The 288,358-nt window shown below is 45.8% G+C and overlaps 7 protein-coding genes, 1 long non-coding RNA gene and 1 pseudogene across 11 annotated transcripts; 3 read left to right on the top strand and 6 right to left on the bottom strand.

The window, feature by feature from the left end:
• Positions 1-20,557: 20,557 nt before the first annotated feature.
• Positions 20,558-27,077, bottom strand: LOC146342514 (uncharacterized). The gene is made up of 3 exons (XR_014783954.1): positions 26,738-27,077; positions 24,558-24,687; positions 20,558-21,603 (listed from the first exon to the last, which is right to left on the bottom strand). It is a non-coding gene; the product is annotated as an uncharacterized LOC146342514 (long non-coding RNA).
• Positions 27,078-30,532: 3,455 nt separating this feature from the next.
• Positions 30,533-55,690, bottom strand: LOC146342513 (vomeronasal type-2 receptor 26-like). Its single transcript, XM_084807871.1, has 6 exons — positions 55,651-55,690; positions 45,607-45,680; positions 40,009-40,925; positions 36,880-37,198; positions 34,348-34,460; positions 30,533-30,815 (listed from the first exon to the last, which is right to left on the bottom strand). The coding sequence occupies exons 1-6, from the start codon at positions 55,688-55,690 to the stop codon at positions 30,533-30,535; spliced, it is 1,746 nt and encodes a 581-aa protein (XP_084663997.1).
• Positions 55,691-86,357: 30,667 nt separating this feature from the next.
• Positions 86,358-87,260, bottom strand: LOC146342512 (vomeronasal type-2 receptor 26-like). The gene has a single exon (XM_084808575.1). It carries the CDS (start codon positions 87,255-87,257, stop codon positions 86,358-86,360), a length of 900 nt encoding a protein of 299 aa, XP_084664701.1. The 5' UTR covers positions 87,258-87,260.
• A 1,557-nt stretch (positions 87,261-88,817) lies between these two features.
• LOC146342511 (vomeronasal type-2 receptor 26-like) lies at positions 88,818-98,963 on the bottom strand. The gene is made up of 4 exons (XM_084807870.1): positions 98,931-98,963; positions 96,514-96,689; positions 95,355-95,640; positions 88,818-92,040 (listed from the first exon to the last, which is right to left on the bottom strand). The coding sequence occupies exons 1-4, from the start codon at positions 98,961-98,963 to the stop codon at positions 91,174-91,176; spliced, it is 1,362 nt and encodes a 453-aa protein (XP_084663996.1). The 3' UTR covers positions 88,818-91,173.
• A 187-nt stretch (positions 98,964-99,150) lies between these two features.
• On the bottom strand, positions 99,151-103,972 carry LOC146342510 (vomeronasal type-2 receptor 26-like; annotated as a pseudogene).
• Positions 103,973-143,767: 39,795 nt separating this feature from the next.
• LOC146342509 (Fc receptor-like protein 5) lies at positions 143,768-170,150 on the top strand. 2 transcript variants are annotated; one of them, XM_084806200.1, is made up of 6 exons: positions 143,768-143,881; positions 147,975-148,022; positions 157,639-157,920; positions 165,898-166,194; positions 166,563-166,658; positions 167,656-170,150. In XM_084806200.1, exons 1-5 carry the CDS (start codon positions 143,851-143,853, stop codon positions 166,649-166,651), a joined length of 747 nt encoding a protein of 248 aa, XP_084662326.1. In that variant the 5' UTR covers positions 143,768-143,850; the 3' UTR covers positions 166,652-166,658; positions 167,656-170,150. The 2 variants fall into 2 exon arrangements, with proteins under 2 accessions (XP_084662326.1, XP_084662328.1); XM_084806202.1 differs by lacking the exon at positions 147,975-148,022.
• A 484-nt stretch (positions 170,151-170,634) lies between these two features.
• Positions 170,635-180,151, top strand: LTB4R2 (leukotriene B4 receptor 2). Of its 3 annotated transcripts, none has more exons than XM_084806196.1 (2): positions 170,635-174,315; positions 176,674-180,151. In XM_084806196.1, the coding sequence occupies exons 1-2, from the start codon at positions 173,910-173,912 to the stop codon at positions 177,909-177,911; spliced, it is 1,644 nt and encodes a 547-aa protein (XP_084662322.1). In that variant the 5' UTR covers positions 170,635-173,909; the 3' UTR covers positions 177,912-180,151. The 3 variants fall into 3 exon arrangements, with proteins under 3 accessions (XP_084662322.1, XP_084662323.1, XP_084662324.1); XM_084806197.1 differs by having other exon boundaries at positions 170,635-171,792; positions 176,762-180,150; XM_084806198.1 differs by having other exon boundaries at positions 174,095-174,315; positions 176,762-180,149.
• On the top strand, positions 174,265-202,242 carry LTB4R (leukotriene B4 receptor). The gene is made up of 3 exons (XM_084806199.1): positions 174,265-174,315; positions 190,487-190,785; positions 199,931-202,242. Exon 3 carries the CDS (start codon positions 199,964-199,966, stop codon positions 201,065-201,067), a length of 1,104 nt encoding a protein of 367 aa, XP_084662325.1. The 5' UTR covers positions 174,265-174,315; positions 190,487-190,785; positions 199,931-199,963; the 3' UTR covers positions 201,068-202,242.
• Positions 202,243-209,334: 7,092 nt separating this feature from the next.
• ADCY4 (adenylate cyclase 4) lies at positions 209,335-268,405 on the bottom strand. Its single transcript, XM_084808574.1, has 26 exons — positions 268,338-268,405; positions 264,662-265,154; positions 262,049-262,246; positions 259,928-260,089; positions 257,840-257,989; positions 257,106-257,260; positions 256,800-256,911; positions 253,724-253,851; positions 251,886-252,044; positions 250,644-250,776; positions 247,548-247,730; positions 245,344-245,387; positions 242,836-242,922; positions 241,532-241,601; positions 238,971-239,068; positions 236,613-236,697; positions 235,393-235,530; positions 231,808-231,915; positions 231,512-231,696; positions 227,755-227,839; positions 220,014-220,172; positions 218,659-218,805; positions 216,863-216,970; positions 213,696-213,810; positions 212,921-213,045; positions 209,335-211,338 (listed from the first exon to the last, which is right to left on the bottom strand). The coding sequence occupies exons 2-26, from the start codon at positions 264,938-264,940 to the stop codon at positions 211,186-211,188; spliced, it is 3,366 nt and encodes a 1,121-aa protein (XP_084664700.1). The 5' UTR covers positions 264,941-265,154; positions 268,338-268,405; the 3' UTR covers positions 209,335-211,185.
• Positions 268,406-288,358: the final 19,953 nt, after the last annotated feature.

Raw genomic sequence — 288,358 nt, 5'->3', positions numbered from 1 at the left:
AGCTGTGGATGTGTCTGGTGGTGAAAAGAAAATCCGATGCTGTAAAGAACAATATTGTTTAGGAACCTGGAATGTCAGATCAATGAATCAAGGTAAGCTGGAGGTGGTCAAACAGGAGATGGCAAGATTGAACATCGACATCTTGGGAATCACGAACTAAAATGGACAGGCATGGGCGAATTTAATTCAGGTGACCATCATATCTACTATTGTGGGCAAGAATCCCTTAGAAGAAATGGAGTAGCACTCATAGTCAACAAAAGGGTGGGAAAAGCAGTACTGGGGTACAATCTTAAAAATGATAGAATGATCTCAGTACGAATCCAAGGCAAACCATTCAACATCACAGTAATTCAAGTCTATGCCCCAACGACTGGGGCCGAAGAAGCTGAGGTTGATCGGTTCTATAAAGACCTACAACACCTTCTAGAACTAAGACCAAAAAAAGATGTCCTCTTCATCATAGGGGATTGGAATGCTAAAGTAGGAAGTCAAGAAATCACCGGGATAACAGGCAGGCATGGCCTTGGTGTACAAAATGAAGCAGGACAAAAGCTAATAGAGTTTTGCCAAGAAAACATGCTGATCATAGCAAACACTCTTTTCCAACAGCACAAGAGGCGACTCTACACATGGACGTCACCAGATGGTCAATATCGAAATCAGATTGATTATGTCCTTTGCAGCCAAAGATGGAGAAGCTCCATACAGTCAGTCAAAACAAGACCTGGAGCTGACTGTGGCTCAGATCATGAGCTGCTTCTTGCAAAATTTCGGTTTAAATTGAAGAACGTCGGGAAAACCACTAAACCGTTCAGGTATGACCTAAATCATATCCCTGATGAATATACAGTGGAGGTGAGGAATAGATTTCAGGGATTAGACCTGATAGACAGAGTGCCTGAGGAACTATGGACGGAGGTCCGTAACATTGTTCAGGAGGCGGCAACGAAATCCATCCCAAAGAAAAAGAAATGCAAGAAAGCCAAGTGGCTGTCTGATGAGGCTTTACAAGTAGCTCACGAAAGAAGGGAAGCGAAAAGCAAGGGAGAAAGGGGAAGATATACCCAACTGAATGCAGAGTTCCAGAGAATAGCAAGGAGAGACAAGAAGGCCTTCTTAAATGAACAATGCAAAGAAATCGAGGAAAACAACAGAATGGGAAAGACTAGATATCTCTTCAAGAAAATTGGAGATCTCAAGGGAACGTTTTGTGCAAAGACGGGCATGATAAAGAACAAAGAAGGCAGGGACCTAACAGAAGCAGATGAGATTAAGAAGAGGTGGCAAGAATACACAGAAGAACTATACAGGAAAGATCTGAATGTCCCTGATAGCCATGATAGTGCGGTCACTGAACTTGAGCCGGACATCCTAGAGAGTGAAGTCAAGTGGGCCTTAGGAAGCATGACTAACAACAAAGCTAGCGGAGATGACAGTATTCCAGCCGAGCTATTTAAAATCCTAAAAGATGATGCTGTTAAAGTGCTGCATTCAATATGCCAACAAATCTGGAATACTCAACAGTGGCCACAAGACTGGAAAAGGTCAGTTTACATTCCAATTCCAAAGAAGGGCAAAGCCAAAGAGTGTTCAAACTACTGCACAATTGCGCTCATTTCACATGCCAGCAAGGTGATGCTCAAAATCCTACAAGCTAGGCTTCAGCAGTATGCGAACCGAGAACTACCGGAAGTACAAGCTGGGTTTCGAAGAGGCAGAGGAACTAGAGATCAAATCGCCAACATTCGCTGCATCATGGAGAAAGCAAGAGAATTCCAGAAAAACGTCTATTTCTGCTTCATTGACTACGCTAAAGCCTTTGATTGTGTGGATCACAACAAAATGTGGCAAATTCTTAAAGTGATGGGAGTACCAGACCACCTTACCTGTCTCCTGAGAAACCTGTACGAGGGTCAAGAAGCAACAGTAAAAACCAGACATGGAACAACCGATTGGTTCAAAATTGGGAAAGGAGTACGACAAGGCTGCATATTGTCACCCTGCTTATTTAACTTATATGCAGAGTACATCATGAGAAATGCCGGGTTGGATGAATCAGAGGTCGGAATTAAGATTGCCGGGAGAAATATCAACAACCTCCGATATGCAGACGATACCACCCTAATGGCAGAAAGCGAAGAGGATCTCAAGAGCCTCTTGTTGTGGGTGAAAGAGGAGAGTGCAAAAGCTGGTTTGAAACTCAACATTAAAAAAACGAAGATCATGGCATCTGGCCCCATCACTTCCTGGCATATAGAAGGGGAAGAAATGGAAGCAGTGACAGATTTTATTTTCTTGGGCTCCAAGATCACCGCAGACGGTGACTGTAGCCATGAAATTAAAAGACGCTTGCTCCTGGGGAGGAAAGCTATGGCCAACCTAGACAGCATAGTAAGAAGCAGAGACATCACCTTGCCGACAAAGGTCTGTCTAATCAAAGCTATGGTTTTCCCAGTAGTAATGTATGGCTGTGAGAGCTGGACTATAAGGAAGGCTGAGCGCCGAAGAATTGATGCTTTCAAACTGTGGTGCTGGAGAAGACTCTTACGAGTCCCCTGGACTGCAAGGAGGTCAAATCAGTCCATCCTAAAGGAAATCAACCCTGAGTGCTCATTGGAAGGACAGACAGATACTGAAGCTGAAGCTCCAATATTTTGGCCACCTAATGCGAAGAGAAAACTCCCTGGAAAAGACCCTGATGCTGGGAAAGACTGAAGGCAAAAGGAGAAGGGGACGGCAGAGGATGAGATGGCTAGATAGCATCACTGATGCAATGAATATGAACTTGAGCACGCTCCGGGAGAGAGCGCAGGACAGGAAGGCCTGGCGTGCTATGGTCCATGGGGTCACAAAGAGTCGGACACGACTGAACGACTGAACAACAACGAACCCTATGTAAGTTTTGTGGCACAAAAACAACACACAATACCTGTGAAAGTGCTCTCAGGCACCCATCAGATTTAAACTGCTACAAAAAAGGAATTTCTTGCCTTTACTACCTCAAAATCAGAAAGGAGCATCCTCATCAGCATCTTTCCTACACAGCCAAGTTTCATATGACCCTGTTGAGCCATTTTCTCAGTATCAGCCATAGATCCTACTCCCCCCACCCACATTTCTGATTATACCGGTGGAATGTGATTCAGCTGGCTCACTCTTAACATGGGTCCACTACAGTGGCCCTATAATTCAAGACAAACATAACCTGTTTGGGATTTGTTTTTTTAAAAATCAAATGTGGTAGTAACCCAAACTGACAGTGTTTAGCTTGTTACGGTCTGGGTTTGAATCAACCGTGGAAAATGCTTAATTAGTAGCGCTAACAGGCTCCTCATCTTCAGTGAGTATATGGCAGTGTATTTATTGAATTTGGCTGGTGCAAATGGGAGAGAACTTAATTTCAATTCTTTTTATTTGCAACTCACCAAAATTTACAAATTTATTCATATTCAGGAGAGAAAAAACTTGAAATTTAAGAACTTTGAATGAGGGAGAAAGCAAAATTGACAACACCATACCCAACACCAGCTGTCATACAGAGACACCTTTCTATATGATCTACAGACTGATGTCGGAACTACAGATATGATGATCTCTCCTGTATGTGTCTGGGACAGAGCTAAGTACCTCTGGTCATGATGGACAGGTAGTATTGCTTTGTAAGTCCTTTATGGTCTTGATGTAAGGAAGTGCATCAATGGACCGGCTTTAAAATGGAATCTGTGGCAGTTCTATAACTTAGATGCCACAATGCTAGAGATCAGTGAAAATTTCATTCAGTTTGATTAGAATTTACCAAAATTTGCAAAATTCACCATACTTGGGACAACCCCACCCCCAACCCTTGAGTTTGTTTGTTTTTTCAATGGGGGTGAACTAAAACTGATTGAAATTGTCCATCTAGGCCCAGGGATATGAGTTACTTGACCTGAAAAGTCTGTGTTTGAATCCCCATGTATTCAACCATGTTCATGATTCATTTGGGTTGCCACCTCTTTTCGCTGAGAGGCCCTTCTTCTTTAACAGATATAGGAATTTATTAAATTTCACACATTTGGGAGATAAAGAACTTGATATTTTATAACTTTGAAGGAGGGAGAAAGCAGATTAGCCCATCCATACCCAACACCTGCTAATTTAGAGAGACAGATTTCTACATGGTCGGGGGCCTGATATTGCAACCACAGATGTGGTGGGCTCAGCCATATCAATCTGCTCAGAACACTACCTGCCACAGTGGTTGATTCAGAAGAATCCACCTCACTCCATCCACCATTCTTCTGTGTTTGGATATTGATGTACACATGGATTGCAAAGCATATGTCACAGCATAGACAGCATTGTAGATGCTGTAGCTATGTCCAGTCATGCTAATTTCAAAAATGGATGCAGGAAGAGTCTCAAGCTTTTCCTCTCCAGTGCAGGTTTTCTCAGACTGCTTATTTATTTCTGAAATGGAGAACAAACAATTGAATGCCTGTTCCCAGAAATCTTTGATGAAGCCATCTTGCTTTCCTGTGGAAGGATTTTTAGTTAGAAGAAATTCATGGAATCCCAACACTTCCTTTGAGTGAATTGCAAAGGACAGAGCACCATGGAGGAAGCCTATGTCCCAGTGTCTATGCATGGAAGCAGATGTGAAATCCATTTGGGCTGTCATAATCCAGATTTTTGTCTTCCTTGGTATATCCTCCACTTCTGAGAGCTGGAGAAACATTCTCAAAACTATCATGGTCCGAATTTCACCATATAAGACCATCACATTGGCTGTGCTTTCCATGACAACTTTGTATAGTTCAAGTGATTGATCCATAACATCATGAAAGTTGCTGTAAAAATTCAACATTGGGAATCTTTCTATGAAATCAAAGCAGATGCCACTGTGGGAAAATGTGGGAAGCACATCATGTATAAACCTCTCTCCATTGTCATCATTCACAGAAAGAACTCCAACCCATGTCCATCTAAAATACAGCAGTAACTGGAGAATGCTTCTATGCTGATGGTCCCCATTTGGGAACATGGGTTGGAAGAAAACACGCTGAGTTTCATTGTTCATTACTGGAGCAGAACCATATGTGAGCTAAAGACAATAAGAAAAAAAGGAAAATAAATGGAAAAACCTGTGTGTGTGTGTGTGTGTGTGTGAGAGAGAGAGAGAGAGAGAGAGAGAGAGGGAGGGAGAGAGTCTGTCTTTGAACAGAGATGAATTTTGCTAATTGTAATGCTAGTTCCTACGCTCTAGAGATGGGTTTTCATTTTTCCACTGTTAAGATACTTGTATCCCATTTCCACATGGAATTATCTTTTATTTCAGTCTGGATGAATATCCATACGTATTTTTGTGCACATTTTTCAAAATATATGCATTTTTAACATATTCTTCAAAACTGCTTCCATTTTTGGAAATTGTTTTCCATTGAATAAAGCACTGTATGTGTATGTCCCCAATATATGATTTTTTAATGCATGCTTTCAAATATTGCATTTTTGTGCACACTTTTTCAAATATAGTCATTTCCATATGCTTTTTCTTTTTTCTTTTTTTGCAAACTGAATCACAAACCTCAGAAAAGTATGGATGTTAAAGTCTAACTGCATTCTGGTTTGTGTTCAGGTTTGGGACCTGTGAATTTGATAAGTATGAAAACTGAATAAATTTCTCACTCATCTATACTGAGATCAGATCCAATTTTCAGTGTGTGTTTTCAGTGAGTATTTATGTACTGGGGTTATGCACTGTTTTCCATTTACTGTGAATATTATTGCCATCACAGTCATGACAATAATATTAATACCTGTCAGTAAATTGAGCTTTCCTCCCTGTTAAATGATGATCAGGGGTGGGTTGTTCCAATCATTATCAGTTCAAAAAGCTTTGACCAATCTTTCTGGAATTTTCAGGTGCCAGAAATAAGTGTTGATTGAACATACCCTGAAAATTTCAGGATTTAGTAAAGTTATGAAGGAAAAAGAGGAGTTTAAAGACAAAAAATAAAAATAAAAAATCCCCCTCTGTAAAAAATGATGTTGAGAAAAAAAAAAACTTTGGTGACAATTTTGTAGTCATACTTCCTGAAGAAACCAGAAAGTTTTAACCAGAAACAATGAAGGATCTGTATTTTTCTTATAGTGGAGTTGGTGGGAACTATTTTTTAAGTTCCATTGCATTTAGTCTTTAAAACACATTTTTTACATGCAGTGACAGCCAACGGTACTAACCATAAGCACAGACATGCTTAGTAGTGCTCTCTCTTGCTTTCTCTCCCCCTCCCCCATCACACCTGATTCTGCTGGGATATTGGTGCATGAGCTTAACACAACCCCACAATTCAATCCAGTTACAATTCACAGTGTTGGTTATGACCTTATATAGCCCTATATGGCTTGGGACCAGGCTACCTGAAAGGCCACCTCTGATATGAGCATGCCTGGGTTTAAGGCCTTCAGGAGAGAACCATCTTATGGTATCGCTGCCTTCAGAAAGACATTTGGTGGCAACATGAGAGAGGACCTTCTCAGTAGCTCTTCCCAGGCTGTGGAACTCCCTGCTGAAGGAGTCTAGTTCGGCTCCCTCTCTGCTGACAGGCAAAGCCATTTTTTTATTCAAGCAGGCCTTTGGCATGCAAGTGGGTTTGTTGGGTTGGGTGCTGTTTTTATTCTGTTATTGTTGTGCTTTTAATTGTATTTTATTTATAGATTATGGTAAGCTGCAATTTTCTTGGTAGAAGGTGGGTTTAAATCAAATAAATACATAATCAAGCTAAAGGCCACCACAAAAACAGATGAACACAGCACACAAAAAGAAAAATAACAGTCTATAAATAAAATAAGCAACCACAGAGTTGAAAGCTGGTTTCAAGAGAAAGTTAAAAGAACAGATGATTATACAATATGTTATGTTTTTAGTTCATAAACAAAGCCTCCAACCAGCCAATGTATTCCAAACATATTTGCACACATAAAGTAAAAGGAGGGCAGGGGGGGACATATTACATATACTACTGCCTGTCAATAGCTAGACTTAAACTTGATGTACATTACTTTTCTGTTTTCTTTTCATTTATTTGGATGTTTTTTTACTTTGTATTTAGAAAATTAATACGATCTATTTTTAAAAAGAGACAAATGGCTTCATTTGCTAGCAGAACACAGGTAAAGAGGAAGCTAGCTGACCTAATGTTTCAGGCGGGGAGTTCCACATGCACAATGCTGCCACCGAGAAAGCTCTCTCATGTGTTGCCACCAACCATGCCTCTGAGGGTAATAGCACATGGAAGAGGAGTACAGCGGCTAATATTAAAGGATGGGTAGGTTCACATGGGTGGAGATAATCTTTCAGGTAGCCAGGTCCCAAGTAGTTTAGAGCTTTAAAGATCATAACCTGGACATTGCATTGCACTCTGAAAAGACCTGGCAGCAACTTTAACACCATGGATGGCCCAAATGTTCGAATGGATGTTTCCAGGTTTTTGAGGGCCCTTGGCTAGACACCCTCAGTTGTCCCCCTTCCTCAGTGACTCTACTTTCTGACCCCCATTGCCACCACCTGCTCTCACTCCTCCTCTGCCCTTTCTCATCATTGCTACCACTTGTCTGCTTGACAGTCAGAGAGCCAGTGAGCAAGTAGGCAGGGACAAGGGCAGGGGGAAGGTTGTGGGTGAAAGGAGAAGGGGGTGAGAGAGGAAGCGCCAGTGTAAATGGGCAGGGGGGAGGTGCCCCCTTCTCCTTTCACCCACAACACACACACATGTCCCTTCCTAATCCCTAAAATTCCTTGGGAAAATGAACGGGGAGGGACTAAGCCAGGAAAAGGGAGTGGGGAACAGGGAGAGAAGTGGGGAGACACCTACTCCATTGAATAACAAGGAAGAGAGATGGGGATTATCAAATGATGAGCTGTGCAGGATGAGAGTTTCAGCTTCAGAAAGGAACAGCATGCTTCCTGTTTTGCCAGGTGAACCAGGCTTAGTCCTCCTAGCTTGCAATTCCTTGCCATTTTCACCAGGAGGAAGAGCAAGGGATGATGGGAGTCTTAGGGGTGTCACAAAATGGCAGATTTCCACAAAATGGCTGCAATGCTTTGGAAGTCCAAATCTGAATCTGAAGCTTGCATACCCCCAGGGAAAAACACTAAGGGCCAAACTCGATATGACACCATTCACACAATTAGCAGTTGACTGAATGGGCTTTTAAAAAAAGAAATCCCTCCCCTATTTGTATAAGTAGAAGGGCTTCATTGAGCACATTGTCCCCAGATGTGATCATTTGTTTCATTTTTCTTATGTTCCTAAGGCCCTTCTCTGGAGCCCTTCTGGTAGGCCCAGCTTAGCGTTTGAGGGGCACTCTGGGCAGCATCCTGTACTGGTCCCCCTACTCTACCCCTGTCATCATCAATGGGCCCTCCTTCTCCCTTGTCTCTTCCCCCTCTCCTATTGCTGGGCCCTCCTTTCTTGCTCTCTCTTTCTCCCCTCCCTGTGACTATTGGGGAAAGTGCGGGGAAAGCAAAGACGTAAACCTGGCATTGAAAATGGCTGTCAAAGCAGTTGTTAATGCATGGCAAGCCCAAGATATTTTGCAGCCTGAGGTGAACGACAAGATGTCACCCCTCCCCAGCAAAGAGCAGTCTAGCTTAGAGGGTGCAGGGCCATCTGCATGAACCACACAACATTATTATCCAAACTCTCACTGCCACCCCCTGGACCCTGCCCTAAGCATCTGCCACCTCACTCTGCCAAATGTTAAGGGTGGTCCTGTATTAATGTCCAGAGGCAGATGAGCCCAGGAAAAAGAAAGGTACACCTGTCCAGGTGTGCTGGTGCTGTCAGTCACTTGGGGATTAGAGTTCAGTGACACAATGGGTAGGATCCAGGTGTAGCAATACTTAGAGTGCACCCACTGAAATCAGTGGGACTTAAGCTAATCATGAATAACCTGAGTCCCACTGATTTGAATGGGCCTATTCAAATTGTGGCTAAATCTGGATCCAACCCAATATGAGGTGTTCAACACTTCTTCAGGACACCGTTTCTGTGTCCTTATGTGGTCATGCTGTGAGTAGGGCATCTTAAAGTCATATGCAGAATTGATATGGCCATGGTATCCAAAATAAGCATAAAATGAGTTTATCTATCACAAAGGACCAGCTTATAGATTCAGAAAGTTTTCTAGGACTGGACCACTTCCCAGACTGAAGGCAGGGGGATGGAAATTTGGAATGCTTTTGCAATGGGGTGTGGGAGAAACTTCACTGTACAAGCAACACATCAGTTAAAATTCTAGGCTAAACTGTTCCCCTAACATAAAACTGTTCTATCTTCAGATATATATTTTTCTGTTTGTGAAGAATAATTTAAACATTCAAAGAGCCCACCTACAGCCTATAGTGGTACATTCCAATTATATATGATATTGCAGTAGGTATAACTGAGGCCTGAGAGAATGTGTATATCTTCTCCATGGTTGTTTCTGTAGTTATGCATATGAATAACTGAATATCCATGCATTCTTTTGTTTCACAAACCATATAAATTATTTTCGTTAGTCAGGATTTTACCTTCAAGCATCATGCATGCATCACACCAATTTCAAATTCCCAACCATAACATTGTATCACATGATGCAAAGGAATCAAGATAGCAGTGAGAAATAGCTTATTAAATTCCCATGCTCCATGCACACTTCTTACCTGTGGAATTTTGTAGATGCATAGTATAGTTGCCATGTGAAGACAGATGTCAGGTCCACCGATAGCTGCTACTGGATTGCTCCCAAAGCCACACTTGTAGTTAGGGATGACTCTGTCCCATGTGGAGAGAAGTTCCATTGAGGCGAGATAGGTCCATCTTGGACTGAAGTAGCTATTATAGATGTGGAAGCCCAAGGTGATGTTGGGTAAGATCTGGTTATTTTCATTGATCTCCTTTATGGTAAATGCCAAAGCCAGGATGTGCTGGTAGTTCTGAGTCAGTACCCTGCAAGAAAAGGTTGTTCTATCTATCTATCTATCTATCTATCTATCTATCTATCTATCTATCATCTATCTATCTATCTATCATCTATCTATCTATCTATCTATCTATCTATCTATCTATCTATCTAGTATATTATTATGTATTTAAAATTGTTATATACTGTCCTTCATGATGAAATCACAGGCCAGTATACAAAATGCATTAAAATGAAATACAAAAATAAAACCAGCAAAAAATAACACTAAACTATCCATTAAAATCAGTAAATGCCTGGCTCTACAGATACGTTTTCAATAGGCACCTAAACACCATCAAGGATGATGCCTGTCACACTGCAGAGGGGAGAGAATTCCAAAGGCAGGGTGCCATAACAGAAAAGGCCTTCCCCCTGATCATGGGTGTTTAAGCAATCACAAAACCTATGCAATCTTTACATGAAATTGAACAGTTAATAAAGGACTTTCCACCATTAGCAGGACATAAACTAAATAAAGGAAAAATATAAATTATTGGAATGAATGTAACTAATAAATTTAAAAATCAGGTAAGATTCTCCTGGAGGAGAAAGCTATCAACAGCTACTTGTCCTGATAGCTCTGTGCTACCTCCAGTATCAGAGGCAGTATGCCTCTGTATACCAATTGCTGGGGAACATGGGTGGGAAGGTGCTGTTGCACTCATGCCCTGCTCGTGGGTTTCCTGTGGGCAGCTGGTTGGCCACTGTGTAAACAGAATGCTGGACTAGATGGACCCCTTCTTATGTTCTTATATGCTCATAATTATATCTGGAATGATAAACCAGTAAGATATCTTGGAATAAAATGGACAGATAAATTAAATGATCATTTATATAATGAATGTGCTTTACTAATCAAACTATGGGAAAAATTGCACCTGTCAAAAATTATATCTGGCACCCCTGCCCCCTCACAGCCAACGTGGAATGAACCACACAAGCTGGCCTCTGAGGTCGGAAAAGCAAGGAGTTTCTGTGGGTGGGGATGGGAGGAGACCAGAGAGGTCAGGATATGTGCTATCCTGAGGCCTCTCCAACCTCCTTCTCTCCCCCTCTGAAGTACCATCACTAGAAGGGCAAAAAAGTCCATCCAGCAAAAAATGCAGGGTAGGAAGTTGGGGGGCAGGGAGGAGATCATCTGTCTTAACTGCAGAAGATATAGGACAGATACCTGTGGCTGAAGTGATGTTTTCAGGAAGAGAGTCTGAGGAACAGAGGCAAATATTGGTAAGGCTTAGACAACATGATCTTATCTGCTTGGTCTGATTTTGGACTAGATGTCAATAAGTTAGTTGGACAAGGATATGATGGTTGCTCAACCATGGCAGGAAAATAAGGTGGGGTTCAAGCACAAATCAGGGCAATCTATCCACAGGCAACCTATGTCAACTGCTCACCCCATAGACTTCATCTCAGTGTAAATGATCTGAACAGTGTAAGTGATACACATAATACAGTGGTCACAATTAAATCAATCATAAAAATTGTCTGTGAAAGCATCCAAAGATGACATCAGATATGCAACATATCAATGCTATGTGAAACACAATTGACTCAAAAATAAAAGAGTATCAGTGTGTTAGCAGAAAATTACAGAAGTATTGTCTTACAACGCAAGCAATTAGCAGGATCAAGCAACACCAAGACAAAACAACTTTCATACCAGTTGTTGTGTGCATCATGGACATCAACTTTTTATCATTTGTCTTGTGATCATAAGCAAATATATTCTTTGATGCTGGAGTAGGGATGTATGGATTCCCCACATTCCGATCTGGTGGGGAATCTGCCCAGGAAGGGGGGAGGCGATCCATTCCTCCCCCCTGGAATCCTTCGGAGCGGCTCCGCTCTGGGAGGATTCCTTGGAGCAGCACTCCAGCAACCTATACCAGGCAAAATGGTAATGGCAGCTGCCATTACCCTATCACTGGCTGTCGTAGTCCCTCTTCCATGTGCCGGCTGGCAAAGGCCAGCACGGGAAAGAGGGGCCTTGGCACAGCCCTGCCCCCCATGCTCTCACCCTGTCCTTCTCAGGGCGAGAGCACTGGGGGGGGGGGCTACACCAAGGCCCCTTTTCCCCATGCTGGCTGGAAAAGGCCGGCGCAGGAAGAGGGGCATCGGTGCAGCCACTCCCCAGTGCTCTCACCTGGTCTAGGGAGCATTGCTCCCTAGACCAGGCAATACGCTAATGGCAGCTGCCATTAGCCTATCGCTGGGAGAAATACAGATGTAAATAGCATAGTATAACCACTTGCAGCTGTAAAGCACATTTGACCTAAATACAGCCCTAAACAGCTGTAATTAGGTCAATGTCAGGGCTTTATGGCTGCAAGTAGTGTCCAATACGCTATTTATATCTGTATTTCTCCCAGCAATAGGCTAATGGCAGCCGCCGCCACTGCATCCGTATCACCACTGCATCCATATCACCACTGCATCCATATCACCACTGCATCCGTATTGCCACTGCATCTGTATCACCACCGCATCCACCGCTGGAGCCACCGGAGCCGCCGCATCCGCCACCAGGTATGCTCCACCCTGGGGGTAGGGGTGGACGAAAGCCACGAACACCCGCCAAACCGCCGACCGGATCCGCCGCCGGGAGGGACATTCGGCAAAGGTAAGTCCCATCCCGGGGGGGTGCGGGGGGCGGGGGGTGCGGAGAATTTCTCCCCGAAACATGTTCAGGGGGCCGAACACATTGGCGCTCGGCCCCCCGAAGTTTTGGGGAGAAATTCTCTGCCAACCCTACTCAGAATAGGGATCTCAGAGAATTCCACCACAGATCTCAGGGTGGCCGAATGCCAGCACATTCAGCCCCCCGAAATCGGTGGTGGAATGGTCTGCCCCCCCACGCCCCCCCCCCCGGGATGGGACTTACCTTGAGCAGATCTTCCTGGCAGCGACGGCTCCGGCGGTGGTTCGGCGGCGGTTCGGCAGCGATTCGGCAGCGGCTCGGCTGCGGCGGCAGATCTTCTGACCGGCTGCCGCCGCCGCCATTTCCATTTTTAAAAAAAAAAAACTGTGAAAGACTACATAAAGATTTACATAGCCTATCATGGCTAGATTTAAAAAAAAACACCGTGATAGGCTACGTAAATGTTTGCGTAGCCTATCACGGCTGATTTAAAAGGGAAAAAAACCACGCATACGCAAATGGTGGCGCCCATGGGCGCCGCCATTTGCATTCCTTATTTTGGCACATCTTAGTCCACGTAAACATTTACGTAGACTAAGACGGCAAATTTTCGTCTTAGTCTACTTAGAATTTTCTTACTTAGAATTTTCGTAGTTACTTAGAATTTTTGTCTTAGTCTACTTAGAATTTTCGACGGCGAATTTTCACCCATGGGCACCGCCATTTGTGTACACACATTTTTTTTCTTTTAAATCAGCCGTGATAGGCTACGTAAACATTTACGTAGCCTATCACGGCTGACTGCAGGGACGCAAACAGCGGCGGCTATGGCCGCTGCCATTTTCGTCCCTGCTAGCCAGCAGCTGGATGTCCAGCCACTGGCGGAGCTGGCCGGCGGCTCCACAGAATCCCTGCAGAGTGGAGCCAGCCGGCCAGGATTCGGGGGGGAGGGGCGGAGCACCTCCCCCCCTGGCCAGAATTTCGGGGGGAGGGACGGAGCACCTCCCCCAACCACAAATGTCACCCTTCGAAAAGGTAAGTGACTTTCGTACATCCCTATCTCAGAAGGACCACACTGAAGAAAAAGACTCTCAAGCCCACATCAATTCCATTCAGGAACTTTACAAATTTGAAAACACTGAGGAAAACACTGGGGATGAATCTGTTACTTTGTGTGACATATGCATCCATGTGTGACATATGCAACATGAACTGGATGTGCATGTGTGTGTGTACATTAAAATAAATACACACATTTAGGATTCCAGGGAGGGCAACCCCCACCCCCGTCCACAGACAGCTATTGCCTCTGGTCAACATCAGATGTACCTGTGCAGGCAATGGTGACCAGACAACCAGGAGCCCCTGATCTGTAGTTCTCAGTGAACAGGCAGGTTGATGTAGAAGGAAGTGCTCCCTCAGGTAGTCTGTGTTACAGTGCATCTGCTTCAGAATATGGCATCTGCTGCATTTCAATTCAACACAGGTTTAATAAATATTAAATGATCAATAAACCTGCCAGTTTATGACCAGAATTAAGGCTATCTCATGTTGGCTCAATCTCCAGAAAGCCATTAAATTGGAAGCTATTGCTGATGCCTTAATTAATGTGACCCATTATCAGTTCTGATGTTGTGCAATGTCACAAACTGTGCTTGCTTACATCTCATATTCCATGTACCCACACTTTTTCTTGGTCTTTCAGGCCCAAATCCAGATGGGATGGAAAGCCCAAGACCACCAAATATGCCCTATGTTGTAAGTGGATATAGTATTTGCCACATGAGAGAGTTATGGGAAATCCAGTGCCAAACCCACTACAATATTGCACTCTCAACTGGCTAAAAGGTAAGTTACTTAAAAATGCTTTACCTGTGGCAGGGGGTCGTACTAGATGACTGCCAAAGTCCCTTCCAACTATATTCAACAGTATCAGTCTATGTGGATGGTATTGGTTGTGAATTGGATACTTGGAATGTGAAATGGTAGTTTCAGTTACATGATAACATTGTGTCTATTCCAGAGAACAGACAACTCTGGAAGTGGAACGTAGGTCCACAACTCTGCCACTGACAGCCATCCAGCTCCAACTTAGTGGTGAAGCTGGAATTAGCCACAGCATAGGATACAGCACCAAATGCTAATTGCCTACATAATAATCTGTCAAGAACGTAGCCCTTACAGCAATAATCTCCTACCATTTTGAAGCTTGAGTGAACCTGGAAAGCCATTAACACAACATATTAAACTGCAACGTTTTTTGTTTATCCAGTATACTTCATAGCAGCTGTAGGGGTGGACGACAGTCACTTACCTGTTGTCGAAGGCCGTTCGAGGTGGGGGGGAGCGCTTCGCTGCTCCTCCCGCGAAGTTCAGGCTGGGGGGAGAGGCTTCCCGCCTCGCCCGGCCGAAATTCAGGCCGGGGAGGAGGTGCCTCGCCTCGCCCAGCCGCAAACGCGAAAGTAAAAAAAAACAAAAAAAACGCCCCCTGATAGGCTACGTGACGATTCACGTAACCTATCATGGCTAGATCTGCAAAGTCAGCTGTGATAGGCTACGTGAATCGTCACGTAGCCTATCACGGGTGACTTTAAAAAAAAAAAAAGCGCGTACGCGAATGGCGGCCCCCATAGGGAGCCGCCATTCACGTTCCTTATTTAGTCGCTGTAGTCTACGTAAATGTTTACGTAGACTACGGCGAAAATAAGTCTACGGCGACTATTTGCGTTGCCCTTATTTTCGCCGTAGTCTACGTAAACATTTACGTAGACTACAGCGACCAAATAAGGAACGGGAATGGCGGCTCCCTATGGGGGCCGCCATTATCCGTACACTCTTCTTTTTTTTTTAAAGTCACCCGTGATAGGCTACGTGACGATTCACGTAGCCTATCACGGCTGACTTTGCAAATCTAGCCATGATAGGCTACGTGAATCGTCACGTAGCCTATCAGGGGGCGTTTTTTTTTTTTTTCTTTCATGGCAATGGCGGCGGTGGCAGCCGGTCGAAAGACCGGCTGCCGCTCCCGCCTCGCTCGAACACCCGCCGAACCGCCGGCCGGACCAGCCACCATGAGGGACATTCGGTGAAGGTAAGTCCCGTCCTTGGGGGGGTGCGGGGGGTGGGGGGGTGCGGAGGATTTCTCCACGAAACTTGTTTGGGGGGCCGAACACGTTGGCACTCAGCCCCCCGAAGTTTCGGGGAGAAATTCTCCGCCATCCCTAAGCAGCTGCAGTTTCAGCCCCCCATCCTTTCTTGCAGTTGCATCGAACTTACTTCTGAGTAAGGTCTACATCAATATTTACTTTCATTTTCCCTCTCCTCCCTCCAGTGTTATGTCAGGCACAAAGTCTACAAGTACCATTTTCCACTTCTCTTGCTATGTTAACATCTTCTGATCTTCTGTGTCACTATACACACACACATACACACACACAGCCAGCATAATATAAACCTTGTTGCACAAAGGAGTGTGGTATGTAAATGTGCATAACAAGGCAGAAGCTCAGCCAGCAGAGCTCAATCCCACCCAAGAGTACATGCCTGACCAACATCACAAATCAGCTACAAAACATTGGGTTGGATTCAGATTAAGGTAGTTACATTTGGTCCCATTAAAATCAGTGCAAAAAGTTAGACATGGCTAACAAGTCCCATAGATCTCCGTGGAAATGAAGTGCAACTAAGTTACTTACATTGGATCCATTTGTAACCTCTTTAATGTCTATAATTAGAGTAAGTTGGATAAGAATTGTTATAAAAGGGCTTAGGACTCATTCATTCACTGAATCACAGGACATCAGGATTGAGTTAGAATGCTGAAATTTGTTACAGACATATAGCAAAACATCCTGATTCTGGGGATGAGTATATTATTATTGGCTGTTCTAAGCCACCTTGAGAATCATTTGATTGAAAGGCGAGGTATAAATATTGCATGCAAATAAATGAACAACTTACACATTCTCATCAATAAGTTCCTGAGAGGGATATTTATCAAAGATTACTGGATTGGAAAATCTGTGGACTTGAGAAATAATGCCAGCAATGCTGAGGTCTCCAGACTGGTAATACTTGTGAAGAATAGGAAGAGGGTCACGGATATTGCATTTAACAATAGTGTCTGAACACACCGCCTGAGGCACCAGCACCAATAATGACACCATGAATACCACCATCTTTCATGAAAATGTCCTTCTGTATACCAACACATCTATTTCCACATTGCCATTTTAATATCGCTCAATAGTACAGCATGACATGACTCACTCAGTTGATTTGAAGCCTGGATTGTACAGTCTAACATCTCTGTCTCTAGCCCAGTTCTGAATGACACAGGGCAGGGGATATTAATAGCATCCTTCAATCTTGGTTCATAGTTAGTCTGTCTCCCCACCTCCCACCCCGCCATAGCTACCTTGACACCCCATGGATTTGGAAAAGAAGTATGGGTAATCATGGTTAATTTGATAATTATATGGGAAATAATCACATAATGAGATGTTTTCCTTTGTCACATTGCAGAAGGAAACATGTGTATTACAACTCAACAGAAAACATATCTGGTCCACCGTAGTGAGACAGGAAGAGGTGTCCCACAGCAAGAAAACGTCTCCAGAAGGGCAGGGGGAGAACAATATATAAAAGTGCACATAGAAGAATGAGTTGCAAAGAATTTATTTGTAGAGGTAACATGAAATTTTGCATAAGATTCAAAACTATAACATTCCAAAAATCAAAGGCAAACTTCATATGCCCCACGGTAACCCATTTTTATTTTATTTTTACATTCTGTCTGCCCAGTATCAGAAGTCAGCAATCTTTTTTGGTGGTTTCAACTAGAGTAATATCATATGTTTTCATCCTTCTAGAATGATAGCTAAGTATATTGGTCCCAGATAAGAAAAGACCCCAAATGAGCACAAGAAAGAAAGAAGGAAAGAAAGAAAGAAAGAAAGAAAGAAAGAAAGAAAGAAAGAAAGAAAGAAATCTACAGGCAAAAATCTAATCAATTTGTGTCATTTGTCATTTTTTTTTAGACTGCCAAGGAGATATGCTAGCGTAATTGCTAAAATGAAGCAGAGTTTTGGGCAGGATAGGTGTGTCCTAGGTGAGGAGCAAACGTAGGCTATATCCTGCAATCCCCTAGACTATGGCCAAATACCCGTTGGCTGTACATCTTTACACCAGCCCTGGACTTTGTACAAATAATTTCCCTCCCATTGACTTCATGAAGGAAGTTCATGAGTCCAAATGCTATCTGGAGTTTAACCTGTGCCCTAGTATGTAATCCCCAAATAACTGCCAGGCAGTATTCTGTGGCCACATAGTCTTTCTTGGGCTGACTCCTCATTGGTTTGTTTTGCTGGTCTCCCCATGGGATATATGTTCTAATGAGTTTTTGTATTTTCTGCTGATACCACCCATTCCCATTTTGACTACATAAGAATTGGCCCCAAACTTCAGGAAGTTTAGAGGAAATTGTGTTGTTTATGTTTCCTGGATGAGGTTGCACTCCCTATTAGGGATGTACGAAAGTCACTTACCTTTTCACAGATGTGATTCACTGTGGGGGGGGGAGGCGCGCCGTCCCTATCCCTGGAATCCTACCTGGCCAGCTCCACTCTGTGGCAGCTCTGCAGAGCTGCCAGCCAGGGCCGTCCACAGCCGGAGTTCCGGCCGCGGCCAGGCTGCTGCAGAGGCAAATGGCGGCCGCCATTTACGTCTTGCCAGGCTGCCATGATAGGCTACGTAAGTATTTACGTAGCCTATCACGGCAAAGAGCAGGGACGCAAATGACGGCCGCTACGCCATTTGCACCGCTGCTCTTTCGGTGATAGGCTACATAAGTATTTACGTAGCCTATCACGGTAAAGGCAGCCATGCAAATGGCATAGCGGCCACCATTTGCGTCCCTGCTCTTTGCCATGATAGGCTACTTACGTAGCCTATCATGGCAGCTTGGCAGGATGCAAATGGTGGCAGCAGCAGCCGGCCAAAAGACCAGCTGCCGTCGCCATCACTGCCACTGGAGCCACTGCCACTGCCGCCGGAACCCCAGGTAAGTTTTGTTCCAGGGGATTCTCCGGGGGGGGGAGGCAGTTCTGCCACGGGTTTCGGGGGGCTGAATGCCAGTGCATTCAGCCTCACTGAAATCCGTGGCAGAATTCTCTGCCATCCCTACTCCCTATGAAGGGAGAGGACCATAGTTTTGGGGTGCTTCTAGATCCATCTTTGACACTGGAGATCCAGAAGATCTCAGTAGCTTGGCATTACCCACTTGGGTTGGAAAGAGAGCTACACCTGTTCTTGGTTAAAGTTGGCCTACCCATTGTGGTCCATGCTCTGACAATCTCATGACTTGATTTCTGTAATGCATTATATGTGGAGCTGCCCTTGCTCCTGGTTTGCAAGCTGTAGCTAGTGCAGAATACAGCAGCTATGGTGCTCAGTGGGGCACCCAGCCATGTAGACATGACACCTGTGTTAAATAACACTATGCTGCCTGTCTATTAGTTACTGAGCCATGTTTACATGACATGTAACCCACAAAATAACTTGGGACAACTTCCACTATGTAAACCCAGATCACCTTTAAAATCTTCAAGGAGACCTGTCACCAACAGAATGTCACCATGTAATGTATTAAAAGTGAGCCAACCCTCTGAAATACACTCCCCCATGCCTCAGAAGGCAAAAATTATGGTGTGCATTAAACGTCTCCTGAAAAAATACTTGTGTACACAGGATTTCTCTGGCTTGTAAGTGATTAAAATCATGCTGCTTCATTTTACTGTTTCTTCCTATTGTTACTGTTTATATATTTAGCTTTGTTCTTGTAATTGTTTATTAATAGTGTATTTTACACAGTGATTTTTGTATTTGATATATAAACATTTGGAGATATTATTACACTGAGTGGTGTACAAGTATTATTACTAAATAAAAAAAATAAATAGAGGGAATGCTATGGGACATTTCCTTCACTTTATTCTCTTTATTAGCTGTTCCCTGCTGTTCAACTCAGGCTTCAACACAATAATGTAGCATGTGGGGAAAAAGATGAATCCCAGTAATCCAGCACTGGAGGCAATGATGGAGAAGATCTCCACAGCCACCATGCATTTTCCACTTGTGCTCAGATAGGGTGGGAAAAAAGACAACCAAACACTGCAGAAGACCAACATACTGAAGGTGATAAACTTGGCTTCATTGAAACTGTCAGGCAACCTCATGGCCAGGAAGGCAGAAGGCTACAGTGAAGCTGACAATGGCCAGGAAGCCCATATAACCCAGAACACAGTAGAATATCATAGCAGAACCTTCATTACATTCCAATATAATTTCTTTATGCATTGAATGTCTTCCCAAATCTGGGAATGGGGGAGAAGTTGCTAGCCATACAGTACAAATTATATTTTGAATCAGGGAGCAGGAAAGAACAGTAGAAATTGATATGTGTTTCCCAACCCATTTCCTCATTCTAGATCCTGGCTTGATAGTCATGAAAGCTAGAACCACAGTGACAGTTTTAGCCAACACACAAGGAACTGCCACTGAGAATATGGTGCCAAAAACAGTTTGTCGGAGGAGACATGTCACTTTTCCAGGTCGGCCAATGAATAGCAAAGTGCAAAGGAAGCAGATCAGGAGGGAGATGAGAAAAGTGTAGGTGAGGCTACAGTTGTTGGCTTTGACTATGGGAGTATCCTTGTGCTTAATGAAAATCATGAGGATCAAAGTTGTGAAGAAAGAAAATGAAAGAGCAGAGGTGGCCAAATTGACCCCTAGAGGTTCTGTGTAGGACAGGAAGCTTGTGACCTTAGGAATACATAATTCCGTATGTTCATTTGGATAATAGTCTTCAGGGCATTTGAAACAGTCACTCATATCTGAAAAAGAAATGAAAACATTGCAATTTCACTTACTTACTTACTTACTTACTTACTTATTTATTTATTACATTTCTATACCGCCCAATAGCCAAAGCTCTCTGGGCAGTTTACAAAGATTAAAACATTTTAAAATACAATATACAGATTTTAAAAGTCAATTCCATAAAAAACACATGAACAAAACAATATACAATAACATATATCTAAAACAAATTCAACAAGCAATCTCAAAGCAGACACCCATAACCATACGCCATTCCAGGATCAATTAAAACTTATCACATCCTGCCAAATGCCTGGGAGAAGAGAAAGGACTTAACCTGGTGCTGAAAAGATAACAATGTTGGCCTCATTGGGGAGATAATTTCATAATCTGGGGCCACCACTGAGAAGGCCCTCTCCCTTGTCGCCATCTTCCGAGCTTCCCTTGGTGTAGGCAGCTGGAGGAGGGCCTTAGATGTTGAGTGTAGTGTACAGGTAGGCTCATGTCAGGAGGGGCACTCCATCAGGTATTGTGGTCCCAAGCCATGTAAGGCTTTATAGGTTAAAAACCAGCACCTTTAATTGGGTTCGGAAACATACAAGCAGCTAGTGCAGGCAGGCCAGAGAATCGATCTTATATGTTTAGACCTTCTGGTCCCCATTATCAATCTGGCCGCCACATTTTGCACAAGCTGCAGCTCTTGAACCATCTTCAAAGGCAGCCCCACACAGAGTGCATTGCAGTAATCTAACTTGGAGATTACCAGAGCATAGACAACTGAAGCCAGGTTTTCCCTGTACAGACAGGGGTGTAGTTGGGCCACCAACCGAAGTTGGTAGAAGGAAATCCATGCCACTGAGGCCACCTGAGCCTCAAATGACAAAGATGGTTCCAGGAGGACCCCCAAGCTATGGACCTGCTCTTTCAGGGGGAGTGCAACACCATCCAGAACAAGTTTAACCCCACCATCCAGTCAGCAGAACCACCCACCAACAGCATCTCAGGCTTGTTTGGATTGAGCTTCAGTTTATTAGCCCTCATCTAGTCCATTGTCACAGCCAGGCACTTATTCAGCACATCCACAGTCTCACCTGAAGAAGAAGAAAAGAAGAAATAGAGCTGTGTGTCATCAGCGTACTGATGACAACACACTCCAAAACTCCAGATGACCACATTCAACCATTTCAGGTAGATGTTGAACAGCATGGGGGACAAAACTGACCCTTGTGGAACCCCATATTGGAGGATCCACAGGGCCAAGCATTGTTCCCCAAGCACCACCTTCTGGACCCAACCCTCCAAGTAGGAGCAAAACCACTACAATGCAGTGCACCCCACTCCCGGCTCAGACAATCGTTCCAGAAGGATACCATGGTCGATGGTATCGAAAGCCACTGAGAGGTCAAGGAGAATCAACAGGATCACACTCCCCCTTTCTTTCACCTGAGATAGGTCATCATACAGGGCAACCAAGGCTGTTTCCATGCCAAAACCCGGCCTGAACCCTGACTGAAATGGATCTAGATAATTGGTCTCATCCAAGAGTGTCTGGAGCTGGTTGGTAACCACCTGCTCAAGAACCTTGCCCAGGAAAGGAACATTCACCACTGGCCTAAAATTACTAAGTTTTTCCGGGTCCAGAGAGGGCTTTTTCAGGAGTGGTCTCACTACCACCTATTTGAGGTGGCCCAGGACCACTCCCTCTTGCAAGGAGGCATTAATCACCTCCCTGGCCCAGCCAGCTGTTCCTTCCCTGCCAGATTTTATAAGACAAGAGGGGCAAGGATCTCGGGATGTGTGGGCATGTGACCGTTCAGGTTCTCTGAGAACCTGCCCAGTCTCTGCCCCTGCTCGCCAGCCCCCGGGCTCCAAGTCGAGCCCTCCCACACTTGGCAACTGGCTCGAGGCTTTCCTGGACCTGTTCGCCTCCATGCCGATTGCCATGGTTTTTAAAAATATGGTGATCAGCAGTATGTTCCCATAGATTTATATTATACGCAAAAAAGAGCCGTGAATCTTGAGTATAAGTCTGTGTCCATAAATGGTTCCAGTCTCCCACCCACCCCATCCTGGGTCAGCTACATGAAAGCAGCAGCTTGACAGGAGGAGGAAGGCAAGAGGCCCTTTCCTCTGACCTGCCTCCTCCTGTCAAGCCACTGCTTTCATGTAGCTGGGATGAAAGGAGGAGAGTAGATCGTTCCAGTCTCCCCCCCCCATCCCAGGCCAGCTACATGTGGGCAGGAGCTTGATAAGAGGAGGAAGGCAAGAGGGAAATGCCTCTTGCTTTTCTCCTCTTGTCAAGCTCCTGCCCCTGCATAGCTGCCCTGGAATGGGAAGGGGAGACTGGAACGATCTGTGGACACATAAACTTATACGCAAGATTCATGGCTTTATTTTGCATATAAGTCTATGGGCACATACTGCAACTCACCATGTTTTTTAAAAACATGGTGATCGGCATGGAGGCAAATGGGTCCAGGTAAGCCTCAAGCCGGTCGCCGAACACAAGGGGTGGGCGGACTGGGGCCCAGCAAGCTGGGAGGGGGTAGTTCAGAGGACGCAGCTCAGAGAGAGTGGGTACCAGCAGTCCGGCAAATTTGCGGACCAAATCGGGCACCCACATAGGGATGGACGACACACCTACCTGGCTCTGCACCGGGCAATCCGCGGTGGGGGGGAGGCGCTCTGTCCCTCCCCCCAGAATCCTACCTGGCCGGCTCCACTCCGTGGGCCAAGCCACGGAGCCGCCGGCCAGCTCCGGCTGCCCGCAGCCTGACATCTGGCCACTGGGCAGCCCTGCAGGGACGCAAATGGCAGCTGTCGTAGTTGCCGCCATTTGCGTCCCTGTATTGAACTGTGATAGGCTACGTAAATATTTACTTAGCCTATCACGGCAGGGGGAAAAACCCCAGTGTACGCAAATGGCGGTAGCTCAATACAGGGCTCAATACAGCCGGGCTGCCCAGTGGCCGGATGTCCGGAAGTATTTAAGTAGCCTATCATGGCTATGAAGAGGAGGAAGAGAATGGTGGCCGCAGGACGGCCGCCATTTGCAAAGCAGCGTGGACGGGAGCAGGTAAGTGCTCCGTTTTGTGCACCTTTCGTGGGGTGGGGGCAGCGGGGACTTTGTCCCATGTGCCTTTTGTGAGGGGGGCGGGGGCTTCATTCTGTGATGGATTTCGGGGGGCCAAATGCACTGGCATTTGGCCTCACCAAGATCCGTCGCGGAATTCTCTGACATCCCTATGCCCGCAACATCCCTACAAGGATCCACCAGTACAGAAGTGTTTGCATGAACCTGTCCAAGCACCTTATCAATGTCCTCAAGATGTACCAACTGAAACTCATCTAGAAGAATAGGTCAAGGCTGCACTCTGGATTCGCCTGCTATAATATATTGTTTTGTCTTCTTTCTTTTCTCTTAACCTATTTTAGAAAGGATATTAAAGGGGTACAAGAGAGTGCCCCTTTAGTTAAGATGAGTCACAACAAAAAGTTTATTTAGGTTAATCGACCAGCTTTATGGCCGCAAATGGCATCCGCTATGCCATTTGCATCCCTGTTTTTGGCCGTGATAGGCTATGCAAGTATTTGTGTAGCCTATCGTGTGAACAGGGACACAAATGGCATAGCAGATGTCATTTGCGGCCGTAAAGCTGGTCAATTAGCCTAAATGCAGCTGTAAATGGCTTCATTTAGGCTAATCAACCAGCTGTACAGCCGCAAATGTCACCCACTATGCCATTTGCATCCAGGGGACTGACTTAGACAGAGATAGGGCATGGGAATGGCTGCCAGCCGTATCGACTTTCTCCAGCCCTGTGGAGCTGGTGGTGAGCTCCGCAGGTTCGCCGTGGACAGGGATCCGACCCAGATGGATCCCGCGGGGAGGCGGAGGTGAGTGGTCCGTTCTGCCACGGACTCTGGGGGGGGGGCAGATTCTTTAGAATCCAGCCTCATTGGAGTCTGTGGCGGAATTCTCTGCCATCAGTACTGAAAAGGACACATTTTCACTCACAGTCCAAAAACTTCTGGTAGCTCTCACCTGTCGCATTTGAAATTTCTCTTTCTGGACATGGAAGGCAATCATAGCAGCAAAATGGCTTCCCTTCCTTCTTTGTCTTGTGATGATAACCCGGAAGGCAATTGTCATTACATAGAGAAAGAGGTTGTGTCTGTTTATGAATGAAAGACAAGAATGGAGAACATTCAAAGATGATGACTGAGGAATTTTTATTTCACTTGTGGCCTACACTTGAGTACATGCAGCGTTGGTGTGGCATAATGTCATCCATGAGATATTCAAAAGCACTCGTTAATCAAGTATCTGTATGTACCCTCTTTAATGTATTTTGCTACTGCTTTGGGTTCTGTTGTTTATATGGTAAACTTTTATGGTAAAGATGTACATTGCAGCTGGACAGGGGCTCTATTTTATTTTGAGGGAATTGAAGGCCGTTTGAAAGAGGGTTAACTGGTCATGGATTGTACAACTGAGATAGGAAAGTGATCTTTTCATCAATGGGTTTATTTCACTTAGCAGAAGAAGTTGTCCCCAAGAAAGATACCTGAGATGCTTTTAATTGGAGGTCCAGGGGATTGAACTGGACATCTTCAGTACTCAAACCATATGAACTGCCACTGAGCTTTCGCTTTTTCTAAGATGGTAGGATGGAATTATTTATTTATTATATTGATTTTATTTACAATATTTATATTTGGCTCCACATCAAAAGATTTCAGAGCAGTGAACAACAAAGATAGAAGAAGAGAAAAAACACCATATTAAAACAATGAAAACATTTTAAAACTAACAAATTCTGAATTTAATAAAATGTGGCTGGTCACTCAAGGAAACCCTCTCAAAATAACAGTGACTTCAGGAGGTGCTAAAAGCAACACAATGTTGGTACCTTCCTGACATCCAGAGGTGGAGAGTTCTACAGGAAGGCGGTGTGTGTGTGTGTCACACTGAAGACTCTTTTCCTAGTGGACTCAAGCCTGGCCATGGGCCCATGTGGAACCACCAGGGACATGCCCTATGATGACCTCAGTGACTGGGCAGGTTGGTAAAGAAGAAGGCTCTCTCTCAGGTATACTGATCCCAAGATGTTTAGGGCATTGTACACTAGTACTAACACCTTAAACCTGGTCCGAAAGTGAATAGGCAGCCAGTATAGTTCTATCAGCAAAGGAGCTACATGCTGAAAAGGGGCAGCTCCTGACAACAGCTGAGCTGCTGCTTTCTGCACTAGCTCCAGCTTCCAGACCAGCTTTAAGGGCAGCCCCACAGAGTGCATTGCAATAATCCAATCTTGAGTTTACTAATGCTTGTACCACTGTGGCCAAGCTATCCCTGTCCAGGAAAGGCAATAGGTGGTGAACCAACCAAAGCTGGTAAAAGGCACTCCAAGCTGCCATGTCCACTTAGGCCTCCAGCGACAAAAGCCGACAATGATGGATCTAGAAGTACCCCCAAACTATGATCTTCATCTTTCAGAGGGAGTAGAACCCCATCATTATGTTGATAAAAGTCATAGGCGAGATGGTATTTCCAACGATCTCTATTTGATCATTATTACAGCTGATTTGAAAATTCCCACCTGAGAAAGTTTGGCTCTAAGTTGAGAAAGGTGGGGAAAAGGGACTGAATTGGGTATGGGAGAGAGGAGTGCAGTGACACCCCCCCACACACACACACACACTTTCACGTAGATTTGTTCTGCTCAGACTGATTCAGAGTTGGTCTGCTTCAACTTGGTACTGAACCCAAGTTAGCGGAATTGCTTTTAAAAAGGGAATACTTTCCCCTTCTGAAAGAATCAAACTTGCCAAATTTCAGAATGATTGCTGCAGGGATTTTTGTGTAAGAGACTTGACATTTTGAGGGTCTCTAAAAGAGCATGAGCTTACCCCCCCCTCCCCCCAGACCCATGTTCATTGTGGACCATTCTTCTGAAAATTCCAGGCAGCCGAGAGGTGTAATAGAAGTAATAGAACTGCAAACATCCAGAAGAATAGGAGCAGAGGTCAATGGGGAAGTGGATTTCTTCAATGTGGGAGCATAGTGATTTGATTTGCTTTCCTTTAGGGTTGGCGGAGAATTTCTCCCCTAAACTTCGGGGGGCCGAGCGCCAACGTGTTCGGCCCCCTGAAGAAGTTTCGGGGAGAAATTCTCCACACACACCCCGCCCCCTGCATCCCCCCCCCCGGGATGGGACTTACCTTTCCCGAATGTCCCTCCCGGCAGCGGGTCCCGGCAGCGGGTCCCAGTGGCGGTTCATCGGGTCTTCGTCAGGGGCGGGGGCGGCAGCCGATCTTTTGACCGGCTGCCGCCGCTGCCATTCCAATAAAACTAAAAAAAAAAAAAACGCCCCCGTGATAGGCTACATGACGATTAACGTAGCCTATCACGGCTAGATTTGCAAAGTCAGCCGTGATAGGCTACGTAAATCGTCACGTAGCCTATCACGGGTGACTTAAAAAAAAAAAAAGCACGTATGGCTAATGGCGGCCCCCATAGGGAGCCGCCATTCACGTTCCTTATTTGGTCGCTGTAGTCTACGTAAAGATTACGTAGACTATGGCGAAAATAAGGGCAACGCTATTTGCGTTGCCCTTATTTTCGCCGTAGTCTACGTAAATCTTTACGTAGACTACAGCGACCAAATAAGGAACGCAAATGGCGGCTCCCTATGGGGGCCGCCATTTGCGTACGCACTTTTTTTTTTTTTAAGTCACCCGTGATAGGCTACGTGACGATTTACGTAGCCTATCACGGCTGACTTTGCAGATCAAGCCATGATAGGCTACGTTAATCATCACGTAGCCTATCACGGGGGTGTTTTTTAAAAAAAAAAAAAAACTTTTTATTTTGCGGCCGGGCGAGGCAAGGCGCCTCCTCCCCGGCCTGAATTTCGGCCAGGCGAGGCGGGAAGCCTCCCCCCCGGCCTGAATTTCGGCCGGGCGAGGCAGGAAGCCTCCCCCCCCAGCCTGAACTTCGGGGGGAGAGCAGCGAAGCGCCTCCCCCCCACCGCGAAAAGCTGCAAGACCAGGTAAGTGGCTTTCGTGCACCCCTACTTTCCTTTCCCTTGGAGATGTTGGTCAATTTGTATGAAAAAAAAGCACACAACATAGAGTTGTCTTCAGGCAAGAAGCCTTCCCTTTCAGAAAGCTCAGTGATTGGAACCCCTCATAAACCATGTCATAAGATTAGAAGGTGGGCCTGACAGGCGCTCAACTGCACTCCCTCACTACCCTTAACCTTGCTCAGTGTTTAGAGAAATGACAGCAAAAGATAATACTTGGAGAGTTGAAGTCTGGCATATCTCTGAGTATGAATCTGAAACAATGCGTTGTTCTGGACAGGCTTTTGGCTTTGGAGGGAAGCCCACTTTGCCTAGGGAACCAACAGAACTGGACTGAGTGTTCCTGCTCCTGCTTAGGCTTCAGACTCCATCCAAATTTAGTGCACACCCCTACTATGGGTTTTTGGTGGAGGAACAGTGGAAATGGGCCAGTGTTCAGGGGGGATAAACAATGGATGGTGGGAAGCTTTTTTCTTGTCTTTTTCACACCTGTACGTCTTTACTGGCAGCAGAAGTTATGGAACTCCACCAGTTGTCAGTTTTTCCAAAGAATTCCCTGGAATGACAGTGTGAGAGGCTCTCTGTCACTGCTGCAGTTAACCTAACTGCAGTTAGCCCCATGTTTCCTCTTGCCACCATGGCCAGAATTTCAGTGCTAGTGAATAGGGTAATAAGGCATCTCAGCTCAACCTTACACATCATATACTCTGTCTCTAAGATTCAGTGTCCATTCAGAACTGGAATTCTTCTGAGCCTTCCAAAAGTCAGATCTTACCTGATTGAACCTGCTGGGCCATGTGATGGAATCTTCATGGATGGTGAACACCTTTTCAGAAGGAGCCTGGGGATCCATCCTTCCAACCTTCAGTTTGAGGAAGGATTGGTTTGGGAAAGTGATCCAGTTTATCACATCAAATCCAGATACCATATCTCCATTCTCATTAAAGAAAACCTCACCACCAATGCTGTTGTTAAATGAGACACTCTGCAAATACCGGTGGAGCTAAAATGAAGTATGGAAGCCACAAGTTATGATAATCAGCAGGGCTTTTTGTAATGACACCAGCAGCTACTGTGAGGGGCAATGAACGGTATCATATAGGTGCAAAAGTGTAAGCAAACAGTTTGATAAGAGGAACATTTCAGATTCCCAAACTGCTAAGCCATGAACAATTTTAATGTGTTAATGTCCAGCAAAGCTGTAACCTCACCTACATGTTTTTAGGTGAAGAATTGAACATGCACCAGTGATATACTTGTATCATTGTCTTTCACAGTCAACTGATTACCCTGTAATCACTTTGGGATGTTTTCCCTATGGACCCGTTATGATACAGTCCGATAGTCTTTTCTGCAGTCCGCCTGGTAAGAGAGACTTGGAGAAAGGTAGGACAAGGCTCTTTTGGACAGACCTATCCCTCTTCAGGGGTGGAGTCATCCTCCTGGTCTTGGGACAAAGCACCTCCTTCCCACCAGCTTCAATACTGAGCAGGGATAGGGGTCAAGTTAGGTACTGCCCTACCCAGATATTGGTATCTCCACCTCCACCCACACCGACTGAACGACTGAACAACAACAACAAACAATTTTGAACTTATCAGCATGGCGTTCCACATAGAAAGACCCGATATGATTTCCTTTGGAAAGCAGAAATCATTGCAAAGCACAAGTATTAGTGTTGCCCCAATATAATCTATCATACAAATGATTAAATGTTGCAAAACTCAGAGCAGGGACAACTCAGAAAAACTAGTCTGGGCAGTGAAAGGATGAGAAAGGCCATTAACATGGGAGGATTCTACCATGCCTTAATATACTATGGCTGAAAGCTGGGAGAGTGAATAAGGCAATGGGAAGGATTTGGGAAGTGTGCCTACTATCCCTTGGGGTATTCCAGGGGATTCAAACATGCACACATTTATACAACAAGTTATTTTTAAGAGGTAGCTTTTTCTTCTTTTTTCTAAAGTAGGGTTTATTGTCTGAAGAAATTTCTGGAATCCTAACAGCTCCTTTAAGTGCACTGCTAAGGATATAGCACCATGGAGTACTTGTATATCCCAAGTCCTCTGGAAGTTCATTGATATAAGATCTAGTTGAGCTGTCATAATCCAGACTTTATCCTTTGGGTTTGCTTCTATATCTATATATTCTGGTAGATACAACAATCATCTCATGAGGATCATTGACTGAATTTCACCATAGAAAACTAATGTATTGGCTTCACTCTCCATGATAATATTATATATTTCTTTTACCTGCTCCAGCATGTCTTCCATTTCATTGACAAAAGTAACTTGGGGAATTCTTTCTATGAAGGAAAAACAGATGCCATGTTGGGATAACATGGGGAGTACAGTCTGCAGAAATCTTTCACTGTTATCATCTTGCACAGCAAGGACCCCAATCCATGTCCAATTGAAATGCAGAAGTAACTGAAGAATACCCTTGTATTGATGGGCATCATTTGGGACTGTCTGATAGAAGTGAAGAATTTCTGTTTTGTCTTTTATTATGGGAGTGGGACCATAAATCAGCTATTGATAAAGGAGAAAGGAAAATAAATAAATATTTTTATAATGAATGGTTGATGAAAATTGAGTTTCATATTTCTGATGTGCCCCCAGCACGTTGCAGAAAAGATGCCCATATTTCAATGTATTTTGCTTATTATTTCAATTCTGAATTGGCAATAACTCTGTTCTCCCATAACAATACAGATACATTTTTATCGAGGAAATCCCCCCTGCCCATGTACCAATGAGCATTAAAGATTGCTCCTCTTGACCCTGGATTCACCCTTTCAGTAGCTGCAAACTGCCTGTTTTTTCTTCCTCATCCCACTCTTTTACCAAACCACAAACATTGTGTGTGGCAGAAGAAGGGAAGCATGGAAGTTCCATGTTCTATACATCATTCTTGCCTGTGGGATCTAGTAGGTGCTTAGGATGGTTGCCACATGAAGGGAGGTTTCAGAGCTAAGTCCACCAGTGACAGCCATGAGATTGTTCTGGGTGCCACACTTGTAGTTTGGAATAAATGTGTTCCTTTTTGAGAGAAGTTCCATTGTGGCACGATAGGTCCACTTTGTATTGAAATGGCTGTCAATGACCTGGAAGCCGAAGGTGACATTAGGTAAGATCTGGAGATTTTTATTGATCTCCTTTACTGTAAATACCAAGGCCAGGATGTGCTGGTAGTTCTTACTCAGTATCCTGCAGTGAGAGTTACATGATATGCCAGAGGGAGCTTCAAGACTCCTTACACCACCTCAGTTAGATACATATTTTCCCATCACATCCTTTCCCATGAACCTCACTGCTTCATTTCTACCACCCTCAGCCAACTGTAGGCCTTCTGCTCCCTTATGTGATTCTCTCCCTTCTCCCTTGCTGCTCTTTCTGTATGGCTCCCCCTCTGTGAACATGTGTGTGGTGTCACCTTTCCCTTCCTTCACTGCTTATAAAAATGATCTATGTTGTGCTACTACCTTGGAATGTGGTATCCATGAGCTACCTGGTGGTCTACAAGTGTGCAGAATTCCAAAACAATCTGATAAAATTTGCCACAGGAACAGCAGTTTAAATGTCCCTAAAACTGATACATTTTCCCTTTTTACCCTAACCTGCAGCTCAGCATATGATCTATTTTATGTATTTAAATTTTTTGTGAAAAGTACCAATACTATTGAGGATTGTTGAGGAGGCATGCTTTTCATTGGTTTGGTGAAATTTTTAGCAGCTCTCGGTCAGCAAAAATGCCCCACATTGCCCTGGTCCTGTATGGAAGCATGTAGCATTAGTGCTAGAAAAGGGCTCCCTCTCACCATTTAACCCATCCTGCCAGCTATTGATTTATGTATGTATGTATGTATGTATGTATTTATCATATTTATAGCCAGCCATTTTTCCTCTTTAAGAAACCCAGGGCGGCATACATAATCATCCTCCTCTCCATTTTATCCTCACAGCAACAGCCCTGTGAGGTAGGTTGGTCTGAGAGTCTGTGACTGGCCCAAAGTCACCCAGTGAGCTTCCATAGCTGAGTGAGGACTAGAACCCGGACCTCCCAGCTCCCAGTCCAACACTGTAGCCACTGCACCACACTGATTTAAACAATGTCAACTCACAAGGGGATTCCTGTAGCAAAACAATCAGGCCCAGATGTTTCAGAAGGCAATATGGGACCAGAACAACATGGGACATCTAGTTTGGGGATAAAAGACAAGGAAAAAAGTGGGTGCATGGAGGGTAAGATGTAAGCAAGCAGAATGTGTGTCATTGCACAGCATCGTAACAGGTCACATCAGTTAAGGCATCAACCTTAGCTTCCAGTTTCCTGGTTTTGTAGAGTTTGAGCCAACATGAGATAGCCTTTACTCTGGTCTTAACGTGGAAGGTTTTTTGATCATTGGATACAGGATATTGCAGTGATAGTTTGTGTCATTGGTCCCTTAGTAAAAAGTCTTGCAATTTATTTAATTAATTAGGTAAGGAAATGTATATAAGGGATTCTGAATAGCTGCATGTAATTTACGTACATAATAAATATTTATCTTCCTAAGCTTTTACTGTAATCTTGATCTCTATCAAGAGGGGGAAGGACCTTGAGGAATGGACCACAGAGCTTAGAGAAGAACACATTCCATGACAAGTTCTGAGACGTGAACCAGCAGTATGTCAAAATTGTGTTTCTTTTCTTAAATACATGTCTGCTGTTAAAAAAAAAAGAAAGAAAAAAAATTCAGAACCTTGCTAGGAAGGTACACTGTCTTATTTGAAAACCTATTCTACAAAGTGTTCTGGTAACTCATTTAGGAGGAAATTCCAGTCCACACATGTTCAAAGCGTTGTTGATGTTGTTTTAAATATAGCTTGCATATTACACAGCTGGGTCCAGGCACAGACAATGTATCTATGTATTAATTATTTATTGATTACATTCATATATCACCCAATCGCTGAAGCTCTCTGGGCAGTTCACAAAAATTAGAACCACAGAGTTCAGCATAAAATGATTACTACAGTGCTGCTGCTCTGAATCTGGAGTGCATAATGTGCACAAGATCCCACTGCCTCCATACATGACATTGTGCTGCCAGGAGCACAACATTAATCATTGTCCTATCCCTGTAGTACAATTGTATATGTGTCTCTTTAGAAGTAAGCCCCATTGAATTTAATGTGTTTTAGTCCTGGTTAACTGGGTATAGCATTGCACCCTCACTCAGCTAAAAAGATGCTTTAAAATTCTTTACATTTGGCAAGGGGTTGGAGCAGATGGCCTTCAAGGTCCCTTCCAACTCTATCATTGCCATGTCAATCTATGGGGGAGAAAAGACATTACCTGTCAAACTGCTGGTTGGCACTGATTAAACGTTAAGCATTTCTTACCCTTTCTTCCTCAAAATGGGCATGGGCCATCAACAATCCCATCTCTCCTACCCTGCCAAGATGAGTCGATTCAGCCATTTTTCAGTATAAACCATAGAAGCTACTACCCCACCCCCATTTCTGATTATAATGGCAGAATACAGTTAGCTGCCTCAGCCTTAACATGGGGATGCTACAGTGGCCCTATAATACTAGTTTACATTCAATCAGATATTGTTGACCAAAGAAACTAAGGATGCAATCCTATGGCTGCTTGACAGTGGCTAGATAGCCATAGGATTGCTTGGTTTTGGGGGAACTGCCTGCCCGACCCCTCCCCCACCACCCAGTAGACAGCGCAGATCATCACTGGGCTCCATGTTTGGATGAGCAGTGTAGAGCAGGGCAAAAGGGGGCATTCCTGGGGGCATGGAGGGGCAAGGAGAATGGAACTGCCAGTATGTCGCTTCCTATGCATCATCCATCCTCCCCCGCCCCACTCCAAAGTCCTGCAGCTAGACAGCTGAAGTTGGCCATCTAGGCATGAGTGTAGGGTGGCTGCAGCATGGAGGAGAAGATCCCCCCCTGCTCCACCTGCCCTTCATTGGATAGGCAGTGGCCTCCAAGTTCGGATTGCTCCTTCCAATACCGCATGTAGATGCTGCAATATTTCTTATGCATAACATTAAAAAAAGCTTAGAATAAATGCCTACATAAATGACTCTGAGAATATACCTATAGCTATAATGCATGTCTAGGAACTCATGACAATTCATATAGTACTTACTTCAATATTATCCCCTTGAATTATTATAAATAGCCAAAAGCAAATGAGATAATATAGGTGCCAGTCTCCCTAATCAATACAAGGTGATGCAAAGAGCTTGCAAAACTTTAGTCTGGGGAGAACTTCCTTAATAAGCAGAATACTTGTTGTTGTTGTTGTTGTTGTTGTGCTCAGGGCTGGCTCTATGCAGAGTGAGGTAGCATCAGGCGGCAGATGCTGGGGATGGTAGCAGTCTCCCATCGTTCTCCTTGAATCCTCTGCTTTAGCTTGCTATGCACCCCCTAATCTATGCTGCTGCCCTCAGGTACAGCGGAGAATGTTGTCCCGTCACCTGTGTTGGAGTAATATTCAACTTTCAGTCAAGTCAGATTCTGTACATGGAATGTATGTGTGTGCATGTGTGTTTGTGCAGTGTGTGTGTGTGGGGGGGAGGCAAATAGATAGAAGACGATAGATAGATAGATAGATAGATAGATAGATAGATAGATAGATAGATCGATCTAAGGAAAGCATTAGGACTAGACATTATGATGATAATATCTGGACAGAAGTATGCTATAGTACCCCCCTCCCCGCAAAACTCCTTACACTGGATCTTGAAGCAGTGCTTGTGAAGGATGAACATCAAAGGGTATCTCACCACAGTAAAGGTAGATCTGAGAAGAAGTAGCACCAATAACAAGGTCACCTGGCTTGTAATACTTGTAAAAGATAGGAAAGACATCATCAAGAGTGCATCTTAGCACAGAAGCCTTGCTCCCCATGTGAGGTCAAAGCACCAGTACCAACACTGCTAATACATCTTGAACACCTCTACTAATGAGTCCTTCTGTTTTCAGCTACAAGACCGTCCAGTCTTTAGAGTTGCCATAATTATAAACACTTGATTTGGATGGCTGTCCACTCTACCAACACTCTGATTTGAACCTTGGACTATGAAACTGGTGAAGCCTAGGCTGTTGCTACCCTGAGCTCTAAATAGCAACTGGTTATATATGCTATAAGGATTTTTCATACACTTGCTTATTAGTTTTGGTGGTGGCCACTGGAACTCCACAGGAGGACTGACATACAGGATAACTGATCTTAGTAATCTTAATAATTATAGGGTGAGATCATCACAAACTGAAAGTCCTCTTTGGCATTGCTACTAGGGAAAACATGTTTTTACATTTCAGCCTTCTTTGTTCCTAAGTGAGACAGAAAGTAACATCTAGATTTGTAGGGGCCCACAAGAAGCAAAGGCCACCAGAAAAAAAAAATTGAACTGGAGGGAGAAAGGGAATGTTTGGGATTGATATGGCAATGTCTTCCCAGTGTGTGTTCACCTTCCCAATGTGGCAGCACCCACCACATCAAATTTATAGAGATGAAAGGCTTCATATAAATGTTTCTATAAATAAACAAATAAACACACACAGAGAGAGAAAAATGACACTGAAATATCTGGTCATTCAATTTACCCTTGTAACTGAGGCTACTGATGAAGTGAACTCTAAAGTTATAAAGGGGTTCAGACACTGGAATTTTGGAATCCCTGTTCCCTGATCCATTGCAGATTGGACTCTGACCCCATTAAGTGTCTGGGCCTGAACTGCAACCATCTGTGGTTCCAGAAGGCTTCATTGCTACCTCTTCTCACTCCCTCAAAACTGCCATGGCATGGTGGGATGATGGGGAGACCTCCCAGGAAACACTTCAGTAAAGCCAGAGATTCTAGGGCTTAGTATGTAGCATAATGGTGTCATCACATCACACCAGCAAGTAGAGACCTGATCTACTCCAAAACTACTTTAGATGTGTTTCGTTGTTGTTCTTTAAAAAAAAAAATCTTATTCTCCACGTATACAGCAGATGTTTAATAAAACCAAATTCATAGACTATGAAGATCTATCAACCAAAGTAATAGCTTATGAAGATTTATTCTAATAAAGCACCACCAGCCAAATCATAGTGTTTTCCCTCACCCAAATGGGTGGTGGGTATGTTCCATTGTCCACTTACCCCAACTGAAAAGTTGTTGGTGTTTTATAATAAAAAAATTATTAAATGATTGACCTGCTTACAGAAGGAAGCTTGGAATATTGGATCCATCCCTAGTACTACTAGAAGAAAAGGTCCACGGAAGATGTGGGATAGGCAGGGGTAAACTGCCATGCTGTAATGAATCAGGAAGAGGCAATACCAGTCATTCCTTTCTAATTCTCTGGAGATAAAGCCAATCCACAGGACAACCCCTACTGATAATATTTTTAGGATAGATGCATGATTGAGATATATCTCTTTTACATAATTATTTACTCAGTGTTTTCAAAGAGTTCTTCTGAAGGATGATTACTGAAAGTTATCAGTCTATAAATTATGTAGAACTGGGACATAATGCCACAAATTATAAGGTCTCCTGGTAATGCTTATAAAGTATAAGAAGAGGGTCATTGATTCTGCATTTAACCTTAGTAATCTTGCACACCACTTGAGGTAGCAGCTCTAAGAGTGACAGAACAAATACCAATAACATCCATGAAACTCTTCCTTTCTTACAGCAGTCCTGTTGCTGAGTTATACAGCATGACATGAATGCCAGTCATGTAGCTGATAGAACCCTGATTGAATGCTGATTCAGGGATAGATCAATCTGTCATTTGGGTTTTTTCTCAAATTCTCATTTTTCCCATTGTGTGTTCATTCTGTCCCATTTCCACATCTCGTACCAATTTTAAAAGAAAGAGAAAGGGAGATCACACTAAAATGTGTGCATATTCTGTGCACATTTTTCCTACCATACACATTTTTTTCAGGAACAGTTTTCCTTAATATACCGCTGTTTTGTACATTTTTAAACCAATAAATGCCTTTTGGGGTGCACTTTCCCTGAATTATTCCACCTCCTGTGATAATTTTGCAAAGCATTTTGAGGATAACATCATCACTCAGCTTCATGCCAATTTGAATGCTGCTCTTCGGATGGTATCTGGTGAGGTGTCCAATGCACTGTCTGGTCCAGCTAGATGGGATCTCTTTCAGTTTTTGAGGCCTGAGGACATGGAAAAGACACTTGTAGCTGTTCAGCCTATGACATGCTCTCTTGAACCTTGCCCATTCTGGCTTATTAGAGCTTACTGGGAGGAGCTGGCTGGGTGGATCCAGATAGTGGTGCACACATCTTTGAGTGATGGTGTGAAGACTGCCATCTTGAAGGAAGCATGGTGGTGTGTCCACTCCTGAACCTGGATGTTCATGACCACTGCTACCCAGTGTCATGCCCCCATTGGAGGAATCACCCTCTGAGGAGCAGCTAGAGCTCCCTGAGATGGGTAACACCGAGGAGCTACCTATGGCAGTAGATCTGGGGGACCCTGGACCCTGAGGGTAGCTGACCATCATTCTGTCTTTCTGGCGGAGGGCAGTTCCGCCTCTGAGGTGGAGGCTAGGTGACCACCTAGACCACGAAGGCCTTATGAACCCTCACAAGGCCAGAGTACATCTTATTACACAAATCAGGACCATCACATGGGGTAAGGGGCAAGGGAACTTTCCCCCTGGCTGTGGTCCCAATCTGGATCAGGTGCCCCATGCCTCCAACTTACATTGCCAAGAAGTAGGGATGTGCAGATTGTGTAAAAACCATTCCATTTGTGTTTGACAGATTATAAAGGGCCTATCATCCACTCATCAATGGAATTGGATTTGTTTTAGTTTCCAATTTGCACAAATTCACACTTGTGCAAATTTGCACTTGTGAAAATGTGCAAATTCCCCCCAAAGTGTGCAACATCCCCTCCCAAATGAGCATTTTCACACTTTAGACTATGGGGAAAATGTATATTTTTGCAGGGTTTTTTTTCTTTAAAAAAAAAAATCTGCATATTTTTGTATTACTACATTTGTGGAAAATTCAAGAAAATTAGAAAAACAGTCCATAAGTCCATGGAATCCACCTGACTGGGGAAAAGCTAATCTGCTGCAGAATCTAAGAGTTGGATTCATATAAATCTGAATTTGATTCCATTGCAGATTTCTCCGATATCCCTAGCAAAAAGGCATAAGAATAAATACTGTAAGAATAAATACTATAACAGTTATATCAAATTAAAAACTTGAGATGCAATGTAAATTGCAGGCATAAGGTAAAGACTTAAAGCCCCCTAACCCCTGTTCTAGGGTCCTAATCCATGTGGGGGTGCAGCACCTACTGTAAAGTAAAAGCAAACAGAAAAAGCTACATTTTCAAAGTAACATGTAGTTTGACCCTCTGGGCATTTGAGGGATGGAATGCACAGATAATATTGTCCACTGAGGCAGGCAGAAGAACCGTTTTGCAAATGGACCAAGAGATGTTGCCACCTCAGAAGATAATGCATGAGGCAGTAGGCATAGACGGAGAACTTTGTCTAAAGTCTTTTGGAAGTCCAAGTTAACAGTATCTACTGGATCACATCTAATGTCCACATGTTTATTGGCATTCTCAAAGAACTCTAAAAGTTTAACGAGACAGGACTTATCTTTGCAGAAGCTATGTTGATTGCTTTTTAAGCAGGGCTTGTCCTATGCTTACTAATTTTATTTTTAATGATGCTTTCCACCAATTTACCAGGAGCAGGTGTTAAGCTAAATGGTCTAGCCCCTTTTTCAAAACTAATATTAAGTGGGCCACTCTCCAGTCATCTGCTGCAGAGAGCAGCACGGACATGTTACTTTTTAAATTAAAAGATAAACCATTTCAAATTTGAGTTCTTTAAGACCTCTACAAGACATATCATCTGGGCCTGGTGATTTACTGGCTTTCAGTTTGTCAATAAGGTCAAGAACTTCATAATTTGCCACCACTGTTTGCCTCAGATTCCCTTCCTGAAAACATCAGTTAAGACACGGGTATATATCCTGCATGGGTTCCCCTTTCCAACACCATGAGCTGATGATAAAGGGACATCTTCACAGCCCTACATCTTCACAGTTAAATGATCTAAAGCTGCTCCCACCCTAGAATACTACACTCTGGGGCCTACCATTGGCATAAACAATGCTGGCAGTAGATCTATGTCTACAGAGCATTCTGCAAGAATAACTAGAACATCTGGGGCAGACATTCCACTCCTGCACTTGCAGAGCTCCTCTCTGCTGGAATAGGGGTACCACCACTCAATCATATCCCCTCAACCCATAATATCAGGGAGCTAGGATTGCGCTGTAAATGAAAAATTGGGGTGCTAAATGCTTTAACATTGAACTAACTTACTCCGTGATCTATTGGGATAGATCTTAAGATTACGTTTATGTATGAGTTGGCACCAAGTAATTAATTCCTAGATTTAATCCACAGTTTGCATGACATTTATAGTCTAATAAAGAAATAAAGATCTAATAAACCAATGCAGAGCTCTATCCATTTAAAGTTCAACTTGACTGAATCTCACAAAAACAAATGGAAAAAAAATAGTCATGAATATGTTACATCACATTGTTTACAAAGGGGCATACCCATGGTTAACTTTAGCTGGCATGAGACCACAGACCTTTTATTTTATTTGTATTTATTATAATATTTTATTTATTTATTTATTTGGTTTATTAGCCGCCCATCTGGCTGGGTACCTGGCCACTCTAGGTGGTGTACAATACAAATAACAACACAAAATACAACTAATTAACTAAACAAAACAGCATTGCTCTAAAGAAAACTCTAACCCACCCCAAATGCCTGCCTGAACAGCCAGGTTTTCAAAGCCCGGCAGAAGCTTATCAAAGAGGAGGCATGACGGAGGTCACTAGGGAGGGAATTCCACAAAGTGGAGGCCATCACAGTATGACTACTTTACCTATCAAATAAGAAAATCAAGGTCATTTACTATATGGTCATTTCCAGGTCATTTACAATAATAAAATCAAGGTCATTTACAATAATAAATATTATTATTTAAGTAATAATGAAAAACTGTAAGAATAAATTCTATAACAGTTATATCAAATTAAAAACTTGAGAGGACTAAAGTTAAAAACAAAACAAAAAAAAATTCAGCTGAAAGAATAAACATAAAGTCTATTCCATTCACCGAAGAAATCCCAGGCAAATAAATAAAGTCTTTGTCCATGCTAAGAGAGCTTCCATGAGGAGGACATCCCACAAATGGGGCACCATGATCCAGAAGGCTCTCTTTCCAGTCACCACATATCCTTCTTCAGAAAAAAAGGTTATCTGCAGGTGATGGCAAGGTCTGAGGGGTTGAAGCAAGTCATTCAAAATTTCAATACTTTCTTTTCATTAGCTGCTTTCTGTTGTTCAGCTCAGGCTTCATGACAATGATAAAGCATTTGGGCAAAAAAATACAACCCAGTAACCCAGCACCAGAGGCCAAGATAGAGAAGATCTCTACAGCCACCATATATTTTCCTTTTGTGCTTAGGTAGGTTGGAACAAAAGACACCCAAACACTGCAGAAGACCAACATGCTGAAGGTAATAAATTTGGCTTCATTAAAACTGTCAGGCAATTTCCTGGCCAGGAAAGCCACAGAGAAGCTGACAGTGGCCAGGAAACCCATAAAGCCTAAGACACAATAGAACATGACGGCTGATCCTTCATTACACTCCAGTACAATTTCTTTATTCATTGAATGTATATCAAAATCTGGGAATGGGCAAGAGGTTGCAAGCCACACAGTACAAATAGTGGCTTGAATGACAGAGCAGCAAAGAACAATGGAGAATGCCGATTTTTTCCCTGCCCATTTCCTCATTCTGGACCCTGGCTTGGTGGCCATGAAAGCTAGAACTACTATGATGGTTTTGGCCAAGACACAAGAAACTGCCACTGAGAAGATGATGCCAAAAGCTGGTTGTCGAAGAAGACACATAAACTTTTCAGGCTGCCCAATAAATAGCAAGGTACATAGGAAGGATAGCAGTAGGGAGACGAGAAGAACATAGGTGAGATTCCGGTTGTTGGCTTTGACTATGGGAGTCTCCTGATGCTTAATGAAGACTCCAACCACCAAAGCTGTGATAAAAGAAAAAGAAAGAGCAGAACTGGCCAAAATGATCCCCAAAGGTTCTTCATAAGACAAGAAAGTTATATCTTTTGGAATACATAAATCCCGGTTGTCACTTGGGTAATGATCTTCTGGACATTGAGAACAGTCATCCGTGTCTGAAAAAGAAAACCTGGGTTTCTACACATGGCAGCCCTGCATATAGTGCATTACAGTAAACAAGCCTCAGGGTCACACAGCTCTGAAGAAGGGAGCTGAAACTGGACATGCTTGTTACCACTCAGCTATATTCATAGCAAGCCATAGTTATTATGGAGAGAAACCGATGTCTTGAGAAATCAGTGATTAAGGGAAGTGCAAGGCCATCACCTTTTTTTGTGTTGCATTCTGAGATATTTAAACTATAAATTATCTCTGCCCCCACTTGTCTGAATATCTTACAATACATTTTTTGTTCCTGTCAAAGGAGGTGCTATACTTAAGAATGTGCACACATCAATATTTGTATCAGGCTGTAATGTATCAACAGCAACCAGTTCTTCTGACCTGTGAATAATGTTTAACCTGTGGAAAGTGAGTGTCAATGCACACTAATGTGAACAAGCAAATATCTTCTGAAAATGACATATCTTACCCATCCGGCTGGAAATCTTCCCTTTTGGACATTGAAGGCAATCATAGCAGCAAAATGGCTTCCCTTCCTTCTTTTTCCTGCTAAACCCTTTGTAGCAATTGTCATTACAGACAGAAAGAGGTTGTGCCTGTTCATAAATGAGCAAGGAGAATATTTTTATCATTTTAATATATCGGATTTTGGGAGTGTGGAGGAAATGTCGTCTAATTTTGTATATATTTTAGTTTGGATGTTATAGGGTTAATTTTTTATCTGTATTTGCTGGAACCAAACTGTCAAAAGTTCAGGCAGTTGCCAGCAAGGCAAGATCTACACCTTGTGTCATATCATTACGATCCCATTATGGCAATGCTGTATCGCTCTTGCACGTTTATGCCTCATAGGACACACAGACACACCATGACATTTGTTGCAGTATTTTGGATAATGTGGAATAAAAAGCAGGAAATAACACTTTTATAATAGTATATAAAAGGTGTAATGTGTCCCAACAGTTGTCAGTCCACTTCGGTACTGCTATAAAGCAGTAGTGTAGATCTAGCCTAAGTCCCCAGAGCAAAGGAGTGGACATTCACCTACAGGCCAGGGGTCTTGTTCACTCTTGCATTCAGAACTATCTGCTCTGATATAAAAATACATTTCAGTTTATAAAATGCAAAGGCTCTGAAAAAAACGTGTGCAGAGCTGAGCAGAAGTAGTTTAGGGCAAAGGTGAGCCCTCCTGGTGGAACAATTACAAGACCACCAGCTAACTTTAACTTACAAAAAGTTGAGGCAAAAAGGTAGTTTGGGTAGTGAAAGGCTGAAAGGGAGAGAAGAGTTGGAGGGAAAGCATCAGTCAGAGAATGAAATCAGGAAGTTGCTTGGGAGAAGCTGAATGCGCGGCAATGCCTAGGAAAGGTGAGAACTCTGAATTATTTTCCATAGTTAAGAATTACTTAGGAATTAGCAGACTGCATTTACTCTGGTTATTTCCCTGCCTTTTGCTCTTATGGTGTGTGTGTGTGTGTGTGTGTGGTGTCCTTTCTTGTTAGATTACCTACCCCATGCTTAAAAACCAAACTACACAGTACCTAAAAGTATTTACAAGGGACACAGAAGGTTTTTAATGCTGTTTGGTGGAGGCAGCCAGAGAAAATAAAGAATTCTACCTGGTGGCACTGGTAAAGTACCAGGAAGAGAAGGCCAAACAGAAGAGAAGCACTGTATTTGTCTTGCTCTCCCTTCCACTCATGGACCAAGTAGTAAGTCCCCATAACAGAAGGTTTTTAATGCTGTTTGGTGGAGGCAGCCAGAGAAAATAAAGAATTCTACCTGGTGGCACTGGTAAAGTACCAGGAAGAGAAGGCCAAACAGAAGAGAAGCACTGTATTTGTCTTGCTCTCCCTTCCACTCATGGACCAAGTAGTAAGTCCCCATAACAGAAGGTTTTTAATGCTGTTTGGTGGAGGCAGCCAGAGAAAATAAAGAATTCTACCTGGTGGCACTGGTAAAGTACCAGGAAGAGAAGGCCAAACAGAAGAGAAGCACTGTATTTGTCTTGCTCTCCCTTCCACTCATGGACCAAGTAGTAAGTCCCCATAACAGAAGGTTTTTAATGCTGTTTGGTGGAGGCAGCCAGAGAAAATAAAGAATTCTACCTGGTGGCACTGGTAAAGTACCAGGAAGAGAAGGCCAAACAGAAGAGAAGCACTGTATTTGTCTTGCTCTCCCTTCCACTCATGGACCAAGTAGTAAGTCCCCATAACAGAAGGTTTTTAATGCTGTTTGGTGGAGGCAGCCAGAGAAAATAAAGAATTCTACCTGGTGGCACTGGTAAAGTACCAGGAAGAGAAGGCCAAACAGAAGAGAAGCACTGTATTTGTCTTGCTCTCCCTTCCACTCATGGACCAAGTAGTAAGTCCCCATAACAGAAGGTTTTTAATGCTGTTTGGTGGAGGCAGCCAGAGAAAATAAAGAATTCTACCTGGTGGCACTGGTAAAGTACCAGGAAGAGAAGGCCAAACAGAAGAGAAGCACTGTATTTGTCTTGCTCTCCCTTCCACTCATGGACCAAGTAGTAAGTCCCCATAACAGAAGGTTTTTAATGCTGTTTGGTGGAGGCAGCCAGAGAAAATAAAGAATTCTACCTGGTGGCACTGGTAAAGTACCAGGAAGAGAAGGCCAAACAGAAGAGAAGCACTGTATTTGTCTTGCTCTCCCTTCCACTCATGGACCAAGTAGTAAGTCCCCATAACAGAAGGTTTTTAATGCTGTTTGGTGGAGGCAGCCAGAGAAAATAAAGAATTCTACCTGGTGGCACTGGTAAAGTACCAGGAAGAGAAGGCCAAACAGAAGAGAAGCACTGTATTTGTCTTGCTCTCCCTTCCACTCATGGACCAAGTAGTAAGTCCCCATAACAGAAGGTTTTTAATGCTGTTTGGTGGAGGCAGCCAGAGAAAATAAAGAATTCTACCTGGTGGCACTGGTAAAGTACCAGGAAGAGAAGGCCAAACAGAAGAGAAGCACTGTATTTGTCTTGCTCTCCCTTCCACTCATGGACCAAGTAGTAAGTCCCCATAACAGAAGGTTTTTAATGCTGTTTGGTGGAGGCAGCCAGAGAAAATAAAGAATTCTACCTGGTGGCACTGGTGTAGTAAAAATGTAACCTAAAAGCCATTGTATGTGTCTTAAGCAGCACATAGTACTGTAAGAGCTGCGCATGCCTAGAATGAGCAGACAGTAACCCTAAGATAAGGTTGCTAAGCAAACCGCTGGCAACCAATCAAAAGTAACACGCTGGCTGAGGAATGCAAGCTAAGTGATAAAACTGTAGCGCGGAGGTTGCCCAGGGTCGACTCTGCTTTGAGCGTGAGCTCCTTTGTCGAACTGTTTGCAAACAATAAAATCGAGTTGGACCCAGCCTGAAGTTGACTCTCCTCTTTGGGGCAAATTGGACTAGCCTCCAGGGGGCGAAACTAGCATTTTGTGCAACACTGGTAAAGTACCAGGAAGAGAAGGCCAAACAGAAGAGAAGCACTGTATTTGTCTTGCTCTCCCTTCCACTCATGGACCAAGTAGTAAGTCCCCATAACAGGGAGAGGACAGAGCATAGGATAGACAGAGGGCTCCAAGAGAAGAACCCTCTGTCTATAGAGCATCATTCCCTTAGGACTGCACTCTTAGTAGACTTGTTTCTCTAGCTGATTGCAGAGGTCGGGTTGACATTCTTCCATTTATTTCTGTGGGCTCAGGGCGATTTGCAATTAATTCAGGGCGATTTGCAATTAATTCTTGTATGGAGGAAAGAATCAGACTCACAGCAGCTCCTTATTTTCAAGGAGGTAGCTGGGGTCTGGCTGAACTAAGTTCACAAGCTCAAGGTTTCCTAAAGTGTCTCGTAAACTGAAACACATTAATAGTAGCCATAGCTATTTTTTGTTTGATGCCAGTGGTTGGTGTTAAATGGTTGTATAGTGCTCTTTCTCTTCATCATGCTTTTTTTTTTTTTTAAATCATGCTTTACCATTTAATTTTCTTTTCTGCTACATCCTTTACTAAACATCTTTAGGATGCAATCCTATCAGAGTGGCCATACGTCTCCGAACATGGAGGCTTACGGCCATCCAATGCAGAGTGGGAAGAGAGGTGGAGGCGATCTTTGCCTCCACACTCTTTCCGCTCTACATTTTAGCTAAATCTAAATTGGTTTTTGCTTATCTAGCTGGGGCGTGTGAGATCAGGAGGGGAGGAGCCTGAGAGGCCTGGTGATATGGTGTAAGTCAGCCTCCCAAGTCCCCTCCCTTCCCTCCCACCAGTATGCCCACTTTCCCTCCTCTTCAAGATCACTTTGTTGAGCTTGGAGAGGCAGCCTGTGAGGTTCTCTCTCTCCTGGCTGCAAGGATGAAGGGATGTGGAGCTCGGATTCCTGGCTCTGAGGTTGGAGTGCTGTCTCCAACCTTGGATCTAGGAATCTGAACTATCCTATGGCCCTCTGGGCTCTGTCTGGGGGTCATAGGATTGTGTCCTTCATTTGTAACTGATTCTCCTTTGAAGATAGACACTCTGTGCAATCCTATGCATGTTTGTTCAGAAATAAGTCTCACTATATTCACTTGTGGTTAGGGATGTTGTGAGTGCCTGACTGGGTCTGGGAGTCTGTTACGCTCCCCCTCTTATGCCTCCCAAACCTGGCTTGGCAAGCCGCCACCACCACCACCCGCCAACAGCACAAGCAGCCGGGACTTACCAGACCCATCCATCCTTCATGCAAGCTGCCATTTTTATGGAAGATGAAGGCTCTAGATGTTCGCATATCTAATGCTGCAACAACGGTGGCCATAAAGGGACATTCACGCCCTTTTCGTATATCCAGTGTTGCAGAAATGGCCCTTCACAGCTCCCGTTTTGCTTGAGATTAGATACATGAAAATTCAGAGCCCCCCATCTTCCATTAAAATGGTGACTCACATTACAGGCAGTGGCTTGACACAAAGAGAATGAGAGGGGCTTCCCTCTCATCTTTCTCCTGCACAGCTGCTGCCTATAGTGTTGCAAAAATGGTCCCTTTAGAGCTGCCATTTCTGCAACATTTAGATTTACAGAAATACCCGAGCCACCATTTTTACGCCACATGAAGACTCTGGCAGGAAGCAGCTGGCCGCCAGAATCACTCATCAGGCACGCAGATGCTCGGTGTGTGGGTCTGGCCAAGCATGGAGGCTCGACAAGCGAGCCCGGGGGGCACAAATGGGGAGGGGGCTTCTTGGGTGTCCGGGCAACCCTGACAGAGGTGAGTCCATCCATTCCTACTTGCGCTTAATCCTTAGTGTGTTTAGGATTGCAGACCGAGAATGTTGATGACTCAAAGTCAAAAACACTGTAAGGCAAGTCCATTTCAGATTAAAATATGCAGCACAATACTATAGATGTTGTGTCCCATTAAGTTTAGTGGGACTTATTTCCAGGTAAGTGTGCATAGGATTGCAACTTTAATTTCAAAATCATGGTCTGATGGGGCATTGCCCAACTGAGAGAACACAGAGTGTTAAAGAAGACTTTCACTTGACATGTAGCATGCAACCACTTACCAAGTTTTCTTTAACGAATTGCAGGCACATGGAGGGGGATATCCTTATTAGAAATGCAGAACATGGGGACGATTATCTCTTCCCTTCCCAGCACAATGGAACCAATTCCCCTCCCCCATAATGCATGTGGGAGGAATGATTAGGGAAAACATCCTTCTTGGAAACTAGTTTGTTCCAGATGGGATGGAAAAGTGGCTGAACAGTAAAACCTCTTTGAACATCAATGAAATAAATTGAGAGAGAGATACATGGGACCCACCTGGTTAAACATGCTAGGCCAAGTAATGGAATCCTTGAACATACTGAAGACATTGCCTGGGGGAGCCCAGGGGTCAATCCCCCCAACTTGGACTCTAAGAAAGGACTTGTTGGGGAATGTGATCCAGTTGATAATATCAAATCCAGCTACTAACTCCCCATTTTGATCAAAAGAAATCTTGTCCCCAGCACTATTGTTGAATGAGACACTTCTAAGAAAGTGGTGAAGCTAAATTGGATTGAAAGAAGAAAAAGAAGTACTTTATAACAATGTATAAAAAGATGCAAGTAAACAATGGTGTGATAATCACAGCGCCTTGATCCTCTGGCTTATTAGCTTTCTTCAGGCTAATATTCATAGTAGTAATAGTATTTGTGTAGTAAATAGGCACTAAAGCTGTACTGAAAACAACAACATAATATTGTCAATATACATGAAGATTAACAGAACAATGCAAGTAGGGATGTACAAAACACCTACCTGGCCCTGCGCCGGGCAATCCTCAGTGGGGGGAAGGTGCTCCGTCCCTCCCCCCAGAATCCTCGATGGGGGGGAAGCGATCCGGTCCTCCACCCCAGAATCCTGCCCGGCCGGCTCTGCTCCACGGCCAAGCCGTGGAGCCGCCGGCCGGCTCCGACCGCCTGCAGCTGGGCAGCCCTGCAGGGATGCAAATGGCGGCTGTCATAGCCACCGCCATTTGCGTCCCTGTATTGAGCCGTGATAGGCTACATAAGTATTTACGTAGCCTATCATGGCAGGGGAAAAACCCCAGCGTACACAAATGGTGGTAGCTGCCGCCATTTGCATACGCTGTTTTTTTCCCCCCTGCCATGATAGGCTACGTAAATACTTATGTAGCCTGTCATGGCAGGGGGAAAAAACCTCAGCATACGCAAATGGCAGTAGCCGCCACCATTTGCGTACACTGGGGTTCCCCCCCTGCTGTGATAGGCTATGTAAATACTTACGTAGCCTATCACGGCCTCTGCAGGGACTATGAAGAGGGGGAAGCGAATGGCGGCCGCAGGACGGCTGCCATTCTCAAAGCAGCGCAGACGGGAGCAGGTAAGTGCTCCGTTTCACGCGCCTTTCATGGGGTGGGGGCGGCGGAGACTTCATCCCGTGCACCTTTCGTGGGTTGGGGGAGTGGGGGCTTCATTCTGCGACAGATTTTGGGGGGCGAATGCATTCAGCCTCACTGAGATCCATCGCGGAATTCTCTGACATCCCTAAATGCAAGCAGTAAGAGACAGAAGAGATAAAACTGAGATGATTTTAACTGAATGAACATGGAACCCAAAGAGAAAGGAGAAGGAGGAAAAACAGGATGCTCCCCAATTAGGGATGGCAGAGAATTCCGCCACGGATCATGGTGAGGCTGAATGCCAATGCATTCAGCCCCCAAACTCCATGGCGGAATGGCCTGCCACCCCCCCGCCACCATGCGGATCCCCCCGGGATGAGACTCACCTGGGGTGAATCTTCTGGGCAGCGGCGGCTCTGGTGGCGGCAGCGGCCGGTCTTCCAACCGGCTGCCGCTGCCGCCATTTCCACTCTTGTAAAAGAAAAAAAAAGAAAGAAAAAGGAAGAAAGAAAGAAAGAAAGAAAGAAAGAAAGAAAGAAAGACGTGATAGGCTACGTAAAGGTTTATGTAGCCTATCATGACTAGGTTTTTAAAAAAAACACGACGTGATAGGCTACGTATATCTTTACGTAGCCTATCATGGCTGGGTGGGTTAAAAAAAAACAAACGCATACACAAATCACGGCACCTATGGCTGCCGCCATTTGTGTTCCTCATTTTTGCCCTCTTAATCTACGTAAATATTTACGTAGACTATGACGGTGAAAATCAAGGGGAACACAAATAGCGTAGTGGGCGCTATTTGCGTCCCTCTTTGATTCCCCGTTTTAGCCTATGTAAATATTTACATAGATTAAGAGGGCAAAAATAAGGAACGCAAATGGCGGCAGCCGTAGCCGCTGCCATTTGCGTACATGGTTGTGTGTTTTGTTTTGTTTTACCTAGAGCCCTCCGCGGCCCTGGCTGGGCCTGGCCGGCTGCTCCGCGGAGCTGCCACGGAGCACAGCTGGCCTTGGAGAATTCCAGAGGGGGGAGGAACAGAGCACCTCCCCCCTCCCGGCGAGGATTCCAGGTGGAGGGACGGAACGCCCCCCTCCCACCATCAACATAATCCACGAACAGGTAAGTGACTTTCGTACATCCCTATCCCCAATAGGGCTGTGCATGGACCCCCCGATCTGCTTCTGATGGCACTTGGGATCCTCAGAAGTGACTCTTATCCACTTTAGACTGATTCAAACCCATCCGCTCCAACTCAGATCCCAATCCAAAGAGAGATCCGGATACCCGGATCACCCATTTTTGGTGTTTTCCCATTGACTTGCATGGGAAAACACAAATGGTCAAAACTTTTTCAGTGTTTACGATACAGGTGAGAAATTTGGGGACCGCTCCACCCCTCTGGAGTGGAGGCCACCTACAACATTTCAGACAGTTTGGCCCAGTGGTTTTTGTGCTAGGTGGCGTTACATTCTGATGTTTTCCACAGAAACTCTCAAAGCAAAGAGCTGTAACTTCTCCCTGTTTCCATGCATGTGAATGACACCTTGGCTGCTGTCAGCCCCCCTTGAGGGCATCACATCCACCCCCAAAGCCCAGGCGGTTTGGCCAACTGGCTTGTGTGCTACATGCAGGTTGAATTTGATATTCCCAGAAACTCAGACCAAACCCAGAAGGGGAAGTGTATTGAAACAGAGGTCCCTAACCTCTGCTGCAGGTTTCTTTGAAGTGCAAAACAACCCTTATTCAGAAGAATCACCGGCTCTACCACTCCCTGGCTGAATACACACATTACCTGGCAGGCAGGCTGGAAGAGATTATTTTTTATCTGTTTTTCTTTATTTCTAGCACACACTAAATGAGTACTTTGAATGTATTTTAGTCAGTGGTTACTGCCCTAGTCACAGCTGAAGTTTGATTTTCTCTGCATAAACTCTCAAAGCAAAGAGCTGTGGCAGGAATTAACATCTGTCCCTTTGTCATGGTCAGATCACTTCCTGCTGAGGTTTAGACTTCTGGCGGCCTTTCCCCTCTGCAAGGGTGGGGGACCTATTAAAATTGTCCGCCCCCGGAGATTAATGGATTCCGATGGATTCCAGAGGGCTCTGGGGGATTTTCCTGCTGGTATGGCTGGTGCTTCTGTCGAAGCCCAGGTCGCTCTGTGGAATGCAGAGATGACTTGGGCGGTTGACACGATCACGCCCAAGTGCCCTCTCCCTCTGAGCAGAGCCCGGCCAGCTCCTTGGTATACACCTGAGCTGAGGGCAATGAAGCAAGAGGGGAGACGGCTAGAACGCAGGTGGAGGAAAACTCGTGCTGAGTCTGACCGAACACAGGTAAGAGCCCACTATCGAGCCTACTCTGTGGCGGTGAGGGTGGCAAAGAGGCAGTTCTTTTCCACCAGCATTGCATCTTCTCAGTGTCATCCAGCGGAGCTTTTCTGAGTGTTCGCGGCCTGTTACATTCTGGGCCAGGGAGAGAGACGGTGGAACCCTCGGTAGCACGCTGTGACAAGTTTGCGCAGCACTTTGAGGATAAAGTCGCTCAGATTCATCATGAATTGGACACCACCATTAATGCAGTTCCATTGGTAGAGGCGTTCAGAGCACCATCTGGTCCAGTTTTATTGGATGAGTTTCAGTTACTGAGGCCTGAGGATGCGGACAAGGTGCTTGGCCAAGTCCGATCGACCACTTGTGTGCTTGACCCTTGCCCTTCATGGCTTATTAAATCAAACCAGGAGGGGTTGTCCGGCTGGGTCCAGGAGGTTGTAAATTCCTCCTTGAGAGAGGGAGTGGTGCCTGCTGCTTTAAAAGAGGCGGTAATTAGACCACTCCTGAAAAAGCCTAACCTGGACCCAGAGGATGTTAACAATTATAGGCCAGTGGCCAACATCCCCTTCCTGGGCAAGGTGCTTGAGCGGGCGGTTGTAGGACAGCTCCAGGCACTCTTGAATGAAACGGATTATCTAGATCCATTTCAATCGGGCTTCAGGCCTGGTTTTGGAACAGAAACTGCCTTGGTCGCCCTGTAGGATGACCTCTGCCGGGAGAGGGACAGGGGGAGTGTGACCCTGTTGATTCTCCTGGACCTCTCAGCGGCTTTCGATAACATCGACCATGGTATCCTTCTGGATAGGTTGCCTGGGTTGGGAGCTGGAGGCACTGAACTACAGTGGTTCCGCTCCTACTTGGATGGCCGATTCCAGAAGGTGGTGCTGGGGGATTACTGCTCTGTGCCATGGCAATTGTGCCATGGGGTTCCACAGGGCTCTATTTTATCCCCCATGCTGTTTAACATCTACATGAAACCGCTGGGGGAGGTTATCCGGAGGTGTGGGCTGAGGTGCCATCAATATGCGGATGACACCCAGCTCTACCTCTCTTTTTCATCAAAACCAGGTGAGGCAGTGGCTGTTCTGAACCACTGCCTGGGCACCGTAATGGACTGGATGAGGGCTAATAAACTGAAACTCAATCCAGACAAGACGGAGGTACTGTTAGTGGGTGGTTCGTCTGCCCAGCTAGGTGATATTCAACCTGTTCTGGAGGGGGTTGCACTCCCCCTAAAGGATCAGGTTCATAGTTTCGGGGTGCTCTTGGATCCAGAACTGTCACTTGAGGCACAGGTGAACTCAGTGGCACGGAGAACTTTTTATCAGCTTAGGCTGGTATACCAACTACGCCGTTATCTGGACAGAGATAGCCTAGCTACAGTTATCCATGCTCTGATAACTTCTCATCTGGATTACTGCAATGCGTTATACGTGGGGCTGCCTTTGAAAACGGTCCAGAAACTTCAGCTGGTCCAAAATAGGGCAGCAAGACTGTTAACAGGGACTGGCCTGCGAGCTCATATTACGCCAGTACTTTTCTAGCTGCACTGGCTGCCAGTCCATTTCCGGGCCCGATTCAAAGTGCTGGTGTTAACATTCAAAGCCCTTAACGGCTTGGGGCCAGGTTACCTGAAAGATCGCCTCCTCCCATATGTGCCTGCCCGGACCTTAAGGTCATCATCAGAGGCCCTTCTCCGTGAGCCCCTGCCAAAGGAAGTGAGGCGGGTGGCTACTAGGAGGAGGGCTTTTTCTGTTGTGGCACCCCGGCTCTGGAATGAGCTCCCTAGTGAGGTTCGCCTGGCGCCTACATTGTACTCCTTTCGGCGCCAGGTGAAGACCTTTTTATTTTCCCAGGCATTTTAGCTTTCTAAATTTTTATCTTTGCTGTTCTAAATCTGTATTTTAAACTCCTGTACTGCTGCTAGGTTTTATTGTGGTTGTATTGTTATATTGTGGTTTTAATGTTCTATATATTTTAAATTGTTTTATTGTGTGTTGTTTGGTTTTAGTTTTTGTGAACCGCCCAGAGAGCTTCAGCTATTGGGCGGTATAGAAATTAAATAAATAAATAAATTCTCCCTGTTTCCACACATGCATGTGACACCTTGGCCTCTCCCAGCCCCCCTCGAGGGCATCATCCCCTCCCCCAAAGCCCAGGCAGTTCAGCCACTGGCTTGTGTGCTAGCAAGGAGTGAGAGAAGGGAACGCTCCCATCACAACAGGGAATGTACGAATCCCCCACCTGCCAGCCTGGGGGGGGTCCGCGGGGGGGAGGCGATCCATTCCTCCCCCTGGAATCCTCTTTGGCCAGCTCTGCCAGCCAGCTCCAAAGTGCCAGCGATACAGCCGCCATGCTGTATCGCTGGTTGAAGGGGACTGCTAGGGATGTCAGAGAATTCTGCCATGGATCTCAGTGAGGCCGAATGCCAATGCATTCAGCCCCCCCCAAAATCCATGTTGGAAAGAAGCCCCCTGCCCCACCACCCCGCAAAAGGCGCGCGAAACGGAGCACTTACCTGGTGCCGTTCACGCTGCTTTGCGAATGACGGCCGCATCTGCGGCCACCATTTGCTTCCCCATTTTTGCTGTGATAGGCTATGTAAATACTTATGTAGCTTATCACGGCTAATGCAGGGATGCCATTTGCATCCCTGCAGAGGCTATGATAGGCTACGTAAGTATTTATGTAGCCTATCACAGCAAAAAATGGGAACGTAAATGGCGGCGGCTACAGCGGCCGCCATTTGCGATCCTGTTTTTTTGCCATGATAGGCTACATAAATATTTACATAGCCTATCATGGCAAAAAAAGCAGGAACGAAAATGGCGGCCACCATAGCCACCGCCATTTGCGTCTGCAGACTCTGCATGCCTGCGAATGCACCCGGCTGGTGGCTCCACAGAGTTGCCGCATAGCGGAGCCGGCCAGGTTAGGATTTCGGGGGGAGGTGCAGAGCACCTCCCCCCCACCGCAAATTATCCCCTTTGAAAAGGTAAGTGACTTTCGCACATCCCTAGGGACTACTGACTGCGGACACAAATGGCGTCCGGGACGCCATTTGTGTCTGTAAAGGCCTTAGTTTAAGGTAGGCATGTCAGAGAATTTCTCCACGAATCTTGGGGAGGCTGAATGCCAGCGCATTCAGCCCCCCGAAATCAGTGGTGAAACGGTCTGCCCCGCCGCCCCCCCCCCGGGACGGGACTTACCTTGGGCGAATCTTCCAGGCGGCGGTGGCTCCGGCGGCAGTTCAGTGGCGGCAGCTGCAGCAGCCGGTCTTCTGACTGGCTGCTGCTGCCGCCATTTCCAATAAAAAAAAAAAGAAGTGATAGGCTACGTAAAGATTTACGTAACCTATCATAGCTAGATTTTAAAAAAATACCGTGATAGGCTGTGTAAATGTTTACATAGCCTATCACGGCTGAGTAAAAAAAAAACCACACGTACGCAAATGGCGGCGCCCATGGGCGCCGCCATTTGCATTCCTTATTTTGGCACGTCTAGTCTATGTAAACATTTACGTAGACTACAGCGAAAATAAGGGGAATGCAAATAGCGTAGATGCTACGCTATTTGCATTCCCCTTATTTTCGCCGTAGTCTACGTAAATTTTTTACGTAGACTAAGACGTGCCAAAATAAGGAACACAAATGGCGGCGCCCATGGGCGCCGCCATTTGCGTACGTGCGGGGGTTTTTTTTTTTACTCAGCCATGATAGGCTACGTAAACATTTACGTAGCCTATCACGGCTGACTGCAGGGACGCAAACAGCGGCAGCTACAGCCACCGCCATTTGCAGACCCAGCCGGCCAGGATTCGGGGGGGGAGGGACGGAGCACCTCCCCCCCGGCCAGAATTTCGGGGGCGAGTGATGGACTGCCTCCCCCCCGACCAGAATTTTGGGGGGAGGGACGGAGCGCCTCCCCCCCACCTCTAATCACATTTCATCAAAAGGTGAGTGACTTTCGTACATCCCTAGTTTAAGGTCCTGGATGCCGTTTGCATCTGTGCTTTTCATTAACGTGACAGGCTACGGCTGCATTTACCTTAAACTAAGGCCTTTATGGCCTTAAATGGCGTCCCAGACGCCATTTGCATCCGTGTTTTTCATTGACGCGATAGGCTACGTAAATATTTGTCAGTCCCCTTCAGCCAGCGATACGTCATGGCAGCCATATCCCTGGCAATCCTGAGCCGGAGGATCTGGCCCAAGAGGATTCCGCACAGAGGCGGGGGTAAGTCTTCCATTCTGCCACGGACTCCGGGGGTCCGGATTCTTTAGAAATTCTAAAGAATCCAGCCTCATTGGAGTCCGTGGCAGAATTCTCCGCCATCCCTAATTACAACCAAGCTGTTTCCTTTTATTTGAGGAAAGCCTAATGGTGATCAAAATTGAAGAAATTGAAGGAACAACTCCTAGGAAAGCACACGCATGCACGTGCGCACACATACGCACAATCATCTACCCACAACGTGACTGTTGACAAGTTGATACATTTTAGAGACAGCCTGCCTGGACTACTCAAACATTACGTAGAGCTCCAAATATATTAGGAGGGGGAGGCGCTTCATGGGGGAGCTGCTTTGCCCTGGGGCGCCTTGGTACTGCTCTGTCCTGCCTCATATCATGAGGCTTTTGTTCTGAAACAGCCCACTTTGCCTCGTTATTTGGGTTTTGTAACAAGGCAGTACACAGCCCTGCTACTGCCCACTACAAAGCCCAGTCACTGGAATTGCCATAAGCAATTTGACAACCACCCTGTCTCTGTAACAGACCGGCTTCAGTGTAGATTGGTGAATCCACTCATTCTGTTCCTCAGTGCACACACATTCTCTCTCTCTCTCTCTCTCTCTCTCTCACACACACACACACACACACACACACAAACACACAGACAGACACACCCCAATCTAGTTATCCCAGAATACTCAGGAGCAGAGATTGAACAACACTATAAGGATATATGACTTGGTCAAATGAAGCCTTTTTTTTCTTTATGGATGTCAGGAAGGAAAGTTATCCAGGATAAAACCTGGCATCTCTCTCTCTCTCTAATACAACCATGTGCAGAATCCCAGTGTGAGGAGAAGAAGAAGAAGAAGAAGAAGAAGAAGAAGAAGAAGAAGAAGAAGAAGAAGAAGAAGAAGAAGAAGAAACAAAGGAGTGGGACAAATGAAATTATTCAAAGCCTTCAAGGTGGTATGAGAGAGTATTTGTTGTCTATGGCATGGATATGTACCAGAGACATGTCCCTATCATCATGAGTTCACTGGTCCTCCTCCATGTGTCAGCACAGTCCCTGACTGGTGGATACTAGCAATGTTTCCAGTGATATTTGCTTATGTACGAGTGTCCATTGATTTTCTGCTTTTTTGTATTTTCTGGTTACGTGTTTGCCCCATTCCCTCCCAAGCTTTTGGGCAGTATCCAGATTTAATTGTACTGAGAGTCAGTGATGGCACAAGCTCTCTATTGACTGAGGCAGGGGAATATGCCCTGCTGCCCCCATCACTCCCACCTCTTACCACCTGTACCCTGGAGAGCTGTGTTGGCCAACTGTGCCATGTACAATTTCCTGGGACACCCATCCCACAGTTTCTGTCCTAAGGAAAGACCGCCTCAGAGCCAGACATTTTGGACTCAGTCTCTGGAGGGCTTGCCTGCCCCTCTGGCTCATGCTGAGAGATTCTCAGGGTGAGCCAGGGGACAGGGGGCTAAGAGCAGCCACCTGAGGATCCCCTCAGAGAAAAACAGAGGATGGGTGGCTGCTCCAGAGAGCTCTGCCAGCCACTCTTGCTGCAACACTTGCCACAGCAGGAGAACAGTACTGGTGGGGTTCCACAGAGCAGACACTAGACAAATTGTTCTGGAAAGCCCCACAAGTCTCACTCTCTACGGTCGCAAATGCCACAGTGGAGGAGGAGGTGTCCCTCTGGCATTAGTGGGGGAGTACGCAATTCCTTGCTCCTCCCATTCCTTCACCTGAAGTGGGGATTCATCCTGCATCATGGGAGGGCTGACCCTGCCTAGAGTAGACATCATGGCCCAATTTTCCGATTGTTTTTAATGGCTGTACTCCAGGCATGACTAAGTCTGGAACCAACCCATTAGAGATAGCAGCCATTCTGTTGGCGTAGCAGTGTCATGGTGGGCTGTGAGTGTAGGATTGCTTTGTAAGTCCTCGGTGGTCTTAATGTGAGGAAGTGCAATTAGATTCCCCAACACTAGGAATGCATGGAATTTCAGTTCAGTTCAGTTTTGATTAGAATTTCCCAAAATTTGCGAAGTTCTCCATATTCGGGACAATAAAAAGAAACAAGTTTTTTGTTTTGTTTTTAAATAAATGTATGTGGGAGAAACAAAAACTGACTGATGTGTCCATCCAGGCCCAGGGCTTGGAGTGCTCTTCCCTTAAAGGTCTGTGTCTGAATCCCTGTGTCTTCGCCAGTGTTAATTTTTAATTAAGGTTGCCACCTCTTTTTTTCTGACGGGATCCTCATCATTCATAGATATAAGAATTTAGCAAATGACACAAACTTCTCAACATTCAGAAGATAAAGTACCTGAGATTTTAAAACTTTGAATGCAAGAGAAAGCAAAACAGACAGATTCACTCATCCATACCCAACACCAGCTAATTTAGAGAGACAGCTTTCCGAATGGCCCGGGGACTGATGTTGTAACCACGTACATGGTAAACTAACTCTCCTGCATGGATCTGTGCAGGATGTTACCTGCCATGATTCTTGATTCTGAAGCTTCGGTTGCCCTCTATCCTCCATTGTTCTTTGCTTGGATTTGTGTGACTGCATTGACTGCAAAGCATGTGCCACTGCATAGACAGCATTGTAGACACTGTAGCTGTGGCCCGTCATGCTCATTTCAAAAATGGAGGCAGGAAGAGTCTCAAGCTTCTCCTCCCCCGTGCAGGTTTTCTCTGACTGCATGTCTGTTTCAGAAATGAGGAACAAACAGTTGAATGCCTGTTCCCAGAAATCCTTGACAAATCCATCCTGATCCCCTGAAGAAGGATTTCTGGTTTGAAGAAATTCCTGGAATCCCAACACCTCCTTTGAGTGAATTGCAAGGGACAGAGCACCATGGAGAAAATCTACACCCCACTCTCTGTGCATGGAAATTGATGTGAAATCCATTTGGGCTGTCATAATCCAGATTTTTGTCTTCTTTGGAATATCCTCCACTTCTGAAAGCTGAAGAACCATTCTCAAAAGTGACATGCTCTGAATTTCACCATATAAGACCATCACATTGGCTGTGCTTCCCATGACAACGATGTATATTTTACGTGCTTCATCCAGCACAACATTAAAATCACTGTAAAAATACACTGTTGGGAATTTTTCTATGAAGTCAAAGCAGATACCATGGTGGGAAAATGTGGGAAGCACATCGTGTACAAACCTCTCTCCATTCTCATCGTTCACAGAAAGAATTCCAATCCAAGTCCATCTAAAATACAGCAGTAACTGGAGAATGCCCCTATGTTGATGGAGCCCATTTGGGAACATTCGCTGGGAGAAAACAGCTTGGGTTTCATTATTCATTACTGGAGCAGAGCCATATGTGAGCTAAAGACAATAAAGAAACAAGAAAACAAAGGAAGTGTGTGTTTGAATATTCCCAATTGTAAGGTGTGTTCCTGAGATCTAGAAATAGAAAATCTGTCAAGCTTGATCTCACTCATTTCCCCATTTTTCCACTACTAGGTTCATTCCATCCTGTTTCCACATAGTTGTTGTTTTTTTTACTTTATACAAAAATTTAGATGGATTTCCATTCCCCCACGTCACAGCTCACTCCAGTCACCAGAGTCTCTTGACTCTCTGGCTTGGTTCACACATAATGAACCCGAGTATGGGTTGATTATGAGTTTTGAATCATTGGTTGTTGTTGAGTCATGGATTCTCATTTGATGCAAACCTTGTGCTATGGTTTAACAATAGGTTCTTAACCACAAGCAACCCAGGAAGAAAACCCATGGCATGTTGGTCAGTTGTGAACTGAATAACTCCACCCATACTCCACCCATAATCAGCCCATGCCTGGGTTGTTGTTATATGTGAACGAGGTCTAAGTGTAGCATTTTTCAGGGGTCTGGAGGGGTCTCAGGTGAGAAGGAGGGGGCAGGGAACTCCATTTCTGCTAGCACAGCTGACCCAGTTTAAATCTGGATCCAACACCAGAAAAGTATGGATTTTGTTTTCGGACTGCATTTGGGATCACATTCAGGTTTGGGAACTGTGAATTTGCTAAGTTTGCATTGAAATCAAACTAAACAACTATCTCACTCAATCCTACTGCGATCCAATCCATATTTTAATGTGAGATTTCACTGAACATCTACAGTATGTACTAGCATGGTTAAGTGTTTTCCCATTTACTACACACAGTTTTATTAGGGATTTTGTACCCCATTTTTCTCCTAAAAAAAAGCACAAGATGTTTCTTGAAGTCACTTACAAAACATAAAAACAAACTGTCAATAAATCATAGAACAGAATAGCAGTTTAAGGACTTTCTTGGGCCTTGCAATTTACATTTGAGTACAATATGGGGAAGGGGTTAAAACTAATGGGCAACAGGGCAAGTAGGGGAGTAATATCCACTGTATTAAAGGTTGGAAGGGTCCTATAAGACCATCGAGTCCAACTCTGTGCTCAATGCAGGAATCCAAGTCAAAGCATCCCTTACAGATGGCTGTCCAGCTTAATCTTGAATGCCTCCAGTGTGGGATAGCCCACCACCTCCCCACGTACTTGGTTCCATTGTCACATTGCTCTAACAGTCAGGACGTTCTTCCTGATGTTCAGCCGGAATCTGGCTTCCTGTCACTTGAGCCCATTATTCCGTGTCCTGAACTCTGGGATGATCGAGAAGAGATCCTGGCCTTCTTCTCTGTGACAACCTTTCAAGTACTTGAAGAGTGCTATCATATCTCCCCTCAGTCTTCTCTTCTCAAGGCTAAACATGCCCAGTTCTTTCAGTCTCTCTTCATAGGGCTTTGTTTCCAGCCCCCTGATCATCTTTGTTGCCCTCCTCTGAACCCTCTCCAGTTTGTCTGCATCCTTCTTAAAGTGTGGTGCCCAGAATTGGACACAGTATTCAAGAGGAGGCCTCACCAGTGCTGAGTAGAGGGGAACTAGTACTTCACATGATTTGGAAGCTATACTTCTATTAATGCAGCCCAAAATAGCATTTGCCAAAATAGCATTTGCCAAAATAGCATCACATTGTTGGTTCATATTCAGCTTGTGATCGACAACAATTCCAAAATCCTTCTCGCTTGTAGTATTGTTGAGCCAAGTATCCCCCATTTTGTAACTGTGCATTTGGTTTCTTTTTCCTAGGTGCAGAACTTGGCATTTCTCCCTATTAAATGTCATTCTGTTGTTTTCTGCCCAGCACTCCAGTCTATCCAGATCACTTTGAATTTTGTTTCTTTCTTCCAGGGTATTAGCTATCCCGCCCAATTTTGTGTCATCTGCAAATTTGATAAGCATTCCCTGCACCTCCTCACCTAACTGATTAATAAAAATGTTGAAGAGCCCAGGACTGAACCCTGGACTGAGCCCAGGACTGTTGAAGAGTCCAGGACTGAGCCCTGCGGTGCCCCACTCGTTACCTCTCCCCAGTTTGAGAAGGTCCCATTGATAAGCACTCTTTGAGTCCGATTCTGTAGCCAACTGTGGATCCACCTGATAGTTGGATCCACAGCAGTCAAATGCTTGTTAAAAATAAATGCCAGAAAAACACAGATAAAGAGGAAGAGGTCCTAATGGCAAGGTGTTCCACATTCAGGCACTGTGAGCAAGACAGCTCTCTTGCATATTGCCACCAACCACGCCTTTGATGCTAATGGCACATGAAAGAGGGATGCAGAAGGTAATCTTAACACACAGGTTTTATCTGCTAAAAACCCATCAAGGCAGTGTAAAGCAATGTAAAGCAATGTAAACCATAAAACCTTAAAACTATAAAATAGTTAAAACAACAAAACATTAATAGTACATATTTTAAAGGCTAAATTGAAAAGATACATCTTCATACCTTTTCTGAAGGCCAAGAGAGTGGGGGCCAATTATAGTTCTTCAAGGAGCAGATTCTGTAGTTTGGGGGCAAGACAGGAGAAAGCCCTTTCATGTGTGCCCAACAAACAGACCTCTATAGGAAGTGGTGCCCTCAAGAGGGAATCTCCTGCAGATTTTAATGCTTGAGCAAGTTTATAGCGAGAAAGCTGGTCCCTTAGCTAGCCCAATCCTAAACCAATTAGGGCTTTAAAGGCTTTAAACCAATACCAGGAATTCTGCCCAGAAAGCAATTGGCAACCAGTGCAAGTCTTTCAAGACAGGTGTAATATGGTCCCAATATCATTATCAGTATCAGAACCATATATTACATACATGGATTTGTATAGATGCATATTTAGAAATAACTGTTATAATTTAAAGAGAAATACAGTGTATCTCATCATAGTGACCAAGGACCTGCATGTTCAGGCTCTTAATGGGTAAAAGTTCTTATGGTTCTTTAAGATTAAACTGGAGTTGAACAGGACAACCCTTCAAATCAAGGACACCCTCAAACAGAAGACGGTTCTCTCACAGGCCTTCAAATAGGGCTGTCCTTTGTAAAACAGCACACATGGCTAGGGGTGTATGAGCATTTTGTCTCAGGTCACAAATCACCCCCCAAAAGCCCCATATGAAATCCCAAACATAAACACGAATGGGAGCACATATTCTCCAAAAATGTTTGCAGATTACCAAACTTGTGTTCTCAAAAGGTGCACTTTATAATGGCACAACTTTAGAAAAATGCTTAACTTTTAAAAATCACGACTTTTTTAGAAATGTGCACGTTTCCCATTCAAACAAACCGAAAAACATGTCACAAACAAGAATGAGAGTGAGCCAAACTGAAACTTGAAGTAAAGTTTGGAGAATTTTAGCAAACCCAAGCATCCCTAATTCTCTCATCCCTACACATGACACCCTATATTACCTCCAATGGAGGAGTGAAGTACACCATGTACTGCATCTTTCTTTGCTGAATGGCAAAATATGAGATCCACATACAAGGTGCCACCTCCAAGAAATCTTTCTCGTGTGTTGCCACAAATCATGACTCTGTTGGTGATGACACATGGGAGAGGGATGCAGCAGCTAATCATAAAGAATTGACAGGTTCACAGTGGAGGAGATGGTCCTCCAAGTAGCCAGGTCCCAAATTGTTTGTTTGTTTTAATCTTTTATTGTGAATTTTTACAAAACAAACAAACTGAAAACATTACAAAACCTAAAAAAAAAAAAAATACAATAACATATTCAAAACACCCAGTTTCTAACATTGCAATATTAGAGAAAAAAAAGGAAGAAAAAAAAAGTTAGACATAAATTTCAGTAAAAGCAGACCAAATATCCACAAAGAAGTCCATTTGCAAATTACACCTATATACCACTCTTTCAAATGTTGCTAGTGTTGTTAAGTCTTCAGTCCACTGCATTATAGGTGGTGAGCTTTTATCTTTCCAATATCGTAGTATCAGTCTTGAAACAACCAAAAGGGCATGAAAAATCCATTGACACTGGCCATGTGTTACATTTAGGCATGGCGGAGAATTCCACCACGGATCTCAGTGAGGCCAAATGCCAGCGCATTCGGCCCCCTGAAATCCATGGCAGAATGAAGCCCCCCCACACCCACACCCCGCAAAATGGGCCTGGAATGGAGCACCTACCTGCTGCCGTCCGTGACACGGCTGCTATTCGCTTCTTCCATATAGCCGTGATAGGCTACATAAATACTTATATAGCCTATCACAGCTAATGCAGGGATGCCATTTGCATCCCTGTGGAAGGCGTGATAGGCTACGTAAGTATTTACATAGCCTATCACGGCAAAACTAAGGGAATGCAAATGGTGGCGGCTATGGCGGCTGCCATTTGCGTTCCCTTTTTTCCCTCCGTGATAGGCTACGTAAATACATACGTAGCCTATCACAGAAAAAGCAGCGGCGCAAACGGTATAGCAGCTGCCGTTTGCGCCCCTGCTCTTTGCCATGATAGGCTATGTAAATACTTATGTAGCCTATCATGGCAGCCTGGCAGGACTCAAATGGCCACTACGCCATTTGCACCCCTCTGTTTTGCCGTGATAGGCTATGTAAATATTTACATAGCCTATCACGGCGGGAAAAAAAAGGGAACGCAAATGGCATCCGCTCTCTAGCTAGATCCAGAAAACCAAACTCACCTTCATTAATTGGAAGTTGCATCCTTTTTAAAGATATTCTTGGTGGAGAGGGACCCCAAAAGAATTTATGAAACAAAGCATTGGGTTTTTGGAATTATTTGCCAGGTATAAGTATAAGGATCCCTGGTATAACATAAATAATTCAGAGTATGGTATTTATCTTAAGTGTATTCACCTTACCCCATAAACTCAACTTTAAAGGTGCCCATCTATCTATATCTTGTGAAATATCATTAATCAACTTGTTTAAATTTAAACTAATCATTTGAGATGTATCTCTAGGAATAATTATTCCCAAAGAAGTAATAAACTCTGAGTACCATCCGAATTGCCAATTGGCTAATAGACTACACTATATCGTATGTCCAATAGGCATTATTTCTGACTTTGACCAATTATTTGAATAGCCGGACAATTCACCAAAGGCATTAATCAATTTCATCAAAGCTGGAACCAGTGACTGGAGTCTCAAGATAAACAACAAAAGATCATCAGCATAAATACTAATTTTAAATTCTTATCCAAAATGGATGAATCCATGAATACTATTATTTTGTCTAACTGCACACTCCAGGGGTTCCAAACATAAATTGAATATCAATGAGGAAATTGGGCAACCTTGTCTGGTGCCCCGCCCTAGTAAAAAAAAAAGCTGAAAATAAACTGCTGGTCAATACTCTCACTCTTGGAGCTGAGTATAAAATTTTAATGCATTTCAGAAATTCTATAGGAAAACCAAAATTAGTCAATGTAGTAAAAATACATTTCCAATGAATTTTGTCAAAGGCCTTTTCTGCAGCCAAGGAAATGATGGCCGCCTAATCAGTTCTTTCAGAGTTTAAAGCAACCAGATCAACAACTAGTCTAAGTGGTTTAGGGTTCCAGAGGTCATGACCAGCACCTTGAATTGCTCTCTGAAATAACCTGGCAGTGATGCAGAAGTTTTTAACACCATAGATAGCACACATGCCGTAAGAGTGACACAGGTTCCAGGCAGAAGGTATAACTGAGGGCCCTCTCCATTCTTGTATCTTTGGTTATGCACATGAATTATTGAATGTCCACAAATTATTTTGTTGTACAAACCATACGAATTATTTTCCTTTTTCAGGATTTTACCTTTAACCACCATGCATGCATCATACCATTTTAAATCTCCAAACCACAAAATTACATCACAAAATGTAAAGGAATCATGATAGGTATGTGAATCAGCTTGTTAATTCCCCATGTTCCACATGCACATCTTACCTGTGGAATTTTGTAGATGCACAGTATGGGTGTCATGTGGAGAGAGATGTCAGGTCCCCCGATAGCTGCTAATAGATTGCCCCCAAAGCCACACTTGTAGTTAGGAATGACTCTGCCCCACACGGAAAGAAGTTCGATTGAGGCAAGATAGGTCCAGCTTGGGCTGAAATGGCTGTTATAGATGTGGAAGCCAAGGGTGACATTGGGTAAGATCTGGGTATTTTCATTGATCTCATTAACAGCAAATGCCAAGGCCATGATGTGCTGATAGCTCGGAGTCAGGACCCTACGGTGAACGTTAGATATTTATTCATTTGAATTATTCTATAGTGCCCTTCATTATCAAATAATTGGGTGGTGTACCAAATGCATTAACACAAGAACAAAAATAAAATACAAAGATAAAAACAACACAGAAAATACCAAGCTATGTGTTAAAATAAGCAAATGCTAGGTATACAGATACATTTTCAACAGGCACCTAACAACCATCAAGGATAGTACCTGTCACACTGCAAGGGGGAAAGAATTGCAGAAGCAGGGTGCCACAACAGAAAAGACCCTCCCCCTGGTCACTATCTGTACAGGCAATGGTTTCAGGACAGCCAGGAGGCACTGTTCTGTAGATCACCGCGAACAGAAGGTGCTCCCTCAAGTATCCTGTATTACATGCTGCGTTATTTTACACCTGCTTCAAAATATGACATCATGCACATTTCAATTCAATGCAGGTTTAATACATATATTACATTAAAATAGATTATTTGGGTGCAGGAAGTGCAAAACAAAACTGGCACACATATATCTGGCTTTTTGTCACCTCTGGAGACCAGGTAAACATGGCCATTGCATTGAGAGCTACCTATTAATATGTGCCTACACAATATCTCAATCAGCTTCAACACATTGGGTTGGATCCAGATTAGGCTTGTTACATTGTGGTCCCTTTGAAATCAATGCAAAAAGATAGTCATGGCTAACTTATGTCCCATATATTTCAGTGGAAATGAACTAACTTCGACTGGATCCATTTATAACCTGTCTTGTGTCAATAGCTAGAGAAAGCTGGATATGAATTGTTATAGAGGGGCTTGGCCCTCATTCATTCACCGACACATAGGACATAAACATTAATTTAGAATGCTGACATTTGGTATACATGTAAATCAATACATCCTGATTTTTGGAGGAGGGTTGTATTAGGATAGATTGTTTTACGTCACCTTAAGAGTCATTTGATTGAAAGGTGGGATATAAATATTGTGATTAAATAAATGAAGGACTTACACAACCTCATCCAAAAGTTCCAGAGAGGAATATTTATCAAAGACCATTGGACTGGAAAATCTGTAGACGTGAGAAATAATGCCGGCAATGCTGAAGTCTCCAGACTGATAATACTTGTGAAGAATAGGAAGAGGATAATGGATCTTACATTTAACAATAGGGACCTTGCATACTGCCTGAGGCAGCAACACTAATAATGACACTATTAATACCACCACCTTGCATAAAATAAATCCTTCACTATACCAACTGATCTGTTTCCACATTGTCATTTAAGTGTCCCTTGACAGTACAGTATAACATGATTCCCTCAGTTGATTTAAAGCCAGGATTGTACAGTGTAATGTATAAGTGATCAAACAGACAAAGCCTCATCTGTTTCTAGCCCCAGCTCTGGATCATGCAGGGGAATATTAATAGCTTTGTTCAGTCTTGGTTCATTGTTAGTTTGTTTTTTCCCCGTAGCTACCATGACTCCCCATGGATTTGGAAAAGAAGTATGGGTAACCATGGTTAATTTGATAATTATAGAGAAGATAATCACATACTCAGAGTTTCTCTTCCTTGTCACATTACAGAAGAAAACATGTGTATTACAACTCAACAGAAACCATATCTGGTCCACCACAATGAGACAGGAAGAGGTGACCCACAACAAGAAAATGCCTCCAGAATAGGGGGGGGGGACCTTTTTAAAAACACACACAGAGAAAAAATGAGCTTGTAAAGTATTTATTCACAGAGGTTGAATGACAAATGTACTTCAACATCCATAGGAAGGCCAGATTTGCCATGGAGTAACCCATTTAAAAAAGGAGCCACGGTGGCTTAGTGGTTAAGACACTGAATTGCAGACCGGAAGGTCAGCAGGACAGCAGTTTGAGACCCGAGTGCTGCATGACAGAGTAAGCTCCCGTCTTCAGTCCCAGCTCCTGCCAACCTAGCAGTTCAAAAGCAAGAAATTGCAAGTAGATAAATAGGTACCTCCTCGGCGGGAAAGGTAACAGCGTTCTGTGCACCTCGGTGTTCAGCCATGCCGGCCACATGACCACGGAAGTGTCTTCGGACAGTGCTGGCTCTTCGGCTTAGAAACGGGGATGAGCACCGCACCCTAGAGTTCAACACGACTGGTTGGGGACACCTTTTATTTTGAACCCATTTAAAGGTTTACTTTTTTTGTTTTGTCTTCCTAGTGTCAGTCTAAACTAATATCATAAGCTGACATTCTTCCAGATAGGTTTCCCCCACCCCCACGTCCTGTTGATGCCTCACTCTTCTGTGTGAATGATACCATTTTACTAATATAAGGACCAACACTCAATTCTAAACTTTAGAAAGTTTAGATGAAATTGGGTTCTTTATTTATTCTGGATTGCACTCCCTCTGAAGGAACTGGTCCATATTTTGGGGGTGCTTACAGATCCAAGGATAGCCTAGCCATTATACTTCATGCTCTGGCAACCTCATGGCTCGATTGCTCTATGTGGATTATAGTAATTACTGTCACTGGGCCTGGTTTCTAAGCTGCAGCTAGTGCAGAATGCAGCAGCTAGGGCACTCAGTGGGGGCACATCGTGTGTGTTTTAAAAGAACTGCACTGGCTGCCTATTAGCTATAGCTACAGAGCCATGCTCAAGGCTATGTTGTTGCCATGCGAAGCTCTAAATAACTTGGGACCATATATATATATATATATATATATATATATATATATAAAGGTAAAGGTGTCCCCAACCAGTCGTGTCCAACTCTAGGGTGTGGTGCTCATCCCCGTTTCTAAGCTGAAGAGCCAGTGCTGTCCGAAGACGCTTCCATGGTCATGTGGCCGGCATGACTGAACACCAAGGTGCACGGAATGCTGTTACCTTTCCTGCCGAAGCGGTACCTTTTTATCTACTTGCAATTTCTTGCTTTCAAACTGCTAGGTTGGCAGGAGCTGGGACTGAAGACGGGAGCTCACTCCGTCACGCAGCACTCGGGTCTCGAACTGCTGTCCTGCCGACCTTCTGGTCTGCAGTTCAGCATCTTAACCACTAAGCCACCGCAGCCTATATATATATATATATATATATATATATATATACATACATACACACACAGCCAGTCTTCAAGATCTTCAGAGATGACCTTGCTGGTCATTCCATGACCAAGAGATTGTTACGATGTAACATCTTGAAAGCACCCTCCTCCAAATCATGGCACAGGAAATATGTTGCATTTGAAACTCTGGAATACATACTTGTTTACACAGACTTTCTCTGGCTTGCAACTGATCACCATAATGCTTCCCCATTTGATTGTTTTCTATCACTTCTTTTTATTATTTATTTATTTTTATTTATTTATTACATTTTTATACTGCCCAATATCTGAAGCTATTCCATTTATTTAGCATTGTTATTGTGGCTGTAATTGTTTATTAATGGTGCATTTTAAACAGTTGTTAAAATGTTTTTACATAAATACTGCTTAAACATGGTGTTATATTAAGTTGTATGCAAGTTAGGGATGTCAGAGAATTCCGCGATGGACCTCGGTGAGGCCGAATGCCAGTGCATTCAGCCCCCTGAAATCCATCGTGGAACGAAGCCCCCACCCCCCAACCCACAAAAGCTGCATGGGACGAAGTCCCCGCCGCCCCCAACCCACAAAAGGCGCGTGAAACAGAGCACTTACCTGCTCCCGTCCACGCTGCTTTGCGAATGGCGGCCATCCTGCGGCCGCCATTCGCTTTCTCCTCTTCATAGCTGTGATAGGCTATGTAAATACTTACGTAGCCTATCACAGCTAATGCAGGGACACCATTTGCATCCCTGCAGAGGCCGTGATAGGCTACGTAAGTATTTATGTAGCCTATCACGGTGGGGGGGAACCAGCGTGTGCAAATGGCGGCGGCTACTGCCATTTGTGTACGCTGGATTTTTTTCCCCCTTCCCGTGATAGGCTACGTAAATATTCACGTAGCCTATCATAGCTCAATAAAGGGATGCAAATGGCAGTGGCTATGACAGCCGCCATTTGCGTCCCTGCAGGGCTGCCCAGTGGCTGGATGTCCAGCTGTGGGCGGCTGGAGCCGGCCAGAGGCTCCGCGGCTTGGCCGCGGAGAGGAGCCAGCCAGGCAGGATTCTGGGGGGGAGGACCGGATCGCCTTCCCCCCATTGAGGATTCCAGTGGGAGGGACAGAGCACCTCCCCCCCACTGCAGATTGCCTGGCGCGGAGCCAGGTAGGTGTTTTGTACATCCCTAATGCATGTATTATACATAACTAAATAAAATGTATAGAGGGTATGTTCTGAGACATTTTCTTCACTTCATTCTCTTTATTAGGTGTTCCCTGCTGTTCAGCTCAGGCCTCAACACAATAGTGTAGCATGTGGGGAAAAAGATGAATCTCAGTAATCCAGCACTAGAGGCAATGATGGAAAAGATCTCCACAGCCACCATGTATTTTCCACTTGTGCTCAGGTAGGTTGGAAAAAAGGAGAACCAAACACTGCAGAAGACCAACATACTGAAGGTGATAAACTTGGCTTCATTGAAACTGTTGGGTAACTTCCTGGCTAGGAAGGCCACAGTGAAGATGACAGTGGCCAGGAAGCCCATATAGCCCAGGACACAGTAGAACATTGCAGCTGAACCTTCATTACATTCCCGCATAATTTCTTTATGCATTGAATATCTACCAAAATCTGGGAATGGGGGAGAAGTTGCCAACCACACAGTACAAATAATGGTTTGAATCAGGGAGCAGAAAAGAACAATAGAAATTGCTATGTGTTTCCCAACCCATTTCCTCATTCTAGATCCTGGCCTGATAGCTATGAAAGCTAGAACCACAGTGACAGTTTTAGCCAACACACAAGAAATCTCCACTGAGAAGATGGTGCCAAACACAGTTTGTCGGAGGAGACGTGTCACCTTTCCAGGTTGGCCAATGAATAGCAAAGTGCAAAGGAAGAAGAGCAGGAGGGAGATGAGGAGAGTGTAAGTGAGATTCTGGTTGTTGGCTTTGACGATGGGAGTGTCCTTGTGCTTAATGAAAATCCCTAGTATCAAAGTTGTGAGGAAAGAAAAGGAAAGAGCAGAAGTGGCTAAACTGATCGCCAGAGGTTCTGTGTACGACAGAAAGCTTGTGGCCTTGGGAATGCATAATTCCTTAAGTTTATTTGGATAATTTGGATAAGAGAACTGAAAAGCTCCCCTTCTCAATTCTTGTATTCCTTCCCTTCCAATGTTTTATCTCTTTTCCCTTAAAAAAACAATTTAAACCCCCTTTCTCTTCTGTTACGATTATAGTTAGTCCCCAGCTCTTTGCTTATAGTTTAGTGTTTGCTTTGCTTTAGCTCTTGTGTGTGTGTGTGTGCGTGCGCATGCACACACTTGTGCTGTGTGTAGGGATGGCGGAGAATTTCTCCCCGAAACTTCGGGGGGCCGAGCGCCAACGTGTTCGGCCCCCCGAAAAAGTTTCGGGGAGAAATCCTCCGCCCCCCCCGCCCCCCGCCCCCCCCCGGGACGGGACTTACCTTCCCTGAATGTCCCTCCCGGCGGAGGGTCCGGCTGGCGGTTCGTCTGGTGTTCGAGCGGGACGGGAGCGGCAGCCGGTCTTTCGACCAGCTGCCGCCCCCGCCATTGCAATCAAAGAAAAAAAAAAAACGTCCCCTGATAGGCTACGTGACGATTCACGTAGCCTATCACGGCAAGATTTGCAAAGTCAGCTGTGATAGGCTACGTGAATCGTCACGTAGCCTATCACGGGTGACTTAAAAAAAAAAAAAAAGTGTGTACGGATAATGGCGGCCCCCATAGGGAGCCGCCATTCCCCTTCCTTATTTGGTCGCTGTAGTCTACGTCAATGTTTACATAGACTACGGCGAAAATAAGGGCAACGCTATTTGCGTTGCCCTTATTTTCGCCATAGTCTACGTAAACATTGACGTAGACTACAGCAACTAAATAAGGAACGCAAATGGCGGCTCCCTATGGGGGCCGCCATTCGCGTACGCGCTTTTTTTTTTTTTTTAAAGTCACCCGTGATAGGCTACGTGACGATTCACGTAGCCTATCACGGCTGACTTTCCAGATCTAGCCGTGATAGGCTACGTGAATCGTCACGTAGCCTATCAGGGGACTTTTTTTTGTTTTTTTTTTACTTTCGTGTTCGCGGCCGGGCGAGGCGGGAAGCCTCCTCCCCGGCCTGAATTTCGGCCGGGCGAGGCGGGAAGCCTCCCCCCCCGGCCTGAATTTCGGCCGGGCGAGGCGGGAAGCCTCCCCCCCCGGCCTGAACTTCGCGGGGGGAGCAGCGAAGCGCTCCCCCCCACCGCGAAAAAGCTGCGAGAAAAGGTAAGTGACTTTCGTTCACCCCTAGCTGTGTGGACAAGCAAACAGTGTGTGTCAAAGGACGATACACGGTCCACATTTCTAAAAACAGTGGGCAAAACACTAGACACATTAACAGCTATTACTTAAATAATATAATACCACACTGTGTGTTGCAAAGTAGGGATGGACGAAAGTCCCTTACCTGATCCCGCAGCTTGCTTTGCGGTGGGGGGGAGGCGCTCTGTCCCTCCCCCCAAAATTCTGGCCGGGGGGGGAGGCACCCCATCCCTCCGGCCGCAAATCCTACTGTCCTGCCGGGACGCAAATGGCGGCAGCTGTAGCTGCCGCCGTTTGCGTCCCTGCAGTCATCCGTGATAGGCTAAGTAAATCTTTACGTAGCCTATCACGGCTGACTTTGGGGGGGGGGAAGTGCATACCAAATGGCGGCGCCCATGGGCGCCGCCATTTGTGTTCCTTATTTGGGCACGTGTAGTCTATGTAAACATTTACGTAGACTACAGCAAAAATAAGGGCAACGCTATTTGCGTTGCCCTTATTTTCGTCGTATTCTACGTAAATGTTTACGTAGACTACACGTGCCCAAATAAGGAACACAAATGGCGGTGCCCATGGGTGCCGCCATTTGCGTACGTGCTTTTTTTTCCCCCAAAAGTCAGCCATGATAGGCTACGTAAACATTTACGTAGCCTATCATGGTGTTTTTTGAAAATCTAGCTGTGATAGGCTACGTAAATCTTTACGTAGCCTATCACGTTTGTTTGGGTTTTTTTACTTGGAAATGGCGGCGGCGGCAGCCGGTCGGAAGACCGGCCGCCGCAGCCGCCGCCACCGAACCACCGCCGAACCACCGCCGGGAGCCGCTGCTTCCAGGGACATTCTCACAAGGTAAGTCCCATCCCGGGGGGGCAGACCGTTCCTCCACCAATTTCGGGGGGCCTAATGCGTTGGCATTCGGCCTCCTGGAGATTTGTGGAGAAATTCTCTGACATCCCTAAAAGCAAGCCAGCCCAATATGAGGGTCTTGGCAGGGACAGAGGTGGGAAAGTTTCTGCAGTGTCCTCTGTGGCTTCCTGCCTCTGTTAGCCCACTGTTGTTGCTAGTTGTTCAAGTCAGTGTGCCCACCTGGCAGGGTTGCTGTCTTTCTTTGCTTCCTGCCTACCAGCCAGTTGTTTTCCCAGACAATTCAGCCAAAGAGGCCCTGAGGTTATTAACACTGAATAGGACAGTAGTACTAGGAAAAAGGGCTTATTTTCACTTAGAGAAATCTACAGCAGATTTAGGGATAGTGAGCTCCTCACCACTTCAACACCTAACTTGGTTATCCTTTTATGAACTTTGGTTTGAGGTTCTGAGAAGAGCGCATTTTACCTGTTCCCAGCACAAAAACTCCTGGGCCAGCTGTCTGAAATTTGGCAGGTAGGATGCCCACCGGGGGGGGGGGTGTTTCCCAACTTTCATGCACTTCTGTACAGGCAGTGAAAAGTTAAGTTATAGCTCTTTGCTTTGAGAGATTTCCTTGAAAAAAATCGAAATTCACCTGCGCCCAGCACAAAACCAGTTGGCCAAACTGTCTGAGATTTGGCAGGTGGGATGCCCTCCAAGCAACGCCAAAGAGTGTTCAAACAACCGCACAATTGCACTCATTTCACATGCCAGCAAGGTGATGCTCAAAATCCTACAAGCTAGGCTTCAGCAGTATGCGAACCGAGAACTACCGGAAGTACAAGCTGGGTTTCGAAGAGGCAGAGGAACGAGAAATCAAATCGCCAACATTCGCTGGATCATGGAGAAAGCAAGAGAATTCCAGAAAAACGTCTATTTCTGCTTCATTGACTACGCTAAAGCCTTTGATTGTGTGGATCACAACAAACTGTGGCAAATTCTGAAAGTGATGGGAGTACCAGACCACCTTACCTGTCTCCTGAGAAACCTGTACGAGGGTCAAGAAGCAACAGTAAGAACCAGACATGGAACAACCGAGTGGTTCAAAATTGGGAAAGGAGTATGACAAGGCTGCATACTGTCACCCTGCTTATTTAACTTATATGCAGAGTACATCATGAGAAATGCCGGGTTGGATGACTCACAGGTCGGAATTAAGATTGCTGGGAGAATTATCAACAACCTCCGATATGCAGACGATACCACCCTAATGGCAGAAAGCGAAGAGGATCTCAAGAGCCTCTTGTTGAGGGTGAAAGAGGAGAGTGCAAAAGCTGGTTTGAAACTCAACATTAAAAAAACTAAAATCATTGCATCTGGCCCCATCACTTCCTGGTATATAGAAGGGGAAGAAATGGAAGCAGTAACAGATTTTACTTTCTTGGGCTCCAAGACCACTGCAGATGGTGACTGTAGCCATGAAATTAAAAGACGCTTGCTCTTTGGGAGGAAAGCTATGGCAAACCTAGACAGCATAGTAAGAAGCAGAGACATCACCTTGCCGACAAAGGTCCATCTAATCAAAGCTATGGTTTCCCCAGTAGTAATGTATGGCTGTGAGAGCTGGACTATAAGGAAGGCTGAGCACCGAAGAATTGATGCCCTTGAACTGTGGTGCTAGAGAAGACTCTTATGAGTCCCCTGGACTGCAAGGAGGTCAAATCAGTCCATCCTAAAGGAAATCAACCCTGAGTGCTCATTGGAAGGACAGATACTGAAGCTGAAACTCAAATATTTTGGCCACCTAATGCAAAGAGAAAAGTCCCTGGAAAAGACCCTGATGCTGGGAAAGACTGAAGGCAAAAGGAGAAGGGGACGGCAGAGAATGAGATGGCTAGATAGCATCACTGATGCAATGAATATGGACTTGAGCACGCTCCGGGAGAGAGCACAGGACAGGAAGGCCTGGCGTGCAATGGTCCATGGGGTCACGAAGAGTCAGACACGACTGAACAACTGAACAACAACAACATGCCCTCCAGGGGCCTGATAGTTCCCCAGATTTCATGTATGTATCATGAAAACTGAAAAAGTTCTGTCCTTTTGCATTTTCTCATGCAAGTCAATGGGAAAATGCCAAAAATGAGTGATTTGGGTGTACAAATCTCTCTTCAGATTCAGATCTGAGTCGAAGCAGATAGGGTCCAAATTGGTCTGAAACAAAGCAGGGCCACTTCAGGAGGTCCGAAGTGGCATCTGAAGTGAAGTGGGGGGTTCGTGCACAGCCCTAGTTTCCACTCCTGCACTATTCAGGTTTAAGGATGTACGAAAGTGAATTGCGCAGGGGTGAATTGCGGTGGGGGGGAGGTGCTCTGCACCTCCCCCCAAAACCCTAACTCGGCTGGCTCCGCTCCACAGCAACTCCGCGGAGCCGCTGGCCGGGTGCATTTGCAGGCATGTGGAGCCTGCGGACGCAAATGGCGGCGGCTATGGTGGCCGCCATTTGTGTTCCTGTTTTTGGCCGTGATTGGTTATGTAAATATTTACGTAGCCTATCATGGCCTCCACAGGGACGCAAATGGCATCCCTGCATTAGCCGTTTTAGGCTACGTAAGTATTTACATAGCCTATCACAGCCTAAATGGGGAAGTGAATGGCAGCCGCAGATGCGGCCGCCATTTGCAAAGCAGCGCGAACGGCACCAGGTTCCATTTCGAGCACCTTTTGTGGTGTGGTGTGGCAGGGGGCTTCATTCCACCACAGATTTCGGGGGGCCGGATGCACTGGCATTCGGCCTCACCAAGATCCGTGGTGGAATTCTCTGACATCCATATGTTAGCTCTTACCTTTCTGGTTTGAAATCTTCCCTTCTGGACGGGGAAGGCAATCATAGCAGCAAAATGGTTTTCCTTCCTTCTTTGCCTTGTAATAATAACCTGGATGGCAATTGTCATTACATACAGAAAGAGGTTGTGTCTGTTCATAAATAAAAGAGAAGAATGTTGAACAATCAGAGAACTCAAATGAGGAATTCATATTGCAAACCCAAGCCAGATATAGGCAGTAGGTAAATGCCTGTCAGTAGTAAGCAGGGGGTCTGATTAATAAGATCTATTATCGTTAACTTTTTCTCTTACAGCCCCTGCCCAGGATTTCCCCCCACCAAAAAAAAAAAATCACCGCTGGTGAATTGAGTAAGAAGGCATTTCAGCTCAAGACATCATGTGCTCTGTCTCCAAGATTCAGAATCTTGGAGAGAGAGCATTCAGAACTGGAATTCTTCTGAGCCTTTCAAAAGTCAGATCTTACTTGATTCAACTAGGGATGTACGAACGTCACTTACCTTTCACGGATTATGTTGATGGCGGGGGGGAGGCTTCCGTCCCTCCCCCTGAAATCCTTGACGGGGGGGAGGCGCTCTGTTCCTCCCCCCGTAATCCTCCGCGGCCAGCTGTGCTCCACGGCAGCTCTGCGGAGCAGCTGTCCAGGCCCAGCCAGGCCAGAGCCATCTGCAGCCAGATTTCCAGCCGCGGAGGGCTCTGAGTAAAAAAAAACAAAAACCAAAAACCATGTATGCAAATGGCGGCGGCTACGGCCGGCGCCATTTGCGTTCCTTATTTTTGCCCCCTTAATCTACGTAAATATTTATGTAAACAATGACGGCGAATCAAAAAGGGACGCAAATAGCGCCCGCTACACTATTTGCATTCCCCTTTATTTTTGCTGTCATAGTCTATGTAAATATTTACGTAGACTAAGACGGGCAAAAATAAGAAATGTAAATGGCGGTGGCCGTAGCCGCTGCCATTTGCGTACGTGGGTTTGTTTGTTTTTTAAACCCAGGCAGCCATGATAGGCTACATAAAGATTTACGTAGCCTATCATGTCGTTTTGGTTTTTTTAAAACCTAGCCATGATAGGCTACGTAAATCTTTACGTAGCCTATCATGTCTTTTTTCTTTTTTTTTACAAGAGTGGAAATGGTGGCGGCGGTAGCCGGTAGGAAGACCAGCTGCCGCAGATGACGACGCCAAAGCCACTGCCGGAGCCGCCGTGGCCCAGAAGATCTACCCCAGGTGAGTCTCATCCCGGGGGGGGATCCATGGGGGGGGCGGGGGGCAGGCCGTTCCGCCATGGAGTTTGGGGGGCCAAATGCACTGGCATTTGGCCTCACCAAGATCCGTGGCGGAATTCTCTGCCATCCCTAGATTTAACCTGCTGGGCCATGTGATGGAATCTTCATGGATGGTGGACACTTTTTCAGAAGGAGCCTGGGGATCCATCCTTCCAACTTTAACTTTGAGATAGGGATGGTGGAGAATTTCTCCCCAAATCTTCGGGGGGCCGAGCGCCAACGTATTCAGCCCCCCGAAATCGGCGGTGAAATTCTCCGCCAACCCCCTGCCACCCCCCGGGATGGGACTTACCGTAGCCAAATGTCCCTCCCGGCGGCGGGTCCCGGCAGTGGTTCAGCGGGCTTTCGGCAGGGGCGGGGGCGGCAGCCGGTCTTTTGACCGGCTGCTGCCGCCGCCATTACAACTGAAGTAAAAAAAAAAAACAACCGTGATGGGCTACTTAATGATTAATGTAGCCTATCTTGGCTAGATCTCTAAAGTCAGCCGTGATAGGTTACGTTAATCGTTACGTAGCCTATCACAGGTGACTTTGAAAAAAAAAAAGTGCATACGGAAATGGCGGCCCCCATGGGGCGCCGCCATTTGTGTTCCTTATTTGGTCCCTGTAGTCTACGTAAAGATTTACGTAGACTACAGGGACCAAATAAGGAACGCAAATGGCGGCACCCCATGGGGGCCACCATTTGCGTACGCGCTTTTTTTTTTTCCAAAGTCACCCGTGATAGGCTACATGACAATTTACGTAGCCTATCACGGCTGACTTTGGAAATCTAGCCGTGATAGGCTACGTAAATCGTCACGTAGCTTATCACGGGGTCTTTTTTTGTTTGTTTTTTGTTTCGCGGCCGGGGAGACGGGGCGCTTCTCCCCGGCCTGAATTTCAGCCGGGCAAGGCGGGACGCCTCCACCCCTCACCTGAACTTCGGGGGGAGAAGTGAAGCGCCTCCCCCCCACCGCGAAGCCAAGCTGCAAAAAGGTAAGTGACTTTCGTGCATCCCTACTTTGAGAAGGAATAAGTTTGGGAAAGTGATCCAGTTTACCACATCAAATCCAGCTACCATCTCTCCATTCTTATTAAAGAAAACCTCATCACCGGTGCTGTTGTTAATTGAGACACTCTTCAAATAGTGATGGAGCTAAAATGAAGCATGGAAACCACAAGATATGAGCATTCAGCAGAACTGTCTTTTTGTAGTACTGCAAGCTGCTACTGAGGGGAGCAATAAACAGAACCAAATGGATGCAAAAGAGTAAGCAAACAGGGGGATAAGGAGAACTTCTCAGATTCCCAAGTCTTCTCTGCACAGAAAGATTTTTATTTGCCAATGTGGAGCAAAGCTTTAGCCCAGGGGTATGCAAACATTTGAGTCTGCAGGCACATTTTACATTTTGAAATGTGTCTGTGGGCACCACCAAAATTGCCATCCGGGTGAGTCTTCCTCCCCTCCTGCACACACACACTCACAATCTCCTCCTCCTCTTCCCCTGATCATGATTTCCTTGTTCCTATCAGCCCACTACTATTTCCAGCCTCCCCAGTGTCTGAGGTTGAGAAGGGTGTGGTGGGCACACTTGGGGGTCTTGGTGGCCACCAGTGCACCTGCGGGCACTGCGTTGCCAACCCCCGCCCTAGACTGATCCACGTTTTTAGATGCTCAGCCATAGCAGTCATGTACTGGTAGGCTCCTTTTCACAGTTAACTGGTTATGCTGCAGTAGATTTGGCCTTGTCCAGTTGACTTGCTGGGATGCAGTTCTCTGGTCTTGTCTGCAGTCCAGCTGGTAAGAGAGGTCTGGAGGAAGGTAGGACAAGGCTCTTTTGGACAGGTCTATTGGTCTTCAAGGGTGGAGTGTCCCTCCTGGTCTTGGGACAAACCATCTCCTTTCCTCACAGCTTTAACCTTAGTCAGGTTTAAAGTTCCAGTTAGGGGATGCTCTACCCTGATGTTAGCGTTTACACTACCACCCACACCTTGTTTATTGAATTGCAAACATTTTTTAACATATTAGCATGGCTTCTCACACAGATAGTGTTGGGAATATGGCAACCTCGCCTGCAAGTTACTGGAAGGGGGCAGAGTTGCTGTTAGTTAGTTCATGGGAATTTTGACCACAGCTAGCCTTCGCATCTCTATAGCCTACAATGTGGTTTCCTGTGATTTCTTCCTTTTGCCCCTCCCCTTACCCCCCTCGACTTCTGCCATTCTTGGGATTGCATGTGTTTGCTCTCTCACTTCTGCCTGTGTAATGGAACACAAAATAGACTCTGTGTTGTACCTGCATTGTATATGCAAGAATATTTGTGGGTAAAACTGTTTTCTTTTCTCCATTGAAGGGTGTGGCCTCCTTTATTATTCTAAGATAGCCTTGAGTATGTGGGACTGGTAAACACTCATTCTGTTTTGCCTTTTTGTTTTTGTTTTTGTTTCTCCGCTAATTGCCTTTCTAATATGAGGCATCATTAATAAATAATTCCATCAGATAGGCCCAATAAGGTTTCCTTTATAAATTTTTAAAATCATTGCAAAGCAGGAGTGTTGGTGTTGCCACAAAGTATTCTATTACCACAGATTAACTTGGTGGCACTCAAAGCAGAGATGGCTCAGAAAAACTAATTTAGGGGGAGGGAAAGGATGGCAAATTCCACTGTTATGGGAACAAGGAAGGTACGGGGGTAAATGTGGCAATGGGAAATATTTGGGAGGAGTGTCTGTTACTCCTTGGGGTATTCCAAGGCATTTAAATATGCGTATACATATGCCACCAGTTCATTTTTGTTTTGTTTTTTTAAGAGGATGCTTTGTTTATCTTTTTCTGATATATTCATATATTAAAATACTTCCATAAGTAAGTTCTCATTATTTCTGATGTTAACTTCTTATATGTGAAGTAAGGTGGAATCTAATCAAACAACAGGCAATGAAAAAACCCAGCCCAACCATGAAAACACACTGGAGCTTCTTTTCATGCCCACAGATCTGATGTGCTCAGCCATATCAATCTGCTTAAAGCATTACCTGCCATGGCTATTGATTCAGAAGCTTCCAACTCCCTCCATCCACCATTCCTCTGTGTCTGGATGTCGATGTATGCATTGATTGTAAAGCATGTGCCACAGCATAAACAGCATTGTAGATGCTGTAGCTGTGGCCAGTCATGCTCATTTCAAACACAGACCCAGGAAGTATCTCCAGCTTCTCCTCCCCAGTGCAGGTTTCTCCTACCTCCTTATCAGTGATGGAGTTTGGGAAAGAACATGCAAATGCCTGCTGCCAGAAGTCTGTGATGAAGCCATCTTCTATTTCCAAGGTAAGGTTTCTCATCTGAAGAAATTTCTGGAATCCAAACACCTCCTTTGAGTGAACTTCAAAGGATATAGCACCATGGAATAATTGTATATCCCAGGTCTTTTGATAATTCAATGATAGAAGATCTACTTGAGCTGTCATAATCCAGATTTTATCTTTTGGGCTTACTTCAACTTTTATGAATTCTGGCAGATATAACAACCACCGCAGAATGATCATGGATTGAATTTCTCCATAGAAAACTAATGCATTGGCTTCATTCTCCATGATCATTTCATAGATTTCTTTTTCCTGATCCAGCATATGATCCATTTCACTGACAAAAGTAACTTGGGGAATTCTTTCTATGAAGGAAAAACAGATGCCATGTTGGGATAACATGGGAAGCACGGCATGCAGAAATATTTCACTGTTATTATCATTCACAACAAGGACCCCAATCCATGTCCAATTGAAATGCAGAAGTAACTGGAGAATACCCTCGTATTGATGGGCTTCACTTGGGACTGTCTGGCAGAAGTGAAGAGTTTGTTTTATATCTTTCATTATAGGAGCGGGACCATAAATCAGCTTATCAGAGAAAAGGAGAAAAAATAAAGACATCGAAATGAATTGCAGAGGAAAATTGAGTTTCATATTTCTGATGTGTTCCCAGCACACTGGAGACATCATGGCCATATACAATGCAATCTGCTTATTATTTCACTTCTGAGTTGGCAGTTACTCTGTTCTCCCATAAGGCAAGTATCAGCCATTCTCATGGATAACTATAGAAATATTATTTTTATCTATGAAATTCCTCCTCTGATGTACAAATGAGCATTAAAGATTGATCCTCTTGACCCTAGATGTGCTCTTTCTAAAGCAGCAAACTAAGAATGGCCTGTTTGCTTCCCCCTCATCCCACTCTCTTTCCAAACCACAAACATCATATAAATGTTTGTGGTTTGGAAGCATGAATAACCCTTTAAAGTAAACTGCCATACTTTGTATGACATTCTTGCCTGAGGGATCTTGTAGGTGCTTAGGATGGTGGCTACATGAACGGAGGTTTCAAAGCTAAGTCCACCAATGACAGCCATCAGGTTGCTCTGCATGCCACACTTGTAGTTTGGAATAAATATATTATTTTTTGAGAGAAGTTCCATTGTGGCACGATAGGTCCACTTTGAATTGAAATGGCTGTCAATGATCTGGAAGCCCAGGGTGACATTGGGTAAGATCTGGAGATGGTTATTGATCTCCTTTACTGCAAATACCAAGGCCAGGATGTGCTGGTAGTTCTTACTCAGTACCCTGCAATGACAGTTACATGATGTGCCAGAGTGCATCGGCTTCAGACTCACTACATTGTCTCAGTTAAATACATATTTCCTCATCACATCCTGTCCCGGAAGCTCCACTGCTTCACCTCTACCACCCTCAGCCAACTGAAGGCCTTCTACCCTTCTGCCCACTTAACTGAATCTGTTCATCCTCCCTCATTTCTCCTTCTGCATGGCTCCCCCTCTCTGAACAAGTGTGTGATGCTGCTTTTCCCTTCCATCAAAGCCTTGCTCAAAGATCCCCTTCTCCTTTGGCTTATTCTCTTAATCCTCATTCCCAACTGAAAATGGGCTTTAAGGAGATGTAACAGTGTATCTTCACATTCTTCCCTCCCTACCCTTGTATTTATCCCCCCCCCCTTGTATCATCTACTGTCTAGTGTACATCATAAGTTGCTTGGGACCAGGGGCCTGTCTGTGTTACTTATCTTTATTTATTTTTGCCTTGCCTTTGGGTGGTTTACAATAAAAAACTTTGTTTTTTAAAATAAAAATTAACCAAAAAATTACATCAAATTAAAAACTTAAGGTCAAGAAAAAGCTTGGTGGAATAAACAGGATCTCCTAGGACCAAGTAAAAAGCAACAAGAAAGGGGGTCAATCAGAGTTCTCAGTGGGTACAAATTCCAAAAGTGGGGCCCCTGGTTCCTACTCTAACTGTGAGGCACTGTGTACATTGAAGATATGGAATGAACAACCAGCTACAACTATATTGTTTGTTATGTTGTTGTTGTTGTTGTTGTTGTTTTGAATCTAGACACACACTAAAATGAAAGGAATGGCCTGTTTCCTGGAAACCATACAAAAAGATCAACACACATGCCATGCAAGACTTAGAGGACACATCAGTCAGGAAGATAGACAAGAATTTTATTAGAACTATTAATTACAACGGTGATAAGGGGGAGCAGAGACAAACATGCCAACTCCAACTCCTCACTCCATTACCATCTTTATAGTCCTTCATGTGCTGCAGACTAACATCTGTACTGGGGTACCTCCCCTACTTGTAGACTCCCCATGCTATTTAGAACCCTACGAAATGATTGGTCAGTCATCTCTACATCTTGAAGGCTTATCATGGAGGGAACTATAACATTGTCTTTGTCTTGTTAGACCTTTGCTGGTTTAAAACTTGACATCTAACACAATGTCATAACAGGCTTAGAAGAGACACCAGTAATGAAGCTAGGCAATAATGTTATTACTTCTCTCTAATAAGAAATGAACTGGCATAGGAAACTCCCAGCTCTAACCAGTCTAGTGTCTAAACTATATGATGATACTATCCACACAACATGTTTCACAATTTCACTTTTTTTAACCATCTTCCTCAATCCTAGAACCACTTGACCAAAACATACATATAACAGTTTGGGATAATGGAAAGTGAAGGGGGTGAGAAAGGGGTCCAGCACATTCAGATTCCGTAAATGGAATTTATATGTGGAAGTGTGTGTGAAGGGGCCAGATAGATAGATAGATTTAGTTAAATTAAATAGCTGGATTGGACATCCTGATGATAACATTTGGGCATAACTATGCTATGGTTACCCCCCCCCCAACAAAATTCCTTACGCTGGATCTTGAAGAAGTGCTTGAGAAGGATGAAGATCAAAGGCTATCTGGTCATAGTAAAGGTAGATCTGAGAAGTAATAACAAGGTTGCCTGGCTTGTAATACTTGTAAAAGATAGGGAAGACATCATCAAGAATGCATCTTAGCACAGGAACCTTGCTTTCCATGTGAGGTCAAAGCACCAGTACCAACACTGCTAATACCATCATCTTGACCACCTGTGTCTAACTGTCTATACAAGTGAGTCCTCATGTTTTTAGGTACAAGATTGTCCAATTCCTTGAATTGCCATAATTATAAACAGCTGATTTGGATGGCTGTCAACCCTGCCAACACTCCAGTTTGAACCCTGGACTATATAACTTATGAAGCCTAGTCTTTCACTATAAAAAGCAAAGGGTTATATATGCTATAGTATGTTTCAAACCCTTGCTTATTAGTTTTCATAGTAGCCACTGGAACTCCATAGGGGAAGTGACATACTGTAGAACTGATGATAGTAATTTTAATAATTATAGGGTCAGATCATCACAAACTGGAAGTCTTTTCTGGGATTGCTAATGAAAAATGTTTTCATGCCTCAGTCTTATTTGCTCCTTAGTGAGACAGAAAGGGGCATTTGGATTTGCAGGGGCCCACAGGATGCACCAGAAAAAAGACCTTGAACTGTAGAAAGAAAGGAAATGTTTGGGAGTGGTGTAGCTATGTCTTCTAAGTGTGTGCACATTTCCAGTGCAGCCACACTCACTTCATTATATTTTTTGACCTATGAGGACATGAATGTTCCTTCAAGTTTGACCATTCTGAGATATTTGAGCTTGCTGGGAGGGGGTGGTTAGATGCTTCTAGGGAGTGGTGAATGCATCTTTGTGTGATGGTATGGTGCCCACCATCTTGAAGGAGGAACAGTGGTGCATCCACTTTCAAAAAAATCTCCTGAGAAAACCTTCCCTGGATCTGAAAGTTTATGGCAACTACAACCCAAGCTCAAATCCCCCTTTTGGGGGCAAGGTGCTTGAGAGAGTAAAATATATAAAGAATTCAGAGACTTTGACTGACTGCTCTTTAATGATGCATACACTTTGGGCTTCATCTTTATCTAATATACGAATGGGAATGGGAAGGAAAAGAGCAGTATAGAATCTACTTCTTCAAAATCAGGGTGATTGGATGGTGGAGTTTCCCCCACAGAACAGGGCTCAGAAAATCATGGCTCTCCCAGCAAAATCAGATTAGTTGGGAGTGGGAGAAGTAACTCCAGTTAAGATGTTATATATCCTGTTTATGCTCGCTAGGATCTGAAGAGCCACACAACTTCTACATTGTGTCCAAACCTGGTTTGGATTACTGTCTCTCAAACAGCCACCCCCATGGAACATAGCAAGTCACTTTTGAGTCTGAGATGTCATTCAGCAGGGGAATGTGATATGGCACCAATTTCATATTCCAAGAAAAAACAAGATCAAATGTCCATTGTGAAAGAATGACTTGCCAAAGGCCATCTAAGGAGCTTGTGTCAGAAGCAATTTGCAAACCAGGAATGTATTGATTTGTATGTCAGTCTCTTTTTAATTCATCCTTTATTGTGAAACTTCAAACAAAAGAAAAAAAAGAGGGAAGAAAAAATATATAGATATAGTTTTGTATATATCCTATCAATGAATACATATTTATTGATATGATTCACACACACACACACACACACATATATATGTATATGTATATATATATATATATATATATACACACACACACACACACACACATACACACACACACACACATACACTTTCTGATAATCATTATTAAGCTTAAAAAAAGTATGCCAGATATCCAAATAAATATCCAGTCGAAGGGAGCTTCTATACCATTCAATACTGAAAGTGCTGTCAGATCCTCAGTCCATTGCATTATAGGCGGGGAGTGTTTATCCTTCCAATATTGTAACATCAGTCTTCTAATGTGCAATCCTATGCATGTTTAGACAGAACATGGGCCTTCTGGGAGTTGGAGGACTTTGTCCTGTCTAAGCCTGCATTAGTTGTCAAAAGAGTGCAGAAAATCCTTTTACACTGACCATTCGTTAATTCCCAAGAAGAAAGTAGATAAATTAGAAGAGCATGTACATGAGCAAATATTAAAGACTGTTCCAGGACAACATTTATCCATATAATAACTTCCTCCAAAAAGAAGAAACTACTGGACATTGCCAAAGCATATAATTAAAAGAAGCATTGCACCACCAGCACTTAGCTGAATTAGACAAACCCTTATAAAAGAGTAGTTGTGGCACCCAATAGATATGAAGCAAACATTGCTTTGCAGAATAAGATGCAAATCCATAGTTCACATTACATTTATAGTCTACTTAAAAAAAAAATCACAGAAGCCAACACACAGCTCTATCTATTTAAAGTTAGATGACTGAATCTCTAAAAATATGGAAAAAGTGAGTTAACCTTGAGTTACCTTTGTAATCAATTTACTAATTGATTTGTAATCAATTTACTAATGGTTAACACTAGCTAGAATTAGACCATATTGTGGTGGTGGTGGTAGTGTTAGTTTACTTATTTAATTTTATTTACAACATTTGTATACTGCTCCTGATCAAAATATTGCAGAGCAATGAACAACAAAGATAAAAGAATAAGACGCCATATTAAAACAATCAAAACATTTTAAAAGAAACAGATTCTGAACTTAATAAACTGCAGCTGGTCACTCAAGGAAGGCCTCCCAAAATAACAATGTCTTCAGGAGGGGCCAAAAGCAACACAATGCTGGTGCCTGCCTGACCTCCAAAGGCAGGGAGTTCCACAGGAAGGGGGCCACCACTCAGAAGGCTCTTTTCCTGGTGGACTCCAGCTGAGTCATGGGTCCATGTGAAACCACCAGGGACATGTCCTCTGATGACCTCAGTGAGTGGGCCCATTGGTAAAGAAGAAGGTGCTCTTTCAGGTATCCTGGTGCCAAGTTGTTTAGGGCTTTGTACAACTAGTTGTTGATGTTTATTAAGATAACTCTAATGTCTTACCCCAGCTTTCAAGTAGGACAAGAAAGGTGGCTTACAATGATAATTAAAAACATAAAGAATAAGTATTATACTAAAATATATTAAACTGATAACTCAAGAAGACTGAACTAAAAAAAAAAAAGACTAATGAAGTTATTCATTTAGCAGAATGAATAAATATAACTTATAGCCCATTCACAGCTGAAATCCTAGGCAAATAAATAAAGTCATCAGCAGTAACAACAGAGCTTTCCTGGGGAAGATAATTTACAAGTCAGTCATGATCCAGAAGGCTCTCTCTCTAGTCACCACATGCCCTACTTTGAAGAAGAATGATCTCTGCAGGTGATTGCAATGTTGCAGTTTCAAGGCAAGTTGTTCAGACTTTTAATACTTTGTCTTTTTGTTTCTTAGATTCTTTCTGTTGTTCAGCTCAAGCTTCACAACAATGATAAGAACCCTAGGATGGATGCCATCTGGGTCTCATGATTTATTAGCTTTCAATTTGTCATTAATGTTGAGAATTTCATCTTTGGCCACCACTGTTTGCTGCAGTTCCTCCCTGAAAACATCAATTTTATGTCCTACATGAAAATCTCCTCTCCAACACAATGAGCTGTTGATAAAGAGGCGTCTTCACAGCCCTACATCTTCACAGTTAAGTGATATAAAGGTGACCCCATGCTAGAACACTTCATGTTGGGGTCTACCATTGGGAGAAACAATGCCGGCAGTAGATCTATATATCTATAGAGCTTTCTGCTGACAGAAATGGAACTTCTGGGGCAGGAAATCCCCCAGCCTCATCTGCAGAGCTCCTCTGTTGTGAAATGGAGGCACCATCACTCAGTCATATCCCATCACATTTGCAGGCTAGGATTACACAGTAAAGAATGCTTTACAAACTTGGTTCCGAAATGCTTTAACGTTGAATTAATTTACTCCATGGTCTGTTGGGATGGACCTTGAGAGTTTGTATGAGTTGGCACCAACACATGATTCTTAGTTTAAATCCATAGTTTGCATTACACTTATAGCCTAATAAATAATAAATATCTAGGAATTCAATACAAAACTCTGTCCATTTAAAATTAGACATGACTGAATTTCCACAAAAAAGAAAAGGAAAAGGTTAGTTAATCATGAGTAACTCTGTTTGTAACCATCTTACTAATGATTAACTTTAGCTGGAAAGAGATGATTGATTGATTGATTGATTGTATTTATATCCTGCCTTTTTTCCTCTTGCAAGGAACCCAAGACGGTTTACATTATCCACCTCCTCTCCATTTTATCCTCACAACAACCCTGTGAGGTGGGTTGGGCTGAGAGTCCGTGACTGGCCCAGAGTCACCCAGTGAGCTTCTATGGCCAAGTGGGGACTAGAACCTGGAACTCCTGGCTCCCAGTCCAACACTCTAGTCACTACACCACACTGGCTCTCATCATATTGTTGTTGACATCATATTGTTGTTGTTGTTGTTGTTGAAGATATATCTACCCCCACTTTGGAAAAAAAAAGGAAAATCAAGATGGCTTACAACACTAATTAGAAACAATAAGAATATATATATATTACTAAAATATGTCAACTTAATAACTTGAGAAGACTGAAACTGAAGAAAAGTAACAAAGCTATTCATTCAGCAGAATGAATAAACAACATATAGCCCATTCACAGCTGAAATCCCAAGCAAATAAATTATTTCCCAGTACCAACCGAGCTTCCTTGGGCAGGATATTATACAAGCAGGTCATGACCCATAAGGCTCTCACATGTCCTACTTCGCAGAAGAAGGCTCTCTGTAGATAACTGCAATGTTTCAGTGTTTGGATTTTAATACTTTCTTTTTCTTAACTCCTTTCTGTTGTTCAGCTCAGGCCTCATGACAATGATAAAGCACTTTGGGGAAAAAATACAACCCAGCAACCCAGCACTAGAGGCCAAGATGGAAAAGATCTCCACAGCCACCATATATTTTCCTTTTGTGCTCAGGTAGGTGGGAACAAAGGACAGCCAAACACTGCAGAAGACCAACATGCTGAAGGTAATAAACTTAGCTTCATTAAAACTATCGGGCAACTTCCTAGCTAGGAAAGCCACAGAGAAGCTGACAATGGCCAGGAAACCCATAAAGCCCAGGACACAGTAGAACATGATGGCTGATCCTTCATTACATTCCAGTACAATTTTGTCAGTCATTGAGTGCATGTCAAGGTCTGGGAATGGGGAAGAGGTTGCAAGCCACACGGTACAAATGGTGGCTTGAATGACAGAGCAGCAAAGAACAATGGAGGATGCCAGTTTTTTCCCTGCCCATTTCCTCATTCTGGACCCTGGCTTAGTGGCCATGAAAGCTAGAACCACTATGACAGTTTTGGCCAACACACAAGAAACTGCCACTGAGAAGATGATTCCAAAAGCTGGTTGTCGAAGAAGACACATCAACTTCTCAGGCCGCCCACTAAATAGCAAGGTACAAAGGAAGGATAGCAGTAGGGAGACGAGGAGGATGTAGGTGAGATTCCGGTTGTTGGCTTTGACTATGGGAGTCTCCTGATGCTTAATGAAGACTCCAACCACCAAAGCTGTGACAAAAGAAAAAGAAAGAGCAAAACATGCCAAAATGATCCCCAAAGGTTCTTCATAAGACAAGAAAGTTATATCCTTTGGAATACAGAAATCCCTGTTGTCATTTGGATGATGATCTTCCGGACATTGAGAACAGTCATCCATGTCTGAAAAGAAAAACCTGGGTTTGTGTACATGGCAGCCCTGTGTATAGTGCATTACATTAATCAAGCCTCAGTGTCACATAGCGCTGAAGGAGGAAGCTGAAAACTGGCATACACACTTACAGCCTTCTCACTCAGCTGTATTTATAATAAGCCATATTGTGCTTATATTAGCCTGTAATGTATCAGCAACAAATTCTTCCTCTGAATTGTGAAATGTGTTTTAAATATGAGGGAAGTGAGAATCCATGCACCCTTATGTGAATGTGCTGGATTGCAGCCAATATATTTTGAAAAGCTGATAGAATGACATCTCTTACCCTTCTGGCTGGAAATCTTCCCTTCTGGACATGGAAGGCAATCATAGCAGCAAAATGGCTTCCCTTCCTGCTTTTTCCTGCTAAATCCTTCATAGCAATTGTCATTACACAAAGACAGGGGTTGTACCTGTTTATAAATGAACATGGAGAGTGTTGTAACATTCCTAAAAATCACATTTGGGGGTTGTGGAGGAACAGAATCATCTTCTAATTTTGTATATAGTTAAATTCGGATGTCATAGGCTATTTTTCTCTTTGTTTGCTGGAACCAAAATGTCAAAGGTTTAGGCAGTTGAAATCAAGTCTACAGAACAAAGGAGGGGACAGGAAGTTAAGCTACATGTCGGCAATCTTGCTCAGCTCTTGGGTGCAAAAATTATCAACTGTGGTATGAAGATAGGTTTCAGTTTCCAAAATGCAGAGGCTTAGAAAAAAAATGTGTGCAGCAGAAGTCGGTGATGGAATTTAGGGCGAAGGTGTGCCCTCTTGCATGGTCCACTTTTCACGGACCTTATCTCTGTTGCTGGTTGCAGAGGTCAGGCTGTCATTCTTCCCCCATTTCTGTGTCATACATGTGGCTAGAATGCTTAGGAAAAACATTGCCATTGACATCTAGTTTGGTCTGGAAGAGATCAAACTTTGCCTGAACAGTGAAACCTCTTCCAACATTGGTGTAATAAATTGTAATGTACATACACCAATCCTACCTGATTAAAACCACTAGGCCATGTGATGAAATCCTCATGAATACTGAAGACATTGTCTGAGGAAGCCCAGGGATCAATCCCTCCAACTTGGACTCTAAGAAAAGACTTGTTGGGGAATGTGATCCAGTTGATAATATCAAATCCAGCTATTAATTCCCCATTTTCATCAAAGGAAATCTTTTCCCCAGCACTATTGTTGAATGAGACACTTCTGAGGAAGTGGTGGAGCTAAATTGGAAGGAAGGAAGGAAGGAAGGAAGGAAGGAAGGAAGGAAGGAAGGAGGACTTTATATTGATGCACAAAAAGATGCAAGTAAACAATGGGGTGATCATCACAGGGCCTTGATCCTCTAGCTAATTAGCTTTCTTCCAGCAAATACTCTTAGTATTGATAGTATCTGTGTAATAAACAGGGACTTTAAATGCTGTGTTGTATAGCAACAACAACAACAACAAGAAGAAGAACAATAACATATTTTTTATGTACATGGTGCTTAATGCAAGCAATAAGAAACACAACAGACAAGACAAAGTCCTCTCCAGAGGCTTTTATTCTAATGAACATGAAACCCAAAGAGGAAGGAGAAGGTGGGAAAAAAACCCAGCTTGCTGCCAAGTGCAAAGCACTGTAACTAGAACTTCCCTAAACAATTCAGAGCAGGAGGGTGGATCCACTCATTGTATTCGTGAGCACAGCATGCACACGCACACGCACACACACACCATATATGCACACCAGTATGGCTGCCCCGGAATAGTCAGGAGAATAGATTGAGCAACAACATGAGGACATGAATGATGCAAAAGGAGCTATAATTTATTCTTTATGGCTGTGAGCCTAATAAAACCTTGCATCACTCTCTCACACATAATCATGTGCAAAATCCCATATTCCCATTTGTTTGAAGAAAGGGGGAGGGAAAAAGAAACACCTCAAACCCCTGGCTATAGGGATGCTGGAGACCAGCTGTACCAGAGTCATTATTGGCTGTGACACTGGGGCTAATGGAATGAAGACACTGTCATGTTATCTTCTGTTTTTCATGTACGGTGATGCAGAGGTTATGATGAAGGAATGTCCCTATCATCATGAGTCCATTGGGTCCCCTCCATGTGTGGTTGGGTGGCATGTGACCATCAGTATAGTCTCTAATGTTTCCCATTATGCTAGTGGGAGGAGGATCCATTGTTTTTCGACCAGGGTGGGTGGGTATGTTCTGGTTATATGTTTTTCCTCTCCTCAGCTAAGCACATATTTGTTTGGATCCAGATTTAGACATACCTAGAGCAGACCAACTGAAAGCAATGGAAGTTAAGTTAGTTATGCCATAATTGTCTAACTGATTTCAATGGTTATTGTAATGGTTGTTCCCCAAGCATGACTAAATCTGGATCCAACCCATTGGTATGGCGGCCGTTTCACTGGTGTAACAGCAGCATATCTCCAGTCCTGGTGTGTTGTGAGTAAAGGGTTGCCTGGTAACTTCTCTGTGGTCTAATATGCCCTAACCCCGGCGCCAGCTTGTCTGGCTGAAAGGGGGGGCCATTGCAGGCGGCTGGGGTGATGAGATGTAGGGGCCTCTGATTGGTGCACCCCAGTGGCACCACCATCCAAGGAGGGGCAGGCTGAGTTGCCTTAAACTCAGCCCCCCTCCCAATCTCAGCTCTCTGGCTTGACGCAGCTCCCTCCCACCCTCCCCTAAGCAGTGTGGGTTTCTTGCCAGCTGCCCTTTGGGAGCCATATAGGAATTCTTTGGCTCACAGTTTGATTGGCCTATTACTGTGAGTCTTTTTTGCCTACGTCACACTGTTTTGCGGGTCGAGTGTGTCCTGTAATGGAATATGGTCTATATCATCGGTCACATTCCAGTTGGCAGCTAGGACAGGCAAAACAGGAAAGTAGGGATGGTGTGCATGCAGAGGCACCTTATGGTGACAGGTGACGCCTGAGGCCCCCCGAACGGGTTGTGCGGCTCGGCGGGGGGATAAGGGTTGCCTGGGAGACCAACCCTACTCACTCACCCAGGTGTTGTGCGGCACCGGGATGCGGGTGACACCGGAAGGTCTACCTCCCCCAGAAGGGGCAGTCCGGAGGGATGGCGAGATCACCGCCACCCCTCAGGCTGGGTGTGTTTTCGCCCAAGAAGTGCCAGCTAGCCGCTGACACAGATGCCTGTCCTAAGTTCCCCTTTGCAGGTATTTCAATAAATGTGGCCCAATTTTCAGCCCAAGCTTGTTGTCTGCATCTTCTTTGACCCATCTCCGCTCGCAATGCAAAGTGCATCAGTGGACCGGCTTTAAAACAGAATCTATGACAGCTCACTTAGGTGCTCCAACACCAGGGCTGGATGAGAATTTCATTTCAGTTCCCTTTTATTAAGAATTTAACAAAATTCAGAAAGTTCTGTATATTATAGACAAAAAGAACTTGAGATATTAAAAGAAAGAAAAAATTGAATGAGGGAGAAAACAAAATGGAAAGATTTGGCCATCCAGGCAGAGGGCTTTGGGTGCTTTCCTCATAAACCTCATAATCCCTGTGAATTCAACTTTTTTTTTCTGAGAGGCTCTTCATCTTCAACGCCTATATGTCAAGCATGGTCCTCTCCATCCTGGGAATGTCTGTAGCCATTGATTATTGCTGGTGCAGACGGGAGAGAATTTTGTTTCAGTTCATTTTTTTATAAGAATTTATCAACATTTGCAAATTTCTTCATATTCAGGAGAGGATGAACTTGACATTTTAAGACTTTGAATGCAGGAGAAACCAAAACTGGCAGATCCACCCACCCATACCCAACATCACCTTCCTTATAGAGACGGCTTTCTACCTGGTCTGGGAACTGTTGCTACAATCACAAATATGGTGAGATCTCCTGCATGTTTTTGTTCAGGATATTACCTTCCATGATTCCTGATTCTGAAGCTTTGGCTCTCCTCCCTCTACCATTGTTCTTGGCTTGGATTTGGACAACCACATGGACTGCGAAGCATGTGCCACAGCATAGGCAGCATTGTATATATTATAGCTGTGGCCAGTGATGCTAATTTCAAAAATGGATGCAGGAAGAGTCTCAAGCTTCTCCTCCCCAGTGCAGTTTTTCCCAGACTGCTTATGGATTTCAGAGTTGTGGAGCAAACAATTGAATGCCTGTTCCCAGAAATCTGTGATGAAACCGTCTTGCTTTCCTGAGGAAGGATTTCTGGTTTGAAGAAATTCCTGGAATCCCAGCACCTCCTTTGAGTGAATTGCAAAGGACAGAGCACCATGGAGGAACCCCATGCCCCATGGCCTTTGAAAGGGAACTGATGTGAAATCTATTTCAGCTGTCATAATCCAGATTTTTGTCTTCCTTGGTATATCCTCCACTTCTGACAACTGGAGCAACATTCTCAAAATTATCATGGTCTGAATTTCACCATATATGACAATCGCACTGGCTGTGCTTTCCATGACAATGTTGTATATTTTGGGTGCTTCATCCATCACATCAAGAAAGTCAGTGTAAAAACTCACTGTTGGCAATTTTTCTATGAAGTTGAAGCAGATACCACGGTGGGAAAATGTGGGAAGCACATCATGTACAAAGCTCTCTCCATTGTCATTGTTCACAGAAAGAACTCCGATCCATGTCCACCTAAAATGCAGCAGTAACTGGAGAATGCCCCTGTGCTGATGGGCCCCATTTGGGAACATCGGTTGGAAGAAAACAGCTTGGGTTTCATTATTCATTACCGGAGCAGAGCCATATGTGAGCTAAAGACAATAAAGAAAAAAAAAAAAACAAAGTGTGCGCATTTCTATTTGAGCAGAGATATATTTTCCAAATTGTAATGCTTGTTCCTGAGTTCTAGGGATGACCAAGTTCACTGCTAAGTTCATGCTATCCTGTTTCTTCTTTGGATAATTTATTTTATTTTATTTTAGTCTACACAAAATTAAAATGGAGTTCCGTGTGTATTTTTCAAAATATAGGCATTGTAATGCATTTTTCAAATGTAAGCCTTGTAGGCTCCTTCCAACCCTACTATTCTATGATTCTATGAAGCATGTTTAAGCACACTTTTTCTGGTGCAGAGTCTAATTGTGTCCATGTGGCTGTGGAAAGGAACAAATCATAGACACCAACTTAAATGGGTTCTTAAATTGGGCACAAATTTATTAATTTTGAACAGGATTAGAGGAGGCATGGATCCCACCATTGGGCAGCCCAACTGCTGTCTGATTTTCCTTCCTGGCCCATTTGCCAGGAATGCTGGTGGTGGCTGGAAGGGTCAGAGGCCCACCACGGTGCAGACCACTAATGTGCACCCTTTCCCTCCACCCTGGATGTGGCACACTCGCAGCCACTGTGTTGGCCTGGTCTTGGTGCCACACCCACCCGGATCCCCTAAGAGGATCCCACCACAGGGAGCCCAATCCCGCTCTCCTTCCCAAATTGTTCCAGCCCAAAGCCTATCACCCCCCCCAAAGCTGTGACATAAAAAATACAATTCTACCAAGAGAGCCCAAAAATAAATAGTTCCACTTATTTTCACATGGACTACTCTTGCAATGAGAAAGGCAAAAACCACTACCACCACCCCGCCAGTTAGAAGGCAGGTAAAATTCCTTCCCAGCCCCATTAACTGTAGACTGACTTCCACCCACTGCAAGATGTACTATTACCAGGGGTGGGTGGGTGAGGAAGCCAGCAATGGCAATGGTGCCAGCCAACACATGAGGAACTGCCTGCCACTGTTCTCATTTAGCTCGCTCCTCATGGCCACACCCCAGCCAAGCCAATCCGCCTTTCGTTTGGCTTGGCACCAGGCTACAAGGAGGCGCTCCCTTCCTTTCCCACCACAGGACCTGCACACATTCACAATGGCGGCTCCCTGGTAAGCGGGGAACTCGATTTCTCAAAGGCATGCAATCATTGTTGCAATCTTTTCTTTTCAGTTCAATAAATCATTTTTGCAAGCACTTTCTATGCATTTTCCATGCAACACCTGATTGAATGCCTTTCACAAAATGAACCGACCCATACACTATGATGGTCATCTGAGGCCGTTCTTCAAGGTCCTCCTCCGAGGGAGGTTTGGAGCTTGTCAACAAAGGAGATGGACTTCTTGGTAGGAATTCCAGAATTCCTGATTCTGGAATTGTGAGGTCTGCCTGGTGCCAACATTGTGAACTTTTTTGGCAGCAGGTCCTTCCTTTGCTCTGAGGCAGTTGACAGCATATTATAGGGTTTTAATTGATCCTGGGATTTCTTAGTGTTCATTGTTAAACTGTTTACATTTTTGTACATTTCTATTATGTTTCCATATTGTATTTTTAAGCATTTAAGCTTTGTAAACTATCTAGAGAGCTTCAGCTATTGGGAAGAGTGTAAACGTAATAAATAAATAAATAAATAAATAAATAAATATACTCTTTTATTTTCCTATGCACTGCTTCAAATGTATGCATTTTTGTAAACTGAATTGCAAACTTCAGAAAGATATGGATTTTCAAGCCTAACTGTATTGCAGTTCATGTTCAGGTTTGGGAACTGTGAATCTGAAACATTCAACATTTTCCCATTTGCTGTGAATGTGATAGCATTACAAATGCACTGTTGTAGAAAACACATATGTATTTGTGAAATGTTTACCTTCCTTTTCCCCTGGGAAAACAGGAGCCACTCAAAGGAATATGGAAATGGAACATGGAAACTGTCAGGGCAGCTGTCATTATTGCTCCTAAGTGCCCTCTCTCTCCTGATAGAGGCAGATGAGGTCCACAGTTTAAAGGGGAATTGAAATGTTGTTGGTCAGTAGAAAGCATGACTTTGGGTTTGAGATTCAACCTGATTCTTGAAGGGATTGTGCTCCCTCTGAAAGATCAGGTCCATAGCTTGCGAATGCCCCTGATCCTGGATCTTCAGATGGCAGTGGTGACAAGGAGCATGTTTGCACAATTGTGCAGGGTGTGTCAGGTGTGACCCTCCCTCAGCCAGTCTGATCTGGCAAAAGTTATCCATGCTTTAGTTACATCATGTTTAGACTAGTGCAGTGCGTGCAATGTGAGGCTACCCTTGAAGAGTGCCAGAAGTTTAAATCAGAGCAAAATGTGGCAGCTAGAGTGCAAATGGTATTGGTACCATATTGCACCTCTCCTGAAAGACCTGAACTGCTTGCCAATTGCTTTCCAGAATCAATTCAAGGTGTGGGTCTTACCAAAAATTTTAATGTTTTAGTGAGCAATCTAATGGCTCCTAGACAGAGTCTGGTGGGCCATAGGATAGTTCAGGTTCCTGGATCCAAGGGCGGAGTCAATGCTATGACCGCAGATCCAGGAATCTGAGCTCCCCATACCCTCTGCCTCCCCCTTGTAGTCAGCACAGAGAGAACCATGCCGGCTGCCTCTCCTTTTTTCATCACATTTTCATCAAACTGTGATGAAAAAAGGTCACAGCGGGTCCTTGAGGGGACCAGGGCCCCATTCACTGGGGAGAGTGTTAGCCCCCAAACCACCCAAAAGAGCTCCGCTGGATGGCTCCTTGAGAACACAATGGAGGAAGCAAAGTATGTTTTCTTTCTTTGTTGCCTGCACCACCATACAATAGGCATGAGTATGTGCTCTAGAGCATGCTTGGTCATCTTTGCTTCAAGACTTTCATCATTTGCGCTCTAGCCAGTGTCTAACCTGTTTTATTGTCCATAGCTCCCCAGCTGTCTTTAGGAGATAAGGTGGTATAAAACTGTCAATAATAAATGAATGAATTACAGGAATACTTCATGTTGGAGAAGGTATAAACTGACAAAATGTGCAGATCCTCCCCATTCTTGTATCTGTGGTTATGCACATGAGGAATGAAAAAGCTATGGATTATTTTGTTTCACAAGCCACATGGGTTATTTTCATTAGTCAAGATTTTACCTTTAAGCATCATGGATGTCTTGCCTCTTTATTTCAGTCACACCATTTTCAATCTGCCAACCACAAAACTGCATTGCAAAATGCAATGGAATCACAACAGAGGTGTGAACTAATTTCTTAAATTCCCATGCTCCATGTATGCTTCTTACCTGTGCACATCTTACCTGTGGGATTTTGTAGATGCACAGTACATTTGCCATGTGGAGACAGATGTCAGGTCCACCAATAGCTGCCACTGTGTTGCTCCCAAAGCCACACTTGTAGTTAGGGATGAATCTGCCCCACGTGGAGAGAAGTTCCATTGAAGCGAGATAGGTCCAGCTAGGACTGAAATTGCTATTATAGATGTGGAAGCCCAAGGTGACGTTGGGCAAGATCTTGGCATTTTCATTTATCTCCTTTATGGCAAATGCCAAGGCTAGGATCTGCTGGTAGCTTTGAGTCAGTACCCTGCAACAAAAGTCATTATTTATTATTGTTCTTTATATAAACTACATATATATTGCCCTTCGTTATCAAAACACAGTGTGCAAAGTGATTACAATCTCAATTAAAATCGAACACACAAAAAAATACAAACAAGAAAGAAATAAGACCAAGCTAGGTATTAGTATCACCAAATTCCTGGCTATACACATACATTTCAACAGGCATTTAAACAGAATCAAAGATGGTGCCTGCCACACTGCAGGACAAGATAATTCCAAAGGCAGGGTGCTACAACAGAAAAGGCTCTCCCCCTGGTCACCAATACATGTACTTGTTACGGCAACAGTGACAGGACAACCAGGAAACCCTGATCTGTAGATCTCAGCGAATGGACAAGTTAATATGAGAACAGGTGCTCCCTCAGGTAGTACAGTGCATCTGCTTCAGAATATTTGGGCATGGCTGTGAAAGCTACATGCATACACAACATCCCAAACCATCTTCTAAACATTAGGTTGCAGCCAGACTAAGGTGCAGTTGCATTTGGTCACATTGAAATCAATGCACAAAGTAATCCATGGAAAACTAGTCTCATAGCTTTCAGTGGAAATGAAGTGCAACTAAAATAATATAGATCGATTGCTAATCTCTGTAGAGTCTATACTTAGATCAAGTTGGATAAGACTTGTTATAACCGGGGTTGGCCCTCATTTCATTCACTGATTCTCAGGACATCAGTACTGAGTTAGCATGCTGAAATTTTGTACAGACCTAGATCAAGAAATCTGGGGGGTTGGGGGGGAAGATTATTATAGCTTGTTTAAAACTATCTGGATGATCATTTGATTGAAACACTGGGTATAAATATTGTAAGTAAATAAATAAATGACTAACAAAAGCACATCAAGCTGTTCCTGGGAGGGATATTTATTGAAGGCCATTGGATTGGAAAACCTGTAGACTTGAGAAATAATACCAGCAATGCTGAGGTCTCCAGACTGATAATACTTGTGAAGAATAGGAAGAGGGTCACGGATATTGCATTTAACAAATGGGATCTTGCACACCACCTGAGGAACCAACATGAATAACAACACCATGAATACCACCATCTTCTATGAAAATATGGCTTCTGTTTAGTAAATGATCTGTTTCCACACTGTCATGTTAGTTTCCCTCAATAATACATAGTTAACAGGCTTCAATCAGCTTATTTGGACAGCATAACGTATCACTAATCAAACGGACAAAGCCTTGACTATCTCTAGCCCCAGCTCTGAATCATACAGGGGATATTAATAGCATCCTTCAGTCTTTGTTCATCATTGTGTCAGTGGCTACTGTGAGTCCCCATGGCTTTGGAGAAGTATAGTTCATCATAGTTAATTTGATAATTATACAGGAGATAATTATATGTACAGAGTTTTTCTTCTTTGTCACTTTACAGAAGAAAAGATGTGTATCACAACTCAGCAGTGAGACTGGAAGAGGTGACCCACAGCAAGAAAAGGTGTTGAAAATACACATATATTAAAGAACACACAAAGAATGAGTTTGCAAATTATTGATGCATAGAAGTTGAATTAAATTTTGAACAAGATTCAAAATTGGAATAGTTTTAAGATCCAAAGGAAGACCTGATTTACCATGGAGTATTTTTTAATTGTCTTCCCAGTGTCAGAAATCTGCAATCTCCTTTCCTCATTTCAGCTAAAGTAATATCAAAATATGATGTTCTTCCAGACTGATTTTTTCCCCTGCTTCTTCCTACTGAAACCTCACTCTTCTGCATGGATGGTGCCATTTTGGCTGCATAAGAACCGGCTGTCACAGAGGAAAGTTGGTTGTTCGACTGTTCTGGATGGGTTGCAATCCCTCTGAAGGGACAGATCCATAGTTAGGGGCTGCTTCAGGATCCACCTTTGTCCCTGAAGATCTAGGTTTCCCCACTGACTCAGAGCCCATTACCTATTTCATTTGGTGTGACAACTATGCCATTCCAATGATAGCCTAGCCACTATGGGCCATCCACTGCTAACCTCATGACTAGATTCCTGTAATGCACTCTATGAGGGGATGCACTTGTGCCTGGTGCAGAAGATGGAACTATTGCAGAATGCAGAAGCTAGGGTGCTCAGTGGGACACCCAGCTATGTACACATCACACTAGGTTTTAAGAGAACTTCACTGGCTGCTTCTTAGCTACATAGACACGTTCAAGGCTACATTGTTGACATACAAAAATAACTTGAGACCCTCTTTCCATATATATAGGTACATGTACCCAGCTGCCTTTCCGGCCATTCCATGATCAACATGGTTACCAGTAAGGATGTACGAAAGTCACTTACCTTTGCGGAGCTTGGATTCGCAGTGGGGGGGGAGGTGCTCCGTCTCCTCACTCAGAATCCTCCCTGGGCCGGCTCTGCTCTGTGGTGGCTCCGCGGAGCCACCGGCCAGGGCCATCCGCAGCCGGAGGTCTGGCCGCGGACGGGCTGCTGCGGACGCAAATGGCAGCCGCTGTAGTGGCCGCCATTTGCATCCTGCGAAGCTACCGTGATAGGCTACATAAGTATTTACGGCAAGCCCCTCCCCCAAAAAACAGCATACACAAATGGCAGCGGCTATGGCAGCCGCCATTTGCGTTCCTTATTTTTAGCCGTTTTACCCTACGTAAATATTTACGTAGGCTATTACAGCGAAAAACAAGGGGAATGAAAATAGTGTAGTGGGTGCTATTTGCGTTCCATTTTTTTTCACCGTAATAGCCTACGTAAATATTTATGTTGGCTAAAACGGCTAAAAATATGGAACATAAATGGCAGCGGCCGTAGCCGCCATCATTTGGGTATGCTGTTGGGGGGGGGGGTTTGGCTTGCAGTGATAGGCTATGTAAATACTTATGTAGACTATCACGGCCTCCGCAGGGATGCAAAAGGCATCCCTGCGTTAGCCATGATAGGCTACGTAAGTATTTACGTAGCCTATCACGGCTATGATGAAGAAGCGAATGGCGTCCTCAGGGCGGCCGCCATTTGCAAGTCAGTGTGGACGGCAGCAGGTAAGTGCTCTGTTTCGCATGCCTTTCATGGGTTGGGGGGGCGGGGGCTTCGTTCTGCCAGGGATTTCAGGGGGCCGAATGCCATGGCATTCAGCCTCACCGATATCCGTGGCAGAATTCTCTGACATCCCTAGTAACCATATAAAATGTTGAAAGCACCTTTTGCCACATTTTGTAGCACCCTCCTCAGAAAGATTCAGGAGGCAGGAAATATGGTGTGTTTGAAACTCAGGAATACATACTTGTTTACACAGACTTTCTCTGGCGTGTAACTGATCATCATGATGCTTCTCCATTTGACTGTATTTTCTATTGTTTCTTTTATTTATTTAGTACTGTTGTTGTAGCTACAATTCTTTATTAATAGGGTATTTCCAACAGTTTGAATGATTATATTATCTGGTATGCAAGGATTAAATAAATAAATAAATAAATAAAATGAATACACAGAATGATAAGAGACATTTCCTTCACTTAAGTTTCTTCATTAGCTGCTCCCTGCTGTTCAGCTCAGGCCTCAACACAATAATATAGCATATGGGGAAAAAGATGAAGCCCAATAATCCAGCACTAGAGGCCAAGATTGAGAAGATCTCCACAGCCACCATATATTTTCCACTTGTGCTCAGATAGGTTGGGAAAAAGGATAGCCAAACACTGCAGAATACCAGCATGCTGAACGTGATGAACTTAGCTTCATTGAAACTGTCAGGTAACCTCCTGGCTAGGAAGGCCACAGTGAAGCTGACAATGGCCAGGAAGCCCATATAACCCAGGACACAGTAGAACATCATAGCTGAACCTTCATTACATTCCAATATAATTTCTTTATTCATTGAATGTCTTCCTAAATCTGGGAACGGTGGAGAGGTTGCTAGCCACACAGTACAAATAATGGTTTGAATCAGGGAGCAGAAAAGAACAATGGAAATGGCCAGGAGTTTCCCAACCCATCTCCTCATTCTAGATCCTGGCTTGATAGCCATGAAAGCTAGAACCACAGTGACAGTTTTAGCCAACACACAAGAAACTGCCACTGAGAATATGATGCCAAACACAGTTTGTCAGAGGACACAGGTCAGCTTCTCAGGTCGGCCAATAAATAGCAAAGTGCAAAGGAAGCAGAGCAGGAGGGAAATAAGGAGAATGAAGGTGAGGTTCTGGTTGTTGGCTTTGACTATGGGAGTATTCTTGTGCTTAATGAAAATTCTAAATATCAAAGTTGTGAGGAAAGAAAAGAAAAGACCAAAACTGGCCAAAATGATCCCCAAAGGTTCATCATAAGACAAGAATATTATATCTTTGGGAATGCATAAATCTCGGTCACGGTTTGGATAATGATCTTCTGCACATTGAGAACAGTCATCCAGATCTGAAAAAGAAAAACTGTCATTCATATTTAACTCTGTATGCTAATCAAGCCTCAGACAATGTCACACAGCTCTAGGGGTGTACAAAACCCCGCTTGCCTGGCTCCGTCGGGTTCTACAGGTGGGGGAAGGTGATCCGTTCCTTCCCCCTGAATGAATCCTTGACAGGGGGGGAGGTGATCCATTCCTCCCCCCCCCCAGGAATCCTGCCTGGCCGGCTCCACTCCACGACCAGGCTGCAGAGCCACCGGCCAGGCCAACCCGCAGCAGGGCCTCCAGCTGCTGCCGGGCTGCTGTGGACGCAAATGGCGCCCTGTGTAGGGAATGCCATTTGCGTCCCTACGCAAGCCCGTGATAGGCTACATATATATTTACGTAGCCTATCACTGCTAAAGCAGGGATGCAAATGGTGTCCCCTACGCCATTTCCGTTCCTGCTTTAGCCGTGATAGGCTACGTAAATATATATGTAGCCTATCATGGGCCAGAATAGTGACGCAAATGGCGGCTGCTACGATGGCCGCCATTTGCGGCCGCAGTAGCCCGGCAGCTGCTGGAGCTGCCGCTGCAGCTACCGCCGCCGGAGCCACAGCCAGTTAGGCTCCGTTTTGCGGGGCTTTCACGGGATGGTGGGGTGGGGAGCTTCGTTCTGCCACAGATTCTGGGGGGCCAAATTCACTGGAATTCAGCCCTCCTGGGATCCGTGGTGGAATTCTCTAACATTCCTACACAGCTCTGAAGGAGGGAGCCAAACACTGGAAAAGATCTTACGTCCTTCTCATCCAGCAATATTTATAAAAAGCCATAGTCAAGGATGGTTGGAGAGAAGCCGGGTCTTGAGAAATCAGTGATCAAAGGAAACACCAGGTGCGTGTTCTGTTCTTGGATATTATGAACTACAAGTTTTCTCCGGCTCTATCTTCTCTGGATGTGTTAAAATACTTCTTTTGTTCCAGATAAAGGATTAAGGATGGCAGAGAATTCCGCCACGGACTCCAATGAGGCCAGATTCTTAGAATCCACACACCCCCCCCAGAGTCCATGGCGAAACAGACCACCCCACCCCGCCACCCCGCGAAGTCCGGCCAGATCCTACCTGGCACCGCCGGGTCCGGGTCTGTTTCGGTCCATCCGCTGTCCCTTTACGGATGCAAAATGGCGTCCAGCGTAGTGGATGCCATTTGCGCCCTTCCCTTTTGCTGTGATAGGCTACATAAAGATTTACGTAGCCTATCATGGTGAAAGGGAGGCACGCAAATGGCGTCCGCTATGCCGGACACCATTTGTGTCTGTCGACCAGCCGCAGCCAGAGGTCCGGCAGCAGCTGACCCCAGCTGGTTGCTCCGCGGACTTGCCGCTGAGCAGAGCCAGCCAGGGAGGATTCCGGGGGGAAGACCAGAACACCTCCCCCACCACAGACCTCCCAGTGGATGAAGGTGAATGGGGTTCATACACCCCTATAAAGGATATGCTATTCATAAGAATGTGCACACATCACATATCAGCCTGTACTGTATCAGCAGCAGTGACTCCTTACTCTGAATTGTGAATGATGTTTTAAACATGAGGGAAGTGAGCATGCTGTGAATGTGCTGGATTGCAGCCAATATATTTTGGAAAACTATAGAATCATAGAATCATAGAATAGTAGGGTTGGAAGGGGCCTACAAGGCCATCGAGTCCAACCCTCTGCTCAAGGCAGGAATCCAAGTCAGAGCATCCCTGACAAATGGCTGTCCAGCCTCGTCTTGAAGGCCTCCAGTGTGGGAGAGCCCACCACCCTCCAGGTAATTGGTTCCATTGTCATATTGCTCTAACAGTCAGGACGTTTGTCCTGATGTTCAGCCGGAATCTGGCTTCCTGTCACTTGAGCCCATTATTCTGTGTCCTGAACTCTGGGATGATCGAGAAGAGATCCTGGCCTTCTTCTCTGTGACAACCTTTCAAGTACTTGAAGAGTGCTATCATCTCTCCCCTCAGTCTTCTCTTCTCAAGGCTAAACATGCCCAGTTCTTTCAGTCTCTCTTCATAGGGCTTTGTTTCCAGTCCCCTGATCATCTTTGTTGCCCTCCTCTGAACCCTCTCCAGTTTGTCTGCATCCTTCTTAAAGTGTGGTGCCCAGAACTGGACACAGTACTACAGATGAGGCCTAACCAGTGCTGAGTAGAGGGGAACTAGTATTTCCTGGGATTTGGAAGCAATGCGTCTATTAATGCAGCCCAAAAGAGCATTGGCCTTTTTTGCAGCCACATCACATCGTTGGCTCATATTCAGCTTGTGATGGACAACAATTCCAAGATCCTTCTCACTTGTAGTGTGGTTGAGCCACGTATCCCCCATCTTGTAACTGTGCATTTGGTTTCTTTTTCCTAGGTGCAGAACTTGGCATTTATCCCTATTAAATGTCATTCTGTTGTCTTCTGCCCAGCGCTCTAGTCTATCCAGATCACTTTGAATTTTGTTTCTGTCTTCCAAAGTATTAGCTATCCTGCCCAATTTTGTGTCATCTGCAAATTTGATCAGCATTCCCTGCACCTCCTCCTCCAAGTCATTAATACAAACGTTGAAGAGCACTGGGCCCAGGACTGAGCCCTGCGGTACCTAGGGGTGGACGGAAGTCACTTACCTGTCCTCGAAGGACGTTCGCGGTGGGGGGGAGGCACTTCGCTGGTCCCCCCGCGAACTTCAGGCCGGGGGGGGAGGCTTCCCGCCTCGCCTGGCCGAAATTCAGGCCGGGGAGGAGGCGCCTCGCCTCGCCCGGCCGCGAACACGAAAGTTAAAAAAAAACAAAAAACGCCCCCTGATAGGCTACGTGACGATTCACGTAGCCTATCATGGTTAGATCTGCAAAGTCAGCCGTGATAGGCTACGTCAATCGTCATGTAGCCTATCACGGGTGACTTAAAAAAAAAAAAGCATGTACGCTAATGGCAGCCCCCATAGGGAGCCACCATTCGCATTCCTTATTTAGTCGCTGTAGTCTACGTAAATGTTTATGTAGACTACGGTGAAAATAAGGGCAACGCTATTTGCATTGCCCTTATTTTCACCGTAGTCTACGTAAATCTTTAAGTAGACTACAGCGACTAAATAAGGAATGCGAATGGCGGCTCCCTATGGGGGCCGCCATTAGCGTACACACTTTTTTTTTTTTAAGTCACCCGTGATAGGCTACGTGACAATTTACGTAGCCTATCACAGCTGACTTTGCAAATCTAGCCATGATAGGCTACGTTAATCGTCACGTAGCCTATCAGGGGGCGTTTTTTTTTTTCTTTCATTGCAATGGCGGTGGCGGCAGCTGGTCAAAAGACCGGCTGCCGCTCCCGCCTCACTCAAACACCCGCCGAACCGCCGGCCAGACCAGCCACCGGGAGGGACATTCGGTGAAGGTAAGTCCCGTCCCGGGGGGGGCGGGGGGGTGCAGAGGATTTCTCCCCGAAACTTGTTCGGGGGGCCAAACACGTTGGCGCTCGGCCCCCCGAAGTTTCGGGGAGAAATTCTCCGCCATCCCTAGCGGTACCCCACTCGTTACTTCTCCCCAATTTGAGAAGGTCCCATTGATATGCACTCTTTGAGTCCAATTCTGTAGCCAACTGTGGATCCATCGGATCGTTGTTTCATCTAGCCCACTTTGAGCTAGTTTGCTCATCAGGATATCATGGGGCACTTTGTCGAAAGCTTTGCTGAAGTCGAGGTATATGATGTCTACAGCATTCCCATGGTCTACAAGGGAGGTTACTTGATTAAAAAATGAGATCAGATTTGTCTGGCAGGACTTGTTTTTGACAAATTTCATCCTTACCCTTGTGGCTGGAAATCTTCCCTTCTGGACATGGAAGGCAATCATAGCAGCAAAATGGCTTCCCTTCCTTCCTTTTCCTGCTAAAACCTTCATAGCAATTCCCATTACACAAAGACATGGGTTGCACCTGTTCATTAATGAACAAGGAAAATATTCAAACTTTTTTTTTTAATCACATTTTGGGAGTTTGCAACTCCAGTTTAGAAATGTGTTGATGGCCAGCATGGCAGAACATCATCACATCACTTCCAAAGAAAACATGGGTTGCAACAGCCTGGTGGAAACTTAGGGATGGCAGAGAATTCCGCCACAGATTTCAGTGAGGCCGAATGCACTGGCATTCAGCCCCCTGAAATCCATAGCAGAACGGCCTGCCCCCCCGCCCCCCCCCCCCCGTGGATTCCCCCCAGGACGAAGCTTACCTGAGGCGGATGTTCCGGATGGCGGTGGCTCCGGCGGCGGCTCTGGCAGTGGCGGCTGGTCTTTCGACCAGCTGCCGCGGCCGCCATTTGAATCCTGGTCTTTGCCGTGATAGGCTATGTAAGTATTTACATAGCCTATCATGGCAAGCCAAGCAACCCCCCCAAAAAAATGGCGTACACAAATGGCGGAAGCTACGGCGGCCGCCATTTGCATTCCCTATTTTTCGCTGTTTTATCCTACGTAAATATTTACGTAAGCTATTACGGCGAAAAGAAACGAACGCAAATAGCGCCCACTATGCTATTTGCGTTCCCCTACGCTATTTGCGTTTGCAGCAGCCCATCCGCAGCCGGAAATCCGGCTGCGGACAGCCCTGGCTGACTGCTCTGCGGAGCCACCATGGAGCGGAGCCGGCTGAGCAGGATTCTGGGGGGGAGGACCAGATCGCCTCCCCTCCCGTCGAGGATTCCTGGGGGTGGGACAGAGTACCTCCCCCCCTCTGCGAAAAATTCTGCGAAAAGGTATGTGAGTTTCATACATCCCTACGGAAACTTCACCATTGCTGGAGCCCTGCACCCTGCCTTTGGATCAAGTCATGTTCAACACAGTTTGTGTAAGATTAAATGTGTACATGCAATGTTATTTACTGAGTGATCTTACGGTCGCTTGGGGGAGTACTCAGACATCACAGGATATAGTGGACTTCCTCTCCTGAAGCCATACACATAGCTATGACATCTGGGGGGAGAAATCTGAGCCGCCACCCCACCCCCCCAACCCCATCATGGCAAGCACCATGGGTAAAAATGGGTATTCTGATGGGCAGCAGAGGGTGATTGAGAGATGTGGATCTAGTGCCATCCTCAGGTGAGTGAATAAGCAGAACACTCTCAGAGAGTTATCTAGGGATGTCCATCGCCAGGAAATCCGGCCCTTTCTGGGCTCCATGATTTCCATGCCGCCCTTGAATCAGCTTGCATTTGCGAACAGACCCAGGAGTTTTCCTGAAAATCCAGGAACTTTTTTGGAGTTTTTTTATATATATAAATTGTGTTGATAGACATTTGTGCAAATTTCAGCCACAATCCACAAAATGCCTATTTGTGTACATAAAGAAAAAACTGGAAAATCCACCAGCTGTCCTGACTTGTTGCAGACCGAGTCGAGCTAGCTGGTGAAAGTGTGAATGGAGTCTGGTGGGCTAAGCCAATTGAAGTTCTTCCAACATCCGTTATTCCTAAGCTTATTTAGTTTGTAGTTGATTCTCCTGTGAAGATAGACACTCAGTGCAATCGTAATGGAGATTCCCATTATCTCCAGTTGGACTTAATCCATAAACGTGTGTTTAGCATTGCAGAATAGTTCAACCCAGAAAAGACAGAAATGTTCCCGAACAGTGAAACCCCTTTGAACATTGCTGAAATCAATGGAGATGCAGGTGTACCTGTACATAGGTCCTACCTGGTTAAAACTATTAGGCCATTTAATGGAATCCTCACAAATACTGAAGACTTTGTCTGGGGGGGGCCAGGGTTCAATCCCTCCAACTTTGACTCTAAGAAAGGACTGGTTTGGGAATGTGACCCAGTTGATAATATCGAATCCCGCTATTAATTCTCCATTTTCATCAAAGGAAATCTCTTCCCCAGCACTATTGTTGAATGAGACACTTCTCAGAAAATGATGGAGCTAAATGGGAAGGAAGGAAGGAAGGAAGGAAGGAAGGAGGGAAGGAAGGAAGGAAGGAAGGAAGGAAGGAAGGAAGGAAGGAAGGTACTGTATAACTATGTATAAAATGATGCAAGTAAACAATGGTTTAATAATCATAGGGCCCTTATCCTCCATCTGATTAGCTTTCTTCAGGTTTATATTCCTAGTAGTAATAGTAATTGAATGTTAAATAGGCACTGAAAATGCTATTTGTGTAACAACATAATATTGTTGTACATGGTGCTTTGTATGCACACTGTTTCAAGAAATGCACATGGTGCTTTATGAAGCAAGATGTAATGTTTTATAAGCAGCTCACTGTTTTGTTTTGTTTTGTCTTTTCCCCACCTGCTTTCAGGGAACAGGGGGCTTCACGTCTCCTTCATCCACTACTGTATGTATGATCCCAGGTCTTCCGGTTTCCACCACCTCATAGGGCTGCTGGCAGGGAAAGTGGGTTTACATGTGGGAGCACCGTTGGGGCAGGAAGATGCTGACCCCAAACTAGCATGCAGTGCCTCCAACCCACCAGGACCCCAGGACCCTGAAAGCAAGTGTGGAAAAGTCACTGGACAACTTTTAAAACAAGAAATAGGATTTATTTAACAGTGGAGGAAAGTGGGGGAGGATGTAAAATAAACATCCCAATGACTAGACTATTTAATAAGAGTCTCTAAACAATACTTTATGGAGAGTATGAATGGAGAGAAGGGAGTCCAACTGTGATGTGTTCCTAAAGGAAGGTCATTTCTTGAAATAAAAGCTGTCTGTAGCTGTGTAGTCCAGGACTCAGACGCAACTGTAGGCCTCAGTTACTGACAGTTAGTTGTCAAGCTTCTACTGATTGGTAACTGGGGCCATGCAGAATGCTGCTGCTGCTGCTGCTGCTGCTGCCATTACAACTCCTCCCCTGCCCGGGCTTTCCACAGCTTCCCCAGGACCCCTCTTTTCTGCCTGTCTTTCCATCTTCACAGTTTCCTTAGGACCTCTTTCCCCTAGCTTTCCTCTTTTCCCATCTGTCTCCTTTTCTCTCCTTACAGTCGTGTCAACAAAATAAATTTCCCTACAGTGGTTTAGCATGGCCAAAACAGCTGAAATGCTGCCATTGCACCAGAGGCCTGTACTCACACTGCATTCCATCTGCCCTCCCATCCTGTGAATAAGAGCTTAAGAAAATCCATTGGATAAAATGGGGTAAGAAAAATACCTTTTTCATAAACTCCAAATACCTTATACAGCAGAATTTATTCTCCTATGAATCAGTTTCTTGAGTGTGATTCCACACTATCGCTTTCACTTCTTTTCCAACTTTGTTTCACTGTTTCCCCAAGCACACTTTCTCTCACGCGTGTTTCTATTAGGGTTGGCGGAGAATTTCTCCCCGAAACTTTGGGGGGCCGAGCGCCAACGTGTTCGGCCCCCCAAACAAGTTTCGGGAAGAAATCCTCTGAACCCCCCCGCCCCCCGCACCCCCCCCCCGGGATGGGACTTACCTTCGCCGAATGTCCCTCCCGGCGGTGGGTCCGGCCGGCGGTTCGGCGGGTGTTCGAGCGGGGCGGGAGCGGCAGCCGGTCTTTCGACCGGCTGCCGCCGCCGCCATTCCAATAAAAGAAAAAAAAATGCCCCCTGATAGGCTACGTGACGATTAACGTAGCCTATCACGGCTAGATTTGCAATGTCAGCCATGATAGGCTACGTCAATCATCACGTAGCCTATCATGGGTGACTTTAAAGAAAAAAAAAGTGTGTACGGATAATGGCGGCCCCCATAGGGAGCCGCCATTCCCATTCCTTATTTGGTCACTGTAGTCTACGAAAAGATTTACGTAGACTACGGCGAAAATAAGGGCAATGCTATTTGCGTTGCCCTTATTTTCGCCGTAGTCTACGTAAAGATTTACGTAGACTACAGCGACTAAATAAGGAACGCGAATGGCAGCTCCCTATGGGGGCCGCCATTAGCGTACACGCTTTTTTTTTTTTTTTAAGTCACCCGTGATAGGCTACATGACGATTGACGTAGCCTATCACGGCTGACTTTGCAGATCTAGCTGTGATAGGCTACTTGAATCGTCACGTAGCCTATCAGGGGGCGTTTAAAAAAAAAAAGCAAAACGTTTGCGTTCGCGGCCAGGCGAGGCGGGAAGCCTCCCCCCCGGCCTGAATTTCGGCTGGGGCGAGGTGGGAAGCCTCCCCCCCCAGCCGGAACTTCGCGGGGGGAGCAGCGAAGCGCCTCCCCCCCACCGCAAACGTCCTTCGAGAACAGGTAAGGGACTTTCGTCCACCCCTAGTTTCTATGTCCCCAAAAGACCCGATCTATCATTGTTGTACCCTGGCGGGCCGCTCTGTTTCCACAGAGCCCTAATTACGTTATTCTCTTGATGGCTGGGTGGAGCCTTTTTGGAGTGGGTTGGGTCTGCTTAGACCATCTGTTTTTTCACCTCCTCCTCTTTCTGATTCCCCCCTCCCTTGCCCCCTCTGCCCCACTGAAGTTTTCCGCTCTGGCCAGTCTCCTCCTTGCCTTCCCAGCCCTTTTCTTTTGCTTTAGAGAAGGAGCAAAAAATCAAAGCACTGTATCTGGACCATTGTCCCATCTTTTAAACCTTCCTTGTTGCCCCCAAAACGGGGATTTAAAGCGCAATTGTGCATTAATGAAGTGGCGAAAAATCAAAGTGCTCTGTCTGAGAGCGCAACACCCCTGTCCTCTGTGCTCACAAGAGGAGTGTGGAGTGGCCAAAAAGGGGCGTTCCAGGGCAGGAGGGTGGAAATGCCTGTACGAAACATCCAATGTGTCATACAGCAACCTCTCTCCCCACTCAGCCCTCCCGTGGCTAGACAGCCCCAATCAGCTATCTAGCTGAAACTGCAGGGCAGGAGGAGCTCGGAGGGAATGATCCCCTCCATGCTTGCTTCTCCTGCCCTGCATTGGAGAGGTGGTCACCTCCCAGTTTGGAGGCGGCCACCTATCTGGATAGGATTGTGCCCTTAATTTCTCGATAAGATTTTACCAAAATTGGCAAACTTCTACATATTCAGGAGAGAAAGAATGAGATTTAAAACATCATCTACTGCCTATGGATGATGCCTACGGTTTATTATATGGTCGGGGGACTGATATTATAACCATAGATATAGTGAGCTCTCCTGTGTGTTTCTGTGCAGGATATTACCTGCCATGCTTCTTGACTTTGAAGCTTTTGCCTCCCTCCATCAGCAGTTGTTGTTTGCTTTGATTTGGATGACTGCATTGACTGCAAAGCATATGTGACAGCATAGACTGCATTGTAGATGCTGTAGCTGATGGCAGTCATGCTAATTTCAAAGATGGATGCAGGAAGAGTCTCAAGCTTCTCTTCGCCAGTGCAGGTTTTCTCAGAATGCTTATCTGTTTCAGAGTTGGAGAACAAACAGTTGAATGCCTGTTCCCAAAAATCCTTGAAAAATCCATCTTGATGCCCTGAAGAAGAATTTCTGGTTTGAAGAAATTCCTGGAATCCCAACACCTCCTCTGAATGAATTGCAAAGGACAGAGCACCGTGAAGAACATCTATGTCCCAGTGTCTATGGACAGAAACAGATGTGAAATCCATTTGGGCTGTCATCATCCATATTTTTGTCTTCCTTGATATATCCTCCAATTCTGAAAACTGTAGAAACATTCTCAACTGATATGCTCTGAATTTCACCATATAAGACCATCACATTGGCTGTACTTTTCATGATAACTTTGTATACCTGGAGTGCTTCATCCATTGTATTGAGAAAGTCACTGTAAAAAGTCACTGTTGGGAAGCTTTCTATGAAGTCGAAGCAGATACCATGGTGGGAAAATGTGGGAAGCACATCATGTACAAACCTCTCTCCATTGTCATCATTCACAGAAAGAACTCCAATCCATGTCCACCTAAAATGCAGCAGTAACTGGAGAATGCCCCTATGTTGATGGGCCCCATTTGGGAACATTGGTTAGAAGAAAACAGCTTGGGTTTCGTCATTCATTACTGGAGCAGAGCCAAATGTGAGCTAAAGAAAATAAAGAAAAAGTGTGTGTGAGAGAGGAAGAGTGAGTGTGGGACATAGTCTGTCTTTGAATTTAAAGATACATTTTGCAAATTGTTACTTTGTTCCTGAGATCTAGGGATGGATTCTCATTTTCCACTGTTAAGATTGTTCCCATTCCCACGCAGGATTATGGTCTCTTTCTTTAGTCTGTATGAAAATTCACATGTATTGTTATGCGTGTTGTCTAAAATATATGGTTTTTTGAACATGTTTTTCAAATGTATGCATTTTGTGGTCACTTTTCGAATGTATGCATTTTTGGAAGTGTTTTTCCAATGAATAAAGCAATTTATGTCCATTTTCCAAATATACATACTTCTTGTACACACAGTTTCAAAGGTTGCAGTTTTTGTCCACGTTTTTTCAAAAATATACATTTCTGTATGATTTTTTTTTCTGAACTGAATCACAAAAGACCTCAGAAAAGTATGGATTTTAAACTCTTAACTGCATTCACATTTGTGTTCAGGTTTTGGAACACTGAAACTGATAAGTTTACATTGAAATGCAAACTGAACAAATTTCTCATCCATCCCTACTGAGATCCAGGCTAGATTTCAATGTGTCTTTTCAATGAGTATCGATGTACCGGGATGATTCAACATTTTTCCATTTACTGTGAATATGATAGAATTACAAAGACACCTTTTAAGAAAATATTTATTTATTTATGAACGTTTGCCTCACTTTTTTCCTGTAAAAAAAGGAGTCACTCTAAGTGGTTTACAAAATATGAAAACATCTTAAAACATATAACTAATCAAAACAAACTAAAAACCACAGCAAACACACAACACACACAGAGAGAAGCAAAATTAAAAGTCAATAAATAAAATTAAGCAACAGCAGAGTCAAATCCTTGTTTAAAGAGAATGTTAAAATATTTGATCTTTGTACTATATGGCTAAATCTGGATTGAGCCTAATAGGAGGTGTGTGACTCTTCATCGGGACACCTTTTCTGTGTCTTTATGGGGTCGTGCTGTGAGTAGGGCATCTTAAAATCATATACAGAATAGATACGGCCTGCTCCAGTAATGAATTGATACTGCCATTGTATCCAAAGTAAGCCTAAATGAATCTATCCATCACAAAATACCACTTTATACATTCAGAAAGTTTTCCAGGACACAACCACTTCTCAGACTGAAGGTGGAGGGATGGAAATTTGAAAAGCTTGGTGTGGGAGAGATACTTCACTGTGCAAACAGCACATCAATCAAAATTAAGGCTAAACCATTCTCTTTACATAGAACTGTTCCATCTTCAGAGATATTTTTCTTTTTGTGAAGAATCTTTCAAACATGCAAACAGTCCCATCCCCCACCCCCGCTGCAGCCTAAAGTGTTACATTCCAGGAATACTTGATATTGCAGAGGCTATAACTGAGGCCTGACAGAATGTTCAGGTCATCTCCATTCTTCTATCTGTGGTTACACACATGAATAGATGAATATTCGTGAATTATTTTGTTTCACAAGCCATATGGGTTATTTTCCTTAGTCAGCTTTTTACCTTTAAGCATCATGGAAGTTGTACCTTTTTATCTCAGCCACACCATTTTTAATCTCTCAACCACAAAACTACATTACAAGATGCAAAGGAATCAGAACAGAGGCAGCAATTAGCTTGTTAAACTTCTATGCTCCATGTGCACTTCTTACCTGTGGAATTTTGTAGATACACAGTATGTTTGCCATGTGGAGACAGATGTCAGGTCCACCAATAGCTGCCACTGGATTGCTCCCAAAGCCACACTTGTAGTTAGGGATGGATCTGCCCCATGTGGAGAGAAGTTCCATTGAGGCGAGATAGGTCCAGCTTGGACTGAAATGGCTATTATAGATATGGAAGCCCAAGGTGATGTTGGGTAAGATCTGGGCATTTTCATTGATTTCCTTTACAGCAAATACCAAGGTCAGGATTTGCTGGTAGCTCTGAGTCAGGACCCTACAACAGGTACATGCTAATGTACAAAGCATCTGCTTCAGAATATGACATCTGCTACATTTTTGTTCAATACCAGTATATTGCATTAAAAACACAGGATTTGGATGTGGTCTAGTGAAGTCCAAAATGAAATAGTGGAACATACCCCTGGCCATTTGACTTCTCTGGACACCAGGTAAGAATTGGCATTGCCTTAAAAGCTACCTATTAATAAGCACACGTACAACAATGTACAACAATGTACAACAACCCCAACTTCAAAATGTTACATTGGATCCAGACTAAATTAGTTGCTTGTTGGTTCCATTGAAATCAGTGCAAACACTAAGCCATGGTTAATATATAGATTTCAGTGGAAATGAAGTGCAACTAACTTAATCCAAAAGTGTAACCTCTCTAATGCCTATAATTAGAGAAAGATAGATAAGACTTGTTCTAAACGGTCTTGGGCCTGATTTCATTTACTGACTCTCAGGCCATCAGCACTGAGTTAGCATTCTGAAATTTGGTAAAGACAGACATTAAGACATTGTGATTTGGGGGTGGGGGGATATTATTATAGCCGGTTGAAAGCTACCTTGAGAATCATGTAACTGAAATGCTAAGTATGAATATTTTAAGTAAATAAATCAATGACTTACAGAAGTACATCAAGCAGTTCTTGAGACGGATATTTATTGAAAGCTATTGGATCTGAAAACCTGTAGACTTGAGAAATAATGCCAGCAACGCTGAAGTCTCCAGACTGATAATACTTGTGAAGAATAGGAAGAGGATCATGGATATTACATTTAACAACAGGGACTTTGCACACTGCCTGAGGCAACATCACCAACAATAGCACCATGATTACCACCGCCTTGCATGAAATAAGTCCTTCAGAATACCAACCCATCTGTTTCCACATTGATAGTACAGCATAGCATGACTCACTCAGTTGATCTGAAGCCAGGATTGGACAGTGTAACGTATAGGTGATCAAAGAGAAAAGGCCTCATCTGTCTCTAGCTCCAGCTCTGAATCATTCAGGGTGATATTAATAGCTTCAGTCTTGGTTCATATCTCAGTTACTACCTTGACTCCCTACAGATCTGGAGAAGAAGAATGGGTAATCGTGGTTAATTTGATCATTATAGGGGAGATAATCAACTATGCAGAGTGTTTCTTCATTTTTGCTAATGCTAAAGTAATATCAAAGTTAATATCCTTCCAGACTGTTGGGTAAGTATATTGTTCCAAGAAAAGGAAAGCTCTTCAAATGAGCAAAAGTAAAATAATAATAAGGAGGAGGAGGAGGAGGAGGAGGAGGCGTCCACAGACAAAACTCCAATGTAATTTGTACCAAACGTATCGCATTGTAATTTTAGGGGTGAGGGGTTGCCATGAGGATATGCAAGCAGAACAGCTAAAACGGGGAAGACTTCTGAACAGGACAGGGTTGTCCCAGAGGAGGAACACTCTTGCCATGTCCTTTAATCCCCCGGACCAGGGTTAAAGCTGATATTGTTTTAAGAAAGTATTTTCCAAACAGCCTTCCCAGCAAGTCCAATAAAGCAGAATTATCTATTTCCTAAAAATCCAGGACAATGCCTAGATTCCTCCTCCCCTTGCAGCTCCCCTTGCAGCTCTCAGTTCCTGTTCCCAAATCTGTTCTGAAATTTGGGGCAGGTGACACCTCCCAAACTGTTCTGGAACAGTTTGGGAGGTGGTGTGGGGGCTGTTAGAGGGAGGGGGCATCAACTGATATTACATCCCTCTGCTAGATCAAAGGAACTTCCTTGAATGGAAGGATAACACTGGTTGCAAGCCATAGGGCTATATGAAAAAAAAAATCGGTTTGTTTTTGATTAGGATTTACCCAGTTTGCACCTTCTGGACTGAACAGAGACACAATCTGTGGCTGAAGTATGTACATTTCTGAGCTTGCAATATGATTCATGGACCAAAAAACAATTGTTCAACAGCATGCATACATTCGAATAAAGTGCATGAAAAAATGCGTACTTTTGAAAAAGGTACATGAATATGCTTTCGAGAGCAATCCTATGGCCCCTAGACAGCATCTGTGGGGCCATAGGATAGTTCAGACAGCACTCTGACCTTGGACCCAGAAGTCAGAGCTCCCCTCCCCCTCACAGCTGGCACTCAAAGAACTGTGTCGGCTGCCTGCATGAGCTCAGAAACGCAAGCTCGGAGAGGATGGAAAGGGGGTGGTTCTCTGGGCAGGGAGGGGAGGAGACCAGGGTGGCCTGCTTATGAACAATCCTCTGGGTGCCCCAGCCTCCTTCCCTCTTGCTCCCCGATGCCTAAGGTAGATGGGAGAAAATGCTTGTCTAGCTGAAACACAGAGCAGGGGGACAATCGCCTTTGCGCTGCTCCCTCTCTGCATAGGATGCCTGTCAACCTCTGAGTTCAGAGGCTGATGGGCATCCAGATAGGATTGTGCCCTTAACCAATGGGGGAGAACAATGTGTGCATTTCAAAGATACACACAAGTGATGCGCACATTTGGAAAAATAGTACACATGAAAATACACACAGATTTTCATGTGGAATGAAAAGAACAAAGCTCGCAATCTGATACAGTCTTGAGTTGGAATGAGCTTCGAGATGGAATTCAGAGAACTTTGGCGAGCTTGAGTTTTGCTGATTTGCACAACCCTAGCAAGCTCTGACATTTTTAAAAAAAGTTTTGGGTGGTTTAAACGAAGGTCCTCATTCCCCTATTTTAGGTTGCATTTTATTCTGCAAAAATGTTTGTTTCATGTCTGTTGGGTGGCACAATAAGTATTTAATCAGGGTTTGTCTAATTCGGCTAATTTCTGGTGATGCAATGCAGTTAATGCTTCTTTTAAATATATGTTTTGGCAATGTCCAGTAGTTGCTTCTTTTGGGGAGGAAGATTATATGGATAAATGTTGTCCTGGAATAGTCTTTAATATCTGCTCATGTACATGCTCTTCTAACTTATCAACTTCCTTCTTGGAAATTAACAAATGGTCAGCGTAAATGGATTTTCTGCACTCTTTTGACAAGTAAAAGGCACAATCCTATGCAGGCTTAGACAGGACAAAGTCCTCCAACTCCCAGAAGGTCCATGTTCTGTCTAAACATGCATAGGATTGCACATTAAAAGACTGATGTCACAGCATTAGAAGGATAAACACTCCCCACCTATAATGCAATGGACTGAGGACCTTACAGCACTTTCAGTATTGAATGGTATAGAAGCTCCCTTCGAAGAAGAAGATGAGGATGAAACTTTTGAAAAGCAAATAGCCAATGTTTTTAAGGAAGAATGATGTAGTAGTAATGGGGGACTTCAATTTCCCCGATATTTGTTGGGAGACAAATTCTGCAAAACATGGCCCCTCCAGGAAATTCCTGACTTGTGTGGTGGTTAACTCCCTCCTACAGAAAGTAGAGGAAGGAACTAGAGGATCGGCTATCCTTGACTTGATCCTAACCAACAGAGATGACTTCGTGGATCAAGTAGCAGTTACAGGAACTCTGGGGGAAAGCGACCATGTTGTACTTGAGTTCTTGGTTCTAAGGGAAGCAAAAGCTGAGTGTAGTCAAACGCGTACCCTGGATTTTAGGAAAGCTGATTTTAATCAACTCAGAACAATGATCAGTAAGGTCCCATGGCAAGCGACGCTAACGAGAAAAGGAGTCCAAGATGGGTGGGAGCTTTTAAAAAAGCAAATTCTCAAGGCACAATCACAAACAATTCCAACAAGAAGAAAAGGTGGAAGACAACAGAAGAAGCCAATGTGGCTTCACAAAAAGCTTAGGGATGACCTGAAAACAAAAAAGGACACATATAGGAAGTGGAAAGAAGGCCAAGTAACAAAGGAAGAGTACAGGCAGGTAGCACAGAATTTCAGGGATGGCGTCAGGAAGGCTAAAGCTGAGAACGAGCTGAGGTTAGCGAGGGATGCTAAAAACAACAAAAAGGCTTTCTTCAGCTACGTGCATACTAAAAGGCAGAGGAAAGAAATGGTTGTTCAGCTATTAAATAAGGATGGCAAAATGATAACAGATGACAAAGAAAAGGCAGAGGTGCTCAATTCCTACTTTGGCTCAGTCTTCTCCCAAAAGAGGGTCTATGACCCCCCTGGCAAAGGTGAAGTGCACGCTGAAGGGGCAAGATTGCAGCTTGAGTTCAATAGGCATATAGTCAAAGAACACCTAATTACTTTGAATAAATTCAAATCTCCAGGGCCAGATGAACTGCATCCTAGAGTACTAAAGGAACTAGCAGAAGAACTCTCAGAACCGCTGTCTATTCTCTTTGAGAAATCATGGAGGACGGGGGAAGTGCCAGATGACTGGAGGAGGGCTAATGTTGTCTCTATCTTCAAAAAGGGTAAAAAGGAGGAACCTGGGAACTACAGACCAGTCAGTCTGACATCAATCCCAGGGAAAATTCTGGAGCAGATGATCAAGCAATCCATCTGGAAGCACCTTGAAAACAATGCTGTGATTACTCGAAGCCAATTTGTCAAAAACAAGTCCTGCCAGACAAATCTGATCTCATTTTTGATCAAGTAACCTCCCTTGTAGACCGTGGGAATGCTGTAGACATCATATACCTCGACTTCAGCAAAGCTTTCGACAAAGTGCTCCATGATATCCTGATGAGCAAACTAGCTTAAAGTGGGCTAGTTGAAACAACGATCCGGTGGATCCACAGTTGGCTACAGAATTGGACTCAAAGAGTGCTTACCAATGGGACCTTCTCAAACTGGGGAGAAGTAACGAGTGGGGTACCGCAGGGCTCAGTCCTGGGCCCAGTGCTCTTCAACATTTGTATTAATGACTTGGAGGAGGAGGTGCAGGGAATGCTGATCAGATTTGCAGATGACACCAAATTGGGCAGGATAGCTAATACTTTGGAAGACAGTAACAAAATTCAAAGTGATCTGGATAGACTGGAGCGCTGAGCAGAAAACAACAGAATGACATGTAATAGGGAGAAATGCCAAGTTCTGCACCTAGGAAAAAGAAACCAAATGCACAGTTACAAGATGGGGGATACGTGGCTCAACAACACTACAAGCGAGAAGGATCTTGGAATTGTTGTCGATCACAAGCTGAATATGAGCCAACAGTGTGATGTGGCTGCAAAAAAGGCAAATGCTCTTTTGGGCTGAATTAATAGAAGCATAGCTTCCAAATCCCGGGAAGTACTAGTTCCCCTCCACTCAGCAGTGGTTAGGCCTCATCTGGAGTACTGTGTCCAGTTCTGGGCACCACACTTTAAGAAGGATGCAGACAAAGTGGAGAGGGTTCAGAGGAGGGCAACAAAGATGATCAGAGGACTGGAAACAAAGCCCTGTGAAGAGAGACTGAAAGAACTGGGCATGTTTAGCCTGGAGAAGAGAAGACTGAGGGGAGAGATGATAGCACTCTTCAAGTACTTGAAAGGTTGTCACAGAGAAGAAGGCCAGGATCTCTTCTCGATCATCCCAGAGTGCAGGACACGGAATAATGGGCTCAAGTGACAGGAAGCCAGATTCCGGCTGAACATCAGGAAAAACGTCCTGACTGTTAGAGCAATACGACAATGGAATCAATTCCCTAGGGAGGTGGTGGGCTCTCCCACACTGGAGGCATTCAAGACAAGGCCGGAGAGCCATCCGTCAGGGATGCTCTGACTTGGATTCCTGCATTGAGCAGGGAGTTGGATTCGATGGCCTTGTAGGCCCCTTCCAACCCTACTATTCTATGATTCTATGATTCTATGATTCTATGATTCTATGATTCTATGATTCTATGATTGGATATTTATTTGGGTATCTGGCATGCTTTTTTTAAGCTTAGTAATGATTAGCAGAAAGTGTATGTGTGTATATATATATATGTGTGTGTGTGTGTGTGTGTGAGAATCATATCAATGAATACATATTCCGTGGCGGAACTTTTGTACATCCCTATTAGTAAGGACTAAGTCTTACTTAGACTAAGTCTAAGTCTAAGTCTACCAAGGCAAACCATTCAACATCACAGTAATTCAAGTCTGTGCCCCAACCACTGAGGCTGAAGAAGCTGAGGTTGATCGGTTCTATGAAGACCTACAACACCTTCTAGAACTAACACCAAAAAAAGATGTCCTTTTCATCATAGGTAGGGATGTTAGAGAATTCCGCCATGGATCCCAGGGGGGCCGAATTCCAGTGAATTTGGCCCCCCAGAATCTGTGGCGGAACGGAGCCCCCCGCCCCTCCACCCTCTGAAAGCCCCGCAAAACGGAGCCTACCTGGCTGCGGCTCCGGTTTCGGCTCTGGCGGTGGCAGCTCTGGCTGCTGCCGGGCTGCTGCAGCCGCACATGGTGGTCATCATAGTGGCTGCCATTTGCGTCCCTATGCCGGCCCCGTGATAGGCTAGGTATATATTTAAATAGCCTATCATAGCTAAAGCAGGGATGCAAATGGCGTCCCCTACACCATTTGCGTTCCCGTTTTAGCCATGATAGGCTACGTAAATATTTACGTAGCCTATCACAGCTAAAACGGGAATGCAAATGGCCTAGGGGACGCCATTTGCATTCCTGCTTTAGCCGTGATAGGCTACATAAATATTTACATTGCCTATCACGGGCTACCATAGGGAAGCAAATGGCGTCCCCTACTCAGGACGCCATTTGCATTCACACCAGCCCAGCAGCGGCTGGAGGCCCCACTGTGGGTTGGCCCGGCCGGCGGCTCCGCAGCCTGGCCACGGAGCAGAGCCGGCCAGGCAGGATTCCGGGTGGGAGGAACGGATCACCTCCCCCCCATCGACGATTCCGATGTTTCGAAGAGGCAGAGGAACTAGAGATCAAATCGCCAGCATTCGTTGGATCATGGAGAAAGTAAGAAACCCGGCGGAGCCAGGTAAGCGGGGTTTCGTACACTCCTGGGGGATTGGAATGCTAAAGTAGGAAGTCAAGAAATAACCAGGATAACAGGCAAGCATGGCCTTGGTGTACAAAATGACGCAGGACAAAGGCTAATAGAGTTTTGCCAAGAGAACACGCTGATCATAGCAAACACTCTTTTCCAACAGCACAAGAGGCGACTCTACACATGGACATCACCAGATGGTCAAAATCGAAATCAGATTGATTATGTACTTTGCAGCCAAAGATGGAGAAGCAACTCAATCCATCCCAAAGAAAAAGAAATGCAAGAAAGCAAAGTGGCTGTCTGATGAGGCTTTACAAGTAGCTCACGAAAGAAGGGAAGCGAAAAGCAAGGGAGAAAGGGGAAGATATATCCAACTGAATGCAGAGTTCCAGAGAATAGCAAGGAGAGACAAGAAAGACTTCTTAAATGAACAATGCAAAGAAATCAAGGAAAACAATAGAATGGGAAAGACTAGAGATCTCTTCAAGAAAATCAGAGATCTCAAGGAAACGTTTTGTGCAAAGACGGGCATGATAAAGGACAAAGAAGGCAGGGACCTAACAGAAGCAGATGAGATTAAGAAGAGGTGGAAAGAATACATAGAATACACATGGAAGATCTTAATGTCCCTGATAGCCCTGATAGTGCAGTCACTGAACTTGAGCCGGACATCCTAGAGAGTGAAGTCAAGTGGGCCTTAGGAAGCATGACTAACCACAAAGCTAGCGGAGATGACAGTATTCCAGCTGAGCTATTTAAAATCCTCAAAGATGATGCTGTTAAAGTGCTGCACTCAATATGCCAACAAATTTGGTACACTCAACAGTGGCCACAAGACTGGAAAAGGTCAGTTTACATTCCAATCCCAAAGAAGGGCAATACCAAAGAGTGTTCAAACTACCATACAATTGCGTTCATTTCACATGCCAGCACGGTTATGCTCAAAATCCTACGAGCTAGGCTTCAGCAGTATGTGAACTGAGAGCTACCAGAAGTACAAGCTGGGTTTCGAAGAGGCAGAGGAACTAGAGATCAAATCGCCAGCATTCGTTGGATCATGGAGAAAGTAAGAGAATTCCAGAAAAACATCTATTTCTGCCTCATTGACTATGCTAAAGCCTTTGATTGTGTGGATCACAACAAACTCTGGCAAATTCTGAAAGAGATGGGAGTACCAGACCACCTTACCTGTCTCCTGAGAAACCTGTACGAAGGTCAAGAAGCAACAGTAAGAACCGGACATGGAACAACCGATTGGTTCCAATTTGGGAAAGGAGTACGACAAGGCTGTATATTGTTGCCCTGCTTATTTAACTTATATGCAGAGTACATCATGAGAAACGCCGGGTTGGATGAATCACAGGTCGGAATTAAGATTGTCGGGAGAATTATGAACAACCTCAGATATGCAGACGATACCACCCTAATGGCAGAAAGCGAAGAGGATCTAAAGAGCCTCTATTGAGGGTGAAAGTGGAAGGTGCAAAAGCTGGTTTGAAACTCAACATTAAAAAACTAAAATCATTGCATCTGGCCCCATCACTTCCTGGCATATAGAAGGGGAAGAAATGGAAGCAGTGACAAATTTTATTTTCTTGGGCTCCAAGATCACCGCAGGCGGTGACTGTAGCCATGAAATTAAAAGATGTTTGCTCCTTCTGAGGAAAGCTATGGCAAACCTGGACAGCATAGTAAGAAGCAGAGACATCACCTTGCCAACAAAGGTTCGTATAATCAAAGCTATGGTTTTCCCAGTAGTAACGTATGGCTGTGGGAGCTGGACTATAAGGAAGGCTGAGCGCTGAAGAATGGATGCTTTCGAGCTGTGGTGCTGGAGAAGTCTCTTACGAGTCCCCTGGACTGCAAGGAGGTCAAATCAGTCCATCCTAAAGGAAATCAACCCTGACTGATCATTGGAAGAACAGATACTGAAGCTGAAGCTCAAATATTTTGGCCACCTAATGCAAAGAGAAAACTCCCTGGAAAAGACCCTGATGCTGGGAAAGATTGAAGGCAAAAGGAGAAGGGGACGGCAGAGGATGAGATGGCTAGATAGCATCACCGATGCAATGAATATGAACTTGAGCACACTCTGGGAGGGTGTGGAGGACAGGAATGCCTGGTGTGCTATGGTCCATGGGGTCACGAAGAGTGACTTAACGACTGAACAACCAATGTATTTTTTGTCATGACTTAACGACTGAACAACCAATGTATTTTTTGAATATTATGTTTCTATATTGTATTCTTAAGGTTTTAAGCTTTGTAAACTACCTAGAGAGCTCTTGTTGTTGTGAAGCATAGAAATGTAATAAATGAGCAATATACTCATTTTTTATCTGCACTGCTTTAAATGTATGCATTTTTGTATATTTTTGCAAACTGAATTGCAAACTTCAGAAAGATATGGATTTTCAAGCCTAACTGCACTGCAGTTCATGTTCAGGTTTGGGAACTATGAATTTGAAATATAAACTCAATATATTTCTTAGGGATATCAGAGAATTCCGCCATGGATCTCGGTGAGGCCAAATGCCGGTGCATTCGGCCCCTGAAATCCATGGTGGAACGAAGCCCCCCCGCCCTCCGCCCCGTGAAAGGTGCGCGAAGCGGGACACCTACCTGCTGCCATTCGCACTGCTTTGCGAATGGCGATCTGCGGCCGCCATTCACGTCTTCATTATAGCCGAGATAGGCTATGTAAATACCTACGTAGCCTATCATGACAAAAACAACAACAAAAATCAGTGAACGCAAATGGCAGCGGCTACAGCGGCTGCCAATTGCATCCCTTATGGGGGGGGGCATGTTAGCCTACGTAAATATTTACGTAGCCTATTACGGCAAAAGGGAGGGCTGCAAATGGGGTAGTGGCCGTAATAGGTTACGTAAGTATTTACGTAGCCTATCATGGCCAAAAAGAAAAGGGAACGCAAATGGTGGCTGCCATAGCCACCATCATTTGCGTTCACTGTTGTTGTTGTTTTTGCCGTGATAGGGTACGTAAATATTTACATAGCCTATCACAGCAAAATACAAGGACGCAAATGGCGGCGGGTATGGCAACCACCATTTGCGTCCCTGTGCAGGCTGCCCAGTGGCCGGATGTCCAGCTCCGGGCGGCCCCAGCTGGTGGCTCCATGGAATTGCCGTGGAGTGGAGCCAGCCAGAGAAAATTTCAGGGGGAGGGACAGAGCACCTCCCCCCCACCGCGAATGTCACCCTTCAAAAAGGTAAGTGACTTTCGTACATCCCTAATATTTCTCACTCTTCCTTACTGAGATCCAATACAGATTTCAATACGTGTTTTCAGTTATTATCTATGTAGCAGGATGATTCAACATTTTCCCATTTGCTGTGAATGTGATAGCATTACAAATTCACTGTTGTAGAAAACACATATGTATTTGTGAAATGTTTACCTTCCTTTTCCCCTGGAAAAACAGGAGCCACTCAAAGGAATATGGAAATGGAATATGGAAACTGTCAGGCAGCTGTCATTATTGCTCCTAAGTGCCCTCTCTCTCCTGATAGAGGCAGATCAGGTCCACAGTTTAAAGGGGAATTGAAATGTTGTTGGTCAGTAGAAAGCATGACTTTGGGTTTGAGATTCAACCTGTTTCTGGAAGAGATTGTGCTTCCTCTGAAAGATCAGGTCCATAGCTTGTGAGTGTCCCTTGATCCTGGATCTTCAGATGGCAGTGGTGGCAAGGAGCGTGTTTGCACAACTGTGCAGGGTGTGTCAGTTGTGACACTTCCTCAGTCAGTCTGATCTGGCAAAAGTTATCCATGCTTTAGTTACATCATGTTTAGACTAGTGCAGTGCGTGCAATGTGAGGCTGCCCTTGAAGAGTGCCAGAAGTTTCAATTGGAGCAAAATGTGGCAGCTAGAGTGCAAATGGTATTGGGACCATATTGCACCTCTCCTGAAAGACTTTCACTGCTTGCCAATTGATTTCCGGACTTGATTCAAGGTGTTGGCCTTACCAACAATTTTAATGTTTTAATATTTTCTTGTTTCAATGCTCTTCTTTTTATTGTTTTATTGTTTATTGTGCACCTCTGGTATATAATTGTCAATAATAAATTAATAAATACATTCCTGGAATACTTGATATTACAGAAGCTATAACTGAGAGAATGTGCAGGTCCTCTCCACTCTTATATCTGTGGTTATACACCTGAATAATTGAATTTCCTGAATTATTTTGTTTCACAAGCCGTATAGATTATTTCCTTAGTCAGGATTTTACCTTTAATCATCATGGAATTTGTGCCTCTTTATTTCAGTCACACAACTTGCAATCTGCCAACGAAAAACTGCATTACAAGATACAAAGGAATCATAACAGAGGTGTGCCGGGTTTTATTTTATTACTAATCAGGGACATACACAGCAGTATTTGTCAAAGCCTTTCCTCAGCCTATGGAAAAGAAACTAAATTTAATCTGTTAAAATGAAGAATTATAAAGAAAAACTCAAAGCAGCCTATGGTTTCCACTTATATCTTGGTTTGTAAGGTAAAGAGAAAAATATACATATATTTTAAATGTACTACTCTGTCAATAAGTAGATTTAAAATGCAATGTGTTTCTTATTATTTATATATGTTTTTCTTCCTGTTGGTTTGTTTAATCTTGTTCAGGAAAACTAATACAATCTTTTCAAAAATACTATGCTCCGTGTGCACATCCTACCTGTGGGATTTTGTAGATGCACAGTATGTTTACCATGTGAAGACAGATGTCGGGTCCCCCAATAGCTGCCATTGGATTGTTCTGAAAGCCACACTTGTAGTTAGGGATGAATCTGCCCCACATGGAGATAATTTCCATTGAAGCAAGATAGGTCCAGCTAGGACTGAAATTGCTATTATAGATGTGAAAACCCAAGGTGACGTTGGGCAATATCTGGGTATTTTCATTGATCTCCTTTACGGCAAATGCCAAGGCTAGGATCTGCTGGTAGCTTTGAGTCAGTACCCTGCAACAGAAGTCATTATTTATTATTACTATTTATTTAAAATACTTATATATTGCCCTTCATTATCAAAACACAGTGTCCAAAATGATTAGAATGTCGATTAAAATCAAACACAAACATAAAAACAAGAAAGAAATAATACCAAGCTAGGTATTAATAACACCAAAATTCCTGGGTATACAGGTACATTTCAACAGGCATCTAAATAGAATCAAAGATGGTGCCTGCCACAATTTAGCGGGGAGAATTCCAAAAGCAGGTTGCCACAACAGAAAAGCCATCCACCACCACCCCCCGGTGACTAGCAGATGTACTTGTTATGGAAACAGTGCCAGGACAACCAGAAGCCCTGATCTGTAGATCTCAGTGAATGGGCAGGTTGATTTTATTTATTTATTTATTTATTTATTTATTTATTACATTTCTATCCCACCTTTTTTCCTCTTGTTGATAGCGAATTAAAGACATGAGACTGAAGCCTCTCTTCTTGTGTGTGTGCATGAGGAAGCTGGGGGCCAAGGGAATGTGACAATATATCCTGGCAATTTGCATATATAAATGTGAACATATTTATTTATTTTTATTTATTTATTACATTTATATCCCGCCTTTTTTCCTCATTTAAGGAGCCCAAGGTGGCATACATAATCCTCCTCCTCTCCATTTTGTCCTCACAACAACAACCCTGTGAGGTGGGTTGGGTTGAGAGTCTGTGACTGGCCCAAAGTCACCCAGTGACCTTCCATGGCCAAGTGGGGACTAGAGCCCAGATCTCCTGGCTCCCAGTCCAACACTCTCGCCACTACACCACACTGGCTCCTGATATGAGAAAAGGTATCCCTTAGGTAGCATAGTGCATGTGCTTCAGAATATGACATCTGCTACATTTCAATGCAGTGCCAGTTTAATAAGTATAAAACAGAACATTGTCCATGGTCCAGGAGAGTGCAAAATAAAATTGGCCTATTTACCTGCCAGGACACCAGGTAAACACTGGCATGACTTTGAAAGCTACCTGTTAATACATGCATACATAACATACCAAACCAGCTTCAAAATATTGCATTAATAAGTATATTGCATTAAAATAGAACATTTGTCTATGGTCCAGGAGAGTGCAAAATAAAATTGGCCTATTTACCTCTCAGGACACCAGGTAAACACTGGCATGACGTTGAAAGCTACCTGTTAATACATGCATACGTAACATCCCAAACCAGCTTCAAAATATTGGGTTGCATCCAGATTAATGTACTTCCTTTCTGCGCTCATTGAAACCTTGATAATCATTTGATTGAAATGCTGGGTATAAGTATTGTAAGTAAATAAATGAACAGCTTACACAAGCACATCAAGCAGTTCTTGAGAGGGATATTGATCGAAATCCATTGGATCGGAAAACCTGTAGACCTGAGAAATAATGCCAGCAACGCTGAAGTCTCCAGACTGATAATACTTGTGAAGAATAGGAAGAGGATCATGGATATTACATTGAACAACAGGTGGTGTTGCCTCAGGCGACATCACCAACAATGGCACCATGATTATCACCGCCTTGCATGAAATAAGGCCTTCAGAATACCAACTGATCTGTTCCATTGATAGTACAGCATAGCAAACTCACTCAGTTGATTTGAAGCCAGGATTGTACAGTGTAACGTATACGGTACGGTATAGGTGATCAAACAGAAAAGGCCTCATCTGTCTCTAGCTCCAGCTCTGAATCATCACACAGAAGGATATTAATAGCTTCAGTCTTGGTTCATATGTCAGTTACTGCCTTGACTCCCTACAGATCTGGAGAAGAAGAATGGGTAATCATGGTTAATTTGATCATTATAGGGGAGATAATCACCTATGCAGAGTGTTTCTTCATTTTTGCTAATGCTAAAGTAATATTAAAGTTAATATCCTTCCAGACTGATGGGTAAGTATATTGTTCCAAGAAAAGGAAAGCTCTTCAAATGAGCAAAAGTAAAATAATAATAAGGAGGAGGAGGAGGCGGCGTCCACAAACAAAAATCCAATGCAATGCAATTTGTGCCAAACATATCATTTTGGGGGGTGAGGGGCTGCCATGAAGATATGCAAGCAGAACAGCTAAAACAGGGCAGACCTCTGAACAGGACAGGGTTGTCCCAGAGGAGGAACACTCTTGCCATGTCCTTTAATCCCCCGGACCAGGGCTAAATCTGATACTGTTTTAAGAAAGCATATTCCAAATAGCCTTCCCAGCAAGTCTAATAAAGCAGAATTAGCTATTTCCTAAAAATCCAGGACAATGCTCTCGATAACAGCAAGCATAGATCAAGGAGGATGTGCAACAAAACATTGCAGTATGGATTGCTCCTGCTCATTTTTCCTTTCATTTGGCCATGAGTTCTTCCACGATCCTCCATTCCCTTTCCGATCTCTCTGCACACGTTTTGAATTGCAGATGTATATCATTACTCAGTTGGCCACCAACTTGCCACTCACAACCTGGACCTTACACCATGTCAACATCTAATATAAAATCAAAATCAGGGTTATGAGTTCACATCTAATTTCAAATTAATTAATGGTCCCAAGAAGCTATGATCGCTTCAATAAGAATATACCAAGGCTGAAATTGTATACCAACTTACTTGATAGTATGTCCCATTCTATGCGGTGGGACTTACTTCTGAGTAGACACATATATAAGTATATATACGTACTTAAATGAAAGGAAAGGAAAGCCCATTATAATCAATAGAATTTTTAAAAATGCAACCCAGTGAGACTTACTCCCCAGCCAAGCATGTGAGTAGGGACTGCAGGATGTGCTTCTTCAAATGATTAATGGTGGAAGCTGAGTGGGAGGAAAAGGAAGAGAAGAACAAAGGGATGTAAATACAAGATCACCTTACGCTTTGCTCATCTTCTGAAAATCATCCTCCTGCTCCTTGTTGCCCCTCCCTCCCCTCAGGGCAGCTGTTCCTGCTGATATTCATCCTCATGTCAGGCCTCTTCTTGGACCCATGCTGGTACTGCCACTTCCATTCCACATATTAAGGACAGGGGCCTTCCATCAGGTGATGGAGAAGGAGGAGGAGCTGAATTAGGAGGTGGAGCGGGAGGAGCAGTAAATTTTGTCACTCCTCCCACCCCCACCAAAGGGGTCTGTCACCTCTTCCAGTGGGTGCTCTTGAGAGCCTTGCCAGCTGCTCTCCCACCATGGCTTTTGCTGCAGCAAGAAAGTGGCCAGTGGAGCTGTCTGGGCAAGCCACCTACCCTCCTGGCACATGCCCCGCTCACCTGAATTCTCATGACATCTGCCCAAAGCTTCATGAGAACTTAGCCAAAGCCTCACAAGAGTTCAGTGGTGAGCTCTTATGGTCATTTGAGTGAGCTCTCATAAGAGTTTGGGAAGCTCCCTGCAGCCTGGAAGGAAGGCAGTGGTGAGCTGGTGGAAACAGGGATGTCACAACAGTCTGGGTATGTGTGTGTGGATCCTGGAAGACTCCCTCCTGCTTGCCTTCCCAGATTCCAGTCCACAGATGGTGCCACTTACTTACCTCTGTTTGGATCCCTGGACAAGCCGCTGCATGGTCTGCGAGCACCCGGTGAACAGGACGTGGCCGCCTGACCCTCAGTGAGCTGCCATTTTGCATAAAAATTGAACCTTGTTTTTTGTTTTGTTTTTTAAATAAAAGGCCTTTTATGTAAATGGTGGTCCTAAAGCGGCCATGTATGCAAGATTGCAGGCATGAATGGTCCATTCACGACTGTAATGTTGTCTAAATGGCCCCTTTACAGCTCCCATTTATGTAAAAGGCCTTTTATGAAAAGAAGGGAAAAAAACCCGAACCACCATTTTTACTTGCGGTGGCTTGTCCATGCAGGTTTTGGCAAGTGCCATGCAGTGCAGACAGAGATGAGTCCATCCATCCCTAGGTGGTGATGGCTTCTTGCCTTGGGTGGCAAGATTGGCTGGGCCAGGCCTAATGAATGATAATGCATGTGTTGCCTGCCACTTACACACACACACACACACACACGGCCATGGGCTAGCAATATGAAGCAGTCTGTTCAGTGAGGGTGAAAGAGATATTGACAGATAGATTGAAAGAACTGGGCTTGGTTAGCCTTGAGAAGAGAAGACTGAGAAGATATGGTAGCGCTTTTCAAGGACTTGAAAGGTTGTCACAGAGAGGAAGGCCAGATCTCTTCTCGATCATCCCAGAGTACAGGACATGGAATAATGGGCTCAAGTTACAGGAAGCCAGATTCCAGCTGAACATCAGGAAAAATTTCCTGACTGTTAGAGCAATACGACAATGGAATCAATTACCTAAGGAGGTGGTGGGCTCTCCCACACTGGAGGCATTCAAGATGAGGCTGGACAGCCATCTGTCGGGGATGCTCTGACTTGGATTCCTGCATTGAGCAGGGAGTTGGACTTGATGGTCTTCTAAGCCCCTTCCAACCCTACTGTTATAGAAATTTCAGTTGTAATATGTCTGTTATCCCATGATTTTATAAGCTATGATATGTCTATTCTACCTCTGTGTGAAATTGTCATGCCAAACAAAGACACAGTGCCTTATCAGAGACTCAGGAATGCCAGGAATGTATTTACATTAGAGATGTCAGAGAATTCTGCCATGGATCTCGGTGAGGCCAAATGCCAGTGCATTCGTCCCCCCGAAATCCATGGCAGAACGAAGCCCTTGCCCCCCCAACCCACTAAAGGTGCACGAAATGGAGCACTTACCTGCTGCCGTCTGCGCTGACTTGCAAATGGCGGCCGCCCTGCGGCCGCCATTCGCTTCCTCATCATAGCCGTGATAAGCTATATAAATACTTACGTAGCCTATCACGGCTAACGTAGGGATGCCTTTTGCGTCCCTGCGGAGGCCGTGATAGGCTACATAAGTATTTACGTAGCCTATCACGGCAAGCCCCCCCCAAAAAACAACAGCGTACGCAAATGGTGGCGGCTATGGTGGCTGCCATTTGCGTTCCCTATTTTTAGCCATTTTAGCCTACGTAAATATTTACGTAGGCTATTATGGCGGAAAAAAGGGGAACGTAAATAGCGTAGTGGGTGCTATTTGCATTCCTTTTTTTTCGCCGTAATAGCCTACATAAATATTTATGTAGGCTAAAATGGGGGGGAAGGAACGCAAATGGCTCCCACTACGCTATTTGCGTTCCCCTTTTTTTCGCCATAATAGCCTATGTAAATATATACGTAGGCTAAAACGGCTAAAAATAGGGAACACAAATGGCAGCCAGTGTAGCCGCCGCCATTTGCGTATGCTGGTTGTTGTTTTTTTTGGCTTGCCATGATAGGCTACGTAAATACTTACGTAGCCAATCACAGCAGCTTCACAGGATGCAAATGGCGGCCGCTACGGTGGCCGCCATTTGCGTCCGCAGCAGCCCGTCCACGGCCGGAACTCCGGCTGCAGATGGCCCTGGCCGGCGGCTCCGTGGAGCCGCCACGGAGCGGAGCCGGGCAGGGAGGATTCCAGGGGGAGGGATGGAGTGCCTCCCCCCCCACTGCGAATCACATCTGTGAAAAGGTGACTTTCATACATCCCTATCCATTTGTGAATAAACATATGTTGCACATCTCTCTTTTTCTGTCTCTTGATTATTTATTTCCATGTAGTTTGATTGTTTGTTTGTTTTTAGGGAAGCTTGCTAAAGAAACAGCAGCAGCAAATCTTTTTAAAAAAAACTCCTTATGCCTTAAAAGGTGCTTCTACAGCAAAATTGGAATTGCTGTTGATAATTTCTAGAGCAAACCTCCTCTCTGCTTTCCCAGCAGATTCACTCCACACCACACCCCCATCCTGACAAACATTTGTTTTCTGCTTAAAACATGACATGCATGAGGAAGATAGACTCAGCCCCCCTCCCCACAATCCTGACAAACAGCTGTTTGTCGTACATTTTGATGCCACTTGTTCCCTTCAAACGAGGCCAACAACCTAAGACAGGACCCAGCAGATATTTCCCCTTCAAGACCCACCACCTGAGGCTGCTTGTATCAATTTCCTCTCCCCACTCAGGGTTCTAGATCAACTGTGAAGTGGGGGAGAGAGAGAGAGAGAGAGAGAGAGAGAGAGAGAGAGAGAGAGAGAGGCTTTTGTGGTTGTGTGCAGGGATGGCGTGAGTTGGGGCTCGAAGCCCAGTGAGAAATCGCCGGTTCAGCTCCCTGGACGTTGGAATGTATGAATTGTGCACCTTCGGTGCCGCTTGACTTGCGGCCAGTGCTCCATTCCGCCATTCACAAGCCCCCGGAATACCCCTCTTTTTTTTCTGCTCCGGAAATTACGAAGATAAATCCGTACCGACAACCGTAATTCCAGTGCCCAGCCATCTCCGTGAGTCTGCATAAGAACTGCTGTTTTTCGTAAATATTTACGTATTTTTTCTCCCTGCCCTGACATACAGTAATTACTTTCAGCCAAGACACTTCCTCTTCCTTGTAGGGGCTTCCCAAAAGAAGGCTGTCCTAAGTGTTCCTGAGCGAGAAAACCTTTGTTTAAAGCAATGCTGTTTTGAAGAAAGAAAGAAAGAAAGAAAGAAACCTTTTAAAATGACCATGCTGGTCTGGAGCCCTGCACGAGGCATTATTCTCCCTGCTAAGCTTTATATTTCCACATCCAGCCTTGTTGGTGACGTTGTGAGGCTAAAATGAAGAGGAAAACCAACTCTGTGCATGTCTACTCAGAAGTAAGTCTTATTGCGTTCAATACGACTTACTCCTACACATGTCAGCACCTCACTTGCCCCAGCTCAGCTTTGTATTTCCACATCCAGCTCATTATGAAACCTCCTACTAGTTATCTCAGAAGACCGTTGGGTGAATGGGGGGGGGGGTTTCCAGGGAAACAGCTGGATTGGGGGAGAAGCTACACACACACACATAATGGAAGAATATTGTTCTTCATATTCCCTGGTATGTTTATTCCTCAATTTGTCCATTCCCTGAGCATGTGTAGAGTGTATTTTTATTCAAACAAAGAGAAGCTTGCTAATCTTTCAGCTCATGCTGCATTTGTACAAGTGTAACTACTTCAGAAAGAACTTTCCATTATACTGTCTCTTTTTCATGAGTTTCATAACAGCAGTGTGGTGTAGTGGTTAGACAGCCAATGTAGCCTAGTGGTTAGAGTGTTGGACTGGGACTTGGGAGATGGGGGGGTTCTAATCCCCACTTGGCTATGGAAGCTCACTGGGTGACTTTGGGCCAGTCTCAACCACACACATTGTTTGCGTGTTCTTTCTGAAGCAGTTACACTTGTGCAAATGTAGCATGAGGGGAAAGATTAGCAAGCTTCTCTTTCTTTGAATAAAAAGCACACTCTGCACATGCTCAGGGAATGGACAAAATGAGGAATAAACATACCAGGGAATATGAAGAACTATATTCTTCCATTATGTGTGTGTGTGTGTGTGTGTGTGTATGTGTGTGTGGGGGGGAGCTGCTCCCCCAATCCAGCACGAACTGGGCTGCTTACGAGGCAATGGGGGCAGGGACAGGGGTGGGGAGATGGAACTGACCTCCCCACCCCTGGGGTGCAGAGGTCACTTCCCAGGAACCGAGAACTGACTCCAAGGTCACTGGCTCCAAGGTCGGTTCCTGGAACCGAAAAGTCCTATGGCCATCTAGCTGCTGTCATAGGATTGTTTTCTACAACTATACCACAATAGCATAAGCAAGTGAAGCAATTCAGTATATGCTCGCCATTTCTTGTAGACAAGCTTCTCAGTAAAAATGAAAGCACATATTCTTAAGCAACTCTCTAAACTGGAATTTTCCGCTTTAGGGTGCATCTTGACTCAAAAACCTTTTGAGGCATTTGTTTCTACACACAAACCACACTCTCTGTGCAGCTCTCGCTTGGTCTTCATTTAGTTCACCATGGTTTGCAACATTTTTTTATCACGCTCTGGTCTTGAGGGAAACCTTAGTTCCTGCTTCCTACACTTTCTGGTACTTTTCCACACTTCTCTACCAGCTTCTACTCTAGCTTTCCCCAACCTGGTGTCTTCTTCCACACTTCCCTCCCTTTGAGTCTCACTAGACTCAGACTTCTATCTCTATCATTCTTTGAATTTCTTTATATTCTGCTTGCCTTTCTACTTGCAACTCTACATACATCTGTCAGAACTATTTGATTGGCAGGACTTTTATTTTGCTGAGTGATGTGCATAAGCTCGCGAGTATAGGCGAGCTGACCACTGCATACACTCTTCTTTGTCGTGCCAGCATTAAATCTAGCGCTAAGCTATTTTATCTGGCTATTCTTGTGACGCTATCTACTTGCCTTTGTATGACTACTAAAGCATCTGCAGGTGAGTTTATTACAATTTCAAGAGGAGTTGACATGTTGACAATACCCTTGTTTCGGTCAGACACACTTAGCTATGAGAGGAATATATGGACAGCTTGGTGGTACGCTGAACTTTGTATGACGAACTAGTGGGTACTGAGCTTCTCTTCAGGCCCTCTGGATTTGATGATATATTTTTTTTTACATGGTGAGGATACAAGGAGTCTTGGACTTGAAATCTTGGAACTAGGTGGCTCATAGTATATGTACTTGAATAATCATGAGACAGAGTTTTGCATGCATCCTTTTACACAACTAAAACGACTCTGGGGCTCTCAGGTAGGAACTTTCTATGCCTTATATTTGGGGGGGGGATGTTCTGGTGAACGACACAACACTGATAGCTATAACTGGTATGATGGAGTGCTTTTTTATTTCTAGCCAAACTGACATTAGCAGTGCAATTTGGGTCACTGGGTTGTAGTTCTACTCTTATATCAGTTGTGGTAAGAGTAGTATCATTTCTCAGCTATTTGTGATATGCTTGCTAAGGGTGCAATCCTATGGCCTCTCAACAGTGTCTAGGTGGCCATAAGATTTTTCATTTTCTGGGAACCAAGCTCAAAGCCAGCACTCTGAGATCAGTTCCCAGAAAACCTTGTCTAAGCTTGTCTACAAGAAATGACTAGTGTATACTGAATTGTTTCACTTGCTTATGCTGTTGTGGTATAGTTTTAGAGAGCAATCCTATGGCCGCTGGACAGCAGCTAGATGGCCATAGGACTTTTCGGTTCTGGGAACCAACCTTGGAGCCAGCGCTCTGAGATCAGTTCCTGGGAAACCACCTCCTCGCCCCTGACCCCGCTGCCTCGTAGGTGGCATGGTTCCTCCTGGGCTCCAGGCTCGTAAGAGCAGTGCAAAGCAGCCGGAAACGGGGTGTTCCTGGGGGCGGGGAGAGGAGGGGATGGTAGAAGTGCAATTACAATGCTTCCTATGCTATCCAGCCTCCCCCACCCACCCATGCACCAAAGTGCCCTGTTGGCCATCTAGCCACAAATGCAGGGCAGCTGGAGTATGGAGGAGAAGATCCCCTCTGTGCCCTGCCCACCCTGCATTGGATAGTCAGTTGCCTCCGAGTTTGGAGGAGGCCAACTATCCACATAGGATTGCGCATTCATCTCTGTGCATGCGCAGATGTACTTATGCCATGTATAGAAAAGTAAATAACCTCATAGAATGTGGCAATAGAATGTGTTCTCTTGCCCAGGGCTGAGACCACCATACAGCTGTGTTGTTTTAAAAATAAGCCAGACCTTGAGAAAATCACTGAGAGTCATGTCTTAACTCCTCTTGAGTTCAGAGGTGGCCAACTAGCCCCATAGGATTGCTCCCTACGTTCGTTTTGTACTACCATTGATTGAAAACTTCATGTAAGTCTTTAATTAATCTGGCATAGCCCTGGCTTTCTACTAGTCTAGAGTTACATTGCACTTCGGATATGTACTTAAGAAATTCATAGAGGGAAATAAAGTTCTGTTAACTTTGAAGCATAATCGGAGCAGGCAAATGAGAGGCGAAGAACTAGAACTTTCATTAGATCTCTATCTGGTTGTTTACTTTTATCTTTGCATCTTAAAAGGGTCTATGGGTCTTTATACAGGGTGTAACTTTTATTAATCTACTATGGGATATCTACTGGGATGGGAGGTGCATACATACCTAACATTTAGACAATTTAACATTTTTCTCTGCTAAGGTTTTCATAGTTGTAACATGATTCTTATCTTAACTTTTTAGTGCTTTCTTTATTAGTCAGAATCTAAAAATCATTAAGACATCTTCTGGTCACAGGATCACTTGTTCACTAGCTGGGGCTAGGCTCACTCACTGCTGGACTTCGCGACCTCTGCCAGCAGAGTGGAAATTTACTGGTCTTTTAGGAGTATTATGGCCCTTGTTGTTCAATCGTTCAGTCGTGTCCGACTCTTCGTGACCCCATGGACCATAGCACGCCAGGCCTTCCTGTCCTGCGCTGTCTCCCGGAGTATGCTCAAGTTCATCTTCATTGCATCGATGATGCTATCTAGACATCTCATCCTCTGTCGTCCCCTTCTCCTTTTGCCTTCACTCTTTCCCAGCATCAGGGTCTTTTCCAGGGAGTTTTCTCTTCGCATTAGGTGGCCAAAATATTTGAGCTTCAGCTTCAGTATCTGTCCTTCCAATGAGCACTCAGGGTTGATTTCCTTTAGGATTGATTGATTTGACCTCCTTGCAGTCCAGGGGACTCGTAAGAGTCTTCTCCAGCACCACAGTTCGAAAGCATCAATTCTTCGGCGCTCAGATTATGGCCCTTAGATGGCAGCAAAGAACCACAAAGTAGCTTTTGCAAACAAGGAGAAGTCTGAACAGGGACTAGGTAGGGCAACTGCTCTAACTTTTTCAGCACAGGTCAGGCATGGGTCTATCAATAACGTCATTTCTCTTTGGCCTTAGGCTGTACTTTGGGGAGCTTGGTCAATCTTGGGTACAGCAGTCTACTTCTGATGTCGTTTGCTTTGGGGGAGGTCTTTCTGGATCATCTTGGGGATTGCTGCCTTTGTCTCTTGCAGCCTTCTCTTGACTGCCATTGATAGATCTCTGTACCTCCTTGCAGTGGGAGGTGTGGAGAGGCCTTGGCATTTGACAGCAGTATTCCTGACTAGGATTTCTTTGTACAGGCCTTTCTATCAGGGTTGGAAAAGGTAAGATCAGGTGCAAAAAAGGAGGCAGGTCTATATATACAAAATAATTCATTGTTCCCAAATACTTTAGTGCTGGATAGGAACCAAATAGTAATAGCTGTCTCCCCCTTAAATTAGAAATGCCCTCCTTGGGCTTCAAAATATCAGGCAAAACAATTTTTGAGTTCGTTGCTATATATGCCAGTGACATCTTTAGACTTGAGTTCAGTTGAAAAGCTTCAGGAAACCTCTTTGAGAGGAAACTTTCTATTAACTTTTAGTAAATCTAAGATTCCTACCCTAATATTTAAGAAAAGAAGACTATTCCAGTCAGTTGGGATATCCCTAAATAGAGCATTTAAAGATAGACAACTCAAGCCACTTTTTCTTAAAAGGAAGACTGTGCATTTTCAGTTAGAGTGGGATCTTTTTAAGACTAAAACAGTTATAGGATCAGATCTATCTAGAGAAGTATTTAGATAGGTGTGTGGAGGTAGATCAGCTAACAGACAATTTTGAGGAAAAAATTGTTTGAAGCCTATAAAATAACACCAATAAGAGAACAAGAGGAGATTTTCAAAAGACTTAAGCCATTAGTAGATAAATTGCGGGCATATAAGAAATTAAAACCTATTTATTCATTAACACCTGACATAGTTAATTGTAGGGTCTACAGAGAGAAGGGAGAAACAGTAAAGCATAATATAGTACAGTCTGAGCCTCTAAATAAAAGCAACTACATAATTAATTCTAACCCATTGAAGGAGTCCACACTAAGGAACATCAATGACACAGTGAAAGCCCAAGATAAATGGCTAGTAATTATCTAGAACCAAATAAGCTGGGACAACAAGAGTTCAATTTATCAAGGGGAAACAGGTGCTGGTTCAATTAATACTGGGAGTGCATTCGATGACATTAATACGGAACTAAATCCAATCTTTGATTTTTTAAAAATAATTCATCAAAATCTGTGATTTGTATTCTTTCGGCTTTAGTTGACACCCCCCGCTATCCTGCTTAGAACATACATATATCATTTTGTATTAGAGAATTATGAGTTGTTGATATGTTATTTGTTAAAATTGTATGTTGTATATTTTTCTATCAGAATGTATCTGTGCCTGACTTGTTATAAAGCAGGCAGGTGAGGGTGGATAGAAGAGGGGAAGGAAAAAAAATTAGTCTACTGTTTACAAATCATAACTTAAAGTGTATAGTGGAGTGCAGTTTTTTTTCATTATTATCCCCCCCCCCTTTGGCACTCTTCAATGACTAATATCAAATTAATAGATTTTAATGTTAATGGGCTAGGATCTATACTTAAAAGGAGGCGTATAAAGAATATTATTAATAGAAAGGTCCCTGATACCCTTTGCCTCCAAGAAACCCATCATAAAAGGGGCCCACATAAACTACTCTCATGGACAAAGCGGGATGCCTGCTATGCAGCAGAGGGCTCATCTAAATCCAGGGGAGTCTTAATTGCAATTGCCCCATGGGTGGATTTTCATCTAATGGATGTGCTCCATGATTCAAAAGGCCGTTACATTTTTATTAAAGGGCTATTGGATGGAACTGAGAAAGTTATCATAAGGTCAATTTATTGCCCCAATACTCATCAAGGATTTTTTCTTAGAGACACTTTAAGGATTTTGGATTCGTTTAGAGAAGGGGAAATAATTTTGAGAGAAGACCTCAGTGATATTCTGGAAGATTTTGACAGTAATCAGAAAAGATCTCATTTCAATCCAGGTTTGAACAAGACTTTGGCCAATGCTGGTCTAATTGATTTCTGGCGATATTTGCACACAGGAGAAAAAGATTATTCTTATAACTCTGCCAGACATAATTCTAATTCCATATTAGATTATATTTTATTGTCTGGCAAATGGAGAGATTCAACTGTGGATGCCAAAATTGGGAATATAATTACTTCCAATCACTCACTTGTACAAGTGACAATTCTTCTCGGAAATAAATGCAAAAGACCCTTCTCTTGGTCTTTGGATTCTAGGCTCCTAATTAGAAAACCCTCCAGAGAAAAAATGAAGAGAGTAATTAAAAAATTGATTAAAGAAAATGAGGCTTCAGTGCCCTCTCTAGCAACCCTGTGGGATACCCTCAAAGTGGTTGGTAGAGGACAATGCATACAGGAGCTTAGTACCATCAAGCGTAATGCTAGGGCCATAGTGATTTGGTTGCTTCAAGAAATAAAAACCTTGGAAGATCAGCATAAAAAAGGGATGAAGTAAGAGTTCTATGGGAATTCTCTTTTTTTTCTAAAGAGAGAAGGGAACTACACCTTATGGAATTTAATATAATAGCCAGGGATCTGCACAAAACAGAAATATTATGAGTTTGGCAACAAGCTTTCTAAATTATTGGCCAATTATATTTGGAAGAAAAGATGTAAAAAACACATTGTTTCCATTCTCAGTCAAAAAGGTGAACAGGTTTTTAAGACTGCTGAAATTAACAAAGTTTTAAAGATTTTTTTTCATGAATTTATACTCCTCGGTTAACCCAGACCCTAAAAAAAATGATCAATTGGAACAGAGAGCTCATTTTAAAAAGTTACCTTACAGTTATAAATCTCTCTTAACTAAACCTATTACATTAGATGCATTATATGAGATGATTAAAAAAAAACAAAAACCTAATAAATCTCCTGGGTTGGGTGGCTATGGGGGGAATTTTTATAAAGCATTTAAGGTGGAGATATCACCTTTACTTCTTTTGTTATTTAATCCAATTTTACAAGGAAACCCATTTCCAAATTCATGGCATTTTGTAAGGATTATTTTAATTCCCAAACCAGATAAAAACTCTGAAGTAGCTGATTCCTGTCAGCCTATTATACTTATCAACCAGGACGCAAAACTTTTTATTGGGATTCTAGTGAACAGATTGGGAGATCTGGCCATTTATTATACTAACACAGATCAATCTGGATGTATTAGGGAAAGACAAATAGCAGATATGATTAGAAGTCTTTTTAATTTTATTTTCCATAATTCACACAATAGGGCAAGGATGTTGGCCATTTCCTCCTTTGATGCTCTAAAGCAGTGGTCCCCAACCTTTTTGGGACCAGGTACCGGTCCGTGGAAGACAATTTTTCCATGGACTGGGGGGGGGATAGGGCTGGGCTGCATTAGGGGTGTGGGAACCCCCCTTACCTTGGGTCCATGGGGGTCAATCTGTCCCTCCCCCCCGGAATCCTCGTCAGCCCTGGACTCACCGCGGAGCTGCTGGCTGGCTCCGGCCGGGGGAGGACTTCCAGCCGCTGGGATGCAAATGGCATCCGCATAGCAGATGCCATTTACGTCCCTGTTCTTTGCAGTAATAGGCTATTACTGCAAAGAACAGGGCCGGAGACGGCTGGCAGCTCCGCGGACTTGCTGCGGAGTGGAGCTGGCCTGGGCCAGCGAGGATTCCAGGGTGGAGGGGGAGGGACGGATCACCTCCCCCCCTGGACCCAAGGTAAGGGGGGGTTCCCACACCCCTACTGTGGCCTGATCCCTAATGGGCCACGGACCAGTACCGGTCCGCGGCCCAGGGGTTGGGGACCTCTGCTCTAAAGTCTTTGACAGGCTGGAATGGAATTTTCTTTTTAAAGTCTGTGAAGTGGTGTAGATGGGTGATTCCTTTTTAAGGATTTTGTGTTTATTATATTCTACACACAGGGCAGTGATGGGAACAAATGGGGTAGATTCAGACCCCATTTCCATCAACAGGGGGACTAAACCGGGGTGCCCACTTTCTAGGGATGTACAAAACTCTTACCTGGCTCCGCACCGGGCAATCTGTGGTGGTGGGGAGGCGCTCCGTCCCTCCCTCCGGAATCCTCCCCAGCCGGCTCTGCTCTGCGGCAACTCTGCAGAGCCACTGGCCAGGGCCGCCCACAGCTGGACATCTGGCCACTGGGCTGCACAGGGACACAAATGGCGGCCGCCGTAGCCGCCGCCATTTGCGTCCGTGTTTTTAGCCATGATAGGCTACATAAGTATTTACGTAGCCTATCACAGCTAAAGACATGGACACAAATGGTGGCAGTTATGGAGGCCACCATTTGTGTTCCTTCCTATTGCCGTGATAGGCTACGTAAATACTTATGTAGCCTATCACGGCCTTTCGAAAGTGGTGAATGGCGACCGCAGACATGGCTGCCATTCGAGGAGCACCAAAACGGCCGACAAAGGTAGGCTCCATTCCGGGCTCATTTCACGGGGTGGTGGGGTGGGTGGCTTCATTCCGCCATGGATTCTGGGAGGCCGAATGCATTGGCAGTCGGCCTCCCTGGAATCCGTGGCGGAATTCTCCCAACATCCCTACCACTTTCACCCTTGTTATTCGCCTTCGCTATAGAGCCCTTAGCTAATTTAGTGTGGAATAACCCCAAGGTTACTGGTGTATCTATTAATGGTGAAAGGTATCTTCTAAAGCTTTTCATAAGGGGAACCCTGACACAGTTTCTCATTTTTCAAACCTTAAATTCATTTTTCTCTTCTTTCTGCATCAGTTCATTTAAAAAAAAAATGCTCACAAAATGTGTACACAAAATGCATATGTTAAGATAAGTGAGCCCAAAGATGTGTATTTATCTTAATATGCATATTATGTATGCAGTTTTTCTTAATAACTGCTATTTGGCTGAATATAATGTGTGTGGGGGGGTGAATGTTATTTTCACTAACATGCGTATATTTGTGTGCATTTTTTTCATTGGGGAACTGCATTGCTAAATTCTGAACACTGTATATTGAAGCAAAAGTGTACTTTGGTTAGCCTGTTGGTTTGGGAAGTGTGAATTAGTTAAGTTTGAAACAAAATGTGACCCAAGCAAAGTTCTCCGTCATATCTAGTCACCAGCCAGGGCCTCCAACCACCAGTCTCCAATGCCTTATTTACTGTATCACCAGTGCTTTGGCCTCTTGGCAAACTAAGCACATAACACTAGAGGCTGTCCTCTGACTTCAGTATCAGCCTGAATTCTACCAGTTACCCCACAAGCCAACTGGAACCCACCAGACCGTATAAACCCCTAACATCCAAGTCAGCTCCTCCATCCCAGCCACTCAACTCCTTGGTTAGCCATACAGACTCAAAGCCATGTCTCCCCTTCCTTATCTGCTAAATGTAGAACCTGATGACCAGGCTGTCTCTGACCCCTGTCATCTGCCTCTGGTCATTTAGATTCTTATTTGCCCGCTTTAAAATGTGAGCATCCACCCACTTTACATTATTCAGTACTCTATATACCACAGCACACTATTTCATTCCTAAACCAAATATATCTCCTTTTGTACAAACCTCTCAGGTCCATCCCCATATTCCTTTGCCATCTGATGTTCAAGGGGTGGGCATGAGACAGAGGGCCTCCTCAGTCATAGTGCCCAGATTACAGAAGAGGTTGCCTCAGGAAGGGTGCTTGGTTCCCTCATTACTAACTTAGTCAGGTGGTGAAGACTATTTTATTTTAGTGAGTGTTTACTTATATTCCTCATTTCTACCTTTTATTGTTCTATTGTTGGCTTGTATTTTTCAACTTGAAGTTGTTTTCTTTTGAGCCATTGGAAAGGAAATTACTGAAATAAATACATTGGGTTGGTTCTGGAACAATTCTTTAACACGAATTGCATTAGTTTGATGCATGCACAACTAAAAAGCATAGTACGTGGGGGGGGGGGTTCTCCCAGAGCCCTCCGCGGCCGGAAATCCAGCTGCGGACGGCTCTGGCCTGGCTGGGCCTGGCCAGCTGCTCCACAGAGCTGCCACAGAGCACAGCCAGCCATGGAGGATTCCGGGGGGGGAGGAACGGAGTGCCTCCCCCCCCGGCCAGGATTCCGGGAGGAGGGACAGAACGCCTCCCCCCCCACCACCATCAACATAATCTGCGGAAAGGTAAGTGACTTTCATACATCCCTAGGGATTCCCACAGTGGATCCAGTTACACTTACTATGGAATAACTGCATCTCAAACACATCCAGCAACATTTACTGGATAGCAATTATGGGATTGGAGCTAGCCTACTCTAGTGCACATGCATACATCAGTGGAGGTTGGTAGCTCTGGCTTTGGTGGGGCTGTGAATCCACTCTGGGTTTCAGTCAGAATCACTCAGAACTCTAAAGGAGCTGTCCAAGGTGCTGAACCCTATCCCCCAAATAACCTAGTTTGGGGATGGGGTGCTTAAGCAACTGGCAGCCATGGAAGCAGCACATGCAGGAGTGGGGGAAATAAGCTACAGTGCATGGCTTCCCCTGCTGATCATGTGAACCCAGCCTCTGTCTCTGTGTCTGTGCTTCTCTATACAAGGCTTTTATCGTGCGCTCGTGATAGGTCATTCACGGAAGTTTTCAGGTCCTTTACACGATGTTGTCAACCTCAAGGGCCTCTCCTGTGCTTTATGACCTTTGTCCCATTTTCTTTAAGATTGAGGAATGTGCAGCATTTTCTCTAGAAGCACTATCATCTGCTTTAATGGCTGTATGAACTTCTGTAATTGTGCTATATCACAGCACCATCTAGTGGCTGTCTAATCAAACATATAGAACTTGCAGGGAAAGAAAACCCCTGAAAAACAGCCCATGTGAGCCTGCGTAAAGGAGGTGATCTTAATACCGCAAAGGATCCAGAAGCAGAAGCCCTGCTGTTGGATAAAACCCTGATGTAGAGAAGCCCTCTGTCTCTCATACATGTACACACACTGACACACATAGAGAGGAAAGTGGAAGAAGTAGATGCGTGCAAATCCAAGGAAACAGCAGCTCAGCTTTGCATTTTGGAAGAAACCAGAGAGAGAGAGAGAGCGAGAGAGAGAGAGAGAGAGAGAGAGAGAGAGAGAAGGAGGGAGGCACCAGTGAGTTTTGCTGAAAGCATCTTGTGGGGTGCAGGGTCCCTCTCTGGGATCGAATGTAGGGAGGCAGATCTGCTTCCTTCTATGAGGGCCTGCCATTTGCCTCCACTTATTCTCTGCCTCTGTATTTATAAATAAAACAAATATTTCAAAGACACTTGAAGTCTCTGGTGCTCTCCCTCTCTCCTCCAAAAGACAGTGAACCAGGGTAACATTGTCCCTGGAACTTCTCACTGCTCAGGGAAGTGAGGAGAGGGATTCACCAATAGAGCCAAAATAGGGGGATATGCATCCCCCACCAAAATTGTCCCTGGTAAATATGGACAGTACTTGTGTTGTCACAACAATGACAAATTGCAAAAGACAACTCCTTCCCCCTCCTTCCTGTTCCTCCTCCATCTCCTCCCCAGCTATCCAGGGGGCCAAGCCAGCAATTTCTCACCGGACCTCAAGCCCCAGCTGGATGCCTAGGAATCTGCTATAATGTAAGAGATGCTGGGGCTGAATGCTTTGCCAGACCCTCTTTCTGGATGTAATGGAAGGCCACTCTGTTAATGCTTGGGCACAGTCTCTTCTCCAGGCAATTTTCAAAGAGAAGACTTGGTTGATGTGCATGAGAGAAAGTGTGTGTGTGTGAGCGAGAGAGAGAGAGAGGGAGAGGGAGAGAGGGGGAGAGAGGGGGAGAGAGAGAGAGGGCTTCATCACACGGAGCTGTTAACCTGCAATTGAGATTGCTCCTTCATGGAAGTTTGCAGGCTCTTTATATGATGCTGCCGTGACCCTCCTGCACTAAATGCCCTTTGTTCCGTTTTTAAAAAGATCTCAGATAATGAGCTATCAAATTACCCCGTTGTGTTCCGCTTCAGTTTCCTCTGTGAAAAGAGTTAAAGTGGTGAGAAGTGGAGTGAGACCAATGAAAGATAATAGAACACTCAGATATGGGGACAAGGGGTGGGAAGGAACGTAAAGGGAGTCAGTGGTGATCCTGCATTTAAAATGGAAGGAGAAAGCCCTGTTTTAAATGCAGGATTTTATTTTAGGCTGGTGTAGAAACGCCCAGAGAGAGAGATTGCAGTTTGAAGCAGTGGACAAGGGAAGCAGGAAAGAGGAATCCCCACCCAAGATTTATCCAGAAGTGTGAAAGAAAGGAGAACGCTTAACACTTACTCAGTATGTGTGCGCGTACGTGCGTGTGTGTGTATGACCTGATGGAAACAGAGGAAGTTACTTCAGGGCATATACTGAGCACATTTCCCATCCTCAGCCAGCCCAGCCCCCAGGCATCTGATATAAACGTTCAAGATTTTGACATTCCAAGACCATCCTTAGCTAGCACCTCCTTCACTTTTGTATGCTTTGCTGCTTAATAAAAATGCACCCTCCTTTCTTTAGGATTTCTCCAGGAAAAAAGAAATTGCCTCCCACTTTCACAACCCTGAGAGTACGGCTGAGAAAGCTAGGAACCACTCTCTGATGAGCCCTAGTTGGCTCTCTCCTGCAGGAGGTCTTCGAATGGAGTCTGTTGGGGATGCTCTAGTTCTAAATGTCCTGCATCGAGCAGTGGGACTCCAGGCTAAAACCAGCACTCTTATCCATTACACCAACCACCTGGCTCCTCATGTGAGGCAAATTACTGCATTAGGTGAATCTTGATCTCATCCCGCATTCTAATGCGCCATGAACCTTCAGGCGGTATATACGTAGAACAAAAGTGCTCCTCCTCTGCACCCAGCAAAACCTAATCTTCTAGTTTATTTACTAGCTGTGTGTGATGGGGGAGGGATTATGTGCTGAGCATAACAACAAAACAGGAATTGTGGTTTAGCAACACAAAATAACTGCTGACTCTTCCCATCCTGCTGGCACGTTTCCATTTTCTGTTTCAAGCACCAAGGTCTGTTGGACTCATGGGTGTCTTCCTATGACAGATAACATTTCCCAGCAGTGTGACAATGCAAATTTGTGCTTTCCTGACCACTCTCAGCCAGCTCTACCTTGGAGAAGAAGTCTGACTTCAAGACTAGAAACATTGAAGGACAGTTCCTGGGGAACTGTGTAGAGCAATCCCATCTGTCTCAGCATGGGTGTTATGCTTCTGGTTTCCATGATAGGTATGTTGCTACTTCTTCAAAATCCCTATTATATTTCTCCAGCTTTTTCTACATTCTCCCTCTCCCCTTTCCACTGGGTTTTAATCACTGATTTCATCTCATTCTTAATAAACTTCTTGTGGCCAGGCCAGGTTATCTGAAGGATCATCTCCTCCCAAATGTACCTGCCTGGGCTCTAAGATCATCTTCAGGGGTCCTTCTCCGGGAGCCCCTGCCAAAGGAAGTGAGGCGGGTGGGTACCAGGAAGAGGGCCTTTTCTTCTGTGGCACCCTGGCTGTGGAATAAGCTCCCTAGAGAGGTTCATCTGGTGCCCACATTGTACTCCTTTTGGTGCCAGGTGAAGACCTTTTTATTTTCCCAGCATTTTAGCATCCTAGTCTTTTAGCTCTGCTATTTTACATCTGTATTTTGAATCTCTGCATTGCTGCTAGATTTTATTCTGGCTGTATTTTTATTTTGTAGTTTTAAGCTTGCATATTTTATGTTGTTTTATGCTGCACCTTGAGGTTTTGATTTTTGTGGACCGGCCAGAGAGCTTTGGCTATGGAGTAGTATAGAAATGTAATAAACTGATGACCTGGATCCCTTTCAAACCAGCTTCAGCTCAGGAGACTGCCATGGTTGCCTTGGTGGATCATCCTCACCTGGGAATTGCCAGGGAGAGTACATCCCTGTTTATTCCCTTGGACCTCTCAGTGTCATTCAATACCATTGACCATGGTATCCTTCTGAGTCGCTTGAGGGAGTTGGGGGTTGGGGGCACTGCTCTGCAGTGGTTCCGCTCCTTTCTCTCAGGATGGTTCCAGATGGTGTCGCTCGGGGATAGTTGTTCCTCGAAAAAGGAACTTTTATGTAGAGTCCCTCAGGGCTCCATCCTATCCCTGATGCTGTTTAATATCTACATTAATCTTTGTAAACCGCCCAGAGAGCTTTGGCTATTGGAAAGTATAGAAATGTAGTAAATACATACATACATACATGAAACTGCTAGGATAGATCATCAGGAGATTTGGGGCTGGGTGTTATTGGTATGCTGATGACAGCCAAATTTATTTCTCCTTGTTATCCAAGGAAGGTATGACTCCTCTGAATGACTGCCTGAAGCCAGTAATGGGCTGGATGAGGAAGAACAAGCTGAATTTGAATCCAGGCAAGACAGAGGTGCTCATCATGAAGGGTCCTTCCTTATTCAGGCATTGAGGTCTGTCATCCAGTTCTGGATGGGGTTGCACTCCCCCTGAAGGAGCAAGTTCATAGCTTGGGGGTGCTGCTTGACCCAACGTTGCTCCTGGCACCCCAGGTGGAGGCAACGGTGAGAAGTGCCTGTTATCAGCTTTGGCTGATACGCCAGCTAATCCCACTCCTGGCATATGTGGACCTGGTAATGGTGGTGCATGTGCTGGTAACCTCTAGGCTTGATTTCTGTAATGCACTATACTTGGGGCTGCCTGTATATTTAGTTCGGAAACTTCAACTGGTACAAAACATGGCAGCCAGGTTGCTCTCTGTGGCACCTCGTGGAGACCGTATTACACCAGTTTTAAAATCTTGACATTTGCTACCAATTTGTTTCTGAGCAAAATATAAAGTGCTGATTCTTACCTTTAAAGCCTTACATGATCTAGGTCCAAGGTACCTTAGGGAACACCTTCTCCCCTACGTCCCAGTCCACCACCTAAGGCCTTCGGAGGGCTCTCTGCTGCGGCTGCCTAATGTGAGACTGGCAGCCACACGCAAGAGGACCTTTTCCTTTGCCATCTTTCAGTTGTGGAATGACCTGCCGGTTGAAATGTGCCTGCTAACTCCTTTGAAGGTCTTTAAGCAGGAATTAAATACTCTGTTATTCCAGCAGGCCTTCCCTTTTTGGAACTCCTGTACCTTTTACTGACTCTCGTATACTGTTTTTAAGCTGTGCTGTTTTCAAACGGTGTTGTTTTTATTGTTGGATTTTTTGTTAAACTCTTTTTAGTTCCAAGTCGTTTTTAATTATATGCTGTTTGTGTATATTGTCTGTGCGCTTTTATGCAAATGGCTTTTCAACTTTGTATATTGTATTTTAATGTTTTAACTTTTGTAAACCGCCCAGAGAGCTTTGGCTAGGAGGTGGTATAGAAATGTAATACATACATACATACATACATACATGAATGAATGAATGAATGCTTCATCTTGCCAAATTTTAATGCTGGGGATCTCTTTTTACAAGAGCAATTTAAGAGAGCAAAAATAAAAATTGCCTTGGTGATTGGTCCATCTAGTCTGGTGCTTTTGTCTCCGAATACAAACAAGAGCACCAGACTAGATGGTGCTCTTGTCTCTGTTGTGTCCTGCTTGTGGGTTCCCAGTTAACAGTTGGTTGGTCTCTATGAACAGAATGCTGGACTAGATGGACCTTTGGTCTGATCCAGCATAGCTCTTCTTATGCTCTTATGTTCTTACGTTCTAACAGAGTACTACAGCTGCTCCTGATTTTGGGGAGGGGGGATCATGCCCTTCTTGGATTCCCAGAAAGACAGCAGGGTTAGTCTGTTGCAGCAAAAACAACAAAGAGTCCTGTGGCAACTAAAAAGCTAATACATTTATTATGGCATAATCTTTAATGGACACTGTCCACTTCATCAGATGGATGGAGACTTAAAATTGGCAGATTTATATACATATTCTGGGAGGGGGGATGTAAATAGCATTGCCAGAGGGAATTGAAATGCAAAATGTACAAACAGTGATAATTACTTTAACAGTTGCCGTTCACAAAATGTTGTTGGCTGATAACACAGAGAGCATTGCCACGGTGAGGTGATTAACATGTGAAGTGTGATTTTTAAAACGAGAACACGTTTGTCCTTATTCAAACCACAGGAGACCGAGTTGAATGTCTTGAGTAGGGATGATGCAGGTGTCCAATCTGGTGCAGGAGTCTGGCAGACTCCCCCCCCCCGACCACTGCCCTGAGATGCACCCACCGAGCCCCTTGCCCCACTCAAGCTCCCCCCATGCTCCTTGAGCTGCCCACACTTACCCCAGGCCCATCTGGCGAGGTCTGTGGTCACCATTTTGTGAAGGAAGATGGCTATTGCAAAAATGTGCATATTTTATCTTAGATAAAATGGGGCCATAAATGGCCGATACACATACGATTAGAGGCGTAAATGGCCCATTTATGCCTGTAATTTTACATAGATCAGCTATTTACAGCCCCATTTTCTGTAAGTTCAAATACGCACATTTTTGCAATAACCTTTTTTTCACAAAATGGTGATTGCAGAGGTTGTTGGATAGGCCTGGGGTGACTGTGGGTGACTCGGCGAGTGGGGGGGCTCGGGGGCAGTTCTAGGGACACATGAGTGGGGCAGGGGCTTGGTGGGCACCCAGAGAACCCGGACAGGGAGATGCCTGTCCATCCCTACTCTTGTGGAATTGTACTTCAGCAATTTCTTGTTGATATCTGGCCACCTTAAAATCATTGACAGAGATCACTGACTAATCTTAGATTAGTTCATTACCCAGATCATGATCTAAAGCCAGAGGATGACACAACCTTACTAAAGTTAAGTGGCAGGTCTGCTTTTGGTCAGTGCTGAGCTAGACGGACCAATAGTCTAATTCAGTATGCTTCCTATGTTCCTATGACTGGATGGGAGGGTAACTGGGAACCCTACATACGCTGCCTTAAGATAAATGTAACACATAAATACCCAACAGATTAAGGAGGCTTCCAGATGAATCTTGTATTGTGCAATCACACTGCCTCAAACACGAGATTTTACAGGGGGTGCAGGCATGACCATCTCTCATTTGTAGCCCTCCTGTGTTTTCCTCTGGCTTCTTCTGTCTATTTTCTTGCCACCAAAAACTCCATTAAGGAGGGAAAGACAATAGATGCACAATGCAATTGGAATGGTAGGGTTAGGAGCTGTCTGTCTGGATGGGAACTAATGATGCAATCCTATCCATGTCTACTCAGAAGTAAGTCCCATGGAAGTGGGGCTTACTCCCAGGTAAGTGGATATAGGATTGCAGCCTCGGTCACCTAAAGCTTGCAGCACTAGTTAAGAGATTTATTCCTCCTCCCATTTCTTTCTCTCTCTTCCAGTTTTGCTGGAAGCGGCAGCACCCAACATCATCCCAGCATCATCTGCAGGTAATGTTCCAACTTCTTCCCAGGTTTTTAAACTAAATTTGGACAAGGCTGGGATCTGTAGAGGAGGACTCTCATCTTTTTTAAAGTTTAACCACATAGAGGAACCTTCCTCAAGCTGGTGCCCACCATATGCTGTGGACTATAACTCCCAGCATTTCTGAACATTAGCCATGCTGGCTGGGGCGGATGGGAACCGAAGTCCAAAATATTTGGAGGTCACTAGGTCAGGGATGGCTGATTTAGAGGTGTAGATGCTCGGAATTTAGTTTGAAAGCCACTGTGCTATGAGATCCACATTTACATACATGGGGAGCTGCTTTATACGAGGTCAGACTATTTGTCCCTCTGACCTGGTCTTGTCTACTTTGACTGGCAGCTGTTCTCCAGGGCCTCAGCTAGGGGTCTTTCCCATCAGATGCTACCTGAGCCTTTTAAACTGGAGCTGCCTAGGATTGAGCCTAGGACCTTCTACATGCAAAGCAGTTGTTCCTCTCCTATTTGATCCCATTTCCACCTGATCCCTAGCTAAAGTTGATTTGGAAAGTCTGTCATATGAACTCTGCCCATTCTATGAGTGTGGCTTCCATTGAATCTTGGAGTCATTTCACCCCACTGTGTTTCAATGGCATGGTGATGTGGTAAATGTAGGGAAGGCCAAGTCTATCAGATCCACTTTCTCCCCCATTTGAATTTTTAAAATCTCAAGTTCTTTCTCTCCTGAATGCAAACTTTGTGAATTTTGGTAAATTTTCATCAAACCCCAGCATTCTCACCCATTTGCACTGGCCAAATTCAAGTGGTACAGCTATTCCCAGCATGGAGAAGACCACGATGTACCTCCCTGCCATACAGCTGTTACAGATGAGCAGCCTGCACGATAAAAGAGGTGGCAACCCTAATTCAGCACTAACATGGCTGAATACACAGGGATTCAAACCCAAACTTTTAAGAGCAAAGTACTCAAAGACCTCTGCCTGGATGGATGATTCTATCCATTTCAGTTTCTCTCACATTTGTTTGTTTTGTTTGTTTTGTTCTTAATTGGAAGGTTTTTTGGTTCCAAATATGGAGAACTTTGTAAATTTTGGTAAATTCTTTTGGTAAATAAAACAAACTGAAATGAATTTCTCACCCATTGCTAGGTAAATCCGCCAGTGACAAATCCTGTGATTCAGCTCCTCTGTTGATTGAGATGGTGGCGTAGGGTTTCCTAAATTGCTCTGCAGTTGTGATGAATCACAGATCCTGCACTCAGCTGGGTTGGGCTGGAAGCATGCTCTAGGGAGAGAAACATTCCCTCTTGCCCATGTACAGAGAGTCTGATCTTATTCCAGATGAAAAGAGGTCTCTGACAATGACACCAGAATAGATAGATGGATAGATGATAGATAGATAGATAGATAGATAGATAGACAGACAGATAGATGATAGACAGATAGATGATAGATAGATAGATGATAGATAGATAGATAGATAGATGATTGATAGATAGATGATTGATAGATAGATAGATAGATGATAGATTGATAGATAGATAGATAGATAGATAGATAGATAGATGATAGATGATAGATAGATAGATAGATAGATAGATGATAGATAGATGATTGATAGATAGATAGATAGATAGATAGACAGATAGATGATAGATAGATAGATAGATAGATAGATGATTGATAGATAGATGATTGATAGATAGATAGATGATAGATAGATGATAGATAGATAGATAGATAGATAGATGATAGATAGATGATAGATAGATAGATGATTGATAGATAGATAGATGATAGATAGATGATAGATAGATAGATAGATAGATAGATGATAGATAGATAGACAGACAGACAGATAGATGATAGATAGATGATAGATAGATAGATAGATGATTGATAGATAGATGATTGATAGATAGATGATTGATAGATAGATGATAGATAGATGATAGATAGATAGATAGATAGATAGATGATAGATAGATAGACAGACAGATAGATGATAGATAGATAGATGATAGATAGATAGATAGATAGATGATTGATAGATAGATGATTGATAGATAGATAGATGATAGATAGATGATAGATAGATAGATAGATAGATAGATGATAGATAGATAGATGATAGATAGATGATAGATAGATGATAGATAGATAGATAGATAGATGATTGATAGATAGATGATTGATAGATAGATGATTGATAGATAGATGATAGATAGATGATAGATAGATAGATAGATAGATGATAGATAGATAGACAGACAGATAGATGATAGATAGATAGATGATAGATAGATAGATAGATAGATGATTGATAGATAGATGATTGATAGATAGATAGATGATAGATAGATGATAGATAGATAGATAGATAGATGATAGATAGATAGATGATAGATAGATAGATAGATAGATAGATGATTGATAGATAGATAGAAAGATAGATAGACAGATAGATGATAGATAGATAGATGATAGATAGATTGATAGATAGATAGATGATTGATAGATAGATGATTGATTGATAGATAGATAGATGATAGATAGATAGATAGATAGATAGATAGATGATAGATAGATGATAGATAGATAGATAGATAGACAGATAGATGATAGATAGATAGATGATAGATAGATAGATAGATAGATAGATGATAGATAGATAGATAGATGATAGATAGATAGATAGATAGATGATTGATAGATAGATAGATAGATAGATAGATGATAGATAGATAGATAGATAGATGATTGATAGATAGATAGATGATAGATAGATAGATAGATAGATAGATGATAGATAGATAGATAGATAGATAGATAGATAGATAGATAGATAGATGATAGATATGGGTTGTTTTTAAAAGCAATAGGTAACAAAGCTCCATTAGTAAGGTGCATCCGGCAGAATGCGACTTTGTTTATATTTATTTATTTATTTATTTGTTGCATTTTTATACCGCCCCATAGCCGAAGCTTTCTGGCCCGTTCACAGAAGTTAAAACATTAAATACAATATAAAAAGCTTGAAAGCCTTTTACAAAAAAGCACGTAAAAGCACACAAACAACATGTAACTAAAAACAACATTGAACTAAGTAAACTAACTAAATTAACAGTCATAACTAAAGATACATCCAGGACCAATTAAAACTCATCATGTGCTGCCAAATGCCTGGGAAAAGAGATAGGTCTTAACCTGACACCTAGAAGATAATAATGCTCATGCCAGGCAGTCTGTATCAGGGAGCATGTTCCACAGATGGCGGGGCCACCACTGAGAAGGCCCTCTCCCTCATTTTGAACTGTAAAGTTTACGTATCAGTACATATTACATATGAACGAAAGGAGTTTTGCTCCGTTACCTAACCTTAGCTCTTCTTCCTCTCAGTTCCTCTACACCAGGGGTGTTGAACTCCTTTCAGCCCTGAACTCAGTTTTGGAGAAGCTCTCGGAGGGCACATTCCAGTGGTGGATGGGGCTGAACTAGGCAAGGAGGGTGGGACCAAAGGCAGGGCCAAAAATACAGCATGTTTTAGCTTAAAGCTAAAGAGAGCCAGTGTGGTGTAGGGGCTAGAGTGTTGGACTGGGAGTCATGAGATCCGGGTTCTAGGCCCCACTCGGCCATGGAAGTTCTCTGGGTGACTTTGGGCCAGTCACAGACTCTCAGCCCGACCTACCTCACAGCGTTGTTGAGAGGGTAAAATCGGTAAAATGAAATGGTAAAATGTTGAGAGGGTTGAGAGGGTAAAATGGAGAGGAGGAGGATTATGTATTCTGCCTTGGGTTCCTTAAGGAGGGAAAAGGTGGCATATAAATGCAATAAAGAAATAAATTTCAAACATTTAGAAGATGGGGGGAAGGAACCAGCAGAAAAGCTGGAAATTGGCAATTGAGTGAATGGGGGTGGGGCCAGGGAATGGCATGGCCATTTGGGGAACCCCAGACGGCCAGTCTGGAACCGCAGGTGGGCCGAGGTTCAACACCCCTGAGTTAGGCAGGCTTAAGAAAAGGACAGAATTCTCATTTGGAGCTAAGGTGGATACCATGGAGAGACAGAGCATGGACTTCAAACCCAGCTAGGAAGGCTAATGTAACATAGTGGGCAGATGTGGACTAAGGATGTCTGAGTTTAATTCCCAATTCACAGAGCAATCCAGTGTACCAGAGTGTGGGAAAAAGATCCATGGTGGAGTCACCACTGCATCCAAAGCCCTGCTGGCTCACAAGGACATTTTCACCCCTTTTCTCCCATTGGTTCATTTTGGGTTTTTTCTCTACCTTCCATTGAAACCAAAGGGAAGGAAAAATACCTGCATCAGCTCCAGGCTGAGATAGATGAGAGGTCTCATCCAGGGGGCTTTCAGGAGAGAGGGGGGGCTTTAGATCCAGTGGATCCGAGATTAGGGATGGGTGAGAGATGCATTGGGCTTGCATTTTAAAGCTAACTTACCAAAAGCATGCTTGCTGAACACTGGCAGAAGTACAAAACTTGTAATTTAGTGCATATTACAAAATGTAATATGCAGGAGGCTGGCACTGCTTTCTGGATTTGTCCAGCTGGGGTAATGTATGGATGAAAATTTAAATTTCAAACTTTTCAATTGTTCCTTTAGAAAAAATCCTTTGAGACATTGGCTTCTTTCTGTCTTGGCGATGGGTTTTAAGCAGGGCTGTGCACCACCTCGTTACAAAGCCCGAATAACTAGGCGAAGCGGGCAGTTTCGGAGCAAAAGCCTCGTGATGGTGCCTCGTGGTTCAGAGCAGTACTGAGGCGCCCCGGGGTGAAGCACCGCGCCTCCTCTGCCTCGTATATTTGGAGCTCTACTGAATGCCTCAGCAGTCCAGGCAGGCTGTCTCCAAAATGTATCAACTTCTCCATGCTCATGTGGAGGGGCATGAGGAAGAAGGAGGGAGGGAGGGAGGAAGGAGGGAGGGAGGGAGGCGGAAGGCAAGCGGACGCTGGAAGGCGGGGGGAGGTAGGGAGGCGAGTGCAGGAGGAGGAGGGAGCGTGCTTTGGCAAATAGGAACCCTCAGCCAGAACTGACGCTAGCAGTCTCCAATCAGAGAGAGCGCTGGAGGAAGGGGGTATATATACCTCGTCGAAAGGCTGCGTTTGGTCATTGCGCTAGCTATGTCTTTGGGAGAGAGGGATGGTGTGGGTCAATGATGGTTGGTGTGTGCGTGTGCGTGCGTGCATTCCCAGGAGTTGTTCGTCCAATTTATTCAATTCTGATCGCCATTAGGCTTTCCTCAGAATTTAAATTAAAAGGAAACAGCTTTACTGGGACCGTTCCCTTCCCTCGCTCCTTGATCGCCCATCCCCATTGGGACGGTGTCTTTTGCAGCACCTCTTCCAGCCACTTTCTCCTATATCTTTGTACCTCCAACTCATTTGTTATTTGTATTTGATTAGCTTCATCTCTCCTGTCCATATTTTTTCAAACTAACATAGCTTTTCCTTGCCAGTTGCTGCTACGCTCCCCCTCCCCTGCCATTCCTGTGTTTGTTTATCTTGATTTTGGACTGTGTTTGTTGTGTAACATCAACCCTTACTTCTGCTTTCTCTGTTCTATTTCCTTGTCATTTTCTCAGCCAACTCTGTCTCTTTTAGATTTTTACAAACCCAGTCTTGTTTTGATTTCTAAAAACAAACATTGACTTCTGGGCATGTCCCTCCCCCACACCTTTTACGTCATATTCAAGCATTTAGTTCTTTCTTTTCTTTTCTTTCTTTCTTTCTTTCTTTCTTTCTTTCTTTCTTTCTTTCTTTCTAAATCCTTAAAGAAAGGCATATTATAGCAGCCTATGTGTGTAATGTTTGTCTCCCCCCCCCCATGTTGAAGTGAACCATCTCTGTGTCTTCTCTGTGTTGATCCTCCCAAACCAAAAATTAAAGAAGGTTTTTAAATGGGGGGGGGGTAATTTGGCTGTTATCTAATTGCCTGCGCTGTTGCCCTGTATTTCTTAGTTACCCTGCCTTCCATAAAAGAACATGAAATATAAAACAATAAATTAAAGACACCCATCATTTGCTTAGGTAGTTCTGCTTTTCTTTACCCCTTGTGTGTTTGTGTCCATGTGTGTGTGCATGCTAGGTTGTTGTTCCACAACCTAGTTGCCCTCCCATCACCATGGAACCAACCCATTCCCTCCCCTGCCTGTCTGCCCCAGAATCTGCCAGCCAACCTGCCAGCCCCAGGCTCTTCCCACTTGCCTGCCTCCTCCAGGCTCTGCCAGCTTGCTTGCCCCAGGCTCTGCCAGCCCACCTGCCTCCACCAGGCCCCACCAGCCTGCCCACCTCTGCCAGGCTCCACCAGCCCTCCTGCCTGCCCCAGGCTCCACCAGCCAGCCTGCCTCCTCCAGGCTCCACCAGCCTGCCCACCTCTGCCAGGCTCCACCAGCCCGCCTGCTTGTCCCAGGCTCCGCCAGCCAGCCTGCCTCCTCCAGGCTCCACCAGCCTGCCCACCTCTGCCAGGCTCCGCCAGCCTGCCTGCTTCTTCCAGGCTCCGTCAGCCAGCCTGCCTCCTCCAGGCTCCGCCAGCCAGCCAGCCTGCCTCCTCCAGGCTCCGCCAGCCTGCCTGCTTCTTCCAGGCTCCGCCAGCCAGCCTGCCTCCTCCAGGCTCCGCCAGCCAGCCTGCCTCCTCCAGGCCCCACCAGCCTGCCACCTCTGCCAGGCTCCACCAGCCCTCCTGCCTGCCCCATGCTCCACCAGCCAGCCTGCCTGCCCCAGGCTCCACCAGCCTGCCTGCCTCCACCAGGCTCTGCTAGCCCACCTGCCTCTGCCAGCCTCCCTCTGCCCACCTCTGCCGGCCACTGTAACTATTCCGGTGGTCCATGTCCGCTCCCATGGCAGATCTTCCCAACAGAAGCACTCATTGTCATGTAGGGGCGGTAGAACCACCACAGGTCCTGGCTGGCAGAGTTGCTGTGTCTTCCTGCCTCTGTCGCAAGACCACCGAGAGCCTGAGGTCAGCAGAGATGACCATCTGCATAAACTGGATAATTAATATGCACTTGCAGCATTCTCTGTTCCTTCTGGTCCCGAGAACCAGGTTTTACACGGCAACCTGTTTGAGTTTGGAAAGAAGTGGTCTGGCCAAGAAAAGAAAACCCCAAACGTAGAAATCTCAATACTCATTCTGTGTGTGCTAGAATAAACAACAGAACACAGAAATTTCTTCCAGCCTGCCTGACAGGTAACGTGTATATGCAGCCATAGAGAGGCTGAGGCGGCGATTCTTCAGAATAAGCTTGCTCTGTACTTCAGAGAAACTTACACTATTGGGCATAGTGACCCCTTCTTCAACACACGATCCTGTCTGAGTTTGCTTTGAGTTCCATGTAACACTGAAATTTCACCTGCACCTAGCACACGAGCCACTGGGCCAAACTGCCTGGGCTTTCGGGGAGAGATGTGCTGGAGGGGGGCTGGGAGGGGCCCAGCTGTCATGCACATGCGTGGAAATGGAGAAGTTACGACTCTTGGCTTCGGGAGTTTTCCTGGAAAAACTCAGATTTCACCTGCGCCTTGCACACAAGCCAGTGGGCCAAAGTGCCTTGAATTTGGCAAGTGGGATGCCCTTGAGGGGTGCTGGGAGGGGCTCAGGTTTCACACATCATCAAAACAGAAGTTGCAGCTCTTTGCTTTGGGAGTTTTCCTGGAAAAACTCAAATGTCACCTGTGCGTAGCACACAAGCTGGTGGGCCAAACTGCCTGGACTTTGGGGTGTACAATGCCCTTGAGGGGGGCTGGGAGAGGCCAAGGTGTCACATGCATGTGTGGAAACAGGGAGAAGTTACGGCTCTTCGCTTTGAGAGTTTCTGTGGAAAACATCAGATTTTTACTCCACCTAGCACAAAACCCACTGGGCCAAACTGTCTGAAATTTAGCAAGTTGCCTCCTCTCCAGCGGGGTGAAGAGCTCCCCAAATTCCATGCCTGTATCCTAAAAACTGAAAAAGTTATGACCATTTGTGTTTTTCCATGCAAGTCTTCGGATTCAGATCCGAGTTGGATTGGTGGGGGGGTGGAAATTGGTCTGAGGTGGATGGGGGTCACTTCAGATGATCCAAAGCAGCATCCGAAGCAGATCAGGGTGTCCGTGCACAGCCCTAGTTTTAAGGCAATAAAAATGTAATGTTTGCCACTTAGATAGCATGATTTAGTGCTGCTGTTATTCTAAAGTCCCTCCAAAAATGAATTATCCAATTGTGAAAAAGAAAATGAGGTTGAATTCAAATGTCTACAACCAAATTCAACCTGGAGAAATCTGCTTAGCATTTGCCTCCCCTCATCCCTCCTCAAATTAGTTTCTAGTCTGTCATGTTCCTGGTGACCCACCAGACCTGTCAGGGAGCAGGAACAATAGCCAGTTTCTACCCATTATGCAGAATGAGGTTGTAGACTAAGGTAACTGGATTCTGGACTGTGCTACTTTGGATTGAAGCTGGGGCTAATACTTTGAATGGCCTCTTCTCGGTTAGGGTGAACTTCTTTTTTAAACTCCCTTCAGGTAAAACACAAAAAGCAAAACTTCAGTGGGTTGTCCGTAGAAACTTGGCTATTGAATTGAAGCTCCACTTAGGAGTTAAAAATATTTATTACAGCAGACTTTCCCAGTCTGCTTTCCTCCATATATTTTTGGACTACAGCTCCCAGAATTCCTGGCCATTGGCCAGTCTGGCTGGGCCTGATGGGAGCTGAAGTCCAAAACATCTGGAGGGCACAAGATTGGAGAAGGCTGATTTACAGGGTTCTATATAGGGCTCCGGTAGGGCTCCTAACACAGGCCTGCAGCAGGTTTCCTCTTAGAGCTTCTCTACACCATACTTTTATCCCACAACTTTACCAGGACTTCTGCTTCCAGATTCTTTGCGGGTTCAAGATCAGCTTCTTTTCACATGCTTCCCCTAGCTTTTTCGGAGGAGGGGGGAATTTCCTTTGTCTGCAAATTCTATGTTTCATTAAACAGCCACTAGACAGTACTGTGGTATAGTGCAATTGCACACTTACACGCCCAATAACATGCTTCCTTGATTTAAATGCCACATTTTTTTCATTAATGGAAAAGATGCAATATTGGTCAGAAAGGACAGGAGAGGCCCTGGAGGTGGCCGACATCATGTAAAGGATGACCCATAAACTTCTGTGAGTGACCAATCACGAGCATAAGATAAAAGCCTCATGTAGAGAAGCCCATAGTCTGAGTAAAGAGAGGGATGGGGTGGGGGAGTGGAGGCTGGGTTGTACTTAAGGACACAGTGTACAGTTAATTAGCTGTGCCTCAGTATAATTTGGTTAGGGGAAACTGTTTAGCATCACTTTCTCCTTGATATGCTAGCTTACTACATTCAGGGAGGTCTCCAGTACTGCAAAATCATGTTGCAAAATATGAGCTTCCCCACATGAAGTTTGCAGTGGTATGGTCCTGTGGCACAAACAAGTCTCATTTCTGTGCGATGTGTGGAGCAGCTCTGGTTTCCCAAGAACATGTACTAGACTTCCAGATCTCTGGGTGGGTTTTGAATGTGGAAGTGAGACCTCGTTCTCCCTGGTGTTCTCCCTCCACCCCCTCTCTTGCCTACCATCTCGCCCCCTCTGCTTTTATTCCAGGAGCTCTACATCCCCCCAAACTCACCGTTGAGACCGGGAATCATGAATATTTCGAAGGGGAGAGGGTGACGCTCACATGCTCAGCTTTTCAAAATGGGACAGTGGACGGATACAGATTCAATCAGGATGGGCAGCAGATCTTCAAAACGGCCGCTGATCCTTTTCAAAAGGGCAAGCTGACTTTTAAGGCTCAGATGAGGAACACTGGGAAGTACAGCTGCGATTACTGGATGAAGAAAGACACATCTGCGCAAAGCAACACCATCTCCCTACATGTGAATGGTAGGTTTCTGTCTCCTAGGAAGTTGGTGGCCCATGCCAGCAGACAGAAGCCTCTGCGATGGTCTCTCTGGACAACCACCCTTCCCCCCCCACTACCACTTGCTAGATATCAGCAGGCAGGGGCCCTGCTCAAAGTCCCTTTTACTTTTCAAATGCAAAGAGGAACAAGGCTTTTTAACAATTGTTACTATTCTTTGTGGTGCCAAAGCTGTAGAATGAGCTTCTTGCAAATGTGCATTTTGCTGCCAAGAGTAGCATCGGGGCTCTGTTTCCACCAGGAAAATGAGACTTGGGAAAGAGTTAGGCCTCCCGTCTCCAGGCAGTGGTCTCAATCCATATTGGAGGGGGTGGGTGCAGTTGCATTTCCTGAAGAAAGAGAGCAGCCAGTTCCAGCGGAGGCTGGCGGCTCCGACGTCAGAGGGGCGGTGAATCCTCGCTGGGTTTCAGTCAGAACGAGTCAGAGCTCCGAAGGAGCTCTCCAAGGTGTGGAAGCAACCTGGGAAGCGCCTTTAAAGTTCTGCCTGGTTCTAACTGAAACTCAGAGCAGATTCACTGCCCCACTGACATCGAAGCGACCAGCTTCCGCTGGCCAGTTCTCAGCATGCTTTTCAAAGTGGGTCCCTAAATGCAGCATACGGTTTGGCCTTAAGGCAACATGTAGTATTATGCAGCCTGTCATTTCACACTGTCTGGGATTGTACGCTGTTTCCCCATTCTGTCTGCCTGCCATCTTGGGGTGCTGGTGGAGTGAGGGAGAAATAAAACACCCAAAGCTGGGCATGTGAGGCCCCATTAAGGCCCTGCACGATATTATTCCAGAGCCATGAGTGAGTGACAGGGAGAGCTGCTGCCCTGTTGCCATGGCGACTCTGGCAGGGATATGCCCCCACCTACAGCAGGAGTGGGGAGCCTGCACCCATCCAGATGATGTTGGACTCCAACACCCATCAGCCTCAGCCAGCATGATCTATGGTCAGTAGTGATGGCCTGCAGGAAGTCCAAGAAGTCTTGCAAGAGGCCAGGAACCACTTGAGACCTAGTGTGCGGCTGCAGTGAAAACAAGGCAAAGCCCATGTTAGGCATAATTAGGAAAGGATCGAAAATAAAAGTGTCAGGATCATACTTCCCTTATATAAATCTATGGTGTGACCACAGTTAGAATACTAGGTACAGTTCTGGTTACTTCTCCTAATAAAGGATATTGTGGAGTCTGAAAAAGTGCAGAAGAGGGCAACTAAAATGATCAAGGGAAGGTTACCAGGTCTGGGATTGTTTAGCTTAGAAAAAAGGCATGTAACAGGAGACATGCTAGAGCTGCACAAAATTATGGGTGGTGTGGAGAAAGTGGATAGGGAGACATTTTTCTTCCTCTTTCATAATACTAGAATCCAACGGGGTCATCCCATGAAGCTGGTTGGTGGGAGATTCAGGACAGATAAAAGCAAGGGCTTCTTCACACAGCACAGAGGTAAACTATGGAATTCACTACCACAGGATTAGTGATGGCCACCAATTTGGATGGCTTTAAAAGGGGGGTCGGACAAATTCATGGAGGATAAGGCAGTCAGTGGCTACTAGTCCTGATGATGATATGCTCCCTCCAGTATCTGAGGCAGTATGCCCATGACCACCAGTTGCTGGGGAACATGGACAGGAAGGTACTGCTATACCGATACCCTTCTTGTGGGTTTCCTGTGGGCAGCTAGTTGGCCACTGTGTGAACAGAATGTGGTCTAGATGGACCCTTGGTCTGATCCAGCAGGGCCCGTATGTTCTTATGAGAGATGGCATTGGTTGGAGCAAAATATATATGGCAGGTGCATGTGAGGTGCTCATGCCGTCACTTCTCTGGGAGATTGGAGCTGGAAGAAAAATTAAAACAGCCATTATCCATCAAAATGCAACTGGCCTCCATAAAACAACTAACTCAACAGCAAGAACCAGAAACAAGGTCACTGATAGAATCACAGAATCATAGGGTTAGAAGGGGCCTACAAGACCATCGAGTCCAACCCCCTGCTCCATGCAGGAAGCCTGATTCCCAGGCGGTCTCCCATCCAAGCCCTGGTTAGTACTTGGATGGGAGACCACCTGAGAATCAGGCTTCCTGCATGGAGCAGGGGGTTGGACTCGATGGTCTTGTAGGCCCCTTCCAACCCTATGATTCTATGATGCAGTAAACAACCCATTATATTCCATCGAATTCACCCCGGTAGATGCTGTTTGGGCCTCCGTGCAGCTGCTTTTCCTTCAGAATAAAAGCAGCCAGTTTAAGAATGATTTGGTTTAAAGTGTGTATTTAATGTAATACACACTTTGGAATGTAGTGTGAGCGAAACAGTTCTGAAGTTGAATCCAGGACTTAAGGCTCATTGATTTCAATGGAACTGCGCCAAGCCTGATTCAATCTGAATCTAACCCCGGGTTGTCTGTGTTTCCTCAAGAAGTCACATGAATTGACGAGAGCAACTGGCAGTGCAGAAGTAGTCTTGTGATTAGATTTTAACACACACAGTTGCATGACTTCATTTCCTTTCCCCGATAACTGACAGTAGAAACTGTAAATAGGTTCAGTTTCAGGTTTGAGGAGGCCCAAGGAAAAACCTTTTTCACTGAGGGGCCTTACTGGGCTTACCTGGCAGCACTGGTGCTGTTACGGCTGGAACTCAGTGCTAAAGTCCAGGACCTTGCAGGCCGGGGTGGGGTGGGGGGAATCACCACCCAGGAAACAACGGGTGATGGGTGCCATGGCAAACCGGCCTGCCGTCAACCCCTGGGTCAGCATGGGTGTGCCAGTGCTCACTGGGCCTGACGCTGCTTGCCAGAGTATCCTTTCTTTATTTTTAAAGATATTTCCGGATTGGGGGTGGCCAGCCAGGCATGTACATAACATGTACAGATGCTCATGTGTTGTTTTGTTTTTTTTACTTCAAAAAGAAATGATCCTTTTCTATAACCACATGAAGCTTGTTCCCACAGAAATGCATTTGGCATCCCAGCAGCAGAAGCAAACTCCATTGTATTCCTGTGGTCATGGCCGTGCTACGCTTTAAGCAAGTTTAAAGTGCAACACTACACATTCTCGTGGGGTTTTTCTTTTCTATCAGGGCTGGCAAACAGGTCCCCCCGCCCCCCGCTCAACATATCAGGAATGTAGAAGCACTGGGGGCAGGGGGTGTAGAGAAATGTGAGCTGTGTGCTTCACGACTGAAGTAATATACATGGATGGCCAGCTCAAGGTTTTGAGGGTCTGTGGATGAGACAAGTGAGTCTACCTTCTCGCTGCCATTGTCACCAGCTGCTGTTGCACCTCATCCTCTGTCCCATTACTGTTACTGCTTGCTTGCTTGCTTGACAGGCAGAGAGCCGCTGACCAAGAAGGCAAGTGAACAAGCAGGATGCAATGGTGAAGATGAGGAACAACTCCAGGGGGCTCTTGTCAGCGGGCCCCTGCCCAGCCATGCCTACCCTTGACACCAGTGCTGTACATGGATGTCTAAAGCCCCCCTCCCATAAGACCGTTAGGTTCATCATTTAAAATTGCCTAACTGCCCCACCAGTTCTCCAAACATGAGCCAAAATGTGATGTGGCTGCAAAAAAGGCAAATGCTATTTGGGGCTGCATTAATAGAAGCATAGCTTCCAAATCCCAGGAAGTACTAGTTCCCCTCTACTCCATCTGGAGTACTGTGTCCAGTTCTGGGCACCACACTTGAAGAAGGATGCAGACAAACTGGAGAGGGTTCAGAGGAGAGCAACAAAGATGGTCAGGGGACTGGAAACAAAGCCCTAGGAGGAGAGACTGAAAGAACTGGGCATGTTTAGCCTTGAGAATAGAAGACTGAGGGGAGATATGATAGCGCTCTTCAAGGACTTGAAAGGTTGCCACAGAGAGGAAGGCCAGATCTCTTCTCAATCATCCTAGAGTGCAGGACACGGAATAATGTGCTCAAGTGACAGGAAGCCAGATTCCGGCTGAACATCAGGAAAAACGTCCTGACTGTTAGAGCAATACGGCAGTGGAACCAGTGACTTAGGGAGGTGGTGGGCTCTCCAACCCTGGAAGCATTCAACATGAAGCTGGACAGCCATCTGTTGGGGATGCTTTGACTTAGATTTCTGCATTGAGCAGGGGGTTGGACTCGATGGTCTTGTAGGCAGGCCCCTTCCAACCCTAATATTCTATGATCCTGTGAAACAAAACCAAGTGGCTAGAGTTTAACTTCAATTTTAATTTCCCACAATGCCCTGGATAGAACTTATGTAGCGACATTGTGGGAAATTAAAATGATGGCAAGGCCCAGCTGCCTGGTGTTGCTTAGAGATCTGGTACTGGGAAAAGAAACAGGTTTTTATTTTAAGGGTCCTGTGTTAAAAGCATGGCAATCGAGGTGATATAAGAATCTGGCCTGGCAGGTTCGATTTTGTAATGCCCCCCTTCACACTCACCACTCTCGCCCCTTGATGTTGCAGCTATCATAATGAAGATCTACGCATGACCTGGGTTTTTGTTACACACATATGTTCCAGCACATTTAATGCTGTCCATAAAGGATAGAGGTTCATAAATTACTTTTGCATTTATTTTCAAGGCTGTGTTACGTGTGAGCAGAGAAGAGAAACGCCTGGCTTTTAATGCATTTGGATTGAAGAAAATTCCCCAGCCACACCAAAAAGTAACAACTGGCCAGACACGACTTTCATTTTTAGCCATTAATTGCAGTAACTAGTTAGCTTTCTGTTTTAAAAGAAACTAAAGTTTCTGCAAAGATGGGGAGACAAATTCTGACCACTAGATGGGAGCAAAGCCCAGTGTATGCAGCCATGATGGGGTGTTTTGTGTTTTTTTGGCTGTTCCTTTTCAGGAGTCAAATGTCAAATCCCTTTCATTGGATGCATACAGATTTAAGGTGCAATCCTATGCACGTTTAGACAGAAAAAAAAGTCCTACAACGCTTAGCGTGCCCTGGACTGGCTGGGGTATGCTGGGAGTTGCAGGACTTTCTATGCACTCTAAACATGCAGAGAAGTGTGCCCTAAGTCATACCTAGAATAGTGTCATTGAAATCACTGGAACGTAAGTTACTCATGACTAAATTAATTCTGATTGATTTCAATGGGTCTACTCTAAATACGAATTCATATGATCCAACCCAGTATGCACTAAAATAATATAATTACCAATCATAAAGTTCAGAAAAAACATATTGTTTGTATGTGTGCTCATAGATATAGGTGTGTGTTTGTGTGTGTGTGTGTGTGTGTGTGTGTGTGTGTGTCTGTCTGTCTGTCTATCTGGAAATAGCAATCCCTTACAGCTGCTTCACAAAAGATAAATTTGGCTATGAACAACAATCACCTTAAACCTCAGTCCTATGAGCACTTACCTAGGAGCAAAGCCAGAGGACTTACTCCCAAGTAAACGTGTATAGTTATGTACCATGACTATAGGAAACCGGAGGAGTTCTAGGCATAATTCAGCATGTACGTATTTTGCTATATGTGCAGTGTCACCTCCGGGTTTTCAGGGCCCTTGGACAAGACCCCTACCTCAATGGGCCTCCTCCAGTGAGTCCATCTTCTCACCACCATTGTCACCTGCTTCTCTTTCTCATCATTGCTACTGCTTGCTTGCTTGACAGCCGGGGTGCCAGTGAGCAAGTCAGCAGTCTTCTCCTGCAGCTTCTCCTTTTTAGCACAGTTGCCTGGGCCGCTGGGCCACAGCAAAGGGCAGGTGAGCAAGGCAAGTGAACAGCAGGAGCTACTCCAGAGGGTTCTCATCAGTGGGCCCCTGCTGGGGTTTGGGCCCTCGGCAGATGCCCGACCATGCCTACTCTTGATGCCGGCCTTGCATATGTGTATATGGAATGGGAAACCATGGGAGAAGTCACCATGCTGCTGCATGCACATGTGACAGGATAGGCACATTGAAATTATCATGATGTTCGGTTCTATCACCTGTGGCCTGAATTGAGATAACAGGTTTTTATCCCACTACAAGTTTGGTTTAGCTTACCAGTGTTGTTTGAGCTATCATCAGCACGGCTCTATGAATGGTCACTGCAGTGATTTTACATATATTTAAGCTTTAGCGTTCTTGTCACCACCTGCACTTGCATTTCATTTCCTTCTAACCTTGGTGCTTTACCATTCTCTCCCTACAACTTCCATCAACCCTGACTATTGGCCATGCTGGCTGGGGCTAATGGGAGTTGTAGTCCAAAATTTCTGGAGGGCACCATGTTGGGGAAGACTATTCTACTCATTCACTACTTTCCTGCCAAGAACGCCATTACGGTCAGCCAAAGCCCCTTACAATTGAAACCATAGTCATTGAGTTAGAAAGGTTCTCCAAGGTCATCTAGTCCAACCTCCTGCTGATGCAGGAAATCCACTATTGCAGAAACCCTGATAAGTGGTCATTCAATTCCATTCAAAGGCACAATGTAATTAGAGAGGTGTGTGTGTGTGGCTGGGATTGGGAAGGAGGAAGCTTGTACTGGCTCTTGGCAGTTAGTGATGCAGTCCAGATTCCAGGCTCTTCCCTTCAGAGAGAAGAGGAAAAAGGAGCTACAGGGGGACTTGAGGACTGGCTGCTAGCAAAGTTGCCGACTCACAAGAGCAGCCCCTCCTGTTGATCTGTGGCATCTTCTGGTTCCCGGTAGTTGATTACGGAGTCTGAGTTCCAGGGTCTTCCTTCCTGATGAGACTGCTGCTGGTAGACTATGAGTTGATGACATGCTCTGCCAACATAGGTATCCACATAACTGGATGGTCTCTGCAAAAAAGCTGAACCAGGGTGGCTATGTGTCCTCTTTTACATAGGATGGTCCTCTATTTTGAAGGGCTTCCAGAGGACCATCCTCCTTTGGAAAGGCTGCCCTGTCCAGCTGAGAGGTGAAGAGGCCCTGAAGTAACCCATCATCTTAGCACCTGGATTTACGCTGCATCAACCACACTGATAGAAGTAGGCCTCCCTTCCCCCTTCTTCCCACAGAAGTCCCTCCATCCACCTGAAAATGCTACACAGAGCATCAGGAGTCACTGCTGAAGGGGGGGGGGTTGTGGGGGGGGATCCCCAAAGATTGTGTGGAGGGACCTTCCAGGGATGGAGCCCTTCTTCTTGCAGAAGGAAGATCCTGGATCCAGCCCCTTGACAGCTGACTAAGTGGGACCACTATTGTAATTTGTAAGATGTGCTGTATTCCTTTTTAAAATTATAGTGATTGTTCCTAAATTTGAATCTACACATATAAATTAGTCTATGCAAAACTTACACAAACCAGTGTCCTCCTCATTCACCCTCTTTTTTGGCAATGCATAAGTGGCTGCTGTGGTTGTAACCAGCACAGTTGATGGGCGGGACTGGGGTGTCAGGAGAGTTAGTAGAATACATATCTGATGGCTTTTCTATACAAGGCTATCAATCCTCTGCATCTTCTTTCGGTTTTGTTGCAGAATTGAGATCTGATCACTACTACACAAGGAGTGTTTCCTTTTCTGCTTTTCCACTACATAACCTCTAGGTGGCACTGTGGTATAGTGGAATAGCACAAATACACAAGAGGAAATCATGCTTTCTTTCGTGTTCACAATTCAACACCACATTTTCCCTGCTTTAAAAAAACCCCTCACAGACAGTGCTGGTTAAGCACAGAAGCAAAACTGGAGGGTCATGACGTTGTCCAAAGAACTCATAAACAACCATGAGTAGGGAATGATAGCATACAACAAATGCTTTGTGTAGAAAAGCACCGAATTAGGATATGGCGTACTCTAATAGAGATATATTCTGAAGGAATCCAGCTTGCCATAGTGAAATGGGGCCTTCTTTCACTTAGCCTAAAAATGGATATGTAACTCTATCCACTCTTTCAAATCCCCCCACACACATACTTCAAGGTTGAGGAGTGAAACTGGCTGCTGCCTCTGCATTGCATTAAGAAATTCTGATGTGGAACATTTTATCTTTCCCAGAGGCCCCTGCAGCTCCCTCTCTCACGTTGAATCCCCACCTCCACGAGTATGACCTGGGAGACTCCGTCAGTCTTGAGTGTGCAGCTCCACCTGAAGTGAAAGAAGTCTGGGAATTCCAGTACTATGGTGACAGACTGAGTGCCGCAGCTCCAGCTTCCCATGGCAGTGTCCACATGTATAACATGACCATCATGGAAGCCAAACATATGGGGCTTTTCAGGTGTGCATATGTACTGCACCTTTCTGGGAGATACATACTTTCTAAGAGGAGCCAACCTGTCTCCATCAACGGAATAGGTAAGCTCTGAAAGGCTTCTAACAACCTCCTTTGAAAATGTTTTCTTCCCATCAGCCAGGTGCCAACAGTCGCTTGAAGATCTCTCTCCGCCTGACTTTTGAAGCAAGGTTGGGGTGAGCGGGTGCAGGGAGAGAGAAGGCTATCTCTCAAGTTAACCTATCTCACAGGGATAAGATAATATTGGCAGATCTCACTGAAAGAGTCTGCAGTTAAATGATTAATGGTCATTGTGTGGGCCAAGGCAGAATCTACACGTCTTATCTGATTCTGAATAAGAACGCTCGGCCTACTCAGTAAAGGGAAAACGGATGCGGCAACTTTTGGTTATACTATCTAATGAGCAACTCTCTTCTTTCTTGCAACTTAGGTGTCAGATGGGTTCGGTTGTTGGCCATTGGTGGGTCTTTCTTCACCATCAATGGTCTCATCTTCTTTATCTCCCACTGGCTTTCTTAAGCCACAGGTAAGTGAGGTTTCCTGCAGAAGGAATCAGGAATTCAAGGATTTCATTACTCCCACACCTTAATATGAGTACATTGAAGTAGGTGTTGCCCAAGACATTTGTGTGGCTGAGGTAGAAAATAACCATCACCATCCCAACACACACACACACAGAGACAGACAGAGAGACAGAGACTGGCACCAACAATTTAGTAGAGTAGATTACCGGAGCATACACTACAGTGTCTGGGAATTTCAGTTTGGCTTTCAAGTGTATGGAAAATGTTGTTTCAGAATGCAGTGGGTCGATTGTTATTTGATGTGGCTCATATGCAGTATACAAGCCTGGCATTGTTTCATCTCCAGTAGGCGCCTACTCACTCCCAGAGCTAATTCACAGTGTTAGCCTGGATCTTCAGAGCCCAAAGCCAGGAGTTGGGAACAACTGGCCAATCAGATGTTGAAGGCGGGGCTCCAACTCCCATCAGTCCCAGACAGAACGGTCAGGAGTGATAGGAGTTGTAGTCCAACAACATCTGGAAGGCCACAGATTCCTCAAGTATGCCCTGAACAACCAGGATACCTTAAGGAGCACCTTCTTTTTAGTTCTTGGTAAGTAAGCCTTAGGAGAAGCATTTCAGCCTTTTAGAATTGAGGGTGTGTGGTGGTTGGGGGGGTGGCAGAAAAGCCAGGAAACTGCCAAACAATCGGTGATTGGGGGAAAGGGGGTGGGGCCATTGCCATGATCTGGGGAGCCCCAGAACTTGCCATTTTCTGCATGCAAATAGAGTCAGGGGTAGGGCATTGAGATTACAGAGATGATAGTTTCTCTCTTATGACTTTCTATTGCGTGTTGACAATATTTGTCCGTCTGGTTCCCAGTACTGGGGTTCCCATAAATTCCATCCAAGATGGCTCAGCATATGTGGAAATCTGTTTGGGTTTCATCTTTGCTCCTATGTCATGATCCAGGAAGGTCTCTAAGATTTTGCTGTTGTTATTTTCAATTTTGTTTTCAGATCTCCTCTTCAGAGGGCTGAAATAATCACCTTACCTGACTCATTGCTGTCTACCCAGTCAGCTTCTTTGCAACCAGAGTATAATCTCTTGATTTATTCACCGGATGACTCAGCCTGTATATTAGCTTTCCCCATAAGCCACACATTTGGGGCAAAATATGAAGCTTAGAAGAGCAGGAAGGGGAGGAGGGAAACCAGTCTTTGGGGGCATGTCAGTTTCTGTCGAGTTTATTCTAATGACTTCATGTTTATGGACTTTCTTAGATATTGTAATGTAGTTAAGTAAATAGATTTTCTGGGGTGCCTACCATTTTAGGGGAGGCATGAAAATGGATGACCTTACATAAACTTCTTCTCTTGTGAGCCTACCAACCATTCACTTTTTAAATAGAATAATAAATAAATACTTTGACAAAAGAAGCATTCCCAATCAATTGAAAATCTTTGAAAAAATAATAACGTCTCCACTAGGTCTCTCCCTTCCCACGTTTTGGGAGACTTGGAGGCTTACGACCATCCAGTGCAGAGCGGGAGGAGCGGCAAAGGTGATTGTCACCTCTGCCACTTCTCCTACTCTGCATTTTTGCTAGATGGGCTTTTTTGCCCATCTAGCTGGGGTGCTCTGGAGGGGGAGGGAAGGAGACCAGAGAGGCCTCAGAACAGCTTGTACCCGGCCTCTCCTCCAGTCTCTTCTCCTCCCCACCAACTGGAAAGCCCACTTTACCCCCTGTATGAGGTTGAATTCCCACTTCAGAGAAGCAACTGGTGCAGTTCTTTCCACACCAGCTGCAAGCAGGAGGGGAAGGGGGTGGAGCATGGATTTTTGGATTGAGGTTGGAGCACTGTCTCCGACATCAGATCCAGGAATTCAAAGAATCTTATGACCCCCAGATGCTGCTTAGGGGCCATAGGATTGCTCCCTTGGTTTATGAAACAGATACTTTACCTTTCAACATTCACCCATCTGTCTTACTCCCAGTCTGTTCTACCAAGCTTAGCCCTTACCTTTGTGAATACATTTCACTAATCAGTGTACTTGAACGAAACGATTTTTGAGAAAACAAAAAGAGGGAGAAGGAATTAATACTAGAGCTGACCCCCCCCCCCAATTCAGAAGACATTTTCTGGAGTGGGGGAGGGGAGAGAGAGAGAGAAAGAGAAAGAGAAAGAGAAAGAGAAAGAGAGAGAGAGTGCTAGCTGAGATTTTTTGTGGTGGCCATGCTACCCTCCCCAACACAAAATCCCCCCCCCCCAGGTCCAGGGCATCATGAAGGATGCAAAATGGCGGCCAAGTGGCCAATGTAACTGCTGCAGCAGCAACAAAACAAAACAAAAATTTTCAGGAAAAAGAAAAAACTGTGCTACAGCCTCTGCTAACTGTGCTACAGCCCCTCTCCCACAATAAACTCTTGAACAATTTCTCATTCCCCTGGAGGGATTTGGTGAAATGGCCCTCCCAATTTCTCTGCCCATGAACCAGTGGAGGCTGGAGGCTCCGATTTCAGTGGGGCTGTGAATCCATCCTGGGTTTTACTCAGAACCAGTCAGACTGCTAAATGAGCTATTCAAGGTGCTGAACACAATGGGGTCGGCACCTTGGAGAGCTCCTTTAGACTCCTGCCTGAAACCCATAGTGGATTTACAGTCCCACACTGAAATTAGAGCCACAAGCCTCCACTGGGGTGAAGAAATAGGGAGAGGCCCCGTTCACACAGCTCTGAATGCCACAGTAGTTTCCACGAAATGGTGATGCTGGGCAGAGGGAAGATCTGCAGTAGGTGGGTGGGTGTGGAAATGGCAGCCCTGTTTTCCCCAAACACTCCCTTGAGGTACATAATATCACCATTGTTGCCACCACAACCACCGCAAAACACAAGCAGCAGGAGCAGTAATGAAGAAATGTGAAAGAGAGTCTGGCCGATCACCCCTGCGACCTCCCCGCCCCGAACCCCCACTCTGTCTGCTTTTAGAAAAGGCGTCAAGATGCATCTTTTCAACTTGGCCCTTGAAATTGTTTTTAGTACCGTCGATGTTTTCAATAAATAATATATTTTGAGATTTTTTATTTATTTATTCATTCATTTCTTTATTTCTTTCTTTCTTTTCTTTTTTTTCAAACGTATACACCACTCCGCACAAAGGTATCTCTGCTGTGAACATAAAATAAAATGGCATGAAAACCAGCAATAAATATAATAAAAACAACACGATGCAAATTAATCAGCAAAAAAACAGCATGCTCTGCTGTGTGCTACAAACCATTGCTGGCTGGGTCAGACTTCAGGGAAAGCCCTCTAAAGAGAGGAGTTTTAAGAAGTCGTTTCAACTTTATAACTGTGGGGGACTCATAGAATCATAGAATAGTAGGGTACCAAGGGGCCTACAAGGCCATCGAGTCCAACCCCCTGCTCAATGCAGGAATCCAAGTCAGAGCATCCCTGACAGATGGCTGTCCAGCCTCGTCTTGAAGGCCTCCAGTGTGGGAGAGCCCACCACCTCCCTAGGGAATTGGGTCCATTGTCGTATTGCGCTTACAGTCAGGAAGTTTTTCCTGATGTTCAGCCGGAATCTGGCTTCCTGTCACTTGAGCCCATTATTCCGTGTCCTGCACTCTGGGATGATAGAGAAGAGATCCTGGCCTTCCTCTCCGTGACAACCTTTCAAGTACTTGAAGAGCACTATCATATCTCCCCTCAGTCTTCTCTTCTTGAGGCTAAACATGCCCAGTTCTTTCAGTCTCTCCTCATAGGGCTTTGTTTCCAGTCCCCTGATCATCTCTGTTGCCCTCCTCTGAACCCTCCAGTTTGTCTGCATCCATCTTAAAGTGTGGTGCCCCGAACTGGACACAGTACTCCAGATGAGGCCTCACCAGTGCTGAGTAGAGGGGAACTAGTACTTCCTGGGATTTGGAAGCTATGTTTCTATTAATGCAGCCCAAAAGAGCATTTGCCTTTTTTGCAGCCACATCACATTGTTTGCTCATATTCAGCCAACTGTCTATTGTCAATTGGTAAAGTCTTCCAGAAGGTGAGTGCTGCAACATTAATTGCTCTACAACAAGTGCTTCTGAAGTGAACCTGTTGCTGTTGCTTTTATTGTTTTTAATACTACAAATAAAACTGGAAAAACGTTTTCGGAGAGAAAAATCAAACCTTTAGCCCATGCTGTGGCCACTAGGGATGTATGAAAGTCACTTACCTTTTCGAAGGGTGACATTTGCAATGGGGGGGAGGCACTCCGTCCCTCCCCCCGAAATTCTCCCGGCCGGCTCCGCTCCGCAGCGACTCCGCGGAGCCGCCGGCCAGGGTCGCCTGCAGCTGGACATCCAGCCACTAGGCAGCCTGCACAGGGACGCAAATGGCAGCCACCATAGCCGCCGCCATTTGCGTCCCTGTATTTTGCCGTGATAGGCTACGTATATATTTACGTAGCCTATCACGGCAAAAACAAACAAACAGCGAACTCAAATGGCGGCGGCTACAGCGGCCGCCATTTGCGTTCCTTTTCTTTCACCGTGATAGGCTACGTAAATATTTACGTAGCCTCTCACGGCCTCCGCACGGATGCAAATGGCGTCCCTGTGTTAGCCGTGATAGGCTACGTAAGTATTTACGTAGCCTATCACGGCTATAATGAAGAAGTGAATGGCGGCCGCAGATGTGGCCGCCATTTGCAAAGCAGCGCAAATGGCAGCAGGTGGGTGCTCCGTTTCGCGTGGCTTTTGTGGGGGGGGGCAGGGGGCTTCATTCAGCCACGGATTTCAGGGGGCCGAATGCACTGGCATTTGGCCTCACTGAGATCCGTGGCGGAATTCTCTGACATCCCTAGTGGCCACCTCAGGCAGAAATTCAGCAGCTTTCTGACTCAGTGTGAGTTTTTTCTTGGCTGTTTATGTTTTCTCCATTACAGATAGGCACTCTTCATATGCTCACCTTCACTTATTTCTTTATATATCCCCAGACTTGGATGGAGAGTAAGAACGTAACAACATAAGAAGAGCCCTGCTGGATCAGGGCAATGGTCCATCTAGTGAGTCCAGCATTCTGTTCGGACAGTGGCCAGCCAGCTGCCGAGCAGGAAACTGCTAGCAGGACATGAGTGCAACAGCACCCTCCTGCCCATGTTCCCCAGCAACAGGTGTACATAAGCAGACTGCCTCTGATACTGGAGTGTACAGCTATCAGGACTAGTCATTTCTGAGCTGAAGCCCTGGCTCAAATTAAACTCTTTGGGGAGGGGGAACATCCAGAGCAGAAGGGGTGACTTCAAGGCTATCTCAAGGCCCCAGAATGTTTCTTCTTAGAAATCAGGCTCTCCGCAGTAGGCCAGGACGCTTTGCTTTTATTTTGCAAGCTAAGAAGAGGCATTTCCAGGCCAGGGGTGAGTAGAAGATAGATCAAGATCTATTTGTAGAAGTGTTGCAAAATGTTTGGCTCTGGACTTAATAGTCTGAAGGGCGGGAGGGGGGGGGGGCTTTAGACTGCTGTGTGTATTACTTCAGTTGTGAAGTGCACAAGGAACATGTCTATTTTTCCCCAACCACCATTTCATGCTTTACAACTGCTTCGGCATTCCTGACATGTTAGAACAACAACACCACACTATTTGCCAACCCTGATTTAAAAATAATAATACTCTGAACATGTGCAGTTTTGCATTTTAAACTCCCTTAAACCATAGCACCTTCATGACTACAGGAATTTAGTGGAGTTTTCTACTGCTGCCTTTGCCCCCCCCCCCCGCTGCCTTCTGGGTGATAGTTTGGGGGCCACTCAGGGCTATGGGGCCTTGAACTTTGGTCCCTAGCTGCACCACTGACTGGTGGTAGACCTCTGGCTGATTTCCAGTATGCCAGCCAAGTGGGGCTGCTGAAATCAAGAAAGCTGTGTTTGAGGGGCAGCGGGTGTAGCAGAACCTGGGCTCACAGGGACATCACACGGACACTTCTTTTTCGTTAGCAGGGATCTTGATACCTTCTGGCACCTCCTCAGACTTCCTGTTCTCATTCATTCATTATATTTCTATCCCACCCCATAGCTGAAACTCTCTGGGCAGCTGACAAAAATTAAAAACCATTAAAATGCATTATGTAAAGTATGAAGAACCATTCATGTAACAACATAAAACAGATAGCACACATGACAACAACATATATCTAAAACAATTTAAAACAATCAGCCAGAAACAATCCAGGACCTGATCAAAAAAATCTGTTACAGTTGTTGTTGTTGTTGTTCAGTCGTTCAGTCGTGTCCGACTCTTCGTGACCCCATGGACCATAGGACGCCAGGCCTTCCTGTCCTGCGCTCTCTCCCGGAGCGTGCTCAAGTCCATATTCATTGCATCAGTGATACTATCTAGCCATCTCATCCTCTGCCATCCCCTTCTCCTTTGGCCTTCAGTCTTTCCCAGCATCAGGGTCTTTTCCAGAGAGTTTTCTCTTTGCATTAGGTGGCCAAAATATTTGAGCTTCAGCTTCATTATCTGTCCTTCCAAAGAGCGCTCAGGGTTGATTTCCTTTAGGATGGACTGATTTGACCTCCTTGCAGTCCAAGGGACTCGTAAGAGTTTTCTCCAGCACCATAGTTCGAAAGCATCAGTTCTTCGGTGCTCAGCCTTCCTTATAGTCCAGCTGTCACAGCCCTACGTTACTACTGGGAAAACCATAGCTTTGATTAGATGGACCTTTGTCGGCAAGGTGATGTCTCTGCTTCTTACTATGCTGTCTAGGTTTGCCATAGACGCTGCCAAATGCCTGAGAGAAGAGGCAGTTTTAACATGGCACCGAAAAGATGACAATGTTGGCGCCAGGCAAGCCTCGTCGGGGAGATCATTCCATAAATGGGGGGCCACCACTGAGAAGGCCCCCTCCTTTGTTGCAGCCCTCCAAGCCTCCCTTGGAGGAGGCTCCCAGAGGAGGGCCTTGGATACAGAGCTTAGCTGCAATTCTCATAGTAACTGAGGGCAATGAATTTTCCCGGCAATAATATATTATTATTACATTATTATATAATATAGTTCTAAGGCAAGGTGTTTTGGGGTGGCTTGAAGTCTGCCAACCCTTGATGTAGGACTTTTGGTTGTTGTTGAACTGTTGTTACTGCCCACCAAAACTTAGCAAGATGACCCATTTACCCAATATGCCCTGCCTCAAGGGATGGATGGTGAGCTTTCCTCCTAGAATGCTTGGTGGGTTCTCATTATCAGCCCTCCACAGCCGGACTCTTGTGGTCTAGCCTTTTCCTTTGTAAGCAATGCAGATGGAGATTTCTGTGAATGAAAGGATGAGACAAGAAGAAAAAGATGACAGCTTTGCCCAAAGACAGAGAAGAAACACACATGCAAGCCATGGTCCTCCTGGCACTGAGATATTTGGGTGTGGTGTTCCTTCCTTCAGCAAGTCCCAACTTGGAAGTCGAGCCGAGAAGCCAGGGTGTGTGAGCAAAAGCCCGCCCTGTCTGCCACTCCCTGCCCTTACATTGCTCAACCTCATTCCAGCTTCCAGTCTGGACGTGCAGAGTAGCAGTAGTAGTAGTAATAGCCAGCAACCAAAGACTCTGCGAGAGGGAGATAATTTGCTTTCCAAGGACGGATATGAAGGGACAGAGTCAGCAAGAGCAGGAGAAATTTTCCCGAGCCTGAACCAGCCGAGTCTCCCATGTAAGTCATTTTGCTTTTGATCGGGATGGAAAAATCATAAGCAGAACTAGAAGGCCAGGTGTTTGCAATGGTCCCAGGTTGGAAGAGGGGAGGAATTTGAGGTGTGTAGAGAGTAAGGCAGACTGCAACCAGGTTGTGGGTCTGAAAATAGGAGATACCCACAGAAATGTATGAGACAGACCCTAGAAATATCAAGAAAAACTTATCCATCTTTCTTTCTTTCTTTCTTTCTTTCTTTCTCTTTCTTTCTTTCTTTCTTTCTTTCTTATGAAGTACACAAAACAATTGATTTGGCACTAATTGGTTTAATTTATATTATCGTCATCATTGCAAATTAAACAAATTTGTGCCAAATCATTTGTTTTGTGTTCCTTATTTGAAAAGAAAAGAAAAGAAAAGAAAAGAAAAGAAAAGAGAGTTCAACATTTCCACCATGGTGGAGAATCCCAGTGGCAAATTCCAAGCATTATTAGGCAAGACAGAGTTTGAAAGTTAATCTGCCAGTAGCATAATCCTCTTATACAACTCCATGGAATATTGTGTATAGTTCTGGTCAATCTATTTTAAAAAGGATATCACAGGACTTGGAAAGGTACAGAAAAGGGCAACTGAAATGAACAGATGAGAAGAGCATCTTCCATACAACAAAAGGCTACGACATGATGGGGCGTTTTGATTTAGAACAAGAAGACCTCTAGTGGGGAACATGAATGATCTTTATAAGAGTATGCATGTTGTGGAGAAAGTGCAGAGAGGTTTTTCTCCTTCTCCCATAACAGTAGGTAGTGGGGTCATCTAATGGAATTGACTGGCAGGAGAGATTCAGGAAAGACGGATGTTTGACATAATGACCCAGTTCATAAGACACAGCTGGCTCATCATAGATTACTTAACTCATGATGAGCCCAGGATGCCACCACTGCCATTTTGATTGCGCAACCTCTAAACGAGCTGTCATCCAAACCCACTCACGGTGGGTTATTTGAGCATTAAACAATCCTCACTTAACCAATGATTTGCAGTAGGGGTTAAGCAAGGACGGTTTGACCCCTGAATAACCTATGGTGACTGTGTTGGGATGACCCAGTCGGCCCAATTAGGGGTTGTACAATCAAAATGGTGGCTGCACGCACTCACCACACACCGCAACTCATCATGGGTAGAATAATCCGTGATGATCTGGCTATGTCGTGCGAAGCAGACCGATGCCTTCTTAATTAATGGAATTCAACTCCACTGGTGTGATGATAGCTTTAAAATGCGATGAGACAGACTCATGGAGTGACAAATCCATGGCTATTAGCCATGATGATTAAATGGAAATATTGTTCAGTGGCAATATGGCTTTGAACTTCAGTTATTGGGTGATAACAGTAAGGGAGGGCTATTGCCTCCATGCCCTGCTTGTAGACTTCCTAAAGACATCTGGTTGGCCTCTGTGGGAAACAGGATGCTGGACTACATGGACTTTCAATCTGACCCAGCTGCGCTTTCATGTTCCTATGTAGTGTAAGAAAGAGAATTAAGGATGGGGCTATACTGACAGGTGCTGGCTTGATTTCTCAATGGCTCCCATTAAGTTGTATGGGACAAAATAACTAATGTGCCTGACTAAGGCATAGTTGAAAAGGAAGGAAATGGAGCCAGGCAAAGGAATGGGTAGAAGGGAGGGGAATATGACAGGCCTTTTCTTCCACCATCCATCACCCCTCCCCTGCCTGTGAAATTTATTTATTTATTTAGATGAAGTGAATTCCCCTCACCCTTTCCATTCAATGATCTTCAGTCAAGGCAGCGGACAATAGACTGTAATAATACACACACACACACAAGTTCCATACTCAACACAACCCAGCAGCTCTTCGTCCTGTGGCCAATGAAATTTCACAGGAAGTTGCCTAGATAACCTTCCTCTCCTCCTCTTCCCTTGGCTGTGTCAAATTTCTGATCGCAAGCACCTTTGGAGACTGGGTTCTTTTGTCTTGTTGTTACCCTGCAACACTGATGTAGTAGTAGTAGTGATAGTACTAGTAATTAATAATAACAACAACAACAATAACAATAATGATAAATATGGACTGCCAATGTACATAGCACTTTATAGGATAACATATACAAACACAGGTCCCTGCCCCAGAGAGACGGCAGTATGGATTTCAACAGTGTGGGAGAAAACAAAGGGACAGAAAGAAGGGGAGATGCAAAGAGAACAAGAGATGAATATGATCACAATGCACTGGGTTGGACTGAGGCTTAGTCATACTTATAGGCCCATTGAAATCAATGAAATTGATTTCAGTAGAGCTATCCTAAGTATGACTAAGTCTCTATCTAACCCATTGTCGTTTTTTTTTCCAGTCACAGAACTGGGAGTATTGACCAAGGGGGTTAAGGTAGACATCAGTAACTTCCATCTCAAGGCTCTCCCCTTCCTCCTCCCTGACAGGGCGTCCCCAGCCCTTCTGCCTAACAACACCACCAACGAGTGCATCCACACTTCAGGAAACAGCACCCTCCTGACCTCCTCTACCTCCAGCGTCATTGGCATTGTCTTCCTACTCTTGGCTGCCATCATAGGGCTGCCCGGGAACCTCTTTGTCATCTGGAGTATCCTTTGGAAGATGAAGCCAAGCCACCGGTCAGTCACCTGCCTTCTGGTCCTTAATTTGGCAGTGGCTGATGGGGTTGTGCTGCTCCTCACTCCCTTCTTCATCCTCTTCCTCATCTTCAAGAACTGGGTGTTTGGCTTGGTGATTTGCAAAGGAGTGTACTACCTCTGCTGCATCAACATGTTTGCCAGCATCTTCATCATCACCCTCATGAGTGTGGACCGATGCCTCGCAGTCAACCAGCCCTACTTCTCCCAAGCCATCCGCAAGAAGAACTTGGTAGTCAAGATCCTGGCAGGGATCTGGTTGGCAGCCATCTTGTTGTCCATCCCGGCCTTCCTCTTCCGCCAGGTTGTAAAGGAGCCTTTGTGGGGGTATAAGATCTGTGAGCCCTGCCACCCCAGGCCAAGCTTGACCATCTTCCACTTCACCTTGGAAACAGTGGTGGCCTTTGTGATACCATTCACCATAATTGTCGGGTGTTATTCCGCCATTCTGATACGCCTCAGGGGAGTGAGGAGGAGGCAGGGAGCTCGGACCGAGAAGCTCATTGTTGCCATTGTGATCTGCTTTGCTGTCCTCTGGGTGCCCTACCATATTGTCAACATGCTCCAGGTGGCTTCAAACATGGCATCAGGGAGGACTGCTGAACGGCTGGGGCAGGCCTGGAAGAGCGGGCGAGCAGGTGCCACAGCCTTAGCATTCCTAAGCAGCAGCATCAACCCGGTGCTTTATGTCTTTGTTGCGGGGAACCTCATCAAGACATCCGGGGCCAACTTCATTGCTCAGTTCTTTGAGGGAGCCTCTGATGGTCTTGGCCGGAGGTCTCAGTCCCAGAAAAACCTGGCTAAAGACTTGGTTGCGGTGGCAGGAGCTGTGGTGAATATGGACCAACAGCCACTGGGAGGTTGTGATGGGGTTGGCAAGGGCACAGAGCATCGACTGGGTGATGGCACCAAAGAGCAACCTGGATACAGACACTCCTAGACTGAATCACTGCAAGTTTCAACAAGACAGTTTCTGCACTTAGGAGGAAGCTGAGTCAGTCTATCTATCTGAGGACTGCCTACACCAGGGGTGTTGAGCCTCTGTCAGCCTGAGTGCTGAATTCCATTTTTGCCCTTGGGGACTGCAATCCGCTGGTAGGTGGGGCAAAGACAAAAGGGGAGGGATCAACATAGCAAAAATACCAGCATATTTTAACTTAAAGCTTTTACTGCCAGTAAGCAAGCCTTAGGAGAGACATTGCACAAAAGCTGGAAGCCACCCAGGGCGGGTGGGCGGGCAGGTGAGGAAAAAGGGTTGAGGCTAAGAAAAGGGGAATGGCCACCTGTGGAACAACAGAGGGTTGGACGGGGCCCACAGGTGGGATAGATTTGGCCCACGTGCCTGAGGTTCAACACCCCTAGTCTGCAATGCTTGGCAGCGGCTCTCCAGAGTCTCAAGCAGACATCTTCCCCAGCCCACCAGGAGATGCTGAACAGCTGAAGACTGAACCTAGGACATTCTGTATGGAAAGCACAAACTCTTTCACTGAGCTACAGCCCATCCTTACCTGCCAGATCCTTCCACCTTTTCTGCTCTTCTCTTCACATGGAAATGTAGCTTCTTGAAAAAAAAAAAGCCCCGAGGACACATCTACACTACAAGGCTGCTAAATTACTTCCATGGCTATTTCCCGCCCCCGCCCAACCAGGCTCAATCTGAAACACAGTTCACCGAGCTTGGTCTAAAAACCTGTTTTCAAGGCCATAGCTCAGACTTGGCACTTGTGGAAACAATAATAATACTATAAAGAGGTGGCTTGGAGCATGTACAGAGTGCCCCCCTCCACATTAAAAACATTGCAGCTGAGGGGTTAGAGGTGGGCAGTCCCGGCCTCTCTCACTTCATATGCACACCCTCGCTATAAGAAACCTAGGTACTGCAGTATGAATGCAAGTGTGGGTGCAGGAGTCGATTCAATTTCTTAGCCATCTAAAAATAAATAACCCAACCCCAACGTTCCCACAAACTTTGGGAAATGTCATGACGGTTGGACTCATTTCAGTTTGTAATGTAGGAGAATAAAAGTGATCATCAAACAATTACAATTTAATGTGACATACACCCCCGCCCGGGTTTTCTGAGCCCCACCCCTCATCGAATTTGCTGCCGAAATCCAGTGACATGGCAGCCAAAAAGGGCTGAGTTTTCCAGTGTTTCCTTTAACCATTAAAAAAAAATAAAATAACTAGCTGCGGTTTGCTGGTGGCATGGTAGCAAAAGAGAGGAAAATCAGCAGCCGTAAATTTGGTGGCACAGTGGTGGTAGGGAGCACAGTGGGTCCCAGCGGGGAACTGGCCCCTGGGCTTAGTGCTTGCCCGCCCCTTAATTAAACAAACAAACAAAATGACCAGGTTTGGTTGGGTGAACTGATATTTCTAAAGCACTAAGGTAATTTATATTTTCTTTATCTGTGAAGTATACTCTCTCCCTCCTTCCCTCTCCCTATGTGTAAAGGATTGTACATGTTGTTCATATCCCTGCAGAGCACCCTTCCTCAACCTGGTGCTCTCCAGTCGTGCCAGACTACAACTCCCATAATCCGCCACCCAGCATAGCTGGCTGGGGGATTATGGGGGTTGCAGCCCAACACATCTGAAAGGCATCGGGTTGCGGCGGGCTGCTGTAGAATATTTCTAATCCTGTGTTTGATAAGCTAAAATGGACTCAGACTAGGGTGTGTTGAGGCGGAAAGGCCTCTGCAGATCGTGCAGGGCAGTCCTTCATTATCTGCCTGTAGCGATCATCTCCAGCAAAGTGCCCATTTTCGGAAGTAAGAGCAATGAGCCTGCTCTTGTTTTCCGAAAGCAGCAGGATCCAGTAAGCGGTCCCCCACACGTGGAATTCCTGTCCAGCCTGCGTGACATCCCTTCCACGTATCACAGAGGATTGCTGTGTGGCTGAAGGTCTGTAGTGCATCAATAAATATTTTCCATAGTTATTTGTGTTGGGCTGCTTGCAATAAACACCTTGCTTTTTATGAATTTTCGAGACATGTCCATTTGTTTTTGTTGCTGCTGTTAATGAAAAGACAGAGAAAACCGCAGATATCGTAAGCAAAGACTGGGAAAATTGGGAGGGGGTGGAATCAAAAGTTTGAAGCTATGATTATCTTTGGCAGATGTGCATCTGTGGTAAGGAGATTCTTACTAAAAGGGCAATAGATACATTCGTGGAAGATGTGTCTATCAGTGACTGTGAGCTTTAAAAAAAAAAAGCAACGATCAAGATTTATATCCCACACTTCTATTTTCAGTATCCGAAGCTCCTTACAATCAAGATTAAAACGCTAAATTAAGAAGAAAGATTAAATGATAATTTAATTATATTGAAATATAACTGGTAGTTCAAACCTCTAGATTCAGAGGCATTACATTTTGGAATACCAGATGCTGGGGACAAAGAACAAAGGGTCGTTGTTGTCTTTATGCCGTTCCTGTGGGCTTCCTAGGGGCATCTCATGGGCAACTGTAGGAAACAGGATGCTGGAATACATGGAACTTTGGTCGGATACAGGAAAGCATAAGGAAATGATTTATATCGAGCTGAGGGTGCTCTCAACTCTGGAGCTGACCCTGCCCATTCAGCTCCATCTGCACCCACTGTGCTGCCCCCCTGCCTTGCCCCCTTACCCGTTTCACGACAGCCCCCTCAGCTACTGTCATTTGAAGACTGCAAGGGAAGCGTGATTCAGCTAAAGCTGCTTATGTATTTCATTAAGGGTATTTCATTTCATTTCATTTCATTCATACCTCCCTGCCGCCCCATCAAATTAGAGGACTGAAACCTGAGTGCTGCCCAAACACTTGCTGGCAAGGCACTGTGCTACAATGTTCCCCAAGGTGGCCATTTTGCCTCCTTTACAGAGGACATTCCTCTGTCTGAAGGGCTGTCAGAGACAGTCCTTTAATCGAAGGCATCCTCTCTTTGAAAAGCTGTCCAAGTCTGAGTCCGGTTTAAAGATAAAGAAACGTTAAGAAGGCAGAGCAGAGGCCTCAAGATGGCCCATCAGCACTTCGCACCAGGACAGTAGGCTGGGCAGGTGGGCTCAGTAACCTGGCCACAATCTTCTCCGCTATGGTGAGATTAACATACTGCATTTCTATTTCATTATAGGAATTGCTTCCAACTTTGCGTCTCTTGTGTATAACTTAGCATCTGAAAAGTTCATGAAAATGTGTGTCCTCTTTTTGGTTCATGTGATTCTGCTTTTTTGATGAGCACACACACACACACACACACACACCCCTCACCTACACTGTTCCTCCAAGGTCCTGCTTTTATCACCATTCCATCAAGTCCTCCCTTTTAACATGTGTATTTGGGTAATCCATTTATTATGCCAACTCCGAGGTCACAGCAAATGTGCAAGCTGTCGAGATCTCCAGGGGGCCATCTTCATGGTTGCTTTAGTGGGGAGTGGGAGCACTTTGAGGTCGTTCACATCATATGACGTCGTCTCCAATCTGCAGCCGTCCCACAGCTTCTGTCCTGAAAAGCCACATTTTTGGAAACTCCTTTTACTCCATTTTTTTAAAGTGGCTCCCAAGCAGTCCCTTTGCTGTGTGTCCTGTCCCACCTCCACCACCACCCCGCATTAAATCCTGGATGTGCCTCTGTGACATGGCTGTGAACAGGCAGTGACATGGTCAAAGGGTGGGGCCGCCCTCCCCCCCCCCACACTTCCCTTTTTCCCATTTGCAGTAGGGGCTTTTGGAGCCTTCCTTTTCCACTTCCCGCTGTAACCTCTTCATCCATTCACAACAAAACGGTCTGCCTTTCTGGAGTAATCTACAAGCCAGGGAGGGAGCAAATAAGCGAGAGGCAGTGGGGATGGTGGGGTTAGGGAGCAAAGTAGCAGCTCAGCTTTCTGCTGTTTCTCATTCATAATTCGGGTGGGGCAGGAGGAAGACACCGTCCCCCCCTCCTCCTACAGGAGGGCGGCAAGTCCAATTGAGGTAAATCGCCATTCTGATGGGGAGGAATATTGCTGTGGCGCTTTTATGCATGAGCAAGGCAGGCTAGCTAGTCCCACTGAGGTAAGTCGCCATTCTGATGGGGAGGAATATCGCTGTGGCGCTTTTATGCATGAGCAAGGCAGGCTAGCTAGTCCCACTGAGGTAAGTCGCCATTCTGATGGGGAGGAATATCGCTGTGGCACTTTTATGCATGAGCAAGGCAGGCTAGTTAGTCCCATTGAAGTAAGTCGCCATTCTGATGGGGAGGAATATCACTGTGGCGCTTTTATGCATGAGCAAGGCAAGCTAGCTAGTCCCATTGAGGTAAGTCGCCATTCTGATGGGGAGGAATATCGCTGTGGCGCTTTTATGCATGAGCAAGGCAGGCTAGCTAGTCCCATTGAAGTAAGTCGCCATTCTGATGGGGAGGAATGTCGTTGTGGCGCTTTTATGCATGAGCAAGGCAAGCTAGCTAGTCCCATTGAGGTAAGTCGCCATTCTGATGGGGAGGAATATCGCTGTGGCGCTTTTATGCATGAGCAAGGCAGGCTAGCTAGTCCCATTGAGGTAAAGCGCCATTCTGATGGGGAGGAATATCGCTGTGGCGCTTTTATGCATGAGCAAGGCAGGCTAGCTAGTCCCATTGAGGTAAGTCGCCATTCTGATGGGGAGGAATATCGCTGTGGCGCTTTTATGCATGAGCAAGGCAGGCTAGCTAGTCCCATTGAGGTAAGTCGCCATTCTGATGGGGAGGAATATCGCTGTGGCGCTTTTATGCATGAGCAAGGCAGGCTAGCTAGTCCCATTGAGGTAAGTCGCCATTCTGATGGGGAGGCATAGCAATTTGATGAATGGGCAAGGCAGGCTAATTACAGAATTGGTATTACTTGCTCTCTCTGATTCAAAAGAGCAGGAGGAACTAGGGATGGGAAATAAGCCTCTCTCATTAGCTGAGCAGCACTTCCCAGGTTGATGACATTCAGCACTCCTCCCAGACTCCACCCACACAACCCCAAAGTTTCAGACCCTGTGTGACTGGAAAAGTGTTGTTTTGGTGCTGTATACTCTGCTTTTCTTGCTTTGTGCATCCCTGATGGACCAAAAGCCAATTTCATGAAAACCTGGATAATGCCCCGACATGCTTCTCATTCCGTTATGTAGATCCAACCCAGATCACCTGGTAAAATGTTGCAAAACACAGGTTGACAGGGGAAAGGCTGGCAATGTTGAAGTCATGCAGTCTTCATGGGCACAGACTGAATTGGGGAGGGGTGGGGATGCAGACATTAAAATTAAGCTCTACCCGATGATGACATGGGTTCAGGTTGCATTTTTCCCCCTCCTATATCCCCCTCCCATGCATCTGCTTTTAGAAGAGCTCCGCAAATCTCAAAAGCTTGCACATTGGTTGTGATCTTTGAGTTGGCCGAATTAATAAAGGAATTCCCCTAATATGGATTTTGGATTTTTTCCCTGTATGGCCGACACTTCTATCTTTGCATTTCGTGCCCCTTTCAACAAGGTCTGCAGATGCTCAAATCACTGATGTGTGATTCTTTATAGGCTTATTGCCAGATGAATGTGCAAAATCGATTGTGCCGTCACTGCTGTTAATCAGTTCCAACACACACAGACACACATTTGTCAGCCACAAATAGCATGCAGACACTCACCTAAATGGTGGCAAAGGCAGCCACCATAGAAGAGAACTTCAAAAAGAAAAGTAGCATTGAGATAAGGTCCAGGAAAGGGTGAAGGCACTACTAGCCATTAGCAGCAGAAGTAGTGAAATGGCTTATTTGGCATTTTATTGGAGGAGGAGGCAGTCAATTGTCTGTTACTTAATTTGTTTGGGGTTTGTTTGTTTTTACTGTGAGAGGGGATGTGTTCTGGAATTCCATCTCAGGCACCAAAATGTATGTACATCACACACACACACACAAATAACAGATCGAAACGGAACATAAGAAGCTGCCTTATACCAAATTAGCCCACTGGTCTCTTTAGCCCAGTATTGTTGACACTGACTGGCAGCAACTCTCCAGTGTTTCAGGCAGGAATTTTTCCAGCCCTACCTGGAGATGTCGGGGACTGAGCATGATCAAGGTGCATGCAAAGCTACATGAGCTACAGCATTTCCTCACAAAACTGAAATACAGTTCTACAAAATAAATAAAAACTGAAGATTCCTTTAAGGGCTAAACTGCATGAGAGGCAGGAGATGTGTAATAGGCTGTCCCAGTGTTTTCATTTGTACCTTAAAACCAGTTGCTGGGACCTTGGACTCCAATCAGAGCCATGAATTAACTGTTTTCCCTTCACCATTTTCCTGGTCTAATTACCCCCCCCCAGCTGCTATTAGCCCTGTATTTCTCCCCACTGTGGGGCTAACAGCAGCTGGTTGGAGGATTTAGGATTGACGAAATAGCATGGCTAAAGGGTTAAACCCCACATCCCCACACCCAGTCCAGCATGGCTGCAGCAGTCTAAAGTAGAGCCCAGGATAGAAGCTTTAAGGTAACAATGAAAATGTCAGGAGATCCAGGCATGTTCTTTTGTAGCTTGCCCCTCAGGTTCCACTGTAGCTTGAAGGCAGGATAATTCACCCTGGGGTGTTGAACCTCTTTCAGCCTGAGGGCCAATTTCTTTTTCATGTAAGTCCTTGGGGGGCAGAGGCAAAAGAGGTGGGGCCAAAGCCAAAGGGGTAGGGCCTAAAACACCCCAAATACCACCATATCTTAGCATAAAGCTCTTAAAGCTTTAGGAGGCATTTCCAACTTTTAGAATGGGGGGGTGGAGTGCACATAACCTGGGAAACCACCAAACAATCAATGGTCAGGAGAAAGGGTGCATAGCAATCTGGGGAACACTAGAGGGCTGGATCGGACACCCTGGCATGCTGTATTTGCCCCCACTCCCCAACCTGAGGTTCTGTAGCTCTGTGTTAAGTGTTCTAGTTGCTGCAACAGGAAGCATTGCATCTGATAAAGTGTGCTGCAGCCCACAAAAGATTATGCTGTAATAACTTTCTTTAGGATGCCACAAAGCTTTGTTATTTTTGCTGCAACACTCGAATACAGCTGCCCCTCTGGAAAGGGGAAATGAGTCAGCCCTGAGTCAAATATTAGTTGGCAGAGCTCCCGCAAGACAACACCAGGGGGTGCTGTGTTGCAGCCAGAGAGGTGACTGGGTGTACCACAAGAATTACGTTGGGATTTCAAGGTTGGGTCATTCCGGGGACAAGGTTTCCTAATCTTCATTGTCTAAAGGCCTGTGCAACAAGAAGAATTAAATTCACATCCTGAAACAAATGGGGCGGCCTCTAAAACAACAGCAACAGAAGCTTCCCTCACAGGAGGCAGAAAAGAGACTCAAGTCAACACATCAGACTAAACACTGCTGGAGTCTTTAAGAACCGCAGAGATCAGGCCTCGTTTTGGGGCCCAGACTTGTAACATTTTGCCTACCCATACACACACACACACACACACACACACACGCCATAATGCCATCCCTTACATACAATATCATGAGTCATGAAAGAAAAGTTTCTATTTCAGTTCTGAAATTACGTTTTCTACCTTTCTCCTAATTACACAAAGGCCCACATTGGAGTTTTTCTGCCATGCCTCCCAAAATATCTAGCCCATAGAACAGTCCCTCAAAGCTTGCTGAGGATGCCTTCAAAGAGAGAACTGTCCTCCATAAAGGAGGACACGTGGCCATGCCAGCAGGTGAACAAGCAAGCAGCAACTATGCGGATTGTCCTTGGACTCTGGGTGACAGAGGAATGATGTGGGGAAGTATGGTGGTGGCATGGTACAGGGGAAGGAGACCCACCCACCAAAGGGGGCCCAAACCTCCCAGGGTCCCTTCTCACTGGTGGAGGTGAGCATGTATGAGAATTCCATTTCAGATCATAAATCATCTAGATGTGCCCTGTTTGCAGCCCTGAACATGAACAGGAGCACATATTTTGGGAATGCATTCAAAAATGTGCAGTGTTTGAAAATGTACACTTTGAAATGCACATGTTTTTTAAACATGCACATTTTCACACTCTAGTCAATGGGGGGAGGTATGCACTTTTGAAAAACGCACACATTGATGCACACTTTCCCCATTCCAACGAACTAAAAAACCGCTCTCAAACAAAAAAAGGAGTGAGCCAAGCCAGGCTTCAAAGTGAAGTTTGGGGAATTGTGGCCAGTTAGAACATCCCTGGTTCTCCCATTGCCAGGTGGAGGTGGACCCTGAAGCTCAGAGACAGCTGATTGGGGGCGATGCCTCTCAGCCCTACCAAGGTATTGAGGTTTCAGCAGCTGCCCAACTACAGCAACAACAGCCATATGAAAGGCCAATGCTATTTTGGGCTGCATTAATAGAAGCGTAGCTTCCAAATCCCGGGAAGGACTAGTTCCTCTCTACTCAGTCAGCACTGGTTAGGCCTCACCTGGAGTACTGTGTCCAGTTCTGGGGACCGCACTTTAAGAAGGATGCAGACAAGCTGGAGAGGGTTCAGAGGAGGGCAACAAAGATGATCAGGGGACTGGAAACAAAGCCCTACGAGGAGAGACCGAAAGAACTGGGCATGTTTAGCCTTGAGAAGAGAAGACTGAGGGGAGATATGATAGCACTCTTCAAGTACTTGAAAGGTTGCCACAGAGAGGAAGGCCAGATCTCTTCTCGATCATCCCAGAGTGCAGGACACGGAAGAATGGCCTCCAGTGACAGGAAGCCAGATTCCAGTTGAATGTCAGGAAATCTTCCTGACTGTTAGAGCAATACGACAATGGAACCAATGACCTAGGGAGGTGGTGGGCTCTCCCACCCTGGAGGCATTCAAGATGGCATTCAAGATAGAACTGGATGCCATCGTTGCTGCAAGGAGAGGAAGCCCTTCAGTATTGCAAGGCAGGTGGGGTCCGGCGCTCTTGCTGCTGCTGCCTTGCTGGAGCTATACCTCCACCTGGGGGGCTTCTACTCTGCCTCCTTACAGACCCAGGTCCAGCCAAGCACCACCCCACTCCCAGCTGCGACACCTGTGGGAGCTGGGGCATAAAACCTAGGCCCGGTGGGCTATTTGCGTTGCCCTTATTTTCGCCGTAGTCTACGTAAACATTTACGTAGACTACAGCGACTAAATAAGGAACGCGAATGGCGGCTCCCTATGGGGGCCGCCATTAGCATACGCGCTTTTTTTTTTTTTAAAGTCACCCGTGATAGGCTACGTGACGATTCACATAGCCTATCACGGCTGACTTTGCAGATCTAGCCATGATAGGCTACGTGAATCGTCACGTAGCCTATCAGGGGGCGTGTTTTTTTAAAAAAAAACTTTCGTGTTCGCGGCCGGGCGAGGCGGGACGCCTCCTCCCCAGCCTGAATTTCGGCCGGGGCGAGGTGGGAAGCTATTTGCGTTGCCCTTATTTTCGCCGTAGTCTACGTAAAGATTTACGTAGACTACAGCAACCAAATAAGGAACGGGAATGGCGGCTCCCTATGGGGGCCGCCATTATCCGTACGCGCTTTTTTTTTTTTTTTTTAAGTCACCCGTGATAGGCTACGTGATGATTTACGTAGCCTATCACGGCTGACTTTGCAAATCTAGCCATGATAGGCTACGTTAATCGTCACGTAGCCTATCACGGGGGCGTTTTTTTTTTTCTTTTATTGGAATGGCGGCGGCGGCAGCTGGTCGAAAGACCGGCTGCCGCTCCCGCCCCGCAGGAAGACCCGCTGAACCGCAGGCCGGACCCGCTGCCGGGAGGGACATTCGCCAAAGGTAAGTCCCGTCCCGGGGGGGGGTCGGGGGGGCGGGGGGACAGAGAATTTCTCCCTGAAACTTGTTCGGGGAGAAATTCTCCGCCAACCCTACCGAGTGGGTAAGGGGAGTGGTTAATGCCTCTCTTAGGCAAGGCAGAATTCCAGCCTGCTTGAAGGAGGCAGTGGTGAGACCTTTGTTAAAAAAAGCCCTCCCTGAACCCCACTATATTGGGTAATTATTGGCCAGTCTCCAATATTCCATTTCTGGGCAAGATATTGGAGCGCGTGGTGGCCTCCTAACTCCAGAGATTCCTGGATGAGACAGATTATCTAGATCCATTTCAATCTGGCTTCAGACCCGGTTATGCGACAGAAACAGCTTTGGTCGCCTTGGTGGATGACCTACGCCAGGAACTAGACAGGGGGAGTGTGTCCCTGTTGGTTCTGCTGGACCTCTCAGTGGCTTTCGATACCATCTACCATGATATCCTTCTGGGCCGCCTCGCTGGGATGGGACTTGGAGGCACTGTTTTACAGTGGCTCCATTCCTTCTCGGAGGGGCGGACCCAGAAGGTGGTGCTGGGGGACTCCTGTTCGACTCCCTGGCCATTGGCTTGTGGGGTCCCTCAGGGTTCTATTTTGTCCCCCATGCTATTTAACATATACATGAAACCACTGGGGGAGGTTGTCCGGAGTTTTGGGGTTCGGTATCACCAGTACGCTGATGACACCCAACTCTACTTTACTTTAATCTAATTCCAAGGAAGTTGTTGGGGTGCTGAACCGGTGTCTGTCCGCAGTAATGGACTGGATGAGGGCAAACAAATTGAAGCTTAATCCAGACAAGACAGAGGTGCTCCTGGTCAGTCGAAAGGTAGATCAGGGAATAGGAATTCAGCTTGTGCTCGATGGGGTTACACTCCCCCTGAAGACACAGGTTCGCAGCTTGGGTGTACTTCTGGATTCAGCCCTGAGCCTGGATGCCCAGATTTCAGCAGTGGTCAGGAGTGCCTTTGCACAGTTAAAGCTAGTGCACCAGCTGCGCCCATTCCTTAAGATGTCTGACTTGGCCACAGTGACACATGCCTTAGTTACATCCCGTTTGGATTACTGTAATGCGCTCTACGTAGGGCTGCCTCAGAAGAGTGTTCGGAAACTTCAGCTGGTTCAAAGAGCTGTGGCCAGACTGCTGGCTGGGGCTGGTTACAGGGAGCATACAACTCCCCTGTTAAAACAGCTTCACTGGCTCCCAGTCCATTTCCGGGCACAATTCAAAGTGCTGGTTATGTCCTATAAAGCCCTATAAAGCTTGGGTCCAGGTTATCTGAAAGGCCGTATTCTCCCTTATAAGCCTACTCGTGCCCTGAGATCTTCAGGGGAAGCCCTTCTCGCCATCATCACAGGCACGCCTGGTGGGAACACAGGAGAGGGCCTTCTCGGTGGCTGCCCCAAAGCTCTGGAACTCCCTTCCCAGGGAGGCGAGAGTGGCACCCTCCTTGATATGTTTTCGCAGGCATGCAAAAAAATTTTTGTTCCAGCAGGCCTTTGGGGATAACTAGTCTGGACCTGGGAAAATGCGACATATGGATACCAATTTTGTTGTTCTGGTTGTCTTTTAATGTTTTAATATCTTTACAATTTTAATATTGATGATTGAATTATATTTTTAACTTTTATACAGTTGTATTTATATTTCTATTTATAGGTTTTAATTGTATCAGTTTTAACGTTGTAAGGCCGGCTTAAGTCCCAGTATTGGGAAAAAGGCGGGATATAAATAATAACAATAACAATAATAATAATAATAAAAGATAGGGCTGGATGGCCATCTGTCAGGGATGCTCTGACTTGGATTCCTGCATTGAGCAGGGGGTTGGACTCAATGGTCTTGTAGGCCCCTTCCAACCCTACTATTCTATGGTTCTATGATTGTATTAGGGATGTACGAAAGTCACTTACCTGAACCCGAAAGTTGATTCGTGGTGGGGGGGAGGTGCTCCATCCCTCCCCCCGAAATTCTGGCCGGGGGGGAGGCGCCCCGTCCCTCCGGCCGCGAATCCTGTCCTGCCGGGACGCAAATGGCGGCAGCTGTAGCCACCGCCGTTTGCATCCCTGCAGTCAGCCATGATAGGCTACATAAATGTTTACGTAGCCTATCACGGCTGAGTAAAAATAAACAAAACCGCGCGTACGCAAATGGCGGCGCCCATGGGCACCACCATTTGCGTACGCGTGGTTTTGTTTTTTTCACTCAGCCGTGATAGGCTACGTAAACATTTACGTAGCCTATCACGGTGTTTTTTAAAAATCTAGCCGTGATAGGCTACGTAAATCTTTACGTAGCCTATCAGGTTGTTGTTGTTTTTTTAACTTGGAAATGGCAGTGGCGGCAGCCGGTCGGAAGACCGGCCGCCGCAGCCGCCGAACTGCCGCTGAACCACCACTGGAGCCGCCGCCGCGACATTCGCACGAGGTAAGTCCCGTCCCGGGGGGGCGGTGGGGCAGGGGGGCAGACCGTTTCTCCACCAATTTCGGGGGGCCAAATGCACTGGCATTCAGCCTCCCCGAGATTCGTGGAGAAATTCTCTGACATCCCTAGATTCTATAAGCAGAACATCATGAAAATAAAAGAATTGAAAGCAGTGCAGATTGCAGTCTGAAGCAATGGACCGGGCAGCTTTCAGTTGAGAAGATATATGGACAGGAGTGAAGGCAGGAGAAGCAGAACTTACTTCTGTTGCAAAAACAAAACCAACCAACCAACCAAAAACCTGCATGTGTTCCTGTTTCCAGGTAAATCTGTACCTTCACAGCTTCACACTTCTACCCAGTTGCTATTCCCTTCTGCAAGACTGTGTCTACTGTCACTTGCTCAACTATTCTGAAATTTGCACTCATTTCCTGTTGGAGCTCCGTGGAAGACACTAAGCAAAAAAGAAGAAGAGAGAAACAAACAACAAGAAACAAATAAAACCACTTCCAACCGAACCAGCTCCTTAAGGGGTGGTGTGAATATAGGAACGAGAAAAGCCTCGAGGCACAGACAGCTGGAGAGGTCAACACGAGATAAGGAGTTTGGGAAGCCAAACGAGGTAAGTGAGTGACTGGACGTCTTTACTGCCCCATGGTAATGAGGTCGTAGGACTGTGTTGGCAGGGTGGGTCACACTCCAGATCTCTGACTGATGGGAAAGCACAGAGTATAATACAGAGGAGGCGGTCCTCAAAGGGTTTGGTGTATGTCACCCAGGTCCACTAGGAATTTTTAAATCACAGGGCTTAGTTCTGGAAGATGTAAAGCAATATCATGGAAGAGATTGCCTCTGAGCATAGGCAGAACATATATTATTATTCTATTATTAATTCATGCTTGCATTTGGGATTTCACCCTTTCTCCAAGGAGCTCAGGGGAGTGTGCAAAATTCTCCTCCCCTTCCCATTTTATGCTCACTGTGAGGTAGGTTAGCCTGAGGCATAGATATGGACCCAAGATTGCCCAGTGACTATCATGGTTCAGGGCATATTTGGCTACCACCAAAATCTACCACGTCTTTGTCACTGAGGCTCCACAGCCTAATTTATAGCACTGGGATTTTGAGGGAAAATGTCCAAATGTGGATCAGTTGCTTTAAAAGGTTCTAGACTCCAGGCTTCACCTTTAACCTCATCTCGCAACATGGGACCCATTTTAAATTTTTTATATTAGATTTGTTGAATATAGTATAGGCTTCTTCTTTTTTTTAAGTCTAGCTAAGAGCTGAGCCAAAGTTACTCAAAAGACCTTTCAATGAGAAATGTTGAAGATTTTCCCTTTTCTCACACATCCACTCCCAGAAAAAGAAGGTCAACTGGCATTTTTTTCTCCAAATATTCTTTAAACATGTGTGTGGGGGGGGGGGGGGCTGCTGTACATTGACCAAGAATGACAGTAGGCTTGAGGCATTTTCTAGGATGCACAATGGCGGCCAGGCTATACATATTTCCAGCAGCAGAAAGAAAAAAAAACTTAAGAAGAAAAGAAATAAGTTGTACTACACCCACTACTAATGTTGAGCCCCCCTGAACAAAATTCAATTAAATTACATAAAATGGTTCCCCACAGTTTCTTCACCCACAAATAAGGTTGCAAATTCTGAAAGTCTGTTTGTACGTCAGCTCCAAAATCTAATCTGTTTTTCACACAGCTGTCACCCAGTTAAGGAAATCTGAGTAAGCAAATTATCTAAGTTTTTTAGTGGTTTAATCAGCCCATTATATCTGCACAAATATTCATGTGTGTGAGAGAGAAATATTGCCTTTGCTTTAAGTTGTATCACAGAAGGCATCATCTTACAAGGATAAATTTTCTTCTCTCTCATGCTGTGTTGAATGCCTCTTTGAATTTGGCACTTGCTATTTTAACTCTTACATTAGAATGAAATTAAAAATAGTAAACTGCTGCTCAGTTTAATTGGGGGGGACCTTCTTATTCAACCAGAAAAAGTGTTAAATTGCATTTTCAAACAAATTAATTAAGAGGTTTTCTACACGAGGTTGTTAATCCTCTGTATCTGCTTTTGGTTTCATCGCAGAACTGAGATCCCAGCACTACATGAAGGGCATTTCTTTTCCTGCTTTGCCACTACATAACCTCTAGGTGGCACTGTGGTATAGTAGAATAGCACAATTATACATGTGGAAAATGCTTTTTTTCTGCTTTCACAAATAATAGAAACTGGAAGGGTCACAATGTCATCTAAAGAACCCATAAACAACCATGTGATGAGTGCATGATAAATGCCTTGTGTAGAAAAAACACTAAAAATTGCAGCTCTAATTTTTACCTATATTATGGTTGCAGTCGTATGCACACTTACCTGGGAGTAAGCCCCAGTGAATGCAGTGGGAGTCACGTATGAATGAATGTGCATAGGGTGGTTTTGCTCCTCACTGGCTCTCTTGTTGAATTGCCACACTGGCTCTCTTGTTGAATTGTTGAAACACCACACTGGCTCTCTTGTTGAATTGCTGTTACCATCAAGACCTATTTCCTAATGTTAAACTGAAATCTACCTTCCTGTGACTTGAGCTCATTAGATCTAGTGTTGCTCTCTGAAATAGCAGAGAGCAATTCTTCACTCTCTTGTACATGACAACCCTTCAAGTAATTTTTGTTGGTTCAATTGTTTGATTGTTTATTTGTTTGTTTGTTTGTTTGTTTTTATTGTTGCATTTATAACCCGCCTTTTTTCCTCTTGCAAGGAACCCAAGGCAGCTAATATGGATATTTGGATATTTATAAACTGCCATCCACCAAAAAATATCAGGATGGTGAGCTATACCCACACACGCATGCACACGCACGCACATATATATACATATATAGGCCATGCACCCACAAAATGCAATAAAACAACAAAATATATTCATAGAATGGCATTCAAAGCCAGCAAAAATACAACAGAGAAGACCACCCAGCTTTAAATGCCCAGACAAACAACAAAGTTTTGACCCAGTGCCTAAATGTGAGGATGGTGCCACATGTATCTCTATGGGGAGCGTACCCCTATTTGATGGTACCCCTCCGTCCCTCCTCAGTCTTCTCTTCCTTGGACTAGACATACCCAGTTCCTTTGATCTGTCCTCATAGGACTTGTTTTCCATACTCCCGACTCCCTTTAAGAATATAAGAACATAAGAAGAGCCATGCTAGATCAGACTAAGGGTCCATCTAGTCCAGCATTCTTTTCCCACAGCAGTGGCCACCTAGCTGCCCACGAGAAACCCACAAGCAGGGCATGAACACAACAGCACCCTCCCACCCATGTTCCCCAGCAACTGGTATACATAGGCTCACTGCCTCTGGTACTGAAGGTAGCACATAGCCATCAGGATGAGTAGCCATTGATAGCCTTCTCCTGCTTGAATTTGTCTAGTCCCCCTTTAAAGCCATCCAAATCTTTGTCCCCCTCCTCCTCTGAACCTGTTCGAATTTGTGTGATGCCCAGAACTGGACACAATAACTCTCTGTATTTATCTATTCTTTTTGGTTTTCTCTCTGATCCTAATTCCCCCCTCTAATTCTCTTTTTCTTCATTCTTTCCTTCCAGAGCAGCCCACCTTCGACAAGGGTCACAGTCTACTTGTGGGCTGCTCACATGGAGGCTAATGCCTAGAAAGGATTTTGTGCTCACAGGGCTGAATCCCTGTTAGGAGTGGATGAATTTGTCAGTTTTGGTTTGTCATTTACCCTGATCTTAAATTTGGTTCATCATGAATGTTGAGAATTTCTATGAAAGTTTGCATGAAAATTCATAAGTGCTTTTGTGCAGATTTCTCCTGATACATGTATTTGTGCACGTTTTTCCTTAATATACACATTGTTTGCAAGCAGGTTTCCTACTATAATGCATTTTTTAACACGTCTTTCCCTAATATACACATTTGTGTATGCATTGTTTGATTGAAGAACTCCACTGCAAACTTCGGAGAAGTGCAAATTTTGAAGGCAACTGTGTTTTGCTTTGCATAGTGGTTCAAAAATGTAAAATTAGGATAATTCTCATTAAATTGCAAACTGAACACATTTTTCACCATCCCGAATTCCTTTATTCCTTAATTTTGACATTACATGGTCCAGTCCCCATTCTGAGCAGCTGAAATTAGAGAAGTTGCCATTAGTCTACAGATGATTATTTCTTTTCTTCTTCTTTTTTAACCTCAAGGCCAAACTACCCTTCTATTTAACTTGAACTATTTTAAAACTGAAAAGCACCCTCTGTCTGCTACAGTTTAGAGCAGGGAGGAGGTGCTCTTTACTCCTTTCTCAGCTAACCATTATTTCCTCTTAACATCACCCCCCTCAAGGTACTCAATATTCTTCTCAAGATTATCTTACCCAACACCTCAGGAATTATAAATGGTTATCTACCTTTTCCTCATGGCTTTGAGAGAGACACTAATAGAGATGGGTGAGAATCTGGTGTGGTTTGGATTTTTTTATAAGAACTTTTATTTATTTATTTATTATTATTATTAAATTTATTAATCGCCCATCTGGCTGGTCACCCAGCCACTCTGGGCAATGTACAGCATACAATAAAACAGTTTAAAACAATAAAATTCTACAATAAAAACATTTTCTAAAATACCCTAACCCACCCCAAATGCCTGCCTGAACAACCACATTTTTAATGCATGACGGAAGCTCATTAAAGACGGGACATGACGGAGTTCCCTAGGGAGGGAGTTCCACAGAGTGGGGGCCACCACAGAAAAGGCCCTCTCCCTCGTCCCCACCAGTCTAGCTGTCCTGGCTGATGGGACAGAGAGAAGGCCATCCGAGGCTGATCTTGTTAAGCGGCCTGTCTGGTGTTGCTGGAGGCACTCCTTAAGACAGGCTGGGCCTGAACCATATAGGGTTCTAAAGGTCAAAACCAACACCTTGAATTTGGCCTGGAAAACAACTGGTAACCAGTGCAACTCCTTCAGCACTGGAGCGATGTGATCTCACCAGTGGCTGCCTTTAAACAGGTGAGCCGCCGCATTCTATACCAGCTGCAGCTTCCGAACCGTCTTCAAGGGTAACCCCATGTAGAGCGCATTACAGTAGTCTAAACAAGAGGAGACCATTCTTCATTCTTTCCTTCCAGAGTTCCAAAACTTACCAAATTTTGCAAATGTCTCCATAAATGGGATGAAAAAAACTTGGTTTTTTTTAAAATGGATGTGAGAGACAGCAAAACTGTCAGATTCAGCCTTCCATCATGGTCCATTTATTTGAATTTTGCTGTTCCATGGTATAAAGCAGCTTATTGCATCATCCCCCCAAACCACCCCCACAATAAAATATGGCAACATTTGCAAATAATTGTCTATCTGATACAAGTCAGGCAAAGGGCTTCAAATACTTAGTCTGGGTTTGAAGCCCTGTGTATTCAGCCATTTTGGAGGCACTGAATTAGTCCCCCTATCTGCCATCTCTTTTTTCTGACAGGCTCCACATCTTTAACCAGTAAATGGCAGCCACGTAGAACGTGGTCCTTTGTGTACTAAGAATAGCTGTATCTACTGAATTTGGCTGGTGCAGGTGGGAGGGAATTTCATACAGTTCATTGTTTGATGAGAACTCACCAAAATTTGCAAATGTGTTCATTAGCAGGATGGAAAGAATTAGAGCGTAAAAAAATATTGAATGTGGGATAAATTCGTCCATTCCTAGATAGTGGCTGTAGGACTTAGGCTTAAATAGCCCCAACTAACCCTCAGTCCTCTGCTTTGGATTAAAGCTTTTAGAGGCTGCTTTTGATTAAAAACATTAATAATAATGCCAGAAGATATTTACAAAGAACTGGCTGGCTCAATATTATTGCAACATTGTTCCTCCTCCCACTCCCACCCCCACATTTTCATGTATTTGAGCAAATTACTTGATTTCTTATTTATTTGTTTGTTTGTCTAAAATATTTTTATCCCACTTCTCAGCAAAAATGGCTCCCAGAGCAGCCTACAAACTATCAGTTAAACAAAACAGTCCCTGCCTGTAGGCTTACAATATAAAATATAATGCAATATAAAAAGGCATGCAAGGAAAAAGGGATAGGAAGGGAAGTGGCAAATGAGAGATGGCAGAGTTTAAGCATGCCTGAAACTTTTGCCCTCCTCTCTGCAAGCCCATGTATGTAACCCTAGATGTGCTAGGGTGTGTGTGTGTGGGGGGGTGTGATTCTGCAATGGCAATAACGAAGGCAATCTGCACATGCTTTGGGGTGTTCTTGTTGTCATAGGTTCCCGTGCAGGGCCTGCTTGAAAGTAGGGTACTGGGCACGAAGACCGGGTTCCATTTAAGCTTTGATGGGAATGAGTGGGACTGCCCGGAATTTCTGTTTGCACGAAAAAGCTGCAGATGCATAGGAAACATCGAGCTGAACTCTCCCCGTGCTTTGAAGAGAGGGCAATGGATGTGATAAAAACCACAGAACATGATGTGCCCTATCACCACGTAATCGAGGTGACCCACATAACACCCTTTCCCTGCCAGCCCTGCGCAAAGCTAGGGAAAACCCTTGGCTCATAAAGTTGACCAGGTGGATCATAGGGGCAGCACATCGGGCAGTGCATCCCATTCACATTGACCCTGGATTTGAATCCAGGCATAAGTACAGGTGGTGTTCATCCCCCACCACCTACATTATGTCATGGAACATATAGAAGCACCCTTATCTGATAAACCTTACGTGTGCGGGGGAACAGATGTACTGTAGGCAGAAAGCCACACTATAGTCCAAAGTCGTCAGATGTGATGTGAACATCCCTTTGTCTCCATTGTGCAGGGCAAATGAAAAAAGAAAAAATCTTGCTCTCCCCTCTGAGCAGAAACTTTTCATCTGAAGCCCCTTGGTAGATTTTGAAGGCATGCGCAATCCCTGCACGGTCACATCAACATACACTTCCCTTGTTTCTCCATTACTCGATAGTTGCCCCATAGTTTGCGTAAGAACTGCACGGACGTTGCTGCATGGGTGTAAAAGAACTAGAAGTCTCTGTGCATTTAGCTCAAGGAATCATCAGAAGCCGGTCTTGATTTGGGGAAACGTCAATTGTCGTATAGAATCATAGAATAGTAGGGTACCAAGGGGCCCACAAGACCATCGAGTCCAACCCCCTGCTCAATGCAGGAATCCAAGTCAGAGCATCCCTGACAGATGGCTGTCCAGCCTCGTCTTGAATGCCTCCAGTGTGGGAGAGCCCACCTCCTCCCTAGGGAATTGGTTCCATCCTCTTTGGTGGACAGGGGATCCTGGGCTTTTTTTGCCCTGTATGGTCAGCCAAGAGGGGGTGATTGCAGTTGTAGTCCAAAACATCTGGAGGGCACCTGTTTCGGGAGGCTATGGTAGGATTTAATATTTGTTATGTAGCAGGAATTGAAGCCTACCTTTTAACCAGGAGCTGAAGGTGAATCTGTTCTAATTGCTCAAGATGTTCATTGAGCCACATCCAACTGAAACCCAAAAGGGGCCCTTGGGAAACAGTTTTGCCTAACTAAAGGACTAACATCTGAATACTCCAAAATTCCAAAATTTCTGGAAGATGTACTGCACAAGTACACATTCTGACATCTGGCACAAAAGTTGTCCCCATAAGTAGGTCAGCATTCATTCCTCCCCCCACCGCCTCAGCCGGCATCAGCATCTGTGGCTCGCACATACTGACAGGGCCCACTGCTAGGGATGTCAGAGAATTCCGCCACGGATCTCGGTGAGGCTGAATGCCAGTGCATTTGGCCCCCCGAAATCTGTGGTGGAACAAAGCCCCCGCCCCACCCCCCCAACCCACAAAAGGTATGCGAAACGGGGCACTTACCTGCCGCCGTCCGTGCTGACTTGCGAATGGCGGCCGCCCTGTGGCTGCCATTCACTTCTTCATCATAGACGTGATAGGCTATGTAAATACTTACATAGCCTATCACGACTAACACAGGGACACCTTTTGCATCCCTGCAGAGGCCATGATAGGCTACGTAAGTATTTACGTAGCCTATCACGGCAAGCTAAAAAAAACAACAACAGCGTATGCAAATGGCGGCAGCTACGGCATCCGCCATTTGCGCTCCCTTTTTTCGCTGTTTTAGCCTACGTAAATATTTACGTAAGCTATTACGGCAAAAAAAAGGGGAACACAAATAGCATAGTGGGCGCTATTTGCGTTCCCCTTTTTTTTCGCCGTAATAGCTTACGTAAATATTTATGTAGGCTAAAACAGCAAAAAAAAGGGAACGCAAATGGCGGACGCCATAGCCGCCATTTGCGTACGCTGTTTTTTTTTTCTTGCAGGCTGCCCAGCGGCCAGATGTCCAGCTGGGGGCAGCCCTGGCCAGCGGCTCTGCACAATTAGGGATGTCAGAGAATTCCGCCACGGATCTCGGTGAGGCCGAATGCCAGTGCATTCGGCCCTCCGAAATCTGTGGCGGAATGGCCTGTCACCACCACCCCGCAGATCCCCCCCGGGATGAGACTTACCTGGGGCGGATATTCCGGGCGGCGGCAGTGGCAGCAGTGGCTGGTCTTCCGACTGGCTGCTGCTGCCGCCATTTGCAGTCTTGTCAGGGTTTTTTTTTTTACAAGACATGATAGGCTATGTAAAGACTTACGTAGCCTATCACATCTGGCTTTAAAAAAAAAAAACATGTACGCAAATGGCGGCGGCTATGGCCACCGCCATTTGCGTTCCTTATTTTTGGCTGTCTTAGTGTACGTAAATATTTACGTAGACTAAGACGGCGAAAATAAGGGGAATGCAAATAGCGTAGCGGACGCTATTTGCGTTCCCCCTTATTTTCACTGTCTTAGTCTATGTAGGGTTTTTTTTAAAGCCAGACGTGATAGGCTACATAAGTCTTTACATAGCCTATCATGGCTGACTACAGGGACGCAAACGGCAGCGGCTATGGCCACCGCCATTTGCGTCCCTGCTAGCCAGCAGCCGGATGTCCGGCTGCTGGCGGAGCTGGCTGGCGGCTCCGCGGAATCCCCGCAGAGCGGAGCCAGCCAGCAAGGATTCTGGGGGGAGGGATGAAGCACCTCCCCCACCCCAGCGGAACCCAGCGGAGCCAGGTAAGGGGACTTTCGTACATCCCTATGCACAATCTCCGCGGAGCGGAGCCGGCCGGGTTAGGATTTCGGGGGGAGGTGCGGAGTGCCTCCCCCCCACCACGAATCACCCCGTCGAAAAGGTAAATGACTTTTGTACATCCCTACCCACTGCTGCCTGTGCCGCCCCCTCTATTTTTTCTACTCCTTGCTCTGCCCCCTCTACTTTTTGCTACTGCCCTGGTAGTCAGAGAAACACTGTCCCACACAGAGAAACTCTGTCCCACACAGGGACAGAGAGAAAACCAAAACCACAGAAGTGTGTAAGCAAAGTCTAATGAAGGATTCAAATTTGGGGCAGGAGAGAGAATAAGTCTAGATGCCAAAATTGGGGATGGGAAGGAACCTTGCTGGTTCTCTTTGGGTTGTTCTTACTTCCTCCTAGAAAGCTCATTTCCTTAATTCACCCGGAATCATGTGCCCTGCAGGCATCTTTCAAGAGCATATCCTCTCTCTTCTTTTGTGATGGATTACGGTTGTCTTTGCCTAGGACTGAATGCCAAAGTGCCATTTGACAAGTTACAGCCTTGAGAATGTTACGGTAGAGGGGATGGATCGAATGCACAGAGCCCTGTTGATGTTGGTTTCTCTCTTCTTTTTTCCCTGCACAGTCCCGCCTCCACCTGCCGACGTCCAACGGGATCATGAATTCTTCCAACGAAGCCCAGAACGTCACATATCCTGCAATGGCACTGCCCCCCCTGCCGGGGGCGCCGATAGGCATAGCCATCCTCTTGCTTGCCTTCTTTCTAGGTTTCCCTGGCAACGTCTTCGTCGTGTGGAGTGCAGGCTGCCGTGTCCGTAAGCGGACAGTCACCTGCCTCCTCATCCTTCACTTGGCCATTGCTGACTTGGCCGTGCTGCTCACGGCACCCATATACGTGCGGTTCCTAAGCTCAGGGAAATGGGAAACGGGTGATGGCATCTGCCGAGCCTGCAATTACATCTGTGGGGTCAGCATGTACTCCAGTGTCTTCCTCATTGCCCTCATGAGCCTGGATCGCTGCTTGGCTGTCTCCAGGCCTTTTGTCTCACAGAAGATCCGCACCAGAAGTACCATACGGCTGTTGGTGTTTGTTATTTGGGTGGTTGGCATCCTCTTAGCCATTCCCATACTCGTCTACCGAAAGGTGGAAAATATTAATGGGAGGCCTATTTGTAAGCGCGACCCCACCACACCCAAAGACGTGATCTTCCATAATCTCTTTGAAACCATCACTGGATTTGTGCTGCCTTTCATCGCTATACTCTACAGCTACGGGACCATTAGCCAACGGCTAAAGGAGACACGTTTCCGCCGGAAGCGCCGGACCAGCCGGCTCATCAGCCTCATTGTGATAGCCTTTGCTATTTTTTGGCTTCCTTACCACGTGGTCAACATTTTGGACGTGGCTGCTGAGTGGAGCAGCTCCGTAAAAATAAGAAAAGCAGCAGCTATGGCTAGGCCTATTTTGGTTACTCTTGCCTTCTTCAGCAGCAGCGTCAACCCCATCCTTTATGCCTTCAGTGGTGGCTCCTTTATCCGGTCAGCTGGTTTAGGCTTTATGGCCAAACTCTTTGAAGGAACAGCCTCAGAAATGTCCAGTGGCAAGCTTGGCACCATCCGGGAACTTCAACGACATGGAGAAGCCAAGGCTGCATCCTTAAATAATGGGAGTCCTGAGTTCTTGACCACGTCTACTAACCCAACAGATGGTGCATCAGGTCAAGAAAAAGGAGATGCTTCTAAGCCTCTCAAGTCAACTTGAAAGCCCCTACTGTATAGCAGTAGTATGGATTTTGTACACTTACGATTTCATTGTGGTTTCATACTGTGTGGTAAAATGGTCTCCTTCTACATATCCTCTTCACTTACTCCTTATCTGCGATAGGCAACTTCCATTCTCTGTATTTTCCAACAAGGTCAGAACATTTGGCTTGGAACTTGGGAAGCTCTACTGTCAAGCTCTTTGGTCAGCCTTGTACAAAACATTTATCTTCAGGTGGTTTGCAAGAATTGTTGCAAAACCCTGCAAATGAGAACCATAACTCCCTCGCTGATGATTCAGAATCAACATTTAGTGACCATAGCTAGTTTAAATCAAAAGGAGCACTAGATGCTGAATCATGTCAGCCACTGGGCACTGTTTGGTTGAAAGACAAGGTCTACATGTAACAGAGAAGAGGGCATGAGCATGTACAGAGTCTCATTCCCTCACTGTCCCCACCTACAAGTCTAAGATTAGGGCAGGGATCATCAGGCATATCTTCTAGACCCAGAGTCCTGGCCTCTCCTTCCTTAGTGGAGGTTTGTATGTGGCCTCTCCACTGACTTAGTGGAGGTTTGTATGTGGTTTTTTGAGGTTTTGGTCCTGTTTTGTTTTTTTAAAACCCTGCTTCTGCAAAAATGCTTGAAAAGCCCAAATAGTTTTCAGGGGAGACAAAGTGGGCAATTTGCATCAGAGAAGGGAGCAAAGAGGGTCCTTAATGCTTCACTTCCCATTCACTCCCCCCCCCCCTTAAGCTCCCTTCTCAACTATCCTTTGGCTTTGCTGGTATTCCAGACCTCTTTTATTTACCGAAGAGAAGACTTTCATTGCTTTTAGTATCAACTGCTGCTGACCTCATAAGCACAGGTAGTCTAGAACCCCCCGGGGTAAAAGAAAGTTGTGGGAGTTTAGGGAGGTTGCAAAGACTGACAAGGGGAAGTTTAAAACCCTCTTCTCTCCTATCTCTTTCAGTACAATTGCTTTGTTCATTAGGTGTTTGGCAAACAAGAAGGGTTCGTCAAGGACTCAGTACATTTCTCTGCAGTGTAAAATATAGTTTTCCCCTTTGTGGGTGGATAAGTCTAGCGAAGGGTTTTTTTGTTTGTTTGTTTTTAATCTATATTACTCATGCCCAGTACAGCTTCCATTTCAATAAAAAAAAATATTATATGTAATAGTGAATCAACAGGCTTGTGTGTTACAATGATGTTTAAAATGTGTACTGATGGTAATCTGATGTGTGTAAGAAATGTTTGGGATGCAATCCTATGTGTAGTTAGACAGAAAAACGTCCTACAATTCCCAGCCCTACAATTCCCAACTCCATGTTGTATTCTCTGTCTAAATATGCATAGGACTGTACTTTTAGTGGGTACTGATGTACCTAACTGTAGCACAGACAGTGAATGCACTGTGTTGATGTACAAACGCCTCCCCTGCATTGAGATCAGGGGAAACGTATCCTATATATACTAATAACAATTTCAGCTCTCCTGAGTGCTGTAGCCAAAACTGCACTACCACACACACCAGAAGAAGGCTTTAGCAGGTTTGGGGGAAACCCAGGTTTTGCAAAAGTACCAAAAACCATCTTTAAGAGGGAAAGCCCTAAGAGGAGGACACACACCCCGCAAAAAAAGCCTGATAAGAAATGTGTGTGTTCAGTAGCTCTGAAATGTTGACTGACTGTTGGGAGGAAAACAAACCAATGGAAAACTGGGCAGCAGGGGGAATTGAATGGAGGACCTCACATTGCAACACTTTGCTGCAGGAGCCTCTGGTTGTATATAGTCACACACTCACCCTCTGGATGTGGATGTAGCCAAAACAGCACCATCCATGCATAAAAGGGAGGCATTGGTAGACTTTGGGGGGGAATCCAAAGGTCTGAAAGAGTACAACCAGTGACGGCTGGGGGGGACAATTTTGGTGGGGCTGTGCATTCATTCTGGGTTTCAGTCAGAACTAGCCAGAGCTAGAGTCCTTTAGAGCTATCCACAGAGCTGAACCTATTTGGGGGATATGGTTCAGCACCTTGGTTAGCTCCTTTAGAGTTCTGGATGAAACCCAGAATGGATGCACAGCCCCACTGAAATCAGAGCCACCGGCCTCCACTGACAAACTTTAGAAGAAAAGAAAACCGCTAAAGAGGGAAGGTGGTTAATCCATAAAAGCCCAGTGGGGACTGTGTATATTCAGTGGTCATTGAATGCTGGGTGTCTGCTGGGATTTGGGGTGGGGGGATGGAAAACTGGGGAGGGGGGAATAGAATAGAGTATCCTAGGAGAAGGCATTCCTGGCTGGAATCTTGAATGGAAGCACTCCACACTGCAACAATTTGCTGAAGGTTCCACTTGCCACTCCAGTCAGTAGCTGAAGCTGCTCTGTCCAGTACTGATTGGTAAGAACAGGTGAGGTTGCTAACCCCCTTTCCCTTCCTTCCTGAAGCAGCTTTTCAACAATTAAAGCAGTAGCAAATAGTCTCCCTGAGACCTGGATGGGGTAGGAGGGCAAGGGAGACAACTGGATCAGCATTCAGTTTGTCAGTCAGTATGTAATGTCTGACAAATGGGTGGTGGAGGAGGGGAAAATTGGGTTTGAGCTGTGTGAGACAGCGAAACATAGGGGGATCATGATTTGTTAGCATGCACTGGGGGGAAGCAGGGCTCTTTCTTAGAATGACAAATCACAGCCAGGTAGGAAGACAGGGATAAAAAGGTGTGCATGGGTACGTATCCCAGGGGCAGGGAATCTCCAGCTTGCCAACCTAATCCAACTTGTAGATTTTTTCCATCCAGCCTGTGGAGGCCTTGGCTCCCTCCATAACTCCCAGCCCCTGCCCAAGCATTACCCCCAGGACTCTACCGGGGGCTTGGGAAGGGAGTTGGAAGCTCTTGGTTATCTCCAATCACTGATAGGAGATAACAGGGGGGTTCCCCTCCCTGCTCCTGCCCCAAGTCCTCTGGAGGCTATCGGAGGTTTAGGGAGGGGCAGGAAGAGGAATCCCCATGTTATCTCCAATCAATGATTGGAGATAACAGTGAGATTTCCCCTTACTGTGTTACACACCCTCCCAATTGGGAAGGTGAGTGGCACACTAAGCGCTTCACCTGTGCCACACCTTCCCCCATCAGAGAGGATACAGTGCACTGCAGGCAAAGGAGACCCAGCGGTGGCCACAGCTGGAGTGCTCCTTCCATGGCTTTGGCTGGGGCTGCTTCACTTGACCACACCTTTTCCCATCAGGAATGATGCAAAGCAGCCCCAACATGAAGCCACAGGCGCTATCCAAGGTACTGAGCCCATTTGGGGAATAGGGTTGATCACCTTGGATCATTCACAGCCGCACTGACATCAGAGCCACCAGCCTCCCCCGTCCGGTATACATATATGCAGAGAAAGAGAGAAGAGAGAGGTGGCAAATGTATGGCTAGTGCCTGCAGGCCCAGATCTACCATTAGTGAGGTGGATCAGGTGGTGGATCCTGAGGTGGGACGATAGGGCATGACGCAAAGTGTTGGAGGACAAATCTGTGTTTGTATATGGGGCCTGCCCTACATCCCCTAAAGCAGAGTCTGCTGCCTTCAGGATACGGTCCCATCACTGGTGTTTAAGTAAAATTCTGCTGCCAGTCCTCCGTTGCCTCAAGCAGAAAGAATTATTATGTATTTATGCATTACTTTACTTGGACTGGACCAGAGTCTCTAAACTAAAGGGGACAATTGCCCCTGCAGAAGTTGTTACGTTTAATGGCAGTGTTTTGGGCAGGGAGACATTTTTCTCCCTCTGTCATAATACTAGAGCCCAATGGGGTCATCCCATGAAGCTGATTGGTGAGAGGTTCAGGACAGATAAAAGGAAGTCCTTCTTCACTAGGGATGTGCGAACCCACCCCACCCGGGTTCTCTGGGTGCCCGCCTAGCCCCTGCCCCCACTCGCCAGTCCCCAGACCATACTCGAGTCCCTCCCATGCTCGGCGAGCAGCCCGCACTCAGCCTGGCAGCCTTGTCAAGCTCTGCAGTCGCCATTTTTTGAAAAAAAATAAAATGGCAATTGCAAAAATGCACATATGCGCAACAAATGTGCATTTTTGCAAGTGCTCATATTTGCGCCTGCACAAAAATGCACATTTTGCATACGCAAATATGCACATTCACATTTTTCACAAAAATGCGCATTTTCACATACACCAAGGCAGAATTACACCAAGGCAGAAATATCCTTCCTGGCAGAGGTAGGTTGAAAGGAGGCAAGTGGAAACTCATACAGAAATTGTGGGCATCCTCCTCAATGAATGGGTGTTTCGGGTGCACAGTGGACTTCCATTAATTCACTTGCCTTTACAATCTTGTAAGTATCATTGTAAAAAAATGCAGACCAAAAACAATGAAATAATCACTCGGGAGATGATATTATCTACAAATACAATACTGTTTATTCCTGCAAGAATTGAAATACACCAACTTTGATTCCAAGTAGAACCCTGTTACCCCCTTCATGGATCACTGCCTTGTTGTGGCGAAGGGGCTTGCGTAACTCAGTGAAGCCATAAGCTATGCCGTGCAGGGCCACCCAAGACGGACAGGTCATGGCAGAGAGTTCTGACAAAATGTGGTCCACTGGAGAAGGAAATGGCAACCCACTCCAGTATTCTTGCCAAGAAAACCCCATGGAACGTATCACAAGGCTAAAAGAGATGACGCCGGAAGATGAGCCCCTCAGGTCGGAAGGTGTCCAATATGCTACTGGGGAAGAGCAGAGGGTATTTCCAAGTAGCGCCAGAAAGAGTGAAGCGGCTGGGCCAAACCCGAAAGGACACTCAGCTGTGGATGTGTCTGGTGGTGAAAAGAAAATCCGATGCTGTAAAGAACAATATTGTTTAGGAACCTGGAATGTCAGATCAATGAATCAAGGTAAGCTGGAGGTGGTCAAACATGAGATGGCAAGATTGAACATCGACATCTTGGGAATCAGCGAACTAAAATGGACGTGCATGGGCAAATTTAATTCAGGTGACCATCATATCTACTATTGTGGGCAAGAATCCCTTAGAAGAAATGGAGTAGCACTCATAGTCAACAAAAGGGTGGGAAAAGCAGTACTGGGGTACAATCTTAAAAATGATAGAATGATCTCGGTACGAATCCAATGCAAACCATTCAACATCACAGTAATTCAAGTCTATGCCCCAACCACTGAGGCCAAAGAAACTGAGGTTGATCGGTTCTATGAAGACCTACAACACCTTCTAGAACTAACACCCAAAAAAGATGTCCTCTTCATCATAGGGGATTGGAATGCTAAAGTAGGAAGTCAAGAAATCACCGGGATAACAGGCAGGCATGGCCTTGGTGTACAAAATGAAGCAGGACAAAAGCTAATAGAGTTTTGCCAAGAGAACATGCTGATCATAGCAAACACTCTTTTCCAACAGCACAAGAGGCGACTCTACACATGGACGTCACCAGATAGTCAATATCGAAATCAGATTGATTATATCCTTTGCAGCCAAAGATGGAGAAGCTCCATACAGTCAGTCAAAACAAGACCTGGAGCTGACTGTGGCTCAGATCATGAGCTGCTTCTTGCAAAATTTCGGCTTAAATTGAAGAACGTCAGGAAAACCACTAAACCGTTCAGGTATGACCTAAATCATATCCCTGATGAATATACAGTGGAGGTGAGGAATAGATTTCAGGGATTAGACCTGATAGACAGAGTGCCTGAGGAACTATGGACAGAGGTTTGTAACATTGTTCAGGAGGCAGCAACGAAATCCGTCCCAAAGAAAAAGAAATGCAAGAAAGCAAAGTGGCTGTCTGATGAGGCTTTACAAGTAGCTGAGGAAAGAAGGGAAGCGAAAAGCAAGGGAGAAAGGGGAAGATATACCCAACTGAATGCAGAGTTCCAGAGAATAGCAAGGAGAGACAAGAAGGCCTTCTTAAATGAACAATGCAAAGAAATTGAGGAAAACAACAGAATGGGAAAGACTAGAGATCTCTTCAAGAAAATTGGAGATCTCAAGGGAACGTTTTGTGCAAAGACGGGCATGATAAAGGACAAAGAAGGCAGGGACCTCACAGAAGCAGATGAGATTAAGAAGCGGTGGCAAGAATACACAGAAGAACTATACAGGAAAGATCTGAATGTCCCTGATAGCCATGATAGTGCGGTCACTGAACTTGAGCCGGACATCCTACAGAGTGAAGTCAAGTGGGCCTTAGGAAGCATTAGTAACAACAAAGCTAGCAGAGATGACAGTATTCCAGCCGAGCTATTTAAAATCCTAAAAGATGATGCTGTTAAAGTGCTGCATTCAATATGCCAACAAATCTGGAACACTCAACAGTGGCCACAAGACTGGAAAAGGTCAGTTTACATTCCAATTCCAAAGAAGGGCAACGCCAAAGAGTGTTCAAACTACCGCACAATTGCGCTCATTTCACATGCCAGCAAGGTGATGCTCAAAATCCTACAAGCTAGGCTTCAGCAGTATGCGAACCGAGAACTACCGGAAGTACAAGCTGGGTTTAGAAGAGGCAGAGGAACTAGAGATCAAATCGCCAACATTCGCTGCATCATGGAGAAAGCAAGAGAATTCCAGAAAAACGTCTATTTCTGCTTCATTGACTACGCTAAAGCCTTTGATTGTGTGGATCACAACAAACTGTGGCAAATTCTGAAAGTGATGGGAGTACCAGACCACCTTACCTGTCTCCTGAGAAACCTGTACGAGGGTCAAGAAGCAACAGTAAGAACCAGACATGGAACAACCGATTGGTTCAAAATTGGGAAAGGAGTACGACAAGGCTGCATATTGTCACCCTGCTTATTTAACTTATATGCAGAGTACATCATGAGAAATGCTGGGTTGGATGAATCAGAGGTCGGAATTAAGATTTCTGGGAGAATTATCAACAACCTCCGATATGCAGACGATACCACCCTAATGGCAGAAAACGAAGAGGATCTAAAGAGCCTCTTGTTGAGGGTGAAAGAGGAGAGTGCAAAAGCTGGTTTGAAACTCAACATTAAAAAAACGAAGATCATGGCATCTGGCCCCATCACTTCCTGGCATATAGAAGGGGAAGAAATGGAAGCAGTGACAGATTTTACTTTCTTGGGCTCCAAGATCACCGCAGACGGTGACTGTAGCCATGAAATTAAAAGACGCTTGCTCCTTGGGAGGAAAGCTATGGCCAACCTAGACAGCATAGTAAGAAGCAGAGACATCACCTTGCCGACAAAGGTCCGTCTAATCAAAGCTATGGTTTTCCCAGTAGTAATGTATGGCTGTGAGAGCTGGACTATAAGGAAGGCTGAGCGCCGAAGAATTGATGCTTTCGAACTGTGGTGCTGGAGAAGACTCTTACGAGTCCCCTGGACTGCAGGGAGGTCAAATCAGTCCATCCTAAAGGAAATCAACCCTGAGTGCTCCTTGGAAGGACAGATAATGAAGCTGAAGCTCCAATATTTTGGCCACCTAATGCAAAGAGAAAACTCCCTGGAAAAGACCCTGATGCTGGGAAAGACTGAAGGCCAAAGGAGAAGGGGACGGCAGAGGATGAGATGGCTAGATAGCATCACCGATGCAATGAATATGAACTTGAGCACGCTCCGGGAGAGAGCGCAGGACAGGAAGGCCTGGCGTGCTATGGTCCATGGGGTCACGAAGAGTCGGACACGACTGAACGACTAAACAACAACAGAACCCTGTTACACCTCCACCACCTCTTCCTCCTTGCAAGCAGAAAGGGAGCTGCTCTGCCTTTGGATCACTGGGATTTTGCCATTGCATCCCACGAACCTTGCAACCTCACAAAGGATCTTTGGATATGCCTTTGGATTTGCACATTACTCTAGTTGCCATAGGAAACTCAGAAAGGGGAATTCAGGAGAAGCGCTCAGGGTTTACACACACTTAGTGGTGCAGTGGAGCCAGAGGTCACAGGGTTGGAGTGCTGGGACTTTTTGATGAGCAGAATGATCCTGCCACCCCACCCCCATCCCGCCCCAGCTTCCCTGTTCCTTCTGAGCTTAGCTGCAATCCTCACATTAGGTGGGTGAAAATAGATTTCCCTAGGAACAATATATTCTTGTGAGCTGCAAACTGTTACGTTACGGGATGGTTTGGTCTTGAATGGGCAATGAAAGACCATTCGCTTTAGAAGTGACCTGCTCCTGATGGAGATGAAAATGGATAGAACTGGTCCACCAACTTTGAGATAAACTGCTGCAGCCTGGTGCTGGGAGACTAAATTCCTGGAAAAACTTGAGCTGGTGGTCTTATGCTGTCTGAGGGAAAGTTGCGTCCCTCTTTTTCCCTTTCTCATGCAACCTCCAGTCTCTCCAGCCGAAGTCCCACATGCTAACCACTACACCCTTTGCCAGCTCACTATTCTATGACTGTCAGCTGATTGGATATTGTGCTATGCACTACTTCTCATTGCAGATGTGTGGATATGTGCGTACAGACAGAGAGAGAGAGAGATCAACACTGCTGCCTGTATTTTGGGACTCTCCTTGAGATGTGGCTATGGGGACTCTTAGGACAAGCATCTGCACTTAAAGATTTACCACCACACCAGAGCAGTGAGCGAGCTCAGAGAAGTGGCATAACCCAGGAATGGTTTGAATCTGGCCACAGCATGGCTGATTTGTGTATTCATTAAGTAGGAAAATGACAAGGGAAGTTGAATGATGCCCCTCCAATCGTTCCACCTTCTCCAAGGTGCCCTTTTAAAAGAACGATGTACCAGGGCTTAGGCCTGAAACCTTGGGCAATGCTCTTTCTGCCAGGCCGCACCTTTCCCCCAAACTGAGATTGATGCAGGTGAGAATTGGCACCTTGAAGAAAAAAGGAGAAAGCAACGCCCCTTAACCACTCAGCCACCTCAACCACATGTGATACGCTTTTGAACCCTACCAGAAGAGCAAGTGGCAGGATTGCGAACACTCAAACCACAGTCAAAAGAGGAAGGCGAGGTAAAGCTGTGGGGAGGGGATGGCCTAGAAAGAAACAGAGGAAACCACAGTTCCTTGCATTGTGCACCAAAGCAAACAGACATCAGCCAGTGCTAGTCTCTATTAGTCCCATTCCTCAGTTACAATGGAGGACTACACCCATTGGCAACACAATCTCTCCCCCACCCCAATCCTCTGGAATAACCCATCTGTCAAAGCTTCCTTATTCTAGGAGTAGACCGTTGGCCCACATAGCTCGGTACACAAGCAGCATCTTTCCATGGGTTCAGAAAGGAGACTCCCCCAGCTCTACATGGAGATGACAGGGATTGAAACTGGGACCTTGTGGATGCAAAGTAGGTGCTCTGCCACTCAGCTACAGCCTTTTCCCATCAGGAAAGACCATTCAGACATCTCAAAGCCTGTGCCCAGCCCTGCCAACCCCAGGCTATTCCTCGTAGGTGCCATGAAGCCATGCTACGAATGGCTGTTGCTTGAGAGTGAGCGGGGCTTAGGTGCCCCTCTAATCTTTCTGGGCACAATGCTGGGGGCTTCGTTGCATAGCTAGTGGGCTTGTTGAAGGAGTGTCAGGAAATGGGCTCCATTGTTGCTGACAGGACAACTAGTCTGGGGTTCTTCAACTGATGATCCAGAAGGGCTAGGCTTGACTGGGGAGTTGACACCTTCCTCTTGTGAACCAGAAAAAAAAGTCCAAACTAGTCCTTTACACAGACTCCTGGAGTGCTTTTGGTGGATCATTGGCCTTGTTACAACAGGATAATGTGGAGACATATTGGCCTCTGCTTGCAGTGTTGGTGGTGCTGCAGTCTTTCACAGAAGAGGCAATTGTTCTTAAGGTAGTTCCTCTACCTCACATTACTTTCATGTGTGGGGTGTTCCCCTGGGATCTCTTCCCCAGCCCCACTGTTAAAGCCTCCTCCTACAGCCAGTCCATTATGACATACGGAGTCTTTTTGGCTTCCCATGAACCAAGTATGGACCACAAAGACTTGCATGAATTCAAGTGCTAGAGAGGTCAGTTAAAATTAAGCCTTTTGCTGCCCCCAAGTGGCAGAAGGAAGGGCCTGTAGCTGTTCACAGGAAATGGCTGCCTTCAAGAGTCTGGTGTTTGCCACAGTTTCATTCCAAGAGACTCAGCTCAGCATCGGAGCTTGGGGGCTAGACCGGGCCATGTCTGTACAAACAAAATATGTTCGCAGTTGACCTTTGCCCTTAACCTTGATAACCCCACGAAGAGAGCAAGCATAACCCAGTGTCTCCAAAGCCTTGGCTGTTTCTTCTGTGACCTACGAGGAGGGAAGAAGGGAGCATAAATGAGAAAAGTGTGGTAGAGAAAGATACAGTAATTCAGTCAAAACCTGAGCTTTCCTGGTTGGGTAGGGTGACAAAGGTCACAATGAATACATGCCCCAACTTTTATTTTTGTTCATTAACATTCCTTTCCCAGTGTGTGTTCATAATCCTTAATCCATGGCAGAAGATTATTCTACATGTTGTTTGGCTAAACAAGCCTTCAAAGAAGTTTCAGCTATATTGTTTTATCAGAAAAAATATAAGACTTGCAAACATTCTTGGAGTTGCAAATGTAATTCTGCGCTATAACACAGAGTAGCTGGCTTCTCTGTATGATTGCTATCAACCTCACAGATCACGGGAAGTGAAACAAGAATATGTTGGTACAGGTTTAACTGATCTACTATGATTTGAAAAATGTGCTATTAAGAAAGATTCCAGGTTTCTGTCATCAATCGAAAAGAGAGCTGAGCCAATATTTCTCAGATTTTTTCTGAGAAAATTTCTGAGACTTCTGTCTCTCATCCCAGTAGAAAAGGAAGGCCATTTTGCAGAACTGGGGAGGGGGGGAATATTAATATTATTAATAATAATAATGTATATTGTTCTCTCTACCAAAATGCATTGCAAGTAACCCCCAAACATACAACACAACAATATAAACAAAGTCAATAATTACACATTAACTAAACTACAAATCAAAATTTTAACTACTCACAACCAATCAGTTAAAACAACCAACCAATCTGAAACCCAGTTACAAACCGATTGTTCCTCACTCCATATGCCAATGCCTATGGTTCTGACTTGAACAAATAAGTTTTCAAGCCTCATTTAGATTTGTCCAACTCTGGTTCCATATGGTATAAAGGTATAAAGGGAGAGAATTCCACAGTCGTGGGGCAAGATGAGAAAATGCCCTGAGTCTAGAATTTGCCACCTTAGTCCAAGGAACCACCAAGAAGCTGTGCTACTGCCACTGCTCATGCTGAGCCCCATTCCTGAGAAACGGTTGGAGAATTTCTCCTTCCACTGAAGAATGTCATTAAAATAGTCCATTTGCCCACAAGTACAGTGGAGAATTTCAAGATGTCATTTCTGTACAGTGCTAGTTTGAACACTCTTAATTAATTGGGAGAAATTTACAGAACACCCAGGTTATCCCCACTGGTGTCATTCTTTTTTGCAAATGACAGCTTCTAGTCAAATTGAATGTACATGCGAAGTGATATTCAAAGACTGAATAACTGGGGGGCCACCTCTTCTAATCTTATCAGTAAAATCTATAACCTAAGAATGAAAGAAGAGCTGTGCTGGATCAGACCAAAGGCCTATCTAGCCCAGTATCTTTTTTCTCCACATTACCCAACCATGAGAAACCACTGACAGACCTTCCCTCCTTTCAGATCCTCCCCGCTGTGACTCCTAACGAGGATCACAATGAGGAAATTCTATGGTCTTAGTCCTCCTGAATCTGCTTGATGGGTTCAGACAAAAATGGAATAAGATGTGCTAGGAAAACATGGCACAGAAATCAGTCCACCAGTCAGAAAATCATTGTTTTAAATGCCCTACCTGTATCTTCCCCAGCACTCCTGTGCTCTCCATCCGGCTGGCCACATTAACTGTGTTACCCCAAATATCATATTGGGGTTTCTGGGCTCCAATCACTCCAGCTACAACTGGTCCATGGTTTACACCTGGAAAAGATACTATAGGGTTGGGCCACAGATATACAATGGATTAAAGACTGTATACTTGTTGTCAGCAAGTAATTTTTTAATAGGGGCCATACTTTGAACTAAGCAAGCCTAGAGGAGGTGCTGGGTCAAAAGTTCTCAAGAGGCTCAAAAACAAACAACCCTATATGCCTCCTCCTACCTCCTCTGCTGCAAAGCTTCAAACTGAACTGCCATGGCATTGAACCTTGATGGAGTCATCAGTCCTTTCCTATTTCCTATACTTCATGGGGCTGTCTGCTTTTTTATTTTCCCTTACTCCTCAAGATCACCATCTGAATGTTTAGAAGTTCATTCATCACCATACTAATTTTTAAAACAGGACTTTTTTAAAAAAGATGCAAAACTGGGGATTGGTGAGATGAGATTTCTTGTTGATATCCAAGGCACTAGCCAATCAGTGCTATGCACAGCCAACATTTGCTGTTAACTTGAAGAGCCAGTATTTTTTAGAGCTAGACCCTGAAGAGGAATAGATACATTTGGACTGATCTCAGTGAGGGTGCTTCCAGGGTATTCCACCCCCCTGCTCTAAAAGCATCACATCTGTTTTCATCACATTGTGTATTCATAATGAAGGTGAGATATGAATAGGAACGTTCTCAGCTCACCCACACGCAGCTTGAAACTGTTGAAAGAGTGCTTGTTGATAATGTCTAGTTTGGCCACCAAAGCCATGGCAAACTCGACCATAGTTCCCAGGTGGGTGTAACTCTGTTCGACATCCTGCAGGGACCACCCATAAACACATGTATCAGTATAAGCCAATTGACAGAGAAGGCAAACTGAACGAAGTCACACCTATAAATACTAAAAGGAAATGAACTCGATAAAAAATAACAACAGCCATCCATAGAAATAGAATGATTAAGGCAACAAGAAGAAGTTGAATATCATTCCACCTGGCTGCCTCAGGAGAAGAAGTGAGACAGTGACGCCTCTTCCGTCAGCCAAGCTGTCATTTGATTCTTCCCTGGGGGGTTCATTGATTGGGAATGATTTCGGTAGGGATGTCAGAGAATTCTGCCACGGATCTCGGTGAGGCTGAATGCCAGTGCATTCGGCCCCCCGAAATCCATGGCGGAACGAAGCCCTCGCCCCCCCACCCCACGAAAGGCGCACGAAACAGAGCACTTACCTGTTGTCGTCCGCGCTGACTTGCGAATGGCGGCCATGCTGTGGCCGCCATTCGCTTCCTCATCATAGCTGTGATAGGCTATGTAAATAATTACGTAGCCTATCATGGCTAACGCAGGGACGCCATTTGCGTCCCTGCGGAGGCCGTGATAGGCTACGTAAGTATTTACGTAGCTTATCACGGCAAGCTAAAAAAAACAAACAGCTTATGCAAATGGTGGCGGCTACGGCGGCCGCCATTTGTGTTCCCTTTTTTTTTTCTGTTTTAGCCTACATAAATATTTACGTAAGCTATTACAGCAAAAAAAAAAGGGGGGAACACAAAAAGCGTAGTGGGCGCTATTTGCGTTCCTTTTTTTCGCTGTAATAGCTTACGTAAATATTTACGTAGGCTAAAACGGCGAGGGGGAAAAGGATCGCAAATGGCGTCCATTACATTATTTGCGTTCCCCTTTTTTTCGCCGTAATAGCTTACATAAATATGTACATAGACTAAAACAGCAAAAAAAAGGGAACGCAAATGGCAACCACCGTAGCCACCACCATTTGCGTACGTTGGGGGGTTTTTTGCTTGCAGGCTGCCCAGCGGCCGGATGTCCGGCTGCGGGCGGCCCTGGCCGGTGGCTCCACGGAACCTCCGCAGAGCGGAGCCGGCCAGATTAGGATTTCGGGGGGAGGTGTGGAGCGCTTCCCCCCCACACTGCAAATCACCCCGTCAAAAAGATAAGTGACTTTCGTACATCCCTAGATTTCGGTTACTGGGTGGCACATATCCAAGCCATGACACCAAACCACAAAATGGCTGGAGGGGTTAGCCACTGAAGAGGAGGAAACTTTGGACTCTAGGCCTTCTCCTCTGGCCATAAGGGTGGCAGCACCCCACCAATCCAGATGCTTTGAGGGGGAAGGAACAGGGCCTGCTGAAGGGAGAGGACCCTCAGAGTTTACAACCAGTTCCCCAGTAGTAAAAGCACCAACACCGGAGAGGCTGAGCTGCTCTGAAGAGGAGGAAGCAGAGCTGATTCCTAAAGAGATTTTGGCTGCTCCAGCATTAAGAGAGGTGCAGGCAGCAGACCCAACTTTGCAGAGGTGTCAGGATGAGGTTGAAGGTGGCCTGAGCACTGTGTCTATGTTTCATCCTGTTCACTTAGTTAGGGATCGAGGCCCGCTATATAGAGAATATGCTCCCAAGGGCTGCTCACTAGACTGGACTTTGCAACAGCAATTGGTGGTTCCCCAAGCCTTTTGGGAGAGGGTTTTGAATCTTGCTCATGAAATAGCCTGGGGGCAGGGTGTATTTAGGAATTAAAAGGGCCAAATCCAGAGTTACCAAGTGCTTCTACTGGCCCCCAGTGACCAAAGCAGTAAAGGACTTTTGTAACTCTTGCCAAGTTTGCCAGAAAGTTGGGTTTGCCAGAGATCATCCAAAAAGCAAGACAAAAGGCAAAAACTAAGACAATGTGCGGCTACGCTCCCCCCCTTTTTTTATGCTCAAGCCTCTGACAACTCCAAAGAGATCTCTGTTAGCCAATCATATGCTAGCTGGAACAGCATTTCCAGACCCCTAAGGTGGGGAAGAAGTTCCCACAGAAACTCAGCTAAGATCATTCAACCCAATTAACTGAGCCTTACTCATACTTGTAGCTAGAGACATCTTGAGATAACACACCTCATAGGGGGTTGCATCACTACGTGAAACCTCAGCCTGGCCAAATGGAGTCTTACAGACAGAGCACAAAAAGAAGATGGGGTTCATGACAGCAACAAATAAGAGTTTTGTTTCGAACAGACCTATCTTTTTACCACATCTAAGCCTATTTTGATGCCAATTTTAATTGTATCTCCAGTAATGGTTGCAAATTCTTTGTTTCGGTGGAAAGTTATAAGAGCTTTTGTGGTTTTGACCTAAAACTAGGTTTTTTATGAGACTGCAGGAAGACAGGCACCACCTTCCCAGCATGCGTGCGACATCGCAAACCCACAGGATTTGTGCGTAAGTTTGCAGCCACAGCACTTGCATATAAGTTTATAAATCCACAAAATGAGTACCACACTCCAAGACTCGCGAGAACAGAACAGTGGTGGCTGGTGGCTCTGATGTCAATGGCATGGCAAATCCACTCCAGGTTTCAGCCAGAACCAGTTAGAACTCAGAAGGAGCTATCCAAGGTGCTTGGAGAGCTCCTTTAGAGTTCTGACTGGTTCTGACTGAAACCTGGAGTGGATTCACGGCCCCACTGACATCAGAGCTGCTAGCCCCCATGGGCACAGAATCATGGAAGATAAAATCATATTAAGAAGATGTAGCGAGTTAGCACTGTGTGAGTGGCACTGCTGATGCTAACGTGGAAAGGCTCCCCCATGTGTTCCGGATGCCAAAGCTCCACAAAATCCCATGGAAGGATCTGGGAGAAGCAGAGGAGCCTTCCCCAGCCTTGGTTTGTTTTGGGCTACAACTCCCAGCATTCCTGATCATTGGCCATGTGGGGCTGATGGGAGTTGAAGTCCAAAACATCTGATGGGCACTAGGCTGGGGAAGGCTGCAGTAGAGTCATCCAGAAGGAAGGAAGGTGGGCAGGAAGGAAGGAAGGAAGGCAGGCAGGCAGGAAGGCAGGCTGGTGGGCGGGAGGATGGGCATCACCTGTTGGTTATCTTGGCCAGCTGCCATGTTTAGGCCAGTGGCAGCCATATAGGTGCTGCCGATGGTTTTGATTTTCTCCACTCCGCTGAATTTGGGCTTCAGGAGTAGCTGTTGAAACAGAGACAAGATGGTTGCTTATTGTAGTGGTTATGAACCAAAGAACATTCTTGTTGGATCATATCAATCCATATTGATCCATATCAATGGATCATATCTAGACCAGCATTTTGCCTCTGACAGTGGTTATTCAGATATCCCTGGAAGTTCACAAGTAGGGACTAAAAAGAAATGTAAAAGAAATAGAGGGATGGGCAGTGAAGTGGGGACATGTGCAGGAGCAGCAGAATGAACATTTTCTCCTCTTTTCTCCCCACTGGCAAAACAGGAGGTGTGATCCATGGGGGAAGGAGGGGGATCATGAAACACATTTCCTCCACCACCATTTAGGCTTAGCACAATTCCATCTCCCTGTGTCTTGGAACCTATTCTCACAGACACTGGATTCTCCCATGATAGTGTCCCTGAAATTTAATATCAGTTGGTGATGCCCTGACCCAAATATACTCTTATTTATATGCCACATAAGAGGCAGGGCCTTTTCAGCAGTAGCTCCAGAAGTCCAGAAAGCCATTTCATAAGATGTTTCTTTAACCCTCTCATTGATGTCATTTTGCAAACAAGGTTAATTTTAGAGAGTCAACGTACTGCAGTGGTTGAAGAACCGGACTAAGACAGGGGAGACCAAGGTTCAAATCCTCACTCAGCCCATGAGACTCACTGAGCCAGTCTCTGAGCTTTTCTACATGAGGCTGTTAATCTGCTGCATTGACTTTCAGCTTCTTTGCAGAATTGAGATCTGAGCACTACATAAGGAACATTAACATAGCACAGACTCTAGGTGACACTGTGGTATAGAGAAATAGTGCAAATATACAAGTGGAAACAGTGTTTCTTTCCAAAATAATACCCCATTTTTCCTGCCCTAAAAGAACTCATGGAAAGTGCTGTTTACAAACAGAAATGAAACTGCAGGGTCATGAGTCTCATGACATTGTCTAAAGAACCAGTAAACAACCAAGAGTTGGGAATGGGAAGTGTACAAGAAAGGCTTCATGTAGAAAATCTCTCAGTCTCTCAGCCTAACCTAAATTTGAAGAAACATTAGGGGAAGAACCATGTATTCAGCCTTCAGAAGGAACAGACAGATCTGAATATTTTCAGTTCAGTCTGTAGCATTTTCACATGTGTTCGTTTTAAGTCTGTCTTGTCTTATTCCTGCATTAATCTGGGTTGTTGTTAAAAACAAAATCTTCACAAAATGTAATATGCAATTATGGTAAAATAAGCATTTTAATGTGCATTTGGGGGCATTTCTTAAGCCGAAAACTGCATTTTGAAATTTGGAGAAGTGTGGAATCATAAGGATAACTGTGTTCCAATCTGCACATTAGTTGGGAGGTGCAAATCAGATGGATGTGCTTCCAAATGCGAACAAAAAACCTAAAGCATCCCTAGCATTCAGAGTTGTGGAGCAAAGGTATAAATAAAGAGAAGAATAAGACAGCAGATATTTGGCTGTGGTGTTTGGGAAATGATTCCTGTGGATCCTGCTTGGTTTTTTAATGTACTTTTTTGTGATCATTATTGCATCATTGAAATTTTACCACTTTGGTTGACGATTTCATATTTAAAAGTGGTGTACAACTGTTTAAAAGTGGTGCACACATTAGGTAAAACATACCCCACCTCACCCCAAAGTATTAGAGTATTAGAGGAAGTACTAGAATTCCAAATACCTCATCAAAGTCTGCAATGATCTCATTGAGTAGCCGAAGGCACTCAAGTCCTTCACGGTTGACGTTGGATTCAGAGTAAAATTCTTTGAAGTCAGGGATGGAAGCGAAGAGAACACAGACACAGCCGTAAGACTGGTGGTAAAGATCCTGCTGGCAGAGAAAGGATGCAGAGGGACCATCAGAACTCTGCAGGCAGGACACCCCTTAAAATTCCATGCCGAGGAAATCCAAATTCTGCAGCCCAAAAAATGCTGTGGGGAGAAGTCCTAGCCATCTTCTTTTAGGATGAGAGCCAGTGTGCTGTAGTGGTTAGAGCAGCACTGGGGAGTCTGCAGCCATCGTATGCTGCTGAACTACAACTCCCATCACACCTGACCATTGGCCATGCTGTCTGAGGTTGATGGGAGTTGTAGTCCATTGACATCTGGAGGGCTGCAGTTTCCTATCCCTGCTCGACGATTTTTATTGATGATAAAAAGGTTCTCCTTTTTAAAGAGAACTCAATTGAACTGTGAGGTGAGTGCCATAGAGAGCCCCCCCATCTCACTCCTCACCTGCTCCCTTACTCCCCAGCAAGCTCCCTCCTGCCTCATCCTGCAGATCTCATAAAACAGAAATAACTTCACAGCCTTCCACACCACTCAGACCAGCCTGGAGTGTGGTGTAATGGTTAGAGTATCGGACTAGGACTGGGGATACCCAGGGACAAATCGCCCATTCAGCCACAAAGCTCACAGGGTGACCTTTGGGCCAATCTCTGTCTCTCAGCCTAATCCACCTCAGGGTTGTTGTGAGGATAAAATGGGTGGGAGAAGCATGAACGTCAGGGTGTGTTGAACCTCCAAAATTCATTTTGGAGAAGCTCTTTGGAGAGGAATCCCAGTGGCAGGCAGGGCCAAATGCAAAGGGGTGGGGCCAAATGCAAAGGGGGCCGGCCAAGAAGCAACAGCATATTTGACCTTAGCGTTCTGACTGCCAGCAACTGAGCCTTAGGAGAGGCGTTTCGGCCTTTTAGAATGGGCAAAAGCCTCCAGGCAAGTCAGGAAAGCACAAAACAAATGGTGGTCAGGAGAAAGGGGCGTGGTCATCTGGTGAACCCAGGAGGGCCAGACTTGGACTGCAGCGGGGCAGATTTGGCCCCCAGGCCTGAGCATCTGCACCCTTGATGTATATCATGGAGAAAAGCTAGGATATAAAGGTTAATGAACAAAAACCAAGAAGGGACAGGATAAAGCAACATATAAAATGTGCACATACTAATCAGACTAAATAAACGTAAATACGCCATGGTGTCACACAAAGCAGAGACATGGTTCTCCACCATGGGGCTGTGGTACTCCAGTTTCAAGACTCACCTCATTGCGGCGGTTCTGGCGGATGAACTGCTGTGCGACATCAGCGGGCAACACATTCTCCAACAAGACACGGTTGAGGTTCTCCATGGTTTCAATCTCTTCACGTTCTTTCTTGAACTTCTTTTTCCAGAGGAAATCTAAGCGGCAGTAATACTCATTCTAAGAGTGAGTGAGTGAGTGAGAGAGAGAGAGGAAGTTAGATTGTGAACTCCTCGGGGCAGAAATCTTCCCTTTTGTAAAGCACTGAACCAACCAACCAACCAACCAATCAATCAGTCATCAGTGAACCATCTTTTAAGGCTGGAGTCAAAGAATCACATGTCCTTGGAAGGGATGAGGAAGCTCTCAGACCCAACGCCCTATTGTAAAACAGGATTCTCCGACGCCAATCCCCCAGCTCACATTCCCCAAACAAGTTAAGCCCTAAAACACAGAAAATGCAAGAGGGCAGAAAGCTGCTCACAGAGAGCAAAACAGTCCTGGGTGAGTCTCAAACATAAGTTAAATGATACACAAGCTCTCACCAGTCATTCAAACAATGTCCAATAAACTTTGCGGGATGCCAGGGGACAAACTAGACACAACACCATTCACGGAATTAGCAACTGCAGTGAATGGCTTTTTGAAAATCAGTTTCAGGCAGATGGGCCCAACCTGCATCAGGACCCTGCATGTGGGGGCAGGGGCAGGAGAGTATGGTTTTGTTAACCCTTTGCCCCACTGCAATTCCAATCTGGATTGGATGGATACTCCCATCAAGTATAGCCTGATGGAATCTGAGCTAGTGGTGACTGACCAGGAAAGAGATATTGGGGTTGTGGTGGACAGCTCGATGAAAGATATCAAGCCAGTGTGTGGCCACTTTAAAAAAAGGCAAACTCCATGTTAGGCATAATTAGGAAGGGAATTGAGAATAAAACTGCCAATATCATACTGCCCCTATACAAATCCATAGTGTGACCACACTTGGAATACTGTGTACAGTTCTGGTCACCACACCTAAAAAAAGATATTTTAAAAAGAGCTGGAAAAAGTGCAAAAAAGGGCAACTAAAATGATCAAGGGGCTGGAGCATCTCCCCTATGAGAGAAGGTTACAACAGCTTGTTTAGCTTAGAAAAAAAGGAGGGTAAGGAGAGACATGATAGAGGTCTACAAAATTATACAGGATGTGGAGAATGTGGAAAGGGAGACATTTTTCTCCTCTCTCAAAATCCTAGAACTCAGGGTCATCCTATGAAGCTGATTTGGTGGAGATTCAGGATAGATAAATGGAAGGACTTCTTCATACAGAGCATAGTTAAACTATGGAATTCACTACTACAGGATGTAGTGATGGCCACCAATTGGGTGGCTTTAAAAAGGGGTTGGACAAATTTCTGGAGGAAAAGAATATCAATGGCTACTAGTCCTGATGGCTATGTGCTACCTCCAGTACCAGAAGCAGTTATCCTATGTACACCAGTTGCTGGGGAACATGGGTGGGAGGGTGCTGTTGCACTCATGCTCTGCTTGTGGGTTCCTGGTTGGCCACTATGAGAACAGAATGCTGGGCTAGATTGACTTTTGGTTTGATCCAGCAGGGCTCTTCTTATGTTCTTATTTGCAATGGGAAAAAACCCTCACATTTGCTAAAATGGTGTTTTTCCCCTAATGGAACTAAGAGGCAGCACTCCCAATTCAGATCAGGACCACAGCAGGGGCAGGGGGCGTTAAAGCCCCCCTATCCCCATGTCAAAGTCCCATTTGGATCACCACCCCCACCCCTCCAGCACCTGAAATGTACTTGTAGAAAGGCATCACAGCATTGCTAATTCTGTGCATGGCACATCCTCTCATTTGGCCCCAAGTCATTTTTCTGAGCACGATTCAAGGTGCTGGTTTTAACTTATAAAGCCTTACATGGCTCAGGACTGCAATATCTGACAGAGTGCCTCTCTCGGCATGATCCTGCCCGTATCTTCCCAAAAAGGCCCACCCAGCCCCAACGTCGTTATATTTTCGGCACCAAGTTAATGCCTTCTTCTACCCTTGGGTATATGATAAGGTTCTAATCAGGTCCTGGATTTGTTTAATGTTGGTTGTTTAAAACAGTTTAGATGTATTTGTGTCTCTGTGTGTGCTGTCTGTTTATATGTCAGAATGCAAATGGATTTTGGAATATATAAATGAATTAATGAAAACGAATAAATGTGTACAGGCTCAGTTGTGTTATTCAGTGACCACGTGTACACCGCAGTAGGTATAGCCTGCCATATCTCGTGCGCATTTGTCAAAGGAACTTCTGAGTGATGCTCTGGGCAAAAGACTCAACAGCGGCTTTTCCCTAAAGCCACTTCTGGCAATGGTAATCAGCTGAAGGGAAAGTGACATCAAGGGACAGACTGGGAGAAAAGAAGCCATTGCGTACCCCGCCCCACTGCCATCTGTCGCTCTTAAAACTAGTCATCCTGGGCTCCATCTACACATAGCAGTTTTACCGTTATCATACTGCAATGATAACTATTGGCGCACATGACACCAGTGGGCACCAATAGTTATCACTGCAGTATGATAACAGTGAAACTGCTATGTATAGATTCAGCCCTATTCTCACCTTTTAAAATATATTTTTGCATGATTATTACTTACTTATTTTATTATTATTTTCATTTCTATACTGCCCAACAGCCGAAGCTCTCTGGGCGGTTCACAAAAATTAAAACCAAAAAGCACACGGTAAAACAATATAAAATATAAAAGCATTGAAACCACAATATAACAATACAACCAGAATAAAACCAGAATAAAACCGAGCAGCAATGCAGAGATTTAAAATACAGATGTAAAAACAGCAAAGCTAAAAGGCTAGAAAGCTAAAAGGCTAAACTGCCTGGGAAAATAAAAAGGTCTTTGCCTGGCGCCGGAAGGAATACAATGTAGGTGCCAGGCAAACCTCACTAGGGAGCTCATTCCAGAGCCGGGGTGCCACAGCAGAAAAGGCCCTCCTCCTGGGAGCCACCCACCTCATTTCCTCTGGCAGGCGCTCACGGAGAAGGGCCACTGATTATGGCAAGCATGGTTTTTTTAAAGCGGGGCTGGGCAACACATGGCAACACGAGCCCCCCATCCCCGGTATAGGCTTTGTTGCAGCAAATAAGCAATTGAATTCACTTCTTTTCAATTTGGCTTGAAAAGAAGGCATGCGGGGAGGCATGTGCCTTGTTCGCAAGCAGAACCAGGCACCCAGACCTTCCTAAGAGCACAATTCCTCTGGTAAACAAAGTATGTGCATTTGCAAGCAGAATGGCCATTTTTTGATGCCGCCACTGCCGCAGAGACAATCTGCAGCAGATTTGGCAGAGGTGGCAGCAATTTCAGCAGCGGGGGAGAGGGGTGACCCCCACTTGGTTCAGGAGGGCAATGCAGCCCCCCCAGGCCCCCCTCAAAGTTGCCCACCCCTGCTTTAAAGACGCAGGTCTACCACCGTCATGTGTAGCTTTGAGAGGGCTCTGTTTGTTTGTTTGTTTGCTTGCTTGCTTATTTATTTATTTATTTATTTAAGAAGCATCTCAAGGTGTCCAGGTGCCGCGCAAAGATTTAGAATTTTTATTCTATTAGCCTAAGGGGCAGTATCCAGTGGTGTCATTCCGCACACTCAGACCGTGCTAGCAGAGCTCCGCTGAATGTTTCTGTTGTGCAAGAGGTGGCCTGTTACACTTGCGCAAGCGGTTGCACCAGGAGCCGCACATGCGGGATGCACAACCAGTTGCACAAGCAGAACTAGGGATGTCAGAGAATTCTGCCATGGACTCCAGAATCTTTTCTTTAGAATCCACCCCCCCTGGAATCTGTGGCAGAACAACCTCCCGCCCCCTGCCCCCCTGCAGAATCCCCCCGGACGGAGCTTACTTGGGGCGGATGTGGTGGTGGCAGTGGCGGCAGCTCCGGCGGTGATGGCAGAGGCTGGTCTCTATGCCGGCCACTGCTGGCCTGCTGCGGTTGCAAATGTCGGCCGTCGTAGCAGCCGCCATTTGCGTCCTTGCAGGCAGCCGTGATAGGCTACGTAAGTATTTACGCAGCCTATCATGGTAAAGGCAGCCACGCAAATGGCAGCCGCTACGCCATTTGCGTGGCTGCCTTTACCGTGATGGGCTACGTAAATACTTACATAGCCTATCATGGCTGCCTGCAAGGACGCAAATGGCGGCTGCTACGACGGCCGACATTTGTAGCTGCAGCAGCCCAGCCACGTCCGGAACTCCGGCTGCGGCCAGACCCGGCCAGCGGCTCTGCGGAGCCGCTGTGGAACAGAGCCGGCTGGGGAGGATTCCGGGGGGAGGGACGGAGCACCTCCCCCCCCACCACGGATGCCCCAGCACGGAGCTTAGTAGGTGTTTCGTACATCCCTAAATGGAACGCACAACTGCACTTGCGCAAATATAACTTTAGCTGGATTCTTCTCTTGCACATAGTTCAGAACCCAGTTTCCGCTACTGCAGCATGCTTTGTGCTGATAGAAGGGCACGGTTGGATACTGCCCAAGGGCCCAAGGGTGGGAAATTGTAGAGGCTCCAGGGTGCCTTTTCACCCCCGCCCCACCCTAGTCAAAACTTCTGTTGGTGCCCGGGAGAAATCTTGCCCCCCCGCCCACCCACCGGAGCAGCCATAAATATTGGTGGCTTGCCACTGAAATTCAGCAGGAAACCACTACAGAGCAGTAATCAGGTCAAATTTACCTGGTTCTCAAGCTATATTTAACCTAATTTCCATTCCATAGCCTCTATGGAGCAGTAATGATATAAAATGTAGCTTTTGAACAAGCCCAGTTTGACCTATTTACCACTCCATAGCAGCAAACAGATTTTTTTTCCCCCACTGCATGTTGTTCACCCATGTAGTAGGCCAGTCTCAATGTGAATTTCAATGTGTCACTTCCTATTGTGTTGTCTGTTTTGTGATGGCTAATGACAAAAGAATGTACGAGGAGCCGTGCTGGATCTGACCAAGGGTCCATCTAGTCCAGCAGTCTGTTCACACAGTGGCCAACCAGCTGTCAAGCGGGAACCCACAAGTAGGACACGAAGGCAACAGCACCCTCCTTCCCATGTTCCCCAACCCATGTTCCCATAGGCTCACTGCCTCTAACACTGGAGGTAGCCATAACCATCAGGACTAGTAGCCACTGATAGTTTTATCCAGGAATTTGACCAATTTGCTTTTAAAGCCATCCAAATTGGTGGCCATCACTACATCTTGTGGTAGTGAATAGCAGGTGTGATAAGGGTGATTTCCATTGGAACCACGTTTCTTCCTCACCACAATCCCGAGGGGGGGGGGAAATGCCCATCATCACCGTGGCTGCTATCAGACCTGGGACAGAAGCTTCCCAAGTGATGTGTGAGCTAATAAATGTTTCATAAAGCATGAATGGTGCCCCTGTGGCCCATGGCACAGTTGAGTTATGGACCGATGAAGTAGTAAAAAAAAAAAAACTGGCAGAAAAGGGGACTTGGATTACGCCCCTCAGATCTGTCTTGCAATGGTTGTCCCTGGCCTCAGGAGAAGCCTTTCCACCTTGGTTCCCTTTGAAAACAACAATGTACCCGGGATTAAACCTGAAACCTTACACAGCATTATTTCCACTGTGCAGCACCTTTTCCCCAAACTAAGGTGAGAACAGAGACACTGAACAAAAGAAAGGAGAAAGGAAATCCCCTTAATCACTCAGCTACCTCCTCAGCCACATTCAATGTATTCTCGAACACTGCCAGGCAAGCATGTGCCACAACAGGAAACACTCAAACCATGATCAAAAGAGGAAGGGGGAGGCAGCATGCGGGGGAGGGGGGAAGCTGGCCTAGAAAGAGATGCAGGAAACGGTGGCTGCTTGCACTGCACAATAAATCATAGAATCATAGCATAGTAGGGTTGGAAGGGGCCTACAAGGCCATCGAGTCCAATCCCCTGCTCAATGCAGGAATCCAAGTCAGAGCATCCCTGACAGGTGGCTGTCCAGCCTCGTCTTGAAGGCCTCCAGTGTGGGAGAGCCCACCACCTCCCCAGGTAATTGGTTCCATTGTCGTATTGCTCCAACAGTCAGGAAGTTTTTCCTGATGTTCACTTCAGCCGGAATCTGGCTTCCTGTAACTTGAGCCCATTATTCCGTGTCCTGTACTCTGGGATGTTCAAGAAGAGATCCTGGCCTTCCTCTTTGTGACAGCCTTTCAAGTACTTGAGGAGCACTATCATATCTCCCCTCAGTCTTCTCTTCTCAAGGCTAAACATGCCCAGTTCTTTCAGTCTCTCCTCATAGGGCTTTGTTTCCAGTCCCCTGATCATCTTTGTTGCCCTCCTCTGAACCCTCTCCAGGTTGTCTGCATCCTTCTTAAAGTGTGGTGCCCAGAACTGGACACAGTAGAGGGGAACTAGTACTTCAAGTGATTTGGAAGCTATACTTCTATTAATGCGGATATCCAACACACACACAGCAGTTGTTTGCGACTGGTGCAATGCCCAGCTAGCCCCAACTAACCTCATCTACAAGGGGTACACTCCAGTAGTGGCAACACAATGCTGGATCTCCCCCCCCCCGCCCCCCGGCCACGATACTCCCAAAATGACCCATCTCTCACTCCGTACATTTTATTTATTTATTTACTTATTTAGTATATATCCTGTCATTTCCACCCAAAAATGGTGCTCAAGGCAGCTAATGATAAAATCCAGATTAAAAAACTTAATTAAGGTTAAGATTAATTAAGACTTAATTAATCCAGATTAATCCTTAATTAAAATGTAAAAACATTTTTTTAAAAAAAATGATTACATGCAACAACCATAAAACAGATAAACGGCACCCAACCAATTCAAAACCCCTGCAGCGACAGACCTGCTCGAATGCCAAAGGCCTGTCTGAATGAAAAGGTCTTTGCCTGCTGGTGGAAGGACAACAGAGAAGGGGTCAAAACCTAGCCTCCCTCAGCTGGGAGTTCCAGAGCCTAGGAGCAGCCACCAAGGAGGCCCTCAGTTCCGATATCTCCCAACTAGCACCCCGCCCAAACCCATGCTAAAGTGTTTGGAGATTCCAAGAAACCACTCGGACTAGCCATTGCTTGAGATTGGGTAGGGCTTGGTTGCCTCTGTAAAGCTGCTGGACACAGTGCTCCTTACCAGAGCTAGTGGCCTTGTTGAAAGAGTTTCATAAAGTAAGGCTACATAACAGCACTGTTGCTGAGCAAAGAACTAGACTGGGGTTTCTCAAATGGGATCCAGAAGAGCTTGACTTGAACAGGCAGTTGCTGCCTTCCCTCTGCAACCCGGAATGAATTCCTACCTAGTCCCAGCATTGTTGATGGCTCTCCCACCGCTCCCTCTGCTGCAGGCAGGCAGAACAGCTACAAATTGTGGCAGCTTGCAGGAGGAAGAAGCCCCAAGTCTAATCTCTGATCAGCTCCATGGTACCACCATTATAGATGGCAAGGATGACTGTGCGGCCCCAAGAGTCCTGACCAGTGGCTTGTATGAACCATACAGTTGCCCCAGAACATGCCCCCAGAATCCTTTGCAACACACCAGTGTTCCATGGATGTGATACAGCAGTTTCTTCTCTGACAAGTCAACATGAAGGGTTGCCAGAGGGAAAAAGGTTTGAAAAATGCTGAACTAGAGAAATGAGCTCTTCATAAAATGGAAGCTCACGTAAAATGGAAACCAGTTCTCCATAAAATGAAAGCTCTTCCTGGGAGTGAAAACTGATTTACCTGCCTGGCCAGAGCCAACAGTGTGAAGAAGAAGACGAAGAATGAGAACGCTCCCATCATCTTGGGCTCCTTCAGCACCCCAGGCCTGCAAGTGAGAGAGAAGAGAGTATAATTCTTGTGCCATCTCGAGCAATCCTCAAGGTCTCCCCCTTGAACTGAATATACCCACAGGGAACTACAATAAGAAGTCCTCTCCTCAGGTGACATTACAGGAACTAAGGCAGACTGTCTTAGGTACTGCTGCTGCGGTGGATTATCTAGGAGGGCACATCCTACTTCTGGACTGTTTACACACACATGTATACGAGTACATTCCCCCCCTTTTTTTCCTCATATTCAGGGAAACATATTCATTTTAACCCCAGGGTTCTCTACAGCTCTGCTTTCTACACAGGAAGTAGACCTCCTCTCTGTGAAGGATAAAGGAATCCTAGGAATGGAATGGAACAAGCCCTTACTCCAGTAATGTTCACACAACCAATTTAGTTAGCACTGGCCAATGTGATGGTTTTCTAGCCAGAAACACTGTCTACCACTGCAGAATGTTTGTGGGTTGGAGGGGAGTTCCCACCTACACCTGTAAACATGGGGATGCAACATTAGGGACAGTTGGTTGCTGACTGGATAGGCACCTTCACTATCCTGCTGATGGCACCCATCAGCAGCCATGACAGCAAGAGGGCATGTATCCAGTCAGCGATCGTGAACTTGCATTGTGTTGAAAGAGATGACCCCCACACACACCTCTCCCACCACTTCCCAGTGGTCATGCAGGGATTCCCCTTCCCCCTTGACATGCTGTCTATCCGTTCCAAATCTGACTTGTCAAATGTGGGTGAGTTCAGGAACAGAAGTAGAGACAGATCACTTGCTCAAAAGGAGGCCACGCTTCTGGTTTTTCTATACAATTTGGGATGGACAGATCAGACTATTTTCAGCCAAAAATTCAGAAAAGTGCAGAATCAGAAGAATAACCATTCCAATGTGCACATTAGTTCAGGAAGTGTGAATCAGGTCAGTTCATTTCCAAATGCAGACCAAACAAAATCCTTGAGAATCCCTATATATGTTAACTCTTCTCTCAGGCAATGCCAGAGAGAAAGAAAGAAAGAAAGAAAGAAAGAAAGAAAGAAAGAAAGAAAGAAAGAAAGAAAGAAAGACAGACAGACAGACAGACAGAGGAAATACTTGGCAAAATTTTGTAACTGTCATGTTCCCCAGCCTTAACCCATCCTCTGGCTCCAAAGAGGATGGGTTAAGGCAGACTCCCTCCATTACTCCAATCCCCACCAGGCCACGGCCTTCCAGAACAGAGAATGTGCCTCTACCTCATATGCAGAGGACACTCCCACTTCACAGCCTTCACCACCCCCACTCATTTGTAGGAGCCAGCAGCTACAAATCAGGCAGTAGTCCTTTAAGAAACAAACTTCTTTTTTGAGGGGGTGGAGTTAACTGCAAGTTAACTCCACCCCCTCTGCTGGCCTTTATACAGCTTCAGAAAGACTTTGACCATCGCTGAGTCAGTCGACATCTCCCCTTGTTTGAGTCGCAGCTAACTTGGAGCTGGCCAAGGTCTTGGACGACCCTTCCAGGACTAACTTGCCTGGCTATTCAGCACCTCCAAACAGAACTTGCCTTGCCTTGACTGGACATCGCCTGACCTGACTTGCCAGGTCCTTGCCTGTACGTATGTGCCTTGCTGATTTTAGCACCAGGTGCCTTGAACCAAGTCGGACAGCACAATAACAGGCTAGAGCTGAAGAGGCATGTTACACATTGAAGCAGCTACCGAATGCCTTTTGGTTATCTGAACCTGCCCCTCACTAAGAAGAGTTTATGAGATCAAAGCAGGCTGATACCAAAGTTATACTGAAGTAACTCTTCATCTGAGCATGGCCAAACCAGTGTGTTCAAACTGGAGCTATGGAAACCTTGGGTGTGGCAGTGTGCTCACTCCAACATAGACACAAAATAAACATTCAAGAAAGGGGAAGCCATCAAGATCACATATTGCTCAAAGCCTTTGCTTTGGGGTCTTAGGGCCCTCATAAGAACATATGGAGAGACTTCTTGGATCACGATAAAGGTCCATCTAGTCCAGCATCCTGTTTCCAAGATGCTTCTGGGAAGTTCACAAGCTGGTCATGAAGGCAATAGCATCTCCTTGTATTGCTCCCCAGTATTGATACACTGCCACTGAACAGGGTTGGCCCTCCCATAAGGTGGGGCGAATCCCACTCCTCAGGTGGTGAATCCAGAAGGGTGGCAGATCACACATGCCCCCCACTGCCGGGAGGTCTGCATGCCCAGCTACTGCTGCCCTACACTTCACTCTGAGGACCCCTCAGAGTGAAGTACAGGGTGAGCAGCTGATCTGGAGAACCCCACTGGACACTCTGTGGGTGTAGCAAATACTACAGCAAGAGAGTGGCTGGTGAGACTCTATAGCAACAGGCCAATGCCTCACTCAGAGGGCTCCTCAGTGCTAGGCATAAACCTACCTGATGCCCAAAGAGCCATGCCAGCCCAAATGTCTCACTCTGAAGAGTCTTTCCTCAGAGTGAGGCATTCTGTGTGAGGTGGCCCTGGTTATTGCCCGTGCTGTTGCAGCACAGGTGGTCTCCAGGCCCATCTCCCTGCCAGCGTCTCATTTTGAGGAAGTATCCTTCGGAGTGAGGCATTGAGTGCAGCAGCTGGGTGGGGAGAGAGGAGGAGGAGGAGGGCAGTGCATCCTCCCACCCCAGGCAAGACAAGAGAAAATTTTGCACCGGTCCCGTCTCTGGCTCTGGAGGCTCCATTCAGCCATCATACCTAACTGTCACGCAGGGCTTTATAGACTCAGACTTTGAATTGAGCTCAGGAACTTGCTGGGAGACAGTGGACTTCTTTCGATACAGAGAACATAGGATCTCTTAGCGCAGTCCTTGCTAGCAGTCTAGCTGCAGTCTTCTGGACTACCTGCAGCTGCCACTAATGCTCATTGCAGTAATCCAACCTAGAATTTATTATGGACATGGATAACTGTGGCTGCACTATCTCTGTCCAGGAGCAGTGGCAGATGCCTTGGGAAAGCCCTTACGGAGGGCATGAAGGCAGTCGCCATTTCTTGCTGTTCCTCCCAATGGAGGCTGGTGGCTCCGATGTCAGTGGGCTGGTGAATCCACTCCGGGTTTTAGTCAGAACCAGTCAGGGAGCTATCCAAGGTGCTTCCGCACCTTGGATAGCTCCTTTAGGGTTCTGACTGGTTCTGACTGAAACCCAAAGTGGATTCACCGCCCCACTGACATCGGAGCCACCAGCCTCCACTGGTTCCTCCTCAACAACTGGTATGCAGCGGCATACTTCCTCAAACCATGGACCTTCCATCAGAGTTAATAGCCATGGATTGACCTAGCCTCTTCCATTAATTTGTCTAATGCCCTTTTAAATCCATCTAAGTCAGAGTCCATCACCACAACTACATACAATGTATAGTTTGATAAAACTCTATTTTGCCCTGTTCCAGCCTATCTTCCCATTGCCTTGTTATCTATTTTCTAAAATAATAATAATTGTAGTCTTTCCTTGTAACGAAGGTCCCTTGACCATTTTGGTTGCCCTTTTCCACACCATTGCTACCACAGTCCATCAGAGTGGGAGTCCATCCAGTCCAGTAATGGAGAATCACTAACCATGGGAGGTATTCAGTAGATTCCAGTTGGTTTTTGCATTTACAGAGGCAAAGGGGGTTGTGGATACCATGAGGACTAGTTACCTGAGAGCTGCCTGGTTAGGGTAGAGGCAGGAGACATAGCAGTCGGAGAGCCACGAGTGGGTGTGGAGGAACAGCACGTTGTAGACGATGAGGCAAAGTGTCAGCATGGTGAGCTTGAGCTCAAAGTTCATGTGCAGGAAGAGAGAACACGAGAGGAACCCCAAGATGCAGCAGTAGATGTAATACTGGAGGGCAAAGAGAGCAGGACAGAAGGAAGAAGAGGACAGGCTGTTAGAAGAAATTCATGGTCCACCATAGAAACACAAATGGTAACCCCCAGAGGGAAATGTACTTACAGGCACACTGAAGAGAGAGTTGAAGCGAGCAAACTCTTGTGTGATGTTCATACCCGCCATGCTGGAATTTAGAGGCTTCGAAAAGCACGAGGTCTCTGGCATGAAGAACTGATAAGCAGCAATCAGAGAGAGTATTAGAAGGGGTAATGGATTTGCTCAGCTTCTGCCATCAGGCAGGGGACCAAGGACCACTGCCTCCCCTGCCTTCCAGGAATGACATCACTGCAAAGGGGACACCAACTTGGTGGCCACAGATTGAAAATGCAAGCCCAAGAAATGTTTCCCCCATTCCTAGTTGAAGAACCGATCTCTGTCCTCTGCCTTTCCCCTCCTTCTTCCTTTGCATGCCTTGGCTCTTTAGTTTGTAGCCCTGGTGGCAGGTCCTACCTCTCTCTTTTACTCAGGTGAACCACTTTGGGAGACAATAACCATCTGAAAACTGGGATAGCAATACAGTCAATACATAAACCTTACATAAGAAGAGGTCTGTTGGATCAGACCAAAGGCCTGTCTAGGCCAACGGTGGCCAACCAAAGCTTTTCAGAAAGCCCCAAAGCCAGACAAAAATCCACCACCACCATCACCACCCAGTGTTGTCCCTGCCTCCCTCAACTGGTATTCAGGGCATCTCATACATTGCCTCTGAATATGGAGTTTCCATCTAGAAGTACTTGCTAATAACCCAAATTCATGACCGACCGACTGTCTGTCAGTCTATCTTTGTATCTATCTTCCTGCTTATCTCTCTCTCTTCCTATCTATCCATCAACTACCTATCCATTCATCCACCTTAGCTTCCTGTCTACTAGGGCTGGATTCAGAACTGGTCATCCTTAGTGTGAACCCATTTAAATCAATGGGGTTTAAGTTTGTCATGACTAATTTAAGTCCCATTGATTTAAATGTGTGTACTCTAAGGCTTTCTTCACACAGAGCTTTTATCCTGCGATTGAGACGGCTCCTTCATGGAAGTGTGCAGGCTCTTTACATGACGCCATGAATCTCCAAGGCGTCTCTTGCACTAAATGCCCTTTGTTCCACTTTTAAATAGATCGCAGATAATGAGCTATCAAATTACCCCGTTGTGTTGAGCTTGAATTCCCTCTGTGAAAAGAGGAAAAGTGGCAAGAAGAGGAGAGAGACCAATGAAAGATCATGGAAGACTCAGCTATGGGGAGAAGGGTGGGGGGAAAGGAAGGGCATGCAGAGGGAGTCAGTGGTGATCCTGCATTTAACACAGAAGCAGGAAGCCCCGTTTTAAATGCAGGATTTTAGGCTGGTGTAGAAATGCCCTGTAACTCTTCAAGCTCCCACATCAGCCTATCCCCAGGGCTTTGCTAAACTGATTCAGCAGCAGCATTCTACAGGCTGACCACACTTGATTCTAACCCTATCCTAACTCTGCTCAGAGGACGTGATTATGGAGGCTTCATTTGTAGTAATTATGGTGCACACTGCATGAACACACTTGCCCAGGATATGCAGAAAATGAATTAAGAGGTTTAGACAGAAAAAAGGGAGACAGTGGTGATCCTGCATTTAAGACAGAAGCAGAAAGCCCCGTTTTAAATGCAGAATTTTAGGCTGGTGTAGAGATGCCCTAAGTCTACAACCAACCAACTATTTTTAATACAACTACTTCTCTTTTTTAAAACAACGACAACAACATCCTCCACATGCAAGTGCAGAGAGCAAAACACAATCTTAAAAGAGGCATTTCCCCTTTTTTTTCTCTTTTCCCTTGTCTCTTTTCTTCCCCCCATTCTCTCATTGAAAAATATGTTTACTATGCATACCTGCATTATTTAAAAGCAAAGGAAGTATCACTCTTTCTTCAGAACTGTTGCTTTTACTCACATTCAAATTTACTCAAGAAATTAGTCAGCTAAAACCCATACATTCATTCATCAACTAAAGGTGCAACCCTATGCATGTTTAGACAGAAAAAAAAGTCCTACTACTCCCAGTATGACCCAGCCAGCCAGCTTACCAATGGAAGGGTTATTTACTCAGCTTAATTGCCATGCAGGGGACAATTTTTAAGGGGGATCCTGGCTGGGAAAGGAAGGGTGATCCTCTCTTCCCCACATGCTGCAACACCCCCCCCCCGAAATTCCTCCCGCCACATGGCAATTAAACTTAGAAAACAAAAGCTTCCATTGATGCTGATGAAAGCCTTTGTTTTCTAAGTTTAATTGCATGGTAAAAGGGGATCATGAAACAACTTGCAAGCCACTCTTTTTTGTGCACTTTTCCACACTTGCAAATTAATTCTAACTGAAGATAAACTACTGATTCCAGATGATCTGGTGGGGAGGGGGGTGCAAACTAATTTAAAGAATGTTATTTTATTTGGTGTGATTTGGATACGAAATGAATGGACTGGATTGGGCTTTGGTGTAATATAAACATATGTCAGGACTGATTCTGAGTGTATGGAGATAGTTAGCAGTTGAGATGCAGAAGGGGAACAGCGAGAACTGGGGGAGGCATCTTCCCCAGCCAGTTCAGATATGGTTGGTTAGGCATGCTTCTCAGGATGCTAGCACCCAGTTGACTGGGCCTGAAGACACACCCCCCCCCCCATGAGAATCCAGGAGGAGGAAGAGAGTATGGGGCGTGACCTGAGGGATGCTAGACTGTGGCGCGGAGCAAAGCAGGAAAAGTTAGAGGCAGAGCTCAGACGGTCAACGTGGTTGGCGATGCGTGAGGGTCGACATAGGGGAGCATCACTGGATGGGAGAGGTTTCCCTCCCTAAGTTATTCTAGCCAGCAAGTCCCTGTTCAAACTGCTAGCAACATTGTAGTCCCCATTTGGATTTCCTGCTGTTATTTCTTCCTAGCCTGAGAGTCTTCGGGGATTTGCATCTATAATGAACCTGTTGATAGTGAATTAAAGACATGAGACTGAAGCCTCTCTTCTTGTGTGTGTGCACGAGGAAGCTGGGGGCCAAGGGAATGTGACAATATATCCTGGCAATTCGTATATATAAATGTGCACATATTTATTTATTTTTATTTATTTATTACATTTATATGCCACCTTTTTTCCTCATTTAAGGAGCCCAAGGCGGCGTACATAATCCTCCTCCTCTCCATTTTGTCCTCACAACAACAACCCTGTGAGGTGGGTGGGGCTGAGAGTCTGTGACTGGCCCAAAGTCACCCAGTGAGCTTCCATGGCTGAGTGGGGACTAGAGCCCAGGTCTCCCGACTCCCAGTCCAACACTCTAGCCACTACACCACACTGGTGTAAAAATAGCATATGTACACTTTATGCAGGTTTCTACCCTATGGGCCTGGTCCACAAATCTTTTTCATGCCTAGCAATGCTTCTAAGTGGAGGTTGGTGGCTCCTATTTGAGTGGGGCGGTGAATCCGCGCTGGGGTTCAGTCTCAAACAGTCAGAAGTCTAAAGGAGTGATCCAAGGTGCTGGAGCCGTTTTGAGGATAGGGTTCAGCACTTTGGATAGCTCCTTTAGAGTTCTGACTGAAACCCAGAGAGGATTCACTGCCCCACTGAAGTAGGAGCCATCAGCCTCTGCTGATGCTTCTGCTCCCTCCCTCCCTCTGGTGGCAACTTACCAAGTTCAGCACGGCCATGGTGAGGACTACAAGGATGGTGACGATGCCCAGCGAGACCCGTAGCCATGGCTGGGTGCAGACACTGGCCGAGATGGATGGGACCCAGTATAAAGCCTTTGGGCCTTTCAGGAAACACTTCTGACGCAACAGGGGGCCACACAGAAGAGAAAAGAGCATCCAGTTGAGCCAGGATCTTGTTTTCAGTTTTTAATTCCTATTTCCACCCTCATCAATGCTATCATCAATTTATTAAGAGCTAACCAATGGGCCAGGCTTCGATCAGGTTGAAACAGGCCTTGGTTTGGTACTGAAAAGCCTTCAAGCAAACGAGCACAGCTGGAAAAGTTGGACACATGTCTGCTGGCACTCCTAGGCATGCCCCCTGCCATGGTGGCCCCTCCCCCAAAGCCACACAGCAGGGTGGGGCGAGGGCAGGTGTATAAGTCTCTCCCTTGGCCTACTAATCCTCCCTGGCTTCAAACTCCATGGACTGCCATTTTGATACTTTCCAAGAGCTTCGGCTATTGGGCAGTATAAAAATGTAATAAATACAATACAATAAGTAAATATTATGAATATGATTATGTTTTTATTTCCCCACTCCCTTCCAAAGGACTCTGGACATACATGGTTCTTTCCTTCCACTCATTGTAGCCTCACAACAACTCTGAGAAGTAGGTTAGAATGGTAGGTGGAGACTGCTTCAAGGATACCCAATGAATTTCATGGCCATATGAGCCTACATCTCCCTGGTCCAACCCAGCACTTTAACGCACACTCCATACTGCCTGTGTCATATGAAGCAGGGAGGAAGGTGATGTACAGTACAGCAAGTATGATGGGCAGAGGAAAATGAACTTTTCCTTTGCCCATGCTTCCCCACTGAAGCCACATCATTTCTGCTGTTGTCCTCCTGGCAGGGGTTACTTTCGATCCAAGAGGCCCCCTGTAAGAAAATAGCTGAGGTCAAGCTATTTTGCTTCCTCTCAACAGCAACCTTACTTAGTGTGATCTCTCTGGCTGGCAAATAGAGAGTTGCCATGTCTTCTGGTAGTGTGGGGTAGGTGGCTTCTTGCAGCAGTAATGGACCAGCCAGCTAGAACTCCCAGACCACAACGTTTTGTCATCGCCACGCTCACAGTTTGAGAGAAAAGATGCTATGACCCTACAGGTTCCTCAGCAGAAACAACCAGATATTCACTGAACGCAAGATGACTTACTGCCAGGCGACCAGCAAAGCAGGTGAGGAGGAGAAGGAGGAAGAGGAAGAATGAAATTCCATAGGATATCCCCAAGGCTTCTGTCCTGGATGGAAAGGAGGAGATGAGGCACTAAACTGACATGTCTTTGCACCATTTACATTTTAAGTCTACAACGGAGGGCCCTGCTGGTGCTATCTAACACATTTTCTAGTTCTTAGGCCCTGACTACCAATGTGTTGGGGGTTTTCAGCTCTTATTTACTTACTTATTTCATTTATATCCCGCCTTTTTTCCTCCTTAAGGAACTCAAGGCAGCATACATAGAATGTCAGGATTCCTTTTGCCCCTGCTGAACTTCAAAAGCCAAAACAAAACACAGACAAGAGGCTTCAGTCCACAGCTTTTAATCCATTACTTCAATGAGTCATACAGATGCAAATTATCAGTGACTCACAGTTTACAAAGGAAATGCCTTCAGGGAGTTCAAAAGAAAGCTACGAAAGTTGCCCACAGTTTAAAGAAAAGGCGGGCTCACTATCCTAACTTACGGGGAGCGAGGGAGATCTCCCTGTCTCTCATGAGGGAGCACAGCACAGCTGTTCACACCGGGCCAATTGGGCAGACCGTCTAAGCTACGCCCCTGCCATCTCTCTCTTGGCTCTGCGTCTGCACCTGGCATCTAAGAATTCAGGCTCTCCAGGCCCTGCCTCTCCCTGTTCGCTATCTCTCATGGGGATAGAAGAGTGGCCCGCTCCGTCCTGCTTGGCCTTTTAAACCTGAGGAGTCTGCCTATCCATGTCTGGTGAAGCCTGGGAAACTTCCTCCCCCACGTCTTGTGGTTCTTGTTCACAGTCTGAACTACTCCGTCACTCCCTGTGCTCAGAGGCAACCCTGACAGTCCTCTGCCCCCTCCATTTTATCCTCACAACAACCCTGTGAGGTGGGTTGGGCTGAGAGTCTGTGACTGGCCCAAAGTCACCCAGTGAGCTTCTGTGGCCAAGTGGGGGCTAGAACCCGGATCTCCTGGCTCCCAGTCCAACACTCTAGCCATTACACAACACTGGCCCTCTGTGGGAGCCCAACAACGCTGACCCCTGGTTAGCAGGCCCTGATAACATCCTTGTGATTTATTACATTTGAGTTGCTGTTGCGTGTTATGGTGCATCTCACAAGCAAATGAGGTTCATAAATAAGGAACTGTTCCTTGACACGAGGAAGGAACCATTCCTTGAAATAAGGAACCATTCCTTGAAACAAAGAACAGCTGGCAAGGCTAGTCCAGGAACTATTTGACCATTTCACCCATTATTTTTGCAACCGAGGCCTTGTGACCTTAGAAGCAAAGAGAGACCATAGAGCAGTAGCAGCATCAGCAGTGGCTGCTTCCTGCCTCACTGTTCCAATGGATCTCTTGCCCAGCCTCATCTCTTCTCAGTTTTCACCAGTCAGGATTCAAGCTTTGTCCCGTAAATGCTTCTGTAAAACATCTCTAAGGCAGAGGAGCTGAACATCTTTCAGTCTGGGGGCCACATCAGAGTGGTAGTCAGGGTCGAAGGCAAAAGGGGTGATGCCAAAATACCAGAGATACTCAAATTTTTTAGCTTAAAGCTTTCATTGCCAGTAACTAAGCCTTAGGAGAGGCATTTCAACCTTTGAGAAGGGTGTGTGTGTGTGTGTGTGTGTGTGTGGGTGAAACTGCACAAAAGCAAGGAAACCCCCAAATCATTGGTGGTTGAAGGAAAGGTGGCATGGGCTTGTGGGGGACCCAGGAGAGTGAGATTGGGACCTCAGCAGGGCTGGATTTGGCCCCTGGGCCTGAAGTTCCTGGGCCCTTCTCCAAGAGCCAAAGTAGCCATTCACTTGATATATAGGTGCAGGTTTTTCTGTAATAAGTTACAAGCATGTGTGCATTGGGGGAGAGGAGATGCAATCTGTACCAGAGACTCAACGCACAGGGAGTGGAGGCTAATCTCTTCTCCTGCACCCGTCTGTGACAATCAGAAACTAAGTTGACCCTCCTACCCATGTTGAAGCTCCAACACATAGCAAAACCCTTCCCATTGGGATCAATGGGAATTTATTTCCTAAGTGTTCTAGGCACGCACTGGGGTGGGGATGATTTTGGTACTGATTGGTGGGAAAAGATAAGCCTCCACTCTCCATGTGCAGAGTGCCCAGTAAAGATTGCCCCTCCCTGTACACCTGTAATTTGTAGAAGTAAAAAGGGAGTCATAGCTACACACTAAGCATGAAGTTTAATGTGCAGTTTGACCCTATGTTCTTAATCTTGACAGGGAATATTCCCCAGTCCTGCTTGGGTTAACAACCACCCTGCCACCACCCCCGCCACTCCACCACCACCCCGTTCATCCTTACTTATAGACCACGAGGATCTGTATGACAAAGTTGGAGATGAAAACCAGGAAGGTGCAGGCTGTGTAGTAGTTAAAAGACGGGAGCGCTGAGAGACGGTACTAGGGAGAGCAGAGGAGAAATGGAGAGGGAATACGGTGAGCACAGGGCCAAGGCCTCGAAATCTTTTTAAAGAAAGCGTCATCATAGCTATGTCTTCTCCCTGCAACGTCCCTGTCTTATTTTGCACCATTTTGATTGGCGTAAGAACATAAGAAGAGGCCTGCAGGATCAGACCAAGGGCCCATCTAGTCCGGCATTCTGTTCACACACCAGCCAACCAGGTGTCGACTGGGAACCCTCAAGCAGGGCATGAGCACAACAGCACCCTCCCACCCATGTTCCCCAGCAACTGGTGTACACAGGCTCACTGCCTCTGGTACTGGAGGTAGCACATAGTCATCAAGCCTAGAAGCCATTGATAGCCTTCTCCTCCAGGAATTTGCCTTTTAAAGCCACCCAAATTGGTGGCTATCACGACATCTTATGGAAGTAAATTCCATAGTTTATGCACTGTGTGAAGAGGCACAGGCCACCTTCACCTTGCATCATGTGCTCTTTTATCTCCTTAAGCATCTGATGTATGTTGTCTTCTACATTTGTCCACATATCAGCAGTGACTTGCTGAAGCAGACCAAAATGGTCCACGTATTCCACCACTCTGTCCCCAATGCTCCCCAGTGGTCCACCCTCAGGAAAGCTCAAACAGGCCATGAAGGTGATGAGGCTTCCTGTCTTGTTTGTCAACGTCTCCACTATCTTGTACTCAGAGCTCATTGAGAGCTCTGTATATCTAGAGCACCTGCTTTGCATACAGAAGCTCCCATGTTCAATTTCCAGCATCTACAAGTAGGGCCAGCAAAGACTTCCCCCTTAAGCCTTGTGGAGACACTGACAGTTAGTGTAGACCAGGGTCCCAAACCTTTTTGGGTTGGTGGGCACGTTTGGAATTTTGAGGGAGTGTCATGGGCGCTCTCATAAAATGGCTGCCATGGTGGACAGGGCTGGTCACAGGACACTCATTTCCAAAAAAACTGGGGGGGGGGTTAAAACAAAAAGAAAAAGAAAAGGTACTTGCACATATCCATAAGTGCAAGGCAGAGGTGAGGACTGAACTCCAAAACACAAAACCACTCTTTTGAACCCAATGAAAGATGGCACTGGAAGGCAGCACTTTGCTTTGCAGCAAGCCAACTTCCTATTTTTGTTTTTGTTTTAATTTAAAAACATCTTAAGGAATAAAATTAAGATGAGGAGGAAGCCCGTGGGCACATTTGTGCCACTCACATCACACTGGAGAACCCAGGTGTTAGACAATCCTGAGCTAGATGGACTGATGGTGTGATTCCTTATGTTGCTATTTATAAATTAGCCTTTTATTCAGAATCATGAGGACTGGAACCTTACTTAATTTTTAGCAAGAAGAGTTCGTAACTCAGAGCATGTGTTTTTAATGCAAAAGATCCCATGTTCAGTCTTTAGCACCTCCAGGTAGGACAAGGAAAGACTCCTGTTTGAAACCCTGGAGAGCTGCTGCCAGTCATTGTCGACAATACTGGACTAGATGGTCTGACTCCATATAAGGCAGCTTCCTATGTTCCTCAGCACAGAGGCCTTATTGGTTTGTTAATTTTGTTTGGGGATTTCTCAGGAAAATTATGAATTTTAGGCTAACAACAGCCATTGATAGACTTTTTGTTCTACCAATTTGAACCCAGATCCTTTTTTCATTCCCCCTCCCCTTTTTTGATCCTCTTAAGTTTATGGCTATCACCACATCACATAATAGCGAACATCAAAAAAGTTACCATATCAATTTAGCCTAAAGTTACTGTTGTTTTTTAGCCAACAGAGGAGGCCCCACTCTGTGCCAGTTCACCAAGATGTGGCAGATGGGCACATGAGTCAGGGCCTTCTCGTGTTGGCTGTGGAATTCTCTGCCCCAGAGAGATCGACTGATCTCTTCCATCTGCTTTGCAGAGACAGGTCAAAACAGTGCTACTGAGACACCCACTTGCTTGGTCTGTCTCTCAAAGTTAGGGGAGAGCTTGGTTCGTAACGCTGTTGTGTTTTTATTTATTTTCATTTTCATTTTATTTAGTCATTGCCGAGTATTCCTGTCTCAGTCTTTCATGGCTGTTTTTGCTTTACCTGGCTTTTAAGTTTTTGTCTGAGATTATTTCATGGGTATGTTGTTGTTTTTTATGACGATGGCTAGCCGCCACTCCAAAAGTTCCCATTTCGGAGGGAAAGGCAAGGTATACAAAACAAATCAGCAAGCAAGCAAGCCAGCACACTTCCATAGGCTCATGCATTTGCTTCCTCACAGTGGAGGTTGGTGGCTCCGTTGTCAGTGGGGCAGTGAATCCTCTCCGGGTTTCAGACAGAACCAGTCAGAACTCTAAAGGAGCTCTCCAAGGTGCTCACTTCTCCACTGACATTGGTACTACCAGCCTTGACTGCTTCCAGGCAAACCAGCTCCAGCTCAGAACATAAGTGCCCCGTTTCATCGCTTTATAGGTCACCTCCTTCTCGAGGGACTGCTCTTTGAAGTACAACGTGATGCGATTCAAATCTTCGGACCTCTTCCATTGCCTATGAGTGGAAAGAAAACAAGAAAGGGAGGTTTTAGCCAGTGCTGTTTCCACCCGCTTTCACCCACCATGCTCCCTTTGGAACTTAGGCCCAACTAGCCCTAGATTCCCTTCCAATGTGCAACTGATGGCCAAACAGGACACACTCTTTTTGCCCTGCTGTTGCTCTCCAAGCCTCACTTTCCTATTTTCCCTCTCCCTGATTACTCATCCCTGTTTACCAAGGACAAGGACAACTAAATAAATAAAAAAAAGAACAATCCCTGGTTGTGGTGGAGGCTATTTTTTGGTACTAGTCCCTGCTAAATAATTATCCTGATTTTTTTGCATTTTGGAGCTGCCTTGTCCAAATATTTAGTGCGACTCTGCTAGAGCTGTCATTCTTCTGGGTTCAGCTCCTTCTCTAGGGAGGTCAAGGCTCACATTGGAAGTGGATGCGACATTGTCACTAGTGCACATGCGCTCAACGGCATGCACATGCACACTGAGGCGCCATGCTGTGCGCAGTCTGGCATTTCATACGCTATGGCTGTAGAGGACTTCTTCTTTTTTGCATCGCTAATAACCCATTTGGGGACAATTGTGTTCTTTTTTTGCTAGCCTTTCTTGATCCTCGAGAACAAATGCCCTCCCGGGTTTCAACTTGGTGTGGAGGACAAGGGGTTGCTTGGTAAATGAATTTTGCATACAGAAGGTGCAGTAGATCCTCTGATATAATGTACTAGGGTGGAGGCAGGGAATGTTGGACTCCCATCAGCCTGTGTCACATGGTCAATGGTGAGGGAGGATGCCGTTGTAGTCCAACAACATCTGGAAGGCTCACAGGTTCTTGTCCCCCACCCCCAATAACAGAGGAGGGAGAGGGGCTCAGGCAATAGTTCTTGGTAAGAGAATTAGTTACTAGCCCTGTTTTCGGCTGTGGAAAGTCTGTTCTTTCCCCAACTCTCCGCCTCTCTTCTTCCCTCATTCCTTTTCCTCTCTCTACGCAAAGTTGTTCTATCGCAACAAGAGATGGGGCTCCCATAGATGCAGGAATATAGGAGATGCAGGCTCCTACAGATGTATCTTCTCCCTCACCCTCAGTACAGAGACATGACAAGCCGCACACACTGAACTTCTCTCTTCTGCATCATTTCTTCCCATTGCACCTGGTCACCCTATTTTGCTACTCCCTCCCACCATTTCCACTTTCCTCCCCCCACCCCTCCACTCCCTCCTTGGCCCCCAAAACGTACTTCTGGGAGTTCAGCTGTTCAATCAATTGGAAGAACTTTTCATCCACACCTTCCAGGTCTTCATCTGGGCTCCTGGGGGCACGACCCCTGATATACAGTGTGGAGAAGAGCGGAGAAAGAACCATTACAGCAGGGATGGGCAACCTGTGGCCCTGGGGCCTCAGGCAGCCCTCAGCCCAATTTCACACACTCTTCAGCAGTGGTGTAGCAGAACCAAGACTTGCAGGGATGCAGCACCAGCACTGTTCTATTTGCAGGGATGCTGATGTCAACTCCCACCCAACCCAGAATTCCCTGCTCCCTCTAGTTCAGCTGCAATCTTCACAGTAGCTGGGGACGCAGGGGGAAAGACTGTTCCCAGCAACAATATATTGTCCCCTGTTATAACGCAAAGTATTATGGGGTGGCTTGGTCTTGTACGGGCAGTTAAGACCCATTCGTTTTACAAAAGACCTGCTCCTGATGGAGACGAAAGCTGCTAGAATTGGTGTGTTGTCTTGGTTCAAGACAGCAGTCTGAATTTTTGGACTGTCTTTGGAAGCATGGCTATAGGGACTGTCACAATGAGCTCCTGCACTTCAAAATATGCCAATGCATCTGTGGCCCTCAGCCTAATTTCAAAAGCTTTCTGCATGGAATCAGTGCAGGCTGCAAGAGGGATTTGTCTCTTCCCCGGCAGCCAGCTGGCTGGGTGGGAAGAAAGATGGAGAGACAGGAAGGGTGGCGTGTGGCACAAAGGGAGAGAAAAAAAGGGTGACCCACCCACTTTTAGCTCTGGCCGTGCCTACTGTTGGCTTTCCCCCCACCCACCACCAGCAGATGGCCCCCAACACACAGAGGGAATGCAGGCCTCAGTAGAAAATGAGGTTTCCCTATTCTATTCCTTGTTTCTTTAATGTAGGGAATAAATGTAGGGATAGAATATAAATTAATGGTGCAATCCTATGCATATTTAGACAGAAAATGTCCTACAACTCCCAGCATTCCCCAACCAACCATGGTGGCTGGGGGATGCTGGGAGCTGTAGGACTTTTTTCGGTCTAAACATGCAGAGGATTGCACCCTAAAGAAACAAGGAATAGAAAACAAATCAAACAAATACAATATGGTTCAAAGTGCAAAAAAAGCACAATATATATTATAAACCAAATATAGCCAGCAGGGGGCACAACTGAATATAAGAACATAAGAACATAAGGAGAGCCCCGCTGGATCAGACCAAGGGTCCATCTAGTTCAGCATTCTGTTCACACAGTGGCCAACCAGCTGTTGACTGGGAACCCACAAGCAGGGCGTGAGTGCAACAGCACCCTCCCACCCATGTTCCCCAGCAACTGGTGTACATAAGCTCACTGCCTCTGGTACTGGAGGTAGCACATAGCCATCAAGACTAGTAGCCATTGATAGCCTTCTCCTCCAGGAATTTTCTAACCCCCTTTATGCAACTCAGTGCTCAAGACTACATCAGCACCCACCTCCTTCCACCCAAAAGGAAACAGGAGGAGGTCTTTGGATGTGCTGAGCATCTCACAAACCAGTGTGGGGCAGAATGATCTAGCATTGGCACCAGCCCTAGAGAGGGCGGAACCCCCTGATCTCACTCCCAAAAAGGGTTTGGTCAGTTCAGGATTTTTCACCCAGATATCTGCTGACTTTCCACCACTACCCCTTCCAAAATTCATTATGGATTTTGGAGACCTCGGTTGCTCCTGCGAACTTCTGGAAAGCGGGATGGGGTGGGTTTAGGTCAGGGGTGCTGAACTTCTTTCAGCCTGAGGGCCAGATTCAATTTTGGAGAAGCTCCCGGGGGCCGCATTTCAGAAATACCCCAAAGCACCAGCATAATTTAGCTTCAGCTCTTGCTGCCCAGCAACTAAGCCATAGAAGAGGCATTTCAACCTGGAGAATGGGGCGGGGGGGGGGACTGCACAAAAGCTGGGAAACCCCCCAAATGATTGACAGTAGGGGGAAAGGGGGTGGAGCCAGCGGAAGAAGGTGTAGCCATTTGGGGAGCCCCGGAGGGCCAGGTTCGGACCCCAAGTGGGCTGGATTTGGCCGACAGCCCTGGGGGGGCAACACCCCTGATTAAGATGGCCCTGGAGCATCCCATCATGTGCTAGGCCTCGTGGTGTGGAAGTGCTGAGAGACCTAGCATAGCATCAGAGCGTCCAGAATTGGAACAGATTCCATTTAGTTCTCTTTCTGTACTGAGGTGGGTCTTCCACTGTTAGAACCACAGATTTACCTACACACACCACCGCCACTTCTAACTGAAGAAGCATCTGGCAGCACCTCTAGCCCCACAGCAGGTCTGTAGAACCAGGGAGCAGCATCACCGTCCAGAAGAAGGATGTGGATTGCAACTTCTGGGCTCAACGCCACGAAACATGGATCTCCAGAAAAAATCAAACCTTGCGTGGGTTTGCCTTTGCCACGCATCTTCCACTCAGCAGCCTGTGAGATCTTTGACCCATCCCTCCTTCTGTCCCCCTAAATGCCCCTCCTTACCTTTCCATGGTCTTCTGCTGGTTCAAAGACCCCAGAGAGATCTCCTGTAATAAGACAGAAAAGGGGACCACCGTGGTGTGAAACAGATTGCTAATATTCCTCAACTGTATCGATATAGAAATAATACAGCTGAGACCTGGGCAGTGCTGGCAGTTTTAGAATTTTGAATCCTCTCCTCACAGCCATCTCAAATTGCTTAGTTTTTGATCAGAATTGTTCCTTTTAGTTGTTTTTTTAAAAGTTTGTTTATACAGACAGAGGCATAACGATGATTTAAAAATTAGTAATACCCCTTGTTAAATTACATTATTTGTTTATTATTTGTCCGGCTATTTAAAGGTGGGATTATTCCAATTAATTTTATCTTATCGTCATCTTTCAATTACTCCCGGGACCTCTTTCCCAACATTCCAATAACTGGTTATTTGGTCTTTGCTCAGAATGTTTCCGGTCGTTGCCTGCTATAGGTGCTGCTATTTGGTGTGGGGATGTGGGGGTAGCAGTAGATACACCACGAGACTCTCCTTTGCCCCTAGTTGGGGCAACAGCAGTCACACTCCCTCCCTCCAGCACATGGTGACACTCACTGCTTAGATTATGGGAGGGAAAGAGTAGGGGATCCTTTTGGCACTTTCCACTCCAGTGGAGCCCATGAAGCTTTCCACTCCCTGTCTCCTCCCCAAAAAAGTTTAAAATAAAAACCTTGAGAAATGTTAGTGTGTGTTTTTCCTCTCCCTTCCTTTCTAGCCCCTAGCCTTGCTCTTTCTCTCTCCTCTACCCCTTTGCCTTGCTATTTCTCTCTCCCAACCTCCTTAGCTCCCTGTTTCTCCCCCTCTTAGCCTTGCTCTTTCTCTACCCCATTTGCCTTGCTGTTCCCCCTTCTGCTCAGCCTCTAGCTTCACTGTTTCTCTCCCCACCTCTTTACCTTGCTGTTTCTCCCCACTGCCAGCCTCTAGCCTTGCTATTCCCCTTTCCTCTTTAGCTCACTTTGGACTAGCCAGGCCTCCATGGCAGCCATTATGTGACTAGCCACATCCTCCATTTGCCTTGCTCTTTCTCTACCTAATTTGCCTTGCTGTTCCCCCTTCTGCTCAGCCTCTAGCTTCACTGTTTCTCTCCCCACCTCTTTACCTTGCTGTTTCTCCCCACTGCCAGCCTCTAGCCTTGTTATTCCCCTTTCCTCTTTAGCTCACTTTGGACTAGCCAGGCCTCCATGGCAGCCATTATGTGACTAGCCACATCCTCCATTTGCCTTGCTCTTTCTCTACCTCATTTGCCTTGCTGTTCCCCCTTCTGCTCAGCCTCTAGCTTCACTGTTTCTCTCCCCACCTCTTTACCTTGCTGTTTCTCCCCACTGCCAGCCTCTAGCCTTGCTATTCCCCTTTCCTCTTTAGCTCACTTTGGACTAGCCAGGCCTCCATGGCAGCCATTATGTGACCAGCCACATCCTCCATTGGAGCCATTTTGTGGTGGTGCCCACAGCAATTTCTCAAATTCCCAAATGTGCCTACAGGTCCAAAAAGGTTGGGGACCCTGTTACACTGAGGAGGACCATGGGTCCATTTAGCCCAGTACTGTCGCTTCTGACTAACAGCTGGAGTTTGCTGGTGTGGTGTTGCTATTGTTTTCTACAGCACCTGCTACCTTTTAATTGAAGACGGCCACAATGTTCTGCCTGTAAAGTATCTCCTCCGTCCCGGAGCTACAGCCTCTAACACTCTGTCCTGGCTGCAGCAGTGCCCCTGCAAGGCCTCAGCCCTGCTTCCTGAGATCCACCTAGCTGAGATATGCTGGAATTTGAACCCGGGACTATCTGCATGCAAAGGCATATGGACTCCGCCACTGTGATGCGGCCTCTCTTTTGGTTTAGATTTGCGGTCACATGCCAAACTTGCAGCCAGGCTGCCCGGTTCACCGAGCAGTCCTGAGTTCATCAATATTTGTGTTCAAGAGTGCTCTGCAAAATATTTTGTATGGACCCCTTCTCCCCTTTCTTGAATATGGGTTGCATTCCATGTTCAACTGACCTAGGTCCCCGTCATGGCAATGGGTCTACTCTAACTGGGATTAATATTGGATACAACCCCATGTAATTCCCATATGTTTGGCAACAGCAGTATCTGACACGAGGGAGAAAAATAAAATACGGTTAAATAAATACCAACTTGGTTGGCCATTGCAAGAGCGCCACCTGCTGGACATACCGAGTGGTTGTTCCGGACAAATCCCGTTGGCTCTGCCGGAAGGGTGTCCAGGTGTTTGAGGTTGGCAAAAGGTTTGGCAGCTCCCCAAGACTCCAGGTAGCGAGTCATCCGGACTGATGGCCTCATCTTGTAGCCCTCACCTGGCACGGGTGAGAGAGTGTCACTGGAGCTTTCTTCTTCAGCCTAAAGACAACAGGAACCAAAAGTGCAAGGAAGACTCGTAAGGGACAAACCCCAGTGAGCTACCCACGTCCCTATATCCAGGGCTGCATGGATTATGCAATGCCACAGTCACACATCACAAGTGCAGACTTTCATAACGAGCTCAGGATGAAGCATCCAAAGAAACTTGCCTTGCTTTGTTGCAAAACTAAGTTTCTAGCCCTTATGACTGTGGCAAAAGACTCATGGGTTTGTTTGCTTTGTGAAATCTCATAGAAGCTTCCCTGTGTGGGGCCAGGCTATTTATCTGCCTAGCCTACTATTTACTACTCCAGCCTTCCCCAACCTGGAGCCATCCAAATGGTTTGAGCTACAACTCCTATCATCCCTGACCATTGGTCATGCTGTCCAGGGCTGATGGAAGATGCAGTACAAAACATCTGGAGGCACCAGGTTAGGGAAAGATGCTCTTATCTGGTTAGCAGCAGTTCTCCAGGGTCTCAAAAGCAGAATTCTTTCCCACCACCTTTTACGGAATTCTTTTAACTGGAGATGTCAGCGACTGGACTTGGGATTCTGCTCTGCATGCAAATGTGTGATATACCGCTGAGCTACATGATCTAGGGACACATGAGAATTTTGTTTGTGCTCACAGAGCATGCGAGCACGCCTTTTCAAAGCTCTGAATGCAAGCATGAGCATGTGGACGCCAAAAATGCTCGTAAATTGTCAAACATGTGCTTGCGTTCTTCTCGTTCTCGTTTCCCAGTCTGATTTGTGCAAATTTCCTAATACGCAGAAATCTCCTCCATGGATTGAATCAGCTCCACTTCAGTCTATGGAGGAAACTTGCACAAATGTAGGGAAACTTGCACAAATCTACCATTCACTTGCTGCTTGATTTGCGCAAGTTTCCTGTTCTCGCAAAGCAATCTCGAACAATGCTCGTTCATCCATCCTAGTGTGATCCCTCCCACAAGAAACAGGGAAGGGCTACCTTGGATTCACCCCTCCCCATCACAGAGGATACATTATGAAAATATAAGCTCCGCCCCTTCTTTACCCAACCCTTTCAGCAAGAAGAACTTCCCATGTAAGCAAGGAACACATGAAATTCCTTTATACTGAGTTAGAGCAATACTCTATATACCCCAGGGTGCAGAACGTCTTTCAGCCTGGGATTGAATTCTATTTCAGAAAAGACCTTGGGAGCCTCATTCCAGTGGTGGGCTGGGACAAAGGTAAAGGGAATGGGACCAAGATACCAAAAATACCAGAATATTTTTGTTCTAATCTATTTTAAATTGTTTTGTAAGCCACCTTGAATGCCATTTTTGGTAGAAAGGCAGGAATCAAATACATACATACATACATTAATAAATATTTTCACTTATGTCTCTTACTGCCGCAACTAAGAGCCACACTAGATGTTCTTTAAATCACATGATCAACTTACTTACCTCTGTGTAAGCTTGTGCAGCCTTGATTCCAATAGAGACAGGTTTTCTCTTTTTTCACCCCATCCCTACATTTGTGTCTGCGATGGGGTGGAATTTGGGAATGAAAACTGGAGGGGACAAATCTGAAATCCCCCCCCCTTCTGAATTGCCATGGTCCCAATCTGAATGGAGGCCGCATGTGCTTACACCAAGGTAAGTAAGTCAATCAAACTAGAATGTCTAAATTGGCCCTAAGCCTTAGGAGGGGCATTTCAATCTTTTAGAATTGGGGGGGGGGATACTGCACCAAAGCCAGGAAATCATTAAATGATTGGTGGTTGGGGGAAGGGGGCATGGATTTCTGGGGAACCCTGGAGGGCCAGATTTGGCCCCCTGGTATGAAGTCCTGCACCCTTGATCTAGCCCAATATTTGTCTACCCTGGCTCATCTAACTCATGACTTAGCGGCAGCAGCTTTCCAACAGGAATCAAGGTATTTTCTAGGGATGTCAGAGAATTCCGCGACGGATCTCGGTGAGGCCGAATGACAGTGCATTCAGCCCCCCGAAAACCATTGTGGAATGAAGCACCCCCCCCAACCCATGAAAGGCGTGCGGGACGAAGTGCCCGCCGCCCCCACCCCGCGAAAGGCACGCGAAACGGAGCACTTACCTGCTCCCGTCCATGCTGCTGTGCGAATGGCGGCCGTCCTGCGGCTGCCATTCATGTCTTCCTCTTCAGCCGTGATAGGCTACGTAAATACTTACATAAAATACTTACGCCATTTGCGTCCCTGCGGAGGCTGTGATAGGCTACGTAAGTATTTATGTAGCCTATCACGGCGGGTGGGGGGACCCCAGCGTACGCAAATGGCAGCGGCTATCGCCATTTGCGTACGCTGGGGTTTTTTTCCCCCTGCCGTGATAGGCTACATAAGTATTTACATAGCCTATCACGGCAGGGGGGAAAAAACCCAGCATACGCAAATGGCAGTGACTACCACCATTTGCGTACGCTGGGGTTTTCCCCCTGCCATGATAGCTTACGTAAATTTTTACGTAGCCTATCATGGTGAAAGAAAGGGACGCAAATGACAGCGGCTACAACAGCTGCCATTTGCGTCCTTGCAGGGCTGTCCAGCGGCCGGATGTCCGGCTGCGGGCGGCCGGAGCTGGCCGGCGGCTCCGCGGCTTGGCCACAGAGTGGAGCTGGCTGGGCAGGATTCTGGGGGGAGGCACGGAGTGCCTCCCCCCTGGCGAGGATTCCGGCGGGAGGGATGGAGCGCCTCCCCCCCAGCAGAACCCAGAGGAGCCAGGTAAGCGGGGTTTCGTACACCCCTAGTATTTTCCACTCTGGGTTCCTGGAGATGCCAGGGATGGCCATTAGGACCTTCTGTGCGCAAAGAAGGTGTTCATCAACTGATCTATGCTGAATAGCCTCCATATGGGACGAGACCAGTGGGACCTCATTGCAACGATCATTGGGAATTCCTCACCCTGGGATCGATGACCAGAAAGGTTTTGATTCTGTTCTCCCTCAGGTACGAGACAGGTTGCCAGCAACACACTTCCTCCACAGCATACACACCTCCCAGGTGCGACAAGGTGGCCTCCGTGATATGAACCCTCCTGACAGGGAAAGGAGTTGACATGTATCGTCCTTGCATGCAACAGATGAGTTCAGCACAAGACATTGAGATGTGACTGTGGGCTCCTTCCGTGCCCTACCATTGGTTCCCTGGCCCAACTTGCAGACCTATCTCATACAGCATTGCCTGCATGAACCAGTAGAGGTCACTGCATACTTACCTTTCGTCAGCGGAATGGCAACAGAAGACCTAAGAACTCACAGAACAAAAAGAAGCAAGAACACGGGGCATTGTTCACCATACAGTAACCATTTATCTGTCAAACACATACTTCTATAATTCTTCTTCCCTGTCTCTTGAGAGCAATTCTATCCACATATTTCCATGAGATATTACCAAGTGGAATCTGTCAAGGGAGCCTCTCATCGTTTTGTTAGGATATTTTTAGATAAACATGGATATAGTTGACAAAGGAGATGGAGAACTGATAGCAGATTGTATCGAAACATCTGCAATTATCATTATAAATAGCAGCGACATGGCCAATGGGCCAGTAATTCCATAGGCTTGTCAGTAAGGCTTTTTCTGCCAGGTCAACAGTATTGAGGTCTGAAAAAACAATAGATACCAGATGCTCCCAGACTCCGTTCTTGTCTGGACAGATTCTCCCAGCCCCCATTCCTACCTTACTACAATCCATCCCTTCATCCACTAGATTCCAGCAAACTCCACCCTTACTCCACCAATTTCAGCTAGGCTCCTCCTCTAATGTGCTAAGCTCCACTTTGAACTCACAGATCCTGCATTGGGTTTGAACCTCTCTCTGTGTGTTTGAACCAGTGTGTGTGTATGTGTGTGTGTGTGTTTCCCCCCAAATCCATCCTGGCTCAACTTACAACCTTCTATAGGGTCTACTCTCTGCCCTAGAATCAGATGACCCCACCACAGTCCATCAGCGTCTGCTCTAGTTCTGCCTGCCTTCACTCTGCCGCACTAACAGCAGAATAGTGCGCTGGAGTAATTTTTATTGTTGCTGCTGCAATCCCTCCCCAGGCCACTAGAGGCCAGCATTCAAACGCCAACAAAAGAACCCAAGTCCCCTCCTGTGCCATGTGGGAGCATCCCTGCTCACCATCTCACTTCTCTCACCCTGGCACGCCTCCTGCTTCCATGTGATTGGCTAACGTCACGTCATCAGACCAGACATCATACTGCCACTTCTGGAGGCCTATCACTCCACACAGGACGTTTCCTGAATGGACTCCAACTCTCATGTTGATGTCCACCCCAGTGGCATCACGCAGCTTCCTGGCAAGGTGTGGGGGGAGGAAATAATTCTGTGTTATTAAAATGTCTAATCCAGATTAATAAAGAGACTATAAACCTATCTCTGTATCTCTGTGTCTATATATTATCTATCTAAGCATATGAAATACAAATTTCCATACTGTATATATTCTGAAATTAGAATAAAAGCCACTAATACTCCAAGATAGGAATCTTATGGTCCCTGGGCAAGTGCCCCAGGGACCACAGGATGACTCGGAAACCCCTTCCGAGGTCGGAAACAGTGTTTCGACCTCGGAAGGGGCAGTCGGAGATCCGACCCCCGACCACTCACAACCAGAGTGGAGAGAACTGTGCTGGATGCCTCTCTGATGCTGGAAAATCGACCTCAGAGAGGGGGAAAGGGGGGCATTCTGGTGGGCAGGGAGGGGAGATCGGAGACGCCAGGACATGATTTATCCTGAGCCTCTTCCAGCCTCTCCCTCCTCCTCCAAAGAGCCCTTTTCAGCCCACCTAGCGAAAATAAAGGTGATCAGAGGACAGGGACGCAAGATCACCTCTACCGCTTCTCCCACTCTGCCAAATTCAGCCTGGCAGGGCATAGGCATCTCAGAAGCTTCTGAGTTTGGGGGCTTCTGAGCAGCAAGGCTGCAGTCCATGGGACTGCGCCCTAACACCCTTATTTTAAGAAGCTGGGCTTGGATTAAAATGAGGTATATTGTACCAGTAAAATAAACTAATTACAACCTCCCTACCCAAGTAACGGAAGCCTTTTCTGGCTCCATCTAGACTCAGACACTGGGCCAAAGACATTTTGCTGCCTGAGGCAGGGCAGCAAAAGAGGTAAATGCATGTGTGTGTGTCCCTGCTAGTCAAGGTGGATTAGTATCCAAGGCCAGACAAGCTTTTTTGGCACCTGAGGCAGAAGATTCCACAAGCACATCTCCTATTCCCTGGAAGCAGCAGCACTAGTAGTAATAAATATAAATTTAAAATTAGCAGCTTGTTGCCCTTTCATGCCATAGGATCAGCTACCTAAGGCAGCTGCCTCACTCTGTACAGGCTGGCCTCGTACAGAGAACAAGGGGCCATAACCTGGAAAAGCTGCCCCTCCAGGTCTTAAGGAGTGGTGGATTCATACAGGAGGAGATGGCCCTTTTGGTATCTTGCACCTGAGCCTTCTAAGGCTTTAAGTTTAAAGGTAGCAACAAACAGCACATTTGATTTACACCCAGAAACAACTGGAGCCCAGGGTAGCTGATCAAAATGCCTTTCAGTTCTTTCAAAATTATGACTTTAAAGACACTTCTTCAGAAGTGGAGGGGTGGGGGCTGCAGATCTTTAATGACAGGGCTGGCCAAAGGCATTGTGATGCCTGAGGCAAAAGACGAGAGAGCGCCCCTCCACCCATTCCAGAAGCTGTCTGGAATAGCAGTTGAATCTTACTTCAGCACAGGTAATGGGACAAAATCCTCCACAGCACTAGGGGGCAGCAGACTCAAACACTCCCCCGCTGCCCTTTAGCACTCACCACCTGAGGCAGCTGCCTCACTTCGCCTCATGGAAGGGTTGGCCCTGGACAAACATGCTAAACCAGAACGCCCCAATGCCGCAGCTGCTGTACCACATCCTTGGCTTAGGATCCTTTCCACTCAGGACAGAACCCCTCCTAAGCACTACCAGTCACCTCGTCAACTCACTTGATGGCTTGGCACATGTCAAGGCCCATCTTGACGCAGTTTCGGGCATGGTTGGGCAGCGACACAGGCAGGCCGGAGACACAGTAGTAGCAGTCACCCAAGATCTTGATCCGCATGCACTCATTATCCTAGGAGGGAACAGGGCTAAATGCAGGTTTGGGCACACAGGCCAGTAACATCAGAACATAAGAACATGAGAAGAGCCATGCTGGATCAGACCAAGGGTCCATCTAGTCCAGCATTCTGTTCACACAGTGGCCGACCAGCTGTCGACCAGGAACCCACAAGCATCTCGGTCTCCTCGGCAACAAGGGCCTTGCGCGTTAGCCAGTTATGACCGAACCAGTTGGACGCCATTTCTGCACGGAGGGATAAGATCTTTCTGTGAGGAGGGGAAGATCCAGCCGGGTCTGAGTCCCCACTTGGATAAAGCGAAGATTACATTGTGAGAAAGCCAGGCAACGTTGTTTAAGAGTAGTTCTTGGAACGCTATTTTTAATATGATAGTAGTAATCCGTAGCAGCTCCAGGTTCTGAGGGCCCTTGGGCAAGACACAATCTATAGGCCCATTTTCCCTGGCTGCTATTACTCCTTATCCTTTTCCTCATCACTGCTGCCGCTTGCTTGCTTGACAGGCAGAGCGGCAGTGAGCAAGCAGGCAGTGGCGTCTTCTCCTCCTCCTCCTCACCACCACCATCACCATCGTCTGAGCCAGAGCAAAAGGTAGATAAACCAGTGGTTGCAATAGTGACGAGGAGGAGCAGTTCCATGGGGCTTTTGTTTTGTCAGAGGGCCTCTTCTGGGGTGTGTGGGCCCTCAGCAGGTGCTCAGCCATGCCTACCCTTGACGCTGGACCTGCTATTAATATTAGTATATTTGCACATGGTGGTTTTTTTTTAAAAAAAAGATCTAACCAAAAAGTTTATGTCATTGGTCCCTGCCCTCAAAGAGATTGTCATCTAACTTCCTGCAATGGGGGAGCAGGGTTGAATGAGGGAATATGCTATCAGAAGCAATGTTATATATATGTATGTATTACATTTATATCTCGCCTTTTTTCCTCCTTAAGGAACCCAAGGCGGCATACATAATCCCCCTCCTCTCCATTTATCCTCACAACAACAACCCTGTGAGGTAGGTTGGGCTGAGAGTCTGCGACTGGTCCAAAGTCACCCAATGAGCTTCCATGGCCAAGTGGGGACTAGAACCTGGATCTCCCGACTCCCAGTCCAACACTCTAGCCACCACACCACGCTGGCTAAATATTTATAAACAAACAAACAAATAAATATTTATTATGGATTGCATCCATTTAACGATTTAGAGTCGACCAGGGGTAGGCAACGTTGTGCCTGCAGGCATCAATGCACCCCTGGACACCTTTCTTGGTGCTCGCCAATGTGCTCTACCCCTCCTACTTTAAAACGCGCACACATTTTCTTACCCGCAGCTGGGATTAATGTGAAAAAGGTTTCTGTTGGTGCTGAAAACTGTGGGTTCAAATGAGTTGTTTAGTGTGGTGGCGCCCAGAGCCCACCTCTACCTTATACTCAGCCTTTTGGGCAGGTTCTTTGGCATGCCTTCCATGGCAGACATTTTGTGGTGGTGCCCAGGACAGTTTCTCAAATTGCCGAATGTGCCCATGGCCCGAAAAGGTCGCCTATCCAGCTGGACTAGATAGCAAACTTAAATCCCATTGATTTCAGTGGGTTTATGCTGAGTATGACTTAAGCCTGGATCCAACACTATATGTTTTATCACACCCATCCTTCCTCCCAAGAGTTCAGGGTGATATGCATGGGCATCCTCATTTTATCCTTACAACAGCCCTGTGAAGTAGGTCAGGCCAAGAGATGGCAACTGGCCCAAAGTCACCCAGTAAGCTTAAACCTGAGTCTCCCTCTCCATTCTAAGACTAACACACAAACTGATTAATGAATCAATTGACTGATTGATTTACTATATTGTATCCCACTTTTTCTCCATGAAGCACAAGGCAATGTGCACAGATCTCTCCTCACTCTCCATTTTATCCTTACAACACCCCTCTGAGGTAGGCTAGGTTGAGAGAGAGAGAGAATAACTGGCCCAAAGTCATGTCTGTAACTATCATGTCTGAGGGGGGATTTGAACCTAGGACTCTCCAGTCCTAATCCATACTAGCTGGGAAGGATGGGAGTTGCAGTCCAACACATCCGGAGCATGTTGGGTTGGGGAAAGATGCTCCAACCACTGCACCACACTGTATCTCAACAGTAAAGATACCAACACTACATGGATTTGGCACAGCCATACGTGTCATGGTTAGTACTTCTGTCATGTTAGTGTCATGGTTAGGGGGTACTTCTGAGGAAGGGGGCATTGTACATGTGTGTAAAATGTTTTAAAAAATGCTTAAATATAAGTCTCATATATTCAAAGTTCATAAATTTTGTTTGTTTGGTTCAGCAAAGCTATCAATGTGGTTACAATAAGAATGTTTTAAGAAACCATCAATTTGATTCAGAAGGAGGCCCTTTGGGAGTATTTCGTTACTTCCAAAAGTGCTCCCCACCCCACCCAACTGCTGTGGCTATGGCTCTTCTCATGAGAACAGGACCCTAAAGGACAGAACCTGGCAGGGTCAGTATCCAAGGAGAAGAGCAGTCTTGTTATGGTGAGAGTGATATTCTGGGGAGGAGAGAGAGAGACCTGGTTCACATGTGATGAGAAGCCACCCTGGGTGACTTTCCCCGTGGGGCTTCTCATGACAGCGGTGGCCATTTTGAATATTCAAACTGTAGTGGGGATGTACCATAGCTTGTTGTTACATGAGAATCCAGCAAGGGTGGGTTGTTGGGGTGCTTAACAAGCCACTCAGAACCCATGGGCTGCTTTAGGGTTGTGGGTGGCATGTCAACCACCCCAACAACTCACTCTCGCCATGTTCACACATAACAACAAGCTATGGTGTGCCCCCACTGTGGCTCAAATACTCAAAATGGCAGCCGTGGTAGAAACAAGAAGCCCCACGGGGAAATTCATCTATGGTGGCTTCTTGTTAAGTGCAAACTGGGCCATGGAGTGTCTTACTCACCTTGGCAATCTGATCAAACTTGCCAAAGAGTTCGTTGAGCATAAGGACTAGCTCTTTCGGGGAGCATTCACTGGCCAAAAGAGTGAACCCGACAATGTCTGCATAGAGAATGCTGTGGCGGGTGGGAGGATGAGAGAGAGAGAGAGAGAGAGCAGAGAGAGAGCAAGAGAGAGAGATGCTGGTTGAACCTGTTGTTTATGGGCAGGTACAGAAGCCTCCAATTCTTATCTCCCCCGCACCCCACCTCAGCCACTAAAGCCAGGTCAGGCAATCTTGCAGACTACAGATGGTGCTGAAAGCAAGTACCTGACATTCTGGTGGCGTTTGACGTAGAGGCTGTGGAAGTTGTTGGTACTCTCATGCCGGCACTGTGCCTGGCCCCCGTCCCGAAGCCGCTCGATGATTTCGGCCTTCATCTCCAAGGCAATGTAGGCAGGAAGGATGGAGAGGAGCAGGTGCTCCTGGAGTTATCAGGGCAGAGCAGGGAGAGAGAGAAACACACCACTGAGTAAATTCACATGACCCTTCCAGGACTGGACCAACTCATGCCATGCTGACTTCAGCCTGACTTGGTTTACCACTGAGCTGTTTTCATGCTACAATACGCTGGTATCCGCTCCTAGGAGTTTTCTTTGTCATGGGTTTGTCAAATGCTTCCTTTGACGATGCAAGCCGGTTATAGAAAAAAGAGAGTTCAGCTGTGCATGGTTGGAAAGCATGGCTTATCATTGAGTGACCACAGGAAGGTATATCCTCCAGGCAGGTAAAAACTCAGGCATCTCTCTGTATGTAAATTAAAGACTCATGGCAGAGGGACCCAATCCACAGGAAAATTGGAAGCTGCCTTACACCAAGTCAGATCATTGGCTCAGTATTGTCTACGCTGACCATTGAGTGAGACCATGGTCTCAGTATTGTCTACCAGAGTTTGAGACAGGAGACTTTCCCAGCCCTACTCAGAGACGCCACGGATTGAACCAGAGATCTTCTGAACACAAACCATGTGCTCTGCCACTCTCCATACCTTCTCCCACACTCACCTGGTGCCGCTTCTCGGACCCCAGCTTGACTCGGGATTGGATGAGGTTGAAGGTCTCATGGAAGGTCTCCCCCAATGCCACCTCCATCAGGTGCTTGTGGTAGGCACCCACCAAGTTGCCACAGACGAAGATGACTAGATTCGCCAGGAGCTGGAAGCAGACACAAGGAGAGAGGACGCAGAATGGGACAGATTGGCCGGTGATGGTGCCACAGTTAGGGATGTATGGATTTGTAAAAGCCATTCCATTTGCATTTTGTGGATTGTCAGATGACTTTCATTCCATCATCTGCTCATGGATGGAATCAGTTTTTTCCCAGATTTCCCAAATTTATGCAAATTCAAATTTGTGCAAATTCACACTCTAACAAATTCGCACTTGTGCAAATGCACCCGCCCCCCCCAATGCACAGCCCCCCCAAGTGCATTTTCTTATCTCAGCCTATGGGAGAAATGTGCACTTTTGTCTGCACATTTTGTTTGTTTTTTTAAATTTTCTATAACTAATTTTGCATAAAATTCTGGAAAGTTAAAAAAAGAAAAGAAAGGTCTGCAAGTCTGTGGAATGAATCCATGCAACTTGGGAAAAGCTGATCCAGTGTACAATCCATGAGTCAAATTCATAGACAACTGAACTCATTTGATTCCATTGTGGATTTCTCCAGTATCCCTAGCCACAGTGCAGGGTAGGCAGGAGAAAACCCAGGATGGGATGCTGACCAGTGGTGTCAACGAAAGGTTGTTCTATGAAATCACTCTGTTCTTCACCACTGCCCCAGAGGGCAGGACTAGATCAAATGGGCTTAAGTTACAGGAGGGTTGGTTTGGTTGAACTTTAAGAGAAACATCTTGATAGTAAGAGCAGTTCAATAATGGGACCAGTTACCTGGAGAAGAAGGTGTTAATGTTAAGACTCTTCCAGCCCAAAGGCAGAATTTCATTTTGGATAAGTACTTAGAGGCCACATTCCAGTGGCAGGCAGGGCCAAAGGCAAAAATGGGAGGTCAAAGGCAACAGGAGCAGGGCCAAAATACCCCAAACACCAGAATATTTAGCTCAAAACACTTGCTGCTAGCAATTAAGCCTTAGGAGAAGTGTTTCAACCTTTCAGTATGGGGGTGGTAGAATGCACAAAAGCCAGCAAACCATCAAATGATCAGTGATCAAGGGAAGGGGCTGTGGCCATCTGAAGAATCCCAGCGGGCCAGATTTCTCCCCCCAACCCCAGGAGGCCAGATTTGGTCTCTGGGTTTCAGGATCCCATCCATATCCTACAGGGTTCTCCAGTGAAGGTTGTCAAGCAAAGGCTAGACAACCATCTGCTGGGGATACTCTAGATCTAGATTTTATGCATGTAGCTGCGGGTTGCACTACATGGCCTACAAGACCCCTTCCAAGTCTATGATTCTATGCCAATGCACGAATGGATGATGAAAAGAGAGTATAGTAACAGGACGTATAGCAACAAATGAATGGACGGATGAATGGATGGATGGACAAATGAACAGGAAGAAGGTGGAAGGGGTGACAAAATGGATGGGCAAAGAAGAAGAGGAATTGCAAAATGGGCAAACTGACAAGAGGAGGACAGAGAGATGGCAAAGCAGATGGACAGATTGACAGAGGGGAACAGAGGGGTGGCAAAGTGGATAGGTTGGTGGAAATGTAGTTATATGGATCCCAAGAGTGGCATCATGATGGGATGGACATTAAAGGGGGATAGATCAAGGTCACCGGTAGATTAGAGGGTTATGGCACAGTGACAGCTAGGCCATATTTCACCAAACACTAGAATAAATTTCAAGCAGAAGGGTGTCTAAGATTCCATTCTGTTCAAGCATATTCTTTCTTAATGAGACTGGACCTCATCCAGTCCTGAGTCCTGAATAAACAGAAGATGCCTACAAGGCCTGAGAAATGCAATAAAAGGTGGCATCACAGAGAAGTCATGGAATCAGAGAAAGCATAGAGACTAAAGATGCGGCAGAAGAGTCAGCTCTTGGATGAACAGAGGGGACACCCATGTGTACTCCACTGATGGAGTGTGTACTTCATCAGTAAACTTGTGTAAAGTAAGGGCCAGGCTTACCTGCACGGCCAACTCCAGCTGCGAGCCATGCCCCATCGAGAGGTAGACAGTCAGGACTATGATGTGGGACAGGGAGGAGACCACGCCGGCAGCCACCGCGTCTTTCATGCCAACGGGCAACATGGTGTAGACAATGAAGATGATGAAGAGGAAGAAGGAGACCTTGGAGGAAAGGACTCGGCATCAGTCATCCTTCCAATGGAATTCAAATTAGGGGGATATAATTTCGGTTGTTGGGGGAGGGAGGAAATCCAAGTCAGAGAATTGGCTTGAGGATTTCTTCCACTGCATTCATTCTAATTTTGGAACAAGCATCCCAAGCTCCACCAAAGCAATTAAAATAATCAGATCTTCCAGCTCTCAGTTCTTCCACCAGGATACCCATCTGGTTCTTCCATAGATGGCATCTATCTCCAATATAAACCCATAAAAAGGTAAAGGTGTCCCCAACCAGTCGTGTCCGACTCTAGAGTGTGGTGCTCATCTCCGTTTCTAAGCCGAAGAGCCAGCGCTGTCCGAAGACGCTTCCGTGGTCATGTGGCCGGCGTGACTGAACACCGAGGTGCACGGAACACTGTTACCTTTCCTGCCGAGGCGGTACCTATTTATCTACTTGCAATGTCTTGCTTTCAAACTGCTAGGTTGGCAGGAGCTGGGACTGAAGACGGGAGCTTGCTCCGTCACACGGCACTCGGGTCTCGAACTGCTGTCCTGCCGACCTTCCAGTCTGCAATTCAGCATCTTAACCGCTAAGCCACCCCATAAAGAATTGGCTGATTTAATTTCTCTCTCCCCTCCCCCCTCTCTTTTGTATAAAAACTGGATGTCTCTCACTGGGCTCCTTCACTCATTCCAAAAGTTACTGCCCTCCATGGCCACTCAACTAACCTTTACCTTCAGAAGAATCTCCTGCTGGTATCACTTTAAAAAGGTACATGGGGGATGACATGAGTTGATGCTTCTCCGGACTTAAAAAATGAATAAATTCCTACTTATAGAGAACTAGACATCCAGGGGAACCATTAAACAGAGGCTACTTTTTTACAAACTGAAACATAGAAACAACAACAGGGAATAGCATTCCATGATGTGAGCACACCTGCCCACATTCTGTATTCTGAAATGGTATAGTCCTAGGAAGGCAGCAGCAGGAAATTCACACACACACACACACACCACTGCTGTGCTGCCGAATCTGGTGGCTTGGCAGCAGGGTAGAGCCCCCAGTGTGTCCTGAGGTGGGGGTGAGATGGCCCTTGGACCTCTGGAGGTTGCCTACCCTGCCCAAGGGCATTGTGGGAAATTCAAAATGGCAGCCGCCCAGTGCCAATCAGAGAGGCAGCCTGGTGACGATCAATGGAGCACTGCTGCCAGGCAAGCCGGGGGGGGGGGGTATGGGTGCACCAGGGGGCCCAGAAAGAGCACTTTGTCAAGGCCCTCTTCAAGCCTAGAGCCATTCCTGATCCTAAAAAGACTGCACCATGCCAATCTTTCTCCCGATCATGTAGATGAGGGAAGTATGGATTTTGTTAAATCCATTAAGTCCATTTTCGCGGATTGTCAGGCATCTTTCATACCATCATCCGATCACTGATGGAATCAGATTTGTTGTAGGAGAATTTCATTCTACTTGTGCTAATTCGCATGTGCACCAAAGCACACTTGTTCAGGTGTGCAAATGTACTCATATGCATTAGTTACTGGGAATTTGTGCAAATCTCCCCAAAAGTGGAAAAAACTGTGAAAAATGTGCATCTCCCCCACCTCCGCAACTCCCCCCCCCCAACTCCCAATCTGCATTTTCATGTTTTAGCTTATGCGGGGAAACGTGCATTTTTGTTCTGCTTTTCCCCCCTCCTTATTTTTGTACGACTAAATTTCTGTACAGTTCTGGAAAGTAAAACAAAACGACAACAACAAAAACAGGCCACAAGTCCATGGAATCTGTGTGACTCAGAAAAAGCCGCAGAATCCACGGGCCAGATTCACAGATATCAGAACTCACTTAAATCCACTGTGGATTTCTCCAACCTCCCTAATGTAGATCACCCTCAGAGGACCTCCGTCCCTCTCTTTTAATGTCCAGGCAGGCCAGGGATGTATGTGGCCATAGCACCTCACCTGATCCCAGGCACTAACCACCCCTCCTGTGAAGACAAAGACATAGCCCAAGGTGATCAGGCAGGTCCAAATGACAGCGGAGAAGATCCGGGTGCATCGCTGGAAGATGCTTTCGATGCACACAAGGACCAGGATGAGGCTGAAGACTGCCAGAGCCACAAATAATGTAATCAGGAAGCCCAGATTGGAGGAGAAATCCTGTGGAAAAGACACAAGCCGTTGTGTTAATCTTGCTCGCAGCACTTGGGCCCTACCTTGCCATTGGGGAAGGGGGGAGCCCCATTATTGGGGCAGGGAGGGGGGAAGCACAGCACACACACTTTGCATGCAAAAGGTCCCAGATTCAATCCCCAACATTTCCAGTAAAAGGATCCATCAGCCAGCAATGGGAATATCCCTGCTAGAGACTCTGAAGAGCCTTCTCTTTTCCACACAACACTGTGGAGCCAAAAATAGACCATTATTTTATATGTGTGTTTAGCAACTATGTCTTTTCCCCCAAATTTTTATTCTAGAGTAGGCACAGGGCCCTGCTGCAGACCTTAAAATCCCCCTCAACACCCCATGGTAGGGTCCCAATCTGGAGCACAGTTCCTGTGCCTACTCTAGAGTAAAAATGGAGGGAAAGAAGACATTGCTGCTAGAGACAGATTTAAAGTGATGTCTGCTCTGGCCCTGGAATAGGTGGACCCGTGGTCTGTCCCAGAATAAGACAGTTTTGTATGTTCAACAGTACAGGAAATGGTGTAGTGAAATGGGTGGGTGCGTTCCTGAAACGTACATGTAGCATGCCATGCGCGAGCTGTGTCTTACCACATGTTTGATTCATCCCCAAAGCCTTCATGCCTCCAAACAGAGGCAGTGGTTTTCTGTCGTTTACTCCTAGCACCTGGTATACTGCTTTTGAATGTGGATGTTCTATTTAGATCATCCTTTCCCCTTTTTTAATCAAAAAAGAGAAGAGAAAAAGTTTTCAGGTGCCTGGAAAAAAAAAAAAAAAGATTCTGCCCACTGCATTTTGGAAAGAAATTTCCTTCCTTGGGGAGTGCTTATCTTTCTTTCTTTATGCCATCTAAGCTAGTCTCCACCACCACGCGTTGCAGTGGTGAGTTCCACAGGCCATGTGAAGAACTCCTTCCTTTTTGTCAGACGATCAATTTCTTTGGGTGACCCTGAGGGCTAGTATGCAAGAGAGGGTGGAAAATGTCCTTCCGTCTCTACACGGTCCATAATTTTATAAACCTCTCTCTCTCACTCACTGCCACCTTACACTCAGTCATCTTTCTTCGTATTTTTTTTTAAAGACCTAAATTGGAAGATGATGGATTGTTGCAATTGTCCTTTTCTGCACTTTTCTCCCCCAGTTGTATGCTATCTCCTCTTGAAGATGGGCTGGGACATAGGGATCTGCCTTATACCAGGAAAGATTATTTCTTCATGCAGGCCAGTATTCTTTACACCAGGGATGCTGAACCTCAAACCTGTGGGCCAAATTTGGCCCACCTGGGGTTGCAATCCAGCCCTCTGGGGTTTCCCAGGTGGCCATGCCGCCAATCCCCTGGCCCAACCCATTTTCCCAATGGCCAATCTTTCCTGACATTTGTGCAGTTTTCCCCTCATTCTAAAAGGTTGAAATGCCTCTCTGAAGGCTCATTTAGTGACATGAATTGCTTTAAGCTAAAATAGGCTGGGATTTTGGGGAATTGGGCTGTGCCCCTTTCAGCCCCATCTGCCACTGGAACATGGTCCCTGAGAGCTTTTCATAAGAACATAAGAAGAGCCCTGCTGGATCAGGCCAAGGGTTCACACATTCTGTTCACACAGTGGCCAACCAGCCATTGACCAGGAACCCACAAGCAGGGCAGGACATGAGCGCAACAGCACCCTCCTGCCCATGTTCCCCAGAACTGGTGTACATAGCCACGCTGCCTCTGACACTGGAGGTAGCACATAGCCATCAGGACTAGTAGCCACTGATAGCCTTCTCCTCCAGGAATTTGTCCAACCCCCTTTTAAGGCCATCCAAGTTGGTGGCCATCACAACATCCAGTGGTAGCAAATTCCATAATTTAACTCTGCGCTGTGTGAAGAAGAGCGCAAAGCTCCATGAGGCTGCCAGGGTGAGTGCGGGCTGCTCACCGAGCATGGGAGGGGCTCGAGCATGGTCCAGGGACTGGCGAGGGGGGGAAGGGGCTAGGCGGGCACCCACAGAACTTGGATGGGGGTGGGTTCACACATCCCTAGTGAAGAAGGACTTCCTTGTATCTGTCCTGAATCTCCCACCACTCAGCTTCATAGGATGGCCCTGGGTTCTAGTATTTTGAGAGAGGGAGAAAAATGGGATGTGGCCCTCGGGCTGAAAGTGGTTCAACGCAGACTGGCAATAGCTCCCATGGGTCTCTGGTAGAGAAAAGTCTTTTCTAGCACCTGCTCCTTGTCCTTTTTAACCAGAGATGGGAGGGATTGACCCTAGGGCCTTCTGCATGCAAAGTATGTGCTGTACCAGGAAGCTACGGTCCTTCCCCAAAAGAGTAGCCCCTCACTGCTGCTCTATCCTCCTTTCATGGACCCCACCACACTGCACAGGCCTCTGTTCCCCACAAGCACGCTTACCCTGCCACTGGCAAAGGATGTCACAATGAGAGCCACACAGATGCCCAGTACAATGACCAGGAGGAGAAGTATCAGTGGATATTGTTGGCTCAAGCTGTAATAGGTTTGATAATAGAGGTCCTCTCGGGGGGTGTCACTGGTGGCCTGCAGGCGACGCTGGCAGGGCATGGTTTCCCCGCTCCCCCAGAGTCCCACCTCGCGGGTAGATGTCACTCTCTCCTCGTCCCTAGGAGAGCAGCAGGGTGAATCAGCACCCCTTACTGAAGCTGTAGCGGGCATGCCACCACAAAAACAACCTCCATTCAAGTCTGCAGAGTCCCATAGCTGACATGGATTAATCCAGGCGGGAAGGAAATGCTGACCGAGCTATGGACAGAAAGCCTCCATTTTGATGCTCGGGGGATATCACCGCACGGAGCAATAATCTCCGCAAAACCCACAAAAGTCAGTTGAAGTTGGCATCATCCATGCAGCGAGTTTGAAACAGAAGGACCTGGATAAAGAGATGTATTTTATTTTATTTTATTAGAAAAAAGGCAATTGCAATTCATGAAGAAGTTTGATTCTGTCATCGGCAACTTAGATTGAGACTCTGCTCTCAATGCAGTTCACCTCTAACAGAACTGCCGCAGTCTGTACGGTTGGCCTTCCATTTCTCCTGGCCTCGCCACATACAATTTCCACCACCCCAACCATATCTGTCAACTCAGGAGAACACAGCATTTGATGGCGTGCGCACTAGGGATGGCGGAGAATTTCTCCCCGAATCTTCGGGGGGGCCGAGCGCCAACGCATTCGGCCCCCCAAAATCGGCGGTGAAATTCTCCGCCACCACCCCGCCACCCCCCCGGGACGGGACTTACCTTTGGCGAATGTCCCTCCCAGCGGTGGGTCCCGGCGGCGGTTTGGCGGTGGTTCGGCACGGGCGTGGGCGGCGGCCGGTCTCCTGACCAGCTGCCGCCGCCCCCATTGCAAAAAAAGAAAACTAAAGTAAAAAAAAAACAACACACCCGTGATAGGCTACGTAACGATTTACGTAGCCTATCACGGCTAGATTTCCAAAGACAGCCGTGATAGGCTACGTAAATCGTCACATAGCCTATCACAGGTGACTTTGGGGGGGGGGGAAGCGTGTACGCAAATGGCGGTGGCCCATGGGCACCGCCATTTGCATTCCTTATTTTAGCACATCTAGTCTACGTAAAGATTTACATAGACTAGGGCGAAAATAAGGGCACGCTATTTGCGTTGCCCTTATTTTCACTGTAGTCTACGTAAATCTTTACGTAGACCAGACGTGCCAAAATAAGGAACACAAATGGCGGCGCCCATGGGCCGCCGCCATTTGCGTACGCGCTTTTTTTTTTTCCAAGTCACCCGTGATAGGCTACGTGACGATTTACGTAGCCTATCACGGCTGACTTTGGAAATCTAGCCGTGATAGGCTACGTAAATCGTTACGTAGCCTATCATGGGTGTGTGTTGTTGTTGTTTTTACTTTTTGTTTCGCGGCCGGGGAGACGGGGCTCTTCTCCCCGGCCTGAATTTCAGCCGGGCGAGGCGGGAAGCCTCCCCCCCGGCCTGAATTTCGGCCGGGCGAGGCAGGAAGCCTCCCCCCCTTCGCCTGAACTTCGGGGGGAAAAGCAAAGCGCCTCCCCCCCACCGCGAAGCCAAGCTGCGAAAAGGTAAGTGACTTTCGTACATCCCTAGTGCGCACTCATCCGTGAAAGCCTATGTCTCAATAAACATGTTTCTCTTTAAGCTGCCCCAAGACTCTTGGATGTTTTTGCTGCAAGACAGACCGACGCAGCCACTCCTTATTCACACATACGAATAATTCCCTGAAAATGCCAGGAACACTGCTTTGTTATTTTTCCTTCGCGACAATGAGAAGTAACCATGGAACCAATTTCCTAGAGGGATGGGTCGGGTGTGCTCTCCCTCGCTCAAGGTCTTTGAGCGGAGGCTGGACAGCAGGGCCAGCATCAAAGGTAGGCATGCTTGGGCACCTGCCGAGGGCCTACACCCCAACAGGGGCCCGTTGACAACAGCCCCCTGGAGTTGTTCCTCTTCTTCACCATTTCAACCTGCTTCTTCACCTGCCTCACACTCTGGTCCAGACAACGATGGTGGTGGTGAGGAGGAGGAGCAGGAGATGCCCCTGCCTGCTTGCTCACTGGCTCTCTGCCTGTCAATCAAGCAAGAGGTAGCAATGGTGAGAAAGAGGAGGAGGTGCAACAGCAGCTGGTGACAATGGGTGGCGAGAAGTTAGACTCTCTGAGGGAGTGGGTCCATTGAAGGTGACTTACCCCACTGCCCTCAAAAACCAGGTACTGGCACTGCTGGAAACCATCTGTCAGGGATGTCCCATCTCTGGATTTCCTTCATCAAGCAAGGAGTTGTACTAGATGCCCTGCAAGGCCCAGTCCCAACGCGAGGATTGTTCCATGACTCTATCAATGCTCAGCTTGCTCTCAATTTAGGATACTCGAGTTGGTACCTTTGCCCATTCATCCTTTATTTTCTTTGTTAAAGGACTGCTTTGAAGATTTAAATGGGGGTGGGGGGAACCATGAGGCCCGTAAATAATCCATTAATAATCATGGCCTCAGGAATGAGACAAACAAACAAACATAAGCTCTCTTCATCTAAACTCTGAGCACTCTGGTGAGTGTTAGATTAATAACAAGAATAACAACCAAGCAGGAAGGAATTCATATAAAGTTGGTTTGGGGATTGCAGCAAGTATGGTGATGGTCAGAGAGCAGATGTTTATAGAATGGCTGGGATGAATTGTCTGGATGGAAATAAAAGGCTGATGGGGAGAAGAAAACAAAGTTAGACAGATAAAGGCTGGCCAACAAAGAATATGAGGCTGGCTACTAGGAATTTAAATATTTGTCCAGCCATGGACTACTACAGTGGCATCCTAGCTTCCTCGAAGGAGCTCTCCTTCTTTACACTTACAACAACTCTGTGAGTTAGATTAGGTGGTGAGCTTCATGGCTTAGGGATCTGAACTCAGATCTCATTTGAAGCTTGACATTCCAACCACTCTACACATGTGCATCCATGCACGCGCACACACACTTAGTTAAATGAAACAGAGACAGGTTGGAGTTTAAGAACGCAGAATGATAGTGAGATAAAATGATGGACAAATAGATGGGCAATGGTCAGGAAGAGAACCAAAGGTTAACAACTGCCTCTCTTTCCCCCATCCCTACCCCAGCACACACCTGAAATATTTCTGGCTCCCCTTTTTCTATATAACTCATGCACTTGGGAAAGCCAACAACTTTGCTACGAACTGCCAAAGCATGACGACGAATTAAGATCTCAGCACAGGTCGACCTCTACTCTGTTCCCTCGTAATATACAGTAAATCACTGTGCTTGCTTTGCTGTTCTTGTAAGCATGCGCATGTGTGTGTATGATCATTTCCTTCAAGGAAAGTGCCTTTTCACAAAATTCTGGTTTCTCTTCCCCCTAGCTCATGTACGGATGGATCTCTTGGTCCTCCCTGTGCACATAAACATCGCCTGTGGATGGTGGAAGGCAAATCCCAATGCCCACTCATTGTGCCACCTCCCTTGCCCAGTTCCCACCAAGGCACACACGCACACAGCCCCCCACTTCACCAAGCCCACGAACAAGGGCTCTGTTTGCTTCTCACCTGCTCCGTCTCCATGAACTGCCTGCCTAGATTCCTCACAGCTATTCAGCATGCTCTGCGTTTCTGCAGTTGCAGGAAGTCTGCCTCCCCATAGCCCAGCCCAGCCACTGAATTGGAGATTTAAAAACTCCTGCCAGATTAACACTTTCATCTCCGATGCAAGGGTGGGAGGAGGGGATTCAAAAGCCAAGTGCAGGAGTCCGGGACACGCCACAGCCGATTCAGGGCTGTGGCCAAAAGGGGCCCTTGAGCTGCCCTCTCTGGCAACATTCTCTAGCCTTTTAGCACTGTCAAATAAAGGCAGATTTCTGTTGGGGGTGGCGTAGGGTGGCGGGAAGCAGCGTGGCAATGAGGGCTGAACTTTGGGGCCAAATTTCAGGGCCCCACAGACCTATGGGGGGTGGATGACCACCCAGAGAGTTGTGGGTGATGAGGGCATCAGAGCAGCGGACGCCAACTCTGTTTTATTCCTGTAGTCATGATGGTGCTATGACTGAAGTGTGAAATACAAAACTTCACCTCCTCAGAGAGTTGTGGGTTTTTTTACGCAGTGTTGACAAACAGATTTCACTATGGGGTAGGGGAGGCAGTTGGAGGAGATTAAAAAAGACCATTTCAGGATCTATTGCTAAAAAGCAGTGCACTTATTATTAATTACATTTTTATCCCAGCTCTCCTCCCTTCAAGGCAAGCATACATGTCTGATCCTCACAACAACCCTGCAAGGTACGTTAGGCAAAGAGCTAGTGAGGATTTGAATCACGGTTTCTCCACACTTCGTCCAACACACTATCCGCTACACCACATTGGTGTAGAAGTGTTTGATGTTTTTATTTCCCTTGTTCATGCCTCATTACAACACCCATGGCAATCACAGAATCATAGAATCATAGGGTTGGAAGGGGCCTACAACACCACTGAGTCCAACCCCCTGCTTGATGCAGGAAGCCTGGTTCCCAGGCAATCTCCCATCCAAGTACTAACCAGGGCTGACCCTGCTTAGCTTATCAACACCAATCAAACCATCAGAAGTCCTTTTCTTTTTTTCCTGTTTAAATTTTTGAAGCAAAGGGATATTTGCCCTCGTGTGTACCTACTTCATACATGCATTTAACAGTTTATGGGTTTAAGATTTTATAACCATAGTTGCTCAGTGAGTAAAATAACTTGAGTGAACTGCCAAAAGGAATGTTTTGTGGTAACCACATTATAGATAGATTTAGGGTTAGATATATTGCAGGGATGTGAAGAAACAAGGACACGGTGGCTGTGCAAAAAAATCTTAAACCAGCTTCCTAGCCAAATCTAAGACAAATTCTTATGGCTCTCTTCCTAACACACACTACCTGCCCTGAATGAGAGCAAAACAAAAGCCATTGTGCAGCTATTCCACCTTTTCATAGAATCATAAAATAGTAGGGTAGCAAGGGGCCTACAAGGCCATCGAGTCCAACCCCCTGCTCAATGCAGGAATCCAAGTCAGAGCATCCCCAACAGATGGCTGTCCAGCCTCATCTTGAACGCCTCCAGCGTGGGAGAGCCCACCACCTCCCTAGGGAATTGGTTCCATTGTCGTATTGCTCTAACAGTCAGGACGTTTTTCCTGATGTTCAGCCGGAATCTGGCTTCCTGTCACTTGAGCCCATTATTCCGTGTCCTGCACTCTGGGATGATCGAGAAGAGATCTGGCCTTCCTCTCTGTGACAACCTTTCAGGTACTTGAAGAGCGCTATCCTATCTCCCCTCAGTCTTCTCTTCTCAAGGCTAAACATGCCCAGTTCTTTCAGTCTCTCTTCATAGGGCTTTGTTTCCAGTCCCCTGATCATCATTGTTGCCCTCCTCTGAACCCTCTCAAGTTTGTCTGAATCCTTCTTAAAATGTGGTGCCCAGAACTGGACACAGTACTCCAGATGAGGCCTAACCAGTGCTGAGCAGAGGGGAACTAGTACTTCCTGGGGTTTGGAAGCTATGCTTCTATTAATGCAGCCCAAAATAGCATTTACCTTTTTTGCAGCCACATCACATGTTTGGCTCATATTCAGCTTGTGATCCTCAACAATTCCAAGATCCTTCTCACTTGTAGTGTTGTTGAGCCATGTTGTAACCCCCATCTTGTAACTGTGCATTTGGTTTCTTTTTCCTAGGTGCAGAACTTGGCATTTATCCTGATTAAATTTCGTTCTGTTGTTTTCTGCCCAGTGCTCCAGTCTATCCAGATCACCTTGAATTTTGTTTCTGTCTTCCAAAGTATTAGTTATCCCACCCAATTTTGTGTCATCTGCAAATCTGATCAGCATTCCCTGCACCTCCTCCTCCAAGTCATTAATACAAATGTTGAAGAGCACTGGGCCCAGGACTGAGCCCTGCGGTATCCCGCTCATTACCTCTTCCCGTTTGAGATGGTCCCATTGATAAGCACTCTTTGAGTCCGATTCTGTAGCCAACTGTGGATCCACCAGATTGTTGTTTCATCTAGCCCACTTTGAGCTAGTTTGTTGATCAGGATATCATGGGGCACTTTGTCGAAAGCTTTGCTGAAGTAGGGATGGCGGAGAATTTCTCCCCGAAACTTTGGGGGGCCGAGCACCAACGTGTTCGGCCCCCTGAACAAGTTTCGGGGAGAAATTCTCCGCACCCCCCCCGCACCCCCGCACCCCCCCCCCCGGGACGGGACTTACCTTTGGCGAATGTCCCTCCCGGCGGCGGGTCCGGCCGGCGGTTCGGCGGGTCTTTGTCTGGGGCGGGAGCAGCAGCCGGTCTTTCGACCGGCTGCCGCCGCCGCCGCCATTCCAAGAAAAGAAAAAAAAACAAAAACGCCCCCGTGATAGGCTACTTGACGATTAACATAGCCTATCATGGCTAGATTTGCAAAGTCAGCCGTGATAGGCTACGTAAATCGTCACGTAGCCTATCACGGGTGACTTAAAAAAAAAAAAGCGCGTACGGATAATGGCGGCCCCCATAGGGATCCGCCATTCCCGTTCCTTATTTGGTCGCTGTAGTCTACGCTATTTGCGTTGCCCTTATTTTCGCCGTAGTCTACATAAAGATTTACGTAGACTACAGCGACCAAATAAGGAACGCGAATGGCGGCTCCCTATGGGGGCTGCCATTTCCGCACGCGCTTTTTTTTTTTTTAAAGTCACCCGTGATAGGCTACATGATGATTAACGTAGCCTATCACGGCTGACTTTGCAGATCTAGCCATGATAGGCTATGTTAATCGTCACGTAGCCTACCACGGGGGCGTTTTTTTAAAAAAAAATCTTTTGAGTTCGCGGCCGGGCGAGGTGAGGCGCCTCCTCCCCAGCCTGAATTTCGGCCGGGTGAGGCGGGAAGCCTCCCCCCCCCCGGCCTGAACTTCGCGGGGGGAGCAGCGAAGCGCCTCCCCCCTACCGCGAACAAGCTTCGAGGACAGGTAAGTGACTTTCATCCACCCCTATGCTGAAGTCGAGGTATATTATGTCTACAGCATTCCCATGGTCCACAAGAGAGGTTACTTGATCAAAAAATGAGATCAGATTTGTCTGGCAGGAGTAATCACTGCATTGTTTTCAAGGTGCTTACAGATAGGGATGTTGGAGAATTCCGCCATGGACTCCGGAATGGACTACCCCCCTGCCACCCCCCGAAATCCCACCCGGAATGGACCTATCTGGCGGTGGCGGTGGATGCAGCAGCGGCAGCTCCAGGTCGTCTTCCAGCCGCTGCCGGGCTACTGCGGCCGCTAATAGCGGCCGTCATAGCAGCTGCCATTTGCGTCTGTGCCTTAAGCTGTGATAGGCTACGTAAATACTAATGTAGCCTATCACGGCCTAAGGCACAGACGCAAATGGCAGCCGGCGTAGCCGCCACCATTTGTATCCGCAGCACGGTAGCGGTGGCCAGAAGTCCGGCTGCAGCCAGCCCAGGCCAGCAGCTCTGAGGGTCTGCCACGGAGCAGAGCCAGCCAGGGAGGATTCCAGGGGGGAGGGACAGATTGCCTCCCCCACCCCCAGCAGATGCCCCGGACCGGAACCAGGTAAGTGATCCGCTCACCCCTACTTACAGATGGATTGCTTTATCATCTGCTCCAGAATTTTCCCAGGGATTGATGTCAGACTGACTGGTCTGGAGTTCCCAGGTTCCTCCTTTTTACCCTTTTTGAAGATAGGGACAACATTAGCCCTCCTCCAGTCATCTGGGACTTCCCCCATCCTCCATGATTTCTCAAAGAGAAATCCTTAATGGATTCATTCCTCCTTAATGGATTCATTGCAGAAAGAAGAAAAAACAGAGAAGCAGCAGTGGAAAAGGAGGGTTACAAATGGAAGATGAGGTCATCTGGACCCCCTATACAATTCTGTGAATAAGGCAGGGCTTCATCTGGAAGCACCCCTACTGTTAATTAAATAGGTTTCTTAAGTGGGCAGGGTTATATATCCATCTCCCTGGCAGGGATCTGAAATACAGCCCTGCAGCTAGGTTTCTCTTAGGCCAGGCTTTACCAACTTCAGGTCCCCATAGGGATGTACAAAAGTCACTTATCTTTTCGCAGCTTTGATTCGCGGTGGAGGGGAAGCGCTCCGTCCCTCCCCGCGGAATCCTCCCTGGGCCGGATCTGCTCCGTGGCGGCTCCACGGAGCTGCCGGCTAGGGCCGTCCGCAGCCAGAGTTCCAGCCACGGCTGGCTGCTGCAGCCGCCGTAGCAGCCGCCATTTGCTTCCTGCCAGGCTGCCATGATAGGCTACGTAAGTATTTTCATAGCCTATCACGGCAAAGAGCAGGGGCGCAAACGGCGGCCGCTACGCCATTTGCGCCGCTGCTCTTTCCATGATAGGCTACGTAAGTATTTACATAGCCTAGCACAGTAAAGGCAGCCACACAAATGGCGTAGTGGCCGTCATTTGCGTGGCTGCCGTTACCGTGATAGGCTACGTAAATACTTACGCAGCCTATCATGGCAGCCTGGCGTAGTGGCCACCATTTGCATGGCTGCCTTTAGGCTACATAAGCAGCGCAAATGGCATAGCGGCTGCCGTTTGCACCCCTGCTCTTTGCCATGATAGGCTACGTAAATACTTACATAGCCTATCACAGCAGCCTGGAAGGACGAAAATGGCAGCTGCTATGGTGGCCGCCATTTGCAGCTGCAGCAGCTGGCCAAGAGACCAGCTGCTGCCGCTGCCGGAGCCGCCGCTGGAGCCGCCGCCACCAGAACATCCGCCCCAGGTAAACTTCGTCCCGGGGGGGGATTCCGCGGGGTGGCGGGGGGTGGGAGGCCATTCTGCCACGGGTTTCGGGGGGCCAAATGCCAGTGCATTCGGCCTCACTGAAATCCGTGGCAGAATTCTCCACCATCCCTAGGTCCCCAGATGTTGTTGGACTACAACTTTCATCATCCCTGACCATTGGCCATGACGTCCCAGCAAAAAGGAAGGAGGAGAGGAGGGAGTTTGGAAGATGGGTTCTGCCTAATGGGAATGTGCAGAGTTAATTCACTGTGCTTTACTAGGTGTGACTCACTTTCCAAGTGCCTGGAACAGCCAAATCGTCACCCTCCATCATCTCCAAGACCAGGCAATTCCAAAAAGCTTAAAGGGCGGGGGTCATTTCCCCCCATCAGGATGGCATGACTCACAACGCTTTAGTCACAGTGTTCCACCTGTTCCCAACCTCCCTTCCTGATATCCTAATGAAATACATCCAAGAAACCCATGCCAAAACTATGCCCATTTACGCAATTGATGCTCACTGCAGAATCAGTTGAGGAATTTCCATTGGTTGTTCTTCAGCTCAGAATTCTAATCCTCTTGATCATTTTGGAACCCTGATGGTCCTTTGAGATAAGACTTCAAAGCCATCCAGTTTCTCCGCCTGCCTCAATGAAATCTAAATGTGGTACCAGACAGCTCTGCAGGTTTCAGCTGCTGGGCTACTGATGGGCTGTGTGTGTGTGTGCGCGTGTGTGTGCAATGCTCTCACCAAAAGGCCAGGGGAAAGAAAGGGTCCAGAAAGGAAAGGGAAAGTAGCTTGGATGTGGGCAGGTAGGATCATTTTTTAAAAAAATATCAACCCTTTAAACGAATCAAGCAGCTAATGAGACCGGAGGGAGACAGCAGCTTCCTGACAGATTTAGAGCCACTAATGAGCAGGGCAGCTAATGTCGTTTCATGCGTGTCATCATCCTTTGCAGCACAGATTTAGTCCATTTAGATGGCTATCAATTCCCCAGACACAGAGAGTCATTTCTCAAAAGACTGGGTTCTACACTGCCTCTCGTAGAATTGCCACTTTTTCCTTTTTTTTCTTTTTTCCTGGCAGGGCTGCCGCACCTTTCACAGCTACCTGATAGGTGAGGTTGCCCACTAACCAAACTCCAATCTGGCTATGTTTGCTTGGGGCTTTGGGGCCCGTGGCTGGAAAAGATGGTGATGGTGCGGTTCTCTCTGACTTAGCTGCCTTTAAAAAGTGCTGCACATGTTTGATAAACAGGTAGAGTTTGCGCTGAGCTATGCCTCAGACATGCTAAAATATCCTGCACTCGAAATCCCAGATTTGCCCACACACCTCCAGTCTCCACCTCCTGGCTTGACCTACAAAGCTGCTCTGGGCTACCAGCTTGACCCCCACGTTCCAGGTTGCTGGGGGGGGGGGGTTGTTTGTTTACGTTCAATAGCTGGTAACACTAGTGACAGGGAGAAATCCAACAGATGAAGCTTTCTCAACATCCAGATTTTGGAGCAGGGGAAGGGGTTGCTGCAAAGATATAGCTACCCCTCCTTGCCGCCAACAGGAAAGCTGGTGGCCGCTTTGCGGTTGGGCCATTTTGCAGTGGGCCATTTTGGCTTCGAATTGGGCATGGAAGATCTGGGTTGGAATTTCTACTTGCACCAGAGATTGGTGGGTGACCTCAGGCCAGGTACACTCTTCCGACCTGTTGTACAGCTAAAAACAAGAAAACCCTCATGGGTGTCACCCACAACAGAAATTCTTGGAGGAACACTGGGGTATAAATAAGTGTGAATTTTTTTAAAAAAAGGATAAATTTCCTTTGAGGCTTTTTTTGGGGTAACCTTGAGGGCTAGAAACTTGAAATTCTATTTTAAAATACTGTGTGTGTGCGTGCATGCGTGCGTGTTATAAATGTGAGTTGGTGAGTGTTGTAGGACAAACATCTGTTCTCACCCTTGCATCATTATGATGTGGCACTGATGAGCATTACTTGCCAAATTCCCCTCTCTGGTGAAAGGAACATGAGCCCCACTCTAATTTGCATCTGGCAAAGATCTGATAATGCTGGGGTTCAGGCTGAATATAACACGGTGACAAAGCAAGTGACTTTTCCCCTTGTGGGGTGAGGCGGGGGGAACCAAACATGCCCCTAAACTCTAGAAAATCACCCAATGTCTCATTTTCTACCTTGGCCTCCTTTCCCTGCAGAAGCTGCCTGAGAGGAGAGAGGAAGTTGTGATATTTCCTGCTCCTCCCTTTCCTTGCTGAATCACAACAGAAGAAAAAAGCCATACTCCCACCCTTGTCGTGTTATGGCTGGTCCTTCTCCAGCCAACAGCAAACCTGCCAAGAAAGGTCACGGCGTCTGCCCCAGACCAGCTGGTTTATTTTTTTATATATTTATTATATTTCTATACCACCCAGTAGCCAAAGCTATTTTACCTAATCTCAGTTCTTTTGGGAGGAGGAAGGTTGATGGTGGTATACTCAAAAGTGAGGGAGAGACACTCTGTATGTGCTCAGAGATGCTATATGTTTCTCTCCCTAAATCCCAGTTCTGATCCTTGGCATGAAAATGTACATTCTGGGAGGGCTAAGCCTAGAGCCAGCTCAGGCCTCAACATAGTGCTACAGAAGGTGCTATGGAAAGAGTGAGGGAATGGAGGTCTGTGGAGGATGTCAAGAATGTCAGTTGAGAGCCCAGAAGATGCAGGACCTATAACCCTTCCTTCTCTGGCACTGCCTAGCATTTCCAGAAGACCAACAATTTGCAAGATGCTGTATAGCAGTGCTGTTGAATCTCAGGCCCATAAGCCAAATCAGCCCTACCTGACATCCAGTCCAGCCCATCTGATGTCCAAATCCAGCTCTCCAGGGTTTCCCAGAAGGCCATGTTCCTTTGCCCTACCACTTTCCCCCAGCTGCCAATTATTTGGTGGTTTCCTGGCTTTTGCATGTGTTTTTTTCCCCATTCTGAAAGGTTGAAATGTCTCTCCTAAGGCTTTTTTACTTGAACTAAGAGCTTTAAGATGAAATATGCCATGCCCCCTTCAGCCCTGTTCATCACCACTGGAATGCAGCCGCCAAGAGCTTTTCCAAAATGGAAGGCGGCCCTTTGGCTGAAAGAGATGCAACACGGACTGGGAGTGGCTGCCCTGGATCTCTGGAAAAGAAAAGTCTTCTCCAGCACCTCCTCCCTCATCTTTTTTAACCAGAGATGCAAAGGACTGAACCTGCAAAGCATGTGTTGTACCAGGCAACTACAGTAAAGTATGCTGGTATTTGGGGTAGGGACGTCAGAAGAATCTGGAGGGGGGGTGGAGCTCAATGAGTTTTCATTGGCTCGCCCCACCCCCTGGACTCTGTTCCATCTTCTGTCAGCTGGCCCACCTCCAATGAGTTGGGCCAGCTAGTGGAATTTCCATTTTTTGGTTTGTGTGGGGGGGTTTTGCAGAAGAAGACATTCACGCAAATTATGGCCATAAAATGTTCAATTTAAAGCCACACTTTGTGCAAATTATGCAATTTATGGCTGTAATTTGCACAAATATCTATTTGTGCAAATTATGGCTGAGGCCAAACTCAGCGCATAAGAAGTCCCCAGAACTCAAGAAACTGTGCAGCTCAGCTTGCAAAAGCAAGCTGAGTTGGGCGCTCGGTGGAAGCCTGGCAAGCCCCCAAAGGGCCAGATTTCCTGGCAACCGACATCCCTACGTTTAAATATGGGGAAAAAACCTGCACAAAAACTGGGAAACCATGAAATGATCCTGGGGGAAGGGGTTGTGGCCTTCTGCGGAACCCCAGAGGGCCAACTTTGGCTGCCACGCAGGCCAGATTTGCCCCCCACATTTGAGGTTGTGCAGCCCTGAATCAGCCATTAATCCATCTAACTCTGTACTGCTGAGTCTGACTGACATACAGAGGTTCCCACCCCCAGGGCCATTCAGAAGTTCCCCCCAGCCCTGTCACATAGTTAATGTTCTGTAGATGCTGGGAGCTGAATCTAGGACCCTCTATGAGCAAAAGGGTGTCTTGCATCACTAAGCTGTGAAAAAGCCGCTGTGTCTTTTTAAAGCAGAAGTTGGCAATCCTTCGAACACATGCGGAAATGTTTAAGACTGAGGGCCAAACTGAATGAGAGGAGACACCATTCATGCCATTAACAATTGCACAGTTTCATGAATAGGTTTTTAAAGTAAATTGCAGGTGCGTGGGGAATCCCAATTGGGACCTGGATGTGTGTATGGAAGGGTGATAGGAAGCTTTAACCCTTTGCTCTCCCCTGGTGCAGTCCCAATCCAGATCAGGCCCTGTGTGCCTGCTATATGCATGGGGGTTTGTTGTTTATTCGTTCAGTCACTTCCGACTCTTCATGACTTCATGGACCAGCCCAAGCCAGAGCTTCCTGTCAGCCGTCGCCACCCCCAGCTCCCCCAAGGTCGAGTCCGTCACCTCCGGATGCATGGGGGAGGGGGAGAGAAATCTCTCTCTTTTCCCCAGTGGGAGCTTTTTTCCCATGTAAACAGCAGGGGTCCCCCCCACAATCCAGATTGGAAAAGCAGGAGGGAACAAAGGGGTTCAAGTCCCACTCCCCAACTTTCCCCAACACACATACATGCAGACACCCCAGGGTGCCAAACTGGATCAGTCCTATGCCTAGAATTTATTTTTTCAAATGCCATTTATGCAATGGGCTAATTTCACCCTAATACATTTATTATATGGCTCTATGCTTTCATGGACTAGGGTCCATCCACTTCATTGGATATGTGGCACAAAACCAGTATTCATTCATGCATCTCTGCAGTGGAACTTTGGTCCAAGGAAAAGGATGCTGTGATAGATTGTGTTAGCCTTTAAGGTGCCGCAAAGCTCTTTGTTGTTTCTGGCAAAATCTTAAATGGAGCCCTTGATGGTCAGTGTGACTTGGGGAGGGGGGGAGGAGAGTTTTATGGCAGCACTCCAAGATCTAATGGGGAATGGGCCTCACAGCCAAAAGGAGCTCACAGTTCCTAGCCCTCTCCATCCATCCTCCATCTTTCGGCCTCATCTTTCCACTTCCGAACTCACCTAATGCTCAGCCTTTTGTCTTCAGCTGCCACCCGCCATTCCTATATATAAGTCAACACTCATCGTAGTCAATAAGCACACAGTTGCACGAATGCCATTAGGAAGTTGGCCGAGACCCAACAAACTCATTACACTGTCAGCTCCGAGCCATAGTGGAGGTGGTTTGGGCTGCCAAAATAGCTTGCTCATGGCTGAAGACCTCTAGAGAAACTGGCCAGGTTGGAGGCAACAGAGAAAGGGAACCGCAGGGCAAATGTAATAAAACAGCTGATGGGAAATGTGCTCCCTGGGGAATTCCGTAATGGAACAAGTTGTTGCTTGATCTCTCCCCCCCCCTTTTTTTTTTAAGCTGGAGGGGGGCAACTGAACCTACATTTCAATACACACAAACACATATATACCCGGGGCCCTTTCACCTGGCCCCACTGATAAGGCAGGAACTAGAACAAAACAGGAGACTGGATCAACTAGATAAACTGCATAATCCCACCTTGGGTCAATTGTTCATAGCCAAAGAGATAATTATGGGAACTAAATTTGAACACTGTAAGATCTATGCGGGTGGAGGACTCAGGGGAGGGCAAAAACCTGTTTTCGAGGAATACAGGGTGGTTCCCACAAGACCTAGCCTGTATGCTGAACACATACACAAGGGTGCAGAGGAAGCCCCAGGATGATGTCCTCTCCCACACCATGGTTGTTGTTGTTCAGTCGTTAAGTCATGTCCGACTCTTCGTGACCCCAAGGACCATAGTACGCCAGGCCTTCCTAGCCACCTCTCTCTCTCTCTCTCTCTCCCCCCCCCGCCCCCCATCAAATCCCCACTGCTTCTGACCAGCCAGCAGGCTCAACCCCTCGGTCCTCATAACTTCTGGCATATGGGATTGACTTTGTTTTTTTACAGGTCCACCAGCTGTAGCCGGGGCAAAGTGGTGGCAGATCAGGTACTGGAGCCAGTTACCAACTGTACCACATGAGGCATAGATAACCTGAATACACAAGTACAAATCCCCTGCCCAGTTGCTACAGGGCCAAAACAGACATTACGTCCAACGTGTGTCTAGCAACAATGTCTCCTTTTTATTTTTACACTAGCGTAGGCATAGGAGGCCCGATGGGGATTTTAAAAATCCTACCCCACACTATTGTCCCAATCGAGATCAGGGGAATTGTGCCTACTCTAGAGTAAAAATGGGGCCGAAGATATACCTGCTAGACACACATGCAAACAAATGTCTGTTTTGACCTACAGACTGGGGATTCTAACTCAAAAACTCTAAACCTGTGCACCAGAGATGCACAAGAGATGCACCTGTGCACCAGAGACCCAGTCAAGGGTAACCAATTAATACTATTTTAGAGGTGAAGTAGACTGAAGTTAAAAGTAATTTGCTCAAGACTAGCCATGGGAGAGGAGGTATTTGGGTGGGCGAAGAGGAGGGGGTTTCTTAGGAATATAGGAAGCTGCCTTCCACCAGGTCAGACTATGGCCTGTTTCACACAAACACAGTAAGCCATGGGCTGTTGTTGGGCTATTTGAGGGTTGTTTCCCCCTCCAACAACAAATGTAAAAAGAAGAGGGATAGAACCATCCAATGTATTTCAGATTGTAAATCCTTCTTCGGGGGCATTATTGCAATAATATTATTGCAAAAATGCCCCTGAAGAAGGATTTGCAATCCCAAATGCATTGGGCCAAGAATAAAAAAAACAATTTGCGAGTAGCATCTGGAGTTTTCTCCCCTATTTTTTGCTGTCTGCAGAGCCATCTCTCTTTTTGTGTTTGCTGCTTTTGCTTTGGGGTTGGTTATGGAATGGGACAATGTGCACAGCTGCTCTAAAGAACATCTGGACAAATTGTTAGAACAACCTCTATTTTTGAGCCCAAGTCTGCATATCAAGCAGTAGACTGGGATATGTTGGTGCAGCAACATAGGAAGCATAATAGAAATGATTTACATGCCTCAACTATACTTGAATATTGTTGACAAAAATGCATCTCTTAAAGAACCAGGCCTTTTCAGGGACGATGAAGAATTTGGGTGCAAGTGATGTGCCATTCCCAATAAAAGCTCTCAGGATTTCATGATATTGATTATTGAGACTTCCAAAAAGTTGCCCCTCAAACAAGCTGCCTGGTTTCATATGACACAACAAGCCATGCCCGGACAGGCAATTAGGCAAATGGCACCCAGCATGCACCCACATATGCCCCAGCTTAAGCAAGCCACTGTGGTGTGTTTAAGCTGTGGCCACTGTGTGAACAGAGCCAATGTCTGAAGCCAGAACCACGGCTTATCTTTGGCTTGTTTGTACTTCTGTCTGCCCTGAAACAGAGGCGCCCATCAAGAACAGCCTCTAAGGGTGCAATCCTATGCATGTTTACACATAGAAAAGGCCTACAACTCCCAGCATGCCCCAGCCAGCATGGCTGGCTGGGGTATGCTGGGAGTTGTAGGCCTTTTCTTTGTCTAAACACGCATAGGATTGCACCCTAACCACTGTAAAGGTTGGCAAAATGAGAGCTTTGGCTATTGGGCAGTATAGATATGAGATAGATGGATGGATGGATGGATGGATGGATAGAAACAAACTGGAAATAGGGGAAACAATCCATGGTTTGTTTACTTGTCTGCAGGAAAATTCATGGCTAAAGCAACAAACCATAGTTAACATAAACCATACCTTAGTGTTACCTGTGAACACAGCCTATTTGTCCACCTAGCTAGTACTGTCGACTCTGACTGGCAGTTGTTCTCCAGCCTCTCAGCCAGGGAGTTATTCCAATCACCTTGTACTCTGTCCTTCCAACTGGAGATGTCACAGATCGAACCTGGAACCTTCTGCATGCCAAGCATCTGCTCTATCACTGAGCTACACAGGCCATCCCCACCGGGAGTCTCCAATTTCCATTTGTTGCATTAAACTGTGGGGAATTCCCATTCTACTGCAGGATTCTCAGAGATCTACCGGAAGGTCCCAATCTACCTTCCACTGACCCTGATTTGTAGATCAAGTGTTTAATTGACTTCTTGGTCACCAGTTGGCTTTTCTGGCCAATTAGCTAAAGGTATGGGATATGGTGAGCTGAGGTACCATTTTCCTCCCACCCCACACACACACACACTTGTGGCCAAACCCATATGATCACCAATGTCACTCATCCACACCACTTTCTTTCCTTCTCTGGAGACTGTAATTTGTTAGGGATTGTGGCATCACCCAAGGAGTCAGATTTGGCCTGGGGCTGCCAGTTCGTGATCCCCACTGTACTCGGGCAGCTGAAGGTGTGAATCAACTCCACTAAAAAGCCATTTCATTTGCGGAGATACAAAAGGTGTTCGCTGTGGCATTTGATGCTCGTTGATGTCCCTGAGACAATTTTTTTATAGGAGAAGCAAGAGTTGAACCCACAACCTTTCTCATGTAAAGCATGGGTTGTACCCAATATTAGTCCTACTTAGAGTAAACCCATTGGAATTAGTGGGACTCACATTAGATACAGCCTATTGGATATAAATCCAAGTGTTCTAGCCCTGGGCGATGGCTCCTCCCCAACTCAGACTTTGTAACTCCTACACCTGCAAGACATTGCCAAGTAAGGCTGATGGTGTTCTCTCAGTGGTACAACTAGGTAATTTTTGTCCCTGGACTTAATGATCTTATGGGTAGGGATACTGGAGAAATCCACAACAGAATCAAATGAGTTTGGATTTTCATGGATCCGACCCACAGATTTCGCAGCAGACCAGCTTTTACCTTGTGAGCGGATTCTGCAGACTTGCGGACCAGTTTGTGAACTTTCCTGAATTTTGCACAAATGTCATCATAGAAAAAAATGAAAAATGTAAAAAAACCAGCCAAAAATGTGAATTTCCCCCATGGGCTAAAGCATGAAAACGCTCGTTTGGGGGGAATTTCTGCATTTTCACATGCGTGAATTTGCGCAAATTCAGCAACAAAAGAATCTGATTCTGTCGATGGGCAGAAGACAGAATGAAAGGCACTTTGACAATCTGTGAAACACCGATGGAACAGAATTTACACAGCCCATACATCCCTACTTATGGGGAACTCCTTTAGACAGCTGTGCGTATTACTTCAGATGTGAGGCACTCAACTAACGTTTCTCTTCTCTTTCAACCGCCATGCCATGCTTCCATGTTCCCCGTATGTTAGAACAATAACAAAACTGTTTGCCTGCTTTTAAAATAATACTTCAAATGTGCTATTTGGTATTTTACACTCTCTTAAATCATAGCACCATCATGACTACAGGAATTAAATGATGCTTACTTCTGCTGCTTTCATCACCTGCTGTTCTCTGGCATTTGTTGGGGACCCCTTGGAGCTATGGGGACCCCCCAGGGCTAGAGCACCCTGGACTTTGTCCCCAAGTTGCAGCCCTAGTAGCACCAACTGTGTTCTCTTACTATCAGTTTTGGGGGAATTGTTCTTCTCATGCTGCTTGCCTTGGACACAGCCAGATCAGAATGCAACATTGCAATTATAATAACTTGCAGCAGAGGGTAAGAAACCTGCTCCCATCTTCTCTGTGCTGCTCTTCTTCTCTCTGCCTTGGCCAGCTTCCCAGGAACTTTTGCCAACAGAAATATTGTTGGCAGAGTCAGATAAGGGAATTCCTGCCAAATCTGCTGCCTCCCTCCGGGTTCATATTCTCTCTCGGCCTGCTCAGACACTTATGCAAAGCCAGCAAAACCCCACCCCAATGGGACAGCTTACCTTGCTTTAACTGCTTCTTACCCTGCCCTGCCTCGCTGCAAATAAAACCTGGTTTTAGGTTGTTGTTGTTTTCAAGGCTCATTTTACACAAGGACTTCGCAGGGCTTTGCCTTGATGCCTGAAGCACATGAAGCGACTGTGAGGAGCATGCCTCTGAACATGGACAGAGTGCCTCTGAAGGGACCGGCCAAAATGTGGAGAGGTCAGGTTGATGGGTCTAAGTCAGCCCCTTTTTATATTATGCAAGTTGTCGATCCCAGCCTGTCTCCTACCACTCCACTGCAGCAGAGACCACCAAATACCATCTTCTTACCTCTTCTGTTCCACTTTCGCCTTTCACCTAGAAATACAGAGAGACATTCAGTCCTCTTCTCTTATCCCTCTTGCACTCCCTCTCAGTTTCTTTCACCATAATGTTCCTTCCGCTCCAGTGCCTCAGTCACTGTCCTTGATTCATCATCCCTGCTAGACAACACAAACACATGTTTATGGGAGGGAGGAGTAGGAAGCGGCCGTACTGTTTTCCCTGTCATGTCCTTCTCTCTTCCCCACCACCCCCATTTGCCCCCCGTTGTAGGAAGAGGCTGTAGCATGAAGAAAGCCCTGAAGCTCTGTAGAGCCTGTTTGACAAGTTCCACCCATGATGGACAAAGGCCAGAGGATTCCTGCAGAGAGAATCTCTCCACAGCCAGGAGACTGGGTGATTTGGACACAGCAGGACATGGTCTGAAGGTGCATGATGCAGCAACTTTGTGGAAGCTGAGCAGGTCTAAGCCAGGCCAATGCCTGGATGGGAGACTCTCTTGGAACCCCATTCATGCACACACACACCTGGAGTTCCACAAAATGGATGGTGGGATAGAAATATGTGCACTCAATTCGGAGATGATATGGGGACTTTATGCCAGCCTGTATCCAGCTTCCAACCACACATCCAAAAGTTCCTTGATGCAGTTTTTTATCTTCTGGCATTCATATACAGTCTACAGTGGTGTTTGCATATTTTCTTCTGCAGGGTAAATAACAGCTTCAGGAGGACTTAAAAATTGGAGAAATTATATGAGATAGTTAGATGATGATGATGATGATGATGATGATGATGATGAAGATAGATAGATAGATAGATAGATAGATAGATAGATAGATAGATGATAGGGGGTGAGTGAGAGAGAGAGAGAGAGAGAGAGAGAATAGATAGATGATAGATAGATGATAGACAGACAGACAGACAGACAGACAGACAGACTAGGTAAAAGGTAAAAATGTCCCCAGCCAGTCGTGTCTGACTCTAGGGTGTGGTGCTCATCTCCATTTCTAAGCCGAAGAGCCAGCGCTGTCCGAAGACGCTTCCGTGGTCATGTGGCCTGCATGACTGAACACCGAGGTGCACGGAACGCCGTTACCTTTCCCGCCGAGGAGGTACCTATTTATCTACTTGCAATTTCTTGCTTTCAAACTGCTAGGTTGGCAGGAGCTGGGACTGAAGACGGGAGCTCACTCCGTCACGCGGCACTCAGGTCTCGAACTGCTGTCGACCTTCCGGTCTGCAGTTCAGCGTCTTAACCACTAAGCCACCGCGGCCTCTAGCCACCGTGGCCTAGATCTCCATACAAACCATACAGACTAGATCTCCATACAAACCAGATCTCCATGACTAGTTTGGCCCTTAGATGCCTTTTTAAAAGGATTAGACTGGGGGAGGAGGGACCTCTGTCCCTCCAGATGTTGCTGGACTGCAACCCTTATTATCCCCAACCATTGGCCTTGCTGGATGACAAATCCCATCAACCACCAGCCAGCATGGCCAGTAGCTAGGGACTGTTGGAGTTTTTAGCCCAACATCATCTGGAGGGACAGAGGTTCCCTGCCTCCAGATTAGACACAGCCAAAAGTTTGTCACCAGCCATTTGCCATGGCAGCTAAATGGACCCTCCAGGGGCAGGGGCAATATACTCTGAAAACCAGGTGTTGAGGATGATGGCTACTAGCTATGTTAGCGAAACAGGAGGCAGCATGCCTCCAGAGGCAGCATGCACCAGCACTGGATGAGTGCAAGAGGGGAAGCCCCTTGGTTTTATGCTTTGCACGCCCAGAGGCAACACACTAGTGACAGCTGAAAACAGAATGGTGAACTAGAAATACTTTTAGTTTGACCCAACGAGACAACTCTTACATGAGCACTTATGTCACAAGATATTCACAGAATGCAGTTTTGCTGCTGTCACTGAAGGCTGGCTGACAATATGCACTCCAATGGGCGAAGGCCATGGTGTGCTCCGCTTACGCAGGAGGACTCCCAGTCACTTGACATTGACCAGTCTCAAACCAAAGCCTTGAGAAGCCCAGTGGTGAAGAAAGCATTCACCTGCGGGGTGGGCCAGTGGTCCCCTTTTTTCCCCTTTGTGTTGCTGCCACGACCCCTCTATTCAACCCTAGATTTGGGGACAGGGTCCTCCCAAACTACCAGCTGACTTCCCGGTGGAGTTCAGCCTGTTTACCTTTAACCACCCCTCAGCCACAGCTTATAGCATGAACAAGTGATCTGGCATGCAGGGCAATAATCCTTGTGGGATCAAAAGTATACAGTCAAAGCCCAGGTCCCAAATTCATCAGCTTTACCAAGATTAGGCTTTTTAAGCCCCTTGCCAGTTTCACCTCCTTGATGGAATTCCTCTGGAGCTCAATGACACAATCTCTTTGTAGATCAAGCACAGGCATTACAGGTCACAGCGTGACACAGATGTAGGAAAGGCCACTGCCTGACACATCTTGATCGATGTCACAGCCACTGTCCAATAGGTGTCCGCATCCAGTACAGTCATGCAGCCACATTGCAGATCCCATTTCAAATGGCTCATTATGTTTGGCTCCACCTGAAAGAAGCATTTCCTTAAGGGGTGACAGCTGGATCCTGCACCAAAAATAAACAAGTACTGTGAAGCTGCTGCTATATGTAATGATAACTAGGGATGTTAGAGAATTCCGCCACAGACTGCAATGAGGCCGGATTCTAAAGAATCTGGCCCTTCGGAGTCCATGGCAGAACGGACCACCCACCTCCGCCACCCCGCGATGTTGCCCGGGAACGGATCCTACCTGCCACCGGCCATCCGTTGCCGTCCTGCGGAAGAAAATGGCATCCGGCGTAGTGGACGCCACTTACATCCCTTCTCTTTGCCGTGATAGGCTACGTAAATCTTTATGTAGCCTATCACAGCAAAGAGCAGGGACTCAAATGGCATCCGCTACGCCGGACACCATTTGTGTCCCAGAGGCCAGAAGTCCACCAGTGGCCAGAAGTCCACCAGTGGCCAGAGCCGGCCGGCAGCTCCACGGACTTGCCATGGAGCGGAGCCGGCCGGCCAGGAAGGATTCCGGGGGGGATGGACGTATCACCTCCCCCCCCCTGCGGACCCCCCACAGACTCCAGGTAAGGGGGTTTTGCACATCCCTAATGATAACTTCAAACAGTGGTAGAGTTAGGTAATTTTAGGGCCTAGACTTAATGGTCTTATGTGTGTTGGAGGGGCACTTTAGACCTCTATGTGTATTTCTTCTGTTGAGAAGCACACCCAGTGGAGACTGGTGGCTCCAATTTCAGTGGAGCTGTGAATCTGCTCCACAAGCACGCCACTAACATTCCTCTTCACCCCATGACCATTGCTCCATTCTTTACAACTGCTTTTACATTCCCGTTGTGCTAGAATAACAAAAACATCACTTGCCAATGCTGATTTAAAAAATGCTTCAAGTGTATGCAGTTTGCATATTTAACTCACTTAGAGAATAGCACCATCGCAATTATGGGGGGGGGGGGCGGGAATGGAGTCTGCTTCTACCACCATGATGGCCTCATTACCTGCTGCTCACCGGGTGGTCATTTGAGAGCTGCAGTACTGGCTTGAAAAAGCCCCGAAGGTGCTGTTCCAGTTGCAGCACGTTTTCCAAGTGTCAGGTGCAACCGTTGGAGCTCTGACCTTCCACGGATCCATTTACAGGGGCCATCTCCACAGATGATGCGAGGGACATGGCCAGCATCCATTCTTGCGATCCTGGCTGGCTGTACTTTGCCCAGCTGTTGAAGTGGCAGAACAAAACACTGGCTGACCATCTCTTGTGATCCCCTAATTCAGGCATGGTTCAAACAAATGTGCACTGAGGGACAAGAAGGACTACTTGGATGAAGAAACTGCATTCCAATATACCTGACTCAGAAGTAAGGGCTGTTCTTTTTAAATGATTTAAATAAGGCATGGTTTGTGAGGCAAGAATTGTAGGGAGGACTCGGCCTCCTTACGTTTTCTTCCCACCTCCCCTGCCTGTTTCTCTCTCCATCCACCCACGCTCTTCTTTCCCATTAATCACCCATCTTCCTGTGTCACTAATTAGCTTCCTCGCTGCCCACATAGAGACTCCAGAGAATTCCCCTTGCTTGCCCTTCCATTGGCTAATGAGCCTTGCTAATGAACTGCCCATCACAGGCTGCCATATATCACCAATCACAGTGGGCCATGTAGAGGTGAGATTTAACCCTTTGCTTACAGATCCCAACGGTCAGGAGGACCGATGTTATGTACATCAGTGTGATGATGAAGGAAGGAGGTGGTCTGTCTCTCTGCTAATGCATGGGAAGAACAGACTTGATAGATTTCTTTTCTGGCAAGTTTCTTGATTGGTGGTGGTACAGCTCAATGGAAAAAATTAAATCCCCAGCATCTCCTCTTAAAAAGGGCCTCAGGTAGCGGGGCTGGAAAATACATCTGCCTGGGACCTTGTAGAGTTGTTGATCAACAGAGTACTGGAGATGTAGAGTTTGGTCCAGTGCAAGACACCTTCATATGCATCTTTTAACAGTTTGAAGGAGTGGGCAACTTGTGGCCCTCCAGTTCTTTTGGCCTACAACTCCCATGATCCTTCACCATTGGCTAGGCTGGCTGGGCCTGATAGGAGTTATAGCCCAAAACATCTGGAGGGCCATAAGTTGCCCACATCATT

Source organism: Heloderma suspectum, chromosome 6, assembly GCF_057233095.1.
Source record: "Heloderma suspectum isolate Gila_16-S chromosome 6, 16-S_ref, whole genome shotgun sequence".
Lineage (NCBI taxonomy): Eukaryota > Metazoa > Chordata > Lepidosauria > Squamata > Helodermatidae > Heloderma > Heloderma suspectum.
This window is presented reverse-complemented; position numbering and strand designations above follow the sequence as displayed.

Bases quoted from the DNA above. Each gene is read 5' to 3' on its own strand.
- LOC146342513 (XM_084807871.1), bottom strand. From the start codon at position 55,690: ATGGCACAGTTGGCCAACACAGCTCTCCAGGGTACAGGTG. The intron at 37,199-40,008 runs GTATTGAAATTT...TTCGTGGTCTAG, and splicing joins AAGCAGCTAATGAAAAGAAA to GTGGTCACCTAGCCTCCACC. The intron at 34,461-36,879 runs GTAAGCTCTAAT...ATCTTTTACAAG, and splicing joins CACCCAGCCAGCTCCTCCCA to TATTACAAGCCAGGTGACCT.
- LOC146342512 (XM_084808575.1), bottom strand. From the start codon at position 87,257: ATGGATGACTGTTCTCAATGTCCGGAAGATCATCATCCAAATGACAAC.
- LOC146342511 (XM_084807870.1), bottom strand. From the start codon at position 98,963: ATGATGATCAGTTACACGCCAGAGAAAGTCTGT. The intron at 95,641-96,513 runs GTTAGTCATTTA...CTTTTGTTGCAG, and splicing joins GAACAGCTTGATGTGCTTTT to GGTACTGACTCAAAGCTACC. The intron at 92,041-95,354 runs GTAAGATGTGCA...TATTGTCTTTAG, and splicing joins GCATCTACAAAATCCCACAG to CTCACATATGGCTCTGCTCC.
- LOC146342509 (XM_084806200.1), top strand. From the start codon at position 143,851: ATGGGTGTTATGCTTCTGGTTTCCATGATAG. The intron at 157,921-165,897 runs GTAGGTTTCTGT...TATCTTTCCCAG, and splicing joins CATCTCCCTACATGTGAATG to AGGCCCCTGCAGCTCCCTCT. The intron at 166,195-166,562 runs GTAAGCTCTGAA...CTTGCAACTTAG, and splicing joins TGTCTCCATCAACGGAATAG to GTGTCAGATGGGTTCGGTTG.
- LTB4R2 (XM_084806196.1), top strand. From the start codon at position 173,910: ATGCAGATGGAGATTTCTGTGAATGAAAGGATGAGACAAGAAGAAAAA. The intron at 174,316-176,673 runs GTAAGTCATTTT...TTTTTTTTCCAG, and splicing joins GAACCAGCCGAGTCTCCCAT to TCACAGAACTGGGAGTATTG.
- LTB4R (XM_084806199.1), top strand. From the start codon at position 199,964: ATGAATTCTTCCAACGAAGCCCAGAACGTCACATATCCTGCAATGGCA.
- ADCY4 (XM_084808574.1), bottom strand. From the start codon at position 264,940: ATGCCCGCTACAGCTTCAGTAAGGGGTGCTGATTCACCCTGCTGCTCT. The intron at 239,069-241,531 runs GTGACCTATAAA...TGCTCTCCCTAG, and splicing joins AGCAGTCCCTCGAGAAGGAG to TACCGTCTCTCAGCGCTCCC. The intron at 235,531-236,612 runs GTAAGTCATCTT...CTGTTGCGTCAG, and splicing joins GCTTTGCTGGTCGCCTGGCA to AAGTGTTTCCTGAAAGGCCC.